A 245961-nucleotide genomic window follows, 5' to 3' on the forward strand; every position below is an offset into this window, starting at 1 on the left:
TAATAAAATGTTTACTATTAGATTGGCCATGTTTAAAATGTTTACTATTAGATTGGCCATGTTGGCGATTTATATTACAAATACCGAGCGAAGCCGGGTAAAAACACTAATAGTATATATGTAAAATGCAACATTGTGCAATGGTTTAAATGCAACATTAGCAATAATAGGTTTAATTAAATGCAAGAATAGGTTTAAACAAAATAAGTTTGAAATGTTTTGTCAAAAACAACTTAAATATACTGAAGTCGTTACACAAAGATACATACATATGTAAATTGGATAAACAGCATATTTTATTTAAGCAGCCTAGCTAGGTTTTTAAGCTTCTGCTTAGCGTCAAGAGGCGCCGGGTTCGATCCCATGAGCCGATCTCGATTGAAAACTATTTTTCTGAGTACATCTGTAGTGCTGCTGGTCAGACTTGGATATTTGTGACTCCAGGTCGATCGTTTCCTATCAGAGTTTGCCAATTTTCTCTGATTTCATTGTTGAAACGGTTCCCGTTTAAAAATTGGCTAAAAATCCTTCCTACCTACTATGTCACTACTATTTGATTTATGTACAATAAAATTTATGTACAATTCATAGATGTCTTGTTAATTTGCGAGTTTTTCAGTGTCTCGTAATTCAACGACTTGTAATAAAAATGCTACATTGTAATTGTAATTTGCAATTGGCCAGGAAGGCGCATTGGGGTTTACCTGTAATGCCTTCCTGGTATACATATGTATATATATATATATATATATATATATATATATATATATATATATATATACATATATATGTATATATAACATCAAAGTCCAATTACAGATTTTTACAAAGATAATTAAATGAAAAAGATAAGTACAAGATAAACAAATGAAAAAGAAAATAATAAAAGCTATAACATGACAAAATAGCACATTGCATAACTAAACTAAAGTGTTAAAATATTGGAAAAAGGTTATGAAAAGGTAAAAACAGAATAGAAGAAGAAATGGAAATTTACAAAGATTTATGACAGTAACCAAAATCAAAAACCAAATAAATAACAGTAACCAAGTTTATGACCACGTCTTTTGTGTTAAATATATTAATATTTATTTGCAAAACTCTTGCACACTTGCTACGGAACACAGTTTGAGAATGCCTAGTACAGAATATGAGCGCAATAGGCCACTATTCAAAGAAGTGATCTATCTTCAAAAGTGATATCTTATGTATGTACATACATATGTACAATGTATCTACATATATACATATAATACATATGTGTTCATAATAGATTTAAATCTTCAGGTGTAATGAGTCACGTATCCTCAAATTAATCATTACTGTCTTATTTGAACAAAAAAAGACACATTTGAAATATAATGTTTAAAAAACCCGGTTTTTTTAGAGAAAACCCCGGTTTTCGAAGTTTCGAACCCCGGTTAGTACAAATTTAACCAAAAAACTCAGTGAGATTCATAAACTACGATATACATAATTATTTTCGACTTGGTTGATGAACGTATGTAAGATGTGTGATTTTTTCAATTTGTTCAGGATGAATCGCTTAATCCGTCGATGTGACAATCGATTTGGCTATTAAAAAAAGCTTAAACTCGTATTATCGAAAATTACATCAATATGGATAATGGATATTTGATCATATTACGGTCATAAATTAAATTTTATCGGTATTCATAAAATAAAAGCTATTCGGCTCGTTTTATTATCATCGCGTAATTTATATCTACTTACGAATTTTTTAGTTGACTTATGTGTGTAGGATTTGCGTGTATATTATTACATTTGATGACTTTGGATTTTTAATATTTAATTTTCTGATGAAATATAATATGCATATGTGTATGTAAATACCTGTATATTCTGTTGAAATATTTTACGTTAATTTTGTGTGGAAATTCACTTGTGAGCATATGTAATATATACAATTACATATGTACATATGTATACATATATAAAATATTCAAACAAAACTCCTATAAAGGTTCATTCATCGACTTGAACAAATAGTCTTCGAATATTTACTCAACGTCTACAGCTCTCCTGATTTCACTATTCCGCAGACAAGATGAAGCTTTCTTAGAAAACTGAATAAAATCTTATATTTTCCGTTCCGGTATTTCAAAATTTAATTTCGCCCATAGTTTGAACGTCCATGTTGATTAATATATAAAAAGAAAGTGGTTAAGAAATATATTCGAATGTTACTGAAATAAAACTCGTGCAAATGAAAAATTCATTATTCTAAATTGCATCCAAGTCGGAGTTTTAACACATCTGTTGTTACACATTTACATATTCACGAAATCTATACTGAAATTTTTAGCAACTGATGCAAACGCGATCTGCATTTGATTCTGATTTGACTTTCAAATTTCTCAAGAATACCAGCGGAATTTTTCACATAACTTTTTCATACTTGGTAAGAAAAAAAACTATTGCTTCTCCTTCATGGTTTATATTAAATTGAATTTATATGTTGTATAAATATTTTAATGAAATAAAAAAATATAATAAATTCAAATAATACTTTTTACCATTTCAAGGACATTAAAATTTCTTTAAAAATCCAACTTTATATCCCTATAAAGCTTTTAATCTCCGATTATTCGCGACCACTTCCTTTCTCGCGCGCTTTCGCAAGAATTACGTCACCTGAATATATCACCTAAATTAGTACTAATTGCGTCGTTGTTAAATTGCCATGAAATTTATTTGTTAACTTATTCTTGCTAGAGCTCTGTTAAGCACTAGTGACACATTTTGAAATTTACGAACAAACAATTAATGAATGCGGAATTTATTGGACAGAAAAATTTGAATTTCATTATTTCTGAATAAACCGATCTACATCTGAGATAAAAAATCAACAAAGTTTAAATGTACACATAATAATAAATTCAACGTGCGTACAGAGTCGTTATTTGAACAAAAACTTCAGTCAAAAAAAAAAATTAAATGAACCCAACTCATATTAAATTTTATTCGAATAATAACGTCAACCACTTTTTTGATGTTTGACGCTATTATTCACATTTCTTTTTTACATACTTCGCGAAAGTTATGCGAAGTTTTTTTGTGATATAATGAAAATAAAGGTTAATATTTAATTATTATAAAATACTTTATTATTTTAGAAAAGCATACAAAAATATAAAATTTGCAAGTAAATGTGATGAAAGTTGTACCATATGTTTTTGGTATACAAATCAGTTTGAAATTGTCGAGTTCTATCTTCCATTCTCGGATGTGTTATAGTTTTCGAAAAATCACACACACATCAATCGTAAATTTGTAGATAAGAACAGGTGGAAACTGAAACTCGATCATATAAATTTCGCATGAAAAGCAGAAGACTTTTCTCGTCGCGTTTTGAACCGTTGGCGAATTCTCCTTTGTGCCTCTCTGCGTAAAGAAAATAAAAAAAAGCACCTTTGGCGTGGAATTTTCCCCGTTTTCAGCAGCGCCGTGTCCAAATCGAATTATGTTTAACCTCCCGAAAAGCGCTTTTCCACTTTTATTGTCTTTTCGTGGTCTCCTTCAAAAGTCACCATCTTGCATGAAACCGTGCAATTTCAATCGCATTACTTCCGGTGTGAATAATCTCATCACCTCCTTCAAAATTACCATTGAATTACGTATTATACTATATGTACATATGTATGTATGTATACGATGATATAATTATATTTTTAAATGAAATTCCCATATACATTTTTAATATAATCAATTTTTTTTCCTCATAATGAACAATTCAATTATGAACTGAAACCAAACTTTGTGACCATGAATTAATTTAATAGCCTTCTCGAAAAAGGACCGTCCCTTTTTATACCGGCATTCACATTTTCGTGCAAGCGAAAATTTCTGACCTCTCTTCAATTAAAAAAAATCGGTTTATGAAATTAAATTACAAATTGCCATTTTCATTCACAAAAAAAAATTATATTCAATCTTTAAAAAATATATACACATTCAAATATTTTACTTTATAATCTTTTCGACAAACTTTCACTTTCCGTCTGATATGTTATTTGATTTTTTGTGTTTGTTATGTACATATGTACATACGTATGTTTGTTATTCCATTACACGGTGTCCGTGTGCAAATAGATTTAAAAAATTTGGCTGTTATAGCATCTGCTTACCGACTTTGAAGCTGCAGAAATAAAAGTTGAAGAATAAGTCTCTATATTAAAAATCTTATGAAAAAGTATGAAAAGTTTCATCAAATCGGCTATAGCCTCTCGCGTGAGATTACTTTCGGTCTTTTCACAATGAAGATGGGCCTTTAATTTAATAACATCCGCTCCAACAAAGGTGGACTCTGATCGATATTCGCAATATCGACGCTTTACTGAATAGCTATGGAAAAGTTTCTTTTCTTCGAACATGAAAATCATAACAATTCATACAACATTATTAAGCCTAAAAAAGGTATTAATTCTACAAAAGTTATACCTGTATATCGTAACACGAATATCATAACACGAAAACTGTATATCGTAACATGTATATCGTAACACGAAAAAGCAAATTAAATTATACTATGCATATTATACAAAACCAAGTCACTGGCTCGTTTTATAACAGTAAAGACTCGTACTTTAATTTTTAATATGTTTAAATATTGAGGGGTTTGATTTAGAAGAAAGATTATTTAAAAAAATCTAATTTTATAAAAGCATTGTAGAGGCAGAGTTTTATAGTAAGACCATATTTCCAGGACTTATACTTGCACTTGTATGTACATTAGACTCATAACTCTTAAAAGTAATAATAAAACTTGAAAGAAAATCAAAATTTTCAAAGACGAAACGTAATTTCAAAATGAATATTATAAATATATTATTATGAAACCTTTCATATAGTAAGCCCTGTATTTACGAAATATCTATGTATGTATGTACGTATATAATCCCCATATCACTATAGTATGATAAATAATAATTGAAACAATATGCGGACAGATACGCACAAACTTATTGTGTTAATATTCATTTTGAATAATACTTATTTTCCTGATTTATAGAATATTATTAAAAAATATATAGAAAGCAAAAATGTATATGTGGTGTTTCTTAATATTTATTTTGAACGTGTGTATTAATTTGAACGATAATATTTATTTTGAACATTTGTCAGTTTTACCAGACATTGATTTTGTAAGACAGAATTTTCTAACCATAATTGGAAATACTACCTGTACGAAATATATATAAAAGTATCGATAGAATTCAAGGAACTGGCGTATTTATTGAATACCCTTCATACATATGTACATATACATATATAATGTATGTAATGTACGTATATAAGGCAAGTTCTTTCAAATCAACGTAATGCACTAGGTTGGCAGTTTCTAAAGTGGTTACAATTTTCTATGGATCTCAACATTTGTAAAATTTGTTTTTTGATTGTAAGTTTCTAGAAAAAAAAGGTTTATAGATGCTAAATGTCTAAAATGATTCTAGAAAAAAATCATTTAAATACGTATGATTGGGATTTTAACTTTAATATTATACTCGTGTTGAGTTTAAAATTTCTCGGTAAAAGGGTTTTATGTCATCGAAACAGTCATAAATTTGAATTAACACGGTACAGTTTTTGAAACGGTGAAATACATTAGCGATCCCAGAAGATCTCATCTCGAGCGATCTGTGGAGATACCACTTTGTCACGAGAAATGTTAAATGAAATGTAAACCCACCTTAGTTCTGTCCACAAACCCCTCTCCGGAGTGCTCTCAAGCTCAATTGTTGCCAAGATCGCTCTAAAATATTTTCGTTTCGGCAAAAACCGCCTACAATATTTTCGCATTTAATTCGATTAAACCGTTCCCTGTTTTCTAATAGTCTCGCAAGGGCGTAACAATATTTTTTCCAATCGTTCACCTGTATATTCGAGATTTGTATTTTTTCGAAAGATTTAAACTTGTTTAGTTGATCCACAAATGGACCATAACTCTTTCAAAAACTAAAGTGATTCCCTCCACTCACAAAACTTTTTTTTCAACTTTCAGTCTCGGCGGATAATAAAAGAAAATATAACCCATAGTTTACACGAATGAGCTTTATTTCTTGCAACGTAATATTGTTCCTCCAAAACAAACAAAAAATAAATAAATAAAACTAAAAAGCTTTTACTTCGCGCCCACTTAGAAGTTTTACTGTTGTCAGTTATTGCTTTGGCACAATCGAATTACCCACATCTTGTGCTAAATGTAAAATGAACAATTTTTCAATCGATAGAACGTTTCTTTCTCATAAATGCCTTGTGATGTAATAAAATATATAAATCCGAATTCCAATTTCAATTTTACATTCAGGCGTTTCGCACTCTGAAACCGTTTTCGCAAATACTTCGGCTTAATGAGCTTAGATTAATGCCATTTATAAGTTTTTCAGTTCAAAACCTTAAATGTCCGCTTGATCCATTTTTGAATTAACTGTACCAAAAAAATATATAAGAGAAACTTTCTTTTAAAAAAAACTGCCGAAAATCTTTTTGAATATTCGATCTTTTGTGCTATTCTTCGGTCCGTTCATCCGTCACAATTGTGAAAAGTTTTTTTTTTCGCCGAATGCCATTTACGTAATAATGAGTAATTGAGTTAAGAAATTTCAGCCGATCCATTTTTCTTTGAAACCGACGGCTAAACTAATAATTGACTTTTCTTTTAACCCTCTCGTGCATCTACTTAAACGCCAGCTGATTTTAATAAATTTATGTTAAGAAATGCCCTCATTAATAATAAATTATTACAAACAGATACATATATAACACTTGACTCAATAAAATGCTTTTATAAAAAATATATATCTCATTTGGCACTGCCAAAAATATCACATTTATAATTTATTAAAATATTATATTTGTCATACCAAAAGTTTACCAAACGTATACCCGTATTTTATATACTGCAGAAGTTCAAGAGCCACAATCTGATACGATTTATATGACCGCTTGAAATAAATGAAAATCTACTTTGATATATCTTCTTATTATCTTAAATTACTTGGAAAGGTTAAAAGCCACTTAATTGGAACAATTACTATTCTCACTTAACTATGTACATACATAGTAACAATATATATATATATGAAGTTACATACATATGAGATCGTGCGAAAATTCTAACTCGAGATATTGACTGATTCGAACTCAGAATCAATCACTCATCGCGTTTAGATGATGTATATTTTGGAGATTTTTCACACAACGTCATATATAATTTCTTACATTTTTACTTTATCTATTTTTTTGTCGAAGTTTTGTGATCATGCGAAAATTCGAACTCGAGATTTTGACTGATTCGAACTCAGAATCGATTACTGATCACGTTTTCATGATCTAGAAAAAATGTGTGTGTGTCTGTGTATTTTGGGGATTTTTTGAACACCGTTAGTCCTATCGAACCAAAACTTGGTATCGGTTACTGAAATTTCTATCGACACGACGTAAATTTTTTTCAAATTTTTAAGTTGACCGGAAATGGTACCTCCCATTATAGGTGGCCTCTTTTTTAATTCAATTATCTCCCAAACCGCCAACTGAATCAGATTAATTTTTTTTACATGTAATAGAAATAATAATTATATTTTTATCGAAACCGAAAGTAGTAGTTTTACTCTAGAGAATCGAGGCTTTTTATGTTTTTCTCAGAAATCTTTTGGTTTATTGAACTGAAATTTCATATCTAGAAGTTTAAGCGTAATAGCAAGTTATGGATAAAATTTGGTAAGCATACCTCAACCGGGAGTGGCGGTTTACTTTTGTTCGATTTATTTCCATAGCTTCAACACAATACTGAGGACTTTGCCATCACGAATAAGTATGTACATACATACATATGTAGCTATGAAGCTAAATATCATTCTCGATTTTTCTTTTTCAAATGTTAACTGAAAAGGATTTTTCCCTGAATTGAATCCATATCGCGACAGATACGTACAAAAATATTTGGATACAAAGATGTGCTATTTATAGTCTTATTTTTCTCATAGCACACGTGTCCACGTGTACCCCTTCTGGGATGGATTCTGTACCACCCTGGTTGAACAATATGCCGGAAACGAACCCGATCCTGCAGGCGCAAAGTGGGTCGAACGGTCATCCACTGTCCTCAGGTGATAACCACTCCGTTCACCTGCGAACAAAAGCTTCCCGATCAGTTCAAGCTTCATACACCGTTATTGATCATTTTTATGCATTCTGTCACGTATTAATAATAATAGTCTCGTGCTGCTCAACTTGTTCATACATATTTTTGAAATTAATCGTTTCAGCAAGTACAATGTAACGGCTAGGTATTGAGTATACAATACAGCAGTGATCGACAAACAATCGACTGGTCGGTTCCGATTAATAAACGAAAAAAAAATCAAGTTTAATAAAATGAAATGTAGACTTTAATATGTCTATATGTACATATGTATTTATATTATATACTACTGTTTTTACCCGGCTTCGCTCGGTATTTGTAATATAAACTGCTTAAAAATACATTTGAATAATTTTATTTTATTTAAATTTATTTCAATATTCATTTGTTTTTTTATTAAATTGAACGTCTACATATATAAATACATTAATTTATTAATTAATAAATTTCATAACATTTAATGCAAAATATGTAATAAAAAGCAACATATTAAAAATTGTTAATTTTAAGACATATGTACCTACATAGATGTTGATTGTACTATTTCAAATTCAATCACATACATTCAGGGAATGCTTTAATAATTTTGTCAAAATATATAACACATCCTATATGTATAATACAATATAATATACATGGGCTACAAAAGTATGAAATACATGTGTGATTATTATTCTCTCTTTCGATACTATTTGATTATGTATTTAAATGTAGAATGAAGTATGACAATGGTAGTACATTGTATGTATGTATGTACATAGATATAGTGAATAGAGTGAAGAGATTGAAATAGCAATGTGTGGGCCACGTGGCTAGAAGAATAGACGAAAGGTGGACAAAAGAGGTGCTAGATTCGTATCCAAAAGAATGCAAAAGGGTAAAATTAAGAACGCAGGAAATATGAGTAGACGAAATGAGGAAAAATGTGGGGTGAGATGGATAAGAATCGCCGCGCAAAACAGAGACGGGTAAAAACGTATTGGAGAGGCGTTCATCCAGAAGTGGATAAATGCCTCCTGCCTCCACAGTTCTTTTTCAAATGGCTCCTATTCCAAGAGCTATTCGACTTCTTAATGAAATCGTTGCTGCCGAGACTGAATGAGATATTTTCCACCTTAGTGAGCGTAAATTGTCGAATATTACTCTAACCCATTTATCTGGTAGTCTGCGCTCATCATTGTTTTCATGATTGATTGTGATTTATGAGTGGAATTTTGACTTACTCTATTCCATTTGGGCCTCACAGGGCTTTTTTGTATTTGCAGTTGGTTCTTATTTATTGGAACTGGCTGTAGGTGCAAGGCATTCCTTATGTTATATTTTATATTTGATATTTTTACGTATCTGCTATTATAATTGCTATTGTTTTTTATGATTATGTATAAATGTATTTTTGTCTGTGTATATATGTACATATGTTTATATTTATTTTTCTTTCTCTCTTTTCTTTTATAAGACATTCCCCTCTTTGTTGTTTATTATAATTTGTAATTATTATTATTATTATTATTAGTTGTTTGTGTATATATGTATATGTTTTGTTTTTGTTATGTTAAATTTCTTTAGATATTATTTTGTTTCTTTTCTTTTCTGTTATATTTTTGATCATTGTGGCGCATTAGGAATTCCTGTAATGCTACAATGGTCTAAACTTTAAATAAATATGATTGCAAATAAATATGATATGTATTGTAATGTATTTGTGTACTTCAAATTCATACTTTTTTTCCAGTTTGGGCTTAAGTATCGACTTAGAACCACCTGTTATAGCACTGTGGTTCAAAATACATATATAGTAGAAATATAAACATGTAATCCAAAATGAAAAAGGTTGCCAAACTCTATCTATGTAATATCGTGAGTGACTTGCAAGACGTGCAACATTGTTGAAGCAGTTTTACGGCGAAGATACTGTTGGCCTTTCTTTGCATATGAATAAAAGCACGGATTTACATCCACGGGATGATTGGTCGTCATAGTTTATTGTAAACATAAAATGATCCACTGTTCTCTGGCATACACCAAATGTAAATTGTATCTAATGGCACACAAACGTGTTAATCGATTTGCATGTAAACGACCGTGATATCCCTTTGTGTCCACCTCCTTAACATGACACAAACCCATGTATTGTGTAAACTGATTCAAGAATATATTGACTATCTACATGTATACATGTGGTCATCGATATGGTTTTGTCAATATAAATACGTTTATCGATTGCCCATCTCAAATATTATTTTATTTTTAGTAAAGAGTTTTTTTATGTGAAGAATATTATATGTATCCATATTTAAGTATACAATATTTATTTAGGCATGCTATAAAAAAAACAATCGTCAGGTATTCGCAAAACTTTTTGTAGATACTTACTCAGAAACTTTTCCAATTTTCCAGATATCGTTGATGGCTGGTGAAACGTAAGATGAATTCTCTCTGAATTTCGGTAAATATACATATGTACATATGTATTTTCTTTTTTAGCTCGGCTACATCTCGCCGAAATTTTCTCGGCGTTTAAATAAAATACTGTCTAATGCACTGTGAGTGCAATGGCAGAACGCAATATTAAAAATAATCAGTCTGTATATTTCATTCGCGGTACAATGCGGAAGCTTTTATTTTTAAAAGAGGGAATAAAAAAAGTTTTATATGAAAAGTAGGGTCATTTAAACTTAAGACTCTAAAGTTGAAGGCATAAACTTGGCCCCGGGATAATTTCTGACATTTTTCTACGTAAATTGTGGTCGAGAGTCGAGTCGTTTTCTTTTTCCTAGAAAGCTCTGCTTATATTTCAACCCCATACATGCGTTTACTTACCGGATGAAAAGCTCTGCAGAATCATTGTGCTAAAGTTTCCATAATCACGTGAAACGGTCACACCGGGAAATCCTAAAAAATCTCACGTACATAACACTTATCTAAATTCGATCTAATTTATCTTTCGAGCTTAACACCCTCACGTTTGCGCTGTTATAAAAAAAATTTAAATCTTTCGATTCCACGAAACGGAATGAAAAGAAATTTAAAAATAATCACATTCCCTGTTAAACATCCCGTTATTTCCTTTCCCTCGACAAAAGCATCCGTTTCCTCGAAATTTTTCACCTTCTGAAAGCAAGTACATGGAGTACAAGAGCAAACAAGAATGTATGGTTTCGAATATATATATACAACAGTTTCACAATCAAAATAAAAATATTTTGAAAATTCGACTTTTTACGAGCCTTTTTTAAAGTTATTTATTTCAATATAGTTATAATTAGAAATCTACACGCTCTATCATCAATTTCTTGGAAAGGAGATGTTTTCACAAGCTTTTTTTGCTCTCTTACTTTGAATACTATTATATTAAAGGTAATTGACCGTTGAAGAATAGTACACCCGCTTGTATACTATATCTAGTTAAAATAATTCATTGCCGAGGCCGATTCTCTGGGATAACTACCACCAAACTCGTACATAGCATAAATCAAAATGGTTATAACAAAATGTAGTAATAAACGAGATACTTTGTGATGAATCATTTTAACTCAAGAAGAAAATTATCGATTCACATATCCCATTTATCTAAATCTAGACCCAGCGTAGTATACTAGTAGAACTAATGAATACTACATAGTAGAGAGGTCATGGGTTCGAGTGCATGTCAAATACGCTGCTGGTGAGTTCTTGGGGTTATTAAAACACAAATGGACCATCTCCTGTGAGTATTTTCCGATTTTTCTAATTTAATTGTTGGGATAGATTTAATAAATTGATATCCTGCCTTTTAGTTTCTCGCAAATTCGAGCTATTAACATCTCATGTTTGTTGAATCTTTTAAAAATATGCTACCTACAACATTTATTTCTTGCAAATTTGCAGTGTATTAAAAAAAATGTTGATTATCCATAGATTTCTCTATTGTAATGTCTGTACTTTTTTGTTTGAAAAATCAATAGTACTTATGTACAAAAATAGTCTATCCATATGTGTCGCCTTGGGATAACTCCTGTTATGGCATATATAACCAGCAGCGTGGACTAGTGGTTAGGATATTATGCTTTCGAGCGGACTGGCCACGGTTCGATTCCCACTATAAGCTATTGGCCAGACCTTGGTTAGTGACTCCAGGTCGATCGTTTCCTTTCAGCGTATACCAATTTTTCTGATTTTCATTGAAACGGTTTCTGTAAATTGTAAATTGACATTTCCTAACCAATCTCTCTTGCAAATCTCAAGTTATTCAGCGTTTTGAGGTTCGCCAATCTATATATATATATATAAAATTGAATGTTTGTCTGTCTGTCTTGAATAGGCTCTTAAACCACTGAACCGATTACGATGGAACTTTCAGGATTTGTTGTATGCATGTCCGGGAAGATTACTGTGAAAAAAAACGTGAAATAACCTCTTAATAATAATATTCGTAATTCGTATTATCGACGCGAAAGTATGAAGCGCCATTGTTTTGTCAAGGAAATTTGTTTGTTGACAACCACAATAACCAGTTGGTTTTTGACGACACGGCTTTGAAAATACGTTGTTTGATCTCCAACCATCATTTGAAACGCGATATATAAGTCCGCCAATTCCAACCATTACTTGAAACGCGACGTCTGCCAAATGAAGAAAGCAAATTCGTATTAAGTCGCGGGCAAAGCAACAAAAAGCCTTTAGCGAACGGAAAGCGAAAACAGATGTTTTAGAGCGATCTGTATAAGCATACGTATATATTCAAGCAAAAGTACATATTCGATTGAAATAAAAATAAAAATAAAACATGATGTATGTCTGTAATAAAAAAAAAATACAAAAATACTTCAAATCATATATGATTTTTCTCAATCGGGATTTGAATACGGACTTCAGTCTACACTGTCGTGTTAAAATTCAATTTCACGCGTGGTGAATTTTTCAAATTACTTAATATGCCAACAGTTGCAAGGATACTAGTCGAACGTATCAAATAATAATAGCGCTCTGATCTGGGTTCAGAGCCAGCGGATTCCACAAGGATCAAGTTAGGTCTGAACCGTTAATATAACCGTAAAAACGGACACACACGCACACACACACCCATCTGGGGGACCGGGAATCCATAGTCACACCAAACAGGGGACAAAGGGGGAATGGAGAGGGTGGTATAAAATGAAAGTCACGCCGGTGGCCTGGTAATTTCGGTTAAGGTCGAAGTTTGCTATGCGAGAAAACGCTTATTGCAACCTTCATCCCCTCCGAGCCAATTCATAATGTGGCTCGGAGCTTTAATTAGGCACGGTCCTATCGACTGGGCTGGCCCTTATTGAAACTCAACTTTATGTGAAAACTTGAGTGTCACCTACTTGACCCGCAATTGTTAACGCGTACGCCACTTCAAAGGATTCGCTCGCTCTAATTGTTGGCCGCGTCTATGCCCAGCTTCCGGGAAAACGCTCTCGCACGTGCGTGCAAACGATTGTTCGAGCTTTTAATTGCGATGAAGGTGTTTGAAAATGGAAATGTGCCTTGTCCCTTCACCTCCGTTTAAATTTCAAATGTGCAAAAAATGTCCATTTAATTACGAAAATGCGGAAAATTTTAATGTAAACGCACCAGTACAAATTTGACAAGGTTTGAGAAGCAGACAATCACAAATTAAATCACGTAATTGATCTACCTAGCCTCTGGACATTCTTACTTTGCCATCCATTGAAATTAACACCACTTTCATTTGAACCATCTTTATAAATAAAATTCCTTTCTTACATGCTGGTTATTTGATCCTATCTCGTTATTGCACGCTTCTTTAAAAACACCAACAAAACTTTGATGAAAAATTCTCCAGGACTAAAATGTTTAAATATAGAACAACGCTTGCTCTGTCATTGCTGCCATGCTTAGGCTTTCCTGAAAAAAAATGGAAATACAAAATTTGGAGTGTTACAAAGATTTTTTATGATTGTTTGTTACTTCATTTATTGTATATCCATAATTAGAATTAACAATACTTTTGTTCATTATGATTTAATACAAACTTTCATACTTTGATGCAATAATGAAATAGGTCAACTGTAAACCATCAGATTAACTATTGTTACTGTCACAAAATGTCATTCTTGTTCTATTCAACGATATATAATAAATAGTATTGCTATAAAAGGAATAATTTCTAAGAATTAGATAGATTTATATGCATGCATGCAAAGTTTTTTTATATTCATTAAACTCAAAAATTTGGTCTAAAATCTTCAAATTTGCCTTCTGATGTACATATGTAATTAAACATTTATACATACATAGAAAAATATATCAAAACACTTTTGATGGTGGTAAAAGAAGAAGACACAACAATAATAGAAGTATCAGATGTAAATGTATTCGGAATATGAATTCCCTAAAATCATACTACCAGTGAAAGTATACCTTCACTGGTAGTATGATATTGCTGTAACATATATACAAGATTTTCTGAAGATAACAACTTTTAGTTAACCTCTGGTAACTTTCTTATATACTCTACATTATAATCGTTTGTCTAAATATAAACAGAAAATATTATATTGCGTATTTCAAATACTTAATTGGATAAAAATAGACTCGATTTCATAGACCGAAACTTTAAATGAAATAAATTTCAAATCGTAGATTCTGGTATATTATAAATAAAAACAATTTCACAATAAGCAGTGAAAATTATTACTTGAGCAATAATATTCAATCCTTTGAAGCAAAGTCGTAAGTTTCCACTTTAAACTGCTTTAAAAGATAAAAGCAGTATTTGAGCACGTCTGTCTCGTGGTTCCAGTGAATGTCTTTCAAACCATTTATTTTGAAATATTAGATATTTATTGACACTGAATATTCAATAAAAATTGTTTATCACAAAATATGTGCCATTACCAGTACAATTCGAAATAAAATGTACTCGTTACTAGGCGATGTTTCTTTATCTAATTATATTAAAAAATATATACATGATCGCATATATTTTAGTAAGCATTTAAGCCATCCTGAAGGATATATTACATTTGTGGCCGCTCGCCAACCCTATTCTTGTAAAAGTAACATATCCGATTTATTAACGCACATATTTTTTATTTAATACTTTTGTTTCGTGTTTTATATGCGCATTTATTATCATTATTTTTTTGGACCAAAATATGGTCAAAGTTTATGATAAAAATACTTTCCAACATATATAACATATAATATATAATTTTCAAAAATCTAGACATTTATTCACACACAAAGGACTATTCGAGATCTTGTGAATATAGTCAGATTATCGTGCATTGATAAATATCATTATGATTATGACGACAATTTCAAAAAGGTGTCTTTTCCTTCCATTTCAAATCGTAGAATTGGTTTCGTAATAGAATTTGAAATTTACGATTTTATTTCGAGCCATTCGAGAGCGGGTCATGTCTCTAACGACACTGCAACCGAATGCAAGTGCACGTTCGCCGTGGTGCAGTGTACTAATTCATACGTATCTGATGATGATTGTGAATGTGGGTTTCGTAACAGCATTTTCGTCGTCTTTGACCCGAATATTCATTGTGCTCGTATAACTGACGCGATGTTTTCATTGTGGAAGAAGATGGATTTACTGAACGAACCCACACCATTCCGGAGAATATTATAAATATTTATATGAAAACTGTGAAAGTTTGTGTTTTCTTTGTATCAAAACTTGATTCAAGTCACGCAGGAATTAATTATGTATACTTATGTATATATATGTAGGTATATATTTATCTGTGCATGACTTTTACAACTCTCTGAAACTAATTTCCAAACTTTTAAAGCTGATTTTTAATGAAGTAAATTATAGTGATAGTACTTATTTAATACTTACTTAATAGCACCAAAAAGTAAATACCCTTTTCAAAATACTGAACCACATCTCTAAATGACCAACAGTAAAAACGTTTGTCATAATAAAAACGCAACGGTCAACATTAAGTTCGCTTAAACGACCTAATTCCAATATACCTGTTTTTACATTATGTATATACATATACATATGTATATAAGAAATAATACGTATACATACAAAGTATTGTAATCGTAACATAATTCTACCACAAGATTTTAGCCGATTTGTATTCAGCACCAATCCCTGATTTTTATATATTCTTTTTAATTCCAGTCAATTAATATAATAATCGCCTTTTCAGTTCGTTTTGTATTCATTTCTGATTTAGCCCTTTCAAGGGTAAGATTATAATTAATCCTTTCTAAGACAAACGATTAATTTACTCAATCAATAAATTTTTACAATCTTATTATAAAATGTGTACATGCAGTGTGAACTTTGTAATTATAATATTTTCCTTTATTTAACTTTCAAGTGTTTTGAAATTCACTACAAAGAATGATGGGACGCTGTATGCTCGACATAACGAGAAGAGGTAAGTAACGGAATACGTGGGTGAGAAGTATGACAAGAATAGTGGATAAATGTAGAAGTAAAGAAATTGAAATAGCAATGAGACTGGGAAAAAATTGAAATATCAATGAGTGTGTTACGTAGCTAGAAGAATGGACAAAAAATTGATAAAAAAAGTGCTAGAATAGTGCCCGAGAGAATGTAAATGGTGAAAAAAAGCCGCAATCAATATGAGTAGGCGAAATTAGGAAAATGTATGGGGTGATATGGATGAGAGTTGCGCAAAACGGTGACGAATGGAAGCGTTTTGGAAAAGCCTTTAATCAACAGTGGATAGTGAATGACTGTAGATGATGGAATTAAAATTTTTATTTATAACTGTTTATTCATATTGGATTTCTAATATCGCTATAGCTTAATTTTAAACTCGTCAGAGCTATGTTTAAACGCACATTTAAATTCTTTCCAGCACATTTGTTGCAATTAGTTGCCCTTGTCGAGGGTTTAACCATATTGTCTCACAAACTAATAGAACTTTTATTTACAGCACAATTAAATCGATGACGTATTGTGATCATGCGAAAATTCGGAATAGAAATTTGACTGATTCGAGCTGTAATATGACATTAATATTTTTTAAAGTTGACCGGAAGTGGTACTTCCCCTTATAAGTGTACTCATTTTAAATTTTCGGATTCAATTATCTCCTAAGCCACATAACGGATCAGACTGAAACTCTTTTGCATGTAATAAATTTCATTACACTAATATTTTAAAAATCTTTTTACCTCAATCAGAAGTAGTACTTTTACTCTAGAGAATCGGGGATCTTTGTTTTTCTCATAAAATTTTCTGTGTATTAAACTGAAATTTCATATCCATAGAAGTGGCAGTTTACTCTTTCGATTTTTCTTCTATTATTTTTATCGATCCGTTAAATATGTGTTCTCTTCGCGAAAAATCTCCATCATAATCCTTGTATCAATTTCATGTAAATAAAAATATATTAACAAATTTGATAAACCGAAAGTGGAATTTTTTCCTCTTAAAAGTCAAAAATGTTTTTTCCGCACTACTGAACGAATCAAACTGAAAATGTATATTTGTATTATTTATGTATTAACTTTGATAAGGTTTTGTCTAAAATTCGTAAACCGGAGGTAGTATTTTTTTTTTATACAATAATCAATTATTTCATTTTGCCCTTTTAAATTATTTCAATATTCTTGATACTTTATGCTTATAATATTGTTGCGTAGGGGTGGGTGGAGGATCCAAGTAAAAGGCCAAAGTCGTTTCACAGCATTTATTGGTGACTAAAGAGATACACGCACTGGCAGTGCTCCGTCCAGAATGTCTTGATATCGCCTAAGTACCGCCTTATAAGGGGCAGGTCTCTCAGGGCATCTTTAACATCCGGTTTGTTTACCCATTGTTATGGTCACGTACTAGATGTGCCACGGAAGTCGGTCCCACGCTACCGCTGTTAGTTCTAAGAACTCCACGGCAATGCGACTGAGTACCGCTATTGCCGCTAAGTGAATTCGGGGGAGATAATCCTCGAAACCAATTATAGCGGTCATACAGTCTCTGGGATGCTACTCGGCCTAATCCGATGGCACTTACTCGGCCAAATCCGAGTGTACGTAACAATATTTATGGTGACATTAAGTAATAAAAAAAACTTCTGACAACCAGAAATAGAACTTTTGTCTTGTGTGAGTTCCCCTACATCAGCGCTCAAACTTGTATCGAAAATGTTCTCATAGCCGATATTCTTTTGTAAATGTGATCCCAAAATTGCATTTAACAAAAGAAAACTCAAAAAAGATGTCGAACAAATTTCTGATCAATAAATATGTAGCTCATATCATCGCCTGCTATGAAAAATATCGCATCGAGCAATTCATCGTGCGATAAATTGGTCTGTGAGTAATCGATCACTAAAATAGCGACTTTAAGCTGTCAGTAGGAATCAAGCTTCATAGTCAATTATTCAAGGTCCCACCTGCACATGAAGCCCTCCCCAAACAAACACAAAACCTAAAACAGGAGTAAAACCATTCTAAATTTCCACCGTTGTCATTTAGAAATCCACCTCGGCGAAATATTTACCATCTTGTCTGTAACGCATTGTCCGCTGGGCCACAATTAAAATTTAATCAAACAAGTGTGTGGTTGCCTCCGAGCCATATTCCACATACGGAAGTTCCAAAGGACTTGAATTAATAATAGCCGCCGGACAAAACTGTAACTGTGAACGGCCAGGTGTTTGCCGAGCTCCACCAAAACCGCAATATTAGTTCGTACGTAGTTTTCGTCGTTACAATCCAGGCTCTGAATCATTTATTAGTCTCGACCCCATACACGTGCTAATTAATACGTTTTCCAAATCATTGTACCACGTTTTTTGAGTCATCACACCTAACGCCCCAATTACTCGCGACGAGATGCGAAAATCATCATTACATTACACGTGAAGGCTATTTCATTTTATTTGTACACTTTCAAGACTCGGGTATATAACTCAACGATTCAACATAACAAGGTTCATTACAAATTTCATTTGAATTTTCGATTCGAAGTTCGGTCGAATTCAGACGACATTTTGCTCGCACAACCTTTTAAACTTCTACGACTCGGTCTGTCAATAGCAATTTGAATCTCTCTTAAGCGAAATGAAAACCAGTTCGCATAAATCATTTCACTACAGGCTTTGAAATATATTCGCATTTCGTTTATTTAGTAAGTAATTTGCAAACACAAACTGAACTTTAAATTTTCATGCAGGGCAACTCGTCAGTCAAAGACTGATTAATTTAGATAGATAGACGATGAGACATGCATCCGTACATATCGCAAGGGTCATGATGAAGATACAAATCTCAAAGTGTATATGAATGTTTCGATAACATGTGTCAGATATCAGCAGGTATCTTTGTCTGTATCACTTCACTGCAACTTTGAAACCTTTCATACAAAACATATTTATATGCGAGTCAATGTATCCCATTTCCCATCCCTCATTCCATTCCTTTCAATGGTTAACCACTTCATCGCCATAAGCGCATCGGTGTGCGCTCTTTCGTATTTAAGGCTATGGCTCGAAATTAATTTTGATTTCTAATGAAATTGAAAAAAGTCAATAGTTTTCGTTAGTTTGCTATATATTCAAGAGGTAGTGTCAAGGGTTGGCACTAAGTACATATAATAAAATAATCGAATCGGTTTCTGTAAATACGCGGCGATTAATTGATGAATTTTATTTGATTTCAATAATGGTACAAACACAGCTTGGAGATAAAAAAAAATTAGTAACGTGAGAATAGGCTAAATATGTATTTTCGACGCATTGATAAAAGGATTCAGATACCATGAGATTTTAATATAAGGCCATGAATCGGAAGTCATAGTTTACTTCCGCACAGAATTGAGTTTGCATTGAATTTTACATAGAAAAACAACACTATTGACGTATTTTTAATTATCATAATGATAATTAAAAATAGGTCAATCGTGTTGTTTTTCTATTTAAAATTCAATGCAAACTCAATTCTGTGCGGAAGTAAACTATGACTTCCGATTCATGGCCTTATTAAATAGAAAAAATATATCAAAAAAGTTACGTTTCAATGATGATACAAAAATGGTCAAAATTTGTTTAGCAATTGACAAAATAAAGATATATATATATATATATATATATATATATATATATATATATATATATATATATATATATATATATATATATATATATATATATATAATCTAACGTCAATAAAAATGAAGACTTTGTGGCAGAAAATTTTTCCAGTTTCTTATTATTGAATAGTTCAACTTTAATAATTGATTAAAATCATGGAATCGAATGAAGGTCTACATTAAAACCTTCGTAATTTTTTTCTAATTTTTACAAAAAACATCACACAAAAATATTTTGATAACGGTCTAACTTCTTATCAAAATTTCTATAAAAGTATTTATATTTTTGGTAAGATTTGGTAAGATTTTCGATATTTGCCTTCCGATATTTGTGTTTTCTGTAATTTAACATTCTGGCTCGTCACGTAGACCCAAATATTAGATATGTAGGTATGTCGCCACTTGTATCGATACACATGTATATCAAAGTGAGTGAGATCCATTATGTATTTATGTATAGATTGTTTTCTGTCTATAGAACGAACTTGATTGCTTGAAAATATTTAATGGAGTAATGTTGAGGGGGAAAAATCATTTTAGCGCGCAATTTAATTTTTAAACTACGCAGATAAGTGACGAGCAAAAAATTGATTGTATGTACATTGCGCACGATTTATGTATCTACATATATTATATGTATGGAGAGTTCACAAATAGCGCTCCACGACACAGTGAAAATATTCTCCGGGTCAAGGATCTTTGGGTCATATTCGCATTAGGGGACGAGGATAACATCAATTTAAATTCATCACCCCAGTTTTGCCCGAGTAGTGGCTTTTGTGCAGATCACCCCGTCAGAGGTGGAAATTTAATATCGCGCCGGTCGGACGCCTAACTTCACCCTCATTAGTACGAGGGCCTGACCGCCTCATACAGCATACAACTTTTACATAGGATTTTTGTTTAGCTCGTTCACGTTTCTAGTTTAAGTGTCGTAAAGTATCTTTTAATTATTTCAACTAACCGACAAAAATGTAATTTCACGTACGTGTAGGTGTTGTGCACGACGGGACTAATAGGGTTGATCCAAAGTTACAAGGTGATGAAATGAATATAGAATTGGATAATATCTTCTCAACACATTTATGTAAAGTACATACATATGTATATATAGCCAGCAGTATGGCTCGGTGTTTGTGTTTATGTTTAACACCGAGAGTTTACCGGATTCGATCCCGTGATAATCTTAAATACTGCTGGTCAGATTTGGATATTTGTGACTCCAAGTCGATCGTTCCTTATCAAAGTTCGCCAATTTATCTGATTTCATTGTTGAAACGGTTCCTCTATCAAATTGGTGAAAATCATCATACCCACTGTCACAAATATCTGAATTTGATTTATGTACAATATGTAAAAATGTATATACAAGTTTAAATCCATAGATGTCTGTATGGATTAATTAATTAATTGTTAATTTCGTGTTCTTCAGCCTCTCGAAATACAGCGATTTATGTAATAAAAGTGCTGCAATGTCTATAATTAATTGTCTAGGAAGGCGCATTGGGGTCTACCTATTAGGCTTTCTTGGTATAAATCTATGTAAAATAAAATAAAATATAAACACAATTAAGTGTGACCATTTTAAATTCTTCCATATATGCAAACCCTAATATAAACAACTATAGAACTGTATTAGAAACCCTAACTTATAAAGTTTGGGTTTCCAACAGGTCTGTTTTCAAGAGTACTTGTCCTCTTTTTTGGCAAAATTATTTTGTTTCTCTCTTTTGTCGAATATGCTTAACATTCTCTTTTTTGATATTGCCAACTTTTATTTTGTCATGATTCAATAAGCATTTACGATTTTTTATAATGAAATTAGAATTTATAAAAGTGTTTAATTTGGAGTGTTGGAATTGCGTAATTCTAGGATTCTTGAAAATCAACAAGCGCGCTATTTAAAAGTCTATTAAGGGTATTATAAGAAAATTTTAAAAATTTAAATCTGATGTAAACAATATTTCTTTTTTACTGATTATTTTAATTTATAAGTGCTTACTTTATTTTGTAAAACAAAAAATTTCTTAGCAGAAAACATTTTTCTAATGCTAAAGTGAAATTGAATGCACCAGAAAATATATAATGAGATTTCAAGAATAAGTAAAAAAAAAATTTCGCCCCTCTAGAAAATCTCATATTGTAATTTAAAATCATTTAACACTCAAATTAGTACGTTCAGATAAAATTAAATAATATTGAGATTGAAAACCAACCCTTGTAAACGTAATGAAAAACATATACATATGTATGTAGAACTGGTCCAATAAATCCTTGATAACTCAAGAAAAAAAAATATTTTTGACTTTTAAAATTCGCTAGTGAATTAATTCTACATATTTAAAGCAATTCAAATTATTATCAATTGAAAAAGATTCTGGCTATTGATTCCAATACTCACTTTTAGCATAGCAATACTAGATTTTGAGTTAAAGACTGCGAAAGCCAAAATCTGTAAAAAAAATTGCGCATTTTTTGAAAACACGCTTATTTCGTTTACGAGAAAATAAAACAAAAAAATCATTGTCATATTCAAGTTTAGTGGGTCAAATTTGGTAAGATTGATTAGTCTACTCCGATAAGCAAAAAACGTGTTTTTTTTATTGTTGCACGTTTATGATTATTAATGGTATTTTATCTAAATAATGTAACATTACTTTCAAATGATTTCACATGAGCTAAATTTATTATTTATTAACTTTCAAGATTTCAAATCGGGGCCTAGAATGTTGATAATGAGCTACTGAATTAATTTCATATAAATAAAATGGAAGTTTTTTATCTTTATCTTAAAAATGTATTAATAATACTTATATTTTTGACGAATTTATGTAAGTAGTTCGCTGGATTTAAAATTATGAATTGAGCGGTCCGTGGGGGCCTAAAGGTTAGCGACCGCTATTCCAAGCGATCTTATGATAAATATTAAACCAAATATTTCTTAATGTCGAGACTTTATTGTGATTTTTTGTGTAATCATTTTTATTCCCTGGTTAGCAACCCCAATAAAAGTATAATTTATTTAAAATTATTTTTTTAAATGCAAATGTGTGTCTAGTTTTTTTAACGCCTCTTAACGCTTAACGCTTCTCCAATCAATGTGCATATGTAGTATTAGACAACTGAAAAATGGTGAATCTTTTTTGTAAAATGTAAAAGCAATTTTGTTAACATCGTTAACGGTTGGTCAACATAGCATTAATGCGGGTTAAATCTGGTTCGTCGAACTACATAAATATATTCATCCATTCGTAATTAATACTTGTGTAAACAATGTTCGTGGAAACTAAATTTCTGAAACATGTACATATATGTATTAGACCGGTCTTCGTTTTGATGTAAAATACTTTTTTTTATTGTACAATAAGTACAAGTCTTTTAATGAAAGTTTTGTATTTTATTTTTAGAGTGTGTAGAATAAACATAAAAAATAATTCATATGTCAAATCACATTGTATTGAAATAAAAATGTCCAATTTCATACGTTCAATCCATCCAAATTGAGCAATCTTAATAATTGCAGTGAAATGAATAGATTCGTCATTTGTGCTACAAAAGCATTTCCATATCGAATTTGTAAGCTGAAAATGTATGTAAATAAAAGAAAAATTTGCCAGTAATTTGCATGAATAATTGGATACTTGTTTTCTTGGAAATAACCTTCACGACGATGAAAACAAACTTAATGCAATATTCAAAAATGTGTCCTCGTCTCATCGCCTTTCTTTCACACACAATTGAACATTGATTATATGTGCATAAATTACAATGAATTTTAAAACTTTAAGCAAATTTATTTAATAATAAAACCTCGCAAAAAATTTTACAGACTCCCAAGAGATTTGTAGACCATCGCTTCGTGAGCATTGAACTACTTCGATTTCATGCATTGCAAAAAATAAATTTTAAATGCTACCAACTAAATTTAAAACTTTACAAAAACATTATACTCTAATTGATTTTCGTACATTTAATATTGTATATATGACGCGAAGGAATGAATTTTATTAAATAGATTAATTTTCAAATTAAATATTCAATTTAAAAACTGTTTCTTATGATATTTTGTTTTGCGTTCGTTCGTTTTATTTAAACTTTTAATAGTCTTTTGTTATTTTTTTCAACTCAAGTGGCTTTTAAGAACGTCAATTTTCTTTGCTCGGTTTCCACGTATGTATTTATTTATCAAAATTAAGTGCATTTAACCTTTATGTATTTATATATTAACTAACACATTACCAAATTCAAGTGAATCAAATCTTATACTAGTATAATTCAATACAAATGTCAGACTCGCCTACTACAAAATCACATCAAATATATTTAAAAAAAATCGTAAATGAGAATAATTTAGCATACGTTACTGGATCTCAGTTTTAATTTTCATATTAACATTGTAATATCATTGTATGTATGCAAGACATGATTCATGTAATCAGAGACACATGTTCGTTACATACGTACAATTTGAAGATACGTTTTGATGGCAATGGTTCAATGAAAACAAATAAGTCTATTTTCATGGCAACGTCTAGTATACCTACATAATACATGTACATATATTATACATTTATTATTTAGAAAGTAAAGTTCACTTTCTCGGAATATTCTACACAGGCGCTTGTTCGCTAATCCATCTTTGTCAATGAGTACTTCGTTAATATTTATCCGATGTTCTTATAGTATGAGAACGAACGCGAGATTACAGAAAGGAAGTATCAGTAGACACATGAGAATCAATTTCGCAATGCCTCACCGATAATACGCTCTTAAAGCGGCTTAGTGCTAAAATAAAATTACTAAGGAACTTATAGAGCGTCGAAAAAAAGCTACATGAACAGAATAGAAAGAAGATAGTCTTCAAGGAAATTACGCCCGAGCCGGAAATTTATTATATTGCCAAAGAAATTTCACCCACTCTTACATGGCATTATCGAAAAACTTATCTCTATATTCTTCCGTATCTGACATTATATCTACAAAATAAATGCTACATAAATTCTTTCAATTGTGCCGCCAATGCACCAAAACCATATATCCAACAGAGTTGTATGAAAGTAATTTATACGTTCAGTCTGAAATATTTTGGGATACATTTTTGAATCCACGCTGAAAATTAGTCTTCAATTCCGTATATAAACTTACCTACATATTTAAAAAAATCGGTGCAAGGAAAATGTTTGTTAGTATATTTGACGGCAACCAAATATGGCGCATGTTGTTTTAGTGTGAAGTGGGATGTTTGTCGAAGAGCAACGCAACGTTTGCTCTCGCAAATTGAATTGGTCCATCATTAAGGGTTCAGGGCTTTGAGGGCTTTATGTAGCCACATAAGAGCCTTAAGAATGCTGAGGCGAACTTTATATCGAAACTTTATTTTCTCCGACCGCAACGTATAAAAGATGTCCTAAACACAACAAAAAAAGTAAAAATAGACACACATATATCGAATATCGCTGAAAATTTTTCAGTAACAATTCTGTTCGAATCGGTGTGGCGTGTAAATTAAATTTTAAAATTGTCATTTAAACGGCGCTTAATTTTAATGGCTGAATAAATTTGACATAGTCCGATGGTCGCATTGTATAAATTTCAAAATCAATATTAAGCCCGGTTTGGAATTTGCGTGGAATTGTCATTAGACTTATCGGCACGTGTGCATTCACGTTTGACCTACCTTACAAATTGAATCGAACTTGCAAAATCAATTGTACAATTGTTTGCATTTGCCCCTATCTCTTCAAAACACTTGACTAGAGCTGAATTGCCGCTGCCGACTGTAGATATTCAATCATACAGTATACGCTTCACATAACGTATCGAATGCAATTAAATACTTATTTAATAGTATTGATAGTATTCGGCAATTTATTTTCAGTTATTTTATGTATATAAACATGTTTCCAAAACACGACAGCAATACTTATATACACTAAATTTACTACTTATACTAAATATGAGAGGCAGGAGGGGAGGCTTATTCTTCATTCTACCCAGCATCCTACTCTAATTTCGTGCAATGTCTCAGCATTGCAAATTTTCGTTACACATTCATACACATAAGAGCAATTCAATTTACCGCCTTCAAAGTATTTTTAATTCAAAAAATAAATCGTATAATCGTAAAAGAAAGCATATTATCTTATCATCACTTTTAGTTATATGTGTGCATGTACATATGTACATTTGCCAGCAGTAATAGACGTAATCATCGAGAAAATAAAATGAATTTTTGAATTCTGGCCGGAATATGGATCCACAGTTTTTCAACTGGTAAACAATCGTTAATTATATGCATACATATGTATGTAGCCGGACACCATCTCTCCTAAACTATTTTTAGGCTATTTAAACTAGCCGTTTTCAGAAAGCTGGAATGGAACCATCTTCGGCTCGCAGACAACATAGTTTTAATAACTCGTGATCTAGCTGACCTACTTAACAGACTAACACAGCTGGACAGGGAAAGTAGGAAATTAGGATAGGATAGGATTCAATAGTTATTGCATGCCTGATAGCATTTCATTAGATGATAAAATATTAGAAGTAGTAAATAATTATTAATATTTTGGTCAAATAATAGAGATGTTCGGAAGTAAAGAAGAAGAAATAAAGAGACGTATGAAATTAGGATGGAGTAAATTTTGGACGAATGAATGTTGTTTTTAAATAAAAAAAATGCCTGAAGATCTTGACAAGAGTAGTGGATATAGTAGATAAAGTGAAATGAAACGGGCCACGTGGCTAGATGAATGGACGATAGGTGGACAAAAGAAGTACTAGAATGGTACCCGAGATAATGCAAAAGGTTAAAAGATAAACCGCAGAGAAGATGGGTAGACGAAATTAGGAAAATATGTGGGGTGAAATGGATGAGAGTTGAGCAAAACACAGACGAATGGAAGATTGTTGGAGAGGCCTTCATCCAGCAATAGATGGTGAGCGGTTGTAGATGATGATATGTACGTAGTAGCAACAGATCATGCAAAAATTTTACCCCGAGATTTTATGATTTTATCTATGGTTAGAATTTTATTGCATATGTATGTAAGTACTAACAATTTTTTTGATATACTGCAAATTTGCGAGAAATGCGAGATGTAGGTAGCATTTATAAGATTCAAAAAATTCGAGATAGTAATGACTCTGGGCAGGATGGATACTGGTTTATTGGATCCGTCACAACAATTAAGATAGAAGTATCGGAAAATTTTAACAGGAAATGATCGATTTGTGTTTTTTTTAATAACCACAAGACCTCGCTGGCAGCGTATTTGGCTGGGACTTGACCCATGACCTATATTAGATATCTACTGGAATACAATAGCTCTCCCAGTGCACTACGTTGCGGCTTTTGAACTCAGAATCGATCACTGATCACGTTTCCGTGGTTTTAAAAATGAGTCTGTGTATTTTGGAGATAATTTTCACACCTTAATTTGGAGATAGTCTTAGTCTTATCAAACTGAAACTTAGTATCAGCTACTGAAATGTTTTACCTTAAAATATTAACTGTACATTGATACTTGTCTACAGTTTTTTAATAATACATACACATGTGTGCTAATCAATTTTTTTTCAATTAGACATACATACATAATTACAAATATAGGTCTGTTTATCAGAAAATTTCTGTATATGTATATGTACATACATGCCAGCAGCATAGCTCGGTGGTTGGGCTTTTGCCTAGAACCAAGAGGCGCCGGGTTCAATCCCATGAGTTGAACTCGATTGAAAGTATTTTCCGTAATGCTGCTGGTCCGATTTGGATATTTGTGACTCCAGGTCGAAAGTTTGCCAAATTTTCTGATTTCATTGTTGAAACGGTTCCTCGATTAAATTGATAAAACCCTTCCTACTTACTATGTCACCACTATTTAAGTATGATTAATGTACAATAAAAAAATTATGTACAAGTTAAAATTCTCGTCAAAGTAAAAGTCTCGTAATACAGCAATTTGTAATTGGCCAGGAAAGCGCATTGGGGTTAACCTGTTAGGCTTTTCTGGTATATTTGTATGTACATACATATACATATAATAAATAAATATGTTTAAGTGGTTAATTCGATATCGTTTTGAAAATAATATTTTTAAAATCCGCAAAAGAATTTTCCCCTGTTTATATTGCGCGAAAATAGAAGTAAAAAAAGAACATGCTAAAGAATCTCGAACGCCTTTGTGAAAAATACCTTCACGTCAAATTACCGAGCTTTTCTACGAAGACCAAAGTAACGTTGGAGACATTTTGAAAAATCTTCGAGTAATAAGAGTGAAGTTCGCTGTATACCCAAGGCCACCTCCCTTTAATTTCGCGCTATCGGAATTAAGTGATCGCAGTTTGAAACGGCAAAATTTTTGTTTAAAAAAAAATGATGTTTGGGAAAGTTCGACGTAATGATCGCTCTCCATATTTCATTATAAACGAACAATAAATAATACGGTGCGTGGAAAGCTACAAAATTCTACTCTTTGTGTCGAACAATGGCCATTATTCGACGGGTGGGGAGAGTTCGACGAGTGGATACTTAACCTTTGATTTGGAAAATTTGAATCGCAAACTAAAACTCGACGCGGTATCATCAGGCTCGAAATTATTTAAACTCTTATCCGGGCGCCTCTTTTGTCCTTAATCCCGCGGAAAGCCCGACGGAGCCCGAATGTGCCGTAGAAATGGAATTTCTCACTCTGGTGACTCCGACACCGGTATCCACGTGAAAATACTCTCGGAAAAGGTAAATATTTATCAATCACTCAATGTGATGGTTAAGATATACTCCATAAAGGCGTGTGCGAAAGCTTTCGTCATTGCGCCGCGAAATAAGTGGCGGGAGAACGGCGACAACAAACTCAGACGAGATTACACGTATAAATGTATCATCGTATGACTATTATAATATTAATCGAATGATGTGAGGTTTTGAAATTTTTTTTCAACTGTTTTTCCTGCACAAAGTTGGATTGGTTTTACGGGCAGTTTTGGTAAAAGTTTTCAGTTGGACAATCTAATTTCTATTGAACAATCTTAAAAGATTGTTCAATAGATCGCATGTAATAGTACAGAAATTTTTTCTGGTATAAAAAGGAAAAAAATATTTTTAGAAAGGTTATAGGTCTAATACCAGTTGGTCTCCGTGACGAGACAGAATGTTAAATTACAGAAAACGCAAATATCGAAAGGCAAAGATCGAAAATCGAAAGATCTTAAGTCGAAAGATCAAAAAAAAATGGTGCATGGTAAACGGTACATACTCACTTAATCAAGTATTATATATTTAAAGTATTTTTACAATAAAAAGGAAAAATATATATCTTTCGACAAAAAAGCAAATTTCAATTCCGGCTATTTTGGAATGAAACTCTACGAGTATCGATTGCGTTCCTCCGGCCAATTTAATACAATGATTAATGTACGTTTTCAAATTATATTTTTTTGCAAATTTTTCAATTATTATTATTTATTAGTACATATATTATATACACAATATATTTTTATTTTTTTGAAAATCACAAACAAAATCCTAAATACACCCTTTTATTATTCGATAATTTTGGACGGCGTCCAAAAACCGAGAAAACCTTCTATTTAATTTTTATTTTGGCCATTCTCGATATTTCCGCTTTCGGCGAATTTTTCAATGAAAAATGATTTCCCGCGAAAAACATATTGTGACCTTAATGCGGGGGACACGAACGGCTCTCAGCGGCTGAAGATGGCAATCATAACAACCTTTTATGCTAAGCGCTTTAATGATCAAGCAATATAATATTAATATTAAATACGGTGTAATTAAAATCACAATATCCTCGGCTATACGAGCCGTCCGTTTATTAATAATTATATTCGTTTTTTGTTTGTTGTTTTTTTTTTTTGTATTACGCTCAACGTTATCTTCGCTCCGGGGGATTCAGATTATAGCGTTATTTTTATTCAAAGGATTTTTTTTTAAGTCTGTGACGTGAGTCCCTGTGGCTTACAATAAAATATCCTAGCAGAACTAGGGGAACATTCGATTCAATTAGTCAGACTCTGCCCATGTGATGTTGTACAACCAGCCGTGAACGCTGGAGTGCCACTTTGTTGGAAACTCAACGAAACATAATTTCCTCTTGGCTATATTTATCTAAAAAAATATTAGTTTTCAAAAGCTTTCATATTTAATGTCATATAATATATAAAAATATAAGTGAATTTCAAATTAGTACGTAGGTATATTTTATCGCAAAATTATTTCCCTATTAGCTGGTTCACAAAAAAATTTTAGTCTCCGTCGCAGTGTTACCTTATCTTAAACTAATTGTTTGTCAACAAAGTTTAAGGCTTGACTAATCAGTTGACCTTTATCTAACCGATTACTCCAAAAGATTTACAGAATCCCCTGACCTTACTCAACTTACGCTCGATAAGATTTCGCCCACTTGATACATTCGCTATAAACCGTTCCTGTATATGTATAATACACACATAATACATATACATATAGCAATTTTCATTAAACTTGTTTACCATTTATTATAATTTTCAAACGCCCTCGCGTTCTTATTATTACATTTGAGTTTTGTGAAGCGTGCAATGAAAAGACATAGTATCATTATCGCAGCTCGCTGAATAAGAGTAAAAGCTCATCTTACTCGGGTGAATTCAAACAAAAGTCGATTTTGTACGTCCAAATGGACACTTCACCTTGTGTCAGGCTGTGTTGTTTTATCGATATGAAACATAGTTGAATGCTCCCCTGAATTGAGGTTACTTGGAAAGCCATATATAGTTTATTATTCGATTCTACGGAATAATGATAAGCGGATAATTGAAAAAAACGAATAGTTCTAATTTATTTTGACTATGCAAACAATAGACTCAAACGTTCAATGCGTATATTTATTAAGATATTTTAATTTATAGATTTTTTTCTTTGTTGATTTTCTTATATCAAGCAATTTTCTTAACAGCTTTTATACCATCATTGGTCGATATACTCAAAATAAAATGTCAACACTAGTGAATATTGTATTGTAATACTGATGCACTTAATACATTGAAATTTGTCGTAAATTCAAAGTTTGCAGATTGTAGATAAGTTCATTCAAATCCATTAAATGTCTTTCTTCATTTGTGAAAATATTCCCGCATGGTAAAATAAATATTACTGGTTTTTCTTTGTAGATGGATTGAATTGTATCGATGAAATTTTATAGATGGAGTTGTATGCATAGATGGAATTGTATATATGGTGTTATAAGATACTGTAACAAAGGAACATGAAGGAAAGAGTATCCACTGTCTAAGTGCATTCGTAGGTATACAATAGAGACCCCGGATTAGGCTAACGGGACTCAGTAAGTGCCCGAACAAAGGATACGCTGGATTTCTCACAGAACAATAGACTCACCACGGTAGACCTTTACGTGTCTAGACAATATGTACATAAATGGATCGGGGAAGCTGTCGTGTGCAACTTGTCCTTTATAAGGAGGTATACATACACGGTAGATCAGATTATTCTAAAGTGAGTGATAGTTTCGTGTAGACCTCCCGAATTGTTGGATAAATGCTGTGAAGCGACTTTGGCCTTTCAATTGGATTCTGAACCCACCCCTACCCAACAATACGTTAGAGATAATTCAATGAGACTAGTGCGTTAACGTCGTTTCAAATATTAAATAGTTCTTGGATCCATGGTATGAATTAAAATAGTAAAAATTAGTCCATATTCTATTTTCAAGGTTCGGATAAACTGCATTCGGATAATCAAGAGTTTACCATACATAATTGATAGGAAAACGTGTTGTGACTTCTAAAAGAAATTCTTTAAAATTGCTTTTATAGAATACGTGTAGTTTTACCCGGCTTCGCACTGTATTTGTAATAAAAACCGATTTAACATGGCTAATCTAATAGTAAACATTCATTTATTTTTTTATTAAATTTATTTGAATTGAAGTAATATTTAACGGCAGCCAATCAAAAATGAATAGCACATACACACAACGAATGGTTCTTTTATATATAAGGGAACCGGAAGTGAAAAAATAATCGGGATCCGGAACTGCAAAAGAAATCGGGAAAATTTGATTTTTTCGAAACGTCACGGATTCCACGAACCAAAACTTGCATACATATGTACATACATACAAAGTAAGGCTTCCAATCCCGGGATACCGGTGTTTTCTGGTACCGTGAATTCCGGTTCTGAAACTAATCTGAATACCGGGATTACGGTGCTGTCAGAAATTTCTTTAAAAATGTTATTTTTACAAAAATAATATGGAAAAAAACATAAAACAACATTATATAATAAACAATGGTGGGATGACCAATGACAGTAATAGTCCATTTGTTTGCCACCCGTTTCAATTATTTATTCCACTATTTTTTTCGACCCCTTTAACATATGTGCTCTTCACGTAACAATTCAAGTATAATTGTTGTATCAATGTTTTTGTAAAACTATTTGTAAAAAACGAATCAATGAATTAAAGCGATGTTTTTAACTTAATTGAATTACATTTTCGGATGTGTTTTATTTAAACTTAGAATTTTTTTGATGCGAACCAAAAATTTAAAGAATATAGCCAAACTCTCAAAATTAGTACGCCAATATGGGAGTATTTTTTGAGTGAAACAAATTGAACGTTTTTGAAATATGAAAACATGCAATTGAACTTTTTTTCTTATACATTTGATTTCCCGGTGCTAGCACTGGTATCCCGGGATCGGAAATTCCCAGCACCGCAATCCCGGTGCTGATGTAACCTTCCGGGATTGGAAGCACTAATACAAAGTCTCTTTCAAAATTATTTATTAGAAGATATTCACCAAATTAAAATTCGTTGAATAATCGATCATTCTTTTTTTCGGAAAAGCTGTAATAATGACAGGTTTTTAAAGTGAAAAAAAATTGTAGAAATGATATTTAAAATCGCATTAATCAAAAACGAAATAGTATACTGTCAACGATAACGGACAACTTTTCACTTGTAGTATGCATGTACATATAATATGTATGTTGTCGTGTAAAAACTCGCTTTACGTTCGTTCCAAAATACCAAAGCTCTATGTACATATTATGTAGTTATCTATTTATATACATATGTATGCGCGAGTTAGTAAACGCTCTAATTGTAAATGTACGCCGCGTCTAAGTTTCGGAATAATTGATCTCCGAAGTTAAACGGTGCGTGAAACTTGTAGTTTTAATAATTAAAACGGAAGAGAGGCACAATTGGGAATAAAAAATAGATGTATGTATATATATATGTATATTCCCAATCTCGCGCTAAGCGGAAGCGGAATCCATTTAACAATAAACCGGCGTTATTATCGCGGACCTAATGTTATTTAACACTGTTACGGCTTTTAAGCACAAGTCTATAATAAATTTCAATTAGGTACCGAGGGAGCCAAGGCCAGAAGGACCTCTCGACCTGCGAAAACGGCGTTTTGTCCGATAAATACGCTGTTTCTATGGACAATAAAATATCTCGCGAGACGTATCAAATTAACCGAGGAAAACTTCCATAATTGCTTTTTCAGAATTTTCGTAGAAATTTTCGCAACGGGAAAAACGGCAACGGCAACGGCTCAACCGTACGCCTCTGTCACGTTCAATAATGATATGTTTAATCGGACGAACTTTGTTATGTTGTACAATTATTAAGGAAATACAATTTACGGTTCGTAAATATAAATACCCACTGAATATTACAATTGAGATCTTATTATTTATGTTTATGATCAATTAAACATAAACATAATTGTATTTATGTTTATGTTTAATTGTTATTTTGTTTTTTTTCTTTTTTGTGTTATATTTTTTGACCATTGTGGCGCTTTAGGAATTCCTGTTATGCCACAATGGTCTGTTTAAAATAAATAAATAAATAAATTATTATGAATTAAGATATTGTCTATACCTAAATACACATGTATATAATATGTATGTACATATGTACGAGATATTTTCAATATATGTAATATATAAAATGTGTATTATTTTCTTTCATAAAATCTCATTTTGGTGACAATATACAAATGTACGTTGTAAAATATAAATATTTAATACTTATATGAATATGAAATATCTTCATGTAAATAGCTGAAACGATCTTTTGCTCCAAACCTTTTTTTGCATTATCTTTTATATTAATAGTTCGATCTTTTGTAATCTATTTTATAATATGAATGTTTCGTCTTCATTTTCCCGTAAAACATTATTATAATATCATTATTATAAATACGAATTTATTTATTTTTTAATTTACAGTTTTGTATTTCGTTTGCGCATTCCCACCGCATTAGCGATGTTTTTTAAGTTAATCCACGCTGTAATTGTTTTCATGATAAATGTAATAACAAGAAGCATAAATATAATAATCTGCCATATAATTCAGATTGCCTACTAATTCAACTATTTAGACTAGTTTTTTACTTTATCTATTATCAAAGTATTGCGATTGTTTTTCATATATCCATTTGCTTTGTTTCAATGACGAATTACATACATACGTGTTTAAATTTTATAAAACTAAATTACATTTTTCTTACAATTTTAAATGATCGTGTGTGTTTGGAAATTGCAGTGCGTTTTATACTGTACTTTTATTCATATTTGAAAATGCCTATTTTGCATCTAATAGTCTTCCATTTGAATGATTTAGATGACGGTTAATGCTAGAATTTGAGACCATAAATACTTGCACAACGAGTTATATACATACATACATATATATAGCCAGCAGTTTGGCTTAGTGGTAGCGTATATATTTAGCACCACTGAGGTCAAAGGTTCGAGTCCTCGCCATTCTGCTTGTTAGATTTGGGGGTTTTGTGAATCTAAATCGATCGTTTCTGTATCATAGTTTGCCAATTTTATCTGATCATTGCTGAAACGGTTCCTGAAAATTGGTATTAGATCTAATCCTGTTGTCATAAAATCTGCCTGTGTATAATTTGTAATAATTATACACAGTAATCTGAAATCTATAGATATCTCTATAGACATCTCTTTAATTTCGTATTTATTATATGTATAAAAATTGTATACAAAAAAAAATCTAAAAATAGTCCATAGATGTCTCTATGATTATTATTTCTGATTAATTGTTATATGCTATATATTCTGATTGCATATGTATGTATTACTATATTTCTGATTTCTGATTGTTTATGTATTCTGTATTTCGTTAACGTACACCCGTCGCATTGGAGCAAATCTGTAATGGTGAGTGTATATTGATTTGTAAAAATAAAAATAAAATAAAATATGAAGTTAGGTTATTTATTCGTCAGTTTTGTTTATTTTATAATCCTGTGGTGATCCAAGAGTGCATCTGTCCAAAGTAGTATCCCCTCTCAGTGTACCTCACTTGGGCGAGTTTTTCTAGAGTGAATTTACAATAGCGAACCTATCGAGGGTGCGTATCTCGCTTAGACCACCTTTCCGGTCACCGTTCGAAAGCATATACATACATACATATGTAGTTTATGTACATATGCTAACCACTATATTGCTGGCTATGAAGAAAAGTGGACTAACGCCTATATTAAATATAGCAGCTCATAATGTATGTATCTACATACATTTCTACTGATTTCGATAAAATGCCATTTGGAATTCGTCAAATGTACAATGGAAGAACCTCCGGTAGTCTTTTTTTTCTTTTTATTTTTTTTTTTTTTTGAAAACGTCAGCATCGGTCTCCGGCCAAGACGAGAATTAACGTAACAAAGTGGGCGGCCGTTTTATTGCCGCGACTTTTATTGTGTCCCGGCTGATTTGTCGTCGAGTCGCTCGTTAATAAAGGCTCCGACCACCCCTCCACCCCTAGTCTCCTTACCAACCCCCCAGCCCGCCCACCCACCCACCGCCCCACCTAACGAAACTGCGAAACGGATAATAGCCGAGTTCGAATTTATAACAATGACGACGGAAACCCGACTAAATGAGCAGCCGCTATTAGCGGTGATTGGTGATAGCCGCGAACGCGCCATTAATCATCTGCCATTTCGTCGCGGATAAATCCGACGAAACGACTCGTTTGCGGCCTTTAGCATAATTTTTAATCGATTGCCCTTCTAAATTAAGTCTCCCGATGTGTACCTGTTTGACTTTTCCCTCTGCAAACACTCCCGGCAGAGGCCATCGTGGTGTGTACATAATTTATTTATAAATTACATACTCGTCCCGACATGCTCGATATGAGGATTTAAAAAATTATCCGGTTTTTATTATTCACAAATTATGTTCACAATCGGTCTTCACCAGCAGCGTGGCTCGATAGATGCGTTGACACCAAGCATCATGGAGTATTTTCAACCGTGTCGATTATTTTTCACCATCGTAATGGCGGACTTGATTTCCACATATATTGATGACCAAACCGAGCAAAATGGCAAAGTTTGAAATCGATCGGACAAGAACCCAAATTTCGTCAGACGAAATCAGACGAAATAAAAATCGAAAGTGAAGAAAGAAGAGGCTAGTAATAAAAAATAGAACTTATTGACACTGTAAAGCACCGTAAGATGGAATATTTCGCGACCCATTTATTTGTAACGCGACACTTTCAATCATAGAGAGGAAAATATAAGATTGGGAGAAAGAAGCTCTCTTGGCTCTGGAACATCGGGTCATGGATGGGACTCGGACTCGAAAAATTTTTTCGGCTTGCCCATAATAGGGCAAGCCGAAATTCGCACATTTTTATCTATTTATTTTATTTTTACATATGTATACATACATATACATATATATGAACCAGGAAGGCCTGGGATAGGTAGACCCCAATGCACCTTCCTAGACAATTAATTACAAACATTGCAGCATTTTTATTACATTAATCACTGTATTTTGAGAGGCTAAAGAACACGATATTAAAAATTAATTAATTAATCCATTGGGACATCTATGGTTTAGACTTGTACATAATTTTTTACATATTGTACATAAATCAAATTCAGATATTTATGACAGCAGGTAGGATGAATTTTGCCAATTTGAGGAACCGTTTCAACAATGAAAATCAGATAAATTGGTTTGACACCTCTGAAAACAACTCTGATAAGAAACGATCGACTTGGAGTCGCAAACCAAGGTCTGGCCAGCAGCAATCAGTGCAACTCCAACCCGTGACCACTATGTACGTATGTTCGAAAGCAGTTCCCGGAAAGGTTATTTTTATTTTATACAGATATATACCAGGAGGGCCTAACAGGTAGACATTTTTGCTAACAGGTAGACAAATCGTTGTGTTTCGAGAGGCTGAAGATTTAGAAATTCATAAAAAAAAATGAATGAATCCATAGAGACATCTATGGATTTAGACTTGTACATAAATCAAATTCAGATATTTGTGAGGAGCCATGTCAACAATGAAATCAGATAAATTGGCAAACTCTGATATGAAACGATCGATTTGGAGTCACAAATACCCCCAAATCTAACCAGCAGTATAGCGGATCGAACCCACTGATCACATGGTGCTAAACATACACGCGACCACTAAGCCACACTCCTGGCTTAAACGATATCCCCCATGGTAGTCGCCTACTTACGAATACGGATTTGGCATTAGAAGAAGGTGAAAATATTATTTACCACTATTTCAATATTAAAAGGAGATAAAAAAATAAATACGATTTAAACGCGGGTAAAAGTCGGAATTCTTGACAAGGCGGACCCTCTATACTCGAAAGCGGGGCTCGGTCAACCCGCTCCTTCCTGTCATTGATTGCTCTTTGCGAGTACTCTAAGTATTGCCGTGCCTTAAATTAACTCGACTTTTACCTGATAAAATAATCCGACATATACTGCCTGGTTCGCATATAATTCCGGACGGTTGGGCAACGTACGAAAATATTCCACATATTGCGAATGGAATATACACGCATTCGTTTGTGGTTCAATACAAATTCATCTAAATATGAATCAAAACGGGCACGCGTTGTGCCAAATTGACGCCTCATCTTTTTTTTCACACGCATCCACATATTTTCCACATTTTGCGTATGTATTTCACTATCATTTGGATCCATGAAACTATAACCAGTAGCGTGGTCTAGTGGTGAATGTTGAATTATCTCGTACTTGAGTTCGATTCCCACTCGTCTCAAGTCTCGCTATTGGCCAAACCTTGGTTTGTCAAGGTCGATCGTTTCTTATTAGAATTTGCCAATTTTTCTGATTTTCATTGAAACGATTCCTGTAAAATTGGCGTTTCCTTCCCAATTTTCTGTTGCGAACCTTTAGTTATTGTTATATCTTAGGTTTCGCCATATTGCTCACCATAGATGTCTCTGTGGTTGTTTATCGAATATAAAATTCGTATTGTTACATGAAAGTTATTCGTCGTTATTTATCGTATTAATACGATGTTTGTAATATCTGACCATAGATGTCAGATATTGTTTAGATTTACATGTATCTATGTAATAATTATGTGGACCAGGAAGGCGCATTTGGGGTTTACCTGTTAAGCCTTCCTGGTATATTTGTATATATGTATGTATGTAAAAATAAAAATAAATAACCACTTTTACCGGAATTCGGAATATTTCCAACCGTCCGAAATTATATGCGAACCAGGCAGTATATGTCGGAGTATTTCATCAGGTAAAATTCGAGTTAATTCAGAGCATGGCAATACTAAGAGTTGTTGCAAAGAGCAACCAATGACAGGAAGTAGCGGGTCGACCGAGGCTCGCTTCCTAGCCTAGAGGGTCCACCCTGTCGAGAATTCCGATTTTTACCTAAACATGAGATCGGAGTCACAGTCGCTGGAATTGTTATATAATCAAACTCCGACTCCGCAGCCCTGCATCTTGCAAACCAACGAAAGCACTGGTGGAACAGCTGAAACGCGAAAGTTTGATGGCACACGTGTAGCATGTATGCAATAACTTGATCAAATCTCGCGCTACGAAACCGGGCGGTAGTTTGTCAGCGAGGGGGTGGACGGGCGGTTTCCTTTTGACACGGTACAGGGTCGGCTCTGCGGTTTTTTCCCCGGTGTATTAATCGCGATTCCAAGGATAGTTTCCCATCTATGTTCGGCCCTGTTCGCACATGCGGCCGGGCAATAACTTAAGATGGCAGATATATTGTACGTACCGGCGGCATCTGCTGGGGCCACCGCCTACATTGAATTATGAAGCGCCTACGTCTTACAATATTAATCATAGGGCTCATTCCGCCCCGGAGGTACCGACTAATACAATAATCTTCAATGTGCGCTTAAATGCGAAAATACACACACACACACACATGCCCTGCCAGATTGGGGAGCAAAAACACGCTCACTTATGACACAACAATAAAAATGTTTCCTACTTAATTTCCGGTCGGCCTTGCGTGATTTTTCTCGTCGTATATATACAATGTATTTTCCGGCGAGTTATGACTCGACTCTTGCTAGCGGCTGGAAGGATTTTTGCAAAATTTCGTATGTATTTTACATATTTTATTTTATTTTATTTATTTTATTGTTACAAATCAATACACACTCGTCATTACAGATTTGCTCCAATGCGACGGGTGTACGTTAACGAAATACAGAATACATAAACAATCAGAAATCAGAAATACAGTAATACATATACAATCAGAATATATAGCATATAACAATTAATCAGAAATAATAATCATAGAGACATCTATGGATTATTTTTAGACTTTTTTTGTGTACAATTTTTATACATATATTAAATACGAAATTATAGAGATGTCTATAGAGATATCTATAGATTTCAGATTACTGTTTATAATGATTATTACACAGGCAGATTTTGTGACAACAGGTATAGATCTAATACCAATTTTCAGGAACCGTTTCAGCAATGATCAGATAAAATTGGCAAACTCTGATAGAGAAACGATCAATTTGGAGTCACAAAACCCCCAAATCTAACCAGCAGATGGCGAGGACTCGAACCTTTGACCTCAGTGGTGCTAAATATATACGCTACCACTAAGCCAAACTGCTGGCTATAAATATGTACTATGTATGCACAATGTATTATCATGTTCCAATGAAAGATTAAATAATTTTTCTTTTTTAAAACCACTTGGTTAACTAACCAAGATTTCTTTATTATTAACCTTCCAGCGGGCACGCTGTCGTAAAATTTACGAAAAATGCGCTTTATCGCATCTCCTACTTTTACCACTTTGTGATAAGCATCGAGCTTCGAGCTATTCGAAGGTCAGTGTTTCCCGAAACTGCAGGCGAATCGGTTTTGCTTAGAAGTTTTTGTGAGTCATCGATATTTGGGATTTTCCGTTGAGCGTTCCGTTCCGTTGAGTCCTTTACATGCAAGAAGCATTTTGCAGTTGAGGTGATTTGTAATAATTGTAAGGATGAAAATATTAATTCTGACTAATAGGTAATATTGATTCTGATTAATAATTCTGACTAATGATCGAATAGGTCGATAAAATATTTTGTTTTGAAATGTTAGCATATTTAGAGTGTTGTTTCGGTTTTTTGTTTAGAAAGTAAAATAAATATTTTTTAAATCATTGTCATTTGTCATTTTTCATAACATTACAACATTTACATAAATAAATCACCATTTACATAAATAAAACACCAGTTACATGGAGAAAACTTGATGACGTAAAATTTACGACAAGCGCCCGCTCAAAGGAAATAGCTCCGCGCGCCCACTGGAAGGTTAATAAAACGTTGCATTTATCTTATTGGTAGAATTTTATTATGGAACGGAGAATTTAAATTAAATACGTAGAACTGTTTCACTTTAACTTTGCTTCACTATTTAACTTTGTTCTGCTGCTGATGTATTGACTGCTACCCTCAGTGTCTTGATGGTGATGACTTACTTAAATTCTAACAGTAATGAGTTTATATACTCTTGTTTAAAACAATGAAGTGCTGAAGACACGTGTCGTACAATTTTGGTTAGTCAGTGTTTAAGGTGTGCTATAAATCAATGGTGCTATTTATTAAATTAGGTGTGCTATAAATCAATGGTGCTATTTATTAAATTAGGTGTGCCACAAATCAATGGTGCTATTTATTAAATTAGGTGTGCCACAAATCAATAGTGCTATTTATTAAATTAGGTGTGCCACATATCAATGGTGTCTTATCCCTACTGGTTAGTCGACTACATTGATAAGCGAGGTATATAACAGTATGTACGTGGGTTTTTGCGTATGAAGACGGTCGCATCTTATCGTATACTATTTATTTCTGTGAGTTTAAATTTGGACCATTGTGGCTTTACAGGAGTTCCTAATTCGCCACAATGGTCGAAAAAATACAGAGAGATAAAAAATAAAAATATGTACATACATGCATATGTACATATGTATATACACAGACAAAAAATACATTTATACAAACAATAGCACTATAATAATATCAGATAGAGTAAAAATATATCTATGTAACTCGTCTCTTGTAAAGGCTGTCCGGTTCCTTAACGTGATAGATGAGCATTTGGACCCTTTTTTTTGTCATGTTGATGAACTGGTCAGTTTCATAAGATTCAACTCGAGTCTATTTGAATGAGATTAATGATTGCTAACTTGTTACTGTTCTTGCTTTTTTATAAGACTGGTGTGACGCATTGGCGCAACCTATGAGATCGCATTGGTCATTTATTTGTTGTCATTATTATATATTTATTATAATAATAAAATTAAAATAAAATAAGAATCGGCCGCAAATACAAAACATACCTGCAAGGCCCAAATGGAAGAGAGATGATCAAAATTCTACTCATACATCACATTCAATTATGAAAATAGTGATGAGTGCAGGCTACCAGACAAATAGGTTAAAATAATCTCCGATAACCTACGCTCACTGATATCACATTCAAGCTCAGTATCAACGATTCCATTGAGAAGTCAGATAGCTCTTGGAATAGGAGCCATTCGATAAACAACTGTGCGAACAGGAGGTACAACCTGTCTACAATGGTTCAAGGTACAATGTCTACCACGTACAAAATTATTAGGAACATACTTTTTATTAAGTCCCAATTGTTCCAGCAACGACGGGCATGACGTATTACCACGTAGAAGCTAGGAGAGCAAAACGAACTAAATTATTAAATCATTAACCATGATTTAAGTTTGTACGTATGTCTTTATGGACTCGTCTTGTTTGTTGAAGTTTGCGGTGAATTTACTGAAAGAGAGGGAATTTTACTGGTAGAGCTTGCTTCTTCATTTTATGGTAGGTAGAGTTATTTAATTTAATTAAAAAATTTTGTGTTTGTATTATATATACGTATCTACATATGTGCATACATATGTATATTTGTGTATAGGATGCAAGCGATGAGATGCATATTTTAAAATTATGAACTAAAAGAAAGCTTCTACTTATTAAATAGATAAATTTTTAAGTATTAAATGGCTTAAATTTTTTTTATAGTTGTTATTACTACATGATTTGATTTCAATTGGCGGTATTTTATGGCGACATGAATTTTTGCAGTCAATTTTTAAACCACTTACATATGTACATATATATATATATAGGTATAATATGTATTAACACCAGATCAATTTACTTAAAATTGATCCCTCTCTCCCCCCCCCCCCCCTTAAAAGTTGTATACAAAATCATTGAATGTTGAAAAACTTCAAATGTTTAAAAGTGTTATCTGGTACGATATTATTTCATATATGAGATAAATGTATTTTTCAATGTTTTAATTTCATGTTATTACCAATACAGAAATACTTTTTGGATTTAATGAGAATACATAATTTAATTAGATTTGAAAAAATACCACGACCGAAAACAAGCTTATAGAAAAATGTATCTATATATTTACTTGGTATGTACATATATCGTGTTTTCAATAGTTAAAAGAAAAACATGAAACATTTGGAACTGCAAATGGAAATGAAAAACAGTTTTTACGCGGTATTTTTTGTATTTATATTAAACTAGCTGTATTACCCGGCTTCGCTCAGTGTTTATAATATAAACCGCTTAAACATGACTAAGCTAATTTAATTAAAAAAAAAAAAAAATTTAAAATTTAAAAAAAAAATTAAAAAAAAAATTAAAAAAAAATCAAAAAAAAAATCAAAAAAAAAATAAAAAAAAAATCAAAAAAAAAATTTAAAAAAATCAAAAAAAAATCAAATTTTTTTTTTTGCCTTCTAGGGCTTCGCCCTCGGCACCCCCCTGAGCCTTTGCCTTCTAGGGCTTCGCCCCTCCACGCCCCATGAGCAATTGCCGTTTAGGGCTTCGCCCCCATGATCAGTTGCCTTTTAGGGCTTCGCCCCTCCGCGCCCCCATGATTCAAAGCCGTCTAGGGCTTCGCCCCCCTTAGTTAATGCCTTTTAGGGCTTCGCCCCCCGCGCCCCCAAGATTAATTGCCGTTTCGGGCTTCGCCCCCCTTAGTTAATGCCTTTTAGGGCTTCGCCCCTCCGCACCCCCATGATTAAATGCCGTCTAGGGCTTCGCCCCCCCTAGTTAATGCCTTTTAGGGCTTCGCCCCCCGCGCCCCCATGATTAATTGCCGTCTAGGGCTTCGCCCCCCTTAGTTAATGCCTATTAGGGCTTGCGCCCCATGAGGCTGGGCCCCCCGGGCCCCCTTCGGGGCCCCACGGGGCTGCGCCCCTTGTGGCGCCCCCTTTTGAGCCACATGGGGCTGCGCCCCATGAGGCTGGGCCCCCCGGGCCCCCATTCGGGGCCCCACGGGGCTGCGTCCCTTGTGGCGCCCCCTTTTGAGCCCCATGGGGCTGCGCCCCATGAGGCTGGGCCCCCCCGGGGCCCCACGGGGCTGCGCCCCTCGTGGCGCCCCCTTTTGAGCCCCATGGGGCTGCGCCCCATGAGGCTGGGCCCCCCGGGCCCCCTTCGGGGCCCCACGGGGCTGCGCCCCTTATGGCGCCCCTGGCGGGGCCCCATGAAGCTACTCGCCTTGCGCCCCCGCGGGGGTGAATCCATTGAAACGAAAAAAACAAATCGGCCTTTGCCTTCTAGGGCTTCGCCCCTCCACGCCCCATGAGCAATTGCCGTTTAGGGCTTCGCCCCCATGATCAGTTGCCTTTTAGGGCTTCGCCCCTCCGCGCCCCCATGATTCAAATCCGTCTAGGGCTTCGCCCCCCTTAGTTAATGCCTTTTAGGGCTTCGCCCCCCGCGCCCCCAAGATTAATTGCCGTTTCGGGCTTCGCCCCCCTTAGTTAATGCCTTTTAGGGCTTCGCCCCTCCGCACCCCCATGATTAAATGCCGTCTAGGGCTTCGCCCCCCCTAGTTAATGCCTTTTAGGGCTTCGCCCCCCGCGCCCCCATGATTAATTGCCGTCTAGGGCTTCGCCCCCCTTAGTTAATGCCTATTAGGGCTTGCGCCCCATGAGGCTGGGCCCCCCGGGCCCCCTTCGGGGCCCCACGGGGCTGCGCCCCTTGTGGCGCCCCCTTTTGAGCCACATGGGGCTGCGCCCCATGAGGCTGGGCCCCCCGGGCCCCCATTCGGGGCCCCACGGGGCTGCGTCCCTTGTGGCGCCCCCTTTTGAGCCCCATGGGGCTGCGCCCCATGAGGCTGGGCCCCCCGGGCCCCCTTCGGGGCCCCACGGGGCTGCGCCCCTTGTGGCGCCCCCTTTTGAGCCCCATGGGGCTGCGCCCCATGAGGCTGGGCCCCCCCGGGGCCCCACGGGGCTGCGCCCCTCGTGGCGCCCCCTTTTGAGCCCCATGGGGCTGCGCCCCACGAGGCTGGGCCCCCCGGGCCCCCTTCGGGGCCCCACGGGGCTGCGCCCCTTGTGGCGCCCCATGAAGCTACTCGCCTTGCGCCCCCGCGGGGGTGAATCCATTGAAACGAAAAAAACAAATCGGCGCCCATGGATCGAAAAAAAAAAAATCGAATCACGTGTTCGATTACGTCACCGATCTACGGACGAAAACGACGAAAACGACGACCAAGGATACATACAAAGTCTCTTTCCAAATTATAGATTAGATGAAAAGAAAATAAGAGCGTTTGTAAAAAAACGAAATGTACATATGAATACCGAAAATAAAAAAAAGAACATACATAAGTGCAAAAATATGCCAGCGACAATATTTTAAAATATGATCCAAATCCCCAAAATCGTTTCTAATAGTGTATGTATCTCAAAAACAAGTTTGTATTGCTCATAATATTGTCGTACAAAATCTTAAAAATGGTACTTGGATCCTTTTTTATGTATTTACATGTATAGATACATCGTATGTGCCGTGAAATGAATTACACGAACGCGACACATATGGTTGGATTATTTTTGAACATACATAAATACTACAATAGAGACCACTATGGACGATCAGAAAATTTTTTGATACATTATGTAGGTAGCATTTTATAAGATTCAATGAATTCGAGATGCTAATAACTAATAATTTGCGAGAAACTAACGGGGAGGATCCATCACAGCAGTTTAACTAGAAAAATCGGAAAATTCTAGCTGTAGACGGTCGATTTTTGTTTTAAAATATCTCGCAAAACATTAAATAAAATTTTGCATTTCACAATATTTCAATATACTGGTGGCATGTGATACGTTTATTCTGCTTTTCCCGAATTCTGGACATATCGAATTAAAAGTGATAACAATTTGTGAATGAAGTCAAACAGAAAAATTGTTTTTTGAACTGAAAATTGGACTTCTGCCACATTCAAATATAACGGCTCATACATATATGTATGTAAACATAGCTATGTTACATATTAAAATATAGTTGTCGAATAATGTCGCATATTGTATATGTACCTATATTTGTCGGTATGGTCTGGTATAGTGCAGTATGATTTTTTTTTATTTGCCTACAGTTATCATATCTACATATATTTAGTTGCTTTCCCAGCATAAAGCTATCAGAAAAAAATATGATTATATTTAGAAAGTGTTATCTCTCTTTGAAATATGCACGTCACGATGTGACACTATATTATACATTTCTGCAAGTGTTACATAACTTAATGTAAAATGACTGATCTGTGCGTTATTTTTTTAATAATAAATTCAATTTATATCTGATTGAAAGTATTACCCATGCGACATAGCGCAGTGCTTAGTGATTTATGGATACAACACAAGTTCAAATTTCCAAATGTCAATTTGCCTCCCACGTTGATTGATTAAGTACTAAAAAAATGTTACAGCTCAACCAAAAATTCGTCGCTTAAATGTATCCATATTCAAAGTTTTAATTATCTGTGTACTTGCTAAAAATTTCCTTATTATAATAGTAACATATGTTTAATATATTATTGAAATTTCGTATAAAACATATTCTTATACAAATTCGATTTAAATTTCTGACAATTTGGAAACAATTGCCCAAGTCAATATTCTCGAAATTTATTGCCAATTTGTTTGGTAATAAATCAATAACTTTCAAGTGTGTTAATAATATACATATGTATATTATTAACACACTTACGTACTAGTACGTACATGTTCTGATTGTATCGAAAGATTTTTAATACTATCTTGGCATTCGAAGTTTAGATTAACGGCCAAAACACGTTGTTTTACACTTACTTGCTGAATTCGTCCCTGGCGATAAAAGGGTTGCAATTTCGGACGATTGAACACTTTTCAAGTTACACGCTAGATCTTGATGTAAAGAGCCTTGCAATAAAATGAATATTAATAAATAAATACATTCTAGTAGGTGAGTTTCTGTTGTGAGAATGAAAGCAGATCCTTCGTCACTACAGCTACGGCACGAGCCATCAGTCTTTTGCATCTCTCACCCTCGGTCCTCTCCTAGTATACACAAGTCTCGACAAGATTTATAGCGCAGAGGTTTTTCGGTTTTTTTCCTCCTTCTTCAATTTACATAATGTATTTTTATTTGGTGCCAGGGCTCTTCCTTCCTGTACCCCTTTCGTTGCGTCTTTGTGGAGCGCGACGCGACGTTCACTTTGATCCGCGTATAATTGAACATTTTTTCACCGATAAGCTATAAATTTTAACCGGAGACCTTTGACGTGTTAGTGCTTGGTTATTTCAGGGAGTCTTCATTAATCTTTCGATCGATAACTTTGGCTATGAATTTATTATTTCGGGTTTTGCTCTCGACATGCGCATGAAAAATTGTCGCGTTCGGTCGCCCAAGGATGCTCGGATTTTAATCGATTTATTATATGCTCATTTATAATATATGGTTATTGTTGTCGTTGGCTATAAAAATTGACCTTAATTGTAATGTAGTTCTTCAATAGTATAATTCAATAATAACCGTTGTTATACAGTGCGAAGAATATATTTTTGCTTAATAGCTACAAATATTTCAAATCAATAATTTGCATTATAGAATGTTTTACTTCTTTTTATTACGATCGATATAATCTAGGACATTTTTTGTTTGTGACTATAATGACGTTAGTTTCTTTCGTTGTGAAGTGCAATATCCAAATATTTAAAGTCTTTATAAGGGATGAATATATTTCTTTTGGGATGAATATAAAAGAAAATGAAATATATTTATTTAGGTGACAAACGAAACGAAATATGAACGTCTACGGAAATGGAACGAGATTGTCAAAAACTGATAACAGACGAATAATAAATATGTTTTCTTGAGAAAAAGGATATACTACAAAAGCATCCAAAAAACGAATGGGATTTTTTTTATAAGTGAATAAAGCATACAAGTATTTCTCGTCCTGAAACTCATAAATAAATACCGTTTACGTCTGGGCCAGCTTTGTTGAAAAGTTATACATTTTCCAGAAGTGTTTTTTTTTTCTTTAAATATATTTTATATATAGCCAAGATTGAAATCACAACGAATATTGAATAATTAATTTTTATTAAGTAAGCTCTCGACACTTGATTGCAAAGCAGAAGAAACAAATTCGGCAAATTAATAAAGCGTAACCTCGCTAGAAATTCCTCAATTACTGTCATTTAAGCGCTTTAATTGAAGTTGAAAATTGCTCTTTGGAATCAAGAGTTTGGGGTTTTAATTAAAAACTAAACGCGTTAGAATTCTGTTTTGCAAATTTCGTTCGATAAAATCGATTGCTTTTATTTTTGTATATTACTTTAAATTGCACGTGAACGTCTGACCTAAATAGGCTTCTTTCTTCTCTCTTTTATAAAATTTTCGCATTAAACGTGTAAATTCGCTTAATTACCAAAACACGGGCCCCACTCTTAATTGTCATTACGGGCGAAATTTTCAAGCCGGATTAACATTTACTTGAAGTGGCACATTTGAACAAAAGTTGAAAGCTGTTGAACTTTTCAGATTTGATCCAAGACTAAGTATCGTCTGCATTGTTTTAAACAATGGCCCTCACGGGGAATTGCCTATCCATCCCAAAAACGGAAATGTTTCCAAGGAGACGGTGTTGGTAAACGATCCTTTTTGTATACACAATCTAAAGGTTTACATCGTATCCTTTGAAATTAACTGTCCCGAATTCGTTAACCCTATTCATATTATAAATATAATATTTAGGTAATTATATTCGATGGGATACAAACTAGAGTTGACTTTATGTGCTATCTCACATTCGATTCAAGTTCTCCTCCACTGTTTATCTTATTTTAAATATGTTGATAATCTCAAACACTTGAGATAAACTGAAAAATGTCAATATACAAATTACATAGTACGTTTTATTTGGACTATCAACGCCATTGTAGAATTTATTTCTAACCATATTGAAACAAAATAATTATTCTGTTTACTTGGCTCATGCTATTTCAGAATCGTGTAAAAACTAGGTATACGAAAAAAATCGGGTGTAATTTTCAGTCAATTTACAGATGCCGCATACGCTCTTTAACCTTTTGGTGTTTGTGAAAAAACTCATTAAATGTGCCCTTTCAAATGAAAGCCATATTTTAATAACTTTCGTTCAAATTTCCAGGTTCTCTGGAAAAACGCCTAAAAATTCATCATGTAAAGAAGAAAAATAATAAATCCATATTTTTCTTCATTGCATATGTTTTTGAATGAAATGATTTTTTGATATTTGAATGAGAAATTAAATTTATTTGTGAAACATTTACCAAACACGACGTTCACTTTGACTGGTACCTTAATGAAGATGTTGACTTACTCAATTGTGCCAGAGATCCTTCGAACCGAAAGCCTCCATGAAACCCCACTACTATATAGATAATAAAATCAACATTGATACATACTCGTACGTAAGTATACATAGGTACATATTAAAGAATTTCACGATGTAATTTTAGGATCCTTGCGAAAAATTATTTCGTAATTTCGGGATTCGTTTTTGATACAAATACAAAATAGCCGGTGCAGCTTATATCCGAATCAAAGGATCCACAGACCATTTTAAGAAAGCCTCTGTGCTATTCATCTCTCAGAAGTAAACAGCATTACCGACGAAACAAATCTAAAAATACATTGTATCGGACGAAAAAAATAAGCAAAATTGTATATATTACACCTATTTATTTATGTCGTTGTATTTCTTTGTAAGCGGCCAATATATATCTTTATCTGAAAAGATGGACTAATAAAAGTTGTTTTCCATGATGAAAAAGATATCCTTTTCAATTAAGTTGTCTCTCGTCCATTTCTTCCGATTTATAGCTCCATCGCCGGGCACAAAACAACTGCTCTATATTTCCATCGATTTATGTGTAAGAGTTTCCCACCCACATAATCACCCTATCAAAGTTTCCTTACGATAGTAACGAATCGTTCCATAAAGCTTTATTGCACGAGGCGAGCTCACCTGCCGATGCTTCGATTTAATGAAGTTGCCTCGATATACGTATATATTATATATAAAATGATATTGCCTGTTATTATGCACGCCCGCCACTTGTTTTCCCTCCCTGACCGGTCTAAGGATTGCGCCATTTTCTCCATCAGTTTTGATTCATCTTGTAACTTTTGTTAACTTTGTCTCGAGCGGCTGTGATCGATTTTGCCCGTAATAGATTTATGCGAAAACACACTTTAATACCCTCAAACCCAGCCAGCCAGCCACCTTAAACCTCGGCTGTTCCGCAAATATATAACAAATCGTAAATATCAAAAGTTCTCCGCAGACTCCGGAGCGTTCGCTTCTTTGAATTTCTTAAGGACTTAAGTACATATATACAACCTTATTCATACACTCGTAGGTGTACAATATGTATGACGTGCAGTTTAATTCACATGTTTCCGTTATTGGATGTGATCTTTTGAATCCTTGTGATTTTGGTTTGGGTCTCGATGATTCGGCGATTTTGTTTGGCTCGTTATGGGATCCAATGTGGATGTATATCGGTTTCTTGTTTTTATTTTCAACGACTCGGCCATTATTCCGTTTGGAAAACAATGCACAACGAGTTCCACAACAGGAAGCTTTTATTTACTCTGTGAATATTTACGATTGAGAGATTTATCACGAATGCCATGATATTATGACGGAGTTAAAAGCTTAATTCAATTCACTTTCGGAATTAAATTACAGGAATAAACAATCGAATGATTGCTCGATTTGACTGTTTGGATATTTATGCCGTTGTATGTACCTAATATGTATGTATTGTGAGGTGCTTGTATAATAATTCGATTGAAAGGTTGATGTATTCCGGAAAACAGATATTTACCTCAAATTTTGTATTACTCCTTTTATGTTAATGTATTTCAATACCGAAATCAATCAAATGAAATATATGCGTATACATATGTATGCATATGTAAATTGGGGTTTTTTTCTTGAAATTGAAATAGAAGAACATGAAATTTTTAAAATTAAATAATCTTGGTTAGGTGATATTATCTTAAAAATTAAATTTTGAGCTTGTTTATTTGTAAAGAATTTCGTTCGGCAAGCAAAAATTCCTAACGATATTTAATAATCTATCGTGCTAATCCTGTATTTTATTTTTAAATTGAAATTATCTTATGTATTTTATTTAACATTCTTGTATTTAATTTAACCTTTGTCGATCAAGTCCGAAAAAAAATTAAATTAAATACTTATCAATCTTAATTAAAACCGTTAAATATTATATTACGTAAAACAAAATTTAATTATTTACATTTTTTGACTATCAATATAATATTATTAAAAAATAAGTGTATCGCTTGAAAATCAAGTGTCAATGTTTTTATTACAAACCTCCTTTACGTTTCACTTACGATTACAATTCAGGAAAAATTTCCCTGTTATCCGATCATTTTCATACTTTTCCATATTGCTCATTTTGGTCATCAATATAAGAAAATGGATCCTCCGCCATTACGATGGTGCAAAAATATCGTGTAAGACGCTTTTGAAAACACTCCCACGAAAAAGTGCCTGGCGTTTATTCAACGTTTGTTTAGAGTCTAAGCTTTAGACTATTCTCACTTTTCGGCATGTCGGATTTCAATTGTTTAAACGCCTATAACTTTTTTTTTTTTCACTGTATATTTTATAAAATTTGCTTTATTTAGCCATTGAGTTTAATTTATTGTATCGTTGTCATTGGTTTTTTGATGTAATATTATTTCCTATGAAGCAGTCTATTTAATAGTTTAGTTATCTAACACTGCCTCTGGAAAAACGATGAATTGAATCAATCCAAGAGAATAAATTATAGGCGTTATGGCGCAATTTTCTAATCCTTTTCTTGAAAAAATAACTTGATTTCACAACTAATAAATCAACGTAAAATGTAAAACTTTACATACATATGTTTTACATATATACAAATATACCAGGAAGGCCTAACATGTAAACCCCAATGTGCCTTCCTGGTCAATTACAAAAATTTTAATTACAAAAGTCGCTGAATTAGTGAGACATCTATGAATTTGTAAATAAAATTTTATTGCACATTAATCACAGTGTATGAAGGTTTCCAGCCAATTTAATCAGGAACTGTTTCAACAATGAAATCAGAAAAAAATGGCAAACTCCGATAGGAAACGATCGACCTGAAGTCACCATAATCCAAGTCTGACCAGCAGCATTACAGAAAATACTCAAAATAAATTATTTTTCAATCGAGGTCGATTGGGATCGAACCCGGCGTCCTCTCGGCGCTAAGCAAAAGCCCAACCACCGAGCCATACTGCTGGCTACGTTTAAACGTACATAGGATTTCTTGTGTAAAAAAAATATTATTATTAAAAGATATTTGAAAAAAATTCGGCTGCGTGGAGGGATCGAACACATGACCGATGACACATACGATGATATGTCATCGGGTACAACACTAGTACACACATAAAAGTTTACGTAGCTTGTTTTCATTTTTCGTACAGTTAAAACATGCATATAATAATACTCGACCTTTGTCACATTTTGCGCGGTGTTATTATCGCGCCATTCACCCCGCGAGGCTTATCTAAATTTTTCCGCCCTTGACAGAGTTTATTGGATACGTTTCAGATTTCAGAAACGGAAAGCAGAGACATGAAGAGTAGGAGGAGGGGAACAGCCGAGGACAGAGAGAGAGAGAGAGAGGACTTTGGCAGAGTGTGAACAGAGTTGACGTGACGAATTGTATCGCCTGGCAGAATCTAGTGGTGGGTACACACCGCCGAGTGTGTCAGTTTTCTACCCTCCCAGCCCCATCCCCTCCGAAGCGAACTTTCGCCTCGTCCAGATTTGATGAATGGTCGGTGGCACGCGCATTCCTGTGTCACGCGTGCCACTATCCATCATCCTGTCACCTTTCGAGCGACCCGGAGCCCGTTAGCACGCGAACACTGATACTCCGGTATCGTGATACCGATATTAATTATTCGCCGGCTCGACAACACCACCGGCCAATTGATAATAATGTCGACCGGCAAACAAGAAACGTCTCGTTTCTCTCGGAATGACAAGCGTCTCTCGCCCTCTCATCCCCTCACGTTCAATTACCGTTACAAAGGCCGTCGCCGAAGGGACGACGAGGGAAAAAATAAAATAGCACAAATTAACGTCACGTTTCGATGCTGAACTGTTTTCTCATTAGTGGATTCGAGTTTTATTTTATATCTCTTTTAATGATGAGCTGTGTCGCAGTTTTTGCGTTTGCTCTGAAATACATATGTACATATGTTCAATCTGTAGAGTGCTAAGGTGATAAATCCACGAGGCTTAACTCCAATTAATTGCCTTTCAATTGTGAGTTCCTTTGACTTCCGTTTTTTATTGGTGCTATTCCGATTGATATTTCAAGGAGTAATTTTTGAAAGTAATTAATACGAAATTTTAAATCAAAACTTTTCCACGTTTCGATAATATGTTAGCTATTTTTTACATGCCTCCTTTACGTTTCACATGGCTTTCGTGTCAGTGGTCATTTTTATCTCTTATCCGATCGTTTTCATACTTTGCCATATTGCTCATTTTGGTCATCAATATACGTAAATGTATCGTCTGCCATTACGTTGGAGATAAAATATCGTATACAATGCGTAACAAATATCCAGAATCTCGGATACGGTGACGTTTATGACGGTACGTAAGGCTACCATAATCTATCTTCAACCTTTTCGCCTTGATAAGCTATTTCAGATTTTAATTGTTTAAACGTCTATAATTTACTCTATATTTTATAAAATTAGCTCTATAGGTTCTCGTTATGTCTAATATTTAAATATTTATAGTTTTAACTCTCATATGTATATATAAATTTCAAATTTGGCGTCTAGCTTCATGTAATGTAATACACGATATATATTGATTTTTGGCCAAATATGTCAAATCTGACATTTCACTGTATATATCCTCAGTCGGTTTTATCTGCGAGATAAGTATTCAATAAGAAGTTATGTTGTATCTAATTGTTAATATGATTTACAATAAGCTTACATACATTTAGTTTTTTACAATAAGCTTGCATACATACATCACATACAATTATTTTTAGTTATCAGCTGATTTATTAAACGTTACGGATGTTTCTGATACATAGAATACAATTACAGGAATAAAACTTTAATAAATATTTTAAAAATGGTAAAGTTATCATTTTAAGGCTTCCATACAGATATCATCATCATCTACAGTCACCCACCATCCACTGTTGGGTGAAGGCCTCTCCAACACGCTTCCACTCGGCTTCCATGGATATCCATCTTCCCTGCGGTCTTCCTTTTATCCCTTTTCATTCTCTCGGGTACTATTCGATCACTTCTTTTGAACACCTTCGGTCCATTCTTCTAGCCACGTGGCCTGTTTCATTTCACTTTATCTACTATATCCACTCTCTTGTCATACTTCTCACCCACGTATTCCTTTTCTTACCTTTCCTCGTTATGGCAAGCATACAACGTACCAGACTTACTTGAGTGCATTGGACTTTATGTAGCATCTTGGCGTTTAATGTCCAAGTTTCACATCCATACATCATCACTGGCAAAACGCATTGATCGAAGATCTTCATACAGAGTGGCATTTTTTTGATTTAAAAACAACATTCATTCGTCCAAATGCACTCCATCCTAATTTCATACGTCTCTTTATTTCTACTTCTTTACTTCTGAACATCTCTATTATTAGACCTAAATATTTGTAATTATTTACTACTTCTACTATTTTATCATCTAATGAAATGCTATCAGGCATGCAATAACTATTGAACATTAGTATGGTCTTATTTGCGTTAATTTTAAATCCTAATTTCCCACTTTCCCTGTCCAGCTGTGTTAGTTTGTTAAGTAGGTCAGCTAGATCACGAGCTATTAAAACGATATCGTCTGCGAATCGAAGATGGTTCCATTCCAGGTTTCTGAAAACGCCTACATAGTTTAAATAGCCTAAAAATAGTTTAGGAGAGATGGTGTCCGAGTACATACATATGTATGTATGCATATAATTAAATATTGTTAAAAAGCGTGGATCATAAATATAATAATAAATAAATAAATTCATAAATTTATTTTATTTTCTCGATGATTACGTCTATCACTGCTGGCAAAATCTGGTTATTAAATGAAGATCTGCTAGAATTTTAAAATTTAGCTTTATTGTTGCGACAGATCCAATAAAATCAATATCCCCTCCTTTTCTCGCATATTTATTTGGCCAGTCTGAATTTGTTGATTTGTAATTTGCTTGTGATTTTTAAATAATATCTGTATACATATGTTCCAATATATGTACATACATATGTATATTATATAATGTGTTTGAATATGTATATACACAGTTAGCTATAATATCGATTTAAGGTTACCTGTCATATGTACATATATGAAATAAATTCGTATATGTAGTACTAGACTACATATGTATGTATGTATATGTACGTTTGCCTAATTTCATTAAAAAAGAATCGATCAAATTCGATTTGCTTCATAAAATAAACACGCGCAATAGTTTGTTGTTTTATAATATTTGTTAGTTTTATTTGATTCCATAAAATGTCAAATAAGTATAATATATATTTTAATTGGGTGTTTTATGATTGCCTTTTTTATATGGACAGGTGTTTTCGTTCAAACTATCGCTCATATATTTTTTCGTTCATTTTAAACTTACTAATTGGAACACATACTTGCATTAATAAATATTAATTAATTCGAGTCGAACATACTGCGTGAATATTCACGTTAAGCTAGCATTCTATGAATATGAAAAACTCTTGACAGAATTGTGTTGATTAATGAGAAAGAATGATTGCACTTAATTGAAGTACTTAAATGAATGAATATTTTGAAACAAAAATTATGATAAACACATCAATTGAAAATAAAATATAAAATATGTAATGTGTACGTTCGATATACTTATGTACATACAATAATAGCTATGTAGTTAATGAAAAATCGCTTTCTAATTTGAAATGCTGTAATTTTCAAATATTAAATTCCATTAAATCATAGTAAATATTCATTGTGGAAACCTATCAACAAACTATACATATATTTATATAAAATAGGACTATGAAAAATAAATGCCATTCGTTTCATTTGATGAGACCCTCATCTGTTACATCTGCAAATGAATTATCTGAAAAATATTTGAAAGACGCTCAACATTCATTTATCTACATAATTGGTAAATTTTATAAAATCTGTAATAAAAGCGTATTTATATACCGTAAACGCAATACTCACGTTTGAAGAATTTTACGTTTCAAATCAGAAAGTGGATTTTTTTTATCGAACATACATATGTACACATACATATGTATGTACATACATATTCGTACCGTTTGCTTCTTTCTCTGCTTCATTGCCTCGAATATGATAAGGCTTTTGCAAACTAACATTTTGCAGCCTCTCTTTTTTGATTCTTATTCCCAACTTCACAGTTTATTTCTAAACACCGGCGAGAAATTTTATACGTTGAAAGCTCTATGTATAGGTTATATTTCAACCATTAATTTCAGATATTTGCTTAGACCTCTGCAAGCCGCATTGTATCTGAGAACACTTTTCAAGTCTCGATACCACACAAGAGAGCTGCTTTGATATTAGTTTCAAATATGAGCAAACATCCATAATCGACTACTGTACATATGTAAATTTAACTTGAAACCTATGTACATATTGTAATATATGTACGTCAATTTATTATTGTAATCCTTGCAGAATTTCGGAAATCTCAAATCATATTCAAAACATGTATGTATGTATGTAAGTACATATATTGCATGAAAACAACAAGGCACATAGAATTTTCTATGTACATACAAAAATATTTCTGTATTGTAGTCTTATTTACTTGCAGTCTAGATCGTATGATCAATCATATGCCAAAGTTACATTGAACAACAAAAAAATACTAGTGTATAATCATTACGTGTAAAAAAGTTTAATCCGAATTTGTTGAGTGGCTTAGGAGATAATTGAATGCCAAGACTTATTAAAAAGAAGAGACCTACATATGTATAAAGGTAGGTACCACTTTCACGGATGAACATTTTAGTAACTGATACTAAGTTTCAATTAAATAGGATTAGCGGTGTTTGAATCAACTCCAAAATACAGACACCCATACTAACGCACGTGAATTTTTTAAATGCCATAAAAACGGGAGCAGTGATCGATTCTGAGTTAAAATCAATAGACATCTCGAGACCGAATTTTTTCACAATCACAAAACTTCACATTTTTATTTTTATTTTTTTATTTTACATAGATTAATTACAAATAATGCAGCATTTTTATTACATAAATCACTGTATTTCAAGAAGCTGGAGAAGACGAAATTAAAAATTTATTAAAGAATTAATCCATTGGATTTTAGACTTGAACATAATTTTTTACAAATTGTACATACATAATACAGAAGATTTGTGACAACAGATAGGAAGATTTTTTTGGAAATTTTAAGGAACATAATATATACGTATTCAACAATGATCAGATAAAATTGGCAAACTCTGATAAGAAACGATTGACTTGGACTCACAAACACCCAAGTCTGACCATATTAATGTGCACGCGCAGAATACGGGAGGAAAAGCATGTTCCTCTTGTTCCTGTTGTATCCTGCTCGCGCAAATTAAGTGAGTATGTATGTGAGTATGTACCGTTTACCATGCACCATTTTTTTTTGATCTTTCGACTTATGATCTTTCGATTTTCGATCTTTGCCTTCCGATATTTGCGTTTTCTGTCGTTTAACATTCTGTCTCACATATGTACATACATATGTAGTTAAAGTGAAAATTGTCCAAAAAAGAATCCCTCACCCGAAATTGTCAGATCACTACACCATATACAAGCTCCATGGCCGATAGTATTTCAGCCCCTATCTCGTCAGCATAACTCTATTACGATATTGTTCACCTCGTATGTATGTATGATAGCGTTGCTCATAGGTACGCATATTTTCGTAGGACGATATCGAGTCTGAATAAATAATAAGCGAGGTGGTGTTAAGCGAGTAAAGGGCTTATCGCCCTCGGGTCCTCCCTTAATTCAATTGTCGGGGTTGGGTAGGCGTCGTCGCTCGCGAGCTACCTTCATTTTTCGAGTTGATTGCGCGCGTCCAATTTGTTTTGTCCAAACAAATGAATGCAAATTGGATCCAACTATCTGTGTGCGCTGGATATAGTCGGGGCTTACCGAGCATCCGGTCGCTTGTTCGACACGGGCTCGATTAAATGGAAATTCGTCCTTTTCGTCCTGCCTCGCCTATTAGCCAATTAGGTGTTATACGCGCGTCACACTCGCCCATGTCTTGAGTTCACCTGTAAATCTACCGTCTGCGAAAAAAAGTCGAGACGTATTGCTTTTCCTTTTTTCTCGCCCCTCACTTTTCACGGGAATCGCTCCCTTTTTCCTCGAGTTTTCTCCGCTGTACCGTCGCGCTATTCGTGCTATGCATAACGTCCGCGAAAGCGCGGAAATCTGATTTCGTTTTTAATAAAAGCTCCCTCTTTTATTTTTCCTGTCAGCACTCTTGAAACAATTTACGCCTCGTGTCTTGCAAAAAAAAAAGACGGAATTTTTTTTATTAATAAATCCAATGTCTCGTCACGCGATGACGAATTTACGAGCTTGCGCCCTCGAAAAAGCTAATTCTTAAAATATGCCTTTAAAATCATCAAGATTTTTTTCGTGGAATATTTACTCATATTTAAGGCGATTATGATTATGTCGCATCGTTTTTTATTCATAAATGTAACATTTTTTTGTTTTTGAGAATATACATACATATGTATATGTATTGCCAGCAGCATAGCTCGGTCGTTAAGCTTCTGCTTAGCGTCAAGAAGGTGCCGGGTTCAATCCCTGAATGAAAATTAATTTTTCAGAGTATGCTGTTGGTCAGACCTGGATTTGTGACTTCAGGTTGATCGTTTCCTATCAGGTTTTGCCAATTTTCTCTGATTTTATTGTTGAAACGGTTCCCGGAAAAAAAATTGGCTAAAAATCCTTCCTACCTACTAAGTCACCACTATTTGAAGTTTGATTGATGTACAATCAAATTTATGTACAATTCATAGATGTCTCGTTGATTTACGAGTTTTTCAGTGTCTCGCAATTCAACGACTTGTAATAAAAATGCTGCATTTGTATTTGTAATTGTAATTTGTAATTGGCCAGGAATTGGGCCAGGCGCATTGGGATTTACCTGTAAGGCCTTCCTGGTATATGTATATGTAAATAAATAAATAAATGTAATTGGGCTCTATTTAAGATATGCATTAGGTACATGCAGTGGTTCTTAACCTATTCAGTGAGCCGCACCCCTTTGAATCTGAAAATATGTTCCCGCAACCCCTTGAAAAATGAGTTTTGGAATCTTTAATTTAGAAAAATACATTTATTGCAAGATATATTGTTTATTTAAAAATACATATGTACATTTACATATTACATATATTTACATATTACAAACAAAATAGAAATTCTTCTATTATTTATTTTCACTTTATATATCGCACAAATACCAAGAGCTGGCAGCAATTATCCACGTCAGTTGTAACTCATCCAGTTGTATGCTTATTTTCAGAGGACTAACTTTTATGTATTCTATTACTTGCAGTAAAATATCTTCACTAATATCATGGATTCGCGATCGAATTATATCATTCGATAATGGAATCTGCTGGATTTTTTTTTGGGCTTCAGAATCTAATAAAGTTTTAGCAATTATTAATGCAAACAATTTTATTAATTCCTCAGCAATCGTGTGAGTCTTTTTTTTCTTAGCGCACAGATATGCCACTTGATAAGATGCTTCTAACAAGAGCTTTTGAATTGTTGCGCCACATAATTTTGTGATTGTACCACTGACACCAAATCGAGCCTTCTTTGACTTCAAGATGTTCAGACTATGACCTGCACCCTCACCATGCACATTGTTGAAATGTTCTAACTACTTTGATGGTTTAAGTTGGAGTTTGAAAACATCTTGGAACATAAGATGCATTGAAGTCATATTTTTGCGTATCATATTTTTTTGTTGTACAAGTGAATCCGCAACCAACATAATCGTCTTTGCCCTGGCCTTTTTTTTTAATAGCGGGGTTTACTACGGTCAAATAATAATTGGAAAGAACGTATAAAATAATAATACTATATTATTCAAAATTTTGCGAGAAAAATTCTTACGTTTGTGTGATCAATATATCCTTTTCGGGCTTTAAACACTGAACAATTAATTATGTATTTGTTTCTGCTTTAAAATGGTAGATAACGTTTGCAATCGAATTTTCGTGTGTGTACACATGCTAGTCTCAAGAAGTTTTTTGCTATACTGCCACTGCCACTGTCAATTGCAAAAACAATTGTATACCAGTGGAGACGACGGTGTACAAATTCTGAGAAAACTGTCGTTATTTTTTGCGAGAAATGAGCAGAGAGCTTGACGCGATATCCTGCTATAAATTATATTATTTTAGTTATAGCTACCCAATCGCTTTAATCACTTCTTGGAAATAAAAAAAATGGCTGATGTCATCAAAAATTAAAATAGTTTTCAAATATCACAAAACTAAATTTATAGTGTTAGAAACGGTTCCACGACATAAGGTCCAATGATATAAGATCCAACGAAAAAGGTGCCACGAAAGAAGATCCATCCGATAGAATGTCCACCTGATAAGTGATCCAGACCTAAAAAAACCCAGATGATAAAACGTCTGACCGAATATCGTCCAACCGGTTAAAGGTCCAGCCACAAAAAGTCCAAAAACAAAATATAAAAATGTAATTTGACGATTTTCGGTTGGACATTTTATCATCTGGGTTTTTTATCGTCTGGATCATTTATGAGGTGGACATTTTATCAGGTGTATCTTCTTTCGTGGTACTTTTGTCATTGGATCTTATACCATTGGACTTAATGTCGTGATACGGTTAGAAACGCCTCCCGCACCCCCATTGATATGCCTTCTCGCACCCCCAGTTAAGAACCACTGGGTACATGGGACTTTTATTCGACCACTTTAGACTTAAAATTAGGTACTATTCACTTGGTACAACTTAATGTAACTTACAATACTTGCCACTTTAAATAGGATACCTTTGCACTTTAAATTTATATAATTTTGTCAATAGTTTTTAGTTTAAATTTTCAGTTGTAAATTTAATGTTTTAAGATATTTTTGGAGAAAGATTATATAAGTTTTAAAATGAGTTATCAAGGATCATAAGGAAAAATATGGTTGTTTTAAGACTATTTTTATTAGAACTAATTTTATTAGGATTATTTTCATTAAGAATCCTTTTTTAACATTCGTAATAAAAGAAAATTTTAAGTGTATGATATATCTGTTGTGTAAAACATATTTACTTCATCTTCACTTTCCGAATTTAGACTTGTACATAAATACATTTTTACACATTGTATATAAATCAAATTCAAATATTTGTGACATAGTGGGTAGGATGATTTTTGCCAATTTGATGGAGGAACCGTTTTAAATGTAGTAACAAATATCCAAGTCTGACCAGCAGTATTAAAGATTAGCACGGGAACGAACCCGGTAATTTATCGGTGCTAAGTATAAACGCAACCACCGACCCATACTGCTGGCATATATACATATTGTTGCGTAGGGGTGGGTTGACGATTCAAATAAAAGGCCAAAGTCACTTCACAGCATTGGGTGATTAAAGAGATCCACGCACTACCAGTGCTCCGTCCAAAATGCCTTCATATGGCCTAAGTACCTGTTTATAAAGGGCAGGTCGCTCACTGCATCTTCCTTGACGCGTTTGTTTACCTATTGTTATTGTCACGTACCAGATACGCAGTCCCACGGTCTCGACATGCAGTCCCACGCTTTTGCGTTGTTAGTTCCGAGAACTCTAGCGGGAAGTGACCGAATGCCGTTAACGACCACTAAGTACATTCGAGGGTCTCCATTGCTAGCCGGCAGCACTGAAGCCTGGAGATAATCCTCGAAAACCAATAATAACGGCGGCTCCTTAAAGCATATGCTACAATATGTACATATATATGTAAATCTACACCTCTTAATGAAATTTATAAATTATAGTATATGTATGTATATTCTTGCATATATTGTACCTTATACATATGTATGTATATATAAAAAATCTCAAAATGCTATTCAAATTCTACTAATTTCATTGAAGTTGTGCAACTCAATGCAACAAACTTTCATCGAGCAAGACCAGAGCCAGAGTGACTATCGATAACAGTTCCCCGCTTCCTGTTACACCAGCGGTTTCCAAACTTTATGCTACTACGCCTCCCTAAAATTTTTTTTTCCGCGCCTACCTACTTTTTATTTTTAATAGATATAATAATATAGACACGTTTTAAATAATAAACCTTTATTTAAAAAAAAAAATACTGAACACTACAATAGACAGAATAATAAAAAGGTTTTGCTATAACATAAATGTATACGATCACGTATATTTATTTTTATATTAAATTACTAATTAAACTACATCTAACACATCAAAATTTAATGCGAAGGATGTTGTTGTTTATTGGCAGAAAGTTTATCAAATCTTGCGGGCAATATGGAGAGTGCCACTCGTAACTCCTTTTCGACTATTAACCTGGCTCAATATTTGGTTTTCATTGGAGCTAGTGCAGAAAAGCCCGTTTCGCATAAATAAGACTTTGCATTGCTTTCCAATACAAAGATTCATACTCTCCACTAAGATTCATCCAAAATTTAATTATGGTTTAGTTTTGAAACTTTTGTTTTAGTGAGCTATCGCATGATAATTCTATCAATTTTTATTTTTCGTTGGTTGTTTGCTCGAATTCGTCTTCTTCATTGTAGTTAAATGGATTCTGTATCCACAAAAATTTTGAGAAATCAAGGTCTTTGAAATAATTGGAAAAATGCAGCACTAAACCATCCAAGTGGTCAGTAAAAAGATTTTTACTTGCTTCTATTATGACTGTGGCCCAGAAATCTTTGGAAAGTGAAAACATATCCAACTCATTATTTTGTAAATTTGATTTCCATAACTTCAACTTTTTAATGAAAGCTTTTACTTTGTCTTTTTGAACAATTGGATGTTTTTATGATCCCTGCATTGATTTATTTAAACCGCTCAATTCTCCAAAAATTTAAACCAAATAGGCAAGTTTAACAATAAAATTATCGTTCGTCCACAAATGTGCCTCTTCATGTTGGTTTTCTTCGAGAAAGGTTGATATTTCTTCTTTGAGTTCAAACGTCCTTTGCATCATTTTTGCACGAGATAGCCAGCGAACTTCACAATAATACAAAAGTGAGGTATAATTAGCTTACATATTAGCACACAGCTTTGCAAACAGCCTTGCTCTCAAAGGACTGTTCTTAATGTAGTTTCTAATTTTTATAACTTTTGTAAAAATGCTGTTCAGTTCCTCGCTCATATTTTTTGACACTAGAGCTGCTCTGTCGTTTTGTGCATTACCGAAACGGAGCGTTTGCAAGGGCGCAATTTTTAAAATCTGCCTTTCCGGATAATTTTTTATAGGAATTAAATGTATATATAAAAATGAATGAAAAATAAAAATAAACATTCATGCATTTAATTTTTACTGTTAAGCTACGATATGAAGTTTTATTTATTTGTAGATATTATGGAATGAAAATTATTTTTTTATTAAAAAGTTTTGGTGCCTCCCCTGGCAATAGTCCGCGCCTCCCAGTTTGGAAATCGCTGTGTTACACAGTAAATTCACTATGGAAGTAACAGTTTAACTTTGGCGCGACATATTAAATGTGTCTGATATTGAATTCTAGAAATATTTTAATGAAACTTAATCAGTGTAATGAAAGAAAGAATACTGTCAGAATCTCTTAATTACGCGGATGCATTGTTTTTACTATTGCACTAATGTTCATGATATATGTATGTACATATGTAAGGTAAGACCGAATTATCACAATTTGCGAGAGAAATGTGCGCTCGGAAACAAACTCGAGACTCGAGATATATCGACGCAATATTGAGTTGCGGTAAAGCTCCATTCGATCTGCTCCCTGTCCAATTTTACCAGCTTTCACATATTAATAGCGTAATATCGCGTTATATTACATATGGCCAATTAAACGCCACGCGAAATTATAATATAATACGTCCCGTGTTCCGTTTTCTATTATGCTACAATGAAAAATAAAGCCATAAAGCCTTTGTTTGCATTGTTCTTGCCCGCTTTTTTTTCTATTCCAGCGTTGTATACAAACGTAATTAAATTTAAAAACGAGAAAACCTCCGCATAATATAGCGATGTATTATGTGCGAAATTGCGCCGGTAATGTTTGTCCAGATATTCGGTATATTTTAATAATAACTCAAAACGAAATCATCAGATGTCGGAAGCTTTACTGAGATTTACGCCGAGCGGACATCCTGAAAATCGAATTCAGTAGAAATTCCACTCGTTAAACACCAGTCATTAGTTTCGATAATGCGGGACGCTTAAATCATTTATGAATTTAGCATGGCGCTTAATCGCAACACAAAGAGATGATTAATTATAATGAAAACAGGATAACGTCCCCCGCACGCTCTCAAAAATATACTTTGTACATAATTTAATACATGTGAAATTATTATTTAATATTGCACCTTGACCAGGGGAGGGCTTTGAAAATTAATCCTTTGTATATACCTCGATATTGGACAGCTCTCAATGGTGATATGAATCCCCAACCTGATCTTCAGCGCGAAATTGGAAACAATTCAGAAATCACTCCCAAGGGACCCGATCCCTCAGTAAACTTGTTCGAGGGTCATTCAAAACTACATAACAATATATGGCACATACATATATACATATGTATAAACGTGTGCGTTACATTTTAACATACTAGTTTGTAATTAGTTTCGTAACTCACACTGAAGTTTCTCTTAATTAAAATCCTCTAGAATTTAGTGAACAGTGGATAGGGTCCCTTAGAGTTGCGGACGGGAAAAAAATCTGAAAACATTTCACAGGACGCTAGAGAAATCCAATTTCCAATCGAACAAAAAAAGGCTGAAAATGGAGACGAGTTCCCTGCCACAAAGTCCTCTGGCAGGTATTATCCTGGTCAGGACAAACGGCTTACGGAGACCTCGCCGTCAGAACTTGCCCTTCATCACACAGTTCAAGGGACGGCTGGCCCTATTACCAGATAACCAAATTAATTATTGACCCACCCGATAAACCACTTATCTTTTGTGTTATCGCTCGTGAAAAGATCAAACCGTAGCTCTCAACACCGACCGAACTCCCTGTTAAAATTCGGCAAAAAATTTGCTAACGAATTTGCACAATTTTTTGCTAGTTGTATCGTTCAACGGTGAATTATCGTTTGATATTAACGCTCGTTATCGTGTGAAAAATTCATTTTTTATTGTTGAAAACGAAAATGTATATAAAAAAAGTAAAAGTGCGATTCTGAAGAAGAAAGATTGTCATTATTATAATGACTATCATATCTGTATATATAATTACATAAGTACGATTTTTTATCTCCATCACCATTTGGTTTTGATTTTTAGATGCTTTTTATTGTCCATAAATCACGTTCACAATATGTAATTCCTAATTATATTTTAATAGTCACTGATCATTGCCTATTGTACATATTATTTTTCTTGTTTGTATCTAATGTATGTATTATTTTATTTCAATGTTAGTGTATACAACATAATAGAAAAAAGCTTAAAAATCTATTTATTGTTCTTGTAAATGTTCATTATACATTTTATACATATTAATTTTGAGTTAAACCTCACGATATCAAACTTGACAATCTAAGGCAAATTGTGTTTATACCTGAAGTATATATAAAGGTAGTCATCTTGTTGTGATCACCGAGACTCTTCATTGGTGTATTAATTAGTGATTCTTTCATAGAATCTTGTTAATTTGTTAAAAGTATCTACATAATTTTAAGGGATTTTCGGCTTCTCTTTCCGTTCCAATAAATGGTGGAAACTCGCCAATGTATTTTCCTATAGGCAAATCAGCAGATAAATCTATAGTAATTTGCAAAAAACTTGTCTTTTAACACAAAACTTGTTGACGCTTTTGTTCACAGCATGATAAAAACAATCGATTGATCGTTGTTGTTTTTATATATGTCTTTTGTGTACTCAAAATATTTAAATAATAGACCATATATAATCTATTTACAATATATTTTTAAAATGGTATGCTTTACCAATCATACATACATATAACAACGAAGTTTAGTTCTTTTTTTGTCAGTTTGATCCCAAAAATTAATATTTCGAGTCACGAGATTTGTCGTTATATGTACATATCTCTCGTAGGGTCTGCCGACAAATTTTCAGGTGAATAGCCAGCCACCTTTACACACATGTCCTTTATTTGGTGCAAATGTTCGATACGTGTTAAGATTTTCAGAATGTGATAGTTAAATTCATAATTATATCATAACAGATCGACCATATATGTATGTACATAACATGGTTATACTGCAATGTTTTCCACTAAGTAGACTTATCGAAGTTTTGGAACTAGACGAGTTAAAGCGAAATTAGTTTTATTGAAATTTTCACAATCACCATAAGACTAATCTTATTATTCTAGTACCTAAGTAGAAAAACTTGTACAGAAAATTAATGTTCACAATTGAATGAACGAGCGTACCATTATAGTGATCCGAACGGGAGCGCGTATAATAAAAGTAAAAGCTAAATATTTTCCCATTAGTAGAGTCAGTCGGGATAAAGGCCATTAATGTAAATTCCTAAACAAGTACAACAATATGAATACGCCCGACTATGGGAGTGGGTTCTCAGAAGGTTACTGTCTACCATTGGTTCATGATAATAAACCGTTTCGCCTTTTAGCGACGACAAAATGATCCTACAAATTTATGTACAACGACAAACGATCGCTCACACTATTCATGCGCATAGTCGTTATGAAAGGATACACAACGAACGCACGATCGTGAACATCCCTTGGATGGTACAACCAATAGATATACATATGTACATTTATATCGCATACATACATACGTAAATGCCAGAGGCAAGTGCACGTTATGGGCAGCCCTGCTAAACCTGCGGCCCGAGAGCCGCATGCAATCGGCAAATCCAAACTGCAAATTATGCAGCCCACGGATCTTGATTAACTTAAAATAGGAGACCTACTATAAGGGGAGGTACCACTTAGGAACGATTTAAAATTTGGAAAAAAAATTAAAACGTAATGACTAAAGCCCGGACCCTGAGGGGGCTGTATATTGTTCAAATGTTGTAAATGCATTGTTAAAGGTTTGCCGAACCTTTTTTACAAAGGATTTACAACAATTGAACAATAAACGGCACGCTTCCGGTCCTACCTCTAGTAATGACAAACTAAAACTAAATTTCAGTTTGGTAGGATTAACGGTGTCCTGATCAGCAAACGATTGCAAACCAAGCGGGCGCATGCTTATTTCTCTGCATGCTCATTTCTAGAGGTAGGACCGGAAGCGTGCTTTTTCCAAGAAATAGAGCAAACTACAAAGCTAGAGTGCAAAAAAAAGGGTTCATCATAAAAATGAACAATGCACGGCGAACAATAAACAAAGATCGGCACGCTTCCGGTCCTACCTCTACTCATTTCATACTCTTGTCTCGGCTTTTGCCATTTTAAAATTGCCAGAAAGATCCAACTCAATTTTAAGAATTGCCAATCATCAATGTACATCGAAATGTCATCTGCGCAACCCCATGAATATCTCGTCTTTCGTACATGCTGAAATTCAAACAGTTAAAATTCAATCGAAATGAGCATGCAGCCGGGTGGTTTGCAATCATTTGTAGCAAACCCCCTGATCATTACTTGATCGTGCACCAGTATCTGATCATGAACTTGATCAGTGACCGATTCTATGTTCAAATCGGTCAAAATCTCATTACCATAAAACTTAATTTATTGTTAATAAGTAGATATGTACATACATACAGTGACGGTAATTGAAATCGCATCACTTTCAATTGTTCAATGTTTTCGTTTTTTTTTTAATACACGAGTTTTTTGGTTTTATTATTTGATTTCAACTATTTAACATGTTTTACGATAAAAAAATACGAAGACGAGATACGAATTAAAAAAAAAACATGTACAATAGGGTAATTTCTAATTTTTTTTTCAAATGTCTGTAACTAAAATAATATTACAGTATATATTTTTCTATGAATTAAAATGCAAAGGCAGTTGACATAAGACAATAATAAATAACAATCTAATATTTAGCATTCCCTCCTTTTGCTTTTATGAAGGCCTCAACACGTGCCAGCATGGACAATACGATTTTGTACTTTATCTACATACGATGAAGATAAAGTAAAGAATTTAAATGGAACAATATTTCTTTTAAGTTTATTTAAAGAGCTGTATTTTGTTTTTTAAAACCTATTCACTGTTCAAATAATACATCTTCAGTAGATTTTAATATTTACGGATCTGGTAATAATTATTTACTATACACATTATTTTTCTTTTTAATTTTAGTGTTTGAGGCATATTTATAAAATAGTTTAATAACTCTTTGACCACGTTAGCTTTCGCCCATAAATATATACATATTTTAATATTTATTCAAGTGATCAAATATCCCAACTGACACCCAAAGTATGCCTGCAGTATTTTGTTTAAACAGTTAATTTACTGGAATTTTACGCATGGCGTCTATAGCGGTCATCCGTGGGGAAATGGTTAAAAACCTAAGGGGTTTTATATATGTACTTACGTGTAATTTTTACTTGTTGGTAACGAGTGTTATAACAGTGGTTTAAAGCATTAATAGGAGATATATGTACGTATAAATCGAAAGAGGGATGTGTTTGGACTAAGCCCCCCTCTCCCAATTTTTCTCTTATTTTTTTTAATTATTTTAGAACATTGTCATCATCATCATCATCTCCAGCCGCACATCATCTGGGTGAACTCCTCTGCAACACGCTTCCACACGTCTCTGTTTTGGGCAACTATCATCCATCTCGCCCCACACGTTTTCCTAATTACGTCTACCTATCTTCCCTGTGGTTTTCCCTTTTCCCTTTTATATTCTCTCTGATACCATTCTAGTACTTATTCTGTCCACCTTTCGTCCATTCTTCTAGCTACGTGGCCTTGCCGATCGCCATTTCAATATATTCACTCTATCCACTATATACACTACACTCGTCATACTACTCTTATCAACCACGTATTCCGTTTCCTGTCTTTCCTCGCTATGATGCTTGGCATTGAACATTATATTCATCAAAAAATAAATGTATCTATCAAAAGAAAAAAATTATGATAAAAATCTTTTATATATTTAAATTGTATTATTTTACACATCCCACAAATAACAAATTCAACATTTAAAATCTAAGCATTTTAAAAATAACAAATATAACATCTCAAATGTAAACATCTTAAAAATAACAATCGTTACATTTTAACATCCGCCCGCAGTGCATGTTTTTGTTTCAAAGCAAAACTAATAAGGAAAATATGTTATTTCCTACATTATTATCTTAAAAATATGTACACATACATATATTCTGATTTTTTTAAAAAGTGTGATACATACATATGTAAGTCTCTCCCCCCGGCCCCCGTTAGACTAAGATTGTCCCCTCCCTAAGTAAATATTTTGCGGCCCACGCGATGTCCAAAAGTTGTTTTGCGGCTCATTGATATAAGAAAAAGGTTGAGCAGACCTTTTATAGGGGCTTCTGAAGCTGAAAACAATAAATTATGCAATTAGCATTCAGCGCAGTGTACAGCCGAGTCGAAGAGGCACAATCTGGGCAGGTTGCAGAGCCGCTATCAGCTGCCCAAGCGCCACACTGAATTTCTAACGAGGAAAATTCAACCGACTGCTTTTTATCCACACACATTCATACGAAAGTGCACCGTTTAACTTCCGAACTGCAACTTCATGAGTATGTACATATGTATATGTATGGACATTCGTACGTCTACATCGAAAGTCAGACAAATAAATTCATCCCTTGCCTCGATCGGATCGCGCCGTAAATTTTCCGATCTCGCTCTACGACTGCATCTCTCATATAAACGTCGACTTAAAGGTATTTTCATTAAATGGAAATTCAGTACAAGTCTCTCTGCAAGAAAACTTTATAGTTAATTTATGCTGGAACACTATATCCATGTCTAATTGTATTGCAGCCTTACAAAATAATGGCGATATGTTCACAGAAACCAATTAATCAAAGCGAAGTTTATATTAAGGAAAATGAATATATAAATTCTTCATACATACGTAATTGTATTCCAGTTAATAAAATCCAAAGTTCCTTTGGATTTTATTTTAATGTTGTTGGCTATTTGATACCTCAACGGTTGATTTAAGATTGGAATTGATACACAATTCAAAATTATATATATATATGTAAATACGTACATTGTATTTAGTTAAAACATTTCCTAAAAAATATTTCCTATTGAAATATGTATAGTGTGTTCTGATATATAATGAAAATACAAACAAATTTATATTAGTAAATACATAGTTTAATTATGTTCAATGACTATTGCATGCCCGATAGCATCACAATAGATGATAAAATAGTAGTAATCGATAGTTATTTATATTTAGAACGTATAGTTTCTGGTAATAATTAAAAATAAATAAAAAGACGTATAAAATTAGGCTGACGAATATTTGGACGAATGAATCCGGTTTTTAAATCAAAAATGCTACTTTGCCTGAATAAAAAGATCTTCAGTCAATGTGTTTTGCCAGTGATGACGTATGAATGTGAATTTTGGAAGTTGAACGCCAAGTTACTACAGAAAGTCTAATGCACCCAAAGAAGTATGGAACGTTGTATGCTTGGCACAACTAGGCAAGATAGGAAACGGAATACGTGGGTAAGAAGTATGACATGGGTTGTGGATATATTGGATAGAGTAAAGAGATTGAAATGGCAATGGGCTGGTCACGTGTCTAGAATAATGGAAGAAAGGTGGACAAAATAAATGCTAGAATGGTACCCGATAGAATACAAAAAAGTAAAAAGAAGACCGCAGGGAAGAAGGGTAGACAAAATTAAGAAAATGTGTTTGAGGTGAGATGGATTAGAGTTGCTCAAACCAGAGTGGAAGCGTGTTCGAGAGGTCTTCATCCAGCAGTGGACGGTGAATGGCTGTAGATGATGATGACGATGATAGTTTAATTATTTAGCCAAATCATAGATGTATTAAGTGCTTCTATGGTCGTAAAATGTATAAATGTATGATATGTATTCATATGTATGTATATGTAGATATCGGTTTTTTTTTCAATACGATTTTTTGGTAACAATGATAATAATTGTCGCCGACCTCTTTTTTGATGAATTGCGATTTTAAATAAGCTGTCAAATACATATCCAAAAATGTCGACGACACAATGCACGAAACGTTATGAATTCTGTGGGTCGGTAGGCTTTTTTAGAATACAAAAAACAGACGAATCTGTTTTTTCTTTTTAATTATAATGTAATAAGAAAAAAATTATATCAACGTAAAAATTTTCCGTTAAATTTTCTTTCGGTGCGCTTAACAGCTCTTGTTTTTAATTTTTTTTTAAGAAACGGATAAAATATATGTATGTATATGTAAACTTTTAATGTAAATTTTTAAAAAAAATTACATTAAAAGTCTTTAAAGTTATTTTGGAAACTAATTCAAAGACGGCTCGAAACATTTTTCACGTTTTCGAACGTGAAAAGATTGATGAATCGGGATTATCCCGACTGGTTCGAACTTCAAATATTACGAAATTGAAATTCTTACACTTTTAATCAACAAAATTTCGACAAGAATTCATTAAACTCTTTCAGACTTTTCGTTAATTTAAAAAAAAATCATCATTAACTTTTCCCATTAATTATTAATCAATAAGTCGTCGGGATGAATTCGTACTTATGTACATATATTTTGCGATCTTCAAAAATTTAATTTTTTCTCTAAGCAATTCTTACTGATATATACCGGTCAAGAATCGCGGAAAAAGCTCATTCTAAAAAAAAAGGAGGCATTTATATTTTTCGCTTTTTATACATTGTTGCCTTTTAAATAATTGTACCTTTCAAAATAAATAGTCCATGCATTTAAAACCCCACTTCGCTATCCTTGATTGTGAATTGTCGGCCTTTAACCCTGCCCACTACTGAAACCGGAACAACAGGAACAAAAGAAAAGGCTTTATAAATATAAAAATACGCAACAAAGCAAATGCTCGGCTGCAAAAGTCTCGAGATTTTCCTACGGCTACAGTAAAAATATCGCATCATATAAATTACCCAGATTTGGTTGTGGATAAGAAGAACCATTTTATTCCCGCTATCGTACCCCCCCCCCCTTACATCCCCTTTTTCCAGTGGCCAACACCTCTCACCCAAAAAGGGACGAGAAATTACTTCGTTCATAATTGAAAGTTTTTCCTTTAGCATAAAAAATTTCACCCTTTTAACTGAAAACATTCAACGGAAATGTAACGCAATTCAGCGGTACGTGATATGGCGTGGCACGCTTTTTAACATGACAATACAAATTATAACACCTCCATAGATAGGTATGCACATACATATATGCGGAAAGAGCTTTAAAATACGTAATTGTCTACATGATAACTTGGTGTGAAATTAAAAGGCACTCAAGAAGACATTATACGTACTCGAAGCTATCCAAGAATCGTGCCAGTAATTAAGGAGTGGAAAGCTCCACCGTTTCCATGCAAACTTTCTTAAGTCCAAACTCGAGGAAAGCAGGCGAGTGTAACTTACAAATATGATGTAAATTTCGGTGATAAATGTTACTTGGACACTCGACGGACTGTAATCTGCAATCATGATGGGATGTGCAATGGCGTAGGGAAATTAAGGAGACCAACTTTGATCAAAACTTTGTCAAATAATCGACGGCTTCCAGTGCACATTCCTGTTAATACCATTAATTAATTCATTTGTAATATTTTTTTCAATGAGATAACTATTTATATGGTTTTAGTGAATTTGATCCGATACTCTTGTCTAACATTTGTTCAAAATACACAAGATACTATTTTCCGTCCACCTTTAGCTGAACTTAATATCTAGCTTTAATTCTTTGAATTTGTTTATGAACAATTTACAATACAATAAGTAATAAATAGCGGGAGTAATCGGCATTTATAGTTTTTAAAATCATTTTCAAGCAACATGAAACGCAGATTTCTCCCATGAACTAATAAGTATAGCAGTATAGCTTGGTGGTTTCGTTAATTTATTCGGAAGTATGTATTTCTGTAGTATTACTGGTCAGATTTAGATATTTGTGACTCAAGTCGATCGTTTCAATTTTCTGATTTTATTGTTGAAACGATTCTTCGTGGAATTGGCAAACCCATTCTACCTACTGTTTTAATATGATATTTAAAAATTATAATTTTTAAATTTATATACATACATACTAGCTGAACCCGGCATGCGTTGCAATCCCACAATAACGCATTCCCGTTCCCTTTCCCGTTCCCATTCCCGTTCCCGTTCCCTTTTCCCGTTCCCGTTCCCGTTCTCGTTCCGATACCCATTTGTCGGAAAAACGCAGACAGCGAACACATTTGAAATTATTGCGTTGCAATGACACTCATTCCCATTTTTCCCGTTTCCGTTTCCGTTTTTTGGGTGATTTTTTTCACAGTAATCTTTCCGGATATACATACAACAAATCCTGAAAGTTTCGTCGTAATTAGTTCAGTGGTTTAGGAGCTTATACGAGACACACACAGACATTCAATTTTATATATATAGATAGATGTACAAGTTTAAAACCATAGGTTTCGCTTAAGGTAATTGTAATGGCGCCATGGTGAAATATGCATACATTTTATTTAAAAAAAAGTAGTATAATTCCAGATGCTGAGAATAACTTTCAATATAAGACGAAAACAAACATTAAAATTTGCATTTTAATGAAAAAACTGTCGAGGATTGGATCATGGACCATTGCCTTGTATTATGTGTATGAAAATAATGATTTTTCTTATAAAATTTGAATTTTTACGTGATATCTGCTGTATTTATTTAGTGTTTTATTTTTTATTTTTTTTGCTCAAAGAGACTTAAACGAATTCACATTCATGGTCTCTCTAGTCGAGTTCAACGGCGCGCATTCATCTGGCTGAGTTTTTCCGCTTTGGACCAAAATTAATGGATTGCGCCAAATGCCCGGTCGACTTCTCAAACTGTACAGCCACCTAAACCGAGAAAATTACTTCCGGCGATTCCGGTTCGCCAACTGCGAAACAATTATACACAACAGTTTAAGAAGCATCGTCGTCGGCATGATTAATTGCTCGAAAAATAATTAAGATGCAATCCCCCGAGGAAGGGAGAAGACGAAAAACGCCGGGGGGCTACCAGCCGGTTTATTCGAGAGACCAAAAAAAAACCGGCTCTTCCGTTGAAGTTCGGAAAAGCTATGCGCCATTTTCTTGTACTTAATTTTACTAATACGCAATCAATTTCGTTATTTATTACCCCCCTCTGATCTTAAGCTTTTTGAACACAGTATATAATTTATATGCACGCTGACTATGTAATAAAAAAAATGGCTAGAAAAGTTGGTATATTATGTAGATTAAGAAATATTTTAAGTAAAAAAAGTAAAATTTTAGTGTATAATTCAATTGTCTTGCCACATGTGGTTTATTGTGCCACCGTGCTTAATTTGTTTAGTGGCCAAGATTTATAAGAAATGCAAAAAATACAGAATAAAGCTATGAGAAGTATTTTAAATGTGAGTAGATTTAGACTAATTCTAATACTCATCCATCCCAATTCATCTAACATACTTCCAATTCTATGGAAGTATGTTAGATGAATTGGGATGGATGAGTATTAGAATTAGTCTAAATATTAGTACATTGTATTTTGTTTATAAGTTAGATCATAAGTTATTTCCTAAGTACTTTGATGATTATATAATAAGGAATAGAGATAAACATAGTTTTTATACTATAAATAAGGACAAAATATGTAGTTGTAAGTAGAGTAAGAAAAAATAAGACAGCTGGGGGTGTTTTCACAGTACTCATGTATAATGCCCTCCCTGAATGCATCAGGTCTGCTAAGACCATGGATGCATTCTTGCGAGGTGCAAAGAGATATAAAGTATTTTAAATAAATCAATTTTATTTTAAAGTAGTATTTGAATATATTGATAAGTTATAAGAAAGTACATATGACGGGCTGAAAACCAGTTGGTACAAGTGACATTTTTAAAAAAAGCTAGTTGAAGTGCTAAAATAATAGCATTTCATATACATATGCTATTTATTATTTTAGCACATAAACCAGATTTTTTTAAAAATGTCACTTGTACCAGTCTGGTTTTCAGCCCGTCGTATGTCAATTCGAAATATATTTAATAAATCATATTTTTTCCAAAGTAATATCATTACAATACTCTAATATATAATTAATGGGATACATGCAGGGCTGTTTTGGTCCTCAAGACAAATGCATCTCTGGACTCCGGAGAAACGTATGCAGTTAGATACAGCGTTTCACACCGGGTGATTTCTCAGTCGCTCACATTTTCATATGTACAATTGGTCTGGTCGGTGTAGCCCAGAGATATGTTCTGGGACATGTGTAATGAAATTAAATATTTATAATATAATACTGATTCTTCACAAGGTATAAAATTCCAACTGTTAAAATATCGATCAAAATGTATAAAAATAGAATTAATTTATTTATAAGTTATATGAGATCATCGAAACATATGTATGTAGTCATATTATACATAATAATATGTAAATTAAACTTCCTTATTCAGCTGTCACTTTGACACTTGGTTATAATATAGCACGCTGTCCAGTTCACGCATTCGGCAAAGAACTTGCCGAATCCGCGAACTGGGCAACGTGCTTGCATTTTTCACGCATTCGGCAATTCTCTTGCCGAATGCGTGTAATAGACAATTTCACGGATTCGGTGTAACATATATATATATATATATATATATATATATATATATATATATATATATATATATATATATATATATGTATATATATATATATATATATATATATATATATATATATATATATATATATATATATATATATATATATATATATATATAATATATCAAAAATTCAATGCACATTTGTGCGACGACGCACTAAACTAGCGGAACATATCCGAGGAAAAAACTACTAAAGCAGTGGAATTCCCGCACATGAAGAGTTATGTAGTAAAAATTGTTGGCGTAAGCAAGCCATTTTTCTTTGTTGAGAACCCAATAAAACCGTCCTCTTTGAGTATTATACTTCAACCAAGTACCGTTTTCATTTAATTTGACTACTCATTTACGTAGACTTTTCAAACGTAAAGCTCTGTGATAAATATTCACTAAAGGGAACCGCGACCCAAAAAAAAGAGCAAAAACCGCAATAGTTTTCCTTTTTCAATGTCCGAAATGCTCATTTAAACATATTGTATATGGATGTACGTACATTTACGTATGATGAAAGCGCTTGTCACTAAAAAATTCATCGACAGCTCTTTAAATATTCACGATTGATTTTTCGATGCTTCATACGAGTATTATGTACACATTATTCGATATGTATGTATATTTAACATTCATCTAAAAAAAAACCATTATTTATCAATTTACATTTCCGCTTTGGGTTTCCGCGGAATCATTCATTATAATGGCGCGCATACATATTAATTGCATATTAATAATCATACATACAGATATTGTTTTGACAATTTTGCAGGAAGTTTTGTATGATTTCCACCAGGTGCTATTAACATTGTCGCAATGTCTGAGAGCTCGTTGTACAGTTTCCAAATCACCTGGAAGTTTAACAACGTGAGCGTACACGTCGTAAGTGAAATTATTATCTCGCATTAAAAGTTTTGAAGTATTTTAAAACAATGTTCGCATTCTCGTATTTTGCATACTTAAAGCGGAAACTGAAACTTTATATCAGTTAATTTTGTCGCTAATAATACTGTCGTAACGCTGTGTGATGGGAAATACGATTCTATTTCAATTGAAATGTATGTGTTCGTAAATTAATATTTCAAAACTCCTATTGCGTACTAATTTGCGAGTGGCTTTTTCAATGAAATGTAGCAGAAATAATATTTATTGTCAATACTGAAATTTAAAAATGGAATTTATTAACCGATTTCCTTTAATTTGAAATTGAGGTAAAAAATAATTTTATGTCAATAAATCACGATAGCACCCAGAAGTGACATTTCCAATCCCATTTGCATTGAAATAAATTCAGTCGCCTGATTTCTATCCAATTGATTTATCTGCCGTAAAATTTGTGAATTCGCTTCGTATTTATTTTTCGATTGTAAACAATTCCATTTAAGAGACTTTTATTTGTGCCGAACAATAAACACTTCATTCCAAAGTCAAATTATAGAGGTTTATATTCTAATTATGTGTATTTATTTACATTTGTCTTATTGATAGTAATTAATGCAATCTCATTTTTAAAAAATCACATCTAGAATTTGCATTTAAATTTATAACATTGCTAAAATGCTGAGCCCTATTTTACTCGTCGTAATTATACAAACCTTAAATATTCTACAGACGCATATAAACTTCAATAAAAAGCATTTTATATAAATATTTACGAATGGGCAAAAGTTTTTAGCTTAAGTTTCATGTAAAAATGTATTATTTTGCAATTTGCAGAAAAGCAAACATCAATTTTAAGAGAAACTTTCAAGCTATTTTTACGAAAATTTTCCAAAAGCATTATCGTGTAATATGCCAGGTGAAGAATAAAGTAAACATTTTTCTATTTACAAACACTTCGCCGAGAATAATATCAAAATGGATAAAATCTATTCGTATACATATAATACATACTCACACAACATTTTCTAAATAAAAATCGCAATTAATCTATCAATGCTATACTAACAAAACCCACTTTTGCATTTCTAACAAGGCCCGTTATATTTTTACTCGCATTATACATTTATTTTTATTTATGACATATAATATATATGATATATAAGTATATACCTACATACATATAATATACATAAGAACGTCGTATGAAGGACGCGATATTTTATAGAGATTACGTGGTCGATTAATTATCGCGTTAACCTTTGTAGGAAACTAACTAAAATTCGAACCGAGTTGAGATTGCGGTTTCTAATAAATAATTGCGTTCACTTAAAACACTTGGAGGAAGTAAATTGAATGTGTGAAACTCGCGCACGTGCCCACACTTACCGAGTTTCACTTTAGAAACATAATTCATCACACCTTCGAAGTACGTTCGTAATCTGAAGGCATACATTAGGAAACCTCTGTATTTTTAAATAGTTACTAAACTTATCACGCAACTCATGAATTAAATGTACATACATACATATATAGTATTTATTATCCAGCAGTATGGCTCGGTGGTTGCGTTTATGTTCAGCACCGAGATGCTACCGGGTTCGTTCCCGTGCCAATCTTTAATGCTGCTGGTTAGACTTGGATATTTGTTATTCCAAGTCGATTGTTTCTTACCAGAATTTGCCAATTTATCTGATTTCATTGTTGAAATGATTCCTCACAAATATGGTCACAAATATCTGAATTTGATTTATGTACAAGTCTAAATCCATCGATGTCTATATGGGTTTATTCATTAATTATTTGTTATTAATTTCTAAATCTTCAGCCTCTCGAAATGCAACGATTTATCTAACAAAAATGTCTACCTGTTAGGCCTTCCTGGTATATATCTATATAAGTCGATCTTTTCCTATCAGAGTTTGCCAATTTATCTGATTTCATTTTTTAAACGATTCTTCCATCAAATTGGCAAAAACTATTCTACCCGCAATGTCACAAATATCTGAATTTGATTTGTGTATAATTACGCCAAAAATCATGTGCAAGTCTAAATCCATAGATGTCTCTATTGATTATTTCATTAATTAATTAATTGTTAATTTCATGGTCTTCGCCCTTTCGAAATACAGTGATTTATGTAATAAAAAATACTGCAATGTTTGTTATTAATTGTCTAGGAAGGCGCAATGGAGTTTACCTATTAAGCCTTCCTTGTATATGTATATCTATGTAAAAATAAATTAAAAATTAACAATGTTTTATATTAATTGAATCACTAGCAACCAAATTAATTTTCAGTATATCGTTTGAGTTCACATGTACATATGTACATAACAGGAAGACACAATACACATAAACAACGTTGAAAATATCTAAATTAAAAGCAAATATTTTCCTTTTGTTTTGTTTTGTTGACTTATATTCGGTAAAGCTCGTGATATTCATTATAATATAATTAACAGGTGTTTTTATTAGGTCCTAGCATACATCGTCTGCAGATTTTCGTTTACCTTTAACACATCGTCAATACAGAACGAGTTTCGAAAACGTAAAAAAGTTTTCCATAGCCAAACTTTATATTAAAATTAGCTATTATCATTTAAATAACTACATCATATTTGTCCCACTTCGACATAATTTTCTACCCCAACAATTCTAAATTTTCTTCACAGCTTCATACACGGAAAAGTATCCGCTCATTTATATGCGAATATATTATATTACATTCTCATATACGTACATATTATGTTTTTATACAAACTGAGGCAAAAGCTTTTTTTCATATAACGAATATATAATATATAAATATAATAACGAATATATGTATTTAGCCAGCAGCATGGCTCAGTGGTGGCATTGATACTAACCACCGAGAGGTCACCGGGTTCGATCCCGTGAGCTTAACGCGATTAAAAAAATGTATTCCGAGTATAATCTTTAATGTTGCTGGTCAGATTTGGATATCTGTGAATCCAAGTCGATCGTTTCCCAGCATAGTTTTCCAATTTATCTGATTTTATTTTTGAAGCGATTCATCCATCAAATGGGCAAAAACCATCTTACCCACTATGTCACCAATATTTGATTTTTTTTTATTTTATCTTTAATTTATACCAGTAAGGCCTGGCAGGTAACCCCAATGCGCCTTCCTGGCCAGAAACATTGTATATTTGATACGAATATTATTAGTACATAAATACATATATTAAACTAATATCCATAGAGGCATTTATGGTTAAATTTGTAAATTTTCAGCATTTTATACAATTCGGCGAAATTCGAGATTGCTAAAAACTCGAGATTTTGCGAGAAAATGGGTAAGGTTGCCAATTTGTTAGAACCGTTTCAATGAAAATCAGATAAATTGGCAATCTCTGATAGGAAACGATGGACCTGTAGTCAAAAATCCACGGTCTGGCCAGCAGAAACCAGTGGGAATCGAACCGTGACCAGTGTTCAATGTATTATATGCTAACTTCTAGTCTATTCTGCTGGTTTGATTTCGAAAATTGATTATCTATAACATACGTATGTATGTATATGACTCGTTAATTTTTTTTTATATATATATATTTGTATTATGGTTATATGTATGTCTGGTCACAGTGACGCGTTAGAGAATTTTGTAATATCACTATGGCTAATACGTACATAAATAAATAAATATAAATATATATTTATACATATATATATATATATATATATATATATATATATATATATATATATATATATATATATATATATATATATATATATGTGTGTGTGTGTGTACATATATATTTCGACTTTTCAATTACCTTCCTGTGATATCTTTTGGAAGTCTTTCCGTAAATTTCCTATCACCAACTGATCCTTATTGTTTAAAATTGTTCACCAGTGCGTAAATTGTTGGAGCTGATGGGGCAGTTTCAATGTCATAAAATATCCTAAATCCCCTGTGCGTATTTACGACGGATTGATTATTTCGCAATAGATTACACTTTTGATGCGCTCTGCAAACGTGTACGGTCCATGATTAAATAAATCTCCAATGATTATATCGGTTAAATAAAAAAAAAATGTAATTTTTGGGGATTTTTGCCGCACTTTATACTATACAAATTGTATGTATATTTTTGGTACATACAAAAAATACACCGTCTAAAACTCTCAATAAACAAAGAAAACGTAGCCCGTTTGCTAAAAGAAACGACAGCACTAAAATAAATATTGCCGTCTTCCATATATCATGAAATGTCATCGCAGCTAGCCAGTTTTCTATGCGCTGAAACCCCTCCCAGCCGTCTCTGACTTCTTTAATTAAAAAACTTACAAGGCGATCATATCTGCCGGAAAACTCGTATTTCACTTTACTGCTATGGAAACTGCTATACTTCACTAATAAATACCAGAAATATTTACGCGCGTTAAAATTCAAGACGAGAACTAGTCCTTTCTATACAAGTATAATTTTATTAGTATAAAGAAAAAACTTTATTTTTATCTCAGATTTTTATTGGTCATAAAAAAATATATTGATGAAATTACTATCATTGTGAGGCGCTGCGACATTGAAAAGATCCGAGATAAAGAGCTTAATAAAAATCTCGATAGCCTATAAAACATTATATCATAGAAAATTGATAGGCCGCAAACTATTGATCGATGGTCACTTAGCCACTATACATTTTATATAACATGTCGGAGAGTGATTGAATGTATTAAATTATGCAAACCGAAGTTTTGAATACACCACAGCTCGAGAAAACCGATTCGTGCGATGCTCTTGGAACTATCCGGTTTGGAAAATTGGGGTCGCGTCTATGTATGTATGTTAGTATAGTGTGTATGTTTGTGTATGTATATTTCCCCCGACGTTGTAAAATTTAGTTAATTACTTTATTGAGTAATTGAAGTTTTGGCAAACTCGCATAAGCCGAATTTATTATTACCATACCCGGTTTACTATAACAACGTTTAGGCCATTCCGAACGTCAGATTAAATCTCCCGAATTAAACTTGCAATGAATTTTCCCGACCGTGGCCTACCGGATCTTCGCGAAAATTTTAATCTGTGAATGGAAAGTTCGGGCTTAAAAATGTGTATATAAAATCCCACTAATTCAATGCGTGCGATAGGTCGTTTTCAATGTTTGGCAACAAATCAACGGCATTCAGTTTCCGTTGAGTTTTGCGGCGTTATGTACCCGGGATAAAAGCAAAGCTGGCCAATTATAACTTTCGAAAAGTTTATTTTGCTCCCGCGTACATACAGATTAAATGTGATTTTTGGAACTCAATACGTGTTCCTGTACACGAATATATGTATATTCATATAGACACATGTGCGCACTGTGTAGCTGGAAAAGTTAACCCAATATAATTTCTACGCGTAATCGTACGACTTGTGAATAGGCTTTCAACGTGGAAAATCTTATAACGACAACTGTGCTTTATAGAAACTGGAGAAAAGTAGCGACGTTTAACCAACCGCAGGAATATTATCTAACTAAGCTAACTTTTCCGTAAAAATGTACCTTTTTCAAACAAACAGATAAAATAGTCCGTTCAACAACATCCGAGTTCACCACACTTTTCTTAAACACATCACATACATATAAAGTTTACAAATTTATAAAAGGAAAGTTCAAATATACACTTTGCCTGCTTAGAAATTTTAATATAGTTTTTATATTATTTTAAAAGTCGTATTAAAATCAATAGCTCCTTTCATATGTACATATATTATTTATTTTGCTATTTTAATATTACAAAAAATAGATAGATGTCGTCATATTCATTTTTACTAAAAACGTATTGATTTTTTTTTATTTGATCATTTTAATTTATTATATATTTTCGCTTTATTTCAGGGCTGTGGAGTCGGTTAAAAATTTAGCGACCCCGACTTCGACTCCAACTCCAACTTTATCTCATGATTTGACTCCGACTCCGACTCCAATTAGAACGATTTTAGTAAGATCAACTTTTCTTGACAACGTTTAAAATTATTAATAATAAAAATAATAGCGATTTTCAAAATATAGAATATTAAAAGGAATTTAAGAAATCACTAAAAATTGACATGTAACACAATTTATTGAATTATTGGTAATTAAATAGTTATAAATAAAAAGTAAGTAGATCTATATTATATTGTATGAATCGAATCAATCGAACACACGAATCAATTTAAAAAAAAAATAAAATAGATATAAGATGTATTGTGAACATAATTTCGTAATAATTAAAAGCATTTAAAAAAAAATGAGGGTGAAAAAAGTATGAATCGGAGGAAACAATCGGTTTTGGCCACAATACATCAAAATACGTGCAATTCAACGATTTTATTTATAATGTAATTTAAAATCATGTCGTTTATAAAGGAATTGTTAAATTTCTATTGTTTGATTTACTTCAATAAAATTAGAGACTCGATTTGACACAGCGTTATAAAGATAATATTATAAAAAGGAGTCGGTTGATTTTTTTTTACAACTCCGACTCCGCTTGAAATGCTCCGACTCCACGACTCCGATTCCGAATCCACAGCCCTGCTTTTGAAAAATAATGTAAAATGAAATATTATACACACATAGATTTTTTTCAGTTAAAAATAAAAATACAATTGTTTTAATACTGTTTTATTTGTATACGCATATTGTAGATATAGCAGTGATAAATTATTTTATTTTATTAAAATCTATTTTTCTATTTATATAATGAGAAGCTTCTAAATGGCGCCAGTGTCCGAGACCATCAAATAACATTAAAAGTAAACACGCGTAATATTAAAAATCGACGTATTTTCCAATCTCTTTTAATGCATAAAATGTCTTCGTAATGCTAAAATATTAACAAATTCATACAAAAATACTTATTATTAAAAATTATTTATATATTTTTTCGATATTGATACATATGTATGTATATCATATTCTTATAATTAATTTGAAACGAATACAACAAAAATTGTATGCATTTTTTCATTTATTCAAACAACTATTTAAAAAACAAGGCAATTTATCATTTGACGACTAGACTTCCCGCTCATAAATTCGACCGTTTTTTTTTTTTACTATCACTCGTATTGGTAACCATTTCGATTTGATTGTGAACCAGTTTGGCGCGATTTCACCGACGCTTCCACGCAAACTAATTAGACCTTTGTATGTCCCTTTTAAAATGACCATACGCGTGTCCCCCAGCAGCCGTTGGGTACATCTGATTCGGGAGGAACCCTCTTTCGAAGTTATTCGCCGGAAAACCTTGTGAATGGGCCACAGCGTCATATGTGGCTAACGGCTCTTTGCTCAAACCCCTCCTCAAATATTCCAATTGAATGGAAGACGGTATGTACGACTCGAGCAGAGAATTCGGCTTCCGATGTACAAACTGGCCGAAATTAAATTTATACCCGGGCTGACTTTGCCTGTAAACGTTCTGATTCACACCCCCCTTGACGTACCCCTGTAGAGATTTTCCATTCACGAGATTTCCCGATATGTGTGAGTAGACAGGCCGGGAAATTTCGTGAGCGTACTGCGGCAACACTTGCGGTATATGGCCGCCAGATTGGGATTGCATCGGGATCGAGATGTGCTTCACTTGTGGAATTTGCTCGTACTTGGCAACGACCTCTTGTTGAGGCAAATCGTACTTGCCATCATCGGAGACTGGCCCTTGATCCTCAACTAGGCTATTCGTGTAGGCTTGTTGTTGAACGTAACCTCCGTAATTCTGATACAGAGGTGTTTTTTCTTGCTGCTCTTGATGTTGGATCTGATATGTGGGAGTTTCCACTTCTTGTTCCGCTGGAGCTGATACGGATATGTACTGCTGCTGCTGCTGCTGCTGCTGCTGCTGCTGTGGGTATATTTCGTGTGATTTATCTCCTTCGTTCACTATATATTTCTGTGTCTCTTGCGGCTCGTTCACCGTCTGGTAATAATAAGGCACTTCGACTACTTGTTGGTACTGTTGGGTATAGGCATTAATGTGGTTACTGGCTGATGGGTCATACTGCGGTACGTAAATCACCTGCATGGGGTAATTGGCAGGTGCGAAGGTTGGATTCTTTTGCGCCGGTACATTTTGATATGATGCACTTTTTTCTGACTGAACAACATTCTCCCTTTCTCTTTGTATATCCGCGTACATTTGACCGTTCGGATTATAGTTGTTCGTCTTGGTTGCGTAAACGACCTGTGAAGGGTTTTGCATCTCTGGTTCTTCAACATCGTACTGATGCTTTTGCATGTATTGTATGTTGTTCGGTTGTTGTTTGTATTCGTTGTGTCCGTCTTTTAATCGTTCGCTATTTAAATTGTCCTGCTCTATATCTTCCAAACGGATTTTCTTTTCGGCCGTTATGTGACCGATGGAAATGCATAATATCATCACGGTAGCAAAAATCTGTAATAAATAATATTAAATTTCATTAAAATACGAGGTGATTTAATAGAAGTTTGTGAAATAATAATTAACACTATAAATAAATTTCCTATGATTATCTTCTAAGCTTTACATGAAAACACTCCTCTGATGAGTCATACCGTCATTTTTACTTTATCTATGTACGTAGTAACAAAAGATGAAATTTCGTGTGAAATGCATGCGAAAATTTGAATTCGAGATTTTGACTGATTTGAACTCGGAATAGATCACCGATCACGTTTTCATGACCTAGAAAAAATGTGTGTGTGTCTGTGTATTTTGGGAATTTTTTGAACACCGTTAGTTCTATTCAACTGAAACTAATTGCTTATATCGGTTTCTGAAATGCTAATCGATACGATATGATTTTTTTCAAATTTTTATTTTTATTACAACTGTGTGTTTTTAATGCATTAAGTTTGTAAGACCAAAAATAACATTAGATATTATATTTTTAAAAATAAAACCAGGAATACAACTCAGTATAATGCTATCAACTGAGGAGTAAGGGGTTCAATCACTGGCCAGACCTTGGATATACTATGTATTACATATGACTAAGTCGAACGTTTCCAATCAGAGTTGCCAATTTATCTGATTTCATTGTTGAAATAAATCTAAACATATTGGCAACCTATTCTCATTTTCATTGAATTTTCACATTATATCATAATGTTATAAATTCATATGAAGTACATATGCACAAATTTAGCCATAGGACAAAACCTTGGAGCAAACTCCGTAATGGAACAATGGTAAATATAATTTTTTTTTAAATAAATAATAAAAATATAAAAAAACAATTGTAATTTATAAAATCTTATCACATCAATTATGTAATGGTCCGTACGCACCAAACCAACGACGATTTTGGGCCAACTTTTAAAACCAGTAGCGTACAAAATATCGAAATAAAAAAATTGAAATTAAATATCAAAATTAAGCTAAAGAGCGAGATTGAGCTAAAATTAGATCATCGTTGATGTTTTGAATTACAACAATGTTTTGAATTACGACGATACGCATTACAACCAGAGAAATATTATAATTTCTCTGATTACGAGCAAAAAAAACATTGTTGTTATTTCTTATTAAAAGTCGTCACGATATACTACTGTGTTTCCGCCGTCGATGAAACATTTAACAAAAAAACTGTCGGTGATTTGTCAAAGGGTTTTTTTTTCTTTCGTCGAAATAAAATTAATAATCACACATTATCCGATAAATTTTACCTCTGAGATGGATTTAATTATTTGATTTATTTCGACGAGAGAAACAATTGAAGACATTATCCGATAAATTTTACCTCTGAAATGATTTAATTAATTGATTTATTTCGACGAGAGAAACAATTGAAGACTAAAAAATTTCGATTGATGTACCGCCAACGCACCGGATTGCGACGATCGCTCGGTTACCCATACTAATACATGAGATATTCTCAGTAACTGCGCATTACGGGGAAGTAAAAATAATAATTCTTTGATTTTTTTTTCGATCTTAGTGCGTATCTTTGTAAGTCAAAACATCTTCGACAAACAAAAGTCGAGGATTACCTGTATGTGATTGTTGATGATCTAATTTTAGGTCAATCTCGAAAATTTATTTAAATTGGGCATGATCTGTTGTAACTTTCAATATTTAATTTTAATATATTGATTATAATTTTATTTTGATATTTGAATTTAATTTTATTATTCCGATTATAATTTCATTTTGATATTTGAATTTAATTTTAATATAATAATAATAGTTTTAATTTTGATATTTAATTTCAATTTTTAAATTTAATTTTTATTTCGATATTTTGTACGCTACTGATTTTATCCTGCTGGTTAAAACGTTGGCCCAAAATCGTCGTTGGTTTGGTCCGTACGCAGCATTATAACCAACATTAACCAAATTTATTTTAAAAACAAACTTGATGTTTCAAAACCCAATGGTTTATATTATATATGTACCTATAGTAAATATATAGTCATTCTTTCGCTTTTTTGTTATTATAATTTTACGTATATTATTTTTTCTCCAATTGTGATTACATATTATTAACTGTCATATTTCTTATTAAGACAAACCTCTTGGGTCCATCGGCTATGCGGCCTCCTAAATATACATTTTATATAATATATTTGTCAGAGTAATAGCTTTTTCGATAAAGCAGATGTTTTAACAAGATTCAATGATACAAAAATATTATGTGAGAATTCTATTCATTGTTCATTTCTTTCTATTCCTTTCGGAAGATAATGAGAAATCACTAGATACCATTCTCGGGAGAGTTAAATACATATGTACATATGTACAGATATGAGAATCTGTTAGTGTTATTCACGTTGAACAATCCGTGCTCGAAAACGAATAGGTTACATTTTAAAAAGAGCACGTTTTTGCATTTTGGAATGATTCACAGTGAGCATTTTTCGAAATCTCGATACATGGAGGTATTCGAATTATCCCTTACATCACATTTAAATTATTGCGTTCACCTTTAAAGATGTTGACCATTTTGAAAAAGATTCACACGCAATAACAGGTTGTCGCAGAATCCAACGTTAACCTTTCAAGTAAAAGTTGTCACATGTTAAGAAAAAAAACGAGTTAGTCGATCGGCTACCGAAAATAACAATGCGGTGCACGAACACATTTTTGCATTCGTAATTCAATTCGTATATGTGAACCCTGCGAGATGTGTAATTTTTTTTTAAATTTAATCATATAAAAAAGTATTTTGATGTATCGTAATTCAGTGAAAGGTAGAAGTTAATCTCGATAATAACAGGTGAAAGTGAACGTCAAAAAAAAGTACATACTTTTATCACTGATGCTACCTTTGTGATTTGATTCGCCGCAAAACCCAAAATTGAATAATACCTACTTTTAGGCTTTAAAAGATTTTCATAGGCTTCGGATATTTTTAGAATCCCATTTAATTCGATATGACATTGATTCATCGATTTGAACGCGAATTGTGTTTTCAATCAATCACAGCATGGATACCACATGACTTTCAGATACACAATAGCGAATTGTTTGAAAACAAAAAATTATGTATAAAAAAAAGCGTCTGTGTTATGTATTTTCGTGTATACTTTTTTTCTAAATTAGTTTCGAACACTGAGCCGTTTAACGAACGTTACATAAAATAATTATGTTTCCATTCGAATTATTAATCTATTTATCATCGCACTAACCGTACCTGCTAATCAGTTAACCGATTCACAATTAGACGCCGTTTTAATGATAGCCTTAACTTTCTAAATTCCGGTTATGACAATGATTTTTGAACAAAAACTGTACTGAAAATTTGTTTTGATTGCATGCAAATTAATGTATCACTATGTATCATATTATATATGTAGATCGTAAGAGATATGTAAATCGTCTGATAAGTTTTCTAACTGAACAAAAAACCTTAGAACTTTCCAACACTATGTATGTATGTACGTAGATAAACTGGACTATAATTTAAACCACTGCACGTGACAGATCTCCAGTACATACATACATATATTCATGCGAATTAATTTTGCAACTGCGGTCCCAATAGTACATACATATATTTATCCAACTTAATTTTGCAACTGTGGTAAATCGCTGTGTGTAAACAAAACTAAGTTCCGATTATTTATGTCAGATGTGTATCATTCTTTACGCCGAAATTGCACAATCTCACAATGAAAATGTAATTATTTCATAATACTCCGCTCGAGCCACGACAACCATTCATTATTTAATATTTTCTTCGAGACAATAATTGAAATTTTCGTCAATTGTACACGTACAAGCTTTTCGACAAAGGCATATTATACTTTTGCGATATTGTATGCGAAGAAGACGTAATGTTCACTTTAACTACCTACCGACGATAATGCGAGCACTGCTCTCTTTGGTAATGTATTTTCCATTCACAACCTTTCTTGTGTGAAATATTACCTTTCATCTCACTACCACACACATCGCTCAATTACTCGCCTTTTAAATCCTTTTATTATACCTCGAAAACTAAATCACTTTCAAAGGATCGTGCTTAAAAAATATACATACATACACCGACATCATAATGATATACCAAATTAATTCAAATCATACTGTATTATATATTATTAAAATTACCATACCTTGATCGAAAACATTGTAGCGTTGCGCTTAGATACCGGCTTAGTTGAACCTTATAGACTATTACTAAACTGCACTTGTATAATATTGAAAATTTCAAAAAAATATTCAAATTATTTTTACATGACGTAACTATATTTTCATTTTTCACTCTATTTTAATTGAACAGTCCTCTTTTGACCGAATTTTATTATTATCTTTCACAGACGGTATATGTGCAAGTCGTCCAGCGGTCAGCAGTGAAATGGTCACGCGGGCAAGAACCTGCTATCATTAAATACGTCTACTGACACTAGCATTGTGATGGCAAAAATGGTAGACAAGACTTACTATCACTGTCAGGTGAACTCAACCTTTTCCAATACAGCTAATACGATCGAAAAAATAATCAAACTTTTAATTTTAATTCCAAATTTTCAACCACATACATACATATGTAGATACTGTTGCTTTGGCTATATATTTTTTTATGTAAAAATGCTGCTCCAAATAATACAAAATAAATCCCTAAAAATAATTTATAATACACCCATATTGTATATACTAACTTGAAAAAACTGCATGCCATAAATAATATTCCGTTTGTCACAGGCATTACCAACAAACTAACCAGTAGATTCTACATATGTCAGAATCACTAATAACCATACTAACACACTTGTGAAGAGTCTCGGTGATTACAACAAAATGTCTATACCCTTCAGGTATAACACACAGATTACCTAAACACAATCTGCTCTAGGTCATCGACTTTAGACATTCTTTAATTAATATTATGTATTAGATGTATTATGAGCATTTATAAGAATTTTAAATAGGTTTTTGAGCTCTTTTTACTATTATGCTGTACATTAACATTAGAATAATATAATACTATGATTCCTAGCAAAATTAAATTAAAATTGTAAAATAGAAAATGATCAGTAGATCAGTAGCTATTAAAATAGATATAAGATATATTGCTAATATAATTTAGTAACAATAAAAAGCATTTATAAATCAAAGCATTTAAAAAAATTACTGAAATAATGCCATTCATCAACATTTTAAACAATTAATTTCAAATTCTGTTTTAGATTACGGATCGTGTGAATCAAACTTAATGTGTTTGTTCATAGTGCGAACAGTTGTTTTACATACATTACAGATTTTTTTGTAAACATATGTAAATTGAAACGTGTGGGGACTTTTGGCCAAATGCATACTTGGCCGACGGACTTTTGGCAGAACGTACATTTGATCAAACAGTCATAAGGCCTATGGACGTTAGGCCTATTGAAAATTTTAATTGCTTTAATTTATTTTTAATCAGCAGTGGTCGGCAAATGGCTGTGAATTATGATGACAATGATGAAAAAAGGAATAAATAAAATAAAAGAAAATATTGTTGCAGATTATTATGTTATTTGTTTTAATTATAATGTAATCGCTTTATTAAAAATAGTATAAAATAAAACAAAATTCAATAATGACGCACACATACTGTTGTTAGATGCCACCAGACCATTAAGTGCCTTAAACATCATTTTTATTGTCTACTATTTACTAAATACAAATATTATTTTCAAATAGCCAGCAGCATGGCTTGGTGGTTGGGCTTTTTCCTACCGCCGAGAGGTATCCGGGTTCGACCCCATGAGTTGACTTTGATTGAAAATAACGAAATGCTGCTGGTCAAACTTGGATATTTGGGCTCCGATCGTTTCCTATCAGAATTTGCCAATTTTTTTAATTTCATTGTTCAAATGGTTCCTCCATTAAATTAGTTAAAAACCAATCCTACCCACCATTTCACCACTATTTGAGTATGATTTATGTACAAGTTTAAAATTCATAGATGTCTCGTTATTTCGAGTTTTTCAGTGTCTCATAATTCAACGACTTATGTAATAAAAATGCTATATTTTTGTAATTGGAATTGAATTGGTGTTTACCTGTTAGGCCTTCCCGGTATATATGTATGTAAAAAATAATAATAATAATAATGTTATATTTTGGTCGATTTTGAAAAAAAAAAGCAAATTTTTATTTCCATATATTATATTACGATAAAAATTAATAATTCTGAATCCAAATTATTCAAAACTCACTAAAAATAGATGCATTATTCAGAAATCACATATTAATGAGATGTTTTTGATACATTTAAGTTATTATAAATTGCATTCGGGCAAATGTCTGTCGGCCCAGTGTCCGTTCGGCAAAACAGCCGTCAGCCGAATGTCAATTCGGCCAATAGTCCGTCAACCAAATTGATATGAACATCACTAAGCAATTTGATTTCATTCTGAAAAACACAGGATGTGCTACAATCTTTTTTAGTCAATTTGTGAACTAAGCAATGAATTCCTGCATATTTCATGAAATTGGCAGATAATTTTTATAAATTCTTAAAAAAAAAGCACTAAGCATTTTGTTTATATACAATACATTTTCACCAAATGAGGTGAAAATGTATTGTATAAATATATGTATATAAATATATGAATATATGTATATTAAGTCTAAATTTAATATACATATATTCGTATACTAATTTAAAAGTCACAAGGTGTGTTCGTAGGATGACGATATTCTGATTTCTAAACTCATCTCAGATTTATATTATACATAAATATGTATGTGGTGCAATTCTTGAATCGCCAAACGTATGCAAGTGTGTGGTAATATTTAGAATTTGGGTAAGTTTCGCTACTTTTACGACTGATCTGAGAGATAACAAAATGGAATTCCATTTTATGCAACTCGGTGAAAATTCATTACAATATTCATAACTGCGCCGTGCGACAATCTAATTATACATACAGACACTCGTACACTCTAAATTTAAACAATAATTGCCGAGAGGGGCAAAAATACCGAAAACATCTAAATTCGTGCACAAATTAATTCGGTTTCTTCGGCAAGAAAGCCTCGAGTGATTATTTAATACGATTTAATTAGTTTCGGTCGCTTTGCTGTGCGTGCTATGCATTTCAATAATATCTGATTCTTGATAATATAATGTAATAAAACCTTCGTGGATTTTTCTGATATTTTACACTGATTCTTTTTGCCCACTTCGCCTATTATCAAATCATTAATTTAAATTAAATGGTGCTCCGATCCAAAATAATATATCTAGTTACATAGATTTGGAATCTGTGTGTATTTCCTCGAGTGGGATGAAAGTGAATTACTCTCGGCTTATCTAACTAACACTTCTATTATCATTGAAATTTTACGATTTCGATTCGAATTGTTTTACGTTTCCACGTCTAAGAGATTATGCATATGAGTGGAAAAGTGATAAAATCTGCACTCCACGGTTCAATCGTCTCATCTCCGGACATCATCATCATCGCCTGTCTTCATCTCGTTGATCTCGATAACTGGATCTCGACATCTATAGGTAGTTTGTGAGAGTTGAAAAAAAACCTGCTAATACTACTAGACCGTTTGGTCTTTTCCGCATTTCGATTTGCTCTCCTGCTTGTCAATCAGTCCATCTAATCTATTAAAGTGTGCAGTTTATACCAGTTTTACAAGAGCTTCCATTACACAAATGAACATATGAATTGAAAAATCGTGATTCTTCGTGACCAATCGTCTGCTTGCTTAATCGTTTTAAAGCGTTTAATATCCGAATGAATTAGATCAACTGACTACCATCTACTCGAATTTTAGATGATTTCTCATTTACGCTGATTGCAAAACACCTATTTCAATATAAAAATAATATCTTTTATTAATATTTTTAAGCACGTTAATTAAAATTCTACGTTAAGTAAGTCAGATTTTTTTTTTGAGATTAATGTTAAGTTAAACTGTTGGAAAAGTTACGTTTCATTTTTCGGTATAATTTGACGGTATCGCAACACTTGACTAATTTTACTCCTGAACAATTTGTATATACATGTTTTTATAATCAATCATATTTCTATGTTAAGAAATATGTTTCAATATGTATAACCGGATGTCTGCTGATTTGTTTGTATCGATTTATTATGATCATTTTTACACATCGATGATAATCTTCATACTCACAAAGGATTTTAAATGTATAAATTGCATTTGGAAATATAATTCATAATTCTTCTATACACATTGTTATTATAATATCAAATGAATTTGTATGGAACGAAATGTATACACCGAACGAGCTTATCTAGAATTGCACACAATTAATACCAATCATATTCCCTAAACACATTAACATTATCGGTCGTATTCACGTGCTATAAACATAAATGGAGTTTTCTCAAATCAAATATTTTTTTGTACATAATATTAGATAATTACATATTTGAGTTTTCAACGACGGGGAAAAAATTGTCGCGTAATTTTTGAATGACTGGATTTCCATAGCGATGGAATTCGCAATAAAAAAAATGTAACTATACCTCGTTAGTATAATATAAATACCGTTCTCCTTCAAAATTGAAATCAACGTATTAACGCGTCACTTTTAAAAAATTTATTTGTATGCATACACATTTTAATGAGCCTTATCAAATCGTAACATAAATGACTAGCATTTTTTGCGTATTCATTAAAACACGATGAATATTGGATGTCTCTTATGCTGTATGCTTTTACTTTTTTTGATCGAGCGATGCAATGCTTTCTTTTTATACACACCCCATTTATTTGTTCCACTCCCATCAATTTTAACAAGTCTCTTAATCGCAATAGCAATCCCGACAGGTGAAGTGAAAGATCTAGTCCAGACGACCAACTGGTTGATGTCACGATTTTAACATTCACCTTAAACAAATTGAATGCCTCAAAATATACCGTTGGATCACATCATACATAGTAAAAAGTATTTTAAATCTCACCTTATATATTTTTTATATACATACAAAAGTAGATTTTTTTAAATTAATTTATTCATCGATCCTAATATTCATACACTCTGTGTATTACAATTTTTCTGATATATTAAAAGCTTTATTTTCATTCAAATATGTGTTATTATCCATCAATAGGATTTCCTTAATTTAGTTAGCATGTAGAAGCTACATATGTATTATACTATCACATGTAATTTAACGACTTGGCGGATATAAAAAAAAACTGTTGAATGTTCACACAAGAAATACGTAAAAATGTTCATGTAATCGAACGGAAACGATAAAACTTTACAGACGTCCAGTTATCAAAAGCAGCAAATTAATTTCGCATTGATAGCATCTCTTTTGAGTAATTTTATCCTCTCATATTATGTTGCACATACATATATTGCATATTGAAATATTGTTGTTGTTTATCAATCTTAAAAGAGTATTCGGTAAAACTGGTTATGCAAACTGTGCGTTGTTCTCATTCAATTAGCGGTACTGCATGTTGGTGACTCCAAATCATGGCACGTCGTAAATTATAGTGTTTGCTTTAACGGACGAAAAGGCCTAAACAATAAAGTTAGAATCGTTAGAAGAGATAAATGGCGAAATTTCCGATTCTATTGAACAATGCGAGCGTTACATAAATGCATTAATAAAAGTGATAGATTACGCCAGCACGAAAGACTTAATTATAAGCAATAACTTTTAGGGCACTTTTAACTTTCTTTTCCACTCGTTCTAATCCTTTCTCTGACAAAAGATTGTTAATTGTTTTGTAGTAAATTTGTTTTTTAAATTATTAAATTATTTTTTTCCCTATTACATACTTTCAACATTATAAAAAAAAGAATTTCAACTCTTATGAAGCAGATTACAGATAGCATTAACGCACCTACATACTATACTACAGACAATAAAATGAGAAAACGACTACACCAAATGATAATAACTTATCTTTATTATTCTTCTTTATCAACGTAACAAATCTTAATGCAATCGATTTATAGGATTGGTTACGATCAAAAATATAACTGCACACATTTCAATGTAAATAGTGCAGTAGATGAAAAAACATTTTCCTATAAATTTTTCATAAAATGATTACAGATTTGTATGAAATTGCGAAGTTGTTATGTTCACGAAATAATAACGTTTTCAAGTATGAAAAAACTGAACAAATTCTAGAGGGTGTTTTAAACTTTGAAAAATGAACGAAATACTTTTAAAAGTTTATGCAGATGCTGCTGCACCTCAAAATACTTCAAAAATATTCTGAATACTTCATATAATAGAAAAATAACGACCGGGTTATTGACTTCAACAAAAAAACGAGGTTTTTACTCTTCAATTTTCAACAAGAGTGTATAATAGAAAGATGGTTTTTAGAGCAGCCACCAAAACAGGTTGAACCATTTGTTTAAGTATATGACAATATATCATAGATACCTCTTTATATCATAAATAGCTCGCTTTAATTTGTAGTATCGTAAACTTTATATATAAACATATAAATTATGTATATAACCCTGTGCTTTTATTACATCTTGTAGCAGATAATTATATTATAAAGTAAATTGTATTTCTTTGTTTAATAATGAATACATGATATGATATTATTGCCAATTCAGTTTTGACACAAACTAGCTCATTTATTGCACATTCTAAAAATTATTAAAATTAAATTTTCGTATATATAATTAACGATTTATGAATATAAATCATATATAATTTTAAATGCATTCATTATAAATTGACTATGCCGTACATGGTTATTATATTGTTTATTTGAAAGATGCCTGTTAAAAATTTGCACATCACTTTGCATAAACGACAACGTTATTCAAACATTTTAATGGATGGCACTTTAATTTCATCGTTAATTTAATGACATTTTTAACAGTCAATTCAATTTCCCTGTTCTCAAAGAAAAACTTCCCGAAATAAATTTCACTCGGCTCTTAAATGACATAATATACACACCGACATAATATAATACACAGAGAATCGTGAAAACGAGAATCGCATTCATCTTTATCTGAAAAAGTAATTTTTGGTACGTGACTCAAATTCAAATTGTATCAATCCTAAAAAAATCTCTATAAATTATTGCCCGTGTGGCGAAAATGAAATAAGCCTTCGCTGCGCTTCACACGTAGTACGTTTTCATCTAATATTTATGGCCATAATTAGTATTGCAAATGGCCGTCGATAAATCAGGCAATATGGTGTAAATATTCGGCCGAAGAATCTTATTGCTCTGTTACGTAAATAAACCGAACGCATTTCTTTCCTTTTTTCCTTTCCATTATTTACTAATTGATTAACCTCTTCGTTATAGGTACAATTACATATGTGCCAAACAAACTTTACTAAAATCATTACTCGATTAAGGGTTCTATCTACATACATATACATATAATGGGATGTGAAACGAGGACAATGAACGCCGAGATGCCACAAAAAGTCCAATGCACTGAAATAAGCATAGAACGCTGTGTGCTCGGCATAACAAGGAAAGACTGGAAGCGGAACACGTGGGTGAGAAATACGACAAGGGTAATGAACATAGTGGATAGAGTTAAGAGATTGAAATGGCAATAGGCGGGTCACGTGTGAAGTGCTAGAATGGTACCCGAGAGAATGAAAAATGGTAAAGAGAAGACCGCAGGGAAGACGGGTAGATGAAATTAGGAAAGTATGTGGGCTGAGATGGATGAGAGTTGCGCAAAACAGAGACGACTGAAAGCGTGTTCGAGAGGCTTTCATCCGGCAGCGGATGGTGAGCGGCTTTAGATGATGATGATGACTAGACACCGGATAGTCACAGTGCTTCAGAATTATCAGACGAAATTACGTAACTTATTAATTGTATATATGTTACACCGAATCCATGAAATTGTCTATTACAAGCATTCGGCAAGAGAATTGCCGAATGCGTGAAAAATGCAAGCACGTTGCCCAGTTAACGGATTCCGTAAATTCTTTGCCGAATGCGTGAACTGGACAGCGTGTTATATTATAGCCAAGTGTCAAAGTGACAGCTGAATAAGGATGTTTAATTTACATATTATTATGTATAATATGACTACATACATATGTTTCACTGTTAAAATATTGATCAAAATGTATAAAAATGGCATTAATTTATGTATAAGTCATATGAGATGATCGAAACATATGTATGTAGTCATATTATACATTTATTTATTTAAAGTTTGGACCGTTGTAGCATTACAGGAATTCCTAATGCGCCACAATGGTCAAAAATATAACAGAAAATACAAGAAACAAAATAATAAATTAGACATAACAAAAACAAAACATATATACACAAACAACTAAAAATAATAATTATTATTATTATATATCGTTTATCGTCTTGAATGTTTACAAGGTTTTTGTATTTCGTAATATTCTTTCTCGATTATGATTTTCAAGTTATGAATTCCATAAGTCCTCACCAGATAGAGTTTCAAAATTTGTCATCCGGACTGACCGAAACCAATCACGACAAGCAAATAATACACCACCACCACGTCGATCTACTCTATCGCGACGATGCAGCCTCCAGGAAGAATCAAAAAGTTCAGCATCAAAAAATGATGAAGTCAACCATGTTTCCGTTAGTGCTACCATATCATCACAAATATGTAGTAGAAACGGCTCAATTAAACGCAGCCAGCTTTGTCCTGAGACCTCGTGCATTTTGGTAATAAATTACCAATTTTCGGTCTCCCAATTTGGCGCGTGACTTTCTTTGAGACAAGAAATGGCAGTTTTGATTGAGCCAACGGAGGTTGAGCCAATGGAGACGAAACGGAAGAGGAAGCAGTAGAAGAAGCCAACACAGTCACAACAGAATCACGTCTATCAGGACCATTTGAGCAGGCAGATGTAGGAGAAGAGGCAAACATCGACGTCACTGCGACCGTTTCCATAGAAGATTCACTAATACTTGCAGACGTAGTTTTAATATCAGGCTTCAAACATCTAGCAGCTCCCGTACAAACATCAGCAAATGAAACACTTGGGCGCAGCTCTAATGATGAAACAACGTCAGTGGCAGACATAGAAGTAGTATTAGTATTCGATTTTATATTCTTAATGCTCATTCCCCAATCTTTAAATCTACCAAAATGAACACCAGCAGGCCAAGAACCAGCAGAAAATAACAGGCCAGCGACAGAAGCAGGAACAGATACCTTAAAGGATGTATAAGATCCTCGTGCATTAAGAGGGGAAACCACAATGCCATCCTTTAATCCACAGATGGCACTAACGTGAGTCAAAACCTCGTCACACGAAGTGTCCAATGAGAGCTTCCATATATGTATATTGACATTCCTTTTGACGGAAGCAATAATTCCAGAAGCTGCTGTTCCCACCTCAAATTTACGTCTAAGTGGAGGTTGTTCAGCCGAAGGTCGGTCAGGTAATGCGGGTTGTCCAGGTTTTTCATGATTAATTCGCAGACCAGATTTACGTCTATTTCTTTTCTTTTTGCCCATCTTCACGGCATAACATAATAATATGTAAATTAAACATCCTCATTCAGCTGTCACTTTGACATTTGTCCACGCTGTCCAGTTCTAAAAAACGACACCGGAGCACTGCTGTCTATTTGCCGACTCCATGCTTTGAGCAGACAAATTCTTGCCGAATACACGCATTCGCCAAAGAATTTGCCAAATCCGTGAACTGGGCAACGTGCTTGCATTTTTCACGCATTCGGCAATTCTCTTGCCGAATGCGTGTAATAGACAATTTCACGGATTCGGTGTAGCATATATACTTTTAATATTGACATTGACATTCATTCTGACTCATTATTTTTAATTATTTTCAATTCACCACTTTACAAGCACATGCTTGTGAGTAAGGATTCAAATACCGGTACTACCGACAACGGTTCTAACGCTTTATGATCAAAATTCGACCTTTGTTATTACAAAATAGACTACCGGTAGTACCGAAATATAATAATTTCAATTTTATGTTACTTGAATAGTTTTGAATTCAGAAGATAATTGTGATTTATTAAATATTATTTCACTAATTGATTAAATAAATCAATACCGGCAAATACCAGTAAAATCGCCAGCGCGAATTTTTTTCGATATTACTAATAGTGGCAAAATTCGGTAGTTTTTGAAATCTTTGCTAGTGAGCAATAGTGCTCAAAAAATACTACAATTCGAAGCAAAATAACATTTTTCAAATTAAAAACTTTAAGCATAATCTCGCAAGCATGTTACAAATGAAACATTGGCTTTATTAATACAAAAGTTTTTTGTATGCACATATATATTTGTCATCATCCTTGCTTGTCATTAATATTATATATATGTACAGAAATTTTTTGACTTTTTAATACATAATATGCAAATTATCTTATTAATTTTATTTATAATTTAGGTCTAGTAACTTTTATTAGTTATATGTATATATTTTTTTATGAATCTACTACACCTACATATGTAGTACGTATGGTAGATTCATAGAAAATGAAATACATACTATATACATATGTAGTAGGTATTACCTACATATGTATGCACTTACATACATATATGTATAGTACTTTATAAAATTGAATGTTTGTACATATGTATAATATACATATGTGTGGTTATTTTTTGTACACTCTGCAAGTCTACAGTTTGAATTCAACAAATCTGGATAATAGCTTAGACTATAAACTAAAAAAATCGTCTGAAAATGATCCGTTTTCTATTTTTATTTAAACTTTCACCTATCTGGACAACGCCGAGTATTTCGGCTGAAATCTCAAATAATAAAACGAATAGATATGCTTTAATAATCCTACTATCAGCTACATGTTTATAAAGATGAATGAATGTTTATATCTAGTTGGGGGTGAAATTTATTATATGTATGTACCTCAAAGATCAATAACCCCGGGATAGCCATAAACAGGAGTATATACGTATGTATATACCTAGCGCCTATTTATACTTATTTATTTACATATATTTGTATATATATTTACGTATATTTGTATGGAAATACACGTAATCTATAATCATAGTAATGCGTTATTATATTAAGTATATTGTCGGATGATGTCGTTTATATATGTAATATCTGCTAGTTGATCAATCAATTCGACATGGATTATATCACAAAATGTTTGGACGATTTCTGTGGGATAATTTTTTATGGATTTTAGGTGTCTTTAAGACTTAATTACATCGCTAGAGACTTCCGCAATTTTTCATTTCGGGAAAGTGCGTGAATTTATGACGAAATTAACAGATGGCGTGGTATAAACTATTATCTAGATTCTAGATCAAAATTATCTAATGATAAACGGACTTGCATTTTTTTTGCTTCCGATTTGTGGGATGAGCGCTTCAATACAAGTTAAATTTGTTGCGATATATTTAATTAACAATGTATTATTCAATATTTTTCAAATTAATATACATACTTAATTACATATATGCATACTTGGGTATACATTATAGTTCATTTTACTTAATTGATTACATTTCATTGAACTCGATCTATGTACATATGTATATATTTTTTTGAATAAATTTAAATTACATTTAAAATCTTCTTACCTTTAAATTGAATTTGCTTAATTAATCATTTTTTTACTGCAAATATTAAATTATACTACAATTTCGTTAAAATAATAGGTAGGTTCGTTTGGATCTACATAGTAGTGATTGAGTTATTTATTATATGATAAATAAAACCAATTTTCGAACATAATTCTATTTTACTACATAACCATATTGCTGTTTGTGATTACAACAATATTTCATTGTGTATGGAAATTAAAGAGATCTGTAATATCGAATGTATTGCGAAAACGGTGAAAGTAGATTACGGACGCAAATTTTTTCAAATGAAAAAAAACACTTGCCGATCTCGTCGTTGTATTTGTGAGAATTGATCCATTTTAAGATTTATAGATCCATTCAAAGATTTGGAAACTGATTGAAACAATCTTCGGCCGATCGGTTCAACTATCTACATTCTAAATCGGTCGATATGCAATCTACCGATGAAATCAATTCTCCCAACTTAAATGATGCACATTCAAACACACACGGAAATTTAATCTAATCTTAAATTATATGCATGTCAGTCTGCAGATATGTAATGTTTATATGTACATACATATGTATCAATCTTGACGCGATTATAAAAAGCCACACTTGTAGAATTTATTTTTAAATCAGCGATCATTCACGATCCAAAACAAATTTTATGATTGATACATTTTTACATGCGTCTCCCACGTAATCGTCATTATATGAATAGAAAAAAGTATATCAATCACTGATTTATTGCAGATATCTGTAATCGTGCGTGTGTTTTTTCTGTATTTTAAATTTTACTTTCTAAACGCTTAAAATTATCAAAATAATATTTATGGCGTCCAATCCAGTTAATCTTGTAATTAAATCACTATATTTTAGTGTAAATGTGAAAATTAGCTAATTGGAGAAATGAAACGGTTATTTAACATTTGCTACCATAAAAAAAAAAAAATTCTATCATGTATACTACTTTGAAATTTTTATGTTTTATGGTTTGTGTGTATATTCTTAATGTTTGCATGATTGAATTTATTTTTGAAAGTCGTTAATAATTAACCACAAGTGTTTCGCATAAAAAAAGTACTCATAAATCATTAATGGCATGTTACAGAATAATCTTCCATCAAATAGATATTAAAACGAAATTGCACTCCATTAACGTTCTGAGTTCGAGTAATCTTCTCGAGTGTAACAACTTTTTTTTTGTTCGTAAGTTTTTTTTTTAATTACTCGTAGCACCTGTTGGTTAGATCAACAAGGTTAATATTTAATTAAACCAATTTACTATTTAGAAGTGAATTGTACTATAAATATGTATAATGAAAAAAAAAATTAATTCCTATTTATTTTTGTGATAATGAAAATAATGAGATTATTACTGAATGAAATTATATAATATGTAATTCATATTTTACCTACAGTATTTATAAAAAAATTTGTTAATCAAAAGACATTGTGTTCACAAATTTGAGTAGAATTTACGAACATATTTTTTGTTCTCATAAATATTTTTGTATACATTTTATTTTATAGAAAGTTTTAATGAAAATTAAATATATAATTTAAAAAATTAAATCCCTTTATTTATATTATTATTAGATTGAATTTAATTACAAGTTACGCCGAATACAATATTGTATTAAAACGTAAATAACTAGCGACATCTATTCAGTAAGATCACACTCTTTATACGCGAGATTATTTCATCATAACAGATGTCTACTTTCTTCTAAAATGGGCTTTCAAGAATTATTTTCTCCGAATTCAAAGGCAAATTTTTAAAAAAGTTTTGCATTTTTTCTGTAGGCTTTCTCAATTTTATTTAAATTATCAAAAATCTAGATTTCCCATTAACAATTTTAATATAAAATTAAGTGTTTTGTATTTCAATCAATATAAAATCATGGTATTTAGATAATATTGATATTGCATAATTTAATAATATCATGTATATGTTTTCATAATAATATACACTCATGTTTCATTTATTTACATATAAATATGTACCTACATATTTATAATACAAACGAAATTGCCAAAAAAAAAAAAAAGATAATTTAATTTATTTTAATTTATATTTAAAAAACATAACAAAGAAATTAACAACATTTTTTTGTAAATAACAAGATTATATATCACATTTTTTTACAAACAATAACAATAAAAAAATAGTCTCAGTCAAGTTGTGAGAAACATTGGTTAACATTAAATATAAGTGCCCATAAGGTATATTTCTTTTGATATGACTCAATTCTTGTAATTTGTGGGACTTCTAGAGCCGTAAGATGCTATCGGTCTAAATTGTTCTTCCGGCTGTGACACGAATTCGTTGGTATTCTGCGAAACGTCATTCTCGTTCTTTTGGGGTGTGGCATTCGAATGAACGGGTGCTGGTGCAGCTTTTTCGTACTCTCCAGTATTGAGAGGATTTTGGTAACTGTTCACACCTTGTTGGTACGCGGAATTTCCATATAGCAATTGATGTTTCGCTTGTGGGTTAGCGTGGTAGTAGCTGAGCAACTGCTGTCCGATCGGAGAATAGACCAAATTCGAAGGGGGCACATAATTATTGTACAGTTGTGGGGCTGGTTGTGTGTAGATAAACATCGTGGATGGTTGAGCTGATAATGGATTCGAATATCCAAATGTCGAATGTTGAGGTTGGTAGAAGGCAGATTGACCAGACACTGGGACACCAACTGCAGGAGTGCTGTGGGTTGCTGGTTGAGGGGTAACGTAGTTATGAACGTGTGAATTTTGTTGTTGAGTCTGACTAGCTGTGAGATGATTTGATCCTATAGGCTGCGACAAGGGTACAATTGATGGAGAAATGTATTGCTGTGGTCCCAAAAATAGGCTTTGAGGGATCAGAGTAAGATGCATCTGTCCGTTAGTGCCTTTCATTGCGATCAGTTGATATTTTGGAGCAGGTTGTTGTATGAACGATAGTGGAAGAATTTGGTGTTGATTTGGTAGAAAACTGAAGGCTTGTTGTTGCGGCACTTGAGAATGAGGCTCAGGTGTGTATGATGTTGGCGCCAAAGGATACAGAGGAGTCTGGGTGGATGGGACACTATGCTTAAAATTTGCATAGTTTATTTGATCAGGCTTTTGATGTCCATTGTTTGGTAGGGCGTTGATTGGAGACGATTTTGAAACTCCTCTCTTGTTTATTTCGACTTCTTCTGCAAGTGTTAGTGTCGCCAATGCAAAAATCAACACCTGTAAATTTTATATTGCACTGTTTAGTCACTTTTGTAAACGAACACTGAATGTATAAATTGATGAAAGTCAAATGTACTTACGTATTTCATCGTTGTTGTTTTCGATATTCCTTTCGTTGTAAATCACTGAAATTAGTTAACTACCCAGATGTTGAAAAGCAAATGTCTCGCGTTAGTGGAAACGCACGTCTTTATATACGTTCGTTCACTTTCCTACACTCAATAATCTTTTTAAGACCAGATATTATACTGACCAGCATGAGAGTGCATGATAGTACAAAAGTACATACCGAACAGCACCTGTGTGAGAGATCAGAGCAATATCTCCACACTTTTCATGCCTGCTACGCTGACGGACTGTTGTTGCCACTAGAGAAAGACGCTCGATGACAAATTTCTCAAAATATTATACTATGAGTATTTTATTACATTTATTATACACATATTTAAAAACAAAGCTTGAGCATAACAGTCAAATCATTGCTCAAAAAGAGAATAAAAGCTTAGCTTTCTTACACTTTAATATCACTATTAATCATATGCAAATTATGATGTCAGCATATGTTATACAATCAAATAACAATATGAAAAGTATACCTGTTGAGTGACTTCATAAAACAGTATCAGAAGAAAGTTTGAATGGTTAAGCGAAAGGATTATTCGTAAGACATTATAAACGAGTAGTAACAGTTCTTCATACGAGCAAAAAAAAGTTGTTTTTATCAATTCTGCTTCTATAATATAATACATATGTATGAATTATATGCAACTATTACTTAGTATTATATGCAACTATCCAATCTATTTTTTTCGTATTTACGTAATGATTATATGCAATACATGTACCTGCTCTCGAACACCATTAAATAAAATTATTTATTTATTTATTTAAGCTCTTACTTTTGATTGGAATAAATTCCTATCATGTAATCTATAATTTCAAATTAATACACTCCAGTTACACACCCAAATGAAAGTATGGTGAAGGGCTGAAAATGAACTCAAGTTTTACTTTCTATAGAAATTAATAATTGCACTTCTATAATAACAAATCAAACACATCCGCATAAGAAAAGTTGCTCATACGTACATATGTATGAATTTCAATTTACCGTAAAATAATTGAAAATCGGAATGAAATCTCCGACGTTCTGTTTTGCTTGGGCGTTTAATAATTTTTACACGCCAATTTCGCTAAATTAATTTCATTGTGCAAATCTCGAACGAACCAAACATAATAAAAACAGATGGTCGTATATCTAACGTGCGATTCGGCAATTTACATTTCTTCAATAATATGTACTCAAATTTAACATTATTTTCTTCGAAAATAAGAAATTTTTAATATTGCGCTAAACGCTTTTACCTCTTTTGATCGATGTTCTTGAGGTCTTGATTTTTCCTCAATAAGTTTCGTTTATATAAGAGTACAAGTAACGGATGGAAGGAAATTTATGCATCCGAAGTACAGTTATGCGTGCACTAAAGTATGTACTTACTACAAGTAGTTCCTTGGCAATCAAAAGTGAAAACTTGACCAGTCAATCTAGTTCATTCTGTGGATTCTTGGAATAAAGTAGTATTTGTTCGAAATCGACCTTAACACATTCACTCGTTGATTTTTTTTTCTTTTTAACAAGATGAATGGATCATCTGTACAGAAAACAGTTATTGTTAGTAATTGGTTCCTCAAATATACATATAATAAGTCACCGTTTTCTTTCATGTCAAAAGTCTTCTGTTTAACTGAAATGGTACAGTGTTTCCGGTTAATGAACTCACCTCGAATCACTTCCGCTCTGTACTTGAACCAATTACATATTGTTCCTCAGACAAACCGTAATGCCATTTAACATTTCACCAACATTAAACACTAGACAGCATCATCTAAAAGACATTCAACTTGAAATGTCAATGCAGTGAAAACAATGCTCTGAAAAAAAGAAAAACACACAAATTTCTCGTTAACGTTTGCATTATTATATTTACTGCAAACGTTGCAATCACGTTTTTGTCACACGATTTCCTCAGATTTTTTTCTCTAAAGAATACAGATTTCAACATTTTAACAGCCCTTCTGTATTCTCACGGTATTTATTAAATGCGAAATGAAATGGAAAGTGATACCATTGTCAAGAGCTTTCATACAATAATTTTCATTTTCTAGTATTTCATACATTGTATGTGTGATTCAAATTTTATATAAATGTAAATATGTACTTAATATTTTATAATAACTGAACGAAGTATCGATAGCTTCTTGAAATTAAATATTTTTAAAACCATCAACACATCTCAATTATGTGCTAATGACTTTTTTGTACCATGAAAATTTTCGAGACCGAATGTATGTATTTTACGAATGTTATTAAACATCCAAAAGTCATTTTCGATGCAAAATTGTACATGAGTTTGTTGATTCGTTGAATTTAATTGCCCAATTCTGGGAAACCCGATAAGATTTGTATCATTTGCTCTTTTTATTAAGTGAAGAAAATATTGCTGTTAACATATGTATATTAAGATATATTTCCTCCAGTGGCGTGCCGTGACTTTGGAAACGGGCGACTAGATATGGACGAAAAATATATATAAAAAATGTTTTTAATTTTTTAATTGAATTGATTAATCTGTTTTTTAGTTATGAGTATAATTTTTCATTTTTGTGCTATAGTTGATCTGCTGTAGGATGACAAAACCCACCTGCTGTCCCTTTCACCGCCTCTCGACCAATTGCGTATAGAGAATAGAACATTGTGCGTACGGAATGCTATTGGTCGAGATCGGGTGAAAGGGACAGCAAGTGCAAGCAAGTGCACAGCAAGTGCGTTTACTTAAGTGTTATCTTAGACTAAAACTGAAATATACTAAGTAGCCTACCTTTCTTAATAACATCTTAGTCTTTAGTTTCTGCACTGATTTGTTCTGAGAGAATCGTTTCGTCCCTTGCCATGTTTGTACTCAAAAATGTATGTGTAAATATGTGTTATTTTAACAAAAAAAATAGTTCAGAATGATATTTTGTAAATACAAATCAGAATATTCATAGTGAAAATCCCATTAATGCTTGAAGAGATGAGTAAATTAAAAAAATGTTTTGTCTTCGATGGAACGCCTATTCACTAAAATTTGCCAGTACCGAATAGAGACAGCGAATACGTGCAAGCAAACGACGCAACGGACCATACTATAACAATCCATTAACACTCCACTACCAGTTACAGTCGATTCCGGTTTCTGAACTTCACTAATCCGAGCTAACAATGTCAATATGGACAACCATTTGAATTTATTGTAAAGGGATTGTTGATATTTTTAAGTTTTAGGTAAAAGATTTTAGGGGACTCTCCTAGTCCCTCTGGTAAAATGACTGCACGCCACTGATTTTCTCACTTAATGTACATATGTAAATATTTTGTAAACTTAATTACATTTTGAAATAAAAGCTTTACGATTTTTGAGTCATCTTATGTATGTATGTATGTAGATATGCATTTATAAAGTCTGCTACATATAATTTCAAGTTACGCAATATATATTCGAACAATCTCCAGCTTCGAAATTGGTTTATATAACGCCCATTATTTTATATGGAGTGAAACATTTCTTTTCCATTTTAATTGAAGACCTAAGACCTTTAAGATGTCAAGTGTCTGTCCACCTCAACCTGTAAACACGATCCGTGTAGTATAACAGGTTTACGTCTAGATGTGAAAGTAAAACTGTATCACAGAACCTCTTTAGAAAATTTACTAGACGGGTGACTATTTCAAAGTACAATCGCCCCTTAATGTATGCCTCTTGAAAAGTATTTCCATTTTCCAAATATTTACGACTTCGCCAAACGTCAGCTCGATCGATTCGCCTGGTTAAAATGTGTCCAAGTTTTATGAATATATATTCTAATTGGAATGTAAATTATATCTTGTCGAATGATCGCTGGAACTTCAAGGTATATTGACCGTGAAAATTACAATGTTATATGTACGTATACACAAGTAAATCTTTTGTGTCTTTATTGCTGTAATTTTTTTTTAATACGCTTTATTTTCGATAATGCATATTCATACAGTTTGAGAAAGACCCACATCTTGACCGCTAGTCTTGTTAAGTTTGTTTCCGTATTCAAAATGGAATTAATTCCTCGTAATTTAATTGTGTTTTCGAGCTCACGAAGCATTTCCGAATACATTAACCTGACAAGAACATCTGCGGTCGGGACAGTTAAATTGCTAAATTTCTAAACAATCGACTCTTTTCGTTGCAATAAATGAAATTTCGCTACAATACATAAAAGATTATCAACTATCCTACTTTATACATGTGTATATTGGTATGTATGTTTCGATTCGAACCATTGAAAATACATTATATAAAATTGAAGCTTAAATTTCTGTATTTAACATATAACTAGATACTTTAATTTTACGATGTGTGCTTAGAGGGAATGTAAAACTCTATCGGGTAAAAGTTTCGGTATAACCGGTTAAAGTTTATTATAGTTTTAGCAAACTCTCGCTATCAATGCAATTCAACGGTAACATTCCGATTCTAGACTAGCATCATCTCTCGACGCACCGTTGAACATATTCAATTATCAGATTTTTCATATTAATATTCAATATATCAAACATAAAATTATTCAAATTTATGTTTTCACTTTCCAAATTCAACAATTGACATTTTGAACATTCGACAATTGACTAATACGCTATAATCAATTGATTCATTCCAAAGCACATGAATCACATCCGAAACAAGTCAGTTGTTGTCAAATCGATGTGTACAATCGCAATTCCGGTTCTCTCGATTGTGACATATAAACTGAGCGAAATGATTGATTTGAAAACATGTCTCGTAGCATGTAACGGCATCACTCTGAATTTTGCTCGTGTAAAATAATACGAACATTTTGCCCGGCGATTGTTTCTGTGTGGATGATATTCTGTGTAAAACTTTCTATGCACATTAAGTTTTACGGCACGTGTCTTGATAAATTTTCTAATACATATATAGTCGATAATAGGAAAATAAATGGTTCGAGTATTTGAAGTTGGTTCGCATCTTTGCTTTGGCTTGGTTCAATAGGTTTGACTCTGCAATGCAATGAAAATCCTCTGTTGCAATTTTATTTTCAGTACCATTTCGAAATTCAATACGAAAATAAGATAATGATAGTAATTCTTTCACAATGTAAACTTGGGCGTCCTGTATATTAAAATAATTGCATCACGGTCAACGCACAAACTTGCATAACTATTTATGTACGTACATTTGTGCAACATATTTTGTCTATTTTTAATATGCGTCCAAATTTAAAATTGACTAAGGATGTGAACGTATCCTTAATTACATTCCTTTTATAATTAAAACAAATTGTTCATACTTTACTTTGCGATCTAAATTTTGACAATTCACTCATCTAGTATCTACTAGATATTTCTGTCTATAAACTCTAAGCATCTTTATACATACAAATACGTAAATTATTAATAATTAATTATTTGTAATTTACTTATATAGTATGTCGATCTCCAAACAACAATCACCAAGGTAAAAGGGTGGGCTTTTACTGCAATAAATATTAAACATGCGAGTCTTTAGATATGATTCTGCATTTCCTTTCTAAGAAGTGATAGTATACTTTCTAAGTTTGTTACACATTGATATCTCTATTGTCTCATTATCCTTTTTGGTCGCAGTGTATCCGGAAGTACGAAGATTTATCGTTCCCCCATTATGGAAAGTGGAGAAATAAATTATTAATGATACTATAAAATGTCTGGCAAATTGTAGTGAAAAAAAAATTGAAAGACTATTTTAAATTATCTGTAGCAATAAATCCAATTTCTCGTCGAACGTTGGAAATACCTACACGCTTCAAATCAAACTAATTTCATCTGTGATGATTTCTAAAAAAAATTATAGCTGTGCATAATTTTCAATTCATAAAATTTTCCTTTCATCTCAAACGATCCTATGTATGCTCGCGTCACTTATTACATTTTTTTTTTTTTGCCTTATGCAAATTAGGAATACTTTCATTCAGAATTTATTGAATTTTTTAACGGTTCTGTCATCGATCGACAAGATTATTTTTGAACTTGTTTAATTGCCATGAAATTCAGAAATATAACATTTCTATAAACGTAATATTTTACGTGTCTTCGAAGAAATTCGCTCTCTCCTGACGTATCCCTTTACTTGACGGACCTTTCTTTGATCGCATTTTTTGTTTGACCTGAATGCCACTCTCTCTGCGCGAATACCCCAAGTAAAAGTGTCGGAACTACTACTCTCTGGTTGATTTTGCAACTTGTTTTCCTTATTTTTTACCATGTGAAAAATACGCCTAAAGTGTCGTTAAATATTTACAGTCATCTGTATAAACAAATATTCAGAGCGAGTCACGATTGTTTCGGCGAATGGATTTGATCCAATTAAGAGAACGTACATTTTCACTAATTAGTATCTGAAAAAATGACGAAATAATGCAAAACTGAGTGCTTTTTGAGTTGTCACTTATGAGCACAATGGTTTTTTTGAGAAATTCAATTCATTCAGGTGTATACATTTTATTTGGAGTTTGCATTCAATCGACATACTTACTTACACACATACATACCTATTTAGTATTTTATATACAAACGTTCAAATGAAAGTGCTTTTTAAAAACAATAACAATTTTATTTTATAAAAAAAATCGTACAAAATAGTGCAAATTACAAAACATTAGTATCGAAAGCGTATTCAATAAATTAATATAAAATAAGTTTAATTATTCTACTCTTTGTCTCGCCTTCTTCGGTGTGAAAAATCACATTTTTCACCAAAGCTCCGATCGTGTGCTACAAAAATTAACATTGGACAAATGTCGAAAGCTTTTACATCCGTCTTTGCAAATTGAACATAAATTTCAGCATTACAAGTTGATCGCACGTTCACTACAGTCTAAGTGGCACACCAATATTATATACGACACTGACATCGTAATTACCTCGATTCAACATCTAAATGCTACATCTAGTGACTTTAGTGATTTGAAACTTATTTTCATCCGTTCCATTTAGTTAACATAGAGAGTGTGATTTACCCTACTTCTTAAAATAAATTTAACAAATCATAACAATAATTTATTTAATGCTTCAATATCTCGTCTTCTGAGATAGCTCGGCTGTATTTTATCGTGTCGTACTTGTTTTCTCTTTGTTCGCCGTAATTTTCTTCCACCGGTGAAACGTATACGTTGCTTTGTGATGAATACGATCCTTTCGGTAAACCATAGCTTCCTTGTGCTGAGTTAAAATTGTGCTCATCGAACGATGAAATCAGAGCCGAACCCCCCTGGCCACCAGATGAGAAAGCGTGCATTCCGCTGCTCAAAGGTAACTCTTGCTTTCCAGCACTAATTTCGTTCACATTGTAACCTGATGATCCAGCGTATCCAGAACCGCCGTACGGACTTGAAGATGCATAGCTAGAAGCTCCTGAATCTCCGTGTTTTATGACTGAGCTGTAACCAGATGGGATTGAGCTGTCGCCAGACACACCATCATAACCGGACAAACCTCCTTGACCCAAACTGCTCATAGCGTAACCGCCTGAAATAGATCCAATAGATGATCCACTTCCATGACCGGCTGAAATTGAGCCATGGCTCGCCGATGGTGACAAATAACTGCTTGAATCGGAATCGTGACCGAATGAAGGTGATCCATAACTGGCTGATGGTGATCCGTAGTTTCCACCCAATGAACCGAAGCCGAGAGATGATGAGTGGCCTCCTGATGGTGCGCCGAAACTACCACCTAATGATCCGAAGCTCAAAGAAGATGCGGAATGGCCTGCTGATGGAATGTCATACGAACCAGATAATGAAGCGCTTCCATGGAATGCAGCTGATTGTCCACCTCCTCCTGAGCTATAGGATTCAAAAGAAGGTGCGTGAGATCCAGCTGCAGCTAAAACTTTCGGTGCCAGATAAATCGGAGATCCAGATAAGACCGCTGAGTGGCCAAATGAAGGTGCTCCGTATGATGATGATCCTGAGTGTTGGCCGAACGATGCAGATCCGTGTCCTCCTGATCCCCCTTCTGATGATCCAACGTAAACGGACGGTTTGAAAGAGGTCACGCTTCCGCCTCCGAATTTTCCTGATTGAGAGTTCAATAGTTCAGATAGTTTCTTGCTGGGCGATGATAATATATGACCTCCAATTGAGTTTCCAGAACCGAAGTTTCCTTCTGGGGCGAAAAGATTACCGTGTCCTCCACCAGCGCCTCCGAATCCTCCGAATGATCCCGAGTGTGATCCAAACCCTTCATGATCTCCAGCTGGCGTGAACAGTGGGCCACTTATAGCAGGGTGAGATCCAGATGAAGCATATGCTCCCAAGCCCTTTATTCCAGAAGCATATGAAGGTAGAGAAGATGAAGAAGCACCGTGATTACCAGCAATTACCGGTACGCCATAAGTTGCAGATGGAGATGCATAACTTTCTGCTGGTTTAGCAAAAGCTGTATATTGAGATCCTCCGTATGAAAGTTGAGGTTTTGAACCAGAGAAGGAATGTCCGAACGATTGAGGTGCTCCAGAAGACAATGAGAATTGAGGACCTCCACCATGGGATCCGCCTGAAAATGAAACTCCACCGAATTTTCCACCGCCAAATCCGCTCAAAGAGTTACCATTTTGGAAATTTCCGATAGATGTGTATCTCATCTTCGAAAGTCCGTTGCCGCCGAATCCTGTCGAAGGTCTTGGATAGCTGTATCCTCCTCCTCCGTGACCTCCTCCGAAGCTGTGAGATCCTAAAGAACTCAACCCTGGGAAATGTGAACCGCCGAAAGATGCAGAATTTCCAAATGATCCAGAATGACCAAACGACGGGGACTTGGATCCTCCGAGAGAGTATCCTGCGCCGATGCTCAAAGAACCCCCAGCAGGCTGGAGATGCAATATATGCGATGAACGATACGGCCCAGATGAAGGATATGATTGCAAGGCAGCTTCTCGTTTCCCCTTCAACAGATCTACAGGTCCTTTCTTCAAGTGATCCGGTTTCGATTTTTTGCCATCCTTTTTAGCAAGGGCCACTTGAAGGCACAATGCGACAACGAGTAACAGCGCCTGTGGAAACAAAAAACGAATTTGAGATACAGATTTTAATGCCAAGTTCACTTTTGTATAATTTTTTGCATAAATTTGGAATAATAAAACGCTTTCGCATCTAGCGATTGCAACGTAATCAAGAGTGCGTATCTTAGCACTTTCTCGTCTACTTTACACTTGAATTTTAGAGTCCGTCATGCCCACTAGTGAACAATGAATAATTATCGTTTTCGGGAGCGACTGTTACATTTTCGAGAAAGTTCACATGAAATCTTTCCGGAATGGGTATGCAAATATTCGTGTGTGATAAATTCCGCGAAATTAATTATTAGCTTAATGTTATCAAAATATTATAGATTTTACTCGGTTGAGCCAAAAAAAAGAGCACCGCCAGCAAATTATTTCAAGGTCGCCTGTGCTGGTGATCGAACAACTCGGTCAAACGAGCCGTCTTGTTCCGAACAAATTCGCTAATCATCGTTGTAAAAAGCTGTGTAGTCCGGCAACTTTCCTATCAACTAATTATATACACTTTGAATACACACATTAGTGTGCAGATGCATCAATCAAAGTAATTCGATTCGTGCGTGTATGCATATCGACGATGATTTTTCATCATCGATTCTAATAATTTTCGAAAATTTCTACTGATTATTTTGCTGCGTTGTGGTTTTTTTTTTCAAATTGCCATGCAATATGAGCAAGAGCATAGTTCTCATCGAGATTTTCATTATTTTTTATTAATTTCGAAAGATACGATATTTAATTTTAACACAAACTAAATATAACATGTATTCAATTTAATCAAGATTATAATAAGGATATGCCTATAGTACTTCAAATTAACGTATATACCAATTACAGACAAAAAATCAAACAAATATAAAGCTTGATCCATTTTTCAGACGAAATATAGACTTACAAATGGGTATTCGAATAACGACCCACTTTTTTTTATATCTACAGTCATTATTTACATTTTTTTAATTAATGAACGATTTAAATCACCAAACACGAACATAGTACATAGTTCGTCGAACACAAATCAAAGCAAAATTTGTTTGGAATATAAATGAACTAACCTTGATTTTTTTTAAATTGTTTAAAAGGTACTCAACTTACTCTATATATGTACATATGTACTACTTTTTTGTTATAAAGAAAAAATATTTTGCATTGATTTAATAATTTTTAAATATTAAAGTTAATAATATTACTCCTATTGACAATAAATAGGATGCCCTCAAATTATACATTTAATATAATTACAGAATTTAGTGTTTTCTATACAGATAATTTTAATGAAACACATATGAGCACGTTCTTAGCTATTGATTCAAATACCATATTATTATATTTTTTATCACTGATAATTTACTAACCGGTTCCTCCGCCCTCTAGGCAACCGACATTGGATTTATTCTATTTGTATATAATTCGCGTACCTATCAATATAATGTTATTAAACAATCTACTAGAGCTTTCCAAATTTAATAACCTTAAAATAGATAAAGAATTGTGTATAAAAACTCACCGTATACTTCATGGTCGAATTTACACAAAACACACGAACACAGAACTGAACTAGTTTGATGTATATATAGTCTGTTTGAGATTACACCAAGGATTTAATTATATATGAAAGTAGACACTGGCATGTGCATGAACAGATACTGAAGTCGACACAGTGCGGAGGACCGAAAATGAATGATACATTGTGAGAGGATTTCACCAAATTTATAACGAACGCTTGTGCTGCCGAGCGGACCCACACACAATCACTTGGTGATGGTGTCGAGCTGACTCCCGGACCAAGAAGCATCATCATAGTATCGGCACATTCGTTCACAGACACACAACCCACACAAAGGGACTTCAGTGAGGTAAGTGAAGCTATGTATGAGTAGTACCAATCCCTTAAATTTAAATTTAAAATCATCAATAATTTAAATTTACATGTGTATACTTGAAACATACATTATTTATTTAATTAGATTAAAATAATAAATCAATATCGATGACATATTGCTTACAATTGATAGTGAACAAGAGAATCATCAAGGTATTCAGTAAAACTACAAGGATTTTATTTATTTTAATTTAAAATGCAAATGGTCATTGACTTTACATATGTAGTCTGAAAAACATTTTCAATATTCATGTGATTCGAATTTATTAATATATTTTTATTTAATCCAATGAGTCACCTTGAATATATATCGTTTTCTTTTTACAAAGTTTTCTAAAATTCTTACATTGAATTTCTTTACACGAAATTTGTCCTCGATACGTGCCTGCAAGGCTTAAATAATCTTCTTTGCGAAAATCCCACGTATGTATAATATAATAAATTGAAATGAACTGACGTTACAGTTGAAGAATTGCGTCAAAAATTTTATTTTGACTCTATCTATGTACATACAATATATCTTGTGTTGTAACAAAAAATTAAAAAAATAAACAAATGTGAGATGAGCGCGTGTTGTGAATTACGTGTGTATTTCTATTACGCACAGTTCATTGCTTATTTATTGTAAAATCATGCGTTTCACTTAAATTTAAATATATTATTTCATGAATTAAACATGCGAGTGATGTATCAAAATCGTCTAGTTTAATATTGATTATATATATGTTGTTTTTACATTTTTACTGGTTTTTTAACTTCTTACTCCATAACACTCAAAGAATAAATATAAATTTAATTTATAATATTTAAGGTACAGTAAATGTAATTGATAATTATACAAACTCATTAAGTACATATTCACATATTAATTTAATGATCATTTTTGTACATACATATATATGTAATTTTTAATTTTCCAATTTAATATATAATACATATGTAGTTCATAAATGATACTCCTGTTTCTTTGTAGAATTTAAAAGCAGATTTTTGCTATACATAGTAGCCAAGAGTAGCAGTAATATACTGTAGCCTACTACTACCTATATAATGTTAAATATTATTGATTTGCTCTTTTGTATAATAAAGTAACTACGTATGTATGATATGTTGTACCGGAATTAAATTTAACAACTATCCAAGTATACAAATTGATCAATAGCTTGCAGTATTAAATTCAATTATGATTAATGAGTATTTGTATTGGTTGGTTCATTAAAAAGTGTAGAATTTTCTGTCTGTTCAATTTTAATGCTATGCTAATTATAGGTATTAGATATTATATAAACAGCCTAATTACTTGTTCACCGATGCATAATGTATGATAAATTAGCTATTAAAATCACTCAAGATCGTCTCTCTCACTTGCTATTTACATCAAATAGCGTTGCAATATTTAAAATTATAATTTAATGCTCATGAATTCGGTTCTCATTTTTCTTTAATAGTTTTTCATTTTTCGCAATGGGCATTATTATCAACGCTTTTGTGCATTTCATTTTTTTCGTGATAATGAAAGTGCTCTCCGCATCCAAATATTCATTTTTCTGAAATTGTGATCGTATTGTTCGCTTAAACATTCTCGACTGCCATAATCAAAATAAAAATGAATAATACACTTGATGGTATAATAAAATATGAAATATGTATCTATTCTGCATGGGAATTTTTTTTCTAAATACCTACACAATTTCTTTTTTTTTTATTTTCTTTGAAATGATCATATTTTTATCGATGCTCTAACAGCTCACTACGTTATTTCCACATTCACGTTCGATCGAATTTTACTTTTTAATTAGCGTTTTAGAAAATAATTCAACCGACATATTTCAATTGTACGCAAATTATATTTTCTTTCTTCTTCACAAAGTGTGTAGTAAGAATGATACACATCATTTTAGAGTACGTATAAAAAGAAAGTGCTACTTCATAACGAGTTACATAAGAATATGTCATATGCGATTTTTTTTTATATTTGTTTAAAACGTCAAGTGGAAACATTTGAAGATGAAAATCATCGTCATACGATTGTCAACCGTGTTTCGCGACCTATAAAATCTCAACATACACGCATAAAACTACTTAATCTGTGTCGTGAATCTTAAAACCTCAGTTTCGTAATGGCGTCAAAAAACTCTTTATTCATAACTATGAGAAAATAAAACATTCGCAAAATATTTTTTTCATAACTTGAATATACATATAATAACACACTGTTCAAGGTGTCATGCACAAATGCACTAAATACACTTACAGGTCACACAACATTCAATAAATAAAAAAACAACAATTTATTACAGAGTACATTTTTCATCACATTGATAAATTTCAATAAGATTAAATTGAACCAAATTTTTTTAATTGATACAAAATCAAACCTTCCAAAGATATTATTACAGCTATAGAAATATTTATTTTATCTATGTACGTAGTAACAATAGATGAAGTTTTGTGATCATGCGAAAATTTGAACTCGAAATTTTGACCGATTCGAACTCAGAATCGATCACTGATCACGTTTTCATGAGCTATAAAAGATGTGTGTGTGTGTGTGTGTCTGTGTATTTTGGTGATTTTTTTAAACACCGTTAGTCCTATCGAACTGAAACTTAGTATTGGTTACTGAAATTCTTATCGACATGACCAAAATTTTTTTCAAATTTTTAAGTTGACCAGAAATGGTACCTCCCCTTATAGGTGTACCATTTTTTTTAAGTTTTTGAATTCAATTATATTCCCAAACCGCTAACTAAATCGAACTGAAATTTTTTTACATGTAATAGAAATTATACATTTTATAACCTAATATTTTTATCTGAACCGGAAGTAGTACTTTTACTTACGTTTTTTATGTTTTTCTTAGAAACCTTTTAGTTTATTGAACTGAAATTTCATATCTATCAGTTTAAGCTTAATACCAAGTTATGTATAAAATTTGGTAAGCATCCGTCAACCGGAAGTGGCAGTTTACTCTCGTTCTTTTTTTTTATATATAGATCTTGTTAAAAAATTTGCATTACTGTTCATACATAATAAACGCGTGCTCTGACAATCAGCCTTCATAATGTAATCGTGTGAAAGATTAAAGCAGTGTATTGTTTCAAAAATGGTTATCGTGCACATGATGCCACTTCATCCGATCTTCTTCAAAAAATAATTCACCGAAACATTTTTAAAAAACCATAAAAAAAATGAATCAAAATCTTCATCTATTGATTCTTCGTATACATATATTTGGTAAACGGATTATTGCTCAAATTGTAATCACGCGCACGACAATCGTTGCCACAAAAATCGCGAATACGGAATATCTGGCACTAGAGTTCTCGTTAGTACAATATTTCGCGTGGGCAGCTTTCGATTGATTGAGTTATTGGGTGCCAGATGTTTGTATATTAGCACCGAACCCATATATTTGTATATTAATGTTTATTTTTCTTATTAATCAATTACTTACATAGGGCCGATCGTGTGAGAAACCTTGGTGTTTTACTTGACCGTAAATTATTTTTCGTTTTTCATATTGATTTGATAATATGCAAGGCATTGGCATGAAGTTGAGTTTCATTTTTAGAATATTCAAGTCTTTTAAACCCCATAGTACTGTTGCCTGATTTTTCAATTCATTTGTAAGAAGTCATCTGGAATTTGCTAGTACTGTTTGGAATCCTTTCTGTAGCGTTTATATCAATAATCTCGAACAAATAAATAAAAAAAGCTCCATTCCTACTGTAATTCCAAATTTCTTCACAGTGATAGTTTTGTTTCCTTACAATGTTTTAGCTTTTGAATTATATAATTAATAGTCCTTATTTATTAATCAAGATTCTATTTCTATATTCAATCAGATCCGTCCGTAATTCTTCATTATTTCGCATTAATCCTTGTTCTACCAACTATTCCTGTAATTCATTTTTATACAATACATCTTCCTCTTCTCTTAACAATATTCCTCCTCATATTGATCCATTTTGTTGTTCCTTTTCATGCTTTAAATTTCTATTATTTGGTCATTATTCTTAGTATCACATACATACATATATCCCATATCACTATTCAATGCTTTTCTGCTTTGTTTTATTTTATTTCATTGTTGTAATTTATTTTTAGAAATTTTTTGGTATTAATGTTATGTTCAGCACGTTGTAATGCTGTTTTTGTTTGTGTTATAAGAAAATAAAAACATAAAAATCACTCGTAGCTACACCATAATCGAATCCTTCGTATCATTTATATTAAGTTTATATTAAGTTTATATTAAATTGGTTGCACTAGGTTTTTCCTATAAATGAACAATAAAGTAAGTATATAATATAAAGATAATTGCAGTCTGTCGTTAATTGAAACTGAAATTTCTACTGTGTCAACTGACTGCTTAGATGTCGTAAATTTCCCGTTTTAATTTGCCTTTATAATATACCTTGACGTTCAATAGCCTCGTTAAATGAGAGACAGCATGTTTTGAAAAGGCGACTATTGTGCTGAAAAATTCGCGATGGGTGCAAAAGGTTACGGCTAAGCAACTTTTTTGAATTGTGTGCGTCACAATCGGATATTTCACCTCACGTTGAGACAAATTGATTTTGCACGTTGGTTTGATGGCACTCGGTAATGTTAATGTAAGTTTAAGTCGGTCGACGAGAGCGGAATACTTTGGATGAAAGTATAAGTGGAACTCCACTGCTGACCTGATGATACAATATAAAGAGAGAAAAAAAATCACCGGACGTTCGATTGCGCAGTCTTATAGTGCAGTTCAAGTCCAAAATCTGGCACTATCGATCAAAAGATTCTCAAATCGAAATTGTTTAGCCTTATTTCGTACGTATGTACTTTCCAAATCTTACAAATGCTCCAAAATGTCAAATATTTCTGATTATTTATGTGTCACGCTAGTTAATGCTGCATTCCGCTGTATTATTATCTCCGTATTTGTTATTTTGTCTTAAAGCGTGTTATTTGCCGTTGATGATTTCAAAACTTGGGGTCAAAATTAAGACTACTTATTTGTCGCCAAATTCTCTATCCGAACTTTTTTACCATTATTACAAACTAGTTTTGTACCCGATGAAATATCATCGCATGGCTGTTGGCATATTAAGTTATTAAATTAAAAGAAAAATTTCGGTTCTGTGTTCTATCCGCACGCGGTCGAATTTTTTTCAAATACTTTTTAAATATATTTATATTTAATTAAAAAAAAATGCTAAAACTACCTACTTACCTACATGTAAACAATATAAAACACCAATAGAAAAATTAATTAGTTAAAAGTTAGATGACGGTCAATTTGCCTAGAGGAAACATTAGTAACAAACAGTATATATATATATATATATATACATATATATATATATATATATATATATATATATATATATATATATATATATATATATATATATATATATATATATATATATATATAAGTTTTTTCTTTTGCTATTATAGTCATATGATATTCGTACATGTTTTGGTATTGGTTTAGCTGTGACATACATATGTATATCGAATCGAAACAACTATTATAGTACAACGAGTGTTATCTCAGACAGACACACAGGATTCAGGATATCGCACTTAACCTTAAGTTATTCTATGAATAGCATAAGATTTGACCCCTTCTGATCATAGAAAGTTGATAGAAAGTGAAGCTGACGTTTTTAAACATAATGAAAGCCAAAGTGAATATAATGACGACCTTGAAAACCTATTCCGACATCTTAAAAGCAAATCGCTTTATCTCATTGATTTAAATTTTAAATGTATATAGCTTTCGAGTCTATGTAGTTTTAGCAGTCAACGGGCGTTCGATGTGCTTGTGAATGAGCGATGAGCACGATTTGAATCATTAAATAATCATCGTCAAGTTAAAAAGCCAAATTACATACATTACCGCTCTTCACTTTTTACGAGCACTTACACTAATTTATATTGAATAATTTTTAAAATTCAGTTGTAGGAAGTAAAGTTCGTAATGCTGTTGTGAACACTTTTACGGCAATCAAGTTTTTTAAAAAGTGCTTTAAAAGACAGCAATTCTGCTTGCTTTAACTGTAATCACTGACGCCAACGCAGTTAAAATACAAAGGAAATCATCGCATAAGATCCGGTTGCAGAGAGGCATAAGAAAGCTTCGCATGCAAAACTGGTACATCCAGATACCGAATTAAATAATATTTTTTATAATAAATGCATAATTTTTCTATTTAGGACTGAAATTTATTAGTAATTTAATTGATAAATAAACGTGCTAAATTAAGCTGACTCAATTTCCCTCCGAGCATATATAATTTCTTGCGTACTACATTCCAACGAAGAGTATTAAATGTTGTGAAGTGAAATTGTAGAAATTAATATGTATATCGATCGATACGTTATATGTATATACTTTCTATGTTTATCTTAAAATCCTATATAACTGAGATTTCGTGTCACATATCTTTACTTTCTACGCAGAATTACGACCTAGCAAAAAAATCGACTGATTTCGTACGTGCATCACTCTTAGTCATCACATTATCTATAAACATTATAAAGACTATAATATTCGATCCAAATATCTATAAACATTATAAAGACTATAATATTCGATATTTATGATCGTTTTGAAACTGTTACAGATGGAAATTTTGAGTGTAACTTTTCATTTCGGAAATCTGCAAAAAAAATGTGCAAACTCTTACTCGTCGTGATCGTTATATTATTCACAATTAATCAATTTGTAAATTAAAAGTAAAAATACGCTCTAATTTAGCGGCAATTACCGTCATTCTGAAATCTCACCTCATTATAAGCCGCATATGAATGAAAAGACAACGCGGATAAAAAACAAACGTGTGCTTTTAATTATTTCTGAATTAATTTTACTTCATTTTCTTCGTCTGATGTATTCGTACGTGAGCGGTAATTAATGAAAAAAATTATAGCGCGAATTATAATGTCAAATGTTTATGTTTGCGAATTATTCGATTTTCATTATAAATATATGGAAAAAAACTAGTTCACTGTTTAGTGTTTTGATTATTTTTTGTCATACTTTTATATATGACTTCAACATGAAACACAAATGTAAAACTAAATCGAGGTCACTTTGTATTGAAAAAAAATATATATTAGCATAAAAAAATATTAAATGAAATTTAAATCTAACTAACAAGGTAGAACTTATATTATATTTCATTATAAAATTGATTGTGTGAATATTCTGTATATTTATTCATGGCACGATACTCTTTTCAAAAATTAGTTTACTACAAATTTAATTTTATATGACATAAAAGGTAAAATAAACGGGCATGCATCAAATAGTGAAGGTGCATTCCACAGCAATACATTTTTTTGCATCCAAATTGACATTGATTATAACGGCTGTCAATTACAAAGGCCAGGGTTCATCTGACAAAAGGTAGGTACGTCTATTTTTGTACGTAATACCATTTCGTTAAATTATCTCTAGATGCAAATGAAAAATATATATCAACTCCAAATAAAATCCGACTTAATTAACCGGATTATTGATAACCACGGATATATTATAAATATATCATACATATTCATTGGAGCGATATTGAAAGTAATAGAGTCAGTTTAAATTTTTCATTTCCAATATAAGTATATAGTTTTCTTTCATATCTAAGATCCAGTTTTCAAAGAAAAACGTTATTGTTTGACAAATAATACAAACGACACTTTAATTACTATATCAGATAAAATCATCACAAACTTTGACGCACACTTTGAAGAAGCTTTTCGTAGATTTTTATTAGACAATATACATACAAACGTACTCGTTATTAACGATAAATCGATCATTTTATTCAACCCACACCCTCTCAACCAATAAGCGATTCCTCAGTATATATGTACATACATACATATGTACATACATATCAGTGCGGTAATATTTCAACCAGAGGATGCTGTCCAAAACACAATCAGTTTATTTTTTACATACCTCCTTTACGTTTCATTTAAATTTTATTTTACTCTTCCAAACATTGTCATATTTATATTTATTAAAATGTCTTTAATATGCTTTCGTTTTTGAATGAATATTCAATATTGGTGTGGGTTTTGGACTCTAAACTATTTTTCATTATATGGTAGAGAAGCAAATGTTGTTTTTACAAGCCTCTTCTTATTAGTACATTTTTAATTAAACAATTGCAATTATTACTAACAACGACGATAAATCTACTTGCATTGTTACTTTGGCTATCTATATTTATGACCATAATCAATAATAATTTAGGACGTAATAAATTACAATAAAATAATAAAAGTAAATAACTTAGGACGTAACGTACGAAATATCAATCAACGAATCAAGCGAAAGTCCATACATAAAAAATCAAATCAATTCCACACATACGCAAAAGGATATTTTGCTTCCAGAGCAAGTTTCGCGCGAGCGAGACGACTGTAGAGTCGTCTCACTCATGCGCATACGCAAAAGCGACAGCTCACTTGTGCGCATGCGCAAAAATATTATAGAGAACTTCAGCATCCATGGCGATACGGGCTTGATTTGAAACAAGCATCGGTCGCGTAGATATGATACAACAGGAAAAAGAGGAACATGCTTTTCCTCCCGTATTCTGCGCGCGCACATTAACACGGGAGGAAAAGCATGTTCCTCTTGTTCCTGTTGTATCCTGCTCGCGCAAATTAAGTGAGTATGTATGTGAGTATGTACCGTTTACCATGCACCATTTTTTTTTGATCTTTCGACTTAAGATCTTTCGATTTTCGATCTTTGCATTCTGATATTTGCGTTTTCTGTAATTTAACATTCTGTCAAATCACGGAGACCGCTTACATACATATATGCTATTTGACAATAATTAAAAAAATACTTAAATGATATTTTTAAAGAACTCGTGCGTCAAATATTAATCATACGATTGTTACAGGTGCGACCAAAGAGACGTATGTATCTTTAAAGTGGACGAACCATGCATTGCAGATCGCTGTCGATGGCGTCCTTTCTAAACGACAACGAAGAGTGATTTTTTTATATCTTTTTTGGTGGTTATCAAGCGGCCGTGGCAGGTGACTGTAGTGGCAATGACCGACGCCGTTCATTTCGGTGGACAGGCGAGAAAGTGCACAACATCATTGTTGTTACATTTTTGTTATTTTGTGTCTTAACATCTCGAGCAGAAGAAGTGGGCAAGATCGCACGCAACGAGGAAAACCCTATTGTGACCGTTCGTTCGACTGTAAAATTTGGCCAGTGAACGCAATTTTTTAAAAGTATACTTGATATAAGTAGTTTTTGTCGAGTTGATGTAACACTTTCCGGTTATCATTTCAATCACATCGTTCATTACACTTTAGGTGAGCATTCGTGGATCAAATTTTCGTCAGACAAGTATCTCGTAGGATCTCTGACTACTTTTTACTATTCGTAGCTAGAAATGCAAAACAAACCGTATGAGACATAAATCTCTTAATTTAGTTCCTGAGAATTGACCGGTTACCTGACAACTCGTTCACAGATTTTCCGTAAACCGAGGATGCGCTCCAGGCATTACGTATACGGCCATCTCTTTCTCACCCCGTCTGTTTACCAAGATCTCGTTTACTATGCCATTACGTATGCAGCCATCTCTTTCACAGACCGTCTGTCCACCGATAACAGACGGTCTGTGAAAGAGATGGCTGCATACGTAATGGCATAGAAAACGAGATCTCGGTGAACAGACGGAGTGAGAAAGAGATGGCCGTATACGTAATGCCTGGAGCGCATCCTCGGTTTACGGAAAATCTGTGAACGAGTTGTCGTGTCACCGAATTGACCCAATGAAAAAATATTTTGATAAACGTAGTTTTGAGATAATATCGACAAAAAAATTAAACTTCGTTTTTACATTCTATACCACATTAACGTAGATAAGACCAAACTAATGTTCAATAGCTATTGCATGCCTGATAGCATCTCATTAGATGATAAAATAGTACAAGACGTCCATAATTAATTACATTTGGACAAATAATAGACATGTCCGGTAATAAAGAGACGTATGAAATTAAGATGGAGTGCATTTGGACGATTGAATGCCGTTTTTAAATCAAAAATGCCACTTTGCCTGACGAAAAAGATCTTTGATGAATGTATTTTGCCAGTGATAACGTATGGATATGAAACATTGAACGCCAAGATGCTACAAAAAAATCCAATGCACTCAAAGAAGTATGGAACGCCGTATGCTTGGCATAATGAAGAAAGACAGGAAATGGAATACGTGGGTGAAAAGTATGACAAGTAGAGTGAACAGATTGAAATAGTAATGGACGGGCCACGTGGCTAGAAGAATGAACGAAATTTGGAAAAAATGAGTGCTTGAATGTTACCCGAGAGAATGTAAAAGGGTAAAAATAAGACCACAGGGAAAATGGGTAGACGAAATTAAGAAAATGTGTGGGATGAATGGATGAGAGTTGAAGCGTGGAGGACAGAGACGAGTGGAAGCGTGTTGGAAAGACATTCATCCAGCAGTGGGTGGTGAATAGCTGTAAATGATGATGATGAGTGACGTGCCGTGGAAATCTCCCCAAACTTATTACACAGCCTTACTTACGAGTGCACGAGTAGGATACAAGGGGACTAGGTGACGTCATAGCGAGTCCCCTTGTATCTTTCTCGCGCACACCTTAGTGAGGTTGTGTGATAAAAACAGGGAGATTACTCACGGCAGATCACCGATACAAACATATATAAAAATAAGCTAAAAGTTTAGATATATAATTTCAGCTCAATACGCCGACAGGTTTTGGAAAAAAACACAAAAAAATGATTTTCTACAGTAAAAGTACTACTTCCCCTTGAGGTAAACATATTTGAAAATAATACTAATGTAGATATGAAATTTAACATACCTTTTACATGTAAAATGTTTCAGCAAAATCTGTATAGTAGCTTGGGAGATAATTGAATTCAAAAACTTTTAAAAAAAGAAGAGACCTATAAGATGACTTTATGTACTTCTGATCAACCTAAAATTTCGAAAAAAAAATTAGAATATCACGATAAACATTTCTATAACTAATACTAAATTTCAGTTTGATGGGACTAACAGTGTTCAAAATATCTCATTGTAGGGGCTCTACGACATGGTCGAGTTTGGGTCGCCATCACCGATTTGACTATGTTGGTGGCTACACTTTACTTCCTTCCCGACCATCATATACTCGTGCACTAAACCTCATCGTCATTTCATTCCTTTCGCCTCCACAAAACCATGAAAATGTGATCAGTGACCGATTCTGTGTTCAAATCAATCAAAATCTCGAGGCCGAATTTTCAAATGATCACAAACTTTAATACATACGTATTGTTTACATACTTAATACAACTTGGATCATCCAATATATTGTATTGTGTTGTGAACAAAAGTATTATCTATTGGCAGACAAGTTACATAAGTCGCTGAATTACGAGACATCTATGAATCTTACTCAAATAGTGGTGACATAGTAAGTAGGAAGGTTTGTAGCCAATTTAATCAAGGAACCGTTTCAACAATGAAATCAGAAAAATTGGCAAACTCTGATAGGAAACGATCGACCTGGAGTCATAAATATCCAAGTCTGACCAGCAGCATAGTAGAGATACTCAGAATAAATTATTTTCAATCGAGATCAACTCACGTGATCGAACCCGGTGCCTCTTGGTGCTAGGCAAAAGCCTAACCACCGAACCATGCTGCTTAGCGTCTATTAATTTTCAATAAATTAAAAGACGTTAATCATTACTTTCTTAGACATGCGTCTGATATTATTTGTTGTAAGATATGCTGAAAATTAAAATGCGTTTTGAAAATAAATGACGCCTGTTGATGATATTGGTAAAGACTCGAGTGAGTCGTGAGACTTTCCAGTTTGCAAAAAATTTAAACTTCACTTTCGTTGTACAAAGAAGAAAAATAAGCCTTGCGCTGGATTAATGAAGCGCCGAACATCAATGACAAAGAGTGGTGTTCCATTGTACGTTTACGTAAGTGAAGTGTATTGTCAATTAACCATTTGTCATCAAGTGTAAAACGCGAAAACTCAATTCGAAAAAAAAGTCTGGCAAACAATAAGTCTGTCGCCGCGTTTCCAACGAACGAAGAGAAATGCCGCTCCTTTTTTGCACTCACATTTCAGTGAAGAGATAGTTACGAAATAATACAAAAAATCGGTAACGAGTTATGGCGCCGATCGGTTTGACCATTCATTCCAGATACCAGACCTCTTACCTCTTATTACATTTTCTCCATTTCGCGCTCCAAAACCAAACAATGGTCTATCAAACATACATTGAAAAAACCTTCCCTCCTTGTAGCAGAAATTATTTCATCGACATGATTTGAATACATATTTTACACACAAAAAATCCTTCAACTCACTCACTTGCATCATGGGTCGTAACTAATGCTGAAGTAACACTCAACATACATGTACTAGAGATCCCAAATATTCGAATATCGAATAGTAGCTTTAAATTATTTATTTGTAGTTTTAAGAAGTTCAAGATATTGTTACGTATACTAAAATAAGAGGTTAGTAAAGAGCCGCCGGCTAAGTGCAATCGGATTAAGCCGAGGTGCATCCCTGACACTGTGCGACCGTTATAATTGGTTTCGAGGATTATCTGCAAACTATGTAAGTGCAAGTAAGCTAAACAATGGCGTAGTAGCGGCACTCGGTCGCATTCCCGTGGAGTTCTGAGAAGTGACCGATACCATGGGGCTGAGTGTCGTGGGAATACATATCCGAGTACGTGACCATAACAATAGGTAAACAGATCGGAAGTCGAAGATGTCCTGAGAGACCTGCCCCTTATAAGGTGGCACTTAGGCGATATCAAAACATTCTGGACGGGGCACTGCCAGTGCGTGTATCTCCTTAATCATCAATAAATGCTGTGAGACGACTTTGGCCTTTTACTTGGATCGGAAATTATTCGAATATTCGGATAAGTAATGGCCTTTTACTTGAATTCGAAAATTATTCGAATATTCGGATTTGGGATCCCTAACATGTACAAATGTATAAAAGAGAAAAAATCGAGTGATGTTTGGAAGACAAAATAGACTTGTGTATAATAAATATATAGCCACCAGCATAGCTTACATTTCTATAGGATCTATAAAAGAGTCCTTCAGTAGTCGAACTTAATATATGTATTATAATTTATTTAATTTTCAATCTAATATATAATTTCGAAAGAGACTTTGTATGTATGTATGTAAGTTTTGGTTCGTAGAATCCGATTATTAAAAAAATCGAATTTTCTATGACGACGATATCGATTTCGATTTAGATTCCTTTTTCCGCAACAGATCCCGATTCCTTTTTCAGTTCCGAATCCGGATTCCTGTATCAGTTCGAATTCCGATTCCTGGTTCCAATTTCAGTCCCGATTTCCGATTCCTGGTTCCAATTTCAGTCCCGATTTCCTTATACATATATAAAAAAAACATTCGTTTCTGATTGGCTGTGGTAAAATATTTTTTTTTTTCGATTCAAAAAAATTTAATAAAATACAAATTAATGTTAGAACTATTAGATGTTTAATCGGTTTATCAACAAATTTTGATTAAATCAGCAACATAGCTCAATGGTAAGTGTATAATGCTTTCAACTGAAGGGGCATGGGTTCGTTCCCTGGCCCGGTCTTGCAGACCAGACCTTGGATATATGAATGCAGGTCGATCGTTTCCAATTTATCTGATTTCATTGTTGATACGGCTCCACCAAATCGGTAACCTATCCTCGTTACTCGCAAATTCTAGTTTCTAGCAACTCAAATTTGTTGATTATTATAAATATGCTACCCACCTACATATATATATATATTTTTTTTTTTATTTATTGAAAAATCAACAGACAACAGGAACATATATTATAGACAACATATTATGTATGTACTCTGTAAAAACTATGTATTTTTCACAAAAATTTGCTATATATCGAATTTGTCCATAGAAGTCTTTATGATATTGTATAAATATATACATAATTGAATTCGAAATATTTATAATATAAAAGTGAGTAGAAAAATTAAAATACATATAAAAACTAGCTAAACCCGGCATGCGTTGCAATGCCATAATAACGCATGCAATTCCGGTTCCCGTTCCCGTTCCCATTTGTCGGGAAAACGCAGGCAGCGAACACATTTGAAATTATTGCGTTGCAATGATACTCATTTCCGTTTTTTTTTTCTTAGTAATCTTCCCGGACATGCATACAACAAATCCTGAAAGTTCCATCGTAATCAATTCAGTGGTTTAGTTGCCTATTCGAGACACACACACAGACATTCATTTTTATATATATATAGATATTTCTATCATACACACATAAGAAAGGCTGTGCATTGAAAATAGAGACATTTATTACTTAGAATTTGCCAATGTCAATGAGTATTTATTTGTGGATTCATAAAATCCAAACGACACACAGGGCAAAGTCAGCTTCAATGACCACGAATGCTTGCGCAATATGTATATGTCTTGAGATGTGGACATACAGAAGGAAGCTGACAATCTCAGGGACGGCGCGTTGAACCAGTTCCAAGGTGCAAGACGGGAAAACGATCTTCTGCGCCTCATAATCCAGGGAAAGATCGTAAGCCAACACAGTCGGAACCGATGGAAAACATCATGGTTAAAGAATCTTCAGCAGTGGTACGGCCTCAGCATCCGAGCACTATTTAAAGCAGCTGTCGATAGAATAGGGATGAAAGTTCTAGTTGCCAATGTTCTGGGAGATGTATATGTATATAATTTAATTATCTATTGATTGATATTATTTTATTTTACACATCGAATTCGTATACATATATTGCAATTGCTTTCTAAGACCGCTTATTATAATATCAACATACATATGTATACTATAATAAGAACCCTAAACTTTTGTAAATATTACAATAGTCGATTAATATTAAAGAACAGCTTTACATTCCAATTATATTCCATAAGGATTGTATTAAATAAAATACATTTTAGTTTAATACTATATTTATTAAAATATTATTATGGTTTGAGACATATCCAATGTTTTGGAAAATCTAATAACTTCAATGTCTCATCATTCTTAAGATAAGAAATGTGCCAATTAGTATTCTTTTGAGCATACTGTACCCATTTAAAAGGTGTCTGAAATTTAAAAAATATATATAAATAAATAAAACGCATTATAAAATACATACAAATACTCCTTCACGCTCAGCTGATACATAATTATACAAAGTTTAGATTATTATTACCTTAGTATGCGCTTTTCCACCGGCATCCAGATAAATCAAAGAATGTTGATGAATCTCTTGCCAACGTTTGAATATGTGTTTTTCATTTTCTAATAAAAATTTGTGACTACGCATCAAATCCCGTGACATAAAATCTGTGTGTGTCGCACTTAGAGCAGCGTACAGCAAAAATGTATCATCATAGGAACTGCAAGAAACTTTATTAACAAATAACTCTTTAAAAGCACTATTGTTGTTATTTCCTATTCTTACCTATCATCGACTAAATATAAAAAACAATGCTTTCCCAAAAATTCCATGTGTTTTCTTGGCCATGTAACCATGTGCTTCCTCCCTAGGACGAGAACCTTCTCTCTGTTAGATTCGAGAATATTTTTAACGACAGAAACCAATACATTGCTGAGTATTTGAGGTGATTTAACATTCACCACAGAATAAGCAACATTCAAACCATCAACAACCATGTCATATGGTTCAGTTTTTTTTACAAAATCTAAAAAGTCTTCAACTTCCTTGGGATTGGATTTTATAAAAACATTTTTACCAATCATTACTTGTTTGTAAAATGCTTCCTTCAGTAGTTTATGTTCATCGACTGATACCACAGATTTATTTAGAAACATTTCGCAGTTGGGACACTGTCCACTAAAAATAATAAGCATTGTTATTATAAATTACAATATCTCAAAAAATTTGTATACAATAAATTCCAAACCTTTTTTTAATCATTACAGACTTCGCTTTCCATCGCAACTCAGTGGTAAACACATTCAAAAAGATTTCCATAGACGTTTCATTAAGTAAAAGAGATCTTTCCGCAGCAAATTCAAGAAGTTTCTCAACGGCTGATAACAGTTCATTTGATTTTCCTTCGAATTTCTTAACATAATAACTAATAAACGACTCATAATCGTAAGCAGTCGGTATTTTATCAACATTTACCAATTCTCTTAAAATATTCCAACCAATCTCTGGCTCATCGTTCCTTAAAGACGCCGATATCACAGCACTATATGCAGACGCAGCCGGGATGGAATTATACAGTTTCATCTTATCGAATAAAATCAAACATTCTCTCCACTCTGGAGTAATTGACAACCCATGAATACAATGATCCGCAATAGTTGGACTTAATAATGGATACTTTAAAGTTAGATCCTTATAAATTTGTAAAATATGTGATATATCCTCATCGGTTACCTTGTCATATTTGAAAGAGCTAAAATAAAATTTAAGCAATGTACCGAGAGCACCAATATTTAAAGTTTTATTACTCGTCTTGATGTAATTTAGAAAATATTTGGTTTCGTCATATTTTTTTTGATTTGTTAATTGTGCTATTATAAATGAATCCACATTCTTATCGTTGATTTGGCGAGCGGATGATTTAATTAATTCTTTTATTTTATTCCAATCTGTCGTATGTTCGGTTTGAATTTCTTCAAAAATTTCTTTATACGTCTTTTTTTCTGGGCTGTCATCTACTACTAAATTTGACCTAAATCCTCTATCTAAAACATTTTAATCAAAACTATTAATAAATATCCCATCAACATATTGTTTTATCATCCAAGAACAGAACAAACAAACAGAAAATACTGCGTGGCAATGTGAGATTAAATATCTGGAGATTCCGCACCAACCGGCTCGACCACATTGTAACCGTCAAACGTCAAAACAATATTCAAACAATCAAAAGTACATGCATATCCTTATAATTTGATCATCATCACTAAGCAGGCGGACAAGATGCTCGACGGCTGAAAATAATGGTTCACTATTGTCAATTTTTATTATCAACCATTTTTTTGCTCTCCTGCTTTCTCAGACAATGGAGAGGTCTATTGTTATTTTATGGCAGCAAGTCGACTGTCAATCTCTAATCATCACTAGAGGTAGGATAGCCAAGGTGCTGCTCATTGTTCCATTGTTGTAAATCCTTTGTAAAAAAGGTTCGGCAAACCTTAAACAATGCATTTACAACATTTGAACAATACGCGGCACCCTCTGGGTCCGGGCTTTAATCATCACCATCATCAATTACAGTCATTCACGACGAAGGCCTCTCCAATTCGCTTTCATTCGTCTCATCCATCTCACCCCACACATTTTTATTATTTCAGCCACCCATTTCCTTTCTCCCTTTTATATATTCTCGAGTACTGTGGTCATTCAATTATATAAATATCGAGAAATGCATTTGGCACTTTTCTGTTATACGACTTCAACTAAATGATGGTACACACATACCATTTCAAAGTGAATCGTATGTATGTACAATTTCGTTGTTGAGGTGTACCTATATATGTAGCTTCTCCCTCTCTTATTTTATTTTATTATTTTATTATATAGGTCATTGTGACGCATTAGGTTCTTCCTGTATATAATGGTCAAAAACGTTAAAAAAACGGCGTAAGAACGCAGACGTAAAAATCGCTAGCACGCATAATCTATGCTAAAGCACCCAGGTTCAAATCTTTATATTGACATAGGTTTCACAGTAATCCTGGTATTTGAAGAAATTTGAGAAAAAAATGTGGAAACTTATCGAAAAAATAGGCCATTCGATTTTTCACAACAGAAGGCCAATAACGTGCCCATACCATTCGATTCAGTGTGTTTTCATCCTATGGAGATGAACGAATGAGACGACTGGCATGTTGATGCACGTGCTTTTATTATGAGAGCCAGAGACGGAGTGCGGTAGCCACTCTGAACACAGCCAAGTTGGTCCCAACTCGCAGGAAGGTGACCGAACTTGACCATGTCGTATAGCGAAGCCGCCACAATCCTAAATGGCGTAACAAAAAACATTGTAATGTGGCTCATTATTGTATTTGGTGGTATGGAGGATGAACGAATGAGACGACTGGCATGTTAATGCACGTGTTTATTATATGACAGCTGAAGACAGAGTGAGTAGTAGCTCTCCGAACCCAGCCGAGTTGGTTCCCACTCGCAGGAAGGCAACCAAACTCGACCATGTCGTATAAGCGAGCCGCCACATCACTCCCCCCCCAGCATCAGCGATACCAAAATTACAAAGAAACAAATTTTACAAAAGAAAAAAATTATTATTACACAAAGAGAAAAAATTATTACGTGGGGAGAAAAAAAATTGTTGACGTGGGTCATCCGCTGTGTACATAGGTGTACCGCCCTGAATGGTCGGTAGATTCGAGGGCGGTGACGTCGCGAGCAGGACGGTGGGTGGTCCGATGGTCGCGCGATGCGATGCTGCGGCGGCGCCGCTCTTCCGAGGCTGATGTCGGTTGGTGGGGCGGCGGGGGCGGCAGGGGCATCGATGTGGTTGATGATACTCCGAGCTGGACTGTGAGTCGTTGTGGCTCGTGGAGGTGTTGTAGCGCTACCGCCCGTCTCGGCGTGACGACGCTCGTGGGGACGGACGGGGCCTTGATGATGATGATGATGATGGTGCTGAGGTGGTGTATGTCTTGTGGTGCTGGATGACCGTTCTATGTGTAGTGGATCGCGCATGACTCCACATCCAGCTGTCAAGATCGTCGTCTCATTCGCTCCCCCATTTTTTTGCACCTGTCATCGACGTTGTGGCTGGACTCATGTCGATAGGTAGGTAGGTAGGTAGGTAGGTAGCCGTGTCTGCTCGTTTATTGTCACCCGCGGGCCGCGACGCGTGTTGATGGCGATGGGGGCGCGGCGGGTAGCTTCTAGCGGGTAGCCTGGCTCGGCGAGGCAGGGATGAGCGGCATGTTGAAATTGATCGAGGCTGCGTGGCTCGATGTCGGGGGTCACCAGTATGGAGGATGAACGAATGAGACGACTGGCATGTTAATGCACGTGTTTATTATATGACAGCTGAAGACAGAGTGAGTAGTAGCTCTCCGAACCCAGCCGAGTTGGTTCCCACTCGCAGGAAGGCAACCAAACTCGACCATGTCGTATAAGCGAGCCGCCACAGTGGCATATGACTCGTTGGTGGTACATGACCATAAACCATGATTTTTGCAACTTCATAGCTGAAGTTTGAACGAAACTTGTTATAATTAGCAAGCAGTTCATCTTAAACCGGAATATTTGACTGTCCCAACAAGTCCCTTTGAGATACGAGGACGAGAGGCCTGAAACTGGTACAATCCAGGAATACCGGAATACGTAGCAGCCTTATACCTACACCATAATGTATGTTTCTTACATACACTCGTTGCGCCCGTTTAACAGAAAAGTACCATGCAATTTGTTTATTTTCTGTTATATGACCGTAAAATAAATACGCAGAGAAACACTACGCTGGTGGACTTAAATGGCTAAGTTGGCAGCATTGTTAGTGTATCGGCGTCCGTAGCTGTCAGTTGTCGAATGTCGTCTTCTGTAATCTGAATTATCAACGTAACTTCTGACTGCAAACGCTTGAAAACTCAATTTCATTCATCATGGAGACCAAATCTCAAAAGATGCCCAAAGTTGCCAAGGTACCCCTAATATTTTCCATTTTCGTTGAATTTCTGTATAAGCGTGAAATTTTGAGGTTATTAATCAGAAATGTTGTATGCATCAATATAGTCATACTGATGTAAAATATAGATATTTTGCGATTACTATTAATTTCAAAAATTTCAGGTCAAAAACAAAGCTCCTGCTGAAATTCAAATCACAGCTGAACAACTGTTACGAGAAGCCAAGGAGAGAGATTTGGAAATATTACCTCCGCCGCCAAAACAAAAAATATCTGATCCCGATGAACTGCGAGACTACCAACAACGGAAGAGAAAGGCCTTTGAGGATAATATTAGGAAAAACAGAATTGTAAGTTTGTCATTATGATTATTGAAACTTAATATTGAAAAATGGATGGATGCTAAACATTGACTGTTGTAGGTTATCAGCAATTGGTTGAAATATGCATCATGGGAAGAATCGCAAAAGCAAGTGCAACGAGCGAGATCTATTTATGAACGTGCTATTGACGTTGACCACAGAAATGTCACCTTGTGGTAAATATAATATATTATGAATTATGAATTATATTCTCATGTTAAAATAACATTACTATTTTCTTAGACTGTTTTGCTAATTTGTAGGTTGAAATATGCTGAACTTGAAATGAGAAATCGTCAAGTTAATCATGCAAGAAACTTGTGGGATAGAGCTGTTACTATTTTACCAAGAGTTTCTCAATTTTGGTACAAGTATACTTATATGGAAGAAATGTTGGAAAACGTAGCTGGTGCTCGACAAGTGAATATAATTTCAATTATTGTTTCTTAGAAATATATATTAGATTATTCTATTATATTCTTTATCTCTTCAGGTATTTGAACGTTGGATGGAATGGCAACCAGACGAACAAGCCTGGCAAACTTACATCAATTTTGAGCTTAGATATAAAGAAATTGATAGAGCGCGTGAGATCTATGAAAGATTTGTGATGGTTCATCCTGATGTTAAAAACTGGATTAAATATGCTAGATTCGAAGAAAACCATGGATTTACCAATGGAGCCAGAAAAGTTTTTGAAAAAGCTGTAGAATTTTTTGGCGACGAAGCACTGGACGAAAGATTATTCATAGCTTTTGCAAGATTTGAAGAAAACCAAAAGGAACATGATAGAACAAGAGTCATATACAAATATGCTTTAGAACATATTCCAAAAGAACAAGCACACAATCTGTACAAAGCATACACAATTCACGAAAAAAAATATGGTGACAGATCCGGCATTGAAGATGTCATAGTTAGCAAAAGAAAGTTTCAATATGAACAAGAAGTTAAAGAAAACCCTACAAATTATGACGCATGGTTTGATTACTTAAGACTCGTAGAAAATGATGGAAATTTAGATGATATAAGAGAAACGTACGAAAGAGCCATATCCAATGTACCACCAACTAAAGAAAAACATTTTTGGAGGAGATACATATACCTTTGGATCAATTATGCGTTATTTGAAGAATTGGAAGCTCAAGACGTTGAAAGGACTAGACAAATTTACAGAACCTGCTTGGATCTTCTTCCTCATAAAATATTTACTTTTTCAAAAATATGGCTCATGTATGCACAATTTGAAATACGGTGCAAAAATTTAATACAAGCTAGGAAAACGTTGGGATTGGCTCTCGGTATTTGCGCAAGAGATAAACTATACAGAGGGTACATTGATTTGGAGATCCAATTGAGAGAATTTGATAGGTGCAGAATATTGTATCAAAAGTTTTTAGAATTCGGACCAGAAAACTGCATAACATGGATGAAGTTCGCCGAATTAGAAACTCTACTAGGCGACATTGACAGAGCTCGAGCTGTGTATCAACTAGCTATAACTCAACCTCGTCTGGACATGCCAGAACTGCTCTGGAAAAGTTTCATTGATTTCGAAGTAGCACAAGGAGAGACTGAAAAAGCGAGACAGTTGTACGAAATGTTACTAGAGCGCACCGTTCACGTTAAAGTATGGATGTCTTATGCCAAATTTGAACTGAACGCTGAAAATTCAGAAAATATCAATGTCGAATTAGCGAGACGGGTATATGAAAGAGCCAACGAAAGCATGAGAAATATACAAGAGAAAGAATCCAGAGTGTTGCTGTTGGAAGCTTGGAGAGATTTTGAAAACGAAATTGATGATGAACCATGTATCCAAAAAGTTTTGGAGAAGATGCCACGCCGAGTCAAAAAGAGACAGAAAATAGTATCCGACAACGGTGTCGACGAGGGTTGGGAAGAAGTATTCGACTACATCTTCCCCGAAGACGAAATGGTTAAACCTAATTTGAAATTGTTAGCAGCCGCTAAGAACTGGAAAAAACAAAAAGTCACGCATGATACGGTTGAAAATGAAGCTTCTACAAGCTCTTAGCTGTGAAAGTAAAGTTTCGTTCAGAAATAAATTTAGAATATTGTCAAGTGTTAAGTGAGTTATTTTCATCAAGTTGAGAAAATCGTACATTTTTTACGAACACTCGACATATATGTATTTATAAATTTCATATTTTATTAATAAAATACAAATGATAACAAAATTTACATGTATTTAAATAACTCAAAAATTACAATTTAGATAAATTTAAATTATAAATCTAATCAATAAATTATATTTTCTTCAGTGATCATTTTTTTTCTTCATAAAAAGAATGTATTGCTGGCTATTTTCTTTTTTATTTCGATGTCAGTCTACATCCTCCGGTCGAACTGGATGAGGAAGTGGAATCATTGATTTCTTTTCTACATCTCTCGAACAAGCTTTTCTCATATCTAAATAATAATAAAAAAATAAATAAAGACATACAAATCTCTAAATAAAACACACCTACATTAAAACAAATACATATAATTACCATAAGCATCTTCGTCGGGATCGCCTGAATAATATTCCAAAACCTTCCGATACACTATATAACCTAGGTTTGTGTACATTTTAATGGCCACATTATTACTAACTCGAACGAACAGATCAACAAAATAGGCATTTTTCCTAAAAAATAAAAAAAAACCATCTTGATAATGTCGAATGCAATTCCAAAAAATAGTCATCGTATATGTGCCGACTTTTCTGATACATCTTCCAAAAAACTCATCAATGTAGCGGCTAATCCAAGTCTTCTATAGTCGGGAGCGACAGTCAAAGCGGTAACGTGTCCATGCCAATTCTCACCACGGCCTTCCGCTTTTCCCATTACTAAAATAATATTGAACCTGTATATCAAATCACCAACTTATGTGATGAATAAATACTGGCGAAACTTACTGTATCCCATTATTTCTCCGCTAGGCGATTCGGCCACTTGAAAATATTCCGGCCAATGTGACAAATACTGAGTGTAAAAAAATAAACCGTACGTTTCTGTCAAGGGATCTAAATTTCTATAAAATAATAACAATGGAAATAAATTATTATCTGACGGAAATAGACGGCTCTAACTAAAAATGGATGAATTTGCATACACATTATTGAATTTGAGCATATCGTTGCACGTAAAAGGTCTCAAAGTCGTCATGATGAGATATGTTGAGGTTATGTCCAGCCAGCAAACACAGTGCAATGTCAGAAGGCTTCTGCTTCAATATCTGTCCATTGACAGGTGAGCCAACATAACAATTACACGCATTAGCGTCATTATTCGGTTCCATCGTCTTATTTTGGTATTTTTCGTTTTTCTATTTTCATAAGTATATATGTACGGACTTTAAGCGCAAAAATATTGCAATAAAATACTCGATTGAAATTCATCTTCAATATATTTAGTTTTATTTCATTAACCGGGTGGAATTTGTAACTTTTCTTTATTGGCCATTCTTTGTTTATAATATTCAAGTGACGTATTTTCGAATAAAACCATTCTATGAACGCTGATTCAATAATTTCCAATGTTTTGAGACAAGGACGGTTCTTTTGTCTTTATGATAATGTAAAACATCGATATTGAGTTACACTTTTTTGGTTGTTTCCGTACGATATGGTTTGGTGTTTTTTTATTTTTGTTTCATTCTTATTTTAAAGTAAAAGACTTGTGGTCCATTAATAATCAAAATATTGATCAATCATAAAATTATTATTCATAACCATAACCTATAATCGCACATCAATATCGTGCCAATTGATTTTAAACGCTTTTTATTGTTCGCATATTGTGTTTGCAATACATTTCTATTTTATTCAGTCTATTTTAATAGCCATTAATCCAGTTATTAAAAAACACGACTACGATTAAAAAAATGTTTTTTCCCCCCCTTTTTTTTCAATTGGGCTTATTTTTTAATATCTCTCGAGTAATATAATAAGGTATATATTATGAATGGTGACTGAAATTTATTATCCATATCGTAGAGCCGCTACAAAGTTATTAATTTTTATTCAGAAAGGATTTAAACAGCCTATCATATTGCATCAATTATGCATATCATATTTTCTGCACTAAAGGTAATTTTTAATTGAGAGAAGACATCATATTAACAATTTATTGTAATTTAAAGTTTTTTACAAACCTCTTCTATGTTTTTTATGATGTATGCATGTATTTTTATTTTTTAAAAGAAAAGTACAGATCTATTACTGAGAGTAGGCGCGTTCTCATGCTCACACAGAAGCGCGCGAAAGAGACAGAGCATCTTTTTACTAGCCTTTTCTTGATAATTGGATTATTAGTCACATTGCGGTGGTCACAAAAACAATTTTTGCTATGAAAATCGCGAATACGCAATATTTGGCAATCAAGTTCTCGTTAGTATGATGGACTTTTCGGCTGCTAGATGTTCCGTTATAGAGATTTTAGTGACTTTGTGACCAGTAATCGCCGAACCCTATCTAGTATCTATGTACATAAATAATTCTTATTGAAACTTTTGTCCGGAGCAATTCAAAAAATGATCCGCTCCAAGTCTCTGTTTCTAATTATATTGTAGAAAAAAATCAATTGTTTTTTATTTTTTCAAAAGGGCCGCTGAGGCTTTGAGTCCCGGTGCGTCTGCACTAATGGTGCGTACGCACCAAGCCAACGAACGCCCCACAGGCCAACTTTTAAAACCAGTAGCGTACAAAATATCGAAATAAAAATTAAATTTAAAAATTGAAATTAAATATCAAATTAAAACTATTATTATTATATTAAAATTAAATTCAAGTATCAAAATAAAATTATAATCATTATATTAAAATTAAATATTGAAAGTTAAAACAGAACATGCACAATTTAAATAAATTTTCGAGATTGACCTAAAATTAGATCAACAACAATCACATACAGGTAATCCTCGACTTTTGTTTGTCGAAGATGTTTTGACTTACGAAGATACGCACTAAGATCGAAAAAAAATCAAAGAATTATTATTTTTACTTCCCCGTAATGCGCAGTTACTGAGAATATATCATGTATTAGTATGGGTGATCCAACGATTTTTGCTAACCCGGGGTGTTGTCGGTCACATCAAACGGATTTTTTTATTCTTCAATTGTTTCTCTCGTCGAAATAAATCAAGTAATTAAATCATTTCAGAGGTAAAATTTATCGGATAATGTGTGATTATTAATCTTATTTCGACGAAAGAAAAAAAACCCTTTGGCAAATCACCGACATCCGACACCGCGTTTTTTTATGAATTGTTTTTTTTATCGATCATCCACGTGGAAATACAGTAACATCTCGTGACGACTTTAACAATATTTTTTTTCGCTCGTTATCAGAGAAATTATAATATTTCTCTGGTTTTAAATGCGGTATCGTCGTAATTCAAAACATCAACGATGATCTAATTTTATCTCAATCTCGCTCTTTAGCTTGATTTTGATATTTAATTTCAATTTTAAAATTTAATTTTTATTTCGATATTTTGTACGCTGGTTTAGTCCGTAAGCACCATAAGGATTATACGTTGCCGCTACTAGTCAATAGTGAAGGTACATAAAATTCGAGTTCGAGTCTGTAGAGTCGAAGCATTTTGCACAATTCGAACAAACGAACGAGTTCGAAATTCGAATTATCGGGTAACCCTCACAGAATTCGCCGACAATCCTCTCCTGCGAGGCAAAAACCATCCTGGAAATCATGAAAAGGTGCACATCGACCCTCCGCCGATGATAAAATGATGAATAGCTGAAGGAAGGCCAAAAACCAGTTCGGAATTCGGTCGGTTCGGTAACGGCGCGAAAGCCGGGGCGGGGCGAGAGGGGAGGCCGCACGCGCGGGAGGGGGAGCTTGTTGGAGGGGCGGAGGGGTGGCGGGAACGAGGCGCTGTCGTGTGTCGCGGCTCTCGCTGCTGGCGAACCGACCGGCGCTTGGCGAGTGGCGAGTGGCGAGTGGCGAGTGACGAGTGACGAGTGACGAGAGCGCGAGTGACGCGAGTGGCGATCCGCGACTGGCGCGACTGCCGCGACTGACGCGACGGAGACCAGGCGACGGCCGCTCGCCCGAACCGATCGCGACCCACACTCGCGCCGCATCGGCGTTCCGTACATGTATACGTACTCGTACTAATACCAGTGTGCGGCCAAACTACACACGGCGAAGCTCCACACCGCACACCGCACACCGCACACCGCAAATGCACAACCGCCGCTAGCGCGTTCGCCGCGACTCCAGTTGCGCTCGCCCGACGACGCTCGCCCCTCGGCCGACCGACGGCTACTGACTGCTGACTATCGGGAGAGCGCGCGTTCAGCAGCAGCCGCGCGTCACGTCTCATCGCCCCTCGCCACTGTGTTGTCGTTCGGCGCCGCCATGTTTGTTGTCCGTGGGGGCCGCGGGCGCGCGCCCGGCCACCCGCCCCCGCACCCGCACCTGCCTGCCCCCTCGCCCCGCCTCTCGTGAGCAGCGCGACCGCAACTGCCGCAACAATCGCCGCGACCGCGACATGATCGCCCGCAGCCGCAGCCGCTGACCGCTGACATGGAGGCGACTGCCACCAGCGGCCACCCGGCGCGCACTGCCCCAACCCCGGCCACCCCCACCCCCACCCCCACCTCCACCACCAGACTCGTCCCCGAGCCGGAACCGGAACCGGAAACCCCTGCCTTGGCGCCACCCCACGGCCACGCCGACGAAACGACCCCTCCTCCAGCTCGCAAGAAGCTCATCAGAACAGCCTTCCTCGCCGACCCACCGCCAGCCCCCCCTCAACCGCCCCAACCCCCGGAACCCGAGCCGGACCCGGAACCCTTCAAAAAGGTCAAACTGGTCCGACAAGCTGGCACCCTTCAAACGGAACCTTCTGACGACCGGCCTCCCCTCGACAAAATCACCATCAAAATCAACCGCCACGATGACTCGGAACCGGTCGACTCGGCCCCCGTCAACAACTGCAAGGACGACGACGACTCAAACGGTGCCCTCAAGATGACCATAAAATTCAACAAAAACCACGATCAAATCACCGAAAACTCAACGGACGCCGCTCACATCGTAAAAGTGTCGAAAATGCTACAGCCGTCTCCGGAGCCGCCTTCCGTTCCAAAACTGACGATAAAAATCCCTCCAGAGTACGATCACAAACTAGAGCAGCGTTGCTCGCCGGTTCCCAGAGTGATTATTAAACCCATCATGAAACCGGACAGTCCGACCGTCCCCAAACTCAACATCAAACCGTACCCGCTGGCCGACAAAACCGACGGGGTACACTCGCCCAAGTCTAAGTTGAAGGCGTTGCTCGGCGATAACGCCAATTATAAATATAGTAATGAAGACGCGTGCGTCTCGCAGTGCAGCCCGTCGAGGATGTCAAAGTCGAAACCCACTCTAGAGGATAAGCCCAACGTTATAGTGAAGCACAATTCTAAAGTGTCGTACGACCGATACTCGGAAGAGAGCGACGAACAACCGTCCGAGTTCAATCCTTCGGAGGAGAGTTCGGACGACGTGCACGAGAGCGTTCCGAAGCTGACGATCAAACCGATACCCATCCCGGACGATATGAACCGCCCTTTGGAGATTCAGACGTCTCCGTTTCGGTGTAGCGGGCAAAATGAAAGCGGCCAAGAGTCGCCTAGGATAATTTTAAAAATCAACAAAACTTTTCAAGGTTCCACGACCGAGATCTTGACTGAGAAGAGTCAAAAGAGAGACGTGGAAGTTAAAGAAGAGAATAATCTATTGAAAGTGACCGAGCCTCTGGTGCCCAAGTTGACTATTAAAATCCCTCAGGAGAACTCCGAAGACAGATCGCCGTCGGTTTGCTCCGTCTCGAACGAGAGCGGTGAAATGGACGCCAATCTGAACTCGCCGGTCGCCCGTATCAAATTGAAACTGTTGAAAGACGGCGGCTGTACGAGGATAGTGAACGACGAGTGCAATTCCTCTTTCGAAAGTGTTAGGGACGGTGTAAATAGAACTCCTCGGTCCGGTGTCAAGCGTGCCAATCTTAAAGACGATATCTTGGACATGACCAAGATGTGCACTAACGTCGACAACGACATGTCCGATGCTAAACGTCTCAAATTGGATAAAATACTTTCTAACTCGAGTTTAACGATCACCCGTTTAACGAATTCTAGAAGTGAACTAGAGAATATGTTAGCCTCCGAACCGAAACCGAGCATCACTCTTTCGCTGTTAAATCTCAATTCTGATAAGCAATGTTCGCCGATATCCTCGAAGAGGCACAACACTCGAATAAGCACAAACTCGTTGAAGCCAAAGTCGCCTTCGCTAGAATCCAACTCGAACGAGTTGTCCAGCTTCATGAACCGGATCCGGAATAAACGTAACGAGAAGTCGACGTCCGTAAGGAAAAACAAACGGAACTCCCGATTCGTGAAGGAAGAAGTCAACATTGCCAACGTGGACACGAATGCCGTTTCGGCAAACGACATCGACTACGAGATGGACGAGATGCGGCCGCAGAGTCCCATGTTCAGCAAAACCGGTGATATTATAGCTTTAAACGAAGGCTCCAGCTCTCAAGAATGTATGATAGTGGACGACTTGTCGCAGGATCCGCTCGATTTAGATAGTATAGCAAAATCACACTTTGTGCCTGTAACTTCAAATTCGAATATACCCATTGTGAACAACAATATTGTAAATATTACGAGCCCCGGCTCGTCTAGTATAAATACGTCTCCGTCGACACCCAAACCGCGCAGAGGACGAGGTCGACCTAGGAAACCTCGGGTCGATCCCGTCATCGTGAACTCTCCTGTCATAACTACTTCGCTAGACGAAAGAACTCTGAGGAATTCAAAACGACCCAGGTATATTCATTTTGTAAAAAATAAAAAACTGTATTATATATATTGTATTGAGTAAGTCAAAATTTGATATAAACATCATTCCAAATGTCCTCGATAATATATGGAAGTAGTTCTACTAATTGAAACTAACCCACATAGGTATTTTTTTGTTTGAATTTGTATCTTTTATATAAAATGGGTTTCAAAGTTTGTATGCAATAGTAAATGACAATATACTGTTTACTATCATTAAATTGTATGCATTTTGCTTTTATATTATACATGAAAGATTCGTAAAGTTATAAATAATTAAAGTGTCAGTTGTTGGTTAGTTCCATTATGTATATCTATGTCCTTTCAAAAAACAAATTGATCAGCAATATGCCAAGGAAATGAACAATACTTTGGATTATATAAAAACAAGTAATGAATTTGGCTACTAAAAGCATGTTTTGTAATGCAAAAGAACCACAATTTTCCTCGTTAAATGTTAATTAATCGAGAGGATGTAATAGTGGACCAGATCTCTGATTGAACCACATCTTCATTTTATGAATTTTTCTTCAATATGCCTATTTTTGTTTAGTACAATCCAGAAAATCAAATTTCTACTGCATATAGTATAAGTTATATACCAAAATATAGAATTTGACTAAAGATGGAATGAAGTTATTGATAGAATTATTATTTGGAATGTTTTTAAAAATCAAAATAAATAATATTCAATGATTTTTATAAGTGAATAATCTTCAATTGTATTGTAATATATTTTCCCGCCTTTTTTAGTGTCTTCAAAAACAGTATATTAATAACTCTGCTGTGAAATCTGTTGATAAACTTGTATATTAATATTGTTTTTTTTAATTTTCTAGGGAACCGGTAATTGCCCGCACACCGAGAGGTAGAGGACGCGGTCGAGGTGGTAAACGTGGAGGAGCACAGAATTCTCACAATCACAATTTCACTCCAAAGCCTGAGATAGTCGAAACTCCGAACAGCTTCTTTTCAAATTCGACGATATTCAAAGATGTCGAAGAGATCAACGCCGCTGTCGAACTTATCGAAAGCAACGATGTGAAATCGCCACCACCGCCGCCTTTAGAAGAGTCCAACATTCAAGAGGAATCTGAGGAGGCGTCTTCGGACAGCGACGTGTCGGCGTCGGGTGACGTCTCTCCGGCTAGTGAAAACTTAGTCGACGGGTGCACCCCGAACGCTGGACGTGGTCGCAACCGGGGCCGAGGAGTGAGAGGGTCACGTCGCACGCGAGGCGGTCGGAATGTTCGCACACCGAGGAGCACCAGAGGCGGACGTAGCACCCGTGGAACGGTCAATCGCTACGAAGAAATTCAGCTACAAGTGAGATGAAGATGATTTTTTAATGAAAATGATATATTTTATATGAATCGCTTCATATTGTACAAATTGGGGGGGAATAATAGACATACGTATATTGAAAATTAACACTCATTAAATAAAATTATATATGTAGTATATTGTTATATTAAAAATATTGGACGTCATATAAACCTCGGCATGCTTTCAGACATTGTCCATCATTTTCCTCAGTATGATTTCTAGATTTTTGAAAGATTTCGGTCCAATAGGATGAGGAACAACCATATAGATTTTATCTCTGTTTCCGAGAAATGTCATTCTCGTTTCGGGACGTTGCTTATTCTCCCGCCAGCATGCAATTTCTTATTGGGGGGCATATTTGAAAGAGAGAGTGTATGTTCAAACAATCCAGGATAAAGTCTGGACGGAAATTCAACGAATATCAGAGATTATGCTAAGAAAAGTGACGGATAATGTTATACATCTGTTTAACATTACCTTCAAAATTAACTCAGTAGCATTATTCTATACCATGCTTGTGATTTCATATCATTCAACTGATGAAACTTTTGAATGAAAGGTACTAATAGTCTAATTATTTCCAGCTCAGTATTATCACGGTGTAACTACAAAACGCTCACTGACATAGCACTCAACGACACAACGCTCAGGCGACAAAACACTCATAGACATTATTATATTCACAGATAAAACGCTCACGAAATTATTCATACGTACAAAACCGTTTTTTTTTTTTACAAAGAATCAACGTGAAGTCGTGACGAATCAACACATTATCCTATCACAGGTTAATAAATAATATATGGGTCCACCATGCGGCACAAACTCTGGAGTTGATGAAGACTCAAAAAATTAACTCGTACCAAAGCAATAAGATTAAGAGTGGGGCTTGACGATAGTACATGTGTATGCGTAATATTCATGGGAAGAGTCGATGAAACCGTCTACCCCCACACATAATCTTAATTCTTTGGTACGAGTTCATTTTTATAGTCTTCGTCAACTCGGGAGTTTATGCCGTAAGACCCACCGATCATTGAAGGACGACCAAAAATAACGTTTTTGTATATACGAATAATTTTGTGAGCGTTTTATCTATGAATATAGTGGGACCGAAAGTGAAATGGTCGAAAAAGCAAATATCGGAAGGCAAAGATCGAAAATCGAAAGATCCAAAAAAAAGGGTGCATAGTAAACGGTACTATGTATATATAATATATATCAGTGGCATGCGGTGAAATTATCTCTCTTTTTGTCATACAGCCTTGTTTAATGTGCGCGCGCAGGATACGTGAGGAAAAGCCTGTTCCGCCTATTCCTGTTGTATCCTGCTCGCGCAAATTGAGTGAGGATGTACGACGGGGGTACAGAGACTTTTATCGCACGCCACTGATATATATATACAAACCTTTTTACTTTATCTATGTACGTAGTAACAATTGATGAAGTTTTGTGATCATGCGAAAATTCGAACTCGAGATTTTTTCATATGTATGCATGATAAACGAATATTTTCGACTTTTTCACGGTCACCCGAATATAGTATAGCGTATGTGAGTATTATGTCGAGTGAGCGTTATGTCGTGCGCATCGTGTCATTGAGCGTTTTTTCGCAGAACCGTATTATCACATACATATTATGCCTTTTAGATCAACAAAAGGCATTGAACCTTAGATAAACTTTTAAACACGCTATCAAGTTAAGAAGTGAACCTGTTTATTTTTATTTCCAAAAGCTTTTTCTGGAGTTCGATAGATGGCGATTACATTTTCTCGTCGCTGTTTCAATCGTATTTCTGAATATGAAGCTATTTTTAAAATGGTTTTCATCTGAAATAACTCCTTATACACCGACGGTTTAACTAATTGCATTGATTCACTTTGATCGAAATGTGCACGCATGTGTTGACTGCATTCTTACAGTTGGACTTGAGTGTGTGTTTGTGTCCACGTCTATTTTTAGCGTAGCCAGATTTTAGTGGCATAGGTTGGAATGAACTGACGCTCACTTTCGTTCCACCTGTCATACTGATGGATCTCGTCTGTTACAATGTCTGTTTCGTTGCCGTGTGATACACGTATAGTCTAAGTGAAAATGCGTTTAGAAATTCAACTAAATTACAGTCATGTAAGCTGTTTTGTCACGATATAATAGCTTGTATACGTATTGTTGAGCAGACCGATTGAAATCAACGCTTCACTATGTATAGTAATCGTGAATTACATGTATATATATTTTTTTAATTTCAAATAGGATGCTGCGCCGACTACTGAAGTAAAAGGTAGTAGAAGGAGTAAAGCGAACGCTGCTCACAACACGTCACTTCAACTTTTTGAAGAAGATACTTGCATGATGGGAGATAATGATGCTTCGCTCAAGTAAATATGATTCCCATTGAATGCATTCGTCGTTCGCACACTTGGGTGTGATTACAAATGAATAATATTCCTTTTTTGTTTTGAAGGGACACTACTATTTTGTTAGACGACGACTCGCATAGCTCTGGAATAAGCACAGCTGTAGTGGACAATGCAAAAGTCAAAAAATCGAATATAATGGAAATCAATGATGATGGGTAAAATTTTAAATTAAATCGTGTGTTTAAATTAGATCATCGTCGAGGGGTAGTGTATTAATTGTGATTTTTTTTTCTTTTGCATGATTAGAGTCAAAGAATGGACTGCTGCCGATGTTGCCGAATATGATTGGCCTCCTGAAGGTTGCAGCTTAGATTCTCCCCCACAGACTTATATGATTCAAGAACAAGTAATTGATCTTTTTAATGTGGAAAAATGTTTTAAAGTAGTTTTGTTACTTTTACAATGAAAATTTATTACTTTCAGGTGGCACTGTATTTAGGTATCAAGAGTTTTAAAAAGAAGTATCCAGATCTTAATCGTAAAGCGTTAGAACCGGAAGAAAAGAATTTCTTGAGAGAAAGAGGATTAGTATCGGAAGAAATGTGCAATTTAGGTAAGCTTTCTTGTGAAACTTTGACGTTTACATATTATAGTCGATCTTATGTAGCGTGAGACTTACGACAATCAAACATGCTGTCACATTTGTCCGATATGTTTTAACGCTGATCGACGTGCTGTCAACAAGTCCATGGGCCTGAAAAACGCCGATAGGCGTTGTATTTTGAGCATGCACAAAGTAAACAAGAATACTACCCGCTAAGCCTTTCCAGGTAGAATTGAAAAAAAAATGGATTGAACATGGGTCGTGTAATCCGTGTCAATGTTTATAAAGACTGGTTTACACTGGAATTTCTGAATTTATAACCATGGCAGAATTTCTCGATGGAAATGCCTAACTGCAGAGTATTTTAGATTGTGGCTTGGCATTTAGATTGCGAGCATTACATTTGAACAACAATGAAGAAGATGAAACTAGTTTTGGAAAAATACATTCATTAATATATTAGTCTAAACACACCTTTACAAAGCTTGAAATTCCCGGCAGTAGTGATCTAGGGTTTGTTCGGATTAGCTGCAATTTTTTATACCTGCTTTCTATTGGATATCTAAATGATTCTAGTTGGAAATGTTGGCGAAATTTTCAGCGCGGCGAGCTTTCAACAGAAAAGATGTCACCACTCAAAGGGTTAACTATATAATATTCCTACGATATAATTCAATGCAAGGTCTAAAATAAAAGTAATTATATAAAAATATTTGTCAACTTGACATTGACAATTACTTTTATTGTCTAAATCAGTGGTTCTCAGGCGAAATTTTACCGTGTCCGCACAGGTGATAATAGTAGTCCCATGGAAATGTCTGGTGGCCGCACCAAATTTAATCAAATAAATTAAAGTTACAAAAAAAGTGGATCAATTTATTCATAAAATAAAAGAAATTTTAACATTTGGTATCTATTTATTTAATAATAATGCAAATGGAAATTGCTCAATACTCCTTTCTTCCAATGCAAGCCGCATTGCTGTTTCTAAGTTTACGTCTGTCAGCTCGTTTCTAAATTTGTTTTTAATAAAGTGCATTACACTGAATGATCTTTCGCAATATACGGAAGTGGGAAAAATAGACAATATTAATAAAGCAATTGTTGCCAAATCTTTATATTGGTTTATTTCATTGTCAACGTATATTTTCGACCAAAATTTTTGTACTGAAATATTAATCAAAATGGTTATTAAGTATTTGATCATGACTAATTTCTAATAATGCATATTTTACGTTTGCCCAGTTAATTAATCTCAATACTGAAAATGATTTTAACCTATTTTATAGTACTATGAAATTTTCATTTGTCTTCATAATAAAAGCGAAAGATACAAAAGAAACAGTTTTAAAAATATTCAATTCTTCGAACCTTTCACCAAGTTCCAGATTCATAGATTTAAGATTTAAGACTAGATTTAATATTATTGTTAAGTTACTTTGTTAAGTTACTTTATTAAGTCGCTGGTGGCCGCAGTAAAATCCACTAGTGGCTGCACTTGAGAACCACTGGTCTAAATAATATAAATTTCCATTGATATAAAATATATACAGACGTATAATATAAATGAATTAATAATATCAACAGCTTACGTATTTTATATTAAAATTTTATTTATGTAAATATTTCAATACACAAAGTCAAAACTGACAGTCAAATTCTACCGACCGTTATACGCATGAACAATGTTGTATTGAGTTGAGTGGTAGGTGAATGCGATAGCATATACATTTTATGTAAGTCTCATGCTATGTAGATTGGTTCGACTACAGGTGTGTAATAATTAACGTCATGACAATGTTTGTATTCAGGTATAACAGCGGTAGATGCCGGTGAAGTGTTAGATATCATGTTCACCGACTTTCCTAGCAAGTATGAAGAATATCGTCAACATTTACGAGAGACGAGAGATACTAGAGCTTCAAACAAACCACCAGCTCATCTTGCTACCGAACGATCTAAACAGGTATTATATGTCAAACAATTTATAATTTTTACTTTATTTATGTACGTAGTAACAACAGATGAAGATTTGTGATCATGCGAAAATTCGAACTGGAGATTTTGACTGATTCGAACTCAGAATCGATCACTGATCATGTTTTCATGATCTAGAAAAAATTGTGTGTGTGTGTGTATTTTGGGGACTTTTTGCACACCGTTAGTACTATCGAACTGAAACTTAGTATCGGTTACTGAAATTCTTGTCAATTTTTTAGTTGACCGGAAATGGTACCTCCCCTTATAGGTTTCCTCTTTTTTTTAAGTTGTTGAATTCAATTATCTCCCAAACTGCTAACCGAATCAGACTGAATTTTTTTTACATGTAATATAAATAATAAATTTTATTCCAGAATATTTTTTAAATATTTTTACCTCAACCGGAAGTAGTACTTTTAGTCTAGAAAATCGAGGTTTTTTTTATGTTTTTCTCGGATACATTTTGGTTTATTGAACTGAAATTTCATATCTAGAAGCTTAAGCTTAATATCAAGCATTATATAAAATATGGTTAGCATCCGTCAACAGGAAGTGGCAGTTTACTCTTGTTCAATTTTTCTTCCACCATTTTTTGCAACCCCTTAAACATGTGTGCTCTTAATGAAAAAATTCAAGTATAATTCTTGTATCAATGTGGCTTAATTTAATAAACCGGAAGTAGGTTTTTTTTTCCTCTTAGAAAAGTCAAAAATGTTGTGACCACACGATTTTTTCCAAACCCCTGAACGTATCAAGCTGAAAATTTATATTTGTATTCTCTATGTCGTAACTTAGAGTTGATAAGGTTTTGGTCAGAATTCGTAAACCGGAAGTAGTAATTTTTTTTACAACAATTTTTAATTATTTTATTTTTACCTTTTAAATTATTTATATTTTCTTGATATTTAATTTGTAAAATATTTATAGTGATTTTAAGTAATAAAAAAATTTTGAACAAAATCCGACAACCGGAAATAGACCTTTTGTCTTGTGTAAGTTTCCCTACATTTGCGCTCAATTTGTACCGAAAATGGTATGTATAAACGTGCATTTTTTTTTTCTTCTATTCGCTTCAATAGTAATGCTAAATTTATATTTGTTCCATTAGGAAACATTGGAAAGGGCCAGAGAGTCGGCTTCTTCGTGGAATGCTAGACTGAACAGACAACGTAGAACAGTAAGGCCAGCTGTTATGGATTTACAAACCTTAACATTACACCAACCGAGAAAACCGCAAGCTGTTGCTGCATATTGTTTATCATCCTATTATCCAGTTGCCGTTTTACCCGGACAGTATACTGATTATTATAAATCGTACACACCCGAAGAGTTGCGGTAAATATATATTTTTTTTAAATATGAATTTATTTGTTTTGTTGTATTTGTATTCTGAATATGAAATTTAAATCGCCAGATATTTCCCATTCAATACTGTTCTCAACGTATTATCAAGCCCGACGAGATTAGACGAAGGAAGAGATTCGCCGTCTGAAGAATCTGCCGATGATTCGGACGTATTGGATAGCAGTTCCGATGGTTCTGAAAGTGAATCGAGCGAAAGAAACTTTAAGGTTTTTATTTAATTTTAGTTTTTTGCTTCTTTATTTAAGAATTACCTTTGAGTTTTTCATCAAATTCTTAATATTTAATTGTTAAGCAGCGAAAGAATATGAGTCTCAAGGCGAAGAAAGCTACGGGAGAGCTAACGGTCGGTAGTAGTAGACCGTCGTCACCAGCGATAGGTCAACTGCCGACACCATCGCTTCCACCACCACCTGTTGAAGTTCCAAGGTGTAAATTGTGTTCGGGCACCGAACATGCCAATAGACGCTATCCAACGGAAACGTTTATTACTTGTGCGACGTGTCTTAAAAAAGGTATTTTTCGCTCCGATTCTGCTCGTATTTACGTCAATGAATTATAATGTAACCGATCTGTGTTTCAACATGAATTACAATTTGATTTCAGTTCATCCATCGTGCTTAGAAATGGCGCAGAATGTAGCAAAATGTGTTCGGTTATATGCGTGGCAGTGTGCTGATTGTAAGTGTTGCGCTCGTTGTGAAGATTTAGCAGACGATGACAAGATGCTCTTCTGCGATCTTTGTGATAGAGGCTATCATATTTACTGTGTCGGTCTCAAGAAAGTGCCTACAGGTATTTTTTAGTTTGTTTTCGTTTTACTCGGATTAATAAATTAGAGTCGGGTTGTTATTTTTGATGTTCGTTTTTTAGGTCGGTGGCATTGCAGTCATTGTGCAATATGTCGTTCATGTGGAGCTCGCACTCCGGCTGGACTACCGGGGGCACCTTATGCAGCAACTCCAGGTCCACCCGAACAATGGCACCATCATCTGAAAAAAGCAACGTCTGGACAAAAAGTGTATTCGCATACTCTGTGTGGACCTTGTGCTAGGTGAGCTTTCCTTTCGTTTTGATTTGTTGACTTTTTTGTTGGCGTGTATTTAATTGATCAGTAATTTATTCAGCTTTTGATCAACAAAAATAACTAAATTGTATGTAAATATTTCGAAATTATCAGTGAGTAATAAGTAAATGATCAGCTATTTAACTAAATAATCAGTTATTAAATTAAAATGATCATATAATAAAATTAAACGGTCGATGATTATTATAAGATGATCAGTAATATCATTTCATTTTGACAGCCAGAAAATCGTTAGTGTTGCCGTATCGCATTATGGCTACTAGTATAAAAAATCCTGATGAATTTTGCCACTTAGCAACATTCTTTTAATAATCTTCCCCCTCTCCGTTTTCAACCCCGTCGATCCTCGCCCCTCGCTCCAGGTTCAGTTCAGTCTCACTGTCATGAATAAATACTGACCCTATATGAATTGTAAATAGGGCCAACCATAACTTAACCTAATCCTTAAGTAAATAAGTGTTGGCTGCTAAGAATCTAAGGTGTTTTTTTTTTTTTTGTGAAAATATTGATAAAATAAAACTAAAAAGATATTACGATGTGTTTGGACAGATATTACGGTGTGTGGACCACGAAGAGAGTGGGAATGGACAGTAGCGGGGCGACACGCTATCATCCAACTGTCAAAAATTATAATTCCACTGATAGAAAATCCTTTTTGATCAGTATTTAAACAAAATACTGATCAAAAAAGATTTATTTATTGAAATAAATGAATAATTTACTGCTCAAATTTATAATTAATTACTGATAAATTTTTCATTATTTTACTAAACACTTTTGGAATTATATATTAATCAAATAGTTTGTTGCCTTTTTTTTATCATCAACTTTATTGAATTGCAGAGCCTGGCGAGCTGGTCGTTATTGCTCTCTGTGTGAACGTTGTTTCATCGGCAAAAAGGGTGCTTTGAAGGTTGTAATATGTGTCAACTGTGATAGAACGCATCATAAAGGTTAGAATTATTTTTATATTTTATTCGATACGGTCAATCTGTTGCTAATATTCATTGTTGTTGTTAATTTTAGAATGCGTACGACAGCCTGGAAGAACGTTAGACGTATTGAATTATATGTGCAATGGATGTAGGAGAGGTAATACCCCTCGGAGACATTTTGTTCCTCGAAAATTTAATCAGAAAAAGCCGCCGTCGAACAGTGCCGCCGCTTCGGACTCCAACCAGAACGCCACTAGTAATCATTCTCAACGAGACGTGTCCATGGACATAAGTATTGACTCTATTTGCACGAATGATTCAAACCATCAGTCCAATAGTACGTCTTGCGAGGGAATGTTTGAAGATACGAATAAATCAAATGTTAACGATAGAATTACTATGACTGAAAAAATTAAAAGTTCGATAAAGAATGCCGTCAAAGAGAGGTTATTACAGGAATCGAATTTCACAAATTTGTCTAACAAAATGGAGATAAATTCCGATGTAAAAATGTCTAATAATCATGTAGAGAATAAAAGAGACGACTTAGCGCTAGCAAAAACTGATAAAAATACAAACATTAGTGTAAACATTCGAAATGCGAAGGGGAAAAGTGTTGACAAGATGATGAATCCGAGTGTAGTGTGTAAAGACGTGTCGCCTATGCTGAAAGAGACATTAAACATATCACAAGTGTCAGAGTCGCGTGTTTCCGAGAGTGTAAACGTCCAAAAGTGTTTTGCTGACACGGCAGCTGTTAATAATAGTGTCGACAATTGTTCTAATGAAAAATCGAAAAATGAAATCTCTCAAAAAAACGATTCAATTAATTTTGATTCCATAAATCAAAAGAAAATTAATGATAATCTCCTAGATATTAAAATGAAATTTGATAATTACAGTGAGAATACATAAATATTTGAAATTTGAATGAAATATGAGCGTTAAAGCGTATTCTTTTAAATAATGTGTCAATTGAATGTGACTCTACACTTTCAATGTTTAAATATTCATACATATATATATATATACATTTATATATGTATATATATGGTAAATATTGCAATATATGACAGTGTTGTATAAAGAAAGTGCACCGAATGTTCGTGTTCGAGAGTTTTAATGTTTCGAGTGTTTCTTTATTATTGGTTTTGAAATTTATGAATTTAGCGTGAAGAATTTTACTTAGCTTATTTAGACTCCAATAAATAAATTATGTGTTATAGATGCCAACTGGATAATACTAAATTTAGCATAAATACAACTAAATTAATATGTATATATATACCTAAGATATAAAAGCGATTTAATTATTGTAAAATATAATATTATAATTTGTAAGTGTTTAGCGCAGAGTGCTATTGTTATATCTCTCCGATAATTGCCTCATTTTGGATTTTATTGAATTATAATTTAACTTTTTTATAGACTTGATAATTTTACGCAGTTTACTTTTTCACACTTCTGACGAAACGATGTTTATATATTTTTTTTTTATGTTTTTTTTTTTGCTGTTTAACGAACTGAAACTGAATATACTATTAATTTTCTTATTCGTTATTTTTTCGTTGTACTATTTTAGGTGTGCGATTTAAAAATAATATTGATCCTGTTATGACATTTTGAATATTGTTACTAGATATTTATTATATACAAATATATATATATATGTGTATATCAAAACGGCTGGAAAACAACTGACCCATTTATGTATGTAGATACATGTTCTGTGTAATGATTTTAATTCACTAACATATTTTTGATATGTTAATATATTTTTTAATTAAATATATCGATGCACAATGCTCGCTTATCAGATGACCTGTGTTTGCCTTATCGCCTTTTATGGACAGAATTTTTTTTTACTGTTCTTGAGATGTGATTTATAGCAACGTATTAAATATGCTAAAGGTTACTTACTTGCTATATTGACAAGCGAAAAGCACGTTTCATCGAGGACTGCATGTAAAACCTTTTTTTTTACATGCTATTTGAATTCAAATTAAAAATAGAGGCATACATGGATGTGTATGAATTGTAAAAAGAAAAAAAAACTTGTTGAAATTAAATTTACGATTGGGTATTTTTATAATCGAAATTTTAACTACTTCTAATTTTGCTATTTATTTGTATCGATTTGCTATATATAATAATACGTAGTTATGTTGATTGAAAAAATTGTATAAAACTCGAGTGCTGTGAGACTTTTAGCGTTTTGGGATCAGTTGATTTTCAAATTACACGTGTCTAGGACTTATATTTACGGTTTACACACGTGTGCATAATGAAATGCATTGTTTCGGCGAGCGCAAAAAACCCAGTGTATATGCAAGTTTTTTTCAACAAAAAGTGCACATTTTGCAAATATTGAATCTTCTTAATCTATAATTTTCACTTATGTATGTATGTACGCTTCACGGAAATTTAGGATATTTTCAAATTCACCAGTTATATTATAAATAAGTTTTTTTATTGAATGTCTTCTTTTTTTTTTAATAAAAAATAAATTAACACTGCATTTATGAGAAATCAATTCATGTGAAAATTATATTTGACTGTCATTTGAAAAGTAAAGAAATTAAATATATTTTTATTCAACGATTTTTAAGTTTTTTTACATCAAACCCAATAATCATTAGACGAGTACGATTTAAAATCTAAATATTTTGCATTTACGTTGATTTTCTAGCATACTTGCATTGAAGCATCATTGATTTACTTTATATTTTGATGTGTACGAATAAATTTTGATATTAATTTGTACCCTTGTGTTGAATGTTGTGCTTTATATATAATTCTACAGTTGTTTTTCAACGCTACTTTCATGTAAAATACGTATTATATCGATATTTTTATAGCCTTCAATTCGTACTAAAATACAAGATGCAATCAATTAAAATATACATACATATATATTTCGTTGTTCCGAATTTATAAAATGTAAACAGTTGCACAGTGACCGCACCGGTGAATGTATATATTTATTTGTAAAAAAAAAAAATGCAATCCAAACTATGCATATATAAATAATGAAATTAAATAAATAAATAACAAAAAAACTGCAGATACAATATAAACTCTGGGTATTTGGTAAATGGATAAGTTTTCTACTTACCTGTTATTTTAGCCAATTAGAACTATTAATTTAAGCTATTAGTAAATTCATCGAAAATGTTTAATATAACAGAGAGTGAATATTATTTTCATTTGTACATACTATTTTTGCTTGCTACATGTGTAGGTATGATATTTGTGTATCCGTATTAAACTTAGTTAAGTTATAATGTAACAGAAGCTCGAAATGTCTTAAGTAAATTGAAACTTTGAAATAACTATTAATGACGCAAAACTGATAATACTATTTCAAAGAGGCATTTATATTGAAATGGTTCTTTTTTTGCAGGATTGGAATTATTTTCATTATTAACGTATATATGCATTATATATATATGTACACATATATTTATCCATTATCGGAATAAATTATGAACACACAGTATTCATTTGAAATCGGATTTGAATATCATAAATCTCTGTATGATAAGTTGTAATATAATATATTTAAGTGATTCTTCTACAAGTGATCGGTTTAAATTATTTTTTTTACTATACAAATTTGTAGTTAAGTATTTCCTTTATGTGTTGGAATGGTTTCGTACGAAATTGTATATTATCAATGAAATAAAATAATAGGTACAAATAAATACACACAACAGATTATGTTCTTTTACTAAATTCCTTCTAAGATTACGTTACGACTGTATACTATATACTACATATAATATTTAATTACTTATTATTTAATCTTATTTTGTTAAATTAAAAAAAAAAAACTAATGAATCCCACACACTGTCAAAGGTGGAAGCTTTGTAATTTTCGTATAAATAATTTATGACTGTTATAGATCTTCGTAGTTTCGTTTTACTCCTAAATGCTGATCTTTTTTTTTTTCGCCAGTTTTGCTCTAAGCGCTTTCGTTTTTATCGAGTTTGTTTTGAATACATGTTGAATGTTATTTTTAGAATAAAATTTTACTCCATTCAATTGGTCACATCTTTATTTTGTAATTTTTTAAGTAAATCCTTTAAAATCAGAACTCAGTAAGTATGTCCATGGTGGAGAATTCTTAAAGAAATGGAAGTTCCGGCACACCTCGTGAATCTGGTAAAAAGCCTATATCGGGGCAACTCTGCTTCAGTAAGATTAAGCAAGCTGTTCTCTAAATTTTTAAGTCTACAAGGATTTATTTTGTCTCCCATGCTTACTAAAATTTATGGAGAGTATAAGTACATAATAAGAAGGGCACTCTATGACTTGGAGGGAGGTCTAAAAGCATTTTCAATCTCATAGCCAACTCCAAAGAGGAAAGGAATCTACTCCATCGTCTGTAACATGAAAGCAAAATGTTGGGACTCAAGAAGAAGAGCGGAAATCAAGATTATAATATGATAGGATCGACATAGTCAACTCGTAAAGACGGATGCTCAATCTGAAGTTACACATAAGTTCATCTCAGATCAGCATCGGACGGTGTGAAACTGAAATAAAAAGACGGATCGGCATTGTGAAAAACTCAATATTGAAACTGAGCAAAATTTGGAAAGACCAGGGCATCACCGTGTTTGTGAAAATGCCTCTGTTCTGAGCTACGGTCTTCCACATTTCTATACGTAGTGGAGACATGGACGGTATGAGCGCAAGACGCTTTTGATATGTGTGTATGCTTTGAATCCCCTGAACAGCGTGAAGGACCAATGTTTCCATCCTGCAAGAGCTGAGGGTTGGTGATTCTCCGGTTTCTTCCATTGTCTCAGGCATATCCTTCAGTTATTTAGGTACATCGCGAGACGAGACCAGGACAGCCTGAAAAGCGTTGAGGGAAACAGGAAGAGGAAGATCCCCAACAAGATGGAGTGACCAGGTCAGGGCTGCCACTGGGAAAACTTAGTCCAGTCAATATGAGCTGTATAGGCTGTCAAGAGGGCTGGAGAACCATGACGGGCCGCAAGACCAGGACAGCCTGGAAAGTGTTGATGGAAGCAGAGGAAGAGAAAGATCCTCAACAAGAATGACCAGGTTAGGGCTGCCCCTGGGAAAACTTAAGTCGAGTCACTGTGAGCTGTAGGTTGTCAAGAGGGCTGGAGGACCATGACGGGTGTTAAAGGAACCAGAGGAAGAGGAAGGTCTCCAACAAGATGGAGTGACCAGGTCAGGGCTGTAGTCGAGTCACTGTGAGCTAAAGGCTGGAGAATGGAAGTCGGAAGACGGGAAAGTCACGACCCTTCGGCACGAGAAAAGTGACGATGAAGAAGAACCACAATGAAAATCAATGACTCGGTTTTCAACGATCATAATCGACACTTGAACTTTTATCGAAGACGAATTTTTGCACATTTGTATACATTGAATTGAAAAAAATCTTAAATATAATAATAGCAATAAAAAGATAAAACTTCTTAATAAAAAGATTTAATAATCAATATTTTACATAAATATTCATTATAAAAGTTAAACATACTGCATCACATTTTTCTTTTTTTGACGACTTCTGAAAAAGCTACTGCATATTATAGATAAATATCAAATGTAATAAAACTATTTATATGAACAACGATAAATTAACCCTATACAATAAAAACTAGGCTTCGTGTCTTATTGCCGACACCGACAGGAAAGTGAACGCGTTCTGCAGATGAATCACAGGAATAACCGTAAACACCATATTCTTGAAGTATTCACACTTGACACGCTTCAAAGCTTTGATAATCAGTTGGACATTGGGCGATCTCGTAACCTTGTACGATATCCTCAAACATATGGCGATGTCGCTATCTTGCACAGAACTATCCCGGAGTAGTTTCCTAATTGAGTATTGAATGACTTCGACGACCTCATCTTCAGTTATAACCGTCGCTATCAATTTGTGTTTCAAAACTGAATCTTCAGTCAAGTGGACCAACTGCGACGTCGACGGCGAAGAACCTTTAAACACACATCTCATTACAAAAATGTCTCATTCCTTCTATAATACCAACATATAAGTAAATATTACTCGTAGCAACAGAGCACAACACAGCCGATACATTATTTTCATAATTCCATCGTCTCGTTAGAGCCACCCTGTATTCGCCGACGCTGCAACCGGTCTCCTCATCTACGATAAAACACTTTTAATAATTCCAAAACAAATCTTATATTCAATAAGCGGACGAAACATACATTCGAATCTAGAATTGTGTCGATGTGCCCAAACGTGCCATTCAATTGGAGCATCACGAGGCAATCTCGGAACGACCACATAGTCTACAATAGCATTGTTTGTATGCTCTTCCCATTGACGACGAGCTTCCATTATTAAACTTGAGTGAGACACATAACATATTGCCTGTAAGAAAAAAAAGCATCGTTTAACATTTTGACTGCTGACCTACGACATATCGTTGTTTGCAATTTAGTCCAAGACTGTCAAAAGCATCGTTGATGACATTACAAGTAATGAACTCACCTGAACAACGTCTCTAATTTGCACTTTGGAATCGACGGCACTCAAAATCCTTTGGACGTGCCTCAAAGCTAAGCGACACTGAGACGATTCATCACCTTCCAGAAGCTTCATGTTACCGGGAATAAGCGGTATTTGCCCTGCGATGTGTATTATTTCTCCAATCTGCAATCAATCCTCAAATAAAATATGGAATATCGACATATAAATCGTCAGAGAAAAATTATAACATACTCTGACTGCTTGGCTGTAAGGACCAATGTTGGCCGGAGCCCAATGAGATATTCCTTGAACGTGCATTGTGTGTTTTTCCAACAGATAGGCATCGCTCAGATCTTCTATGCTCGGAATTTTAAAAGCTAAAGCCTCCATGATTACGCCGATGCCTTTTGGTAAAGGACACTCGACGCAGACCCGAGCTGGCGGGTTTGGAAAGTTAATGATGCTGATGTAACTTTTATTAAGACTAGCATACTCTCCCATATCCTTAATGTACAGTGTAATGGCACATACGTCGTTTAAAGTCAGCTCATACGACGATAGAAGTTCTAAAAAATTATGACATATTTCATTTCCGTCGTATTTTTTGCTTTAAATATATATAAAAGTGCACATTATTTTGAAATTTTAAGAAAATAATATTAAAATAAATAAATCAAACGAAGAAAAGATGTGATTTCATAAAAAATATATCCATTTCAAAGTTTACCTACTACATAATTTATTCAATGCGTTTTCCATTGCAACATCAGGATCGCCATCGCCGACGATTCCTCCCATCCAATGCCAACCAGATTTATTAGCACATATAGAACTATTATCTTCAATATACGTTTTTTCAACTTCATATTCATCAGTATTGTTTAAACTTAAATTATCCATCTTCATATCAAAACTAATTTTCAATTCCGGTTCATCAGATCGATTGTTCTCATTCAACTTTTCAACATTTCCGTTTTCTTCGTTGGTTCTATCTTTACTAAATAGTGATTCCTTCATATTCCCCGACTGATTATTGTCATTGAGTGAATAAATTGATTTCCGTTGTTTTGAATCTGTAAAAATTGCATCCAAAGTAATCTAATGCACATAAAATAAATTTAAACTCAAATAATTTATCTTACCAGCATCACAAATATCTACAGGTTCGTTTAAGTCAACGATAAAATCGAGAGGTCCTCTCACATGAGGGGTCGGTTTTGATCCATCAAACTGATTTAGTTTTGGTTCTAAATGCAATTTCAATAGATTTACGTAGCCAACGGGGGCGATTATATCTTTTGATAAAATTATAACTTGAGTTTCATCCCTGAAAGCAAATTAAAACAATATTTTATTATATTATATTTTACAAAGATACTTTTATGTAATAAAGTTTTGGATTTCTATACATGTTGTTCAATTAATTGAAGAATCTGCGCAAAACAATGTTAAATTCACAAAATTTTAAATCTTAATTGGTTATTTATTAATGAGTGGACTTTAAATAATTGCATTTGTAAATCACCTTTTCCAAAAATACGTACACTACTATTTTACTTTTGAACAAAGGACAATCCAATGTAAACGTTTCATACTCTCCACCTTCTCCACACACGTTGAGACCAAATTTTTCCTTTGCCGTGAGAAAGTGAGATTGTAAAGCCCACAGTGGTTTTCCTAAAATGGTCGGTTCTAAACCTAAGGCAGCTACCTGTAAAGCAAAGCAAAGTCCTATTAAAATATATTCTTTATAATAATAAGCACATTAAAATTTTGTAATTTGAAATAATCCAATACCTTTATTACTATCGAATTCACTTGACAATTTATCATCTCCTGTAATAACTCAACTTGATCCCGTTGCCACAAGTAAGCCAAAGACACGAGCCCCAAACGGCCACACCTAGCAACAAACATCTTTAATGAAACCAACTATTTAAGGTAGCGATACCATTCTGTTATTTCAAAATGATTTTGTTTGCATAATGAAAAACTGTCAAGGATTGGGTCCTAGAGAATGGTACCGTTGACTCAATTGTATTAAGATATTAAATATTGCTTACACATTTTCAACTCTAACTCGTTGATAATCTGATAAAATAGCTCCAACGGCAACACCTTCAATTTCAATATTTTCCTAAAAATTTAATTTATAAATAATCATCTATCATAAGCAGCAGAGTTAAAATATAAATAATCTTTACAAAAAGAACTCACTTTGACCATTTTTAATAACTCGTACAGATCCTCGACTTCGTCGTTTTCAGTTTTGTTGTATATTTTACCTTTTTCTAAAGCATCGCCTTTTGTAGTTCTACGATACAATGGAAGTTCCATCGCTTCGGCAATCATTTCAATGCCTTGATGTCCCACCGTTTGATACATATAACTATCAAGTTCATCTTAAATATAAACGAAAATACAGTCAAGTGTGCATTAACATCATAATAAAATAAAAATGCTAACACATACCTCTTCCTAAAGGTTGAATATTGGCTAATGCTACAATTTCATGTCCTGCAGCAACACACTGCATCATATTATAACAGCTGTCCTTCCCGCCGCTGATCAATCCTACGACTTTCATCTTCGGAGATATTGTATGAGTAACGACTAATCTGAAATTGTTTAAACGATGATAAGATTGTTTACAAATATATGTATGTACATAATTTCTTATAGATGTTTACATCGTATGATTAATTAGGACACAATTTTAAATTGAAAAATATATTTTTAAATTCGACACATAGATTTAATAGCATACATATTTTTATTATATTGATTCATTCCGTGGAAAAAATAAATGAAATTCTTTTGTTTTTTTTTTTTTTTATTATTGAATATCAAATTGTATTGTTTGATTGCTTACGAGAAAACCTCTGACACGTCAACACCATTGCTGAAATGAAAACAGTCTGCTGGGCAAAGCCAGGCACTTTAAGCTAGTTTTCAATGAATTTGTAAAAAAAATGTATACAGATATGCAAATAGGACGAACGGTGTCACTGGACGACGTGTCACTCGTCGGGAAATAACGATCGGAGTGTAAAAGGAAAAAATTGACGATTACCGAGCGGGCGGAGGGCTGCGGCGTGAGGGGAGGGGAAGCGGGGGCGGAGCGCCACCTGCTGCGACTATTTCCGAACTATGGGAGGAGGGGATGACGACTCGGTGGCAACGAACGCCTCTATCCGATTCTCATAATCCCGATTTCTCATTATTTACTCTCGTCATTCACCTACAATTACTTTTAATACGGTCAATGCATAAATCCACTTCGTTGACTATTAATTATATCTAAATTTACAACTGAAATTTTAAAATTTCGAGTTAAATCATAACGCTCGTGGCATCAGTTGACTAAACGTCAGTCGCCGTCTGAGATCGCACATGTGCGCAGCTCATCCGCTGGCAAAATTTATTTTCATATTCAAGAAATTAAATGTATTTTACGGGGTATTCTTTAGTATTTTAATGCGATGTTCCCTTTTAATCCAAGGGGCAAAAATCGAAATTTTTCAAGTTTGGTTACTTTTAATAAATTTAATAAAATATAGAAACATTTTATTCCAAGTATTCAATAAAAAATCGCATTATCCCAATAACGGTAACCAGTCCGATGCGGGCTTACAAAAATGGACGTTCGGTGAAACGCAACTAATATATGCTATATGGGTTCGGTGATTATTCCGCACAAAGCGATCTTGCACACGTCACTAAAATCTCAATCACGGATCATCTGGTACCAGAAAATTTCATCCATCGATTGAACTATCATACTATTGAGCACTCTGTCAGATAATCCTTATTCGTGATTTTTGTGGCAAAGATTATAGTTTGCGCGATTACAATATGTGAAATAATCCATTTACCGTTTTACGATTTGGGTTCGTTTCTAGAAATTCTAATTTTCAAAGGCATCCAAGAAAGGGTTGGCAGCCTCGAACAGCATCCAAATACCCCTTAACGCTTTTTTGTGGAATTTTATTGCATTAGTTATTCTTGAGAATCTTTGAAAGCTTGGATGTCTTGATAGTGTTGCTCTCTTGAATGCATTTATTTGATCACCCCGACCGCAGCATTCATGGAACTCCAAATAAATGCAGCTCAAATTTAATCAATACGCCAAATAAAAAACAAGTGCATAAAAACTATTTTAATAAAGCCTTAAAAATTCATACATGTTCAATTTGGTTCAGTGATTTTTGTGCACAAAATGCTCGCCCAAAAGTCACTAAAATCTCTATAACGGAACATTTGGCAGCCGAAAAGTCGATCATACTAACAAGAATTCGAGTGCCAAATTGTTTTTTTGGGCGATCGCAATGTGCGTAATAATCCATTTACCGTTTAATTTTATAAGCGAGTTCCCCGTAGTTTTTTGTTTTGTAATTTCAATTGTAATTTTCTCACTGCAAACGAGAAGCTTTTTAGAAAATTTTCTGAAATTGACACATTAAGACACGTCATTCGTTCCATTATTTTCTATTTGATTTGATTCGATGTCGCAAATCGTGATCTAAGTATAATTGCTCTTCGAACATGTATAATTAGCAACTTTTCGCCAGTATCACTGTCAAGTTTTAACGTTCACGCATCGCGCATTCATCTCGACGCATGCACACGCATATTGTATTCGAATTCCGTCAACTCGTCCGGCGTCCCTTCGATCCATCCGGCTGTTCGATATACGGATTGAGAGGAGAGTCGGCGATCCACGTGCATAGGGCGTCATCTTGTAGATGTGGCAAAGTAAACGAAAGGCAGAGAGATCCTTGAATACGCCATATCCGACGAAAGTGTGGCGGGGGGGTAAAGAGTAGGACTGGGGGCTACAGGCGGCGGCAGCAATCAGTGTCGAGTGCGAGCAATCATATCGAGAGTGAGCCGCGCGGGCGACGGTCGCCAATCGTCAATCGCCAATCGCCAATCGTCTATCGTCGGTGTCTGGTGTGAGCTCTCCTCATCGTCAGCCTGGTGTCTGGTGTTCAGTGTCTGGCGGCTGGTGTCCGGTGTCCGGTGTCCGGTGTCCGGTGTCCGGTGTCCGGTGGCTGGTCGACCAGCTCTCCGACTCGTAGCGACTCTCGCCGAGTGGTGCAGCCGAAGCGAGCGGACGGAGGGATGGTGCTGGCGGAGAGGGGTGCGGGCGCGGGGGCGGGTGCGGGTAGCGGGGGTGGGGGCGGAGGCGCAGGCGGGGGCGCGGGTGGGGCGGAGGCGGTGCGCAACGGCCGGCGCTCGCGAGGGCCGAGCCCCAACGGACACGCCTCGCCCGACTCCAGCTCGGACGACGACAATGGTAACTACACGCTCCACACTCCACACTCCACTCCACACTCCACACTCCACGCTTCACACTTCATACTCCACTCCTTCATCCCCGCTTCCCCACCCCTCCCCTCCCCTCCCCTCCACTCACCACCCGCCATTTCGAATCTTAGCTTCATTCATGCACTCCATTGGCTATTTTCATTCATCAATCGATTTCATCAATGAAAATCTATTCAAATTTTTTAATGCAAATTTAATTCGATTCCACTATTTCAAAAGCTTTCCATTCACGTCGTACGAAAACAAAATGGAATTTATTCAAAAACAAAACAATCGAACTGCGTTTTAAAAAAATCTCATTCCAACTTTTAAAATGGCGATGAAAAAATGTTTTTATTTTTTTTTATTTTTAAACATTCTTCAAAGTAAATACGACTCATTTTCAAATGATTTTTTTATTTTAAGTATTTATTTTTATTTTTATTTTACATCAATATATACCAGGAAGGCCTGACAATGCGCCTTCGTAGACAATTAGTCACAAACATTGCAGCATTTTTTTTTATTAAACAGATGAACAGAACACGAAATTAACAATTAATTAACCCTTTGAGTGCTGACGTCTTAAAATTTCGCCAACATTTCCAACTAGAATTATTTAGAAATCCAATAGAAAGCATGTATAAAAATTGTAGCTAATCCAAAAAAAAAAACCCAGATAACTACCGCCGAAGATTTCGAGCTTTGTAAGGGTGTGTTTAGACACTCTAATATATCTTACAACAATATAAAATAAACAAAAGAAATCTATTAATGAATGTATTTTTTCAAAACTTCTTCATTGTTGTTAAAATGTAATGCTCACAATCTAAAATACTCAACAGTTTGGGATTTCCATCGAGAAATTCTGCTATGATTATAAATTCAGATATTCCGGTGTAAACCAGTCATTATAAACATTTACAAAGATTACACGACCCATGTTCAATGCATTTTTTTTTCAATGCTACTTGGAAGAGCTTATTCGGTAGCATTCTTGTTTACATAGTACATGCTCAAAATACAACGCCTATCAAAATTGGTCAGCATTCAAAGAATTAATTAATCAATCCATTGAAACATCTATAGATTTAAACTTGTACATATTATACGTAAATCAAATTCAGATATTTGGAACTACGAGTAGGATGATATTTGCCAATTTGGGGAACCGTTTCATTGAAAAATCAGATAAATTGACAAATTCTAATAAGAAACGATCAACTTGGAGTCACAAATATCTAAGTTTAGTCAGCAGTATTAAAGATTAGCACGGGATCGAACCCATAACCTCTCAGTGTTAAACATAACCGTAACCACCGAGGCATACTGCTGGCTTATGTATCATATATATACCAGCGATGCCTCAGTAGACGAAAGCTGAATAAAAAACCTTCAAATCGCTCCGACTCCTCAGCTTAAGGTGGTGTACCAAATTTAACAAACTAAATTGAAAAAGAAATATACATTTTTATTTACACAGCTAATATGTAATAAAAAGCTCTGGATTTAGATGTGATTTTGCATCGTCTCCGTTTGGGTTTATTTATACATGTCTACGATCGCGCCATGCTGCCCACAATTCAGAGTTATATTTAGATGCGAAAGCTTTTATATATGTAGTAATAAAAAAATCCAAACTTAAATGCTTATATAAATAAATATATACATATGCATAATATAATTTTGTTGTATCGACCGAATAATGAAAAGCTTTTTGACTATTTGGACTTTCACCATATTTTTTTTTTATTTGCTTTTTTTTTCATTATAGTTTGCAAACCATTATAAATTACTGGTATCGTTTTAATTTTGATATTAAAACAATTAATACTACATATAGCTTATATTTTCTACACGCATACACATTTTAAACCACCGTCATAGTATATTCTGTAGTCATCACCATCCGGACCGAAACAAAAATCTCCTTGGCACAATTATATCCTTATCTTCTCATCAATCCTTTATTTATTTTTATTTCCATTCATCAATTGCACTTTATGAGCTTTTAATAGTACATACACACACATTAATATGATCGATAGTTAAAAAATGTATATAATTGTAAATTCATTTTAGTTTTTCTGTTTTATTTACATATATATATATATGAATTCTTTTGTAAATTAAAAAATAATAATTAGGGATTAGGTTTTAAATCCGAATCAAATGTGTGTGTTTGTTTGTGTGTGCGCGTCATTCATTTGTATGCTTTTCTCTCTTTGTTCCTATTGCAATCATCATCAAAACCAATCAACCACAAATCATCGCCGTTGTAAACACCAAAAATGCAGTAGTACGATTTCCAGCTGAGAAGATACGAGTAGGCCGAGATTTTCAAGCAGTTTGTCCCGAATTAGAACCTCCAGAGGAACGGAAACCGGATCTCATCGCCGATAGAGCATTGCTCGTATGGTCGCCCACTTTGGACATAGCCGATAATAAATGTTAGTAATGATGGTTGTTAGTAATTGATCATAGCAGCTTTTTTTTTTTTATTATTATATCTGTTTAGAATTTATTTCAATGTGAATTATTTTTTTCTCACCTAGTGGATGAATATATTACCGTAGCCAAAGAGAAGTATGGTTACAATGGAGAGCAAGCCCTCGGTATGTTATTTTGGCATAAGCATGATTTGGATCGAGCTATTCTTGACTTAGCAAATTTTACACCTTTTCCTGACGAGTGGACAGTCGAAGATAAAGTGCTATTTGACCAAGCTTTTCAATTTCACGGAAAGTGTTTTCACCGCATTAGGCAAATGGTTAGTTTTTACAAAGAATATTTTCGTAGTGTGTGTTTTTAACTTATGATCCATCTGTTTTGAAGCATTTCAAACGATAACTCTGAATTATTTTAGTTGCCCGATAAATCTATCGCTTCTCTTGTTAAATATTATTATTCATGGAAAAAGACTAGAGCCCGCAGTTCTGCAATGGACCGATCGGCCAACACTGTCAAGCGTGAAGGCTCACCAGATCGAAATTCTGATCGTGCATCGGACGATCGTGACTCTGATGTCGATGAAAAGGTTTGGATACTTAGTTTTGGGCGGTTGAAAATACATAATATATACGTCCTAAAAAATACCGCCTCTAATTTTCCCAATATATCAAGTCAGTTTCCTTTAATAAAATGTGCAATTGATTCATTATTATTATATAACTTTCTGTAAATAAAATTTGTTGAAAATACATCATATTTTCACATACAATTTTAGAAAAGGAAACTTTATTCAGGTACACTAATCCCTAAATTATATGAGCCCTCAACTTATGAGACCTTGCTTATATGAGATAAGTATTGTTGCTTTAAAACTATATTATTATTCTTATTAAAAAATTTAACCGATGAAATTATCTCACATTCAGTATTTTATTGGTTTAAATTGTTAGACTAGACAAAATTATGTATTGTGAAAGCATCATGTTATATAAAGTTTGTTTCAATGTGATTTTTTACTGTTATAAGTCTTGATGTATATTCACATAATGTCAAATTATCTATAGGGAAATTTGCTTTTGAAAAGTTATATTATAAATTCTATTTACCCTATTATAATCATTTAAATATAAATTGATTTTTATTATTATTAAATATTGCATCCTTAGAGCATAATGGCGATATATCCTCAATAAATCAAGACAGCATTTTTAATAAAAAGACCTCAAACTCAATATAAAATTGATATTTTCTTAGTATTTCGCCCGTTGATGTTTCAAAGGGTGTTTCTGGAATGGAATTGATTTGTGATTTGGTAATAAAAGTTAAAACTTTATTCCGACACAATGTGGACTTATTTCCGTAGTGCTCTAAGGACGCGACATATTCCAACTTTTTTTAAAAATCATATTACACATGCTTTCCATACATAGCTATTATGTATGTATTATTATTTTTTGCATCTTTTCTGTTTTACTGGTTTTATATATACATATATAATTAAAATGAGCACATATTCTCGGTAACTAGTACCTCATGTCAAAATGATTTCATAATGTTGGAGTGACTGAACATTTTTTTTTACCTAGTTGTATTTAAATTTAGAAAGTTATTGTATTGCTATCATTTAAATTGTGTGTGATGATAGTGAGATGAGATGAAAAATTTTACTATGTAGGTCGGTGAAGGCAACGGAGAGGGGTGGTGTACCGCATGTGGTATCCTTTGCAACAAAATGATGCCCCACAATGCACATAAACTTTGCAATGCCTGCCACGCACACGCCAGGTGTGTACAGATACAAACTGTCTTATTTCTTTATTTATTTTTCTTTTGAAAAAAAAAATTATAATTTTTTAAACCCTATTTAATAATTATTAGTATCTTACCATTTTGAAATTAGGAAGAATTAGTGTAAACGTAAATTGATTATGCTATAAATGCACCAGTTCCTGATTCTGTTTTGTTCATGCTTGTTATTATACACATGTAAATATAATGTTTGCTAATTTGAATAAGTGATATATTAATATATATATAGTGCAATTAATTACACATTGAAATATGTTTTGTTTAATCAAATGTAATGATTTGGCTTTAATAATAATTGAAATAAAACCCACACACAGGCGTACTGGCAGTTTGCGTCCAGTGTGCGGACCTGTATCGAGACGCGGAGGTCCAAAGCAAGCACGTTTTAAGCACAAGTTGCCGCGTGGTATTTATATCAACCATGACGATCTAATAGCAATGGCTAATGGATCTCAAACGGCAGCACAGTTGCATCTCCCGCCTGGCGATGGAAGTAATGTCAACAACAACGGTGCTATGCTAGGGTATCATCCAACATCGCTAAATCAAGGGGACTTTATGCTCAAGGCGATGGATAGAGAAATTTGTTCGATTAAAAGACAAGTAAGCCCTATATTTGTCGGGGGCTTTAGGGCCGGTACTATGAAATGTATATAAGACTCACCCACGACTTTTTTTATGATTATTATTTTTTTTTTCGTGTGCTTTACGTTTTTTGAGCGTGCACACGCTCCTGTGTGCAGTGTCCGCATGCATTAAATGCTTTTATACCTTCGTAGGTTTTTTTGACTCGATGATTTGATCGTTTCCAACGCTGTTAGTGTCGGCCCGTGATGGAATCGTTGCTTGTATCGTGCCGATGCTGACGCGGCGTTGGAAGCTTGCTTTTCGTCTATCTGACTTGCTTTTGTTACGGTGCATTTTTGCACAATATATAGATTTAATTGCAATTTTAATTTAACATATGATGTTTTCATTTGAAAATATACTCAATTTTGATGTGATAAAAACATTATAAAATTACACCGAGCAACATATATCACGTTTTTTACTTACCGGAGCGGAGACTTATCTAACTTTACTAAGTTTGACCCACTTAATTTTCATATTACAATGCTTTTTGACTTTTGCAGTCTTTAACTTAAAATCTTATATTGCTGTGCCTAAAGTGAGTATTGGAATCAATAATCAGGTGTTTTCTTTGTTGACTGTAATTTTTTATTGCTTTAAAATATGTATAATTGATTATCTAGCAAATTTTAAGTTAGAAATATATTTTTTTCTCGAGCTATAATGAATTTATTGAACCAGTTCTATATTTCACTACGTTTATAAAGGTTGGTTTTCAGTCTCAATATTTTTTTTTATTTTATCTTTCGAACGGTAAATGATTTTAAATTATAATACGAAATGTTCTAGGCGGGGCGAGGCACACTTAATCTTGCTCTTGCATCATGTATAAGATCATAACAATAGCATTTTTTCACCTAATTTAAAATCATTTACCGCTCAAATTAGTACGTTCACATTAAAAAAAAATTGAGATAAAAAACGAATTTTTATAAACGTGATAAAGTGAAAAATTAGCGAAATAAGATCATAATATTAGGGGAAAAAATATTTTTGACTTAAAATTCGCTAGATAATTATAAGTATTTTAAAGCAATAAAATATCACAATCGTTAAAAAAAATCTCTGGTTATTGATTCAAATACTCACTTTTGGCACAGCAATACTGAGTTAAAAACAGCAATAGCCAAAAATCTGTAAAAAAATTCTCATGAACGAGAAGAAAGCAGCAAAAATCATTGTCATATTCGAATTCAGTGGGTCAAATTTAGTACAGATTGATTGGTTTCTGTTCTGGTAATTTTTTGCTGCTTTGTGTTATTATTTATAAATAATATTTTTTGAATTTAAATGTCGTTACATGTACTTTTTTTGTCAATATTTATTCCTTATAATGTAAATAAAAATTTTTTATGCATCGGAGATTAAATTTCTTATCATTAAGAAGGCACTGTTATTTATGAATTTTCTTTATAATGTCTGTTATTCAATGCAAAGCTTTTTTCACTGTATAGTCAAATCTTATTTCATTGTTCTTGAAGGAATCTTTTGCATAAAAAAAAATAATATACATATGTATAAATAAAATAGATCATAAAAACGTAGCAAAAGCCTTTAAAAATAGCAATGGAACGAGATTTCACTGTATATATATGTAAATACATTTAAATACAAATGAAATAAATTTCATTATTAAAATACATTATTCACTAAAGCACATTGATATGAATGTTGAATCGAACTGTTAAAAAAACCATATTTTAATTGGAATTGAAAATAAGCGATTTACATCTTATCAGACCGGCTCTATTGCCCTTCGGATATACATACATATATATTTAAACTTTATAGTTATGTCAAAATTTATTCTAAATTTGTGTGATTTTGGTAGTGGTGTATTAATAATTTGAATAACATTGTCTGTTATTAATTGTTTTATTTTTTGTAGTTCATGTATTTTAATATACATATGTGTGTGTATAAATTAGTCAACTAACTGGTGTGAATTAAATCAATTGGTGATCCAATAGTATTGCTTTCGTTCGAGCTTTTCCATCATGTATGGATGGATTGTTTATGCTCGATGCTAGATGGAATCCCATGTACATTGACTCTTTTATTTCGTTTTGATAAAATGGCGCATTATCGCAATTTCCCGTTGCATGTTTTATATTTCGAAGTATGATTATCGAATTAAAAAATATGTAATTAATTACTTTAAGAATTATACATGTGCTGTTGAATTGCTTATCTCGGCTTATTAGCGATGGTCTCACAAGTCTGAGTTATGCTCTTATAACCCAAAAACACATCTCAGAAATATTAAATCAAAGTTATGTAAAGGTTGTCTTCCAAAGGCGCTGTATTATACATGCATAAATTTTATTTTTTGTAATAAAAATGATGATTAAATGTGAAAACAGAGTTCTCGAGTTGTAGTGTTAAATTTTGCAAAGATATATATTATTTTCATGGAAAAGTGCAATCTATTTAACGATTCAATTCAGTAAATCATTAAAATGGAATAATTCAGTTTGTGTATTCACACTTGATCATTTGTTTTTTGTGATTTATACATATATAAATAGTATTAATATCTCTGTGTACTACTTTTGGGATATCAGTATTGTGAGGATATTGTATTAAAAGTAGGTTGATAACGTTTTATAGGTTCAGAGCAATAAACAACAAATTAGTTCGCTCAAAAGAAAAAATTCCGAAGGAGTGGAAGACTTACGGCCTGGTGAAATATCTTCGAAAATTAATTCAAAATGGACCCCCGAGGAATTATTGCTGGCCGTTCAGGGTGTACGTAAATATGGTAAGATTTTCATTCGGCTTTCAATTTTGAATTTACTACGTTCAGAGTGTCATTGTGTACAATGTTTACCATTTCGGAATGTATTCAGGTAAAGATTTTCAAGCCATAGCAGAAACAATTGGCACCAAGACTGAAACACATTTGAGGACATTTTGGGCTAGTAATAGACGACGATTTAATTTAGACTCTGTACTAAAAGAATGGGAAGCAGAAAAAGGAGGAGGAGGAAGCGGTGCTTCTTCGTCCGCTGCGATCGCCACATCTCCCAGTAAGACAATTCTTTACGTTTATAATTAACAATAGTCTAGTTTTAAATGTGTATCCTTCTATTTAATCAATTCAAGTGCTATCTTATTGTGTGTCTAGTAGTAATTAACTGTTATTGTAATTCAATAGATCATGGTGCAACGACTAACGGTGAAGATTCTAGTGAAGTTGGTGGTAGTAGTTCTAATACTGGAGTGGCAAGTGGTGCTATTGTTAGAAGTAACTCTCCAATTGTTATTAAAGATGACAAGGTATTTTACATTGGGTTTTGTGCTTTATTTTGTGCGTTTTTCAATTTGAAGTGTGTACTATTGTGTATATACTGTTGTTTCAGATGGAAGTTGATAGTGAGGGCTGTGCTCTCGGGTCAATAGCAGAGCAAGGTGGAGCACCCACCACGCCGTCCAAACCTAAATCTGCAAAATGATCTCTGGTTCAAAATTGTTGTGCACTCTAAAAGTGATAATTTTCTTCTTATGATTTTGTATTCCTCACAAAATGTATTTTACATCTAATTGACTATAAGCTGATTTGTTAAATTCGTTTATGACTACTTAAATATAAATAAAAAAATATGTATCAGTTATACACTTTGTACATTGTGGCTATATATATATATATATATGTATATATATATATATATATATATATATATATATATATATATATATATATATATATATATATATATATATATATATATATATATATATATAGCATTTCATTAGAAGATAATTATCAGTTTAATTAAAAAAAACGTTTGTAGTAAATTACTCTGCATAATATATCAGAGGAACTAATAGAAAAGTTGTTATTTTTTTTTTATGTAACAAATAAGTATAGATTTTGGATGTGTATGTTTGCAATAATTATATAAAAAATGATTTTAGAATTTATTGAAACCAAAATGTTGAAAATATTGCGTATCATTCCAATAAGCCTAAGTTTATTTTGTATTATAATTGGAAATAATGTGCAAAGTTAGACAGGCGCACTTTGGCGCCTGTTTTATTTATTTTATATATTTTTTTTTTGTAAAAATAGCGATGATTTTTTTTCGTACAATATATGTAAGTAAATGAAATTGTAGCATATATTACGTCTACAACTTTAAAATGAATTTCTTTCACTTTTTTATGCTCATCGACTGGAAGCAGTTCTTGGGGCACCTTTTTTTCACATGTGTGACTGACATTAAGCAATACATCGATTCTGTTCACAAATTAATTTAAATGTTTAAAATGTGTCTTATTTTTTTTGTTCATTGAAGTTGTTAGATATACTTATTTCACATTGTATATTTAGTTAAATGTATTTTTGTCTTAAAATAACAAATTAAGCATGAATAAAAATGATTTATTAAAGATATCTAAAATATGATAAATGTAATTATGTATTTGAATAGCATGCTAAACATGCCAAAATGTAATGTTAAGCCTTGTGTGTACACGGATTCAAGCGTGTACACAAACCGTGCATACATATGTATACAATTGTATGTTCAAGTGAAAGTTTCATTTGATGTATCTTTTTATGTATTATTTATTGTAACTATTTATTATTATTTTTTGCGGTACGTGTTCGTTTGTAACGAGGCGATTTTTTTTATTTAATTTATAGTAATGAGTTTCAAACATCAGCATACATATATTTATGACGTGGAAATTACAATACAAGTCTTTTAAGAGCTTTACCTTATATAAGTTAGTATTTTTGAATGTATTTTATCAAACATTTTTTTAAATATGTTAGGTTAAAAATCAGGATTGCAGAATTACTTGCAGTGTATGTACATATATATATGACTGTGTGAATGATTTATGTAATATTTGCTCGTTTGAATTATTTTAAATGGAATTTCTTATCGTTTGGATTGCGTTTTTGACATTTAGCAAGAGCGGTCGATGATGATGAAATCAATTAAATTCCGAAATTTGAGTAACGTAAGTATGCAATGTTAGAATGTTCCTCGGAGTTTGTGTGCTCCCAATTGTGTGGCCAATAATGCCTTATAACGATTGTTTATAGGTGAATGTAGCATGTGGTATTGAGTATTCAACTTAATCATATCAAATTATTCGTAGTATTTTAAAATAATAGACAATCTATAGCACATTTTGTTTGTGTTGCTTTTTTTCGAGACTACATTTTAATTGTGAATGTATTTTTATTACGCCATCGTTGTATGAAATAGATATCTTAAACGACTATGAAGTATTTTTTTTTAATTTGCGTTAAATATATGTTTTATAAGAAAATTATGACAATATATTATTTAATTCTTCAAGAAGGTTGCTTTTTTTAAAACCTGAATTTTTCTTATCCACATTTTTCCTTCGTTCCACTGTATCCCATAATTTCGGAATATTTATTCATTCATTACATTTCTTAATGATTTAGTTAATTCTTATCTCTGCTTTTATTATTTGTAGGAGGTATCAGAAGCTACGATGTAAATAAAGCCTTGTAAATAGGATATCTTTTCTATAGTCGACTATTTGTATTATTCACAACTAGAAAAATAATGTAAATCAGTAAACAACTGCTTTATTAATTATGTTATATTAATATATCTAAAAATGTATATGTACAACACATTAAATATGATTATAATACAGTGTTCCAAAATGATTTCATAACAAAATTCAATATTATCCATGTCGACTTAAATCTTTTCAAATAATACCGTTTTAATTTGAGTAAAATGTGAGAACTTACAATTTTTATCGAATAAAGAATATGAAAGTATGTATGCATGTATTTCTAAAACCACTATGTTAATTTCAATCTAGGAATAGATTTTTTAAAATAATCGTACGATACAAATACATAAAATATTTCAATCGGTGTTTGTTAGGAATAATTAAAACTATGACGGCTGCTGATTCATATTTGAATCATGTTGGGTGCACAACGCTTACTGGCCGCTGACACATACATACATATATGATTGCGTGAACTGTTTCAGTTCGCTGATATATTTTTGTATCACGTTTTCGTCAATTGTTTGTGGAAGATGATACATTTTTGTATCACGTTTTCGTCATAAACAAAAACGTGATACAAAATTGTTTCATCGGTCACAACGATTGACGAAAACGTGATACAAAAATATATCAGCGGACTGAAACAGTTCGCACAGTCGTGAATCATATGGATGCGGTGCATCCGCTCTAAAATCGCCAGACAAATTGAACGACAGATTAACGGACGGCTGCTTTAAATGCAATTCTCATCTTCTCGAATGATAGATTGCACATCAGATGACGGGTAACCTTTCGATGTGCACAGATGCAATTATTAAAATGGTAATTATTAAAATTGAGTTGGATCTTTCAGGCGAGTTTAATAAGGCAAGATTCGATAAGTTCCGAATCTTGCCTTATTAAACTCGCCAGAAAGATCCAACTCAATTTTAATAATTGCATCTGTGCACATCGAAAGGTTACTCGTCATCTGATGTGCAATCTATCATTCGAGAAAACGAGAATTACGTTTAAAGCTGCCGTTCTGTTAATCTGGCGATTTTAGAGCGGATGCACCAAACCCGAATCATATATGTATACAATTTTGTGTCACGTTTTCCTCATAAATAAAAACGTGATACAAAATTGTACCATTGGCCACAACGATTGACGAAAACGTGATACAAAAATATATCAGTGAATTGAAACAGTTCGCACAGTCGTGAATCATATATGTATTATATATGTATTAGCGGCCAGTAAGCACTGTGCACCCAACATGATACAAATATGAGTCAGCGGCCGTTATAGTGTTAAGGTTACATTGGAAAAATAATAGTTTTGTAAATTAGATAATTTTTATCAATACACCTTGGAATTTATGTTTGTGATAAACATCAATAACTTCTTAATATTTTAACAATAATTTTCATTTTTTCCTTTTGAGTTTTTATTTAAATATTATACATTTAGATATTCACAACATTTTCACTATTTTATTTGATGAAAATTCAAACAAAGACATTTCAAATACATAGTTCAATAGGGCACATTTTTATTTTACTTCAAGTCTCACTTACACAGTCCAACGGTTTGTAGAAAAATGACTTAAAGTCAAATGCGACTTAACATATTACTAAATATAATTCCAGATTAGTTACATGCTCATTGAACATGCTAAAAGTTTACAATAAATGCTTCAATTCAGATAATTGATTTATTATAATTTTTTTCATATTCAATTTGCGCCCCGAGAACAAATTACCTAGAAACTGCCTTTGGGCAATAAATAAATGTTTTAAATTAATTCAAATGTGTACACACACACATATTTAGAATATTTAAAATTTACCATTAGAAGTGGCAGAGTGAAGGAGAGATGTCGTTTTATTTATATTTTTGTAAATAAAAAACCGATTTACATTCTATTGCTCGTTCCTTATGATGTATGTATGTAATTTCAATTTATTATGACGAGTGAGTTTTGAAGACCGAAATAATCAATTCATCGTATAATACAGTACATATTATACAAAATATAGAAAACATCAAATTCTTAAAATAAATTTAAATTTCATTACAAACTAATTTGAAATTTATGCGTTAATTCACATAATTTATTATACATATAACTGTCTTATAATGAAAATTATAAATAATATATGTACGTCTAATTCTTTTTGCACATTCATAATTTTAATTAAAGTTATATCATGTATTGTATTTAGAATGCTCGGTAGCGCAAATGGAAAATCCTCATCCATTTCCATCGTCATCACATATATATTTTCATTGAAGGTATTTCGAATGTGGCTCACATTTCATTCGAAGAATTTATATTATTTATGCCAATTTGTAACACAACCAAATAAATTATTATTTTTTTTTAGCCATTTACATACGAGTGCTAGTTTGATTAAATTTTCATCCAATTCAACAAACAGCACAAAGGATAAATCTTTTTAATTATTATCAATTTCAATTTTTGAATGATGCATACAAATTGTCACATCTTCCAACCAGAAATATAATTAAATAAGAATTTAAATTTTAATATTTTTCCCTTCAATACCTTGTTATTATATCATATATAAAAAACAGAATTATTATATTTTTTAACAATGATAATATTTTATGTGATGTTTTTACAAGTCCGATTTTTGTGACAACTGTCCGTACGGATTCAATTTATTCAATTATTATTTTTTTTTAATAATTTTATTTCATTTTTAGGGCTGTAATTTTGTAAAGCAGCATAGTCGAAGAAGATCCCTTACACACAACATTTGAAAAACGCTTGAAGGTACGGATTCCCATCCAACGTTGTTTGCTACGTCTCGGATCCTGGTAATCAGCACCTTTATTATATTTTCAGCTAATTTTACAACGGTCTTGGATAATTGTGAACGTGCATCGGAGACTTCTGGCACAACACTACCCTGGAGTATTTTGCACACGCCCGTATTGAACTTTCAAAAGGTTGACTGTCCGAGCTTGCAGCGTGACCTCCTTGCAAGCAATCGAAGAATTGAAATCTATGGTAAATTGAAATCGTCGTAGTAGTGATCAGCGCTACCGGCGTGAAGCAGCGATTATGTCTGGTATTGCAACATGGGTGCTGCCAGGTTCGCATGGTGAGAGCTGTTCATGCGTAGTGCCGACAGACTCTTGTTGTACCATTCGTCCTCGGGGCTCATGCCTGGAAAAAACAGAAACGCGCACGGTTGTTAAATCAATACATGAAAGCTTTCGTCGCCGATTTTCCGGCCAGACGATGTAACCGCTTATATCTTTTCTTCGAGGGTAAAAATTGCTCCCTCCCCTTTGTACCGGTTGGATGGCCGTCTTACGAGATGCAATCTCGCTCCAGGAAATGGGATATTTGCCAAGACGCCAGCACACGTCGACGCGGCAAATGTACTGGAAATTTTCTTATTGGACGGGAATAAGGAGGTGGAGTGGTGTGGGAGTACATGGGGGGTGTACGAGGGGGTGCGACATCCTTGGAAAAACGGTACAGCCCCAGGGGTGGATTCGCAACTTGTGCAAAACTTGCAAAATACATAATGAAAACGATCTTTATGGAACCGAGCGCAATTTGCGACGCATCAAAAATATTCGTGCATGAATTTAAAATTGATTTTGACAAGTTTTCCATATATGCATACATACCAGCAACAATAAAGGTACCCAATTTACAATATTATTATTAATTTTTTACATATATACCAGGAAGGCCTTACAGGTAAACCCAGAGAGATGTAATAAGTAGAGGTAGGATAGTCACAGTGCTATCCATTGTTCGGCAAACCTTTAACAATGCATTTACAACCTTTGAACAATATACAGCCCCCTCAGGGTCCGGGCTTTAGTAATAAGTAGAGGTAGGATAGTCACAGTGCTATCCAACAGTGTCATTGTTGTAAATCCTTTGTAAAAAAGGTTCGGCAAACCTTTAACAATGCAATTACAACCTTTGAACAATACGCGGCACCTTCTGGGTCCGGTGACTAGTAATAAGAATAGAAAATTACGAATAAATAATTTTTGTCAATTTTACGCGGTATGTCTCTATAAATATGCTACATCGCACGGAATACAATCGGATCAATTCACTTATAAAAATGTATCCCATGTTGTTTATTGTGTGTTTTTGAATGTATTGTGCAATTTTTACCGATGCTTGCCCGTCTTGCGAGTAATATAAACAAACAGAGAAGTTTTTATCGGACATACGTCGAGCACCAATCGTCAAATACGACTGATGCTAAAATTATTTAGATCTGTCCGTGGACAGAATGTCACTTGACAACAAAAGAACACCTAAAGCCACTTATAGATTAATATTACATTTCTCTGGGTAAACCCCAATGCGCCTTCCTGGCCAATAACAAACAATACAGCAATTTTATTACACAAGTCGTTGAATTACAAGACACTGAAAACTCGCAAATTAACGAGACATCTATGAATTGTACATACATTTTATTGTACACTAGCTGAACCCCGGCATGCGTTGCAATGCCATAATAACGCATGCAATTCTCGTTCCCGTTCCCGTTCCCATTTGTCGGAAAAATGCTTTTTCCCGGTTTTTTTCACAGTAATCTTCCCGGACATGCACGCAACAAATCCTGAAAGTTTCATCGTAATCGGTTCAGTGGTTTAACAGCCTATTCGAGATACACACACACACACAGACATTCATTTTTATATATATACATAGATTAATCATATTCAAATAGTGGTGACATAGTAGGTAGGAAGGTTTTTTAGCCAATTTTAATCGGGAACCGTTTCAATAATGAAATCAGAAAAATTGGCAAACTCTGATAGGAAATGATCGACCTGGAGTCACAAATATCCAAGTCTGACCAGCAGCACTATAGATATACTCAGAAAAATTCTTTTCAATCGAGGTCAGCTCATGGGATTGAACCCGGGAGCCTCTCGGTGATAGGCATAAGCTTAACGACCTAGGTATGCTGCTGGCTAATATTTGAAATAGGATACCATTTATTGAAGAGGTAGTGTCATGGGTCGGCACTAAACAGATATAATAAAATAATCGAATCGGTTACTACAAACATGTGGTAATTAAGTGGTCTAAAAAATAAAATGAAATTCTTTATTTTAAAAAAATGTTTAGAAAAGGCGTTTACTTATATAATAAAAATTACAAGATATTTGTAGCGCATTCTCATGGGATAAAAATAAGTTATATACTTATGAAAGAGAAGTATTTCAAGTATTCTAAGGAAAGTAAAATGTTTGAGAGATACTTGGAGAATTTGATTATAGTGAACCTTATAAAATTGAAAGATTTTCATTTAGAAATAATTTAACAGTCATCATCATCATCTACAGCCATTCGCCATCCACTATTGGATGAAGACTTCTCCAACACCCTTCCACTCGTCTCTGTTGCTGCTGTTGTTGTGAAAACAGAGTCAAGAAAAATAAGTCAGAAAGAGTCAAGTGGAAGTTGTTATTGCAATGTTTTCAACTCATATATTGTGCATAATCATTATGTGTAATGATGGTATTTGGTACTTATGCACAAAAGTTTGATCATATGTATGTGTCGCTTTGGGCAACCTGAAGTGTCACCTTTGGTCGGGGCTAATATATAATGGATAAATAAATATTTAGAAACTTTTTTGGTGTCAATGTTTTGAAAAAATATTGTAATACTATATGCTTCTGTTTTTAATTCTTTGAAATTTTAATTTCAAAGAAAAACGATCGGAACACTAGGAATTTTAGTTCAATCGTTTGCGAAGTAAAACATAGAAATGCTTTGTAATAAAAATATTATTATTGGCCAAAAGCGGAATTAAGAGGTTTTGTAAGTTATTGTGCCGAAGTTGATGATGAGTTATCAATCTAAGAATTAATAAATTAAATCAAACTAAGATATTCATTATGTAATTAGTACACTAATTTTAAATGTATTATGATATGAAATATGTAAATATATATATGCATGTAGTAGTAGAAGTAGATTTCAATAGAAAATCAGCAACGATTTGAATGTGAATTTTCATTTGTTCATGTCATAATGTACTTCCAGGTTAAATATAATATTTAATATGAGTATATATGTATCTGGGTATATAGTTTGTAGTAGTGTGGGATAACTAGGTTTTCTAGCTGCCACTTCTGCTGGCGCCTCGCCAGATTGAGATTTCAATCCCAAGAATAAGACGAGAAAAGGAAATTCGGTCGTCTTAAAGGCATTGCCCGTGAAATAGGCAATCTCCGTCCGAAGACCCTCACTCTTTAAACTTATCTTTGATCTTGGCCGACGGTTATTACAAATTTAAATCGTTTTGCCGACGGATGGACACAACTCTTATATCTCGAGCGTGCAATTAATTATTATAAAGTTCTATCTTGATTTGAACTTACAACGTATTATACATATATGTATATATGTATATTTAAAATTTATTTACCTCGATTGAAAATAATTTATTCGGAGTATATCTGTAATACTGCTGGTCAGACTTAGATATTTGTGACTCCAGGTCGATCGTTTCCTATCTGATTTCATTGTTTATTTTATTTTATTTTTTTACATACATATATACAAATATGTATACCAGGAAGGCTTAACAGGTAAACCCCAAATGCGCCTTCCTGGTCCACATAATTATTACATATATACATGTAAATCTAAACAATATCTGACATCTATGGTCAGATATTACAAACATCGTATTAATACGATAAATAACGATGAATAACTTTCATGTAACAATACGAATTTTATATTCGATAAACAACCACAGAGACATCTATGGTGAGCAATATGGCGAAACCTAAGATATAAAATAACTAAAGGTTCGCAACAGAAAATTGGGAAGGAAACGCCAATTTTACAGGAATCGTTTCAATGAAAATCAGAAAAATTGGCAAATTCTGATAAGAAACGATCGACTTTGACAAACCAAGGTCTGGCCAATAGCGAGACTTAGCGGGAATCGAACTCGTAACATCAAGTACGAGATAATTCAACATTCACCACTAGACCACGCTACTGGTATTGTTGAAACGGTTCCTCGATTAAATTGGCTAAAATCCTTCCTACCTACTATGTCACCACTGTTTGAGTGTGATTAATATACAATTAAATTTATGCATAAGTTGAAATTCATAGATGTCTAGTTAATTTAGAGTTTTCATAGTCTCTTAATTCAGCGACTTATGTATGTAATAAAAAAATGCTGCATTGTTTGTAATTGGCTAGAAAGGTGCAGTGGGGTTTACCTGTTAGGCCTTCCTGGTATATATGTATATAATAAAAAAATAATAAAACACATTTAAAGCTAATTTACGTACAATATTAATATTATTTTGCTGTTTGTATATTTTAACTATATTTTTCATCTGAACATTGCTATGAAGCTTTAATTATATAATATCACAATTATGATGATGCAATATATAAAGTTTTGTTCAACAGAAAACTCTTTTTTTTTTTTTTTTTCATTTTTATCATCGTGCCATGACAGGTTGCGCCAAATTGACACTTATGGCCAAACTTGTAAATATGTATTAGGGCGAAAACATACTGTGAGTCACGCGGCACGTGATTTTTTTAGATACTAGTTAGCATGCAAAATAACCAAAGGATGCCTAGCCATGCCTGAGTAATGCCCCAATAATCAACCCCTGGAGTGTTTTCGGTGATTTTTTATTCTTGTACATTTCAACGAAACAGCTCAAATGTTTCGTCTGTACCAGGTATGGTACCACGTATGCTACAGTTTTTCTATATGTTTAGAACTATCTAAAAAAAACCACGTCCCACATCCCACGCTGTGTGATTTTGCCCATACTGCTCGCTGTATACATATGTAGTTCAGTGGCATATGCAAGTTCGAGGTTGTAATTTCACACGAGGACAAAACTTTTATCAATTGATATTTAGGTAGTAAATATATATATATATATATATATATATATATATATATATATATATATATATATATATATACATATATAAAAGGGAAATAAATACCCATGGCGTCTTGTCGCATCCCCGCTACTGCACTCATGTTGGCGGCACTGTGGCTCATGGAAAATGGCTGCGACATGCCCGGATACGTACTCGCTCCCATCTATTGGATAAATAAAACGAATAATGCATCAGTCAATTTTCTTTTCGATTCGTTTGCATGGTAAAAGTGTTATACGAAACCCAGTTCAAAATAAAGTAAAAAATATATATGGAAGTGTGGTCCAAAAATACAATGAATGTATCACATACGTTATGATATACAAATTGGCGTGTTTCTGTTCGATGTAACTAGTACACACTGCATCGATAACACTGTTCGACAAATGACGACTTTTTTTTTTGGTTCAGAGTCGAGATATGACTTTTCGACTCTGAACCAAAAATTTTTCAATATTTTCAATATTGGTACAATATTTTCAAAAATATTGTACCAATGTACATATATATAATTGAAAATAAAATGTATATTTTGAAGGATAAATAATCATAAATTACACTGTTCGACACGAAAAATGGTTCAGAGACGAGATATGACTTTTCATATTGATCCTATGCCCAGTAAAAAACGAATCTGGTAATAAAAAATGTTGATTGATTTTTAATTTTTTTTAAGATTTTTGATTTTTAAATGCTTTTCATTATTACGAAATTATATTCACAATACATCTTACATATATCTATTTTAATAGCTACTGATCTACTGATCATTTTCTATTTTACAATTTAATTTAATTTGTTTAGTAAGCATAGTATTATATTATTCTAATGTAATTTACATTAGATTAGGAAAAGAGCTCAAAAACCTATTTACAATTCTTATAAATGCTCATAATACATCTAATACATAATATTAATTAAAGACTCTCTAAAGTCGATGACCTAAAACAGATCGCGTTTAGGTAATCTTGATCGTTGATTTAAAACATGTATTTAACTTATTTTCGAGGTACTTTTGGATCACATCTGGTAGGTATATAATTGAATTCATAAATGCATATCCGATGGTTATCGATTGTGCGCGTATTATGAGTGTATAACCAAATTCGATAAAATTGATTGCGTGATATCATTACGCACATGTATGTGCATAATTGAATACGCGGCGACAGATTCGTTTAACGTTGGCCATTAGCCAATCCGCAGTTTTGTGAGAGGAATTAGCGAAAATGACTAATGAGAGTTTGCAATTAGCCATAACGCCACTTGTACTCTCGTGCACTGCCCAATAATGACACTGATTCAATATCCAAAATTCGAAACGGACAATGCATTATGAACGTTGTGAACAGAAACTATTCGATAATATCAGACGTTTGGTATTTCCTACAGTCGGAAATACAAATGGATCGTTTTATTTAAAATATATTATTTTTCAGCTTTAGTACCCGATGAAATATCATCGCATGGGTGTTGGCATATTAAGTTATTAAATAAAATAAAATTAAAAGAAATGTGTCGGTCCTGTGTTCGATCCGCAAGTGGGCGAATGTTTTTCAAATACTTTTTAAATATATTTAATTTATATTTGATTGTTTTAATATGAAAATAAAATGATAAAAACTACCTACCTACCTATATATAAACAATATAAAACACCAATAGAAAAATTAATTAATTAAATAAATTTTCAATAGATGGCGCTAAATGCTCAGAGACTTGCCTAGAAGAAAAATTGGTAGCAAAAAGTATATATATATATAAGTTTTTTTTCTTTCGATATTATATTCGTGCATTTTGTTGGCAGTGTTTCAGCTGTGATGTACATATGTATGTCGGATAGAAACGACTATTCTAGTACGGAGAGCGTTATCGCAGATACACAGACAGGCACACAGAATAGCGATATTATATATGATGTACTGGCATCGTAAATCAAAAAAATTACAGGGGAGATTAAAACTGTTATCGGCCTTTGTATTGTATAACTTTTTACTTTATCTATGTACGTAGTAACAATAGATGAAGTTTTGTGATCATTTGAAAATTCGACTGATTTTTTCACCGTATTTTCATAGTTATAAATAATTTAAACATTTCAAATAGATATAGATTTGGAATATGTAGTCCTGAAAGATCAAAAGTGCATTAACAAGATGTTTAAGGTAGGTTTATTTGACTTGAAAGATTCCATACATATGTACATACATTTTTAGTTCACTAATTGGGCAGGAAAATGGGATGGAAGACTTGAAATTTTCCGAAGTGAAAAATACCATATGGTCAAAATTTATAAATATTCGGCCATAAGACAAATACACGAAGGTGATTTTGCATAATATAACTAGTTTACATTATAAAGTTTGACGTTGAACTATGTACATATGTACGTCTATTCGTGTCTATATGTACACATATCAATAACACTTGTATTGCTGATTAGACTGAGAATGACGCTTTGTAACAATGATAATCAATTTGGCTGTTGATTTATGTATGTATGTATGCAATGGTTTCACCCCAATTTTGGAACAACGGGTTTCCAATTTTTTTTTCGTCCAAGGCATGAAAGTTCATTCGATTTTTCAAGTTTGTATAAATTTTGATAAAAATTATATGAATTTTTAGATTAAAAAACGGGTTTCCGAAAACTTTTGATTTTTAACAACGGGTTTCCGGAAACCCATGGAAACCATTAGGGTGACACCACTGTATGTACATATGTATATTCATTTGCAGAATTGCGTCAAAAATCATCAGAAAAATGTATGAAATTTTGTACACAGTCTCGTAAATAATCGAAATAAACGAAAATATAAAATATTTTTAATTCTAATGATGTTCACAAAGTAAATGTATAAGAAAATCGTGATTAATTTTTTTTTTGTTTTTGAAAAATAATTTTATTTTTATTTTTTGACATGTATGTACAGTGTGTGCTTATTGTATAAATAATTTTTTAAACAATTGTACTGACCTGAGGGTACCGGTTGATAGGTGCTGGATGAGGGTAGGGTTGATAGCCACGATAGCCTTGGATGTTCCTCATCATGCCGTTACACGACGGTAATACTGAGGGCGCCAAAGCCTTTTGTAGCTGCTTTTCTTGTTTTCGATATTTCGCTCGACGGTTTTGGAACCATACCTGCGAAAACAAACACGGAATTGATTCAGAAAGAATTTTTTCGAGGGGGACGACGTCTAAAACAAATGTAGCTCATAGGTTGAGATTCTTCGCCTTCGGAGGATTGTAGGGTAATCTGAAAGGTTGGCGCAGTGAAAGGGGACGCGTGCCTCGAGAGGGGCCAGGATGCCTCAGGAGGGTCACTGGGGAAGCCCGAGGGAAGATGCTCCAAGTGGTGGGCGGGGTAAGAAGGGTGAGGAGGGGTGAGAGGGAGGGGGAGCAAAAATGGGATGAGCGCTAACTTCGTTACGGATCCATTTGATGGGATTGCAACCCTCCTGGGTGGGGCTCCGCCCCCAACATGCCGGCGTTTTGCGCCCCACATATAATTGTCGCTACTTTCACTATTCTTATTATTATTATTACAACATATATATTATATATATGTATATATAAAATATATATATATATATATATATATATATATATATATATATATATATATATATATATATATATATATATATATATATATATATATCATATTCAAATTGTATTGTATTTTATTTTTGATAAAAAATCAAAAGCTAGGATTTACTTTAATTACATATATTTCAAATAGATATTCTTTAATATGAAGAGTTAACCTGATTTTTAATTGTCATAAATTTATCACATCACATACTCTCTTATTTTCATGTGTTTTTTTTAATATTACCTACTAGATGTTTTAACCGGCTTCGCTCAGTATTTGTAATATAAACAGCTTAAACATGGCGAATCTCATAGTAAATATTCATTTGTTTTTTTTTATTAAATTTATCTGAATCGAAAAAAATATAATATTCAACCAATTGAATTGTCGGCATAGAAAATTTTTTTTCTTGACGCAGTACCCAACCAAAGCATACTTACATACAAAGTCTCGTTCGAAATTATATATTAGATATATCAAGAACTTTTTATCAATTTCATTGAATTGATGCTAAAACTACTATACATTTTGTAATACCTATACAATTATTTAAATGTTGTAAATATTATAATATATTATATGTATTTTAATTATGATATATAATTTTAATATGATATTTTTTAAATAAAAAATTCATTCACGTAATTCAATTTGTTTTTTATTATGTCTTGGATGAGAAAAAATGAGGGAATGAAATTCCTTACGCGTAATAAACACGTCGTAATTTATTTTTATATTTGGGAGAGTAAGTATTTAGCCAACATTTATTATTAAACAAGTAAAAATATAATTAATAACATGCTAACAGCAATAAAAATATATAAAATTTTCACTATAAGTTCACACAACTCTTCGTCAAGGACCAAAAGCCGATTTGTTTTCAACTTTTATTTAAAACCATTTTAAATATCAAAGCTTTAAGCCCATGTTTTTCATTTCTAAACTACATCGTTATCATTATCATCCACAGCTGCTCACCATCTATTGCTGGATGAAGGCCTCTTCAACGCACTTCCAGTCGTCTCTGTTTTGCGCATCTCTCATCCATCTTACCCCACACATTTTCCTAATTTCGTCTACCCATCTTCCCTGCGGTATTACTTTTACCCATTTGCATTCTTTCAGGTACCATCCAAGCACTTCTTTTCTCCACTTTTCACTACCCTTGTCATACTTCTCACCCACGTGATCCGCTTCCTGTCTTTCCTCATTATACCGAGCTTACAGCGTTCCATACTTCTTTGAGTACATTCGACTTTGTGTAGTATCTTGATGTTCAGTGTTCAATTTTCATATCCATACGTCATTACTGGCAAAACACATTGGTGGAAGATCTTTTTCTTCAGGCAGAGTGGATAAGTTATCACTGATAACTGTAGTTATATTGCAAAAATTATTTCTAAAACTTAAAATGCCAAATACTCCCCAATAGCCATTACTTATTGCAATATAGCTATGTAGTTTAAAAATTGAGCTGAAGAGTAAAAATTTCGATATTTTTAATTAAAATAACCGAATGTGCATTTTACATATATTATAATTTTTGTTAAATATATATTTTTCCCATGATGCCATTACGAGTTGCTCCTGAGCGACACCTATGGTATTAAACTTGAACATACGTAAATTTTATACATTATAAATTTGATATAATATTCAAATAGTGGGTAGGAAGATTTTCCCAATTTGACAAGGAACCGTTTTAACATTGAAATCAGATAAATTGGCAAACTTTTATAGTAAAGATCGACTTGGAGTCAAAAATATCTCAAAGTCGATAGTTAAGTATAATAAATTCTTTTCAATCGAGGTCAACCTGAGGGCTTCAACCCGGGCACTTCTCGGTGGTTAGAATTAACACAACCACCGAGCTATACCGCTAAAAGTCGAATAGAAAGTGAACATACAGTAGATTTTTTTCCGTTGAAATTTTGTACGACCCTCTCTTAGGTACATATGTACATATGAATGTATGTATGTACATAGGTACTCGTGTTTGAGAATTTTTCATTGGGGGAGTTTGGACACGCGCGCACATTTGTGAGCATCAAACCAACAAAAACTCTTCCGTCGGGAACAATGTCAATGATGCGCGAACTGGTAATCGCGTTCCGGGGGACCGTTGCCCCTCCCCACCCCCTCACAGAGTCTTTGATTGAATTAGGAGCTCATTTGGGGCCCCTCCGGGGCGCAGCTGTCACCCGTAGCTGACTCACTCGCAGCCCTGTGCCCCTTTCACCCCCCTGATGCAGGAAATTAGAAACAATCCCATTCGAGAATCTCTCGCCCACTGCCATTTGACCCCTTTCACACTCGAAAATATCTCTTTTTCCATTTAAAATAGCCTAAATAACATATATTTACATACATATTCAATCTAAAACTTCATAAATGGATATTTAAAATATTAAAAACGTGTGTTATATTTTCAATGTACATACATATATTATGTATTATAATAATTGAAGAATGTATGTTTTATATTATAACATTTTTTTGATAATTCACTGTAAATTATCTCTATATTATATTATTTAAAATTTTTGCCAATAGTATATTCTTTGAAAAATTGAGTTAGTTTTCCGCGTGATTTACTATTCATTCGATATTTTCCGCTTCATCGTTTTGCCTACAGGTTTCATAATTTTTTCCACAAATTCATAAATAAACTTGCAAAGTATATTACAAACATGTATGTAGTTTATAGTTTTTTCACGAAACCACAATATTTTATTTTATTTTTTACCATAATGCTATGACGAGTTGCCCCAAATCGACAATTATGACTAAATTTACATTTATAACATACATATGTATGTATGTATATTTATATACATATTATACATCATTTTTAAATTATATTCAATCAGATAATTATGATAAATAAAGGGTAGGTAGCCAATTTGTGAGAAACCGTTTCAACAATTTAATCAAAAAAATTGGCAAACTCTGTTAGGATTATAATACGTTTTAAATCAAAATGTAATAGACTAGCTGAACCCGGAACGCGTTGCAATGCTACAATAATGCATCCATTTCCCGTTTCCGTTCCCATTCCTATTTGTCGGAAAAATGCAGGCGGCGAACCCATTTTAAATTATTGCGTTGCAATGTCACTCATTTCTGTTTTCCCTTTCCCGTTTCCGTTTTTATGCGTTTTTTTTTACAGAAATCATCGCGGGCATACACACAATAACTCATGTAAGTTTCATCGCAATCGGTTGAACGATATAAGAACGCATACTTGACAGACAAACAAACAATGATTTTTATATATATCTATATATATACATACATATAGATATATATAAAAGCACCATTGTGTAGTCAAAGAAATGTGTGTTCGTTGGTAACCACGTTACCAGTTGGTTTATGACGACACGGCTTTGAAGAGATGTTATTTGTGCTCCAACCATCACTTGAAACGGGATCGAGAACGCAACGGGAAAGGGAACGGGAACGGGAATCGCATGCCTTATCCTGGCATTGCAACGCATGCCGGGTTCAGCTAGAAGAATATATGTATAATCAAGACTTACCTGTATTCTAGCTTCATTAAGTTTTGTAGTTCTTGCTAATTCTTCTCTACAATAAATATCTGGATAATGCGACTTTGCGAACGCCGCTTCTAATTCTGCTAATTGTTCCTAGAAAACAAAAACGCATTAAAAATTTTACTCGTCACATATTGTACCTATGTATGTATATATAATTGAAAATAAAATGTATATTTTGAATCATAAATTACACTGTTCGACACGAAAAATGGTTCAGAGACGAGATATGACTTTTCTTATCGGTTCTATGCCCAGTAAACACGAATCAGGTAATAAAAAATGTTGATTGGCTCGAGATTCGGAGATATACGTGTTTTTTAAATCGCGCAATTTTTCTATATATTTGTGTTGTTCGGTCGATGTCTCAAAATCTGTCAATTTCCTTTTAATTTGAACTGGACGTTGCTCGCAATTTTACCGATTTAAAGTTCAGCACATTTCCAATTAACCGTTTTTAAACGAAAAAAAAATGTTGTGGTCAGAACACTATCTCAATAAACATGTTTCAATAGAAAAACCTCAATATAAAATAGTATTAACAGTGGGAAAAAATCCCAAGTGAAAATACGTACTTCTGACTTTTGATTGTGATAATCTATATCTGTCAAAATATTGTGACAAAGAAACGTGCATTGCATTCAAAGTTCACAACTGGTTCAATCAGTGGACGTATAATTTGGATACGAGCACTTCACACAGAGCAATAAATGTTGACCGCCCACTTTTCACAGTTGTAAACGCACCATGAAATAACACCACAATTAGCATATTCTATAATGCCTTTGTTCATTTATATAAAAGAGAAAAAATTGGCTCTTAAAGTGTAACGAACGCAACGTTTGATAGTGTGAAGTATTGTATCGGTTTATACAATAAATACAAATTGTAATGATTTTTATACTAAATTGTATTGTTCTGAAATATACCGAATAGTAATAGTGTTCGTACTTTTTGGTTCGTGAAATATTAAATACACTGTTCGACAAATGACGACTTTGATAACTGGCTTACCTCGATAAAATAAACGAATTTTTGTTATCAATCCAGAAGAATAGTAGAAATATGATTTTTCTAAGTGTATTTAATTCTCATATAAATATAATTTAATATATTATCCCTATTAATTCAATTCAGATTCGTGTAAATACGAGTAAACACTAGTACGAGCTTTTTGCTCGCAATTTTACCGATTTAAAGTTCAGCACACTTCCAATTAACCATTTTAAACGAAAACAAAAAATAGTGTGGTCAGAACACTATCTCAATGAACATGTTTCAATAGAAAACACTCAATATAAAATAGTAATAACAGTGGGAAAAAATCCCAAGTGAAAATACGTACTTTTGACTTTTGATTTGAACTAGATGACTACTTAGAGAGATTTGAAAGCTGAAAAGTACTACAAATGAAAGATAAAATACCCGACTATAGATTCCAATATTTATTTTGAACAGGAAATTGACAGATTTTGAGACATCGACCGAACAACACCAATATATAGAAAAATGGCGCGATTTAAAAAACACACATATCTCTGAATCTCGAGCCAATCAACATTTTTTATTACCAGATTCGTGTTTACTGGGCATAGATCTATACGAAAAGTTATATCTCGTCTCTGAACCATTTTTCGTGTCGAATAGTGATATTAACAAAATTACATTTACGCTTTCATGATGGATATATGTAATGTATAAGTGAGATCGTATATAAATCATGTTTCAATATAAAACACTCAATATAAAATAGTAATAACAGTGGGAAAAAATCCCAAGTGAAAATACGTACTTTTGACTTTTGATTTGACCTAGATGACTACTTAGAGAGATTTTAAAGCTGAAAAGTACTACAAATGAAAGATAAAATACCCGACTATAGATTTCAATACTCATTTTGAACAGAAAACTCACAAATTTTGAGACACCGAACAACATCAAGATATAGAAAAATCGCGCGATTTAAAAAACACATATATCTCCGAATCTCAAGACAATCAACATTTTTTATTACCAGATTCATGTTTACTGGGCATAGATCTATAAGAAAAGTCATATCTCGTCTCTAAACCAAAAAAAAAAGTCGTCATTTGTCGAACAGTGTTATTAGAAAGGCAGTGAAAGTAAATGTGATATTTTCTTGAATATATAATATTATAATTGAAAAATACCTGTGTAAATGTAGTTCTATGTCTGCGGCGTGCGGGCGTCGGACAAGAGGCTGTGGTGGGGGTGTGAGGGGCGTGGGGTGCGTGGGGCGCGTGTGGCGCGTGCGCCCCCAGCGCCGGTGATAGGCCTCCGCCCCCGCCGAGGCCCTGCCCCGGTTCTGGCTTCAACTTCTTGAATGCACCTTCCGCTGCAACAGGCACGTGCCAAATCAACAACACGAATATTATACATACAATATTGTCTTTTTAAAATCAATCAGTCTGCGATGAAAATGTATCCATTTACTATATCTATCCAACCTCATATTAATGATTTGTAGGTATGAACGATTAATGGCCATTGAATACGATCATAATGGGTTAATCATAATTAATTTTGAATTTATAATGAATGGAAAATGGTTTATATGTACATATATGAGATGTTATATTTGAATGTGGCATAAATCCATATTTCTTCGTTTCGAAAAATATATCGCAAAACATTAAATATACTGTTTTCCGTTTAACAATATTTAAAAATACTGGTGGCCTGTAATACGTTTATTTTTATTTTCCAAGATTCTGGGCAAATCGAATGAAAATAAGTGATAAAAATTTGTAAATTATCAAACAGAAATAGTATTTTTGGAACTGAATATTGGATTGAATAAATAACACATAATAATATTTTAAAAAAATGATAATTATTTCTTCCTTAAGAAATCACATAATTAAAACTACATAAAACAGTTTACTCTATTTTTATTTTTAAAATTGGTTTTAATATTTAATTTATGTATAACCTTGAAATGGACAAATTTTGTAGGTAAATAAGTTGTACTGTAAAATTACATTCACATCATTCCTCATATAAAGCCTTTTATAATATTATGTGCTGGCTATAGGTGCAAGACATTCCCTACTTTGTATTTTATTATTTGATATTTTTACTTTATCTGCTATTATTATAATGCGTTTGTTTTTAATTATTATGTATAAATGTATTTTTTGTCTGTTTATATACATATTTATATGTGTACATTTTTATTTTTCTCATTTATCTGTATTTTTCGACCATTATGGTGCATTAGGAACTGCCACAATGGTCCAAACTTATACTTAAATAAATAAATAAATAAATAATTACCCAATACTAGGTACAAACTAAGTAATTTTAGTATTATGTAAAAATATACACATATTATGCATGAACTTATTGATTTTTTTAAACATAATTTTGATGTTACAGCTGAAGTGTATTACCAATTGTAACATATTTTGACTACTTAAAATATGTTTCATCTATCTCACGCAGTTATTTCATATGACACAATGGATTAACACTTTGACTGTTCAGAATTAGACAATATGTATTCCATTTCTTTCATTCACTTTTTGAATATCATTCATATAAATTAGGCTTTCTATGCGACCTGATTTTGATGTATTTTATTCACAGTACAGTATTATTGCCTTTAGTGAAAACGTTACTTCACTAGTAGTTTGAGTCGGAAAGTCAAATTTTTTTTTTTGAATACATTCTTAGGGTTATCAAACTCTTTTCCATAGTATGTACATATATACATGCATAAGTATTTTCGCATGTAAAAATATATATCTGCTGTTTAATTTGTATTTGAATATGAATTATCTAAAACGCCATATAAAATACATTACAACTGGTAATACACTTTGATGGTAACATATAATATATGTATATACAATACTACATATGTATATACGTATACCAAATAGTGGATATACATACATATATATGTACATACTCGATATCATTCAAAGAAAAATTTATTAATAACGCATAATTACACCTGGTAATTAATTAAATAATGCCTTTACTCTATGTATGTATATTTTTCACAATAGTAAAAATGTATGTATGTATATGTAGGTACATATTAGAAATTTAAATATATATATATATATATATAAATACACATTTAAAAAAATCATACTCTAAATTTACTATGATACACAATTGATTAGTCGAGCACAAAAGGTTTACGATTTGCGGGTATGCAATAGTGCAATTTGAAATTCTTTTACTACATATATGTATGTATATTATATATTTTTAACACGTAGGGGGTTTTGCCCGGGTCAACCCGGAACAGAAATTTCCGGGAAATCACTTCAATCAATTCGTATGTCCAGTGTCCCGGGAATTTATATCTCGAATGACGGGAAAAATATTTTAATCAAAACGTTCTTTAAATGGTTAAATAAAGTTGAATGTACATATATCCCGCGATGACACTATTATGAAACCAGTGTATCCTTCTTCTTCTAAAATGGAAGAAACTCTTTTAGATTAAGATTAGACAATTATGTGTTTGACGATGAATGAAAAAAATAAATAAGAAGTGGTCCAAAACAATACTACAAAATAACATAAATAACAAAATAGCAATAAAACAGACTTTAAAAATTAAATAAAAATATACACGATGACAGGAGAAAAAAAGACAATTAAAATAAAATATTTTCGTCATTATGGCTATGTATAAAACAAACTTCGACCGAAATTTAAAGATTTTTTTCCAGTGCTGGAAATATCTGTGCCAAATCTAGAAATAGGCTTTCGGATTCTCATTTAAATATTTAAGTATTCTTAAGAATCTATTTCAAATAAATAAATTTTTATAATTACATTTTTTTCCAATTTATTATTTATTTTTTAAATTAATAAATTTTATATTAGTAAAAAAGTAATTAATTTTTTTTACATTATACATACATATGTCCCGGGATCCCAGGAATACCGGGAACGATTCCGAGCTTCATCCCATATTCCAGGAATAGAAAAAGTCCGGGAAATCAGAAACCCTAATTCACATGTATGTATATATTATTTATATTTATAGACATCATATCTAGTATGTACCTTTATTTATTTATTTATTTACTTTACATATACGGCCGCAAGAACCATTGAACAATAATATTATAAATATGTAGAACAATAAAACAAAAAAAAAAATGCAATATTAATACAAGAAAAGAAAAGAAAAAAATATGAGTTTTAAAACTAATTGAATATATAAATGAGTGAATTAAAATAGTAAAATAAAATGCATTTAGCATTTGTATAAATCAGAAAAATGACGATGCAACAATTTTTTTAAACTATGTTTACTAATATTAAAAAAATCAAATTGGCTAAATTCGTTTCCCAGTTTATGAAGTCGGGATTACGTTGAATTTTTGTTATATCATTAAATATATTATTAAAATTATATCATAAAAATTAAATTTACATATGTAAAATGAACTTAGCTAGATTAGCTTTTAAAACATATTTAAATATGTATAAGAAACAATTGAATATTTGTTCACTTATGCAATTGTAATCGTCTTGGTAAGTGGTAATCAGAGAATAAGTTTGTCGAGACGTTTGTAGCAAAGTAATTTGTTTACCTAAAGCCGAGTAACAATCAGGGGTAGAAAAGCAGATGTCGGGGTCCGTCAAGGGCCGGCCAAGCAAGCTCACTCGCAGACCTTATTCAATTTATTACTCGTTTATTAATGTGGTTAGTTAGGACAACTTAATTACAATTAGTGCCGCGTTGGTAGCGGCGTGTCGGAACCTTCTTCCTCACATTCGCTCTTAACAACTTGATCGGTACACAAAACAGTATTCTTCGGTCTACGAAAAATATGTATATATCGGATAAGTTCGAATTGATAGGCTGTGATTTTTTTTTCAACGCTAATTTGATTCTAGCTGAAGTTTAAAATTTGATTCAATATTCATTACAATACAAATATAAATATGGTACTAAGAGTAGCGAAGACATATGGACGCTTTTATATTTTAAAATTTATACTATAGCCAGCAGCATAGCTCGGTCGTTTTTAAATATCGTTATATTATTTGCTAATTATACGAACAAAAAAATTCCAGAAGCTTTTTTTTACGAAAATAACGAATAAATAGGTAATGTATAGCGTGATTTATGCAAGATGCAGGGAGACGCGCGTTCCAAGAACTGTCTAGACCCCCACACTGTCAAAACATTTTTGAGACAGAGCTATTTTATAAAATATCAACATACATAGCACGAAAACAACAGGTTCTAGCTCAGCATTGAAAGTGTTAAGCTTCTGCCTAACACCAAGAGGCGCCGGGTTCGATCCCATGAGCTGATCTCGATTGAAAACAATTTTTATGTATATCTGTTGTGTTGCTAATCAGACCTGGATATTTGTGACTCCAGGTCAATCGTTTCCTATCAGAGTTTGCCAATTTTTCTGATTTCATTGTTGAAACAGTTCCCGATTAAAATTGGCTAAAAACATTCCCACATACTATGTCACCACTATTTGAGTATGATTAATGTACAATTCATAGATGTCTCGTTAATTTTCGAGTTTTCAGTTTCTCGTAATTCAGTGACTTGTGTATTAAAAATGCTGCATTGTTTGCAATTGGCCAGGAAGGCGCATTGGGGTTTACCTGTAAGATCTTCCTGGTATAAAATGTAATGTTAAAAAACTATATAATGTTACAGTCGAAGTGCATGTTTAGTTTTTATATATTCCAACTGGCGTTTTGGGTAATTCATATTCGAATGCAAATCAACTAGTAAATCATAGCCCTACAAGCACAAATACACTTTCAAGTGCACCAGTTGTAATATCGTTGACAGTTTGTAAGAATGCTTTATAATTAAATAATACATTAATATTTGCACTAAGGTATTACGAATTATTGTAATGAGTATCGTACATATTACGATAACTCTAAGAATGTGTTCAAAAGATAAAAGTATGACTTTCCAACTCAATTTACTAGTCGGGTGACTTTTCCACGAAAACTTAACATTTCCATGTAACCTGTTACCAACTTATAATTGAACTGTATTTTCAGTTGTAATATATTTTGACCAGTTGGAACGTAATTCACCATACGAATCAATTTACATTGGTTAGACGGAATATATTCCAACTACTCAAGATATATTACGACTGAAAATATACTTAAACTATGTATTACGGTAGCTAGTACCAGGTTCGATGGAGTATATTCCATCTAGTCTAAATATATATATGTTGCAACTGGAAGATACACTTCGATTGTAACATATATGTAAATCAAATTTCGAGTATATGTAATTTAAAGTCACATTTATTTTAATTTTTTTAGAATATTTAATAAAATTATACCAGTCATTAAATACGAAATAATTATTTATAAGCCCGTTTTATTAATTCGATACGTTTTGTAGTCAAATGACATCTTACATACTATGTTCAGTTGATGTTTTTTATGTCTATTTTCTTGGCCTTTACAAATATATTATGTAATATTGAGCCACAGCTTAGCTCATAGGTTAAGCGATTGTTTACTAGTAGAGAGGTCGAAGATTCAAATCCCAGCTAGAATTGAAGAATTTATTCGATTTTCAATATCTATCCAGATTGACTGTTTCCTCTGAAAGTTTTGAAAATTATCTAATTTAATTATTGTGACGGTTCTAAGAATATTGGCGTTTTACCCACCCCCCTTCTATCTCTCTCAAATTCGTCTTGTCTGAATTTGTTGATTTTTGCGAGAAATACACATGCTTGCGGTTTTTCAATAATATCTGTATACCTATATTGCATAATGTAAATATTTGTATTTACACAGTTAGCCATAGTGTCTATTTAGAAAACCTATCTATGATATTATGGCATATATGAAAGAAGTATTTTTGAGCTTGTAGATTTGAAGTAATAGTACTATTTGTAGAAGATTTGTAGTAATAGTTACAAATTTATATAAATTTTTTTCAGAAATATGTGAGCCGTTATATTTGAAATTGGCGTAAGTCCACTTTTCTTCATTTCGAGAAAAACATTAAATATAAAGTTTTACGTTTTACAATATTTAAAAATACTGGTGCCCTGTAGTAAGTTTATTCTGATTTTCCGAGACATATCAAATTAAAAGAAGTGATATCAATTTGTGAATTAAGTCAAACAGAAATAGTGTTTTTGGAACTGAAAATTGGACTTGAAACGGCTCATATATGTATGTATGTAATCGTTCCGAAAAACACAAAGTTTTGAAGAGAAAGATTTATTTTTAATAAAAGGGTCATCGTGCTGATAAAACCCTTAATTACTCACACACATACCTACATGTATAATATTGGTTTATGATTGTTTATGTGATATCATTACGGCAAATTTAATACACACATGTGTAGATATAAGATATTATAAAAGTCATATTACACATGCATGTACATATACATATATATGTAATGTATGTGTATGTATATGTACAATATCAATTGAAATTAAGTTTATACCTGGTAATGATTATAGGCAAAAATATGCAAAATATTTTGAAATTGATATTGCTCAGAATGATCATTCGTTTTAATAAATATGTATAGTATATGTATATCGAAATATGTGAGCTTTGAACGGATTCTTCGGGTAGCCTAGTAGTTATCTTTTCATATAGCCTGGGTTCAATTGTGGCTAATATAGTCATGTTCCTCTCCCTTGAGGCAACAAACTTTCAATGTCATGTTATACATATGAGAACGAACAAATAAATTGAGGCGTTGTGAATAAATTATGCGAATGGTCGAAGATTTTTTTAAATAATTCAATAATACTCTTTCGAATGGATGTCTCTCGAAAGATTTTTTTTGAATGGATTAAAATTGGAACTAATTTTAATCGGAGTAAACGTACATATGTATATACATACATATTTTTTCCTCTTGTATGTACATCTGATTGGACAGCTAGAGCTCGAAAACAATTTTCGAAAGAAAACCTTTTGATTCGCAAATGAAGTGACTAAAGAGAGTCTCAATCGACACACTTGACAAAGGAGCACTAGTTAATGACGACAGGACGAGTAACTCCCTCGGTAATTGCGCTTTTTTCATCCTCCCTCCTCCTCACTTTCGTTTAATAGTGTAATAGCATTTTTCTATCAGGCTGGTGAAAATTTCTGAATGATCTTTTTCCACTTTTCATAATTCCCTTCAAATTCGTACATATCTTTGTCTGCCATTTCTGAAAGGAAACCAGATTATTAGGATTCCTTTTCATTACATTCTGTTTTATTTTTTTTATATGAAACTTATCATTCCCATATAATAAACATAATACGAATATTTTATTTTACATATATGTACATACATATATTAAATAATATACAATATATAATTTACAAAAATATGGTTTATTTTAATTTAAAACTGACAATTCAAACTTTTACAGAAAGTCTGTTCAAATTTTGATCAGCACATTTTCGTTTAATTCAAATAGAGTTGAAGACAATGCGTTAATTAAACAATGAAACCTTTTTGAAATTTTCTTTGTCGTACAATTTCGTGCAAAAGTAGTACTCACCAAATTAAATATTTTCTAGTAGTGCCTATATCCAAAATCAAAGCAAATTCACTTTAATTTTAGTTTTATTTAAAAAAAGTTTAAAAACAGGTACATATGTATATGTAAATTCGAATTTAAATTTCTTAGTAAAAAACAGTATGTAATGTTGATCAAACGGCATGAATGAGAAGAGCATTTCGTGATTTCTAAATGACGCCATTAAGGGCCGACGTGGCGTTCCATTAGTCTTTTTATAATAAAGCATTCCCTTTTGTGAGGTTTCGCCACTCTGCCTCCTCCTACCCTTTGATGTATTGAAAACACCCAAGTTTGCCGGAAAAAAACCCAGCCGACTGCGACACCGAGATACGCTTTGTAACCGTATCGTTAAACATCCATTTGCCATCCGATCTTTGAGCATCAAAATGTTGGTAAATTTACAAACACAGATAAACAATATATGTACATCTTCACGATATACATACATTAATATTATGTATATATTTTTAAAACAAAATCTTCATCAAAAAATATATTTTTCTTATAAAATCTGAAAATTCCTTAACCCACTTTTTAATTCGAGTTGGTGGATGTTTATTTTCTTTGCACTTTTCCACTATCAACTGTTTGCACTGTTTTTTACAAGGCTCTTATATGTATATGTATATATATTTCACTTCGCTCATTGGTCTGACAACATATGAATATTATTTTATTTTATTTTTACATAGATATACACCAGGAAGGCTTGACAGGAAGACACCAATGCGCCTTTCTGGACAATTAATTGCAAACAATGCAGCATTTTATTATTACATAAATCACTGTATTTCCAGAAGCTGAACTAACAATTAATTAATTACAGCATTAATCCATTGAGACATATATGGATTTAAATTGTACATACAATAAATACAGAAGATTCTTGACAACAGAAAAGATGATTTTTTGCCAATTTTGAGGAACCGTTTCAACAATGATCAGATAAAATTGGCAAACTCTGACAAAACACGATCGATTTGGAGTCACAAATACCCTCAAATCTAACCAGCAGTATAGCGGATCGAACCACTAATCACTTGGTTCTTATTATTATGCTACTTGCTGGCTTATTATTATTATTATATCCTAAATTATTCCGATCGTTTTAAAACTTTGCTATTTTGCGTGGTTTGGTAAACAATAGATATTCAAATCAATTCCGCCCTAATAGATAATCGTAACAGACATAAGAAATGATACAATTTTGACTATCTTGACGTCTCATGATAAGTAACCTTATTTTTTGCATTATACATATGAAAGGCTCGGGGCAAGATAGTGTCAACCATCATTTTGGTCCAAATTTTCCTGAATAAGCCATCCTATGTAAAATGATTAATTTACATAGATGGTATATTCAGGAAAATTTGGACCAAAATGATGGTTGGCACTATCTTGCCCCGAGCCCTTCATATGTAGGTTCTCATTATCTCTCATATATTTTTGCTTCCTCATAGATTTTATAATGAATGTTAAAATTTTTATATTATAATTCTGATATATGTACATATGTACGTACCTATGTACATATGTACGTACGTGTTAGGGCCAAATTTTAAACGCTCATTCTGACAGCTCGGACTGATTTGGTCTTTCTGGATTGATTTTATATAATTATACTGCGATATTTTACAAACCTTTTTATCATACTAGATTTTATAAGCCATTTTTAAGCCATTATACTACATACATATGTACATATGAATATATATATATATATTCATATTATATGCACATATATGTATGGTATGATATTTTTATCGCCGATCAATGGTTGTCGCAAAAGAAAAAAAATTAAATAAAAATATTCCATCTTCATTTTACATATAAAATATAAATATTTTATTTCAGATATATTTTTTTATATTGCTCTATTCACTGTGTCTGTAAGGTTGTTCAAAATGTAAATAATAAATATGGAGAGTGGATCGGTGGTCCCTCGTTTTAACGCATACTTTGTGAGTCGCATTTGCATTTTCAGTGATCCCTTGGTCGCTAAATAAAATTTAAGCAAATTTTACGCAATTTTTCTCGATTGTTTTTATTATTTTTTTTAAATTTCGTCTTTTTGCATGATAATTTTCATGTACATTACGTTTAGAGTTAATTATTGAGGTTTAATATTTTTCATATATCAATCTAGTTGATGTGTAATACAGTGGGAAATTAAAATTACTTACATTACAGTACTTTCAAAATTAATTTAAAAGTGTTTCTATGAAATCAAACAAAGAAAATTGTTTTCCTAAGCTACATATTTCACAATCTGTCACCACGAGTGTTGGTTTTCTTTTATTTAATAATTATCGATGTGAATACCATTCATTGAAATTGAGCACCAAGAGGCTCAAGTTTCATTCACTCTATGTCTTTCCTCCCCTATTAATAGTCTAGTGATTCTAAAACTTTTCCTTTTAAATTTACATATAAAATATTCAATACATTAACCCTTTTTCATATGTATTGAAACTAAATTTTATATAATATTTAAATTATTTACAAAATTTGCACGTATTTATTCGTAATAAATCTGATTATATTATACATACATTCATATATGAAAATTCTGAGATTTTGACTGATTTATATCCAGTATCCTAATCAAATTTTTATGCTTTTAATTTTTGAACTAACCTATAAAATTAAATATAGTAAAATGTATTTCTGTTGTATTGTATAATATTACAATTTTAAAGATGTAACAAAACTTTACAACGAACTTGATTCTTATTGATTTTTTTTTGTATTTTTATTATAAAGTACAGTAAATGTTATAATCATTATAATACAAAATTTGGATGTTCGTCGTGTTTTCGATATGGTGTTAGTCCAAATCGTCGCACTTGTTCCGATTAAAGTCCCATTACTCGTTGTATGACATATGGGCCTGGGGTGCGCGACCGGTGCACCCTCACCCCAAAATCCGTTTAAATACAATAATCATCCTCAAATAAGGACATACTCCATTTATTTTATTGTTGCAAATCGCCATGTACTGACTACAACCTGCTGCGAAAGAAAAAGTTGCACAATGCCACCAAAAATACAGGGGCGTGGCGGGGTGGCCATTGACAAAACAAAAAGCTGAGGGTGAAAATAATTATTATTCGCAATATGTATTTATACGGTTTTTATTTCAATTTTGATGTCAAATCATATATGTTATCAGTTAGATGAATCTCGATCTGTATTTATTTATTTATTGATTCAGTATAGTAATATAGTACCTAGTAGTGAAATATAAACTGTATTATACCGTTCTTTTATATACCTATATATGTATCTATGTATTTCAGTTATAATCGTTTCAATGTAATTGAAAGTTTCCGGTTTTTAGTATCTTATCTCCGGATGAATCTTTAATCTCGCTTGGAATGAGAAAAAAGTTTTGAATTCCAATTAGACATTTCTTTGACGGAACTTGTATTCGTTTCTTTCGCAAAGTTTAGCTGTTAACTCAGATCAAATCAAAATTTGTAAATTAAAATAACAGTCATTATACAAATTATTTTTTAAGAGTGATTTTATACGTCGATTTATAGTTTTTAGAACAGGTAATGCTACTGGCATGATATGAATGTTAGAGTAAAATAATGATTAATCAAATACATATGTATAACAAGAAAATATCGTTAGAATATATTAGTGTTTTTTAAATAAATTTGGGCAATTAAGATACCTTCTTATAATGAGATTTTTTTACATTACTTCGGACACTTCAAACTACAAAAAATAATAAATCAAAAACAGTGTATATTTATGAATATTTAAATTCTGTGAATCTGCGAAAGTAGTACAGTCTCCGAGTATTTAAATTCTTGTGTATCTATAGGTACATATGTTTAATTAGTATTTATGCTTAATAAAGAAACGTTTAATTTCCTTAGCGGTTTTGGGTTACTATAATTTATTGTTCTATAGTTCACCTGAAGTCAAAATAGTTCATTTCATAGAAAAGATCATAAACCAAAAATGATGGTTCATAGAACACGGAGTTTTAAGTGAGTTTTATTTCTATTTTTATATTCTATTAGATAACACTGATTATATTTTAAAAAACGTCACTTTTTTGGCAATACTATATTTAAAAGTAATATTGATTTGAAATCACGTATTATTTTATCTCAAAAACCTTCCTTTGAAATGTCAATACTAACTGAAAAGACATATATTTTATCTGTCAAATATCAAATTGACACGTCAAAACCACCTTTTAGAAAAAGCTGTAAAACAACGCGATATATAATATGCATCAAGAGTGCAACGTTGACCATTTACATATAGTAGTGTCATAATTCGAATTGAAGTGGTGTAAATAAAGTGCAAGCGTTCCGTCCCATATGTCGATGCAGTTTGACAGCGGAATTAGCACACTGCACTCCATTATGCGTACGAAGAGCACAAAGGCGTAATGAGGGGCAGCCGGGTGACAACTATCGAGGGTGCTTTTAACACTGCCAACGCCTGGGGTTTGCATTTTTTTCTGTAATCACAGCCACATATTGGGGTTGACAAACCATAAACCTCACACGCTGCCCGACTCCGCAAATTTAAAAGGATGTTGGTGTCATCCGATTCAGCTGGCTCTCGTATTTTTTTTTATCTCGTTCAAAGGTGACAATTGTGAAATTCTGTCCTAGATTTATTTACAAGTGATTTTGGAAAGGGGTAGAATTAGGCGCACGTGTGCATAACAGTGTTAACTAAGTAGGTTAAAATCGTGCCATACAGCGAAAGTGTTATCCGACATCGTATGACATGCGTATAGTCAGATAATTAGGCTCTTCCGGTAATTTTATTTTTAAATATGTTTAATTTCAATGATGTCGAATGAAATATAGAATATTTAAAAATGAGTTAAATGTATATGTGATGAAATACTATTCTCAAAAAGCTCTATACTGGCATATTTAAGAAAATTACTATATGGAAGCACACGTGCTTTTTGTGAGTTGATATGAATTGCAAGTTTTTCTATACCCATTACTTCTTTTTTCTGTGTAAAAACATATTATTTTAAAATATCTTAAAGTATTTTTTTTAATAAAACAATCATAATAACAGATTTAAGTTTGTAGATATATGTAATTAAAAAAAAGTTTTTTTTTGTGAATGCCCCAAAGTTTACAAATCATACTAACGGGTTTATAAATGTGGTCAACGATGTGGGCTAGTTGTGAAAATGTAGTCGTATAATGTATAAAATATGAATTTGAAATTAGTTCTGGGCAATGTAATTTAAATACGGGCCCACGAAATATTTTCATGAATATTCAGGAAAACCCCTTTTCCGACGGATGAAAACCAACAGAGGAAAACGAGGTATGTAATATTATGATAAATGACCTTAAATTTTTGCTGAAATTATACTAATCATACATATATGTATACGTCATAAACTTTAAAAGGCATAAAATTTTTTCAAATACGCAACTAAAACAATTAAATTAAATACATTTTGTAAACAAAAAAAAAAAAATATTGCACTAAAAATAAAAATGTAATAGAGGTTAATTTTTACATTATCAAATAAAAGCTTTTAAAAATTGAGTTGATTGTTTCAAATATTCATAATTTATATTTTATATGCTATGTATGTAAATATTTACATATAACATTTATAATTTAAGTCATAATCATTTTGCAACAAATATTGGTTCGCGAATACAAATTTACATACATATTCAAAAAGCACAAAATAACAGTCTATGATTATTATATAACAACAAATACAGTGAAATTATTTAAACCTATTTATGTATTGATTTTGCATTTCAAATATTTGATAAATTTTTCTATTTTTAATTATTGAAGAACCGCTTTTGACTTATCTAAATTTGATACAGTTTCATTGATTATAAGATGTTGAAAATGACATATATGACGTCACTAATTTACTTGACCTTCATATCCAATTTAATTAGTATATTTATATTCAAGCTATATGTATAATGCATACATCAAATTCATAATGATTTAACGCTACTAAGCGGGATTTTCACATGTTTGTGCAATGTTATTCACAAATATTATACCTGATTGATCATTGAGAGGTCTCGAAGAAGGTGGTGTGTGCGTCGGAGTGTCAGCATGCGTTGCCAGCCCGGTGCCGTACAATCCGAAGTCTTCAGCACTCGATGAACTCGCGTTACTACATTTCCTGCCACTTTTGTCGCCGAGCGATGACAGAAGTCTATTTTCCTGGCCGGAGGACAACGCCGACGACAGGAATTTGTTGTCTTGGCTCGCCAGGGACGAAAGGAACTTGTTCTCCTGTTGTCCAGCGAGCGACATGAATTTGTTGTCTTGCGCCTGGTGCGACAGGTGGCTGTTGTGGTGGAGGTGATGGTCGTCGATGAGGCCCGAAACCCCCAACAGTCCGCCGACCAGGTTCGGCCTCAGCTCGTCCATGATCTTGGAGTTCTGTCCGCAGCCGTTGCCGCTGAAGTTGAGCTGGCGGCTAAAGATGGCCGGGAAGATGTTGAACTGCTGGGGGTCCCCGAGGGAAGGCAGCTGCGGCTCGGGCGGCGCCCCCGCGCCCCCCGCCACGCAAGGAACTCCCTTGAAATCCAACGTGGGGCCGTGCGGCCGCTGCGCGCCCCCCGCCGGCTCGCACAGCTTCCTCAAATACCAACTAATGCTGGCACTGGCCTCCACAACTGGCCACAATCCACACTCGCACCACAAAAATATCCAGACAATCTAACAAACCGTCAGCGACATACACAACAGTTTAAAACGAAAACACACCCGACACGGTTATGTACGTGTTCACGTTGAAATTTCAAACGCTACCCTCGAAAGGCGACAGTAATCGAATCGGTGAGTCATTACGAGGTCGGGTTCGAGGCGTGAAAGCGACCTACGTCAAGTAATTTTATTCCGATTATTTAATTGTATCAACTCGTCACCATCGCGTCTGATGATTATTGAATTAAAAACGCGCCGAAACGAAGGAGAGGCGGTGCAGACGGGACAGTGGCGCACCTGACGACGCCAGCCTCGCAGTGAGGGGCGTCTCGACGCGGCGTCCGCGCGCCCTCACAGCCCCAATTAACGTAATCTAAGCGATCTTTCGTCTGTTGCACTCGACATCGGGATATCCCGAACCCAAAGTGACTAACAACATTAAATTGTTCTCATATATGTCGCGCAGGCCGAGGGCCGAGGGCCGAGGGAACTGTTTTCTCCCCCGTGCGATCGCCGGAGATGGACTATGTGCGGCCAACACTGCACAGAGAGGGACGAGTTGACTACGCGAGCACCACCGGTCGGGAACGCGACTCGAGATGGCTATATGGCCAGCTACGAGTCGGAGGGAGCCAAGTAAACACTGCTTTATTTGTACGCGTAAACACAACAACTACGGCTAATCCACCCTGCCCCTCTACCTGCCTCGATCGAGCTTTTCCGGCCCGGACTACGCTCGGCGACTGCCCTTCGTCTCGCTCTCGCCTATGTCGATTAGAGCGAGACGCTCTCATTGGCGCGTACGGTCGCGATATGTGGCCGGTGTGGTATGTGCGTGCGGAAAGCGACCAATGGCAGGGGTGGCGGGCTGCGCGCTGAGCTTTCATTGGCCGAGCGGTGCGCTGCGATAGTGGGGGAAATCACCCTCAAAATGGTGGAGTCTTCGACTTCAATCGCACTGCTGTTTCTTTCATATCTGCACTCGTATTGTAAATTTTATTTCTTCTTTTCCTTTTTGTAAATGTCGATTTTTGTGCTCGTCTAGCGTTTTGATCGTACCATATCGATACTTTGGCGTATTTTTATTTTTTATCACTTACAATTATATTTTCAGTAAAATAATGATTTCATATTTGGCGAACTCACTTTGGAAAATGGGAAATTTTTTAATAGATTCCAATTGGAAATTTTCCGCTATACTTTAAATACATACGTAATAGATATGTTTGTAAAAAAATATTATTACAATGTGTAGTTTATTGTTTTCACCGTCGCTGAAATATTTAATATATACTGTATATTAAAACGGAAGGGATGTATGTGTGGGTGTGTGCGTATGTGGGTATGTTGTGAATGCTATGTACATACATGCATATATGATTATGAGTATGTATATAATGTCTTTACATTACAAATTTTAGAATTATCAAAAATTATTATAGTTTGACTTTGTTCCGACTTCGTTTACAACTACAATTACGACAAAAATTGTTTATTATTACTCTACATATAACTTTATTTTAATTCATGTATCAATTCCTTTGCCGAAACCACCCGTTGAAATATAATATTAACGGGCAGAACACTTGTGTAACATATTGTATTAACTCGTTATTTTAATTTTTCCTTATAATGTATTTAAATTTGATTTTTAACAATCGCAATAAATCATTAAAACGAAAATTTCTTCATAATCTAAAAAAATGATTATATAATATGAGGGAAAATAAATTGATTTACTTTTCAAGAGATGTTTATAATACATATGTGGATGAAATGACATACATATGTATGTACGTGAATATATTATATATAATATTAAAAAGTGGCCTCAATATATTAACTGATTACATTCGGATATATTAAAAAATATTTAATAGCGTAAAATGTCAATTTTAATTTAAATATATTATAGATTATTTAAAATGGATTCTATTTATAAGGTAAAATTAGTGTCAAGTATATAATACATACATAAATGACTCTTTTCGCCCTCTGATTATACATATATGCAAATTTAATTAACTGAATACATCTGATACATACATATGTACATATATAGAGAAATATGAATTTCTTAAATAAATATTTTTCTCTTTTTATTTATGCATTTATTTTTTCAGCTATTATTCGTAAAGCATTTAATTTTAAATGACATTAAAAGTATTTTTTATAGAAACTATCAAAATTTTGGTGGATTAATTTAATTTTCGAAGTCTATCAATCTATGTATGTACATAAAAAAAAAATTAAAATTTACGCATTTAATACACAATCACATACAGGCATATATAATATATTAAATGGGAGGTTGTACCTTTAATATATGTATGCTGGTAGAGGCGGGATAGCCTCCGGCTATGTAGGCTGATTGTCATTCATATCGAAGCTGTCTGTACTCGTGCTGAAAAACCAGCGTTTCCAAAATATCTTTGTTTTTAATAAACAAAATTCATTGTTGAACTTAGTTATTAGCTTAGCAATGAATTTAGCTTGAACAGCTATTTAAAAAAAACTTCATCTATTGTTACTACGTACATAGATAAAGTAAAAAAATATTATATGTACATATCTTCCTTCTTTTCTGTTTCTATTATTTCCCCGATTGATAAATATTCTGCTCTCCATTAGTATTTTTATTGTAAATATAATATCTCGTAATGTAATATTAAGGTTAATCTGATTAGCCGTTATATATTTATTTTAAAAAATATATGTACATGTTATATAGTAGTAATAGGGTTACCTATGTTTTCAAATTATCGGCTTTCGAGTAGAATTCGGTCAGCCTACTGAGTGGATAGATGAAAAGGGCGAAAACTTTGATACTATGTGTGTATGAGTGTCTTTGTATCTACGAGCTATCTGAGCAAAGGGAAACATCCTCGTTCCTCTTTCGGCGGTCATTCTAGCTTTTTACGTCTAAGTGTTTTCTTTTTAGGGAACATTACAGGTCACGCGTCTTCTGATCTAGGAATTGCGTAAAGGGTCACCACCAAAATGCTTTATATATATATTTTTTAATATTATTTTACATTTTAACAAGGTATGAAACTATATATGTATATTCGACGTGGATTTTCGTCAGCACGCCGATGGTATTCTGTTAAAATTTGAATAACAGCCTAAAGTTTATACATACATATGTACATATGTATATACATACGTACATAGACGTATATTTTTCTATATGCGATGATACTTTGCAACGATTTGATTCGAATTTTATTCAACTCGATTACACTACAATCGCAGCATTCGAATCGATTTTGAATTTTGCCCATTGGTTCAACAACTTTTGTTAGGTTATTTCGATTTGAAAAATAGTTTAATTATTGTTTTGTGAAAAACTGTTAAAATAAAGACGTGTATTTTTGTCGGACATTGTACACAGTGGTATACATCGAATTTTATAAATATAAAAGTCGTCGCAGAGCCCTCCTCATTCCAGTTCGCCTCCTCTCTCTCCGGCTCGGACAATCGAATTTGTGTTCCAATCATTGACGACTGATGGACACTCTCTTACTTCCTTTTATCTTTCCGTATTATTATTACTCCACTCTTAGCGGTATCCCACCATCTTTTTGGGATGATGGAGGGACTATTCTCCCTCGCATTAATATATCTCGCAAACACACACTTTCTTTAAAATTATTTTTATTTTTATGATTCATCCACCTATACAATTTCATATATCGCATCCATATACCTATGTAGATAAATCAGATGGACTAAATATAAAATTCTTCACAATACTCATTTCAAATGTGAGTATTTTTCCCGTTTTAATTTTTGAGTATTTTTCCCGACATTTTAATGAAAAAAACGTGGTTTTGGAAAGGAGTTGATATTAAAATTAAAATGAAATTGTGAAATGAATGGAATTGATTTGAAATTAAAATAAAAATTTCTAACGGAAGTCTAATTTTCAGTTCCAAAAACCCTCTTTCTGTTTGACTTAATTCAAAATTGTTATCACTTATTTTAATTAGATATTCCCAGAATCTTGGAAAAGAAGAATAAACGTATTATAGGCCACCAGTATTTTTAAATATTGTTAAACGCAAAACATTATATTTGATGTGGACTTATGCCACTTTCAATTATAATGGCTCATATAGTAATTTGTCATTCATTTAAGGATGAAGATCACTCGAACACACTTTTATTCATCTCTGCTTGGGCATCTCATTTATCTAAATCTACAATTTATCTTACTTAGTCCACCCATCTTAAGTTTTGTATTCTTAGGGTACTACTATGGCAAGAACGCACTAAAGCCAAAAACGTAGCGCTCCCTATCGTGAAAAATCCAAAATTTGGAAAATAATTGGAATTCAATAATATACTAATATTGCAATATTGAATCAAAATTATTGACTGCAAGTAAAATGTTTACACGAAAATCTGTATGACTTTTGAAGCCGTCTCCGTGACGAGCTAGAATGTCAATTACAGAAAACACAAATATCGGAAGGCAAAGATCGAAAATCGAAAGATCTTAAGTCGAAAGATCAAAAAAAAGGGTGCATGGTAAACGGTACATACTCACTTAATACAACAGGAACAAGAGGAACAGGCTTTTCCTGCGTGCGCACATTAATACGGGAGGAAAAGCCTGTTCCTCTTGTTCCTGTTGTACCCTGCTCGCGCAAATTAAGTGAGTATGTACCGTTTACCATGCTCCATTTTTTTTATCTTTCGACTTAAGATCTTTCGATTTTTGATCTTTGCCTTCCGATATTTGTGTTTTCTGTAATTTAACAGTCTGGCTCGTCACGTAGACCCCTTTTGAAGATACCATTGAGCTCATATTCTACACATCAGGTTTCTCAAAGATATGAAAAAATTTCGTCTGCGGCGCATACTTTTTTTTTTAATTGAACATTCAATATGAGAATAATAATTTATTTCTGATATTCTAATCTTAAAATATGTTAATCCATATTTTAGACAGTATACATACAATGTCTTTAAAGTTTAAGTCATGTATCCAATTAAAATAAGATTAAGCCATTCCTTAAGTATTATATGTGTAATATCTTAATTTTGCTTAAGAAATACGTAATGTATAATGTAGTGTAATTTAAATTAATGTACATAATATATATAATGTACTAGCTGAACCCCGGCATATGTTGCAATGCCATAATAACGCATGCAATTCCCGTTCCCGTTCCCATTTGTCGGAAAAACGCAGGTAGCGAGCACATTTGAAATTATTGCGTTGCAATGACACTCATTCCCGTTTTTCCCGTTTTTTTTTTCACAGTAATCTTCCCGGACATGCAGACAACAAATCCTGAAAGTGTCATCGTAATCGGTTCAGTGGTTTAGCAGCCTATTCGAGACACACACACACACACAGACATTCATTTTTATATATAATGCATTATAAGACAATAAATAAAATCAAAAGCATATTCTGAAAATCGAGCGCTCCCATTCGTGAAAATTTCCATTTCAAGCCCTGTTACTTTGTACCTATACAATGTTCTATACTTTTTTGCGGACAATAGACATTTTTTTAAATATTTTGACATTCAATGACCAAAAACTTTATAATTAAAATTAAGTGCCATTTCTACATTCCACCCAAATGCAGTCCTTCCTGATTTATTTATTGCCTTCTTATGTTATGATTAGTCCTAATTTTTATGTATTTCCAAAAAAATGTGAGGTTATTTTGAAAAGTTATCAATGTTCCTTGATAGAATATGAAAATAAAAATAAAACTGATTTACTAACTCAATTTAGCCAAACCATGGACATCACCATTGTGCATCAAAGACTTGATATTTTATAACATATCATTGTAGTTATTTGAAATGTGTTAAATTTTAAATTGAAATATGGCAGGTACAGAATTATATTGGACTGTATGGTGCATATCTTCATCGACTGCAAGACGGTAATGCACACGGAACCGGAACCGCAACCGCGTCCGGGCGGAGGTCGTAGTGCTGATTGCAACTTCCGGTCGTCCTCCGGTCGTCAACAAACTCTACTCTGCCCTTTGAAGCGTGGTTAAATCTTTAGAGAGGAAGACTTCTCTCCCCCTCTCTTTCCTTTCAAATCGTGATCATAACTTCTCGCTAAGACAATTTCATTTCTATTTCAATACGAATTTTAAATACTTTTAATAAATATAATTAAAATCTAATTCATATTACTTACGATACTTTCGCCATCCAACGATTTCGCGTGTGCAGATCGTGTAATATAAAGCCATACACATTACCCCTAAATTATACGGTGCGTCTGAAAGGACCCTTCAATTACGCGTTGCATTTATGGAGAGCACAATAAGTGTCAAAGGGATCGACGATGCGAACAAATGGCGTGTTGTTATTACGGCAACACGACATCTTTCATTGTGAATGTTGCTAGATTGTGTTAATGCTAACCGCTGACAAGTCGTCCAGTGTCGAATGACGAAGGCGTGTTATACACATGTCGCAATTTTTTCCAAAATTAATATACCGAAATATTTACTCTCAATATCTGTGCATAAATAATATTTTTTGCATTTTTAAACGAATCTATTACGATTGTTTTTCACCATCGAACTCGAATCAGATTTGATTTAAATTTCCATCGTTGAACAAACCGCGCAAAATGGCAAAGTTTCAAAACGATCGGAAGACTGTAGGAAATTTGATTTTGATTTTGAAATGCTTTTTATTATTACCAAATTATGTTCACAATACATCTTATATCTATTTTAATACCTACTGATCTACTGATCATTTTCTATTTTACAATTATAATTTAATTTTGTAAGTAATCATAGTATTATATTATTCTAATGTTAATGTACAGCATAGTAGGAAAAATAGCTCAAAAACCTATTCACAATTCATCATAAATAATATAAATATATGACGATACATTGCGTGTAATTAAAATTCGCTATAGTCTTTCTTTAAATTGGTAGTAAAAAGTATCTTATATCTGTATACCAGCAGAATAAACTAGTGGTTAGCATATAATGCTATGAATAATGTGGTCACGGGTTCAAATCCCACTGATTTCTGCTGGCCTACATAAAACCAGGTGAATGCAAACGAGAATGTAATTATACGTACATATGTATATGTTTGAAGATAATCAGAAAATATGACCATCAGCGTGGACTAATTTTTAGCATATCATGCTTTCGAGTGGAGTGGTCACGGTTCGATTTCTACTAGTAACTGTTGCCCAGACCTTGGTTTTATGACTCCAGGTTTTATGACTCTTTATGATTATTTCCCTATGTATAATTATTTATAATTGGTCAGAGAAGCACACTGGGATTAATCTGTTAGACTTTCTTGGTATAAATGTATGTATATGAATAAAATAAAATACATATGCATGTACATATGTACATACATATTATACAAATAGCCAGCAACATTGGTGGTTGCGTTAATACTAATGTTCGATCCCATGGGTTGACCTCGATTGAAAATAGTTTATTCCGAGTATAATCTGTAGAGCTTCTGGTCAGACTTGGATACTTGTGACTCCAAGTCGATCGTTTCCTATCAGAGTTTGTCAATTTATCTGATTTGCATTGAAGCGGTTCCAACAAATTGGCAACCTTACCCACTTTCTCGCAAATCTCAAGTTTTCAGCAATTTCGAATTTCGCCGAATTGTGTAAAATGCTGCAAATTTATAAATTTGACCATAAATGTCTCTGGATGTCACTTGATATGTATTTACTGAATTTCGCTGAATTGTTTAAAAAATGCTGCAAATTTACAAATTTAACCATATATTTCTCTGTGGATGTTATTTGATATGTACTTACTTTGTATAATATAATAATACTTGTGTCAAATGTACAATGTTTCTGGCCAGGAAGGCGCATTGGGGTTAAAGACCTAGACTATAAATTAAAAAAATGTTAATGTAATTATTATTCATTACAAAGTTTGTCAGTATTTGTTAACTTCGATATATGTAGGTTTTGTTCGATAATTCGATAATTTTCTGATTTCAAATAATTATTACGACAACTAATGGTTTTGCTTTGCCGCATATCGATGAATAGTACATACTTATGTATGTAGATATAATAGGTACGTAGGTAAAATTTCGGTTTCCTCTTTTCTTCCATTTTCCCTCTTTACCCACAAGAGATACATTCCACTTCCAAACTAAATCCATCTATCTTTTCTGCGTACATCTCCGTCTCCTAAGGCAATGTAAAGGCAAACTTTCACATGGCCCTAAGTTTTTACTAAATACGCATAAAAGACTAATACATAATAATATCAATTTTAATCAATTTTATAATTATGACACACCTACATATGTAACCTACATATGCAAATGTTTAAAAGAGTACAGATAATAAGATATTACTTATTTAAAGATATGTATATTATAGATATGTACATACATATTTGTGAGTGTGTACATAGATATAATTTATGTGCATACATATTTGATAAATAAAAACTTAAATAAATCGCACTCATTTGGGTATGACGCAATTCCTAAAAGCTTTATTATTATTTTACAGCCATAAAGGAAAAAAATTCAATTCGAGATTTCATCCAAGAGTCTCGTATTTACTCATATTTAAGTAAATCATAAAAAAAATCTTTAAAACTCAAGTTTTTTCGATAAAATCGTGTCCACTATAATAATTAATAACTACTCTAAAACCAATTTAGATGTCTATAAATACATATATATAGTTGTCAGAATTTCCATTGTATATTATCAAAATATTGCTCAAACACCCCTCTAAAATATGGATTTTAAGATATAAAGATGACCAATAAATTTTTCAATAAAAAAAACGAGTTTTAGATATTTTACTTTATGGAGTGCATTTGGACCAATAAATGTTGTTTTTAAATCAAAAATGCCACTTTGCTTGAAGAAAAAGATCTTTGATCAATGTGTTTTGCCAATGATGACGTATAGATATAAAACTTAGACATTGAACGCCAAGATGCTCTACACAAAGTCCAATACACTCAAAGAAGTATGAAACGCTGTATACTTGGTATAACTAGGAAATACAGAAAGCGGAATACGTGGGTGAGAAGTATGACAAGGGTAGCGGATATATGTAGTGGATAGAGTGAAGAGATTGAAATAGCAATGGGTGGGCCAAAGGCTAGCTAAGGGATAGAAGAATGAACAAAAAAAAAGGTGGACAATTGAAGTGCTACAATGGTACCCGAGAGAATGCAAAAGGGTAAAATGAACACCGAAGGGAAGATGGATATACGAAATTCAGAAAATTTGTGGTGTGAGATGGATGAGAGTTGCCCATAACACAGACGAGTGAAAGCATGTTGGAGAGGCCTTCATTCAGCAGTGGATGGTGAATGACTGTAGATAATGATGATGATGATGATGACTAGTCACCGGAGCCTGAGGGAGCCGTGTATTGTTCAAAGGTTTGCCGAATAATGGATAGCACTGTGACTATCCTACCTCTAATGATGACATATGTATATATTTTGGCCACAGTGTCATATTATGGTGACCTGTAAAGACACTGTGGTATGCTTCTATATAAAAAATAAATAAATAAATATACAAGGAAGGCCTAACATGGCCCTATGCGCATTCTTGGCTAATTACAAACATCGATAAACAATTACATATGTTTATACAGTATCATAGAGACAAGTATCGACAAATTCGGAAATACTAATATTTTGAGAAATACATACTTTTTACTTAGGGGGTAGTACTTAATTGCGAATAATTTTATCGTGTCTTTGACACTTGCCTTACTGTGCTAAAAATCCGCTAGCCACTGTGCTGGACGCCAAGCATCCAGTTAAAAGTGTGTGTTTTAAGTTAAAATTATGCAAAATCTGCAAGGTTAATTATTGTAATCAACTTCAAAAGTCATTTTGTCATTTTAAATGTTAAATAATATAAAATAAGTACAAGAAATGAAAAAAATAACGACTGAAGCAGAACTGTCATTCTCACACTGACCGATGAGCACAGTGTCCTGAATTCCCCCTCTCTCTCGTATCTGCAAGAGGCTTCCCGCGAAAACAATTATTTCTGTTGATATTGATAAATGTTTTTTTTTTTTTGCAATGACAATTCTAATCATAGGGGTTTTGATGAGGAATACCTAAAATATGAAGACCCTGTATTTTGGAGTATAAGGTAAAATATATGTCCTGGTTACTCGCTATCTATCACAGTGCAGTGTTAAAGGTTTCCAAAAATAGTGAAAATGCTATGGTTTATTCATTTAAATTGTATAATATTAAATTTCGAAATCATACCTGAAGAATATACGGCATTTAAATTTGACTTAGTCAGCAGTATGAGCTATGCTGTTGGCTAAGTTAAATTTAAGGCCATTAAGCTTCTGCTTAAACACCGAGAAGCACCGGGTTCGATCCCATGAGCTGACCTCGATTGAGTACATCTGTAGTGCTGCTGGTCAGACTTGGATATTTGTGACTCCAGGTCGATTGTTTCATATCACAGTTTGCCAATTCTTCTGATTTCATTGTAGAAACGGTTCCTGATTAAAATTGGCTAAAATCCTTCCTACCTACTATGTCACCACTATTTGAGTATGATTAATGTACAATCAAATTTATGTACAATTCATAGATGTCTCGTTAATATGCGAGTTTTTTAGTGTCTCGTAATTCAGCGATTTGTATAATAAAAATGCTGTATTGTTTGTAATTGGCCTGGAAGGCACATTGGGGTTTACCTGTAAGGGCTTCCTGGCATAAAATGTAATAAAAAAAATAAAAAAAATCTAAATCTCCAATTCTTACGTTTCGTATTCTTAGCGTACTAAACTTTACTATGGTAAGAACTAAAGAGCGGACCCAGAGCGCGCCGTTCATTGTTCACATGTTGTAAATGCATTGTTAGAGGTTTGCCGAACCTTTTTTACAAAGTATTTACAATAATTGAACAATAGACGGCGCGCTCTGGGTCCGCGCTTTAGTAAGAACACACTTAACCGCACGGCACAGATGTACTCTTAGTTTCCAGTTGGGATGGGTGTATCTTCATGCCACTATTATTTCGCTCCATCTTATTATTACAACAATTTCTCCTATATTTCTTCAAATATGTCAATACAAGGATAAAATATCACTGAAAAGACAATATATAAATATGGTACTAAGAGTAGCGAAGACATATGGACGCTTTTTTATTTTAAAATTTATACTATAGCCAGCAGCTGTATATCTGTAGCGTTGCTGGTCTGACCTGGATATTTGTGACTCCAGGTCGATCGTTTCTTATCAGAGATTGTCAATTTCTCTGATTTCATTGTTGAAACAGTTCCCGATTAAAATTGGCTAAAAAACCTCCTACCTACTATGTCATCACTATTTGAATATGATTAATGTACAATAAAATTTATGTACAATTTATAAATGTTTCGTTAATTTGCGAGTTTTCAGTGTCTCGTAATTCATCGACTTGTATAATAAAAATGCTGCATTGTTTGTAATTGGTCAGGAAGGCGCATTGGGCTTACCTGTAAGGCCTTCCTGGTATATGTATAGGTAATATATGTAAAAAATAAAACTTATTTGATTTTTAATATATGTATGTATAATTTGATATTTTCGTATGAGCATAAAATGACACAAAAGTACAAAGGATCAAAAAAAAATCGTATTGATTGTGACAGAATGCGACTTCGAGCAAGAATATACATACAATATACTTCAGAGCTGTAAACTTGGCTTAAGGCGGATAGGGTAGGTAGAGGGGTGGCTGTAGGTAATTGGACGAGATGATGTTTAATGACTTTTTAATGGGCGCCACTGGAGGGAAGGAGAGTGTTTATTTATATTAGCTCGGAGTCTGCTGCCTCTGCACAGGCATTTTCTGAAAAACTCTAACCGTATCTTACGCCGGACAAGCTCAAACGTATACGTACGTATCTACGTACCTCGACACGTCGATAAATAATTCTGATACGTCAAGGATACAATTTCGTCGGTTTTCGTTCGAAATTTTTGCAATTATCCTTCGTGAATCGAATTATAAAATTTGGTATATGCGTGTAACATTTAGATGTATGCATGCTTGCCGGCAATGCGAGTTTCACTCCGCTTCACATAATAGAAACATGTAAATCAGATAGGCTGGGTTCGGGTATAGTTTGTTCATCACATTATGTATGCGATAGGGCTTTGCCGTGCCTCAGGCGTTTCAGACAGACATGTACATATACATATATTTAATATATATATACATATATGAAATGCGCGAAAGCTCGACAAATGAACAAACGAGAGATTATATTTATTCATAATGTGTGTATGGATGTATTTTTGTGTACATAAATGTGTGTTTTTGATCGACTATTGGAATTGATATGCCTGAAACATTTTTCATAATCAAATCATTTTTAAATTGTACTAGTTTTGTTAACTAAAATTATGTATTACAATTATGTATTATGTATTACATCGTATACATGTATGAAATTTTGACATGATCAATAAAATCAGATAAAGTGCTAATTAAATTAAAAAATATATGAAAATTAGATACTAAATATTTAATATATGTATGATATCTATTAGCGTGTATTTTAACGTGTTTTATTGTAAAATACCTGTAAAATTTTCTTTATACAAGTTACTCGATTTCAAAATTTGTAGATAGTTTCACAGATTTCATTTTTTCAACTACTTTTTCTGACTTAATAATTTTACAATGATCATATAATAAAAACTGATCATATAACGATAAGATGAAGATGTACGTAGTGGAGCATAAAAATCAATATACAATAAGAACTTACAACTACAAAATGGCGTAATAATTGATTTCACTTTGATATCGCCTTTGAAGTGTTCATTGAAAGATACTCTTCATTGCATTCTTTTATCTGAATCAAAGAAAAAGAAAAGATAAATTGACAATTTATTACGATAAATAAACACTTAGAAATAAGCACGAATATGTATAATCATTTATATAATTATTGAGACAAAATAAGAAAATATAAATTTCGTTTGCATTTTATGAAACGTAAATCTTGCTAGAAGATCAAATATATGTTTATATATTTGATCTTTCTGTTTAGTGGCTTTAAAAGTATATATTCATAAGAGTTCATAATATAAATTTTACATTACATGAATACTTATTGAATTAGTTAAAGTTTCATTAAATCTTTACTCCAAGTCTTAGATGTAAATTTAACTGGAAAATGCACATCGGTGAGTATGATTTCAAGCCTATCATATCCACTTACATAAATCTTATTAAGCTGGCAGTAAATTCTACAGTCGCTGACCGAGTGTTATAACAATATTACGGATGCGGTGCATCCGCTCTAAAATCGCCAGACAAATTGAACTACAGATTAACGGACGGCTGCTTTAAATGCAATTCTCATCTTCTCGAATGATAGATTGCACATCAGATGACGGGTAACCTTTCGATGTGCACAGATGCAATTATTAAAATGGTAATTATTAAAATTGAGTTGGATCTTTCAGGTGAGTTTAATAAGGCAAGATTCGATAAGTTCCGAATCTTGCCTTATTAAACTCGCCAGAAAGATCCAACTCAATTTTAATACTTGCATCTGTGCACATCGAAAGGTTACTCGTCATCTGATGTGCAATCTATCATTCGAGAAGATGAGAATTGCATTTAAAGCAGCCGTCCGTTAATCTGTAGTTCAATTTGTCTGGGGATTTTAGAGCGGATGCACCAAACCCCAATATACATATAGATACTGTCGAATATTACGTTTACATATTGTTTCAATTGTTACAATTTTTTACAAATTTTCGATATACAAAGTCTAAAAAGTTTATACCCATAAAAATCAAGCCACTCACTAATGCAATTGTTAGTTTTTTTATTTGTATTTGAAGAATGGACCTCTAAATATTTTTTATTGTATTTAAGCTGGCGTGTTTCCCCAATAATAATACAGTGAACAATATTGACGACACGTGACGAACGCGTGCCTCGTATTATCCAAAAGTGCGTTGCACTATGTAAAGCCCTATCATTACCACGTCAAAATATTGTGACAAAGAAACGTGCATTGCATTCAAAGTTCACAACTGGTTCAATCAGTGGACGTATAATTTGGATATGAGCACTTCACACAGAGCAATCAATGTTGACCGCCCACTTTTCACAGTTGTAAACGCACCATGAAAAAACACCACAATTAGCATATTCTATAATGCCTTTGTTCATTTATATAAAAGAGAAAAAATTGGCTCTTAAAGTGTGACGAACGCCACGTTTGATTGTGTGAAGTATTGTATCGGTTTATACAATAAATAAGAATTGTAATGATTTTTATACTAAATTGTATTGTTCTGAAATATACCGAATAGTAATGGTGTTCGTACTTTTTGGTTCGTGAAATATTAAATACACTGTTCGACAAATGACGACTTTGATAACTAGCTTACCTCGATAAAATAAACGAATTTTTGTTATTAATCCAGAAGAATAGTAGAAATATGATTTTTCTAAGTGGATTTTTATTTAATTCTCATATAAAGATAATTTAATATATTATCCCTATTAATTCAATTCAGATTCGTGTAAATACGAGTAAACACTAGTACGAGCTTTTTGCTCGCAATTTTACCGATTTAAAGTTCAGCACACTTCCAATTAACCATTTTAAACGAAAACAAAAAATAGTGTGATCAGAACACTATCTCAATAAACATGTTTCAATAGAAAACACTCAATATAAAATAGTAATAACAGTGGGAAAAAATCCCAAGTGAAAATACGTACTTTTGACTTTTGATTTGAACAGGACGACTACTTAGAGAGATTTGAAAGCTGAAAAGTACTACAAATGGAAGATAAAATACCCGACTATAGATTCCAATATTTATTTTGAACAGGAAATTGACAGATATTGAGACATCGACCGAACAACACCAATATATAGAAAAATGGCGCGATTTAAAAACACACATATCTCTGAATCTCGAGCCAATCAACATTTTTTATTACCAGATTCGTGTTTACTGGGCATAGATCTATACGAAAAGTTATATCTCGTCTCTGAACCATTAACAGTGGTATTAAGAAAATTACATTCACGCTTTCATGATGGATATATGTAATATATAAGTGAGATCGTATATAAATCTGCAAAATGTGAAATGGCAAAGTTTTGTGTGCGAGAGGGAGGAAGAGGCGAGCTATGGAAACTGTTATGATGGAAAAATTGGAAAAGCGGGTCGTAAAGTAAAAAACCACAGGAAACGAGAGCGGCATTAAAAATGCGACCAAAAAAAGGCTTTGATGGTAAAAAAAATGTTTTGTAGCTTTTTACGCGTAAAAAATAATTAATGAAGCCACCTTTGACGTTAGGAGGGTCACAGGACGGTGGGGATATTCATAATGGCCAGTGAGGACTTTCTACTACACCGTGTTCGGAAAATTTCTGTTTTTTTTTTCAACCTACCTTTGACGTCACGAACGTCGATAAATTCGTTATGCAACGTAGAACAGAGTTGAATGTAATTCAATATCTATACGTTTCGAAATTTCGATAATTTTTTATGCTGAAAAGTAATTAACCCTTTGTATGAAAGTACATATGTATGTCTGAAATATATCATATTTTTAGTGTGCTTTGTTTTCTATTTAGTGTTTATAAGATATAATTCAATTTCGTTTCATATTCATTATAAAGACATAAATTTTTGTATTGTATAATTGAAGACTAAAATTTTACACTGTTCGACAAATTACGACTTTTTTTTTGGTTCAGAGACAAGATATGACTTTTCTTATAGATCTTTGTTGAGTGAACACGAATCTGGTAATAAAAAATGTTAATTGGCTCGAGATTAGGAGATATGTGTTTTTTAAACCGTGCGATTTTTCTATGTCTTGGTGTTGTTCGGTCGATGTCTCAAAATCTGTCAATTTTCTGTTCAAAATGAATATTGGAATCTATAGTCGGGTATTTTATCTTTTATTTGTAGTACTTTTCGGCTTTCAAATCTCTCTAAGTAGTAGTCCAGTTCAAATCAAAAGTCAAAAGTACGTAAATTTTATTTGGGATTTTTTCCCACTGTTAATACTATAGTATTTTCTATTGAAAGATGTTTATTGGGATAGTGTTCTGGCCACACTATTTCAAACACTTATTTTTCCATGTATTGCTTTGGTTAAAATTTTCCCTCGCCTTGTCATATCCATCATCTTCATCATATTATTTATTATTTATTTTAATCTAACATGTACACTCGCCTTTACAGATCGCTCCAAAGCGACGAGTGTACTAATACAGTACAATGATACTATTAATATGTACAAGCGTGTTATACAATACGAATTCATACAAACATCATCCACTGTGACATGTATGGAGAAATTTTTGCAGCATTTTATTATATAAATTGGCGAACCACAAGACGCAAGAGATTGGAAAGGAGATACCAATTTACAAGAACCGTTTCAATAAAAATCAGAAAAATTGGCGAACTCTGAAAGAAAACGATCGACCTGAAGTCACAAACCAAGCTCTGGCCAACAGCTACTAGTGGAAATCGAACCATGACCACTCCACTCGAAAGCATGATATGCTAAAAATTAGTCCACGCTGATGGTCATATGTTTGTCTTTCAATCTCTTCTGATTATCTTCAAACATATATTTACGTATAATTACATTGTCGTTTGCATTCACCTGGTTTTATATATCACCATTAGTAATATTATTTTTCAAGCACATCGGAATGTTAGATCTAAAACCATACTCGCTCTGTCTTAATTAAATTCTTCGATTTATTTACATCTTCTTCTTGCCAGCAAATATCTTTGATATAAATAACCATTAACTTTATTTGGCAAGTAGTATTTTTCATATTTGATTTAATCATTACATCTCAATGTATAATGTAGGTTGAACACTGAAAATCTGTAGTTGTGATTTAATCATAACATATCAATGTTTTCATTGAATCGCACACTATAAAAATCTAAATCAAATTTTGTAAATATTATTGAAGAAATATTGTCAGAATCCTTCTCGAAAAGATCTTCAATGAAGAATATAGTTTTCGCTATGCTCAAATGTTTAAAATATATAAAATATAAATATTCGTTCCGTATCGTAACTTCACCTTTGAAACACTCTGTACTCACCTGATATTTTATGTGATTTGCTTCTTTTGCAACTGGGAAAAAACATACTTATCAAAGCAGCCGTTTTCCCGTTTTTCCGTTTTTTTTTTTTTGTAAAAATGTAAAAGCATTTTTCACCATGAAACGTTCAAAAATTAATTGAGGCACTTAAAATACGGCTACGGTCCTAATGTACTCTTCAAAGTAAAACATCGTTTTAATAAAACCGTTTATGTATTCGTACACTCATTATGCTCGATGAATATTTTACAAGCACTCGAAAACCATGTATGATTTACACATATAATACAAAAGTACGAACGTTTTTACTTTACTTTTAATCACATCAAAATAATAGCAACACTGGTACTTTTCCAAATACCTTAAACGTATCGTAAGCAAATACGAATACTTATCTTTTAACATCATCATCATCATTATCATTCACCATCATATCATTCGTTTCTGTTCTAAGCAAAATTCATGCACGAAACTCCACCAATTTTTCTTATTTCGTCCACTCATTTTACTTGTGATTTTCTTGAAAACCTTTTACACTTTTTGGACCCCATTCCAACTGACATTTTATCATAATGTCGTCCATTTTTCTAGCTATATTTTATTTTTATTCAATCAATCATGCAACAGATAATGTCTTAACAGATTACTCCACTGCGAAGAGTACACTACACAGATTAAAAATTATTATTAATTCTATATAAGGTACATAATTACATGTATATTAACATAACATCTTTGGTTAAACATTGTACAGAAGTATTATCGATTAACAACCACAGAGACATCTATGTACAAATCTGCAGTATTTATACAAATCATCGAAAATCGAGATTCTGAATAACTCGAATTTTTGCCAGACAGTGATGCCAATTTGTTGGAACCATTTCGATGGAATCGGCTAAATTGCCAAACTCTGATTAGAAACGTTCGACCTTGGTGTCAATATATTCAAGGTCTGGCCAGCAGCACACAACAGGGATAGAACCCATGACGACAAAATTTAAAGCATCACATACGAACCATCTATGCATGTTGCTGGTTGACTATAACTCACCCATTGCCATTTCAATCACTACATCATCTATTCTTGTCACATTTCACACTCATTTGTTCCGTTTCCTGTACATCATTCCATACTTCTTTGTGTAACATTCTGGAATTCAATTAAGTTTCAGTTCCATGACAAATGTACAAAAGTTAATTAGGTACATATAAAAAATAAACATCGAAAAAGAATTCGCGTTTGTAGAAAATCACCCTTCTGTACGTTTCCTTTTCCTTTGATACACAAACTTAAATAGTAATATTCATATTATACTTTTTTCGTTTGAAATTTTCTTGTATGAAACTACTCGACTATCTCAAGTTTCATATCCATATATTGATTGACAAAACACGCCGAAATCTTTCTTCTTTCATTTAAACATACATATGTACATACGATAGTTAATAAAGTATTCATAATGTATGCATTATAATGGTATGTGCTGAATGTGTGTGTTCTAGTTTAGTCTAAGCGTGCTGGTTACATTATGCGGTTTGCGTTTAGTTGCCTTTTGGTTTAGGGAAACCTTTTATATGAGAGGAGGGTAAGGAGGGATATAGCCATGGCTGTCGGTTACAGCCAAGTCGACGGATGGATCTACTCTCATATGCAAGGTGGCTTTTAGCCCTCTAATTGGCTAGCTTTTAAGTTTTACCCGGCGAAGCTTTCGCCGAGCTTTTCGAAGCCCACGCCCTCGCAAAACTTTAGCAGCACGTGAGCATACCATCTAGGGTTTTCTCTGTAAACCACTTTTAAAACTGAGCTTTGAGCTTTTAAAACACCGCCGAAAAAAATCGTCAATATAGGGGTGTATCTACGGTAAGCTTACGTACAAGATAATTGTTTGGTTTATTTTTTTTCTTCTATTACTTAAATGTGAATTAGAGTTGGATATTTGATACGGCACTATATAGAACGAATTGCTGCGTTTTTTTCTTCTTTACATTTAAATATTATATTCCTTCTTACGACAATAATTTACTTATTTAGTCACTATAGCGTTTACACACGTCTCATCTTCTACATTTTATTTTCTCTTCGTGAGACTTCTCATTCTCTTGCTATAGTAAGGGTAGTACGCCTGTTCGATTTGACTGCATTGTGATGCAAACTTTTTGAATTATTAATTTGATATTCGTTCTTGGCATGATCAGAAGACCAAGTCGCAGTATTTTAATACACCATACACTTAGGATTATGTATGTATAAATGTATTTTCGTTTTTATATACATACATACATACATATGTTTATATTTATTTTTCCTTCTCTTTTTTCATTTATTAGAAATTTCCTTCTTTGTTATTTTTTTTCTATTATTTGTAATTATTATTATTATCCGCTATTAAATATATAGCTTATTATTTTTATGATTGTGTTAAATGTGTTGTTTGTTTATATATGTATGTATATGTTTTGCTTTTGTCATGTCTAATTTCTTTAGTTATTTTTTTGTTTCTTTTCTGTTATATTTTTGACCATTGTGGCGCATTAGGAATTTCTGTAATGCTACAATGGTCCAAACTGTAATTAAATAAATTTAAAATATTAACTCTTTTGATTTTCAATTTGATTGTAATTATATTTGGTATTATTTTCATTAATTGAAAAATACTTATAGCTAAACAAATTTATTAAGCTAAAACTATTTTTTTTTTATTTTGATTCCAAATTTTAATTCCAGTTAAATGTGGTTTATATGTATTTTTACATACCTCCTTTACGTTTCACGTGGCATTCGTGTCAGTGGTCATTTTTATCTCTTATCCGATCGTTTTCATACTTTGCCATATTGCTCATTTTGGTCATCAATACACGTTAATGTATCGTCTGCCATTACGTTGGAGATAAAATATCGTATACAACGCGTTTTTAAAACGGAGAAAGTAAATCTTCCTGACGTTTAACAAGCGTTGTTTAACAAGGCGTAAACTGTTCGCCATGACACGGCATTATCAGATTTTAATTGTTTAAACGCCTATAATTCACTCTATATTTTATGAAATTTGCTTTATTGGTTCTCGTTATCTCTAATATATAAATATTTATAGTTTTAACTCTCATATGTATATATAAATTTCAAATTTGGCGTGTAGCTTCCTGTATGGTAATACACGATATATATTGATTTTTGGCCAAATATGTCAGATTTGACATTTCACGGCTAAAAGTATATCTCTTCACTGGGTTTTATCTGCGAGATTGTTAATATGATTTACAATAAGCTTACATACATTTAGTTTTTTTTACAATAAACTTACATACATACATACATCACATACAATTATTTTTAGTTATCAGCTGATTTATTAATATAGCTTTTGTTTGGTTCGTTCAGTTAAGTGTCCTAGACTTAAACTTATTAAAACTATTATTCATGTGCTTTGTCTTAAGAATAAAAATAATATATAGATAAATAAATAAATAAATAATGCGATCGCCTTTATTCCCACTTGGTTGACTGTTCGCAAAAATACTTATACGTAATAATTGTATAGACAAGACATGTTTTTACGTTCCAGGCCGCCTATACGGCTACATGACGAAACTGCTCCATCACATAAAGTTGTTCGGTCTCTCGTAGTCTCTCGTCTCTTCTTCCAGCTCTCGTATTAACAACGTCGTACTTTCTTCTCTACACACCCACTCTTATTTTTCGACTTGGGGTGGTTCTAAAAATTTCCCTGATTAAATGTGACGGCAACTTTTTAATTTCAATATTTTTTCATACTGAGACTAAACATGTCATTTTAAATTTCACTCATCAAAAGGTGAATGCTTTAATTTGAATCTAAAAATATACATAAATAGCTAATACGTAATGTCCATTAATAATAATTTTTAACAATACAATGGTTTGTATCATACATATTCTCCTAATATCATAGCCTCCTAAATAAATACAATGTCAGATTTACAACTAAGTACCTTTAAGATTTTTTAACGTATCCTCATACATTTTATTTGTCATTAAACAATTATTCAAATGATGTCATTATTGTAATTATTCAAATTATTCAAAAATATATTTCAAAATAATTATTTAAATTTTGAAATATATTTTTTGCATGAAAAACACATGATTATTTTTTTCTGTAACAATAATAATTCTATTATTGTTTCATTTTCAGAAACTAATTAAACTTATAATCGATTTTTATTTAACATCGACTTAAATTTTCCAACTCAGTTATTTAACATCGACTTAAAATCGTTTGTAACTAATCAAGTCAATTATATGTATAAAAACAAATTAATTTGAATTTTTTATTATTGTTTGATATTCATGTACCGAAAAATATGTATATGTAATATATAACGATAGTTATATGTATATACCTACTAGATATAAGTTTTTGTTACAATCTAATATGTATGTATTTAAACGTATTAGAATATTATTTTATTTTATACAGGTATACACCCATTTTTTTAACACGACATCTATTGCCAACATTGTATTATTCAAGGCTATTATTGTTAACATTGTATTATTCATTGTATTATTGTCAACATATGTAAGTATTATTCTAGGCCAATTACAAAAATCGATCATGAAACATTACAATCATCAATAAACACACTATGAGACGCTCTAAACTAAATTTTTGCGAGAAAGGATTGCCGATTTGTTGGAACCGTTTGCAATGAAAGCAGGTAAATTCATTGAAGATGAAAATTCTAAAAGGAAACGACCGACCTTGGAGTCACATATCCAAGGTCTGGCCAGCAACAAAGCAAACAAACAAAGTGTCAAAAAGTGACTTTCAGACATATTTACTTAAAAATTAGTAGGAACATTTACCTTTCAATAAGAGTTATTCGATAATTGTACGATAAGATTAAGATTTACATATGTGTGTAAGACCATAAAGAGTATTTTTGTGAATACATATGCATCATATATACAAATTATTTATTTTTATTTAGAGGCTTTGAGAAGCTGCATGTACAGAGCGAAGATAAGACGCGCCCTTTCGTTTTGTTTTTACCACGCGGGGGTGTTGCTGAAGCCGGGGGTGGTTTTCCCCTCTCTTGCTCCCCTTACCATTGCCACACACTCCCCAGTTTGTCTTCCTCCCTATATTCTCAACTTGTAGCTAGTAATTTCTTTACTTATTAACCATAAAGTCAACTTTACGTTCATAATGTGCGCTCAGCATATGTACATACATATGTACGTATGTACGTCCGCCTCGCCTAACTAACTAACTAGCATTTCACATCTTAAACTCGGGATAAATTAGCAAGACTTACTACGGCATAACATTGGAAACAGTGTAGACTCATATTTGAACCATTAAAGCATTAAAATCTGATACTTGACTCGCCTCGAACCGACTGAAAGTAGATTCAAAGTAGATAAGTAACCTTTCCATACAAATTACAAAAAAATACTTTTTTCAAATATAAACATAAATATTATTCTGGAAAATACGTGTAATATTTTTTTAATATTAAACAGTAAAATGTCTAAAAATTGAAATAAGTTTAATTCAGTTTGTGACCGTCAAATTCGATATATTATCTTAGAGTATTTTAACTTTGACAGTAGACGAGTTTTAAAATTGGTCGGAGCTCTTTGAAGGTTTTTGCCTAACTTTCATCTGTCCGGAAAACGCTGGGAAATGTCTGTTAGTATAATAATAGTTGGTAAGCATCAAGTAGATACGTTTATTGACCATGATATAAATAAAACGTACAACATAATGAACGGTGACAAACTCTGATTCTATTTTTAAAATTCTCACGTTTCAGCGATTTTTGTATCTCGTCGGAATAAAATCAGGTTATAGTAGAACCAGGAGCCTCTAAATCTGTATATGTATGACAGCATTTCAATGAAGCCTGAATATTTTATTATAAAGCATGCATATAGCACGTAATATGTACATCGTTCAATATGCACATTCGTTTCTTATGCAGATTTGTTGAATTGGTAGTCGATTAAATTTAAACTAGTTAATTGCTTACTGCTAAACACCTAATCGGCAATGTAAAATTGAACGCAACTGAAATATGTAGTATAAATGGTTAACGGGTACGGGGTGTGCGATACTAACGCGATTAAACCATAACAAGTATTGACCTGGTTCGGTTTCGACGGCGACGCAATCCGCGCCATTCGTCGATCAAATTAGATAATTAGCGTGATATGCATGTATGTAATTATATGTGGGAATGATATATGTGCTTTCGGTTATGTATATTAAAATTAGTAATGCATTCTGTGATGTGTGCACGTCGACGGATGCGTTTGTGTATATGTAAAGTGTTTTTCAGTTGTGTGTAGGCAGCGGCTGTCGGCGGTGAAGGCTGTGCGGGAGATGAGGTTGCCGCGGGGGATGTTGCCGCTGTTAAAGGGGGTGGTTGGGTGGTTCGGTGGGTGGTCGGGTGGGTGGTTGTGGGGGGTGTGCTGCGCCCGCCGGGGTTACCCTGACAACGGACGCGTAGCTCCGACTACACCCCTGGACAATCTCGCTATATCAATACAGCACACCAACATTTTCCGAATTATTTTGGAATTAATTAAATCTTTATTCTAATATTGTTCTAGTCGAAAATATTAATTGTAATCTGTAAAATGCGCCTAAATATTGATATATAACGGTAAATGAAATAAATTTGATATTTTCGGTTTTTTTACAAGGTTCTTCTGTTTCACTTCGCTAACGATTGAGCTAAGTTTCCTACAAGGATTGTAAATAGGTTTTTGAGCTCTTTTTCCTATTATGCTGTAGATTAACATTAGAATAATATAATACTATGATTACTAACCAAATTAAATTAAATTGTAAAATAGAAATTGATCAGTAGATCAGTAGCTATTAAAATAGATATAAGATGTAATGTGAACATCATTTCGTAATATTAAAAAGGATTTAATAATCAAAATCAAGTTTCCTACAGTCTTCCGATCGTTTTGAAACTTTGCCATTTTGCACGGTTTGTTCAACAATGTAAATTTAAATCAAATCTGATTCGAGTTCGATGGTGAAAAATAATCGTAATAGACACGTTTAAAAATGCAAAAATTATGGACATCTTGACGTTTAGTGGTCGGTAACCTTATTTTTTATTTTTTATTTTTACATAGATATATACCAGGAAGGCTTGACAGGAAGACCCCAATGCACCTTCCTGGACAATTAATTACAAACAATGCAGCATTTTATTATTACATTAATCACTGTATTTCCAGAAGCTGAAGAACACGAAATAACAATTATTTAATTAATTAACCCATTGAGACATCTATGGATTTTAGATTTGTACTTAATTTTTACAAATTGTACATAAAATAAATACAGAAGATTTGTGACAACAGGAAAGATGATTTTTTGCCAATTTTGAGGAACCGTTTCAACAATGATCAGATAAAATTGGCAAACTCTTATAAGAAACGATCGATTTGGAGTTGAAAATACCCTCAAATCTAACCAGCAGTATAGCGGATCGAACCCACTGATCACATGGTGCTAAACATAAACGCTAACATTCTATATACGCTATATTCCGTTAGTTACAGACATTACTAAGAAACTAACCAATAGATTCTATGACAGAATTACTAATAACCATACTAACATTTGTGAAGAGTCTCAGTGATTACCATAGGCCAGCGCGACCCTGCGCCATTCATTGTTCATTGTTCGCCGTGCATTATTCATTTTTATGGTGAACCTTTTTTTTGCTCTCTAGCTTTGTAGTTTGCTCTGTTTCCTGAAAAATAGACCCAAAACGCCCTATTTCCTGGAAAAAGCACCACGCCTATCTCTGGTGATTACAACAAAATATCTATACTCTTCAGGTATAAACACAGATTACCTAAACACAATTTGCTTTAGATCGTCGACTTAAGATAGTCTTTAAATAATATTATGTATGAGATGTAAATATGATGAGCATTTATAAGAATTGTAAATAGGTTTTTGAGCTCTGTTTTGTATTATGCTGTACATTAACATTATGAATAATATAATACTATGATATCTAACAAAATTAAATTAAAATTGTAAAATATAAAATGATCAGTAGATCAGTAGCTATTAAAATAGATATAAGATGTGCTGTGAAAATAATTTAGTATTAATAAAAAGCATTTAAAAATCAAAAAAAATATTGTGGTTATCAAAATTTTCAATCAATTTGATTTGCAAAAGCTAGAGACACGTATTTTGGGCATATATTTTTGTCAACTTTAGCATTTTCATTTTGAATTTTAGCTTTTTAGGGCATTAAAAATGTTCAATGTTAGCGTCTATTTAGCATATATTTTTATGAAGAGTTTAATTTTAAATAATAAACAATTTCGATGAATTTAAATAAAATTTATACAATTTAAAGATAACACAGCAATTATAAAATAATAGAAAAATTCAAAAATGTTTTGTAATTAAAATTGCAAAGAAAAAAACATGAATATTAAAAAACAAACATGTAGCATATTTCTACAGATTCTTTTTTGAGATTCGTGCGACGATCGATAACAATTATATTGTATTTACTAAAATGCCTTTCAGCATCCACACTATTGACGGGACACCAAATAGACTTTAGATCTGCACAACCAAACTCTTCATATTTAATTTTGTTGCCATCAATAATAACAATATATTCGGCGTGACTTCACTATTTACATTATCTATTAATTGTCTAAAAAATTGCTGATATCCTTCCAAACATTGAGCTTCTGTTAATACATTAAACAATGGCAGGTTTTTAAAAAACAAAACTATTTCTTTAACATTAATATTAGATTCTGTACCTGCCACAGATGGATTGAATAGTTCACTCAATGTTCGGAGGAATAGATTTGTCTCATTTAGTCTTGAATGCGATTCTACATAGTTTTAAGACGCTTTTTTAAGCAACCTTTTGGATACACAGCTCCAACTGTCTTCTTTTGTTTCCAGTAGTAGACAAAAGCAGTTGCTTGATTTCGACAGGAAAAACATTGTCTATGGTAAACTGCAAGCTCTGTTTTATCCCCTCAATTTCTTCACATGATAAATGGGCAAAGGGATAGGAAGACCATTCTTAATTGTCTATTAATTTTATAAACTTCACTTTTATTTGTTATTTTAGCATCTATTCGCATATTTTACGAATTTATCATCTATTAGCATCTATTGAGTATTTAAGGCAAAATGCCCAAAATACGTGTCTCAAACATTACACTACATTGGTAAAAAGATGAATTTCACATTTGACGGAAATTTTTAATATTTTCAGCATTTTAAATGTAAAATAATATAGTAGAAATGTATGAGAGGGCCGCCGCAAAGTGAGGGCGGCACTCTCCTCAGAGCGAATGTTTTATTGATCATCCTAAACACACACACACGTGCTCGGAACGCGCGTGTGCCGTCTGCCAACAACGTGCAAGAAGTGCTCGTTACGTGCACACATCGCAATTATCACGTCACTGACACTATCATTGTACTCTCCCTGCACTGCACTTTTTCCCAGAAAAATTACGGAAAAATCGCATTGAAATTGTATACATATTCACAACGGAAGCCCGTATAAATTCTTTAATGATTTCCCTTTTGAATATTTTATAAATACGTAAGTGAATTATAATAGGTATATACATATGTAGATATATAAAAATGTTATGTATTTGATTTTGATTTTTAAACGCTTTTTACTATCACTAAATTAGGTTCACTATACATCTTATATCTATTTTTATAGCTACTGATCTACTGATCATTTTCTATATTACAATTTTAATTTAATTTGGTTAGTAATCATAGTGTTATATTATTCTGATGTTAATGTACAGCATAATAGGAAAAATAGCTCAAAAACCTATTTACAATTCTTATAAATGCTCATAATAAATCTAATACATTATATTAATTAAAGACCCTCTTAAGTAGACGATCTAAAGCAGATTGTGTAGTAGGTAATCTGTGTTTATCCCCGAAGGGTAGGCACATTTAGTTGTAAACACCGAGACTCTTCACAAGTGTGTTAGTATGATTATTAGTGATTTTTTTGTTTCTGATTTTGAAATGCTTTTTATTATTACGAAATTATGTTCACAATACATCTTATATCTATTTTTATAGCTACTGATCTACTGATCATTTTCTATTTTACAATTTTAATTAGTAATCGTAGTATTATATTATTTTAATGTTAATGTACAGCATAGTAGGAAAAATAGCTCAAAAACCTATTTACAATTCTGATAAATGCTCAAAATACATCTAATATATAATAATAATTATAGACTCTCTAAATTCGACTATCCAAAGCAGATTGTGCTTAGGTAATCTGTGTTTATACCCGAAGGGTAGAGACATTAAGTTGTAAACACCGAGAATCTTCACAAGTGTGTTAGTATGATTATTAGTGATTCAGTCATAGAATCTACTGGTTTGTTTGTTAGTAATGTCTGTAGCTAACGGAATATTATTTATGGCATGCAGTTTTTTCAAGTTAGTATATATGGGTGTGTTATAAATTATTTGTGTTTTTATGTATGTTAATATGTACATTAGTACTCAAGGAATCTCTCAACGATTTTGTTTTCAAAATAATTACGATAACATTAAAAAAATGACGATTTCAAAATAACTCTTCCCCCATAAAAACATCCATTGCGAGCGTGGTGTGTTTTGTATGGAGACATGGGAAGGAAACGACGACTAGAGATTGCAATACCGGTATACCGGTAAATCGATAAAATATCGCCATCGGTAAATACCGGTAAGTTTACTGGTAATTACCGGATACTATTTTATTGCAAATTAAGTACATAAATACGCATTTAATTGCATAATATTACATTCCATTAAAAGTCGATTCAAATGGTGTATTTGTGGATTAGGTTGCTTAGAATGTCCAGTATTAAATGTGGCAATTTTAAATTTATAAATTCACTGGAAACACAGACCAACCAAATGGTAGTAAATGCGATCAGGAAATCGTAATTAATGCGGTAATGTTTTTAGGAAAGTAATTCACGATTTTTTTTCGCAATTACCAGTTTATACCGCTATTCCGGTAGTAGGAAAAATCATTTACCGTTTACCGACTTATGAAATTTGAAGGTAAATTGCAATCCCTAACGACGACTTTGAATTCACGCTTATCAGTCAAAACTTATCGTAATAGATCCAAACAAACTTCAATATGTGAATATTAAGCATTTATTTTTTCTACTATTCTCAAAAAAAAAAAGATCCATTGGTTGGAGGCATAGGACATTGTTTAAAATGAATGATTTTTTTTATTTAACGTTCCCTTGATATGGCAAAAGTTTTCCACTAGGTCAGTTGATGAAAATCCAAAATTCGAATTTTTCGTTCCTGGAAAAGATTCAAGTCAATTTTTCAGCCACTTACATAATTTATTCAAATGTGTTTTAGGAATCAGTACACACTTTATTAATATGTATATTGATTCCCACCTCAAAAAAATGTTATTCACAAAAGTGGTATAAGCAATTACTTTCATGTCACGACTCCCTAAATCTGAAAGAATTAATTCCCGACTCCTAAAAATTTTTTTTTCTAGTTAAAAGGTTTATTTGGCAGTAATTATTACAATTATAATACACATATTTATATTCAGCACAAAATTATAGGAACTTGCTTAAAAACATTTTTTTTAAATAAAAACTATACACACATGAAACAATTTAATGCGATAGATGAGGTCACATGTTTTTACATAATAAATCGATATCGGGTTCAATGTCAGAAATGCTAACTCGCAAAGCATCTTCCAACATCTCCGTGGAAAGGCATGACCTTTGCTTATTTTTATTAAGAATGACCTTTTTATTATTTATTTTTATTAGGCATGACCTTTGCTTAATATTCATTAATGAATATTTGTACTTTCTATTGAATATTTTCGCGGCCCCCGCGAGAAATCCTACGGCCCCCCACGGGGTCGCGACCCCCAATTTGGGAAGCACTAGTATAAGCTATATTGAAGTTTTATAATTACCTGAGCGTTGCTCATTACCATTTAAGAGATCGTGAGTTCAAATCTAGGTCGAAATCTAAAAATATGTTCGATTTTCTCAATGTCTATCACTGCAGGAAAAATGATTATAAAATATAAATCGACTGTCGCCTGTCAATATTTTCCAACTTTATCTGACAATGGTTGTTGTGATGGTTTATTATCCATTTCCCACTTTGCATTATTTCCGCTCCAGAAAGCAAATTGGAAACCACTGGAAATAAAAACTCTTGCCAAGACTTTGCTATATGGCAAATGTTTCATAAGTTGATGTCCGCCGTTAGCTTGTAATCGATTATGCATTATGTACAATAGAAAATAGGCTTAATCTAATATGCACATAAAAGCACATTAGGTTAATAATTAATTATTAATATTGGGCTTCTGTAATAAATGCTTAAAAATAGTAAAAAACTTCTTTGAAACATTAAGTGATATTAGTAGATCTAGATTTTATTCTAGTTATATTTGTTAGTAGTTGTAATTGATTTATTATCTAATATTGAATTTAAATATAGGCCGCAAGTTTCATCAATTCGAGAAGGTTTAATTATTGAGTAGGTCCAGAATTGAATTTGTAGCTTTTCATACGAAATCTTTTCATTGAAAAACTTAATGAAATTTAAATACGGCAGTTCGTGTCCATCTATCAAGAAGAAAATGGCAACTGAAGCGATCGCTTGGAAAATTTTGCACAGATGGTGCTTTAAGAAAAGCGGTTTGCATACTAGGAAAATATAAAGCCTATTCTGGGACTTCGAGGAAACTGCTTTATCCACGGAGACCCTTCACCAGAAAATTGATTCCTATGCTACGTTAACTGAGTAATCATTTTCCTTTGTCGGTGACGTTCCGCGCATTTATGCGAGATATCGATTTTCCGGCATTGTTTCATTTTATGTCAGATGTGACAGTTTAAACCGCGTCCTCTCTTCAAACATAATCCGTTCATTCTATAAGTGATATTTTTACTGTAATATTTTTTCTATATTATTGGACGCAAGCCCTTCAGCTGTCGACAACTCAATAGTGAGTATGTACATTTATTTCTCAACATAACCTCTCGGCATTCGATGACACCCCGTCGCAAAATTTTCTATTTTAATTCTTCAACCACTACATTTAGACATTTTCACACTTTCATCAAATCCGTAAGTAGGTAAACCCATAAGCACCTTTTCATACATATGTAGGGATGATTTCCGAGTGATTAAAGGATAAAAGTAGTATTGGGTGAATATTTTATTCGAGGGGGCCCCTCATTGTGGAACATTTGGTCGGTGGTGTCCCGCTGAGGAGCGATTGCCCCCAGGGGCTGTGCCCCCCAACGATATCGACTTATTCACGCCTACCTGATCCCATGCTCTCACAATTCACCCTCTTTTGTAAAAAAAAATCAACCTGTTTCCACATTCACCCAACACAATAGTGAATTCGGACGACATATATTTTGTGCCCAAATGAACCATGATTTTTTGAACGGTTTAAATATCGAATCGGTTTTATTATTGCAAATTGTATAAAACGTATTTGTTAAATATATTTTTTATTAATATCATGTTGCAATACAAAGTGTTTGAGCATTGCTTCAAATTCATTTTTTTTTTAAGATTAATATTTAATGCTAATATTAATTCTAATGTGAAATATTGTATATTGTATGAGAGCAATGCTCGAATATTGATCTATCTACATCCATATGTAGATATATCAGATATGTAGATTTGAAGACGGAGAGGGGTAAATATTTAGCTTACATATGTATACATGTAGTTCCAGCTTCATTAGTTTTTAAAATTGACTTAATATATCTACATAAAACAAGGAATCAAAATATTATGTTGTTGAAAAATTAATGATTGATATTACATACATTTCGATCATATCTAGGTGACATGACAGGAATAACCACAAGGTGACATTTATGGTCAGATTATTTGTATACAAGTACTAACAATTTCAAACATTACATTACAATTATATAATATATATAATACAATAGAGACATCTATGGATAAACTGGTACAATTAAAAAAATTTTGAACATATTTGCTAGAACAATTTGATGCTAGAAACTTGAAATTGCGAGAAATTGGGGGGGGGGGGGGGGGAGGGGATGGTATCGATTGGATCCATCACAACAATTAAGCCAGGAAATATTACGGAACAATTAAGCTAAATTGCCAAATTCTTGTAGGAGACGGCTGATCTGTGTTTTATATACATATACATATATTCAAATATGTAGAAACGTTTTTGGTGTAGGTAATTGTTTTGTAAAATGAAATACTGTATGTTTTTGTTTTTAATAAATAAATAAATAGCCACTAAGATAAGAATGTATGTAATTACTCGATTCTGGCCGGGATTTGAACCCACGACCTTTCTATTGGCTCAATATAAAATATATATATATGTATACGTATGTAATTATAAATAAAAGCTGGGACATACGATCTGAACGAATTGAAGCTGAGGTGAATTTGATTTTAATCCGTTTTGCATCTTTCCTTATTATTAGGGATGCTTTTGGAAATTTGGTAATTTGTATATTTTTATTGAAACACGAGATAAGGTGAATCGTGACGGTATCAAGATGCAATTGAATAAACAGGAAAGGAAGTATATATATACATATATATATAATACATATGTATGTAATAGGTAGTTTTAACTATCAATGAAACACTATTAAAGAAAAAATATTAATATCAACTAAAGATACATGGATATTATGTGATAGCAATTGATGACAATTCCCCGAGGAAAATAAACAAGAACCATTTCGGATCATTTCAACGAGTGTCCCGTAATCCTTTTATTAGGCATCAAAAGTGATTTTTAGATTAGAAAGATTAGCCCTACACACTCAGACGACCCTTTGGCTATTAAATAATCCCCTGCGGATTATTATCGCACGATACGAGAAATGCCCGAGAGATCTGATGCTTCCGATTAGTATTACCACAATGCATACAGTTTCAATTGCATTGAAATTGCAATTTCAATTTATGCACGGTCATTATATAATATATTCATACAATATATTTATAAAGCGGAATGATTTTTTGTTCGGATCGATTTCCCGGGAAGCAATAGTGCAAAGTTTTAAACAAAATACGAAAAATTTTTACTTGAAAAATGCTGCACTTTTAATGTAATATCAAAAGACACCGACACAGAATTAAAACGTAAGAGTCACTTACATTTTAAATAGGGGCGAGTTATAAAATATTCAATTCGCTTCTTTTGTAATCGTACATATTTAAAATCGAGGGGTAACTTAATACGCGATAGGGCGAATTTGTCCACATGTCACGCGAGATGCATCTGATTTATATGCGCATTCTCATTTATTCATGTTTTAGTTCGAGAGCGAGATGGAATTGCTGTTATCTTTGGGATGTGTGTTCGCACTGGGATCAGGACAAGCCACTGAAATGCGTCGTGGTCCTCATCATCCAAGAGAAGCCCCACTTCCTCCTGGAGCTCCTCATCCACGGCATTATCGTCCGTCGCACACAGTCGACAAACTAACTCACGACTCTCAACTTTTACACGACACGTCGTAAGTTACACTCGTTACACGATGTCGTGTAATCTCGTAATGATGCAAACGATTTAATCGACTGTTGTTACAGACACATTCAAGAAGACATTGGTCTACCGTTAGATAAGATGACTGAGGAAGAATTAGAGTTTCACTACTTCAAGCTGCACGACTTCGATAACAACACGTTGCTAGATGGTCTCGAAATGCTAAAGGTAAATGTGATTTAATCGATTCGACGTTGTATCGTATCTAATTCTGTGTGATTTTTATTTTAAATAAGTAGGCAATTTATCATACGATCGATCATGATCATGATGAAGATGAATCTATTGAAGAGAAAGAAAATGTTACTTTTACGTCGACTGAAGATGAAATGAAAAGATACATCGGTAATTGATTTGTTTTTTTTTCTATTATTATTTTTAGTTGACTTTGATGTGTACTTATATGATGTTTTATATTTAGAATTGGTCGATAAGGTGCTGGAAGAAGATGATTTGGATCAAGATGGTTTCATTAGCTATCCAGAATTCGTGTTGGGAAGATCTGGAGGAAAATCTGTTAATATAACCACTACTCATAGCATTCACTCTGATAATCCCGAATGAATAAATGAATGATTGTTTCTTTTTAATGTTTATTATATTATTAAAGTGAATATTTTATATGATTGTAATGAAATTTGGTATTTAAATGTATATTATTTTATGTTTCAAAAATTAAATCTCTTAAAAGTATACGTTTTTAATTACATTTTCGTAATGTTTATTTAAAAACAAAATATGTTAATTGTATCGAGAAAAAAAAACAAAAGTATTTCTTAATATTTTATTTTTAAATAATATTATCTAATTAAAATTCTTGAAAAGTCGTCAATAAAAGAAGACATGTTGAATTTTATAAATACTAAAATTAAATTATCAGTCATATTTAATTGGTTTTTGAGCATTTATATTTGGCATCACAATTCATACCGGCAGATCCCCATTGAGCAGCTGCTTTCACATCTTCAACGATTTTTTCATATTTTTCATCATATGGTACGCTTCTAAAAATAAATAAAAATATATAAAATAAAAATCAACAATTAAATTGTTAAAATGAAATTAAAAAGTCGATCTATATTTTACCCTGCTAGAAGTTTGGCTCCAGATAAAAGCATATCAGCACTTCCTGTATATCTCTTGGCAAGAGCTGGTGAGTCGCAAGCTGCTTTATATAAACATTCATTTTCACCCCCTTCCAAATAGCCCAACCATATTGATAATTCGTCATCTTTAATCCAAATTGAATTCTCTTCTGAAAAAAAAATCAAGGCATTCAAAGATAGTCAGCTGTTGAGCTGTACACATACATATGTAGGTGCACTTTCATTATACATGATGCACTTTAACACGGAAGCGGAAAGCGTTTCAAAGTAAGCATCTGCATTTAGTCCGATAATCTCATTGTCTAGACGGCCATTTAGATAAATGCCACTTTATAAACAGCTGCAAATGTGCATTCGAACAACGTTCCGGGTAAGCTTGACCACCGGTCAGTTTATAATCCGACCTAATCATCTCCAGTGGACAACCCTTTCGAAACCACAATAAAGACGTGCTAATGTGTCGGCCGATGCCAATGACACGAACTTATTCGCAATGAAAGTATTTTTATTTCAAATGGAAACATTCGAGCGAACAAAATCCGACTACTTATATGTATTTAATAATGCATTTTATAATGGTGAAATTTCTAGTGCTCGCATATGGCGATAAATCGCATTACAAAAATTATTCTCATTGTATTTTACCTCAACATCGGCCGATATATGTAATATAATATTGCTCACTCATATCCTCAAAAATTGGATTAAATACAAAAATCACATTGTTTTTAATATAAAAAAAAATGCATCGAAAAAGGCTTTAATCGGTGTGAAGGAAAATCTTACTCGACGAAAAGCGATTCGCTTTAGAAAGTATTTCCGGCAAATTAGACACTATTGTTTTAACGTTGCTATAGAAAAATTAAATAATATATACATATTTCGGTTTTTAAGCGTACACTTTTCTGCTGCAATATATAAAAAAGAGTTCGATACAAAATTAGAAGCGCTTAAATGAGTTGGTTTGAAGATTCTGCATAGTTTGAAACAATGTTAGATGTTGCTTAATAGGTTTTTGAGTTTTTTTCCTACACAAGCTGTACACTAGCATTAAAATATGTTAATATAATAATATTATTACTAATACAAACTAACAAAACATACACACACACACATTTTCTTCTATATCATGAAAACCTGATCAGTGAGACGAATTTTGAGTTCGAATCAGTCAAAATCTGGAGTTCGAATTTTCGCATGATCACAAAACTTCATCAATTGCTTCATACTACGTAGATAAATAATGTAAAAAAATATAAAATATAAAATGATCAATATATAAGTAACTATTATATTATAATATGTATTGTGAATATAATTAATTAAAAGCATTTAAAAATCAAAAAAAAAATAGATGCTGCTTTAGAAAAATGAAATACTATCGTTTCATATTGAATACATTTTTTATTTGAATTTTCGATATAAAATTTTGAGCAACGACTGTTATGAATATTTGATAAATACACCAATCATTATTTATTTAATTTTTTATATATACATATATACACTTTTTAATAACCAAAGTACTATCTTTTGAATCAAAAAAATTAAGTGTAAAATTTCACAATTTAAAGGTTTTCAATATGAAAATATAGAATATAATATCAAAATAGTATAATCAACTTATCTTAAACATTTACAAAGTATGTCTTAATATATATATATATAAATAAAATAAAAAAAAATTACCTTCTAAACTTCTTCCGTGTCCATGTTGGAAAGCTCCAGCGCCAAACATACCAGCCGCTAATATGAGTGCTTTCAACACAACCAGAATCACCAAGTTGGTCAAATTGAGGCTCAGCACCTAAACTCAAAGACGACCCGTATTACAACTCAACTTTTTAACAATTATTGCCTATAATTTGAATCGGTGCAAGGTGCATTTTAATCATACGGCGAATACCTACATACGTGCAAGGTGCAATTGACAAACCTGTCTGATAACCTCTCCACCAACCTGACTAGTGGCTCCTGTAGATCTGGCGATGATCTCCCTGGCAATATCCGCCAACATTTGCCCACCTCTTCCGGTCAGGAAGTTTCCAGCACTCGCCATCAATCCGGAAGAGCGTCCAGATTGCGTCTCGTTTCCTCCATAAACTTCAAGGTCGTTGCTATCCACGTTCTGCGGCACATCCTGATTAGGCAGTCTCTCGTACGAATCCTCCAAATCGATATCCTGATGTTTCGACCTTTCCGGATTCGCCTTGTCGAACCGCTCCACGCTCGCCAGCTTTTGATATTCCGGCTCTTTGTAGGCACTCGGGTGATTGTACGTTTGGGAATAGTGGAGATTTTTCTTGGCATAGTGGGGCGAAGAGTAGGCTCCTGGATGCTGTTGGGCGAAACTCACAACACCGCAGATGAAACTCGCGGTGTACAACAACGACACTATTTGAACGCGCATACTTGCTATTCGATTGAGGTTCTATACTAAAATGAAATGATAAAAGATCGTTCGAGTCGGACAAAACCCTCGGGTGTTTTTACTGTGAAAGCCTAAGTGCAACGATAAGGTAAGGACAGGTAAGCCGAGATTTTTATACGGTGACGGATATGTTTCTAGGAAGTGTCGATAAGAAATGGCATGGGTTCTACCTGTCGCACTTTACTTATATCTTTGTCAAACAATCGAGGTGTTTCGAGATCATCAAAGCGTGCAAACGTTGTGCACAATACACGTTCATAACTTAAATATGTGTTCTGGTCTGTTTTCCTATTGTTTCCGCGAAAACTATTGATTATATTAATTTAAAAAAAGAACCGAAGAGTTACATAATTTTTATTTTGGTGTTATATAAAATAATATGGTACCTACATATATTTATTTCGGCCACATGTGTGATCATAAACCGTTGCAATATTTTTGGCGCCTTGGCAAATATCAAATTTGACGACCCTTTATTTTTTTATTGTATTAAATTTAAAAAAATATATTTATTTAAATATGAAAATGAACAAATCAAAATAAAATTACGAAAACTAGAATTTGAACTTTTTTAATATTATAAATACCACTTTAAACATATATGTAAATACCATATTAGTAGTACACCCAGTGGTGTAGTATTAAAAAATAGGTGCCGGAGCGCTTAACTTACTTATTTATTTATTTATTTACTATTATAAAATGTCTGGATACTACCCTTGGTTATATCCAAGCAAATTTATTTTGGGAATGACGGGCTTAGGCAGTCTTAAATCTCGTCGTCGTATTATTCTTCGTGGAAATATTTATGATCCACCAATTCTTTCCGAACTCACTTTATATGCACCAGAAAATTATTTTAATTTACAATTGGCAAGTACTGATTTTTCAAAACATTTTTATTTCTTGAAATGTTGAGGATTAAAATAATGTCTTGAAACAAAAAAACGTTGAATGTTGCTTTAGTTCAAAGTTGAAAGATTTAAAAACAAAATTAAAATTTTTCGTTTTTCCAATTTTAATAATGCTTGTTTTCATTTTAGTTTTCTAACTCTAAAACCACTCATTATTAGTTTATTGACCTAAACTATTGAGGTGGTAAATAAATCTTAAGCAGAATTTTCGGTGCTTTGGCGTTATCAACGTCCGTTATTATGTTATCAAAGTTTATATTATTCCTTAATACATGTTCTTAAATTTGATATCTGATCTTGACCGCTGGTCGTTCTTAAATAGTTTTTGATAATTAAAAAAGGCTTTGGGCACTCATAATACGATATTCAATGCACTTACATACATACATATACTAAACTTAATTAATAAGAATAAGTTTGTTTGCCCTTTTCAATGGTTTCGTAGACATATTCCAAAGTTACGTTAGTTTTAAAATCTACACTTAAAAGATTAAAAGTCTTATATATTAAAATTAGTTTAATGTATATCTTATATTTAACTTCCTCAAACATCAATCGATATTGTATTATATTTACATATATCTACATATGTATGCATATTTCAAAGTTAAACGTTCCTTTGGGATTCACTAAAATTTATAAACATTTTTGAAATTGTTTTTGCGTATCCTTTAAAGTTAGTAAAATGGACATGCGATCATACATACATATATGTATGACCAATACATTACAGGGTTATTTATTTAAATATTATGAATGTGAAATAATCGTATTATTACCTATATAACTTTTATCAAGTGTTATTTAGAATTCAAATTATTTTTATACCAGTTTATTACTTTAACTTATTCTCATAATTTTTCATTTGAAGAATGTTGAACGTGTATTGATCGCCTTACAATTATATTCAAACAATGTGTCGCATAGTTCACCAGCAAAGCAATTTATGAAATAACACTCGGCTATTCTTGTTCACGGCTTTTGACTTCCTTAAATACGCACTTATGTACTATCAAAACAAACATACGGTGAAAACGAAATTTAGAAAAACGAAATAAAACGCACTTTTTCCTGCCTTAATATAATAGTGTGCTTTCGATATTTTCTTCATTTAAATATGTACTTTGACCATCACTGGTATTGAGGAATTTAGTATAGGCGCCAGTGCGATTTTAAGGTTGTCGTAAATAATTTTCACTTGAATAGGTACCCTTATATAATCTTATCGTCTTATTACGTCTCGAGAAAAATAAGAGATGCTCAAATAATAGTTTATAGATATGGTATGCAGTCTTTCAGGCTAGTTTTAAATTATGCAAGTTTGATGAAACATCTAGTGAGGAGATTTCGCGGAAAGCTTTCGCCATCGACGTGATTCGTACGACACGTGTTTTATTGTGAATTTTTAAAACAATAGCTGCTTTTCCTCTCTGTTGTCTTCCGCGACCGGAGAAGAAAGGAAAGAAAGCCAATTGTCTGAAAAGGCGAGTGCATTCTAGTCGGGAGTGCAAAAACCGTCACGAGTGAAATAGATTAAAGGGCGAAGAAGCGTGAGTGGCA

The 245961-nt window shown here is 33.1% G+C and overlaps 9 protein-coding genes across 13 annotated transcripts; 4 read left to right on the forward strand and 5 right to left on the reverse strand.

The window, feature by feature from the left end:
• Nucleotides 1–110718: 110718 nt before the first annotated feature.
• On the reverse strand, nt 110719–114871 carry LOC143911982 (uncharacterized). The gene is made up of 2 exons (XM_077431087.1): nt 114694–114871; nt 110719–113177 (listed from the first exon to the last, which is right to left on the reverse strand). The coding sequence occupies exons 1-2, from the start codon at nt 114703–114705 to the stop codon at nt 111186–111188; spliced, it is 2004 nt and encodes a 667-aa protein (XP_077287213.1). The 5' UTR covers nt 114706–114871; the 3' UTR covers nt 110719–111185.
• A 15200-nt stretch (nt 114872–130071) lies between these two features.
• On the reverse strand, nt 130072–132022 carry mldr (mitochondrial ribonuclease P catalytic subunit). Of its 3 annotated transcripts, none has more exons than XM_077430636.1 (5): nt 131924–132022; nt 131049–131844; nt 130586–130978; nt 130334–130520; nt 130072–130223 (listed from the first exon to the last, which is right to left on the reverse strand). In XM_077430636.1, exons 1-5 carry the CDS (start codon nt 131988–131990, stop codon nt 130101–130103), a joined length of 1566 nt encoding a protein of 521 aa, XP_077286762.1. In that variant the 5' UTR covers nt 131991–132022; the 3' UTR covers nt 130072–130100. The 3 variants fall into 3 exon arrangements, with proteins under 3 accessions (XP_077286762.1, XP_077286763.1, XP_077286764.1); XM_077430637.1 differs by having other exon boundaries at nt 131920–132015; XM_077430638.1 differs by lacking the exon at nt 131924–132022 and having other exon boundaries at nt 131049–131491; nt 131578–131622.
• A 2607-nt stretch (nt 132023–134629) lies between these two features.
• On the forward strand, nt 134630–137415 carry crn (pre-mRNA splicing factor crn). The gene is made up of 5 exons (XM_077430321.1): nt 134630–134784; nt 134933–135118; nt 135191–135306; nt 135394–135550; nt 135624–137415. Exons 1-5 carry the CDS (start codon nt 134746–134748, stop codon nt 137166–137168), a joined length of 2043 nt encoding a protein of 680 aa, XP_077286447.1. The 5' UTR covers nt 134630–134745; the 3' UTR covers nt 137169–137415.
• On the reverse strand, nt 137322–138848 carry Naa20A (N-alpha-acetyltransferase 20 A). The gene is made up of 5 exons (XM_077430323.1): nt 138254–138848; nt 138057–138172; nt 137858–137987; nt 137647–137783; nt 137322–137563 (listed from the first exon to the last, which is right to left on the reverse strand). The coding sequence occupies exons 1-5, from the start codon at nt 138304–138306 to the stop codon at nt 137478–137480; spliced, it is 522 nt and encodes a 173-aa protein (XP_077286449.1). The 5' UTR covers nt 138307–138848; the 3' UTR covers nt 137322–137477.
• Nucleotides 138849–140832: 1984 nt separating this feature from the next.
• Nucleotides 140833–155666, forward strand: e(y)3 (PHD finger protein enhancer of yellow 3). 2 transcript variants are annotated; one of them, XM_077430888.1, is made up of 14 exons: nt 140833–143990; nt 144842–145328; nt 147583–147707; nt 147794–147904; nt 147996–148095; nt 148173–148302; nt 150105–150259; nt 151382–151608; nt 151688–151844; nt 151931–152150; nt 152242–152430; nt 152509–152689; nt 153566–153675; nt 153749–155666. In XM_077430888.1, the coding sequence occupies exons 1-14, from the start codon at nt 141691–141693 to the stop codon at nt 154570–154572; spliced, it is 5316 nt and encodes a 1771-aa protein (XP_077287014.1). In that variant the 5' UTR covers nt 140833–141690; the 3' UTR covers nt 154573–155666. The 2 variants fall into 2 exon arrangements, with proteins under 2 accessions (XP_077287014.1, XP_077287015.1); XM_077430889.1 differs by having other exon boundaries at nt 151934–152150.
• A 3450-nt stretch (nt 155667–159116) lies between these two features.
• Nucleotides 159117–163304, reverse strand: LOC143912241 (uncharacterized). Of its 2 annotated transcripts, none has more exons than XM_077431516.1 (13): nt 163015–163304; nt 162615–162760; nt 162360–162544; nt 162206–162279; nt 161940–162045; nt 161687–161853; nt 161285–161469; nt 160874–161215; nt 160395–160708; nt 160164–160325; nt 159878–160043; nt 159711–159812; nt 159117–159640 (listed from the first exon to the last, which is right to left on the reverse strand). In XM_077431516.1, the coding sequence occupies exons 2-13, from the start codon at nt 162727–162729 to the stop codon at nt 159297–159299; spliced, it is 2262 nt and encodes a 753-aa protein (XP_077287642.1). In that variant the 5' UTR covers nt 162730–162760; nt 163015–163304; the 3' UTR covers nt 159117–159296. The 2 variants fall into 2 exon arrangements, with proteins under 2 accessions (XP_077287642.1, XP_077287641.1); XM_077431515.1 differs by having other exon boundaries at nt 163216–163301.
• A 1962-nt stretch (nt 163305–165266) lies between these two features.
• Nucleotides 165267–173857, forward strand: LOC143912242 (REST corepressor 1-like). Its single transcript, XM_077431517.1, has 11 exons — nt 165267–165287; nt 165360–165441; nt 167750–167902; nt 168008–168222; nt 168319–168489; nt 169579–169688; nt 170030–170315; nt 172953–173103; nt 173192–173371; nt 173500–173621; nt 173705–173857. The coding sequence occupies exons 1-11, from the start codon at nt 165267–165269 to the stop codon at nt 173795–173797; spliced, it is 1584 nt and encodes a 527-aa protein (XP_077287643.1). The 3' UTR covers nt 173798–173857.
• A 5070-nt stretch (nt 173858–178927) lies between these two features.
• On the reverse strand, nt 178928–236656 carry LOC143912393 (uncharacterized). Its single transcript, XM_077431671.1, has 8 exons — nt 236483–236656; nt 206828–207207; nt 206541–206749; nt 193123–193307; nt 190937–191044; nt 186776–186943; nt 183862–183961; nt 178928–179034 (listed from the first exon to the last, which is right to left on the reverse strand). The coding sequence occupies exons 1-8, from the start codon at nt 236654–236656 to the stop codon at nt 178928–178930; spliced, it is 1431 nt and encodes a 476-aa protein (XP_077287797.1).
• A 590-nt stretch (nt 236657–237246) lies between these two features.
• Nucleotides 237247–240643, forward strand: LOC143911952 (multiple coagulation factor deficiency protein 2 homolog). Its single transcript, XM_077431052.1, has 5 exons — nt 237247–237382; nt 239722–239921; nt 239995–240118; nt 240190–240295; nt 240372–240643. Exons 2-5 carry the CDS (start codon nt 239734–239736, stop codon nt 240512–240514), a joined length of 561 nt encoding a protein of 186 aa, XP_077287178.1. The 5' UTR covers nt 237247–237382; nt 239722–239733; the 3' UTR covers nt 240515–240643.
• The last annotated feature ends 5318 nt before the right edge of the window (nt 240644–245961 follow it).

This window comes from Arctopsyche grandis, chromosome 5 (genome assembly GCF_051622035.1).
Source record: "Arctopsyche grandis isolate Sample6627 chromosome 5, ASM5162203v2, whole genome shotgun sequence".
NCBI lineage: Eukaryota > Metazoa > Arthropoda > Insecta > Trichoptera > Hydropsychidae > Arctopsyche > Arctopsyche grandis.

What these genes read in the sequence shown, in the direction of transcription:
- mldr (XM_077430636.1), bottom strand. Translation starts at nt 131,990, where the DNA reads ATGTGGTCGAGCCGGTTGGTGCGGAATCTCCAGATATTTAATCTCACA. An exon ending in ATTGCCACGCAGTATTTTCT is followed by an intron (nt 131,845 to 131,923) that starts GTTTGTTTGTTC and finishes AAAATGTTTTAG; the next exon opens with ATAGAGGATTTAGGTCAAAT. An exon ending in TTATATTTAGTCGATGATAG is followed by an intron (nt 130,521 to 130,585) that starts GTAAGAATAGGA and finishes AGTTTCTTGCAG; the next exon opens with TTCCTATGATGATACATTTT.
- crn (XM_077430321.1), top strand. Translation starts at nt 134,746, where the DNA reads ATGGAGACCAAATCTCAAAAGATGCCCAAAGTTGCCAAG. An exon ending in ATATTAGGAAAAACAGAATT is followed by an intron (nt 135,119 to 135,190) that starts GTAAGTTTGTCA and finishes TGACTGTTGTAG; the next exon opens with GTTATCAGCAATTGGTTGAA. An exon ending in CACAGAAATGTCACCTTGTG is followed by an intron (nt 135,307 to 135,393) that starts GTAAATATAATA and finishes GCTAATTTGTAG; the next exon opens with GTTGAAATATGCTGAACTTG.
- Naa20A (XM_077430323.1), bottom strand. Translation starts at nt 138,306, where the DNA reads ATGACGACTTTGAGACCTTTTACGTGCAACGATATGCTCAAATTCAAT. An exon ending in CGGAGAAATAATGGGATACA is followed by an intron (nt 137,988 to 138,056) that starts GTAAGTTTCGCC and finishes ATATTATTTTAG; the next exon opens with TAATGGGAAAAGCGGAAGGC. An exon ending in TTGGAAGATGTATCAGAAAA is followed by an intron (nt 137,784 to 137,857) that starts GTCGGCACATAT and finishes TTTATTTTTTAG; the next exon opens with GAAAAATGCCTATTTTGTTG.
- LOC143912241 (XM_077431516.1), bottom strand. Translation starts at nt 162,729, where the DNA reads ATGAAAGTCGTAGGATTGATCAGCGGCGGGAAGGACAGCTGTTATAAT. An exon ending in TGAATTCGATAGTAATAAAG is followed by an intron (nt 161,854 to 161,939) that starts GTATTGGATTAT and finishes TTTGCTTTACAG; the next exon opens with GTAGCTGCCTTAGGTTTAGA. An exon ending in GTTGTGCTCTGTTGCTACGA is followed by an intron (nt 159,641 to 159,710) that starts GTAATATTTACT and finishes GTGTGTTTAAAG; the next exon opens with GTTCTTCGCCGTCGACGTCG.
- LOC143912242 (XM_077431517.1), top strand. Translation starts at nt 165,267, where the DNA reads ATGGTGCTGGCGGAGAGGGGT. An exon ending in GGACATAGCCGATAATAAAT is followed by an intron (nt 167,903 to 168,007) that starts GTTAGTAATGAT and finishes TTTCTCACCTAG; the next exon opens with TGGATGAATATATTACCGTA. An exon ending in TCAGGGTGTACGTAAATATG is followed by an intron (nt 173,104 to 173,191) that starts GTAAGATTTTCA and finishes GAATGTATTCAG; the next exon opens with GTAAAGATTTTCAAGCCATA.
- LOC143912393 (XM_077431671.1), bottom strand. Translation starts at nt 236,656, where the DNA reads ATGCATAATCGATTACAAGCTAACGGCGGACATCAACTTATGAAACAT. An exon ending in AACAACCATTGTCAGATAAA is followed by an intron (nt 207,208 to 236,482) that starts GTTGGAAAATAT and finishes ACGGTTTGTTAG; the next exon opens with ATTGTCTGGATATTTTTGTG. An exon ending in GATGCGACAAGACGCCATGG is followed by an intron (nt 179,035 to 183,861) that starts GTATTTATTTCC and finishes TGTTTTTTCCAG; the next exon opens with GCATGAGCCCCGAGGACGAA.
- LOC143911952 (XM_077431052.1), top strand. Translation starts at nt 239,734, where the DNA reads ATGGAATTGCTGTTATCTTTGGGATGTGTGTTCGCACTGGGATCAGGA. An exon ending in CAACTTTTACACGACACGTC is followed by an intron (nt 239,922 to 239,994) that starts GTAAGTTACACT and finishes CTGTTGTTACAG; the next exon opens with ACACATTCAAGAAGACATTG. An exon ending in TGAAATGAAAAGATACATCG is followed by an intron (nt 240,296 to 240,371) that starts GTAATTGATTTG and finishes TTTTATATTTAG; the next exon opens with AATTGGTCGATAAGGTGCTG.